Source organism: Myiozetetes cayanensis, unplaced genomic scaffold (genome assembly GCF_022539395.1).
Source record: "Myiozetetes cayanensis isolate MyiCay16 unplaced genomic scaffold, myiCay2020 scf9, whole genome shotgun sequence".
In the NCBI taxonomy this organism is placed as follows: Eukaryota; Metazoa; Chordata; class Aves; order Passeriformes; family Tyrannidae; genus Myiozetetes; species Myiozetetes cayanensis.
Genome location: NW_026088185.1, coordinates 9,493,972 through 9,721,536, shown reverse-complemented (window position 1 = coordinate 9,721,536; position 227,565 = coordinate 9,493,972). Strand labels below are relative to the sequence as shown.

Sequence of the window (227,565 nt, the reverse complement as noted above, 5' to 3'; positions counted from 1 at the left end):
GAAACCTCCATCTGTGAGTGATCATCCTGCTTAAATACAGCGGCAGACCTGACTCTGGAGTGCAAAACAGAGCCTAGCCCTTTCCTTGCCTCTGCTGCTCAGCTGTGCAGGCAGAGCAGGAGGAGGGAGGAGGGTGGCAGTGCAGACTTTTGGCTGCCTTAAAGTGACCACATCCTGTTAGGCTGCGGAAACATCAGACTAATGCAGAGATCTGTCTGTCTGAGATGCAGGAGGGCAGATAATTTGCGGACACATTTGTATTGCTGCAGGAGGAGCAGCAGCGCAGGGAGAACTCCTGACCTTGCTCTTGTGTGTAGGCTGTTCAGTCACTTCTCACCCACGTCCTGGTTCTCTGCTGCTTGTAGGTACAGGTTTAAGTTGATATTAGATAAAGGTTCTTCACGCAGAGGGTGGTTGAGCACTGGGACAGGCTCCCCAGGGAAGTGGTCACAGCACCAAGCCTGACAGAGTTCAAGGAGCGCTTGGGCAACACTCTCAGGCACATGGTGTGACTCTTGGTGTGCCCTGCACAGTGCTAAGAGTTGGACTTGATGATCCCTGTGGGTCCCTTCCAACTCAGCATATTTGGTCATTCTGTGAAATTCATTTGGTCAATGAGATTGCTTTCTTTTCCGATAGTGCAGCTCCCAAATACTGTTTCCTTGATGCTGCACAGGAGGACTAACTCTGAGTCTGTGGAGGCAAAGTGATGCTCAGAGCAGTAGCTGAGGTAGCTGAGGTCCCTCCCCAGCTGTGTCACAGTGCTCACCTCACAAAGTAGGAGAATGTCCTTGTACAAGCAGCAAGCCAAGCATCATGAGGAACAAGGACCAGGCAGGAACACTCTGGCATGGGAGAGAATTTATAGTGAGTCTCTCAAGTCCTAAGGCAGTACCCAAAACAAGACTTGTACCATCATCCCACATGGAAGGGACATGTGAGATCTTAACCAAGGGCAGATCGTTTATGATGATGATGAAGTTCTGTTGAAGTCACATGCTTAAATCTAAGTGTGTCTGGGAGCTTTGTTGAGCTCAGTTGGGTGTAAGAATTTTGAGGCTTTCCTGGCACAAAATCTAAATGAGGAAGTGTCTCGTGTGTTTAGGGCTGCTAATAGCAAATGGTGTTCATCAGTTTGAGATGGAACTGGGGGAACTTTGGTTTTGCTGGGGACAAAATAAAAAGGTAAAGAAATAAAAAAGGCAGAGGCCTGTGATACTGGGCCAGTACACTACAGAACCTTACTGTGTTGTGGCCAGAAGATCACAAAATCTAAGTGTGGGCAACTGCAGAATATTTGGGGCAGTTCTATTCTTCCTTGCTGTTGGCTAGAAATTGCTTAAGTGCTGAAGTTCAATCTTGCATGTTCCTATTACGCTTTTTAAGGTATGTAATATGGGGTTGGGTTTCACAGAAGAGTTCAACTGGATGCACAGAATCCTTTTAGGGCTGGACACGGATCAGTAAGGAACAAATGCATCAGCCATTCTTAGAGAGTTTCTTTCCACTTCCCTGTGAGAGGCCCAGTGTAGCCCTAGGGCTTTTTCCATTTCAAATACAGCTTTAATCCAAGATGACAATATCTGTCAAGCTCAGGTGTATTCTCGTCAAGAGTGCTGTCCACCTCTTTTATTGATACTTGTTAATATCTCGTTATGGAAAGTTAACATAGTGCTACAGGTTTGAGAGTTGCAGGTATGACCATTACTTGAAAAGTTAGCTTGTGGCTTTGTGACTCTTCTTCCCCAAAAAAGGCAGCTGAGCATACGGCATCATTTCACATGAAAATGTGCCACGGAATTACTGTTATGTACCAGCCAGGGCTAAGAAGTTGTTGAGTAAAATAGCTCAAAAAACCTATTGTTGATTGTTCATGCTAAGTCAGGAGCCTAGAACGCAGTAGTTTGTGCTATTTTGTGAGCAGGAGGGGAAGGCATTGTACTTTCAGAGAAATCTTGGACTCCTTGACTGTGGGGGTAATGACTGTAGCACTGTGACTGCTCTAGGCAGTTCATGCAAATTACACTTCAGACAGATAATGTAAATAAAATTGTAAGGACCTCTCTAACCTGAGTGCTACCCTGTTAAATGGGCTGCAAACCCTTTCTACTGTCCTGCATGCCCCTGGGGGACCTTCCCAAGGAGTGGCATTGCGGGTGGTTGGTCCTCCCCCCACACCATCCTGTGGGGCCTGGGAAAGAGGAGCTGGCATGAGACTGCTTGTTGGGAACAGAAAAACTGGAGAAAAATATTTTAACACTAGCTCACATCTAGCCCAGTTATTGACTCCCAAGAACTGGGCTCCTACTGCATCAGCAGATCTCCACTCGGATGGCTTAGCTCCCTGACGGGAGATTGCTGGAGGTCCCAAAGAAGGAACAAGGATTTGTACTAGATTCTTAGCTTGGAAAGTGAAGGGAGCACAGAAACAAATCTGACAAATCATTTTCCCTGTGTATTCACCAAGTTTAACTGCAGGGAGAAGGCTCTGGTGAATGGTAGGAACTTGGAAATAGGCCTTTACAGTGGAAAACAACAAAACAGACCTTTCCTTATTAGTCCTGGAAGTTCCCTCCATTTTCCCTCTTCCTTTTTTCTCTTGCTCTCAGCCGGAAGGTCACTTCTGCCTACGTCTGACCTCTTTGTGGTGAGCGCGTGTGTCAGCAGAGCCTGGGAGCGAGCTGTCAAAGCAGAATTTCTGGTCTGAATCACCGTGACACAGAAAGCTCCTGTCCCTGGCACACGGCTGCCAACTGCCCTTCTCAGTGTGTGGTTTGACACAGAGCAAATCTGCTGATGCAGGCAGAATGCTTCTGGGTGTCGTGGCATGATGAAGACCATAAGGGGTGAAGACATTAAACAGAAAAACTGCCACAGTTCATGCATTCTTAACAGGTACCGTAACGTCTCACTGCTTTTTGTCCCTTTTAAAAGACTGATATAAATTAACAATGTTTTTCTGTTAAGACCCCTTGAAAATAGTTGAAGTGAAAATGTGTTGTAACTTGTATGTTATTTTCAATCTCCATTTATAATGATGCCTCAGAAGTCCCAAACCAACATCCATTTCCTTCTTGGATTCGTTTTCTTCCATTGAAGACGCTTCCTTTTTTTTTTTTTTATTAACTACTTAAATCCCATTCTTTAATTGAGGGTTGAAAAGTCATAAATCACTGTCGTATCAGATGTGTTGCAGGCTATGGGAGCTCCTTACTGTAGAATCAAACTTGTGGGGAAATACCTGGCCTTTGTGGGAGGTATTTCCCTCCCCTACGGAGGAGGGAAAGAGGGAATCTTCAGTCCTCTGCTCTTCGCTTACATGTCCTTGGAAAAAATGTACTTACCCTCATTGTGTTCAGTATTTGTAACTCCTGTTGCTGTACATTGTGCCAATGATTTTAATCAAATCACATGCTTCAGGGATTCAGCCTGTCAACTCTGAGGGGTGAGAAAGAATTTATATTTACCCCTTCATGCTTTTTTTTCTTCTCCCCTTGTCCCTTACATGCTTGTCTGTGCAAGTGTTGCTCTCGTACTCTAGTCACACTGACAGCCAGATCTGAGGGTGGAACTGAGGTTTCCTGCAGGTCAGCTCAACAGGAACATTGGATGATGCTCATTTTCCTCTGCAGCATGAGGCAGGGACTGTGTGACTTGTTTGTTTGCATGTTAAACTGTACTTCTTTTTATCTAGTGTGCTAGTCCTTGAAAAGTGAAATACTGTATTGAGTGGGAAAAGACTTGGGTTGTCGGGAGTTACCAGATTCTTGCAAGACAGCTATTAAAAATGTAATAATCCAAAAAGAAGTAAAAAACCCCCAGAAGACTCCTGTCAAACAGCTGTGCGCGTTTGACGGGATTTGTCAAAAAGGGAAAGGTCGAGGCCTCAGCTTCTCCTACACGGGCTTGGGATAGCACGTTCCCTGCTTTCCCTCAGCGCGGCGGGAGCCAGAGCGGGCCTGAGGAGCTCGGTGCTCGGGGGCGAAGCCCTGAGGCGGGCACGGGGGTGCGGCGGCTCCCTCCGAGGGTCCGCCGGGCTGTCAGAGCGCTGCAGGTGCCCCGGGGACCCGGGCCCTGGGCGCGGGGCGGGTCCGTGCGGCGGGTCCCGCCCGGTCCGGCAGCGCCGCCCCCCGCGCTGCCCTGCGGGGCGGGGGCGCCCAGAGCCGCGGGCGGCCCTCGCTCCGCTCCGCTCCGGCAGCGGCCGCGGCGCGAACAAAGGCGGCGGTGGCGGCAGGCGGCGGTGGCGGAGCGCGGCTCCCGCCCGCCCCTGCTTCCTGGGCCGGACCAGCCGAGGCGGCCGCCGCGCCCCCGCCCCGCTGCCGAGCGGAGCCGCCGCAGCAGCGCCGGTGCCGGGGCGCGCTCGCCGCCCGCCGCGGGAGCTGCATGTGCGCGGGAGCCGCGGCGGAGGATGGCCGTGCTCAAGCTCGCCGACCAGGTGAGCCCCGCGGGACGGGCGGGAGCGGGGCGGCGGGCTGGGGCTCGGGCTCCGCCGCAGCCCCCGCGGCGGTGCGGGGCGGCCGGGGGCGGCCCTTCTCCTCAGCCGCGGGTCCCTCCTTCCCCGGGGGCGCCGTGCGGTGCCGGCTCCCCCCGCCCGCCGCGCCGCCGCCGGTGCGCTGCTCTCGCCTCCTGCGGGCCGGTGTCTGTGCGCGGCGGGCCGGGCTCGGGGCCGGGCAGGGCGCAGCTCCCGGGGGCGCAGCAGCAGCAGCAGGAGCCGGTCCCGGCCGCGGGCGCTCGCCCGTCCCCGCCGCGATGCCGCCCCGGTGAAACCCTGACATCTCCCGTCGGCAGGGCGGGATGGAAGCGGATGCCGGCTCGTTTCGAAAGGCCTCTCGGCTCTGCTTATCCTTCCTTTGGGTTTCTCCCTCGTTCCGTTGCCGTGCCGTGCGTAGAAATTATTTTTCCTGTCGCCTTTTTGCTTAGGAAGTGCCTCTTCGGATTAGCTGTCGCCGTTGTTCACAGGCTGCTAGGAAGACCCGAAGTATTAAACCCTTGGATCGTGTTAAATTTAGCAATGGGCAGACAGCTGTAATGAGTCTAAAAGTATCTCTAATAATTAGTAGTTAAAAGCATTTTAAAATATTTAGTAAATTGATGTTATGGCTCTCACATCGTAATTTATCCACACACTCTACCAACTATTACACACTTTGCGTGCTTTAATCAGCTATTTTTAATTTAACTTAGTGTGCCTGTGATCTGCAGCGTGGGTGTCCTGTGAGCCTTGGACCCTTCCTGTGGGGTTCAGAAGGACTGCCTGCAGCCAGCCCCTCTCCAAATACCCGTACTTAGAGATCACAAGCCTCACTCACGGTCTATTTATGCTTTTCCAATACAGTCTTCCACACGCACAAAGCCGCTGCATAGCACATTGAAAAGAGTTTTGAAAGGAGAAAATGATAAAGCTGCTTCTAAAGTAAAAGCAATACTGTGGGACCAGACTATAATGTGTTTTCATGTGTAACAGAAGGCAGTATTTATGGGCTGTCTCCTGACGTGTCCCTTGAATATCCACATCTTTAGATATTTGCTTATGACTGGTAAAGAAAATGTTTCACACCATGAGGCTTCACCACCCCATGGTGCACACACTGAGTCTCATAAATAAGGAGATTCAGGTAGGATGTGCATATTACAAATCTAAACAGCAAGCATTAATGTTAAAAATACATGTTGCAAAGGACCAAAATTGTACCATTTCAGCGCTTTTTACATCTTTAAAGAACCCTTTGAATTTACTGCCTTTAGCATTTTTAAACCTTTGCTGAAATCTGGCAGTGAGGATTTTGCTTCAGCAGTAGAAGTCAGAATAGATTTAAGTCAACTAGATCACATCCTGGTGAAGTGTGTAATGCTGCTGAAAAATGATAGGCTGTTGTCTAAGGGTTCTCCTCCTCTGACAACCCTCAGAGCTCAGGGATGAGGCTCCTTAGAGCTGCTGTTAATGCCCCTGCAGTGTGCCTACTTTGGGGCCTCTCAGAATTTTGGTTGCTGCTCATCATTGCTCGTGATCAGGCTGTGGCCTGGGGCATGATAAGACAGGCTGATAGTTTTTCTGCGTTGATATGTGTCTCCTGTTGTTTACAAAGGACTATGTTGGTCTACTCGTACTCATCCTACTAGATCTCTTTTTATTTCTTTTCAGTTTCTTCTCCAGACCTTTTCCTTTCACTTCTGAGAGGCTGGAGGAGGGGGAGGATGCATTCGAAGCTGGCTGTGGTGCTTCCTCCTAAACCGAGAGCAGAAGTTTGTGTGCCTGTTTCTGTGTGCTTGGAGCTGTTGCTGGCAGAGCCTTTCCAAGGTGCAGCCTGAGCAGTGTCACCAGGGCACTGAGGCTGCACAGCCTCCCTCAGCAGCTCTCTGTGCACCAGGCCGAGCTGGGCTTGTCATCCCCGTCAGGTTTGAGGAGTACTGTCCCCAGACCGGCCCACCTTCAGCTAAGAGAGACACAACAGCAGCAGCCCCATGTGTTTATGGACAGACCCAGGCAAAGCAAAGGTGAATCTGGGATGGAGAGTGGTGTGCCTGGGTAGATTTCCAACTATTCCTATAACAACTGTGTGTGCTCGGACTCGCTGGGGTTGCGGGAGCAGGCTCCTTCTGCATTTCTTCCTGCTCTTGAGGATTGAGGGCAACTGTCACAGCGATAACTTGCAGCGATTCAGGAAACCGTTTCCTTTTCCTTGAACACCAGAGGCCCCAGCTGTCCATGTGCTTGCAGTGTCCTGCAGTGAGAACTGGAGGATGTAGGACTCTGCATGCCACATACACCTGCAGCAGCTGGGAGTGGGGGCTGCTCTTTGTGCACTGAGTGTGAGGTTTGTTTCGGGTCGCAGTTGTGATGTTCAGCAAAGGTTGACTTTGCAACCAAGAGCTCTCTGCCTGTCGCTGGGGTTTCTGTAGCACATTCTTCTGTATCCATGACTTTCTTGACCAGTGATGAGAGCTCATGTAGGAGATGGCTAGAGAACCTCCATGCTGAGAGTTTAAACATGTGTTTCTCTAAGTAACTTGTTTCCTCCTCTCTTCTGTTCTCAGCTTCTCTTACCAGCTGCATCTATCAGCACATGAAGCATTCAGACACATGAGAAATTAATCACACTATTTCTCATACGGGCTTTGAAGGCACACAGATGTTAATTGTTGCTTTTTTGATATAGCTGAAAGGTGCTAAGGTGTTGCTATGCTTAATCCTTAAGAAATTATCAGTAATTTTGGCTGCATTCTCTCCTTAGGCAGGAGAGCTTTATTTAAGAGTTTAGCATTTGTGTAGGTTATTTGAATTTGCTTTCAGTGATGGTAATTTCTAGCTCATCAGTTGGGCCATGAGAAACCTGTAAGTCATTTAAACACAGTTTATTCTACCATCATTTGTTTCTACATGAATTTCTTTCAAGCCTTGCTTTTTTTCTGTAACTTCACCTAGTCACTTTTGAATGACTAAATGTTAAACTGAAAACAAGCTAAGTCATAAAACTTAAATTAATTCTTAGGATGATAGTCTTTGTGCATAGTGGTGTGTCCATGCACTTGCAAATATTCTGATGTTCTAAATATTTCAGTTGTCACATACAAATATTGCAAAACTTGCTGTAAATCTTAACACCTTTATCCAGTCCTTTTTTTTTTATCTGTCTCTGCAGTGAACTGTTGATTACACCAAGCATGCAAATGGGTTTAGGGACTGAAAAAAACCCCAATTTTTTTCCCCAATTCTAAGAGTTACTGCTTGTTGTTCCCCATCCACGTCATTAGTTGTACCTTTTTCATTTTGATAAGTTAGTATTTTATATTATGTGAGGGTGGAGTTATATATGATAAAAGCCTTTGCCATTAAGCTAGAGTTCAGAAGGAGCAGAGGACAAGTGCTTCAACAAGCGAGCCGCCAGAGGCTGTCAGGTGTGAGCTGCACTGACACCGCTCGAGTCTGGCTGTGTGCGTATGACAGGGCACAGAAACCCTTGCTGTGCCCCTCCAGTGCTGTTTGAGGAGACCTCCTTACTGCAGCTCTTCATTTCTTCCTGTGTTTTGAGTTACCATTCCCTCCTCCTCATGAGTGTCCTTTCCCTTTTGCCAAAGCTCTCAAAGGGTGAAGGTATTGGTTAGTTTTTTACTTTAGTGGCTGCTTTTTGAGCAGCAGTTGTTGCCTGGACCCACCTCTCTTATCCTCTGAGTAATCAGCAGATTCAGGGTGCTTCCTGCTATTGCTCTCCCTGCTTGCTGTCTGCAGTTTTTCGCACAGCTTATTCTTCATATTTGCACCAAGTAACTTGTTTTTTTGAGAGCTGTTTGTTTGCCACTTGCAGAGAAAGCCTGTTAGTTGAAGTCCTGCTGAGTGTGCCTTTGATCTTCAGGTTTTCCGTTGATGATTCTAGACATAAATCAGACAATTGCTCCTGTCAGAGCTCTGTGAAAGGGTAAAATATCTTAAAATAATTCTATGTGTAAACTTCTCTAAGTTAGCTTTTGGAAAATTATTTTGGAAGAATCTAAGTTTCTGTAGTGCCTCCATCTCATTTTCAGTCTTGCCAGCTGAGGCCCTGGTTGCAGGATTGCCAGCAGTGCCCACAGGCCTGCAGGTTGTTGCTGTAGCTAACTCCATCCCCTTCTCTCTGTTTAAAGCCAGCAGAAGTCACTCTGTGCACGGCTGTGTCTGATTTGGGATGCCAGCTCTCTGCCTGTGCAGACCAGGTTGCCTTCCCTGCCTTGGCACAAACGCACCAATGAGGCAGCGATGGTCGGAGCAGCTTGTGCGTGGGGGCATCCTGCTTGTTGATGTCTGTCAGAGGCTGATGCAAGCTCTCCCCTGCCTCCTTGTTGGTTATAGTTATGCATGTTTACAGGGGAAATGTATCACTCTGTCTTTGAAAGACACTGAGAATGTTTTCTATAAACAAAAATAAAATGGGAAGTTACCTAGGAACAGAGCCTGTGTAGCTACTTTGAAGAGACAGAGTGCGGGCATGAAACCACTAAGCACTGCCAAATTCGGTGAGAAGCTTGCTGTAAATCTGAGGCAGACACAGGCTCTATCTAGTCTTGAGCCGGTTCACCTGGAGGGTCAAAGTGTGACTTCAGTGTCACAGGTCCAGGCCCTGCATGTACAAAGCAACAGAATTATTTTTAGGCTGCCTTGACAAGCACGCATATGCATGCACAAGGGTAATGAAGCCCAGATAAATGGTTAGTGCGTGTACTTAGGCTGCTATTAAGTGCAAAACCTCATCCTGTCTCCTGGTATTTTGCCTGTTGTCCTTGATTGCTGAGAGTAATGCAGTGTGACTAGAACTGAAAGGATCATTTCTCTCCCTTTCCCAAATGTTTTCCCGTGTTTGACAGCTCTTTGCTGACCACCAGGATCATTTTTATTATGGTCACAGGGAAACAGCTTTAAACAGATGTTTAAATAATTTTAAACAGATGTCAAAGATCATAAAAATAATCTGGGTAAAGGCTGGACTTGTGTCTGAATACACTTAGACCCAAAATGAATACAACAGTAATAAATAGTCTCCTTACAAAACCAATTACATTTGCAAGGGATGGTGTATCTTTAACTTATTTCAGAATCATCCAATTGATGTGACTGACTGTCGGTGTGTTCTTTCTCTCTGGCAAGTAAAAGCGTCTGAGAAAATGCCCCTGAATTTGGTGCATAAAATAGGAGTAATGAACCTGTGCCCAGTGGCCACAGCCAGCCTGTGAGTTAATTTTGCTTGACATGAGATCCCACAATTCCTCCCCTCCTCATATTATTGCTAGATAATACTAAGGTGTGTATGTTAATTTGCATGTCGCCAGGTGGTTTTTAAACAGCTCACTGCAAGAAAGAGATAATCTGTTTTAGTACAAAATACTCAGGTAGCCACAAAACTAAGATAACTGTGGGGAAGGAAGAAGGAGGAATTTACCCACAGGAGTGTGTCTCTATTATTTCCTGTGGAATGAAAATGAGGTTGGACCAAAATAACTCCAGTGTGGAAGCCGCTGGCTTTCTACAACCATGATGTTCCTGAGCATGCCATGCATACTGGGAGATGTGGCTCTGTGCATTTTAAAATAAAATACAAACTTTGGAAAAAAATGGGATGTACCCGCATTCCTGTACTTGTTCAGACCTATAGGAATGATGGTTGCTGCCATCTGGTATAGATGGCACCCAGGCTCTGGCACAGAGAATCGCTGAATTGTTCAGGATGGAAAAGACCTTTAAGATAACAGAGTTCAACCATAAATTTAACATTGCCAAATCCACCACTAAACTGTGTCCCTACACATCTTTTAAATCCCTTTAAACAGGGATGCTCCTGTTCAGAGGAGGTGGTGGGGAAAGCTTTGGGTCACCAAGGAGAGCAAGAAAGAGGCTTGAAAAGGAAGCTACTTTGGTTTTTCTTCCCCCCCCCACCCCTTCCCTCCCCCCGGCTTCTTCGATGTTTCACTTCCTGATGATTTTGTAACTTGTTTCAAGGTAAAAAAGAAGCACTTTAATAAGGAGAATTTCTGCTGTGGTATAGTGTGCTCAGGTCTACCATAGATATTTCTTAAGCACAGAAATCCTCCTGAAATTTGCTGTTTGGTAATGCTGTAAAGGTTGTGCCTGGATGCCTGTCTGTTTTGAGGGGGTGTGTGCCTGTCATGTCAGGGTATTAGTTCTCTTGAATTGCAGATGGCATCCAGCAAAACTTACCCTCCTGTACGCACTTGAGGTGTGGTATTTTATCCCTGCCTGACAAGTGCCTCATGACCCCTTCCTGCTCGTTTCTGAAATGAAGATGTGGTTGTCATGACTACATTTAGTCGAGAAATAAACGTTCCTCCCAGCTTGAGCACTTGTGTAATGGCTTGGTTCTGGCAAGGTGGGGTTTTTATCTGGATCCTTGCTCGAGGGTGGACAGATGTTTTCTGTGACCTGGGAATAAAAGTGCCCCAGCTGGAGCTTGCTGGTCACTGAACTCGGTGGCTGCACGTGCTGCAGCTCTCCTGGGGCACCATTCCAAGCCTGGGCCACTCCGTCAGCAGCACCAGGCAGTGCTGTCGGTCACACACTGGTCTTGGGGACAAATTCCTGAAAGCCAGCAAAGAGAACTTTTAAGGGTTGTTTCTCGAGGTCTGGGTGTAGCTATTCCTCCTCATTTGTTGCCAGAAAGGCTGAGGCTCTGGGACGTGTTGGTGATGTGTTGGTTTCCCTGTGCTGGTGTGGTGATTTGCGTTTTGTTCACCCAGAGGAGCCAGGCCGAGTGCCTTCTCCTCCTCTGTAAGCTGTCCTTCCACCAACACATCTTCGTTTGCTTGAGAAATGAGCAGCTTGCTCTTTAGGAACTACTGTTTCAGGCTGTCAGCAGGCTTGAATAATACTTATACAAAATAACTAATGCTTCAACATATTATGTTTTTAGGCTTCTTTTTAATCTCGGTTAGCCAGAATTTTTTTCTTTCAGTGGTACTAATACAGCTTCTAGTGTCATTAGATGCCTACAGGAGTCAGGTATAAGCCTATTAGGCAAATGTTTCAAAGTATATTATTATTATAACATTGATCACTTCTTCTGGGTTTTATTCCTGCTTTTCTTGAATGCCCTGCTTCAACATGCTGCCTGGGTATGTTGCAGAACATACAGGTGAGCTAAACTTGCTGACAGAATACCTCTGTATTTTAACCATTTAGTGCATTTTTTTGGCTGTTTCCATATTTAAATTAGCAGGTTTGTTTTTTTTTTTTCTTCTTCAGAAGTACATATCTGTCATTTGTAACTTTTTTTTTTTTGTTAGCTGGAAAGCTTGGGCTGGAAAGTTCCCACAGCTGCTGTCTGTGGCTTCAGCTTTTTTTCATTTGCTGCCCTAGAAACATGTAGCAGCATGCTGTTGGAGCCCTTCGGCCTGGTGATGGGTGGGAATCAAAGCATTACAAAATTACATTTAAAGGGGAGAAATTATTTTGCAGTTTTAACCAAGGGTTTGAGGTCATTCTTGAAGTTTGCAAGGAGTCGGTCAACAAATTACAGCATTTAGTTGCGGCGAGGTAATTGTGACATTCTGAAAAAGCGTGTGCTTTTTGGTGACAGACATTTGCATGTGTTTTGCTTTTGGGGGAAGAAAAATCTTTCCTGGCTGCAGATGTAGAACCAGAAATGGAGGCTGTTTAATACATTTCTGCCATGCAGGGCTGAACCTCCCAGCCTACAGGCTTGTCTGCTCGATGTTTGTTCTCCGTGTTACGAGCTGGTTTTCATATACGGATGTGCATTTTTGTGCTGCAGTTGTTTGTAAAGGCTTGCCCTTTTTGTTTTTGAAAGGGTACTTGGGGAGAATGCCCTCGCAGAGCCCCACTTCCTCCTCGCAGCTGCTACTGTGAGGAAGTAGGCTAAACCATAATGGTTGACTCCTGCATACAGTCATAACCAATGTACCTGATGGCATCTGTTTACTGAGCTAAGGCTTCAGCTCTTCTCCATAAAGGAGTTGGTTTCTTATGAGAAACCCTCGTGCTATTGAATTATGGATGTGTAGGATTGCTGCAAGGGCCACGTGTTGATATCCTTAATGACACAGGAAGTCTGCAGATAATCACCAGTGAGGAATAATTTGCTGTTTAAGCATTAGCATTTTTATTCTGGCATACTCTGTGATCTCATTACATGACCATCTTGCTACCTTTGTAATTTTACAGACTTGATGCTTGAACAAATGTCTTTTGTCCGTGCAAAAGCTTCAGCAAAATAGTCGTTTGGTACCTACTTAGCTGCACACCTCTAACTTTATACCTCTGTAAGTGAGGTATTACCAGCAGTAAAGAGCATGTAATTTAAAGAAATGTAATAGGGAAAATGTAAAAATCAAGTATTGCTATGTATCAGCTGAAGAGAAAACAGCAGTCAACTGCACCATCAGGTGCACAAGCTTTCACATTCTAAATGTGATCAAGTAATTTCTGGGAAAGGAAATGAGTGTGAATGTTAATGAGCTTTTATATGCTTTTCATCATTAATAATGTAGATAATACCATTCAGATGGAGAACATAACCCATTTTATCATAATATCACTTTAATATGATGGGCTCCTTGCCTTTCCAAGGTGAAAGGGCCACAGATTGCCTTCTGAAATCTCATCCTCGGGTGAAGTTTTGCTTTCAGCTCTATTGAATCTATTCCTAGCTTTGCAGGAATATGGGGAAACTGCTTTGTATTTATAGTAACACACTGGTAGCAGGACCTGCCTTGCTGTGCTTCTATGTGCAAAGTAAATTTTTTCCATACTTCTAATGGGCAGAGGTGGACATCGTCCTTTTCACTGGTATTTTCATTCTCACCTCTCTGGGTGTTTTTTTTTAATAAAGGTTATGTCTTTTGTCTTCTGTGGAATAAGGCAGCCCAGCAAAGCTGTGTCTGTGCTGTTGAGCCTTGTAGGCAGTGGTAGGTGGGTCCAGAGGCCACCAAGCTGGGCTGGTGTCACTGCTGGGGCCAGCAGGGAGCCTGGGATCTCGGAAGCTACAATCCCACAGTATTATCTGGTAAAACACTGATTTGCTCAGTGTGGTCTTTAGTTGTTTAACATGCCAAGGGTAAAAAATGAGAGAACAAAGGCCTAAAATACCCCGTATTGTCTTTGTGCTTCCAGCTGCTTTAATGTGCTTGCCAATGCGACATTTATCTCCAATTTAAAATCAAGAGAGGGACTTATTTAGTTATTGACCCCAGGAACATTTCCAAAGTGTTCTAGCAATCAAGCAAACGTGGTGTGCCAGATCCTGCAACTGTTGCCTCTGTTTGAGAGGAGCTGGCCTAGGTGAGTGATGCTGCTGCATCCCACCTGGCATGAATCAAGACTAGTATGAGGAATTTGTTTTCTTTTAATGTAAACAAGTCTTGATCCTTTAGCTATGTGCATAATCCTGCCTCTCTTTGGGAGATGTGGCCCTTCTTCTGGTGGGATTTTCTGCAGGTGGAGTCTGTGCCTCGGATAACCTTGTCTAGACATAAATCTGAATTTTTTCTGGTTTTTTGGTTTTTTGTTTTTTTTTTTTAAGAAGATGCCAAGATTGCTTTACATGTAGGAGAGAGGGAGGTGGAAGAAGAAGAGCTGCCCTGTGTGAAGGCAGAGAGCACAAGGCATGCTAGGAGGAGGCAGAGGAGAAGGCAGGCAGGTGTAGCTGGAAGCACAGTGCTGCTGCCTGATGGCACTGCTGGGAGAAGGTGCTCATCACCCAGTGTCTCAGGCACAGAACTGGGATGCAGAGAAACTCTGTGACTGAGGTCAGGCTGAGAAGGGAGCAGGTGGCAGAGCAAGAGCCAAATCCTGTTTTGCCTCTTTCAGTGGCTGATTCACAGCGATACCCTGGAAGTTGGTTTAACACTGTTAACCGTGTGGGCTGATGCCAATCTCGTGACGTTGCAAGATGAGAAATGAACAGTGGCATGAAGAGGCACAGCACAGTGTTAAATTCAGTGAACATCTCGGTCTTTTAGATATTTGTTCCATAAAGTGTAAAATCAGCATTCGTGCTGCTTAAGAGAGTGCTGTGTTAGGAAATGGTTTCTAGGTCACCTGGTAGGTAAAGGCTTATTCTGGCAGGTTGCTGTGGGTGGCTGTCTTTGGTCGTTAATCCTGTGTCATAGGCTTAGTGTTGTCTTCTGGCACTGCAAATGGTAAAAGTGAGATCAGCCCCTTGTGCATCAATGCTTCTTGTTATTCTAAATGTCCTAATAATCCGGGAGTGTGGGACTCTGCCACAGAGCACACACAGGAACTTGGGTCGTTCAGAGAAATGGAGATAGCCTCTCAAATCTGAAAACTTACTGTCAGTGGGTTAGATGGTGCCCTTTGGGTACGTTCACACAAGGTCTGTTTCACATCAGGCTTAAACTGATCGGTCTTAGAACCACAGATTGATTTGTGTAGAAAAGACCCTCAAGATCACTGAGTTCAGCTGCTGAAAACAATTTGAACAACCTTTGCACTGTACAAGCTGATCAGGATACAGCACAGGCTTTCAACATAAATGTTTGCAGTGTAGCATAACACTGTCTGATCCCCAGGTAGAGCACATTCAAGTCATTTGGACATCTTAAGTAGGGATCAATACATTTAAATTCAATTCTAACACAGGTAATGCCCTGGAATACAAAGCAGGCATTTTAAACCCATTGAGAAACCACACCTATGTCTTCTCACTGAGTTTTGTTTATTACTTGTAAATATTTATAGACGTATAGTTAGTTTCTAACTAGAACGAGGTGCTCCTTTTAGAACCATTTTCATGAAGACTGGCAAATTTGTGCACCACCCCTGCTACCCAGAGGAGTGTTATTTCTTTTCTTCAAAGGAGAGCAAATGGAGCTGAACAGATTTGTCCTGTTCCACAGAGAAGGGTAAGACCAGCTAAACGAGCTGCATAGCCTGTGTAGCTCACAGAATGAACTATCTGGACCTGAGTTCTCTGAGGATGTGCCTGCTGTTGGTGGGGAGATCACACAGCCTGGGAGCACCTGCAATTCCCCAGCTTGGCAGGTGCAGTCACCTGGGGTAGCAAGCCTTGCATTTATCTTCTTCCTACAGGCGTAGGCACAACTTTCACATTAATCAGGGATTGTATTTAGGATCTCCTGGTTCCTGTTCCTGGGTAGAGTTTGCATATTTTTAATGGATTTTTATGTCTCTTCATGCCCTCCAAGGCAGGTATGTGATTCACCAGAGAGCTGTCTGGAAAAGGAGAGACAAATGATGGCAAACCACAGAGCAGGCACATGATCTTCAGCACTTCTTGTTCCCGCAGGGCCAGCTGAAGGCAGCTCCAAACAACTGTCTGAAAACCCGTGTGTGACTCCTCAGGGATGACTCTGTGCAGACATGTGGTCTCCAACCCTTTAAAAGCAGTCTTTAAAGACCTGCCCACTTTCAGACATTTGTCTGGAGAATTCTTCGTGTGACTCTGTGGTAGGTACAAAAATCAAAAGGAGGTGGACAAGCAGGAGTAATTCAGTGCCTTAAGCCTCCAAAAAGCTCTAGCGTGGAGCAAGCTTTCACCTAGGGCTTGTGCACAGCTGCCTGTCCAGCAAAAAGGGAAGGCTGTGACCTACAGAAGTAACAAGATCTCTTTATGTGTTTTCTTTCCCTGTGAGACTGTTGAGCTGTTCAGAGTCTGCTGGATTGCATTGCACTGCTGCCTGCTGCGATATCGGAGCATCAAGAAAAAAAGTGCTGTAAAAATAACTGCTTCACCTATGTGGATGTAATCCCAACAATAATGTTGCATTTGAGACAGAGTGATTTAATTCCTGACAGAGGTTTAATTCCTGACACTGCTTCTGTTGGTGTATTTTGTTTGCTTTCAAGCAGTAGGTTTGGAGAGAAAACGCCAGATTTTGGCTTGTTTTTAGCAAAGTGCTCAGCTAATATGTTAATTGAACCTTGAACACGTGCGGCACTAATTTTAAGCCACGGTAGATGTTTCACCACTAAGGTGATTTTCTCTGCAGAGGGATAAACAGTTTGTTCAGCCAGAGGAGAGCTTGCTTGCTTGTGCCTTGCTGCATAAGTTCGTGCATGTTGTATTCCCTGTGCAGTTGTTCTGATCCCTGGTGTTCGTAGCATGGCAAGTGGAATCAACGTAAAATCACCTCTCTGCCAATGTCTGCCTTAAACAAGCTAAAAAAACAGTCAGACCCAGTTTATTTTGTCCATGTCCCTTTTTTGGGAAACAAATGTGATTGAAGACCAGGGTTGTATTGCCAAGGAGCCCTTAGAGGGTAGTAAAACCACCTGCAGGAATATCAATAGAAGGGGCTTTGCTTGGCTGGGGGCAAAGGTGAGGCTGCAGGAGCAAGGATCTGTTCCCTGCTGGACTCCTGGGCCCTGATGCTCTCCCTACCTGTGTGGCAGTGTCAGGCTTGGGATGCTGTGTCTGGTTTCTCACCCTACCACCAGGCAGGCCTGTGCTCTGACTTGCCCTGAGATGCCAGGGCTTGGCTAAAGCCAGTGTAGCTTTATTGACAATGCCAGGTCCTTGCTTCTGGGAAAGGGACGTGTGTGTGCATTTGTTTCCCTATCCTTAAGATTAGGGATACAACCCGTGGGCTTCTTTCTTTCACTGTGGGGGTGTGCTTTGTTATGCTGCCAGGCTTTTCCCTAAACAGAGGCTAACCCTGGATTTAAAGATCCCAGAAGGGACAAAGGAGTTCAAGTGTCTTTTTGATCTTCGTTGCTACCCCGAGGCAAAGTTAGATCATTTGCTGTGAGCTGATCTCAGTTGTGCTTGGAAATTTACTGAAACAGCTACTCAGAAATAACTATTCTGAATAGATATTTTGGTGTGGGCGCTTGTGTTCTTGCATAAGACCGTTTGCTGCTCTGTCTTAATGCACTCAGAATAACTGCTGACTAAATACTCGAGAATAGCTCTATTGGTAATTGCCTGAGCACAGAAAAGCCCACTACAAAGAACAAAGACACCCCCCATCCCACCCCGAATCAAAAGAGGAGGTTCTTCCCAAGGTATTTAAATAGTTCTGTTCATTCATGTCTGTTTAGAAAAGAGCAGTGGTAAGTGTTATGGTGCATAGCTTAAAATATTTCATATTAATTAACAAACAAGTACCAATTAATTGCACGTTATGATGCTTAAGGGGTAGACTGCAAGGAATGGTATTTAGCTGTGGCTGTTTGGCAATTATGACCTTGTATATAATAACAGACTCAATAAATTCTTGATGTGAGAGAGCACCATTAATCAACACAGAGTTAATTAACTGTGCTGCTCATCCAGGAAGTGCTGTGCAGAACTGTCTGGATCTGTGCAGTGCTACAGGCTGAAAACGTTTGATTTGTATGATACCTGCCTCATTCCCACAGAAATTTCCCTCAAAGCTGATGCTGAAGAGGGAGCAACATTTCCTTTAGGTGTCTGAGCTCCACACTGGTCCCACAGGTCATTTCCTCCTGTGTCTCTGACTCTGGCAGACCTTAGCTTGTCACTGTGTCACTTAGGCCGTCACCTCCAGGTAGAAGGTGGAAGTCCTTGGGTGAGTGCTGCAGGACTGGTTGGCTCTTGCAACAATGATTTTGGTCAGGGTAATCCTATAGAAGTGCTCAAGAAATTAGGAATCAGTGTGATAATGAAGAGTTATGCTCATCAGATTTAATTTAGACTTTATACAGGATTGTTTTTTTCTTGTGTGTTTCTTTAATAATTTGAAAGGTAGTCTGAAGAAGGAAAAATGAACACGATTCAGCACACCTTCAGAGAGAAAAGCATTCCATCTCTGTACCACTTGCCCCTCCATAGCCCAAATAGGTTTTGTCATTTTCCTGAATATGTGATGCTTGTAATATGAAAATGGCTTGGCCTTTCGGAATGGCAATAACCATTTTGTTGACTCAGTGTGCATGTTAATATGAAGGATGAATTTCTAACCTGGCATTGTACATTTTTAATCATCTAGCTCACCTGCTTTTTTGATGTCCTTTGAACCACTTCCATTCCTGGGGTTACTGTAGGCTGTCTCACAGAAGAATTCAAAGGTCTGAGCCATGGGAATGCTTTAAGCTCTCCAACAGCAGTGCCCAGTAAGAACCAGTTTGGAGAGTTTGAGTGACTCCGATATGAGAGAACTGAGAGAAAGAAACTGGATTTTTACTGTTGATATGTAAAGCCTTCTGAGTTACAAGACTTCATATGCTCTGTTTTTATTCTTGAATTTAATTTAACTTAGAGGTATAGCACGAGCACTCTTCCAGTCTTTTTTTTTTTTTTTTTTTTTAATAAGTGCAGTTAAGTGTAATCCCTTCTCTTCTTTCCTCTCTCTGTCACCTGGGCTATTAGTCTTAATTAGAGTCCCATTTAGTAAATCACTAATACAAGAGTAGCTTTTAAAATATCAGAAGATATGGTGACCAAATAGGGCCAGAAATAGATAAGCAAAACCTGTATAGTCAGAAATTGCAGTGGAATGCTCTTAACTTCACTGTTTGTAACAGTGAAGTAATTATAGGGGCCTTAGAGTGGGGAAGGGGGCAGAGGGGAAGAAATTTTCACTTTAGATCTCAAGGCAGAGGAAATCGATGGTTCAGCTAATCTCTCCTCTGCAGATGAGATTTTCCTGCTGCAGCCACACCGCTTCTGTATTTGACACAAAGGCAGGCAGTAATTCTTAGACGATAGGAAAACAACTGTTCTTTTATTTTTATTTTTTTTTAACTACCCACTCTGGGAAACAGAAGTTAACTGACACCTCTTCTTATTAACCCCAAAATGTAGGTAGTGGTTACGGCCTGGAGTTCCTACTTTTCCGCTCTCCTATCCAGCTCCCTCTTTAAGGGGCTGGCGTGACTCTTACTGACTCTGGCGGCTCATCCAGTGCTCCAGCTGCCATCCAGGCAGCACACTTAGAAATGCTGCCTCAGTGAGGTATGTAACACTTTCTCAAATTCAGCCTTGTGCCCAGTGTTTCACGAGCCACAGGGGATTCCATCTGGTGAATGGGCAATACTGTATTAAACTAATATTAATGACAACTACTCCGGTTTAGTACTGTGGCCCATGGCACCACACAGTGCACGTATAGATCCTTAACATATATTTTCTGTATTTCTGAGTTCCCTCAACCATGGTTTTCTTTAGAGCCATGTATGTTATTCCTTGTTTTGAGAAGCCCTTTCTCTTTTGCCCGTATGCTAGCACAGTTTTTCCTTCCTCACACCTCTCGTCTTTTCAGAGCCTGAGGGAAGATGGTCTGTGCTTTCCCCTGTCCTCAGTTTGTGTCACAGAGTTCACATGTTGAACTTCCTCCCCTTTTATGTTTTCATCACAGTCTCTTTTTTTTCCTTTTTTGCCAACTGCCCCAGTACCTGCCGTGCTGTGAAGTCGGATGAAAGGTGGCGGTTAAAGCTCCCTTCGCAGCAGTCCTTCCCTTGGGTGTGCCCGTAGAAATCCCTTGGATCTCTGCTGAGGTTTCATCATCCCCTTCATTCTTAGCTTCAGAAGAACTAGGATTGTTTTCTTCTAACACCAGCAAAAGGCTGGAGCTGTGGCAGTACAAGCAGGAGTCATTAGTTCTCAAATAGTTTTAGGTATCCTGTCATTTGTGTTTCATCATTTTGTGATGATTTCATGAAGAGATTTTCATCCATTCACTTTGGCCTTATAAACAGCCCATATTTTTTCTCGTAAAACAAAATGCAAATGATCTTATAAGTAATATAAATATGCTAGATGTAAATTGAAGACAATGATAAATTATATTAAAGGTCTGTTATATGATGTGGAAGGTATACAAGTAATGGATGCAATCAAAACAACCATAACAATGTGAAATCTTATACAAATTATTTTTGAGTATGTGAAGGATGGGGAAAATACAGGCTGAAGATAGGCAAATGTTATGCCTTTTTTTAAAAGGAGGGAAGTGAGGAGCCAGGGAATTAGTCAGTATAATGCCAGCATTGTGAAGTACACAAAGCAAATTGTTGGACAGCCGATTTATAGGCATGTAGAGGATGTTAAGGTAATTAAAGAAAGAAAACCACAACAAAGCATGGAAACAAAAGTTCATCCTAATGAAGGGCCCATATCTTTATTTCTTGCAAAGACTCAGAGAGATGGGAAGGCTGAGTGTTATTTCAGATTTGGAAGCTGCAATACCATTTGCTATAGTTGATTCGTGTTTTAAAAGCTGTAAGTATGGTGAGCAGCATTTGAACTTCTCTGTATTTAGTGACATCCAGCCTATTTGATAGACTAAGAGAAGAGGGAGGACTGTGATGTTGAAAAGTCATAAAGTGTCTTGTTTCCAGAAGTCTCTGATGTGACAGAATTTCTGGAGACTCTCAGAATCTGAAGATTTCTGAGAAGTGAAATCTCTGCTGTTGATTTTTCTACTCTGTTCAGGGAAATGGGACTTTGGTGCACTCCTCTTGAAATTTGCATTCACAGCACCAGCAGGAACCACCCTGTGAAGGCCCCGGACTTTTACTCTTGCTGTGAGAGGGGATAATAAGGAACAGTAAATGCTAGGCTTGTTCCTCTTACAAGTGTGAGGAGATAGGCTGACACCTGGGCAATTTTCAACTGTTTCTATTTTGGGAATCTGATAAAAGAACCCACTGTATCTTCACTACTTGCTTTTTGTGACTGTTTTCTTTGCAAGACCCTCAGAAGGGTGCTCTTCACTTTCTGCCAGTGATGCAGCTTTCTGATCAAGCTCTTGCCATGGCTGCAGCAAACTTGGTCAATGATACAGAAAGAAAGACACTTTTGGCACGAATAGAAATTACAGGATTTTGTTGCCAAGGCAAGCAATTCCAGTTTCAGCATGCAAAGGGGAAAAATATGCCATTGTCTAGTTTAGTGAAAGCTGTAAAACTGGGGGAAATGTACTCTAAAATATGTAAGGAATTTAATAGTGTCTGAATCTACCCAGCATTATAAGGTAACAACGGCTTGTAGATACTGACTCTTCTCTTCAGAAGCATTTTTAGTCCTTAAATGGTGCACTATAGTTGCTTTCTTGCATTCCAGTACAAATATTTCCAGCATAAGGCAGATGAATGAATGGAAGGCAGAGAGATAAAGTGATGTCTTCTGATCACAAGATTTCTTCTTAACATTTCTGGAAGAGCTGTCTGTTCAGGGCATTTTGGTTCTGTTGGTATAGCTGAAGGATGATTGAACAGAAATTTTGATATTAGGGAGTGACATAGGTCTGTATAAGAATTCTTGCTTGTAAAAGGCTCTCTTATTAATGGCTTACCAGATGAAAGACTTAATATCTTATAATATTTTTTAAATATTCAGAATTTCGAATATTTTCTTCTTCTGGCTGCAACTAGACAAACCAGAATTTCTGCTGCTTGTATGATTTTAGCGGTTTAATATATTTGACTTCCTTTTAACTTTATTATAAATGCCATCCGAAAGGAATAACGATTTAAGAGAACATATCTATCACAGCAGACTTGAGAGTACATTTACCTTTTTGTCATGATTGTAGAACACACACTGTAATTCCTTGAGAGGCCTTCAAGGTGAAGAGAATTAAGTCTAATCTTGAAAACAAATGGACAAGTTAAATGAGGAGAGTAACAGTAGGGAATGTGATTTCCGTATACCTTAAATACCTGGGCAGGTTATTTTGTGATTTGAGAAGCCCTTGTGATAAGGCAGGAGCTCTCTGTGGCTGATGCCAGTTCTTTCTTTGAAGTCTGTGCTCTCAAACCACATTGTAAATACTACCTTTGCCTTGGCAGGTTGGCTGGGTCTCACAGATGTATTTAATGCATTCTTGAAAGCATTTGAGCCTGTTGATATGTTTCCCATTCCACTCAGGGCCTCATGAAACCGCTGCAGTTGCTTGTTCCAAACTGAGGGAGCTCCCATAGGGGACTGGCATGGAGACCAGGAATGATACACTGCTGTGCTTCCATTGGGAAGAAGCAATGGAGACATCATGCTTGTAGCATTTCCTTGTGCAGATGTTAGGAAAATTGTCTCTTGACTATGTGCCCCAGAATGGAGGCTTGGGCCTTGCTTTTCATCCTTCCCATGAATGTAGAAGGAATGTCCTGTCTGGTTTTGTAAAGGTGTAGGTTTGCACATAACCAACCACACTTCCCTAATGTTCAAGGAGGCCCTGACCTCCCAGAGAGCTTACATTACAGCTGCTGACCCCTGTGTTTGCAGCTGTGGGACTGGATCGCTTAGGTGAACCCGGGGTTACTATCACTGTATTTCTCCAGAGCTTGTGAAAGTCAGTACACACTGTTTGGAGCTGTTGTCTTTGTGTTACCAGTGCTTGCATCTTTCATAAAAACTTAACACCATCTTTCCCACCTCATCCTGGCTCCAAATGGTTATTAAATTCAGTGTGTTGATCCCCTGGGACATTTCTCTCCTTGCTGTCAGAATAGCTGAGACCCTTTGGCTGCCTTTCCTTTTCCCTTCCTTAACTTTGTCTTGCTTCCTTTCAAGCCACCCAAAGACTCGTCTCTGAAATTGTCTTATAATTATTTTCATCTGCTTACTTTCTTTGAATTTTTTCTCCTGCTGTACTCTTGTCTTCTGGAACTATTTTTTGCTGTATTTTCTGCCAGCTGTGATTTTGCTTGCCTTATGCTCCCAGCAGCATTGCTGCCTTGCAGGGTTTCTGCAGGGAGAGGAGGCCTCTGCAGAGATGGCCTGTGGGCAAACTGCTGTGACCACGGGGATCCACTCAACATGTGTCCTTAAAACCAGCACCTGGATGGTAGGGCTGGTGAGGCAAAGCCAGGAATCTTCAGTTAACTGAAGAATGCTTTGTGTGACTGCACACACACGTACCAGTGATGATTTTACACCCAAATACTTTGTGAACAATGAAACTTTCAGATAGTTTTCCCCTGTTCCCTGGTTGAAACCATTTCAGACAAAAATTCCTCTTTGAAAGTCATTCTCCATCACAGGGCCATAAGATACTGTGCTTTGTTTTGTATACTGGCTGGCTTTGAACTGTCTAGTGCTAAAATGTGTGTGGAGCACTCTGTCGTGCTATTAGAAGGCACCTACTTTTGTAACTGCAACTTGGTTTCTAAAAATGTTGAGTTTTTTATTAAAAAAATTCTTCTGGTGTGTGGCTTCCTGTAGCTTCATGCTTAAAACGTCAACAAAGCCATATGCTGTCTCCAAAAGGTAAGTGTTATTGAATGGTCAGGAATGTGTTCAATATACAGACATAAATTTAAAATTCAGTGCTTGAATATCGTAATAAAAAAGTTAGGACTAAAATAGTGATAGACCTGTGGGTTTTATTGTGTCACAGAAGGAATTTCTGTGAACAGTGCATAAAAGACCTGGATTCTCTGAAATAGGCTGCCCAAAACCAGCCAGGGCTCCTGCTCCCTGGTCCCAGGGCAGTGATGATCTGGTCCCTCTGCTGGCTCAAGCACTGCCTGCCAAAGGAAGTGGCAACACTGAGCGATGCTCCAGCATAGCTGCTTTAGCGAGGTGCCTCACAGCTGTGCAATTTCACTGTTATTGGTCCTATCTGTTTAATTTCTGATGTCTGTCTTCCCTCTCCTTGAAGTCATGATTATTTTCCCCCTGAAGACTGTGTTGAAAGGGTGACAGTATTTTAGTTTGCACAGCAACCTTTGGATGCTTGTATGCAAAATGTAAGCTTGATTGTGAACCTCACGGCCAGCAAAGAAAACATCTCACACAGCAGCACGGATCCCTTGCTGCCAGCCCCTCTCCCAGGCTGTGCACACCTCAGCAGTGATGCTGCACCCTGAACTGCTTAGGAGTGCCTTGGTCTAAAGTGCTCCAGGGAGTAATTTGTGCTTTCCCATGTGCGGTTCTGATACAGGCCTGGGATTTCTGAGACCAGCTGACCTGGCTCACTATCAAACGAGACAGACACCCCTTTATTTGGAGGAACAAATTATGGGGAATATTGATCTTCTGAAAGACATTCATGGCTCCTTGTCTTTCATTCCTGCTTCACCTTTCAAGGTGAGGATAACATGGCAGGACAAAGTAATTGCTTGGAGGGCTGTCTGGGGCTTGTGGGGCCATCTGTTTTGCAGGCTTGGTATAAACTCCCTGCATATGTGTTGTTACTCTGCAATATGTTTATACAGTATGTGCAGGTTCAGAAGAAATGTGCAGCTAGCAGTAGAAATGCATTTATCTTCTGCTGGCAGAGGCAGCAGCCCTGTAGCACTAACATAAAATATAGTTGTTTGCTTGTGGGATAAGTAGAAACCTCTCTTCTCAGATGTTAACAAATATCTTCAAATGTCACTTGCTTTATACAATTAATAAAATACCTTACTAAAACCTTTCTGGCATTTTTTTAACTCCTAGGTTTCTGGGTTTATGTTCGTGGTCTATAACAATAATGGTAAATATATTGCCGTTGAGGAACTTCTTTTTAGATGTGCAGACATAAAAGCTTGGTTCCACCAAAATTTATGGGCGTGTTGCCATTCTCTTGAGTGGGACTGGCATTTCCCCCTTGGATATTGGCTCCTGATGCTGGGAGTGCTGTAGAGACAGCCTTGTTTGCATTTTGTAGGTGTCTGTTGGCATGAGCTCTTTGGGTTGGAATTACAGCGCTTGTGGAGCATCTCTTGGAGCTTTCATACCAAAGTATTAATTCAGAGGAGTAATTGGGGCTAAATTAGTAGGAATTCTCAGGTTGTATATAGAATTTTGGGAGATCACTGCTAATTTCTGTCTTTGTCTTTAATTTAGGTGTTAATCTTGGAATTACTGAAACTGATTGTAGCCCTTGAGCCTGCATGGTGACAGCACTGACAGACTTTGGCCTTGCTTTTAACTTAGGCCTTGTAGTTTTCTGAGTGCCCTGAGCTCCTGAGTGCTCCTCCCCTTCCCAAGCCATGGGCGTTGTGCTGCCTGTGCACGAGGTATTTTTGCTGCGGTGCCGTGGCTGCAGTCAAGGTGTCCCCCATTGCTGTGCCAAGTGGCTTCTGCCAGGCCGTTACACCAGCTTTTTGCCTTGCCAGAAGGAGAAAATAAACTCTAAACACAATATTCCACTTGTGGTTGGGTCTTTTTTTTTTTTTTTTTTTTGTGGCTGCAGAAAGAGCCTGCAACTGGAGTGGTTTTCAGGATGTTGCTGGAAGGAACGGAATGGAAAATCATGGGGGTGTGTCACATGGCACAGGCTCAGGAATTGTCTGGCACCTCTTGCTTTAAAGTGATGAGCTTTGCTGCATTTGTTATCCTCCTGGTGACTCCATGCATTGGGCACTTGGGAGGCCAGGAGGAAAAGGTGTTACTTTGCTAAATGTTGTGGGTGGGAAATATACTTATTTTCTGTCTAATCTTTTGTGGGGATGGCAGTGCTGTTAGTTTCTGAATAAGTACTTCAGATTTTCTTGATACTCACTTTCTGTCCTAAGCTCTTCAGTGGTGTTTTCAGCTGTAACACAGGTGTCTTTTTTTGCACCCAACCACAGTTAAAGTCCCTGTGCAAAACTTTATTCTGGTACCTGTATATTTGACAGCCACCACAAACCACCACCAGTCATTCCTGAAGAACAGGACTGGAACTGACATACACTGTCCTTATCCTTCTGCACACCTGGTTAAAAGCTAGGAAACTTTGCTTTTTGTATATGATAATTAGATTTAGTTTCATTTCTTACTGTCACTCTTTTCCTGCCAACAAGGTTTGTACCTGCAAGAATCTGTTCCAGTAATCTGAAGATGACATTATTTAAGTCTAAATATTATAAGAAAGGGGAGAACATGATATAGCTGCCACGTGGTTATTTGCTAACCATAATATTTTAGACACTAAAGAATGTTTTACTGATTTTTGTAATTAGTTAAAATACAGCTTCTTCATGTCTTTTTGTTCATGGTGTTAGCTGCAAGTTTATGTGAATCTCTGCTGTCTTCAGTTACATGTAAGCTACATATCAGTTTGCTGCTCTTAATGCAAGGACATTCTGTAATTGCTTTGCATTGTGACAGACAATTTTATATGCATTTTTTTTCCCCACAATGGTTTCTAGTATCCAAGGATCAGTGATCCATCAAATCAGACCTGTGTGACTACTCCTGGTGTATTATCACTACCTAATATTCTGTGACAAACTTGGGAAGTACAACATGGTGGAGGGTTTTGGTTGCCTTTGTTCTTCTGGAAATGCCCTTGGTTTCATGTTAACTGGACATGCTGTGTGACATCCTGGCATGGCTGCCTAGATGTGCGAATAAACTTGCTTGATGAAGTGACAGCTGCCTGTTTCTCCAGATGGACAGGCAGTAATTCAGTCTGGGTAGATGGAGAGAAGAGGGAGTAAGACTACAGTGTGAGGAAAGAGACTAAATCACAAAATCTCTCTCTTGGCCCAATGACTTCCTTTCTGTGCACGCTTTACGATGTTATGATATGGAAACTTGGGTCTGTGCTGGTGTATTTGTGGTTTGTGTTACTGATCTGGGACTCCAGATTCTTGTGTGCACAAACTATGATGAAGACAGGAGCAGAGATGCAAGAAAAGAAGGGTCTGATTCTTGAAACCTTCTCCTGATGTCATCCTGTTCTACAAGTCACTCTTTGTGACTGCAGCAGATGTAAAGCAACTGTGTGGGAATAGGGCTGAGAACGGAGGTTCAGCCTGGGAATTACCATGCACTGAACAATGAAAGCAGTCCTAGAGTCTGTAGATGCAAGGGAATACTCAGTGGATAATCCTTCACAGCTATGCATGGCAGTGGTGGGATTTAAGGGAGCTTTTGGACTATCCCACACCTTTTGCTGGTTTGATCAGTGCTGGTTTAGGCCCATCCTCTACAGCTCATCACTTGCTTGAAGCTACAATTCTGCTGAAAATCCTAGAGCCTTTAGAAAAATCCAGCTGTTTTGTTGTTTCTTTAAGCTTGGAGGACCCAGCTCTTGTGTATACTTAATAAGTACATAATTGCTTTTAAAAATAAAAGCATGTTTATTTTTAAAAGAAAATAATTACATTTTCTTAAAAATACAGTTAATTACATGTTTAGGTCTCATGATATTCAAGAGACATAAATGTGTGCCTGCATGTGGGGGGCATTTGCTGTTTGATGCCAGTATCCTGCACTGAGGAATGAGAAGCCCAGTGTTTAGCAGGAACAGTGAGGATTCGTGTCTGCTTACTTTCACATTATATAAATGAAAAGGTACATGTTTAGATTGTGTTAGCTAGGTAGTTATAAAAGAACTGGAGGCAGATTTGTGCATGTACTGACCAATAATAATTTTATGGCTTGTAGTGCACTCTGTGCATAATTGAAATATAACACACAAACCTGGGGCAACAGCTAATGTTATCTTTAAGAATGAGGGGTATTGCAAGCAGCATATGCACTTACATGAAATATTATTAAGCTGGGAGTGAACTTTTCCCAAACAGGTACAGTTTGAGAGGTACAAAAGTGTAATGTTGTGTTGTACTTCTGCTGGGAATGGAAAGCTTTTCAAGCTGCTTTCAAAACGCAGTGTTTAATATGAAGCTATGTATGTCAAAATACAACTGCAGTAATGCCAGGACTAGTACAACAAAAGACAGAACAGAAACAGGCTGGAAATTTTCTGCAGAGAACAATAGTGTGAGCAAGTTGTCACACATCAAAGTATGTATAGAGGCTTAAGCTTGCCTTCTTTCTAAGGTTGTATTGTATTTCTGATTTGGAAAACAATATTACAAGATCTTAAATCAACTTTTATCTGATCTGTCTCACCAGTTCTTGTTGTTTCTGTGCATGTTGGTATAACCTCTCTTCTTCCCTAAACCGTGGCGTTGAAAAGGTTTTGCTGCCCTTTTTTTTTTTTTTTTTTTTTTTTTACATTCTGGCAAAACTCAAGGGAAAGTCTTAGACTGGCTTGGTGGAACGTGTTCATTACTAAACTGCAGATCAGGAGTGGGCTGAGGGGCCCTGCTTCCCTACCCACTGCCACCAATGCTCCCTGCCCTCTCCTGGGAGGAAACATCATGTTATTTCTAGTCAGTGGGATGTTCCCACCAGCAGTCCAAGAAGCTCAGGAGTGGAACAGACCTTGCTGGTCACACCCTGAAATAACTGGGCATGATGTTACGAGCTACAAAAGTTTATTCTCAAATATACCATTAGGTGAAAGCAAACAGTGTTGAGAAGGCAGGAAGGGATTGTGTTCAAGGTGCAAGGTTGACTGCTGTGCTTTCTCGCAAGACAGTGAGTAGGTTTTAGAAATTTTCCGTACAAAGGCAAACAAACCATGTGGGCAGCAGGCAGGGCCCCAAAGATAAGGCAGCAGAGCAGAGTTTGTGCCATGATTTCTTTTGCTGTGCCTCATTAATAATGAAAGAACTGAATAATATAATGTGGACTAATGTCTGGCAGTAGAAGCAGTGGCCTGGATTTGACATGTAGTTGGTAAAACTGAGAGAGACTCTCCACTTCTCCCCCCTGCCACTGTTATTCCAGTTGAATTGAAGACTACTTTTACTGTCTCCTGCTATCTCCTCTTCTGTCAATCAGATGGGAGTCTCAAACTAAGCTGCACAAGTTGAGAGTTTTTATCTGGAAAATACATTCAGAAAATTCATGAGTGCTCTGTTCAAGTGTTGAGCTTTTTTGTTGTGTCCTTCTGTCTTTCCTGTTCCAAAGTGTTGTGAGATCCCACCTTTGATTTGACTGACTTCTGACAGTGTGATTCATCTTGCCAGGTAGAAGATGACCTCTATCTTCTGGGCTGAGGATGGAAGTCAGTCTGGGTTTCAGGCAGTGTTACAGAATTGTGATGCTATGGCATAGCTTTCACATAGTCCAGTTGTTTTTGCTGAGAGAAATCCTTGAAACTACTTCTTCAGCCCAAAACCAAGTTTAAAATGTGTTCAGTGTGTGTATTTTCCCTTCTAAAACTTCTCAGCTTTCGCTTCTTTTCCTGTGTTATGTAGCATGTTCAGAGGATGCTTACAATATGGGGTTTGGAAAATTGGTGATACTTTTTTGTCTGCATGAAGACTTTTCGGTCACAGATGTCCTGTCTGCATTTTCTGTATGCGCTTGCAGATTGTATTACTTGAGGTTTACTAAATGATGAAGTCTCTAAGCTCAGGTAAAATGAATTTGATCCTATAAACATCCTACTTCCCTCCTTCCGTGCCTTAATGATGAACTCATTCCTCTCTGTAGTGAAATTTAGGATTGTTATAAACAGGAAGCATTATCAAAACAAATTGGCTGCAGCCACCCTTAGGACTTCAGTTATATTTCAAGATCTTACTTGAACAAAATAGGCTATATCTGTGCAAAACTGTAGAGCTCTGGTTGTATCATTATATTAAAAAAGGGATTGCCATATTATGGGAGAAAAATCACGACTTTCATAAGAAAGACTGGAAGACATCTAGTTCTAAACTTGGCAGGGTTAGTTAGATAATTGGAGGACTGGGAGGTCAGTCTTTTCCATGCTACAGTCTAACAATTATATAATTAAACTGCTTCCTCCTCCTTTCTCCTAAATAAATCTTGAAAAATGCTGTTCTCTCTTTAGCATGGGGAATAATGGAAGGTATTGACTATGACTATGAATTACCTGCTGAACTCTGCCAGAAGCAAGGGGGATACCATCTTTGTGAGTCTCTTATCCAGATTTATTAGGGCTCATTATATAGCAGTGATACTGCCCAATTATTATTTATACTGACGTGTGCTTGTGGGTTCATTTCCAGGAGGAATAGGGATTAAAAAAAAACCACAAACACAAAAAAAAAAGACCAAAAAAAATCCCCAACCAGCTTCTGGTAGCTTTTGAAAACAGAAGTTCAGGCTCAGTTGTAGCTGCAAATGTATTTTAATTTCCTACAACAGTTTGCATATCTACAGATTGCTCTTACCTGGGGACAGTGACTCCAGCTGGCTCCTTTGAAGGTTGTCCCTTCTGTGCCTGGATGGGCTGCATGCCTGCATGGCCACTGCCTTCACTGAGTCACGGGGCTGGCGGCTGTGCTCCTCGTACCTTTGCACCCTTTTTTATTTTGTGCCTGTGTGGTAGGTCACGAGGAAAACTTTTTGTTGTTCTTACATGTTTTATGTGATACATCACCGATGCACTGCTGCACAAACCTATCTGTCTGGCCCTTTCTGAGCCAAGCAAAAGCACGACTGGTACAAGCAGGTGATTTTCAGTTTGAGGGCTGAGTGATGCCCTGAGCAGACTCAGGCATGAGGAACTGGAGGTGATGATGCAGAAAGGATATGATGAGCCATGACGGGGAAAGGTTGGAGGCTGCTGACCAGAAGCTTAGGCAGGGTCTGCTGCAGACATCAAAGCTGTTCATTTGATTTCGCGTTGTTTGTTTGATATTTGCTATTGTTAAGCTGCTTGGCTGTTGTGGCTGGAAGCTCTTCTAGTTTCTGTTTTTGAAGGATGAGCAAGAAGCCTGTAGGTAAACCAGAAAGCTCAATGAGATGATCTTGTTTTGCTCCGCTTCCCAATAATTTTTTCCCCCCCCCTTTCCTTGCACTAAAGAGAGTTTTTGGGTTGACTGAGGGGAAAGGTAGAGGAGCAGGGTTGATCTGGGGTAGGTAGTGGATGCACACAGGGTAGGTGGTGCTGGCCCCAGGGTGCCGGCCCTCCCTGCCCGCGCCGCTCACCTCGGCTGTAATTACAGCAGGAGATGTCTCGGCAGAGGAAGTTGTTTGTAACCCCGCTGCTGCATGTCAGTGCTGCTCTGCTGTTACTCATCCAGGCTGTTGTTGGAGATCCAGTATAGCAGGGAGCTCAGGAAGTCCTGGGGTCAAGTGCCCTCCAACGCAGGCATCCAGCCAAACCAGGTGGCTTGCATTTCTGTCGCTCCTTTTTTAGAGCAAGCTGGGCTTGCTCTAAAACATAGTTATTAAAGGTATCACAGAAAAAATAGCACTGTTCCTCTCTCTCTCTCTCCTGGTGCATCCCAATGAATGTATTCATTCATGTTAGTCATACCACTCTCTTAAGTCTTTATACGTGCCTAAGCAAGACTTGACTTGTCATTGAAGTTCAACAGGTGCATAGCTGTTAAAAGCACTGTGTCTTTTGTAGTTTTTTTCCTGATCTAGCAACTTGACCTTTACCAGTAGCCCTAGGTTTAAACAGCACAGGATATAAAAATGAGTTAGTTATGCTGCTATGCTTGTTTTAAAAATAATTATAAGAAATGCCTTTGAGTTTCTGGGAACATATGTTAGCAGAAGTTGCATTTCTGTGGCTTTGCATGGAACCTGACTTTTTCAATGGCTGAGCCACTGTTCTGAGAAAAAAAACCCTTAGTAGGGGATTTATGGTAGTGCAGTAGATTTTGCTGGTGTTTGGACTTCCCCCTGTCAGCCTCAGGAGAGTCTGGTGCTGGGTGTCTGAAGAAATACTGGTCAGGGAACTTTCACATCTTTAAAAAGGCATATGAAAGCTGAGTCTGCTTTTAGGGAAGGGCAGCCCTAAGGACCAGTCTGTCGATCTTGCCCTGTAACCTGTGAGGGCGGGGAGCGTCTGGTGCAGAACTGGCTGCTCGTGACCAAGGGGGGAGCCTGAGTGCCTAAAGCACCTGCAGAGCTGCTCCTCCCAGCCTGATGAACAGCAGCACTGGTACACACCGGAGCAGCCTGAGCTAGTTTTTCTGGCATGGTCATGGTATGTTGTGCCAGTCATGTAGTGAAACTACAATATATAATTTTCCCTTGAATACTGTAGACTATATACACTGGATACTGTCCTATCCTTGCTCTGTTGTGATACAGTAGGCATACAGAGTGATGGGATCCCTATTTCACTGCTAGATGTTATGGTAGAACAATATCTGTTACTTTGAATACTTGTTGTAAAACAGCACTTTTTATGCAGAAAAAGGGTGTATATTATTTTGCTTTACAATAAGGTATTTATTGGGAATAGTTCACCGCAGCTATGTTTTCCACTGTGGTTTAAGTATCAGAATGCTCAGCTGAAATGTGTTTCACCTATTGACTGATCAAATTTGAATACTGGACAGCCCTTGTTTTAATAGAGTCCTAAAAATGGCATATGTATGGTAAACACAGCTGTTTGCTTGTTTTCACAGAATCAGTTCTCTGGTTTCTCTGGTCAGAAAAACAGTTTTCTGCTTCAACTGCCCTTTTCTACCACTTAAAACACAACAGTGCTTATATCTCAGACTCTCCTTCAGCCATCTTTACCCCTTTTTGTGGGACACCCAAGTTCCAGAAGACACTTGGCAGAAGAAACCCCAGACACCCTGTCCTCAGCAAACTGCCCCTGCTCCTCCCTGCAAAAACCCTTGTGGGTGAAAGAGCATAAGAAGCCTCTGATGAAGCTGGATCCACTTCTAATCCGTTGTCCCATTCCTAGTTGTGGTCAGATTCCCAAACTGTCAGAAAGATGCAAGGATGATGAAGGAACACAGGTGGGGGGTGATCTCTCCATCCTCAAAGGTTTTCTCATATACTGCTGTTGCTTGATTTGGATTAAAGCCTGAAATCTTAACTTGGGAGATATTTTTCAAAATATGTTTGTGTATATATAACATGTGTATATATAATATGTGTGTGTTTATGAAATGCTGCATATACTACGTATAAGTTTTGACTTTTAGATACAATAAATTTCTTGACCTGAGGAAGCACAGTGAAAGGATCCCAGTAATTACTGGCAGTGTTCAAAACTGTCTGCCTCTGTCCATGTCGAAAGAGAAGCTGAGTCGTCCACCCCAGCAGAAAGTTACAGGGTAAATTCTGCTTGGCATAACTTCTTAGTGACTAAGAAATTCATAATTGGCTCTGTGTGGGCAGAGGATCTGTCTGTGGTGAAGCGAGAGCTGCATAGCAGACACAGAAAGTGTGTTGGAATCACTAGGTAGGATATGGGATACAGCATTTGTACGGATGCTTTGTGCTCTGGGGTGTTAACTGTGGCTCCTCAGAAGCCCTGTCCAGTTTGGGAAGGGTTTCTTTTCTTAATCCCTCCTCACTGTGCTACTAGGAGGAGGATTACTGTGGATGATAAAGGTTAACATACTTCCTGAGAGGAGATACTTCATTGTTTCTTTCCTACATGAATTCAATTGACAGTGAACTCTAAGCAACATTCAGTAGAATTGGCTAGTTTCGAGTGCCTTCAAAATAGTTAGCCAAAGCTAAAATAAATAAAAATAATAATTTTAAAAAACCAAACCTAATAAATAAGTCAACTTCAAATTTTGCAGGTAAATCTTAGTCATTGCTACCTGATATTGTAATTCTTGAGGCTACTGTGTTGTTATTACTACTTTGATAGTGGTTTACTTATATATGTTAAGCTGAGGTGCTGCCTTTCTATGCCAGCCTCAGAGCTCTTTGGCTTAAATACAAGAAAATGACAAACAAGTTCTGCCCAATCTTGTTTAAATGCCAACCAGTACCATTAATGTCATAGTTGTTGCTGTGAGCCTGCTATTACAGGGCATATGTGAGCATTTATTCATATTTGAAAAAATATTGGTCCTTTTTTCATTGCAAAAGGGAAACAGCATGACTTCCAGAACAAAAGTTGACTTCTTTATGCATGTTTACTTTCCTTTAACTCTGAAAAACTCAAGCCTTTCATTTGAGACTTTGAAGATGTTTTCTGCCTTTGTTGTAAACTCAGTGCTTGCTTCAAAGCACACATGCGATTTGTAGACTTGGATTGCCTAGGGAATTGTTGGGAGCCCTTGCTTGCTGTGTTGAGATGAATGCACACAGAAGTTCAAATACTTCCTCTAATTTTTAATTTCACCAAAACCAAGATTTTGGTTGGGGGTTTTTTGATTTTTTTTTTTCCCCTGCAAGCAGAACCTGAGCTCTCACTTCTCCATCCCTTCCTCTCCTCTCTTCTCCCCTCTGTGTCAGACTTGATTCCTGTTTCTCCTTAAAGTGCTAGTGAGTGAAACCACAGGGGTAAGTAAATGGCCATTACAGTTGCAATGGCATGAATCTTTCATCAGGTGGAAACCTCCTCATCCTGGTTGTCATGGTGAACGTGCCACTGGCTCTCTCCAGGCTGTGGTGCCGATGCTCCATCTCTCCTGCTCTGTGAAGGTCACTGGTGGCCAGAGGTGGCCTCTGCAGGTGCCCAGGGCTGTTGGTGCTCACCCCCTGCTCTCCGTGCAGACATAGACTGCACAGAAACAGGCAAAACCACCGAGCTGTTACCAAGCCTTTCTTCCAAATGTTAATGAAAACCAGCTCAACCAGCAAGGTATCTAATGATAGGTAATTCATTTTATAAGTATTTCCATCTTCAGCTTAACAGGCAAGTGCTTATTAGCTAAAAACATTGCCAATGCCTGAAGGAGCAGTCTGAGCGAGCAGATTTTAAGGTGCTGAATGAAGCCCAATTTCAAGGCATCAACTAAATGAAGCTGCCTAAGTACTAGAGGTGAAGGAAGAGGGCTGTGTGCTGTGTGGAGGCATTTCTTTCAATAAGCAAAGGATAAAACCTGTGCCATATGTTGGTTTCTATCACCCTCCTCAAAGGGAGAATCTTCTGGTTTGGTTTTTTTTTGACTCTCCTGTGTTTGCCATTGGTTGGGAGAGCTGACACCCAGACCTTTGGGTCGCCACGTTCCCATGCCTTTCAGTTGTGACACGGTGGAAGCTCAGCAGACCTGCCAACTTGTCACCACACGTGTCCTGGCATGGCTTCTCAGGCTGGACTTATTCTGGGCTGGAGGCAGTGCTGAATGTAGCTGTGCACACATCCTTCCCACAGCTGGTGTCAACCACGGTGAAAGGGGGAGGAAGTGGAAAAAACCAACCTAGCAGTGTGTTTGCAGTCCCCAGTTTGAAATAAGTACCCTGTTAGATAACACGCCATTACTTGCATGTGAATTGGGTGCTGTCTCTTCTCTTGGCGACATCTCAGTGAAATGCAGAATTATTTTTGGCCCTGCCATATCATGGAAAACAGTCTCACAACTCAGCTCTTCCCAGTCCTCCTGATGACATGCAGTTGTCCTTCAGGTCCATTGTTTCCCTGTTGTGCAGTAGGGGTAGGAGTGAGTGTGTGTTCGATACCATCGAGACAGTCTGTGCACGATGTTCAGAACAGGAACCGGTGGGAACTGTAGCATGAGGTTTCTGCTATGATTAAACTTTATGGAGAAGTTTAATGAATATAGTTATATCTTGACACATTATTTGTTATTAGATTGAAACTTTTCTGTTTTTGCCAGAACACGTTGCAATGACAAAATGCTGTTTTAAGGACTAATCTGGGATTGCTGCTGGGATGTAAAGCTCCTGTGTGTGTTGGGAGACAGTAAAGACCAAAGTGCAAACCCAAACACATTCATCTGCAAAGGCTACAAAGCTGCATTTTCTTAAAATAAGGTGTTTTGTGTGTGTGTGTGTGTTTTTTTTCTTTTTTAGTTTTATCTTGAAACAGTGATTAATGCTTATTTTTTAACAGAGTAATTCAAGGACTTACAGCTTTTAGAGCAACTATTTCTTTTTCCTCAGATTTTATCCCAAAAAACGTGAAAGGTTTGTTGTGTGAAGTGGTCATAGCAGACCTTGGTATTTATGTTAAAGAAAATTAGTCTTTTTCCAGGCAGCTTCATATTGTCAAATAGCTTATCCATGTAGGCTGTGATAGTATCAGAGTGCTTTATTTGTGCCTCCTTCATGACCTCCAAAAGGAAGAAACAGAAGAATATTAACCTTTTCATATATATGTTTAAATCCACTTAAAAATCCAGAGATGTGCTTCTGTAAAAATCTCTTCCCAGCTGGGTTGGCACAGTCCAACTCATTTCACTGTTGTCTTTTGATAGTGCAAAACCACTCACGCTATTGATGATGCCTTTTTTTGGCTAGTTGCCATTACTTGCTGTTTATCAGCACGCCTGATGTTTTTGGTAGAAAGTGTGATACCCGTGCTTTTTTACTACATGTAATCAAGTTAAGCATAGCTTAATTTACTCCTTTTTTGCTTTGTTTCGTTTTTGATGGTGGAGACCTGCAGACATTTGTTTGGTAAGCTGGATCTGCTGAGGGAATTTGTGAACACGTCTTTTGTGTTCCCTGGTTACTGTCTTACTGAGCTGGAATCTACCCTGCCATTACTCAATGAAATTTGAGAATTTAAGAGCACCTATTTTTTTCTTCATGTGTGTAAACTGAAAGAGAGACAGAGATTAAAATTCTCCCAAGATTTCAGTTTCTGAAGGAAACAGAACAAACATATGTGATTGAGTGATGTAGTGGTAGGGCCCAATTTATTAAAAAAATTGGTTTAGCAAGCTTTCAGGGATAGTTTGCTTTGTGTATAACATACTCTATATGCTCCAAATAGTTTTTTTCCAAATAGAGATTGTTAAATTCTTAAAAAAACCTACTCCATCTGGCAAAATGAAGGATAGTTTTTTCATGTGTCTGAAGTAGGTTAGAGATCCAGACAGCAAATGGTGGTTTCTGTGAACTGCCTGACTTGATTATCTTGTTTTAAGTCCCTTGATGAATGTCAGTGTCTCTCATCCATAAATATTTTATGGTTGTCTAATGTACGAGTCAAATCATCCATTTTTCTAGGCCTCCTTAGGACTGTGAGGGTTTTCAGTAGGGTACATAACAGAGTTACAAAATAGTTAAAAAACTATTTTGTACCTTTTCCTGGTCCATTTCTGTAGCTGGGACTGAAAGTAAGTAAGCTTATGGTGGGTGAAAATATTTGTTAAAGACTTTTTCAATGGCTAAAGAAAACTCTGATCTAAATTTCTCTTCAAGCTGGACTGGCATACAAGGATTGCTTTTAAGGATTTTAGGAATTGACCTTCTAAGCTGATAGTGTTCATGTAGGTTTTGGATGTGAGCTGCCCTAAAATAATGTGAATGTCAGCCTTGTCGTTTGACACACACAAACCATGATCTTTCTTTTCTCACATCCTAGTGCGGCATCATGATGTCTTTGGGGTGGGGCTACCTAACATGTAGTTTGTAATGGAAATTCTCATCCTCCCCTTGCCACCCCTAAGATAATTTGTCACCTCCTCCCTCCACCCAAGACGTTTTGCTAATATTTCAAAGCAAACAGACAATTGCAAATAGATGTGACTATATTACAGCATATCCTTCCTTTTATGCCAGCCAAGCCACGCTGGCAGGAGGCAACTTGAAGACCTTCAGAAGAAAGTATAAATTCTGACTGTAGCACATCTAATTTTGTTTCATGGCTGCCTGTGAAAAGTGATTCCGTGCTGTCAAGCAAGGAGTGGTGGCACAACGTTTAGAAATGACTGTGTCTTTCCTGTTGCTGCTGTTCCAGCATAATGAAGTGATGGAGCTGCCTCACAAACCTGACTTTGAACATTGGTGGGGTTTGTTTATCTTGAACGTTTTCTTCATGCAGCTGAAGCTTACTGAGCAATTGAACTTCTAGAGGCCCCTATTCCTCTCGAGATTTGTTGCTCGAATTCTTACCTGACACTAATATATTGCTCTTTTTTTCTTCCTCTTTCATGAAACATTTCTGTTGTCCTACAAGTCCTTTCTCTCTCCACCTCAGAACCAAGAAGTTATTTTGTATTTCAACAAGAACTTTTGTTGTGGTTTTGGTTCATTTAAAGGGAAATAAGTGAAACAGCTGTCAAGCAAGGGTCCCCATTAATGATTTTGTCTTTCTTTTGAAATAATGCCTTAGCTAGTTGTTCCTGCACTAAAGTCTGTGTAAACATAGTTGTGGCTGACTGTTCCATGTTGTTTTGTAGAAAAAGCAGTAGATTTTTTCTTTCTCTTTAGACAAAACTGACAAATACAGATAGTTTTTCATATCATGCCCTCATCATGAATTAGGCTGTTATTGTGCCAGCTGACATTCAAATACAAAACACCACAAGAGCTTCTCCCAGCAGGACATACTCATCGTTCCCTGGAGAGGAGTGTGCAGTCGAGGCAGGCAGGGGAGGTGCTGTGGTGGTAGCTGTCACTCTGTTGGCTGTGTTACCAGTGCCTCTGTCCCCTGGTTGCCTCAGGGGAGGATGGTGTAAACATCTGTGACAGCGCTGCTCCTCCACGGCCCTGCCTGCGGAAGCAATTAACTCGGATCCGGGCTGGGCTGCATCCGACTACACAGTGCCTCTTTTTGTCTCCTTTAGCTGTAATCACATGAGTGTGGTGTGGCTAAGATTGCTTGCCTGTGGAATGGGAAACATTTTTCCTTTTCCCCTGTTTTTATGCAAAGAAGCCCAACGTGCTGATCTCCACGCCTTGGAAGCGTATCTCGAGATAACCCTGGGCTGCACAGACACTGCTGCCTGTGAGTGCTGCCCGCAGGCTCTGCTGCTGATGGTGGGCTCTGCCTTTGCTCCTCCTGGGACACTGCTCTCCCTGCCCTCACCTCTCTGTTTCCCTGCCTGCAGAAAGGGGACAAGGCACTCAGACCTTTGGTGTTTGTAAGGGCTTCAGTCAATGGCAGAGCTGTGGTGTGGTCTCCGCTTCCCTTCTCCCTGCCCATTGTTTACGCTGGGCCGTAGATAAGATGAGTATCTTTTGTTTTTCCTGTAGATAATAATAACAACCTGTCTCTACCAATACAGGATTAGGTTCCTCTTTCAGGAAGACGTGGGAAGAAAAAAAATGACCGTGTACTTGGTGAAGTATGTGTGGCAGAAAAGGTCTGAGGGCAGCGGAGCAGGAGGCTGTACTCTAGATGGGAATGCAAAATGGCTTTGCTGAGCACTGGTGCCCTTGGAGAACCTCTCAGCCTCAGCCATGTCAGCCATGGCTTGCTTGTTTGTCACCCAGCAAGATCTGCTCACTGTCAGCATTTTCCCTTCATGAAAATACTGTGTTACTGCTTAATGGCAAAATGCAATTGTCTCGTTGCTGATAATTGGTCACAATTTGTGATGAATAATAAATACAGGTGTTGCTGTATGGGTTAGTGGGTTTCCATCACTGACACGATGAATCTTTGGCATCTTGTCACCTTTCTTTTTAAAATAAGTTTTTTCCCTTCCTTATGCCTGTTAAGATTTTTGTGCCTCTGTTGATATGGAAACCTGACCTGTTTGTTCTGATCATGATCGTGGCTTGGATCCAGTTTTGGGTCTAACAGTGAGATGCTCCGTTGACATCTTGTTGGCCAAAGCTAAGAGTGTAAAAGCTTTGATTTCAACACAGTTTTATGTGAGTGTTCAGATGTCAGCCTATTGCTCTGGGTATTCTTGGATAACTGTAGGAATGCAGGTGGGAGGAGATTCATGGATCAACACCTGAAGGGAATTTGAAATCTTCAGACTTGTCGTGTGTAGGACTGTAAGCTGGGTCAGAGTCCTCTTGTGTTTTTCCTGCTCTGTGCTGAAATGTGGCTGCTGTAAAGTGTTTGGGAAGCACATGCAGAGTGGAAATTCCCTGGAGGGCATTCGTGGTTTTCAGTGTTAATTCTACTGCTGGAGAGGGACCCCTGGTTTGTGACTCCCTCTACCACCTTTTTTACCTCTCACTAGCTCAAGGTAAATTGGTCTTGTAGATGTGATTTTATCTTCAGAGACTATGGAATTGGTTTCTTTGCTGTTTGCATGATTCCTCTTTGCAATGCATCTTCATTATCTTACGACCTTTGCTTAATGCAGAATTCTGAGCGCATGAGGATGTGTTGGTTCTGTTCTGCCCTAGCCTAACTGTGTCCATGCAGTTTGCAAGCAAGACCAATATTTCCTGTGGCCTCCTTTATCTCTTGTTGTTTCATCTGACAGAGAGTAGGGAGAATTAATATTTTTCTTATTTTTGATTTTTTTTTAAAAATTTATATATATTTTGGCTATCTTATCTCATGAAATGACCTGGTATTTAGCTGTAACCTGCAGTTACTCAGATGATTTATTCTCTCCTTGTCTTCAGAGTTTAGTCTTGCTTTAAATGGGATATATTTGGATGGCAGCCTCTTGCACTGCAACTCCCTTCCAGAAGGGCCTTTGGGGCCTGTTGGAGTAAGATGGGGGTGATGGTTTTAAACTAAAAGAGGATCTGCTTAGATGAGATATGAGGAAGAAGTTTTTAATAATGGGGATGGTAAAACACTGGCACAGGTTGTCTGGAGAAGTGGTAGATGCCTGATCCCTGGTGACATTCAAGGTTAGGTTGGACAGGGCTGTGAACAACCTGATCTAGTTGAGGAAGTCCCTGTTCTTTGCAGGAGGGTTGGACTGGAGATCTTTAACAGTCCCTTCCAACCCAAACTATTCTGTGAACATAGATTGCCAGATCTTCTACTTACCCATCAAAACAGAACTTTGGAGCAAAGTACATGGGTTGTCCCTTAGAACTACATTCCATCTTTTGATATTGTTATATTAATATATCTTGTGTTTTCAGCTGGGTTTTTTGATACTTGATATATCAAAGCCTTCTAAGATGTCATGTTTTGCAGTTCATCTTACTGCTCTAGAGGCAGTGCTAACCTGAGCTAGTGGATGCATTTTCATTACCTTGTTAACAACATGGTAGGGAGAAACTTTGGGCTGGCACAGCAAAATGTTTGTTATAGCAGGTGTAATTTACAGTAGGAATTTTCTACTGACAAAGTGTCAGAATCGAAGCGTTAATGGTGCTGCCTTCTGAGAGGGGCACTTGAATGAGTGGAAGAATCCCAATGGTGTTGCACAAAAAATGAAATTGCTGATGATTTTGGGGCATGGTTTAAGGCTGAGAATATCTTTTCTTATAACATATTAACGGAACATGGGATATGTGCCAAACTTGTAGGCTGAGGTTTACCTTGCTATTCCTTCAAATGCTGCATTTTCATAATTTCTTGCTATCTATTTGGAAGAGATTGTTTCTTATCCTCTAAAGGCTACATGGCAATTAGGTGTCTTGTACACCCATAAGCTTTTCTCTTCTGATTAAATTTATTTTTTTTTTGCTGTCTGAGAGTCTTCGTGAGTATTTTGCAATGCCAAAATATCAAGTCTCCAAGCATGCAAAAGCAGTAAAAATTGTTCATCATCCATGCAAAGGGGAGATGATGTGTTTATCCTTCTCACCTGTGCAGTTGGGGCCCATAGTATCAGTGGGTGCTCTCAGCAGCACTCTTACATGGGGGAGAAGTTTTCCAAACTCTCCATGTGGGTTTCTGTTTGTGTCCTGACCTTACAAGCACGTTTGCCCTAGTTAGGGTGTTTGTCTTGACTGAAAGGTTATCTCGTGCAAAGGATACTCTGGCTGGCTGGGCTGTAACAGATACCTGCTTTCAGTAATACACCATCCCCTGTTTTCATTTTGTTCATCTGAGACACTGTGATCCTGTCTTTGAAATAAGGGAGGAAAAAAAAAACCCTCCTTGGACCTTTTATAGATAGACATAAGGAAAAGCTGTGGGAGACCTTGTGGTTTTAGAATTTGAATGCTGTTGTCTAGGAGTTAACTGTGTCTTTAAGGAAAAACTTAAGTATTTATATTTGCTGTCTATCTGAAATTGTGTTTACCCTACGGTGTTTATTAAACCTGAGTTAATTTTCCTCCCGTCTTTCTATGGCTGCAGGAGCTTTGCCAGTACTGCGTTATAATAACTGGTAGTCCAAGGCGGCGCAGGCCACGTGCCAGTTTCCTGTTCCTGCTCCATGGGCTGGCCTGGACCTTGCTGCCTGGCAGTGCCAGTGCTGCTCCTGCCCACACCACCCTGGGGCTGTAGCCAGCTGAGCCCCAGCTCTAGTGGTCCCTGCTGTAGGAACCTGAGCTGCCCTGCAGAGGCTCAGCCTTGCAACTGAGCACTCTTTTGTTTAAAAATAATTATGAAGCCTTAATTACTCTGTCTCTCCCCCGTCTCCCTTCTGTCCATTACTCTGAAGCATTCTTGAAATACAGTAATTAGCATCACACTTTCACATGGCAGTCTTGTGCTGTTATAAAAAAATAAGATCTCTGTGTCTGTTATATTTTGCATGATGACCGAGGACTATTTGCCCTTTCTAGTCCTGTGATGTTTTTGTCAGGACTGTCTTGGCTGAGGTGAGTGCTATGAGTCATGCAGCTCTGTTGGCATTGGCTTTTCATCTGGTCTTCCTCAGTAACCAACACTTCCAGCCTGAGCTGATTGTCACAATGCTCTCAGAGCCAGAATTTGCTGTTGCTTCAGGTCTGAAATCTTGCTCGACTGGGTACTCACAATTGTAATTTTCAGAGAATCTTCTCTGTCTGCCATGCATGTCTTTGGCAAGTTCGGAAAAAGTTGTTGCAGTCTGATCTGCCCAGAGAGGTGGATTACCTGAGGGAAACCCAAGGGGATGGATGCCTGGCATACCCAGTATATACAAATAGTAGAAAGGTGCTTGCTGAGTGTGTGAGACTGTCTGAACAACACAGAGGTATCTGTATTGATGTAGTTGGCTCCTGCTGCACATCTTCTGGTACCTTTGCATTTTGTGGTGTTTCTGGGCACAGTTCTGTTGTCTCAGTTGGTTTTTCTACCAGTTATCCCAGGGGTTTTCCTTCAGTGCTGAAAAGCATCCAAATGAAACATTAAAGACCTGAGGGTCTGGTGAGTACAAGAGTTGTTCTTGGCCCAGCAGTAAATCACAACTCTGGGCTGTGCAGCATAAGTTTTTGAGGAGGAGTACCATGTTTCTGGAAGAGTGAAAGTGAAGATTTTTCCTGTAGGTTAATCCTACTCTTAGTGTTGCTGGCTCTGTTGTCTGGGCTAGGACTGCACCTATGGAACAGGGTGAACATACACAGTGCATGTATCTACACATACATATATCCACATGTGAATTACAGTGTTAATGTAATATCCTGCTTACACAAGACATTTCTGTTAACATGTCAGTCCAAGGCATGTGGAGGTTTTCTGATTTTTAAGTTTCTTTTTTGGCCTCCTAGTATAGACAAAGTCATACCAGTTATACCAAATCATACCAGATTTAGTGCTACTGTATTTTAGTTTGTTCAGTGAGCTGCATAGACTAAAATCAAAAGTAAACCTCAACAAAACTATTTAAATTCTTCAATTCCTTCTAGTCTTCACTAGAATGTTTTTGTTTATGCAGTCACATCATCAAAACTAAATGTGGAATGTAGATTTCTCTCTTCCTCAGCTGGATGGTTCATATCTAAGAGATTATTCTCTTCACTGCCTTACAGCATTTTAATGCTCAGCAGAGCATATTCTCGGAGTGTGTGTTGTAAGAGAAGAGTAAATAAGAATCATCTTTTCTGTAGATAAAAACTTATTTCTTCTCGTTCTACTGCTCTCCTCTCTGCCACTTTATTTATTTATTTAGCAGTTTCATATAGGAACAAGTCTGGTTAAATTCAGTTACCACTAAGAGAATTGCACTAGTGTGTAGCAGTAATTCTCATTTCTTGAAAATGAGATTAGTGCTTGGGACCAGTGCCAGCTGTGTGGTTTTGCCCTATAAAATCACCTAAGCATAAGATGCTTGCAACTAGACATGGTTTGCATTGGTTATAGGCATGCAGAGACAGCACCAGGGTTGTTTGTCATTTTCCACGTTTTGCTTTTCTAATAAATTAAACTCTGTTTTGGGATGAATTTTCTATGAGGAGATGTTTCTTCTGGAATATGGATGCTGATCCAGGTCCCTGGATAAGCCCTCGTACGATAGGTTTGTCTGCCATTTATGTAGGCTGGATGCAAGCTGGGTGTTCTGACAGGGAAGAGCTCCGTGTCCTGTAGCATCTGACTTGTGTCTTCCCAGTTACTTTGTGAAAATTAATTCCCACCTCTTATAAAGATGTACTTCATGTGGTTTATTTTGTCCAGCCTCTATGCCTATATGCAGGAGAGAATATAAACTACCACTCAGGGTTGGTTGTTGCCTTTCATGCACTTTATGCTGGGTATTTTCCCTTAGAGGTTAAACTGTGAAAGCTGTTGAAGTTTAGCAGGCTGGGCTTTTGCTTTCCTGAGATGTGTGTCTTTTGCAGGTGCTGCTCCTGTTTGGTCTTTCAGGATGCTTTCTTTTTTTTTTTTTTTTTTTTTTTCTTCTGTTTGCATATCTGTTCCTGCCAACCTCTTTCACTTGGACTTTTTTGGAGATCTCAAAGTTAAGGGGATTGCTGACATTGAAGAAAATGAGATAAACACAGAAAAGAGATGTTGTCCCAAATTGCAGACAGCCCTGAGCTAGGTCAGCAGTCATCCTTAGGACTTCAACTCCTCCAGGTACTTGAGGAAATCTTTACAAGAAATCTGTGTATAATTTATGTCCATATATGGCAGGGTTTTTTAAAGCAATGAAAGTATCAAAATGTTGTTGTTGTTAGAATGTTTTTTTGTGAAAGTAGCGCTCTTAGACTTGCTTTCTGTTGGATCCTGGTCCTTAAAAATATTTTTGGTTCCTGGACAAAGTGCTTCCCTTTTTGCTAAGCTAAACTCTTAATGCAAGGTTGGATCAGTGTCCCTCTGTGTTGATTTTCAAAGCATTAAAAGCAATCCAGTATGGGGCATTTAAAGCACTCTACATTCTTCAGTTTTTCTCAGCACTCATTTTAGCTGGGTTGAACCCTTGCAGGAGAGGAATTTTTTGCCCTGTGTAAGGGCTCTGATGGACAAGTTCTGGCAGATTTGATTGCAGTGTAAGGAATTCTTCCCTTTCAGGTACAGGTTCATGGCTTACCTTAAATATTTTTTTCTGGGTTTTTTTGTCCCAGGACCCGTGAGAACAGAAGGGGTGGCTTGCCAGAGCTGTTGTCACTCTAGCATAAGCTTGTCCCTGCTGGCACAGCCTGACTGAAGTGCCAGTAATGTTTCACTTTAGCAGTGAACCGATGCTCTGGCTGGCTGGAAGGGGTGGTCAGAAGATTTATATGGCTGCATCAAGTTCAAACATCAAAAAACTGTTTAACAGTAAATTAAAAAAAAAAAAGCTGAAAAATCTGAGCACTAATTTATGCTTTATGAAGCAAAGCAGCTACCTCCTCCCTACTTGAGAAAGAAACTTACTTCCTCTGTAGACAGGGTTTGATGAGCAACATCTTTACAAGATCTAGAAAAAAAAGGCATTAGAAGTTTGGTCTACTCACAATAATCAAAGACAGTAACAGAACACTGATGGTACCCGTTAAAAATGAGTAATTTCTGCTCTTCTGAGGAAGAAGTGGCCTCACCAGTGACTACAGCAAAGAAAAAGAGGTGCCAAAAACAGGACTGTAAACCAGACAAAACTAGGGGAGAAAAATATATATCTTACACCGTCAGAGCCAGGCTACTGGAAAAATGTAGGAAATATGTAATTTTTAAGCAGCAGATTTTACTAGAAATTTGACTTTTTTTAGTAACCAAAATATTTGGTCTGTAGCAAGTTTTATTTTGAATAAACATGGAAGACAAAGTGGTTCCCTGTGGGCAAAGACGAAGTGAAACGTGGACGACAGCAGTATCAACGCTTATCACTCAGATTGCTCATAGGCACTGAGAAAAATAAGCATTAGCCCTTCCTTGTGCTCTTATGACATAGAAGAGTTTGGGTTCTTGAAGAATTGTAATTTTTGTGCTGGAACAGCAAAGGCTGTGCTTTTAGTCTCTGACCCAGTGCACGAGTGGTGGGGCCAGGTAATGGTTCTGATGCTGCATTATATGGACTGTTGATTCTGCCCCCAAACCTGGCACATAATTTAGACAGTCACTGATATCGTATGGGTGAAGTTGGGATGTGTTGAACTTAAATTTGTTATATTGCTTTTATTGCATCTTATTAAAGCACAAATGGCTCCCTGGTACTCTCTAAAAGGTATGATGGTTTCATCTTCTGGTTGTTAAATTTTACCACTGCTTAGCTCATTTTCTCCTTGAGGGCTTATTACTGAGTTCTTCATTCAGTGACATCATTGCCCTGTTTGAATCAACATCCTAGAATTTAACATACAATGTTGCTTATAAGGGTGAGAACATTATTACTTCATTCTGTTTCACTCTAGTAATTTTTATATTACAGTGACCACCCTGATTAAACATTTATCTGGAAAAGACCATGATGAAATGAAAATATAATTAAATATAGGAACTAAATATTGAACTCCTGACTTGAGGTTGAACTGATAAATGAAATTAAATTTGCATGGGGAAAAAAAAGGCATTGTAAAACTCATCCAGTATTGTATTTTAATGTTTTATTCAACTAACTCTACAAAGCAAACTGTATATATCAACTACAGGAACTGATAATTTTTGAATTTTTGAATGTCTTATTTAGAATCCACTTATTGTAATTGCGTAATACTAAAGTTCCTGGGTCTTTGGAAAAGAAAAACAAAATAATCATCTGCATTTGAAATTCAAGCAGCACTGATGCAGAAGAGTTGGGAATGGCACAGTTTGGTTTTCCTAGACAGATTTAAAAAACAAAGCAAACAAAATAAGCAAAGCATTATACTTTATAAACAAGATTACTAAAGACAAGTCAGCCTGTGTCCCTCATGTCAGTTCAGGTTTTGGAGCAGGTTTGCTTTTGAAGGCTGTGTGTATCTGCCCTCCCTGCATGTGTGTGCAGACTTTTTGGCAGTCGCTGTCGCTGAATCAGGAAGACAGAACTGACTTTCCTGTCGGACTAATTATAGTTCTTTAAAGAGATTAATTAACCCTTTTTTTCCTACAGCGGGACTTTATCAGTGAATCCCATGTGAGAGGGAGGCTACAGAGAGTTCCCTGCCACTTGGCATTGCTCTCATGGCTCAGAGTGGCAGTGCAATGGTGCTTACAGACAGAGTCTCGTGTTGGGCAGATGTCTTGGTGACCAAACTGTTTGTACAATGTGGTGCTTCCAGAATTACACTCTGAGCCTGGAAATACTGCTGAATCCACGGCTGACAGTGGATTTTGACAACTCTGTGAGGTACAGTTGCAAAAAACAACCTATGGTTAAAAAGTTTTGGAAATTAAAATCGATGTGTATTTCTTTGATTTTGTGATTTCCACCTGTACCTATAGCACAGTAAAATTACTTATTCCTTTCCTTGCTTCCTTCCTTCCTTCATGTGTCCTGTGGCTCTGAAAAATGGTTGGTTATTTGTCTGATGTGGTGCTGTCTGGGTAGATATGGGCTATGTGTTGTGCTCTGGGGATATTGGGCACTGACAGCTGTGGTAATGGGTACCTGAGTGGCAGACCCTGTGCAGTGTGGGTGTTAGGGATGCAGACCACCTCGCTGCCCTGCTGAGCTCTCTGAACCAGTGCCATGGGGAGAAGGGGCAGGAGGATAGTTTTCCCCCAGCAGTATGTTCATTGTTGTGCCACCTGTGTGAGCGAGGGCACTGGTGGGATTTTCGGTGTGATGTAAGACAGCACTGTGCTAGGAAGGGAGCAATCACTAATCCCTTGGACTAATTCATGAGTAAGGGCCAGCTGCTTAGGAAGGAAGGGAAGACAAGTCCTTGAGCCTCTCAGCTTTCCCTCAGGCTGGGTTTTCAAAGCGCAGGCCAGCGTGGAAATGAGCAGTGGTGTCTAAGGACTGCAGATGAGGGTAACAGAAATAAAGTGTTATCGTGGCAGCAGGAACTAAGTGTGCATAAAATTTCCCTAAAGCAGTTCATCTTTAATGCTTCCTCAGTGCCTGGGTCTTCTGCCCTGGCTTTTGATTAGCTGTGATTAACTGGGCACTCGACTCCCATAAGTTCCGCTGATGTAACTGGGGTGCTGTGTCATTTACAAAGGATGAATCTTTTCCAAGTGATGTTACTGTGGAAAGGTGGAATCAGTATCTCTGAGACTGTAGCCAGGGGTAAGTTGCAGAGGGCACTGATGGTGGTCATCAGAGAGCTTGTTTGGTTCAGCATGTACAAACTCTCAGGCTTGTAGCAAATGAGGCAGAACACAGGATATATTCCTCTTTACTTTCCAATATTTGTCTCTGATTTATCTTTAGCAGCACTGATTCTTTCCTGCAATATCATAGCTCTCTGGGCCTCTTCCTCTCCCATGCTGTTCTAGCCTTCAGAAACCTTAGCAGGAATGATCAGTTTGGCATCCAGTGAAGTAATTCCTGACTGTGAGGGTGGGAGGCACTGGAACAGGTTGCCCAGAGAAGTTGTGGATGTCCCATCCCTGGAAGTGTTACCAGGCCAAGTTGGATGGGTCTGTAAGCAACCTGGTCTAGTGGAAGGTGTTCCTGCCTATGGCAGAGGGATTGGAAGGAGATGATCTTTAAGATCCCTTCCAGCCCAAACCGTTCTATGATTCTACATTAATTGCTGGGAGAGAAGGAGAAAGGAGTTGAAGCTGGTCAATAAGAAAGGCTTAGCAAGTTGTGAAGATGGAGAAATGTAGGATTTGCACAGCAAAGAATATTTTGGCTTGGGATGGAAGGTAACTGCACATATCCAGAGTGAGTGGAGTGTGGCTGGAGGCTGATCAATGACATCCAACTGTGATTTACTTCACCCCTTATCTCTGCTAAACAGTGCTTAGCAAACTCAGAGTGCATTGCAGCCAACTTATGCTCTCTTAATACAGAAAGCTGAATGAAAGCTGGACTCAGATAGCACTCCAGTGAAAAACTGCAGAAAGGCTGGCATGTTATCAGTTGTTACTTCCTACAGGAGCAAGCTGTATTGTGTGGTTCCATTATCTGAAACCGAGTGGGCTGGTGAGGTTGGGTACAGACATTTAAAAACGTGATTTGTGCTCTTCTTTCTCCACAGAATCCAGCCTAAAGTATTTCCTGGGGCTCTTCTCAGAATCTGTGTCAGTGCAGCAAGTTAACTAGTGGCAGCTCTGTATCAGAGAGTAGAAATTTAGCATGGTGACACTGTAATATCTTTATAAGATGACCTAGATTAGAAATGTCTTATTCTTGGTTTGTAGAATTCTGTTCAAATATTTAACATGACTTGGAGCTGAGTTTTTTTTTTTTTTCTTCCTGCAGAGACAGAAATAAGATTCAAGGCATAAATACTTAAAATGCTTTCAGGACCCGAACAGTTTCAGGCATGAGAGGAACTGGAGTGAGATTAGAATACATTAGAAACATACAGTCTGTCCCCATGGTCCACATAAAGCTGTGGCATAGGGATGAGAGAGTCATAGGGATGAGATTTCCTGTGTTTCACTCAGCTGTTTCTGGCTGTATGGATTTCACCTTCTAAATTTTATGAGATATTGAGCTTGCAAGTTAGAAGTCTGAATTAGGTTCTAAATGAGATTGCTGGAAATGCCTTACTCAAGGCATCTATCAAGAGAGCTTCTTCCTGCTGAAGCTTGGAGGGGCCAGTTTTGGTCCAGTCAGATCAGAAGTCTTGACCGCAGAGCCGGCTAATCCAAAGCAGGAGGTGCCATGGGTGGCTTGTCCTCAGCAAGAAAAATTTGCTGCTTTTCCCTCCCCTCTCTGGTTACTTCCCTGAGATTCTGCCTGTGTTTAATGAGCCTGAAATAATCCATACAGGCTTATCACCGGGATGGAGAAGGATATATCCACCTTTTTTGTTCATGTCACCATGTTTCCGTGGCTTAAGGCTCTGCCAACCATCTTTTTAGCTCAGTGCGTTGGGACTGAGTTCCCCTTGGGCAGGTCCCGTTTACAGCGTAGTTTCAGTTTGTCCGTGAGACTTTGCGGATAGTGCAGAAAACTGTCATCTCCTCATCTCACCCCAGAGAAGAAAGGGTTCTGGACCCTACATAAGGAGGTTGCAACCAGGACTTCCCTACGCAAAACTCTCAGTGAAAGCAGTTTGGCAGGCTTTTGGGAACAGGCTACTTCCTATTTTTAATTTCCTTTTTAATACTCCTTGCAATCATGGTGAATTAAGATAGTGAGATGGCACAGCCTTTCCCACCCTTCTGAAAACTTTTCCATCCCTCTGAAAGATGATGCAGCTTCCTGTGCTTGGGGTTTTTAAAAGCACCAAACATTGCTATCAGTCTCTTAGCTTCATTCAAAATTTTTTGCCACCGACTTAAATGCGAACAGCGTTAGGTGGCCCTTCAATGTATTTTGTTTGTCTTGCTCTGAAAAATTGAAGGTCTGGGGCACAGCAAGACTATTTTTCTGCATACTGTTCTGAAGTGTTTGGCAGCCAGTGAGTGGTGAGCTCCATACACCAGTGTAAACAAGACATCAGAGAAAGAGGAGAAGGTCTTGAATTAGGGTCATCTCTGTAAAAAACAGGCAAAAGCTTCTCAAGGTCTAAGAGAAGGAGGCTGTGAGATGCAGAGAGATTTGTTCTGTTTAGCAGATCAGAGGGGCAGGGTTGCCTGAGAATGGATACACCAGACAGAAAAATAAGACAGTGGTTTACCAAACCAGTTTGTTGAAAAAGGGTTGAGCAAGTGAAGAGCTAAACCTGGGCCTGGCTTTGATGCTCTCAGATCTCACTAGTTCCTGATGCATTACTTGAGTCACTTGTAAAAATCTATGAAAATGAATGGAGATCCATTTAGATCCTAATTTGGTTCCACAGACCCTTTTGTCATTTATGTGGGATTTAGAAGGTCAATACCTACTTCTTCTTGAAGTCATGCATGGGGTTCTTTTCCCCTAGCATGATCCCAGAAAGACATCTCATTTTCAAAGAAGCTATGTGGGACAAGTAGTGGCAGTGCAGACATGTTTCCTGTGCTCTTCCTCAAACATCCTCTTCTCTGATGGGCAAAACCACTTGATGAGCTCTCTGTTAAAAGGAAGCGTTCAAATACCACAGGCATCCACGGTGTGGCCAAAGTGGGTGGCCAAGGAATCGTAAAATTTCAGTCAGACTGGATTGGGAAATCCTCTGGTTTGTTTTGGCTTTATCATTTAGCTAGGTTACTGTAATTCAGCTTTCCGGATCTCATTAGGCAGTTGATCAAGCTGTCACCAGCTCTCTCTGCTGTTGTCATTAGAGAGAGGTAGAGAATAATGCCCTGCTTAACAGCACAGACAAAAATGAATGTTAAGCACATTGCCACTGCCTTGACAGCAAGCAGTTACATGCTTCAGCTGATTAAGTGGTGGTGGTTTGCTTTTTATTTTGTAGTAAGGTTGCATGTTTACTGGGACAAATTTGACAAGAGTAATACAGGAATATTCCTGAAGGAGCTGGAGAGGACATCATGAGCGGTTCTGTTTAGAGACGCAAGACATGGAATTTTTGGGTTTTAATATAAAAAGAAACCAACTAATTAGTTTTTGTCAAGCTTGAAAGTGTTCTTTTTGCAAGCGTTCCTTTTGGTATCAGACTCATGGTGCATGACAACAACACTGAATAGTGAGCTTTTCACTACTGAAGTGGAATAGCTCACAAAAAGTGAATTAGTGGCTGAAATGTAAGCTATGCAAGTCTAACTTTCAGCTTTAATAAGCTATGGGCTCTGTAGCAAAATGAAAAATGGGGTTTGGGTTAGGGATGGCACCTGCAGTTTGGGTCTAAAAAGGTGTTTGTAAAAACTGTATTATTTCCCCCATCTTTCTGGCTTTTCTGAGCACCTTGTTTTGCAGAAGGGCATCTGAAGTGGACTGCACTCCCTCCCTCTCTTGTGTTTCTTTTGGTCACTGGATGATTTTTTTGCCCTCCTCTGTTACAAAGAGGCTCTAATGAGACTATTCAAGAATGAGTGGGGCTTGCCTTGACTTTGCCAGGACGATCACTCTGTGGCTGAGCACCCCCACACCGAGCCTTTGTCTCTAGAAGAGGAAGCTCCCTTTGGGCAACAATTGCCCCGGACCAGAGAGGATGAGTGTGTTTGGGTGAGATGTGGACAGAGAGAGGGTGCTAACATAGCTGGGCTGTGTCTGACTGCCAACATAACTGCTTGATTTGTGCAGTAGGAACTGGAAGCAGCAGAGAAGAGACAGCTCATGTACAAAATCAGTTAGTGTTGGGAGCTGGGGCGCTGAGCCTCTGTCTTGCCTCCCTTCTCAATACTGAAGGGTTTCAGCACGAGACTGGGACCATGGCTGGAAGCTACCTGAGGAGAAATAGAATGAAGAAGATTTGTATCCTACTTCCTCATCTGGCAAGGATGGATATGCTTACCCTTCTGGCTGATGCTTTGCATTCAAGGTTAACTTTTCCCAGATAAGGAGATGTATTTAATGCATGGGGTTGTCTCAGAGACATCTTGCAGGCTTTCCAGAGGGTATCCAGACAAAGCTGCTCAGAACTAGTAATGGTAACTTGTTGGAAGAAAGACTCATTATAACTCTCAGGCTCATCTTTCTGTTTAATTTGTGGCTGTGCAAAGTAATTTTGAAGCTGCTGGATTTGTCACAGTCAGATGCATCATGCTAAGAAGACACTAAATTGTTTTCTGAAGTGAAGACAATTTAGAAACCTTTTTAAATTTCCATTTCATTTTCTTGGCCTGGCTACCTGACACTGCATTCATCAGCAAAGCTTGATTTTTATTTTTTTTTCCTGTCAGCTTCAATAGTTTGGTTGAAGGTACAAGCATATTATCAGGATGTGTTGAATCAAGCTAACTTTGTTAATCTTTTCCAGATTCAAATCAGAGGTAAAACATCTGCTCTGGTTGTTGAGCAGAGCTCCATGCCAACTGTAGTGTGCCTAATGTAAAGAAAGAGATGAAATGCTGTTATGAACTGATTTTCATGTTCACACATAGTTACTCTTCTATTAATGGAAATAACGCTGTCATCAGCCTCAATAGTTAAACATATTTAATCTGAATTTTATACTAGCTATGCAAAAGCAAATACCAGCGACTAAAATCTGCAAAGGATTTTAGTGTTTTATGAAAACAGTAATAACTGACTGTGGTGCTCTTCAAGCACAGTGTAAAACCCATGACCCTGTAAGAGAAATCAGGAAACATCAACATTAGTCTTTAATGGCTTTTTAAGTGTATTTGACATTTCCCATTTGAAATTGGGAAGTTACTTGAACCCAAGCAAGATCCACCTGTAATATAATGGTAATGGTACAATGTTTTAGATCATGCTCAAGTGCCTAAAATGTCTTGTCAGTCTCTTATGTTCTTTTCATAACCCTGGAGATCTGCTGTTGTCTGAGGTTTGGTTTAGACACCCATGACAGCAGGACCTTGGAAGTGTTGCAGATCACTGCTAAGAGGAAGATGAGGTTCAAGAACATGTGAGATTGTGAGTGCAAAATATATGTCCTTAATATCTGTGTATGAGCACATGTGAAAAAAACTAATTACCTTCTGATGAATGAATGAGATGGGATCTAAAATTCTTCTGGAATCATGCCAGGTGTGTTTCTACCCAAAGGCATTAGGTTCCCCTTGAACTTTTGGAAAAAAAAATAAAATTATTGATTTCTACTCTAGCTTATCCTTTTTGTATTAACCTTCATGTTTATGTCAATGTGGTGTGAATTTTGGCCTCTTTTGCTCTCATAAGTTCAATCTCTTGCCTACTGAAGCCTGCAGAAAAGAATACCTTTGACTTTCAGTGATTGTTGGACTAGGTCTATTTTTAAAATATGGTCTTCTACAATTCACAGTTTGTAACTCAGCCAGATTGGTAACCAGTGCCCTGGTTTGTGTTGCCCTTAATGGAGCAGAAACTCATCCTCCTTGTGTGTAGCCATTCAAACTCTGTATGCCTTGGATGGGAAAACAGATGATTTCTTTTAGTAACAACCTTTTATGTATTGCAAATTGTTCTCATGTTTCTTTGCATTTTCTTTTGTGTATGCTGAGCAGCTCCAATCTGTTTGGATTTTCCCTGTAAATCATGTTTTAGAGCTCTGTTTTAGTCTTCAAGTCTAAAGACTAAAGACTGCCCCAGACTAAATGTTTCCCTGCAGTCACAGCCCAAGCAGTACTGAACCTTGTGTCAAGACTGCTGTGTGTTTTGCAAGTCTTAATCCTATTTTAAGTCTCTTCCTCTTTCATAATGTTGTTCAGTTATGTTCAGTTAGTAAACTGCAGTCCCAAATTCTTTCTTACCCAGAACTGCTGTGTAACAGCTCTGGATTTCTCACCAACAGGCACGCTGTGTTCTCCTCCGTACTGAACAGTGTCCTACTCTTCCTTCCAGCCCGGTTGTTTGTATAATTTGTCAAGGTGGTTATAAATTCTGATCTTGCCCTCCAACGTCCTCGTGTCACTCTTGTAGTTCAGAAGTATCTACACATTTATTGTGGCACTCTCTGTTTCATATTTGCCTTCTCTGTGTGCACAGTAACATAAACCAGACCCTGCTAACCAGCGGAAGTCCTAATCTTACCGAGTAACATGTCACAGGATAGGATGCCACTCTAACTTCATTTTCCAAAACTGAAAGGGTTTTTATTAGAGCACGTGATGAGTATCAATGCATGCTGTATATATCAGATATAGCACTTAATTACAGCAGAGTAAGAGATAGACTGGACTGTTTCTCTGTGCTGTTGAGTGTCCAGGCTGCCAGATGACAGGCAGGTCTCGCTGTGTTACTGCACTGAAGGAGGAGTACGGAAATGTTGCTTAAACCAGCTGCAGTGTGTGCAGCAGTCCCTGCACACGCTTGCCTTGCAATGAGGAGGGGTAACTCATGGTTTCACAAGTGATAAACTAAAGGAAGATAAACTTGCAGCATTTCCGTTTCTTTTTTTTTATTATTTTTTTTCTACTTGGCTGCCATTGCTGCTGGCAGGGTTGGGTAAAGGCAGGATATCAGCGGTCTCCAGAGGATGTGGGGCCACTGAACAGAGGAGATGTCTCAGGTTGGGTTTGACAGCTGCAGCCAGCATGAACCTGTTTGTCCGCCCTGCACACAGAATCAGTTTTGGTAACTTCTTTTTTTCCTGCTTGTGGAATTTAACACCTAAGCAATTGGTTTAAAAAAAAAAAAAATTGCTGGTGTGCTTGAAATGTGTTTGAAGATAACTAAGCAGGAAATGAAGCTTTTGGCAGAGTTGATATATATATATTTTTTTTTTTTTAAAGTGAGCTTCTCCCCTGACTGTTTTATTCTGAAATGTCTGGCAAGGAGCAGACCTGTCACTGGGGTTGCTGGTGCTCTGTTCTGCTGCTGAGTGTTTTATTTCTCTTGAGGTTCATAGCCTTGTGCTGCCTGGCCACCTCTCAGCCGTACTTCTGGTGGGGAGAAAATGCAGGGCCCTTTGGAAGGCAGGTGGTGTAACGTGGCACAGGCGTCTCACCAGGGAGTTCTCTTAAGCTGATTTACACCAGCTGGAATTTATGTCCCCAGAGATTTTACTCTCTGCTATGTTCTTGTTCAGAAACACTGCCTTGGTGCCAGGACTCCTTCTCTGCTTCTGCCTAAATGTTTGGATTATGGGGGAGGGGGGAAAAAAAAGGATAAAAGCTCTCTGAGACAAAATACAGGTATGACAAGAAGTACTCAAATGGATAAGTAGTGCAGCACTCACTGCTGAGAACGCCTAAAAAGAACTGGATCTTTTTTTTTGTAGTGCCATTACAATCCATGACTGTTATTTAATGATGTCACTGATGCACAACAAAATACTGTTACATAGGACACAGTTTGTATGAAGACAGAACCCCAAGAAATTTTGAACAAATTCAAGAGGACAGAAAAAATTCAGTGTACCATTAGATCGATTATCCTCCATCTTTGTAGGTGTTCCAAAAAACCTTGTTATGCTCTCTGTGGTAGACTTTTCTTCACTAAAATGGGTAACAAATGCTGGTGAATATAGGAAATGTTATGCTACTATGTTTATTTTTGTCTCATTTGGAAAAGGTTTCTTATTTTAACTAGTCTGCATCATGCTGAGTTTCTCTCCACTTGATTAATGTAGGACAGTATTTATTATCTAATTTTCTGGTCTGATCTGGGGGCACTTAAAAAAACCCCACCAAACCCCAAACCCAAATGCCAAAACTAAAACAAAACCCCACCACTTAAATCAAGACTGATGAGAATGAAGGGGAAGGACACCGGGCAAGCTGAATTAAACAGTCTTAGCTCTTTTCCTTTTTAGAAGTGAGCTAAATTTAACAGACCATGAGTTATTTTGGTGCCTTTACCTGATAAGTTTAACAAAACACGAGCAACATGCAGTGCTTTTGGTGTGTAGAGGAATTTCAGGATTCCAGGAACGGCAGGATGTAACCTTCGCTTCACCTGGAAACATAAGCGATTCTTGGGGCAGTTGATAGGCTTCATAATGAAAAATGGGAGGCAGCCAAAATCTGGAGCCAAGCTAACAGCCAGAAATAAATCTGCCAGAGGCTTGTTCTGCACCATGCAGAATGGCATATCAGAAATTGTGCGAACAGAAATACCAGGCCTGATCCAGCATTGCACAAGCAGGGTCAGTCCTGACTGTTTTCCTTTTTAAGTATCATGTAGGCTTGACTAAATGAATGTTGTGTTGAAGTTTCAGCTGTTTCAATTTTTGTTTTCTTTCTTTCTCTCTTGAAACACAAGTGTGTGTTTGATAGTGAGTATTTGCAATTAAAGGTGTTCAGGTGGGCTTCACCCAAGGACTTCAACTCCCCTGCTCCAGCAGCATGGAACTGGGGCAGCAGAGAGAGAGGCCAAGGTTTGAACCTCTTGGAGAAGATGAGCAGAAGAGAGGAAAGGGCTGGGCACAGAAATGGCCAGAACAGGAGAGTGCAGGGGGTGATGGGGAGGCAGGGGTGTAAAGCTAGTTTATTCTTGCTACTTCACAAGAAGTGTGTTGATGGGAAAGTGCACTGAAGTATAGTCTGGTTTGCACATCACTTACTAAACAATCATTTGTGATTATGTGTAATTATAGAATCAGATCTATTGTCTTCCCTGTCTGGGCAGAGACACAGAGTTTTGTGGGTGGGGTGTAAGCAAAAGCTATCAGGGCCCTGCTGAGAGGGCTGAGAGAGCCAGAAGCCTGTGGGAGTACAGCCTGGGTTTCCAGTCTCAAGCCCGGTTTGTCATTGCAAAGGCTTAACTGAGATCGGAGGGGAAATCATTTAAAAGCATGTGATGCAGGATGTGTCATGACAGCCCTGCTCCCTTTTCAGGGTTGAGCCATGCTCTAAGCAGTTCAGGCTGTTCTTTTCCAAACCTAGTGTAAGCAATGTTCAAAACAAGATCCTTAATGCAAGGTGTTTGTCAGCTTATCGTTGAACAATCTTGTTTCAAACATCTTTGCTGTTACTACGTACTTTAACCCTTCGCCAGTGATTTTACTTTTCCCTTCCCCTAATGATGTACAATATCAGTAGTGAAGGAGAACCTGGGGGTTTTGGCAAATATACTTGTTCACCTAAAGGTGGTGATGTGGCTTTTCCCTTCACAAGATGGAAAAGGGTGGTTTTGGTAGGCTGGACTTTCAGCCTCTGAACCTGATCAGTACTGGATACCAGGCACTGGGCTGAATTCAGCTGGAGGGGTGGGAATCCTCCCAGGATGCAGGTCCTCCCCTGGACCATGCTGCCCCGAGGCTTTGCAGCCTGCACAAGCTGCCTGGCTATCCAGCAGATTAAGGCTGGAGCTGCTCTATTTCTGTAGCTGCTTGCTTGTGATTGTCATGCAATTAGCGACGTACACCAGTGATTAAACTCAGGTTTGTAATGTTGCCAGCTAAGGCAGTATCTGATGGTCATGTTAGAATTGCCATATTTCAATAATTTTGCACCAAGTATTTCAGCAAATATTCAAGTCTTCATCTGCAAAGCCACAGTGGGAAAGGCTGAGTGCATACCTAAGAGGAAACTACCTATGGACCATGTTAGCATTGTATGAATTATTCAGACATTGGTGAAAAATTACTTAGGAACCACTTCTGCATTACTGAGCATTTGACTAATCTTGAGGGGAGGGGAGAAAGCACTGAACACAGACACTGTCTGTACCACACTGCTGTCCTTGCAGACATCCTCGCCTGATGCCATTGGTGACACTCAGTACGTGTCCCTCAGGGTCAGACCATACCGGGAGCCACAGGTTTGCACTGGGGTATCTTCCATTTGGTCACTGAGCATTGCTTTGCCTTTTGATGAAGTTGCCAATCATCATTTGAATCAAATCATTGGAGGGACAGGCTTTCAGCGCTGAGGCTGTGGGCAGGTTCAGGATCCTGTGTTATCCAGGCAAATGCAGAGAGCCCCCTCCAGCTCCTCTGTCTTTAAAAAGTTTAGGTACAAAGCTGCTCTTGAAGCTAAATAAATGCTCTAGTTCCAGTTTATATATAAGTTTTTTCCTAATCTCAAGAGAGCATAACAGCAAATGAAGCAGTGATCGATTCTCCACCGCTCCTGTGTGCCCTGTGCCATTGGTGCTGAAGTTGTTTTTACGGTCTGAAGGATGAACGCAGCCTGAGGTTTTGGAGAAGCTGTTAGAAATGACATAAAGGGAAATGGGGAGCCATTACAGGAAAAACTAACACTTCTTGCAATGAAACTTAAATGCCCATTACATCCTTCTAAATGACTTAGAGCACAGCATGGCAGCAAGTTATAAAGTCATTGGTCCAGGGAAAGTGTCAGAGCACAGTGTCCTTTAAATGCCAGCCTAAAAACACCACAAAGATCTCTCAGTTTGTAAGTGCCATCTACACAGAGCTTTTCTTGCTTTGGGGAGTGTTGACTTGTGTTTTGTTGAATACCTCTGTGTGTCACGTGAGTTTGTTGGTCCTTGAGCATTGAAACAGGGTGGAACAAATTGAAATAAGTAGCCAGGTGTAGGCACACATGCTGTCCTTTCTGTAGTGGATTGATGTGCAATCCTTAAATCATGTGCCTAGCCTGCAAAACGTGGAAGGACAGAAGAAGATAGAATTAAATGAATTGAAATGTTTGTGTTTTTTTTTCCTGCCGTATTTGAAATGTTGCAGTGCACAGGGTATTTATTGGTCTGCTCAGTATAAATGCCCCAGGTAAGAACATTCACTCACTTAACAATACTGTCAGTTTACCAGGGTGCTTCCAGAGAACCAGGATACCCTATTTAACAGATCTGGTTCTCTCTGCTGGCCTTTCAGTAGCTTGGACAAGTTGCTCTGTGAAAATCTGTAATTGCTCTGAAACACCCCTTAGCAACCATCCAAGGGCATTCTTCTCCAGATACCAGCTCTGTGAAAGTACTTTGCTGTCAGAAGTCAGTATAAGAAATTCCAATAACAGAAAGGCACTCTTTGAAATAACAAATCAAGAGCAAACTTCTTTTTGTATTTACCCAGCAATAAATTCCCACAACACAGTAAAAGGCTAACCCCTGATGCAAATGAAATAGACTACAAGGCCTGTTAAAAATTGTTAGTATTGAGTAATTTCTGTACATGGAACTGTATAAATACTGAGCATCAGGGAAATGCACTCTGAAAATGAAGAGAAATCCAGTTAATGGCTGTTCACTAATACAGACTTGTAAGTTAAAACAGTATTTCAGATATTCATGTGCTGTATGCTCAGAGGGAGAAGATCCTAAACTAAAATTAAGAAGAGTAGTCTGCTGTGACAGTGGAAGGAAATGTATGTACGTGACATGACATTGCAGACAACCTTGTAATCTTGATTAATGGGAGTACCTGCAGAAAAAGGTGTTTGGCAAAACATTGTCAAAATCAATACCCCTTTGAAATGATTGTGTGTCTTGCTCCATTGCCTTGCTAGTTAAAGAGAAATGAATACATGGATATATATAAGTGTTTAGTTCAGGAACTTGATGTAATGCAATTTGAGCTAGTAAAGGATCAATATATAACTTCTTTTCACTCACAAGACCCAAGTGACAGTATATTATATCAAATTGGCATGGCAATGGATCCTCCTTTCCCTATCTACCATTAGCTCTTGTCAAATCCTTGTTAGTGAGTCAGGATGTCTAAAATCAAGGTAAAATATTTAATATATGTTAGTTATTTGTTGCTCAACAGAAACACTAACTTTGCTAGGAGATTCAGCACCCACTTTGGACATAGTAATTAAAATTATAGTTGAGGCAGTCCCTTAAATACTGCATCTCATCTGCAGTTCAGAGACTTGTCAGTGCCACTTGGTAACAGTCTCTGCTTTCGCCTGTGCTGCCAGATCTGTGGAGGAGAATTTCCCAGTGCTGGACTCTCTGTCAGTGTGGCTTGGCTCTGGGGACACCAGCTGAGCCACAGGACATTCTTCCACGTGGGTTTAAGTTCTCTGTTGCTGAAATAATTGTTGTGCCTTCAGTTCAACAAGTTAATTTTCCCCGGTGGATTGAAGTCCTTGTGATAGCCCCATACGCCTTAAAGGTAGGGGTATGTTGCAACACTGGAAGATGTCTCCAGGTAAAATTTTATTTTTACTAAAATGCTTATTTCAGCACACAGTAATAAACAGTCTAATAAAACCTGTTGATAAATTTTGTACTTGTCATAATAACTCTGTAGAAAAAGTAACATGGAAAGCTGCTGGGGTATATTTTCAGAAAAAAATGTGAACACTCCCAGCTGAAACTCTCTTTAAGAATTTGGAAGCTCCAGAGAGCTGAGATGATGAAACAGTTGTTCATCATTCCAAAACCCTGCACCCTTGCTTAATTCTAATAATAGTTTTATATAACATGCTCTGTGCTTGCGCTTTTTAATTCATTGTGAATGTTTAAGAACTTCTGAATTTAGAGAATTTTAAAGCAAATTATTTCTGTAAATGAAATAACCCTTTAATAATGTCCCAGGTTTTAGAAATCATTTCCAAAACTATACCTTATCTTTCTTTGATAATTAGGAAGGGTCCTTATCTACACTTTAGGAATTAAAAAAAAAAAAGTTAAATGAAGTCATTCATGCATGAGTGTGGTTATCAGTGAAGATCAAAGAAGTAATCTGTTCAGGTCACTGGACATCCATCATCAATGTGTACGTAACTGCACAAGCTCCGTTCCATCACTGTCAGCTGCTGAGTGGAGCACTGCTTTTTCCACTGTGCTGATGGATGTGGGTGCATGTTCTCAGCTCTGACCTCAAATTGCAGCAACAACACTGCAACAGACTTCTGACATATTTTTCCTAAGCAGGGCATTATACTTGACTGAGCATCTTACCTAGAAACACGTCTTAATATGTAATAAAACTTCCTTGACAATAATGTGCCTCCCTTCAAAACTAATACCTTGGAAAATGAAGTGGAGTAATGATGTAGTAAATTAGGAAAATGGCCAACTGGAGGCTGCACAGCAGTGACTCAAGATGGTTATTAACCTGTACTGGTGTTATCTGTCCTTTCCAATGGCAGGCTCTGATTGTTCCCCATTGCTTCTGTCTCTTGCTGTTACAATTAGCAGTGAAATATTCTATTGTAATTATTTTTAAAAGGTAAATCTTATGGGGAGAAAGGGCCGAAGGACTAAGGCCTTTGTTATGGGAATATGGCAACTTTCTCCTGTCAGCAAAGGTTCTGTTTATCAGTGGTGTGAGACTTAGAACCTGTTTCAGAGGCAAAATAAATACTGGGGTGTGATATAAGGAACTGCAGGTAGATGTAACCATGGTGTGGTGGGCAAAAATTGAGATGAGGATCTTATAAATGTTACAAGTCTAAAGAATACAGTGTCATCAGCAATCTGTTCTCTGTGTTAAGTAACTGGTGCTAATTAGAAAGGTCAAGCATTTCCTGTAGAACCAAGTGTCTGATTCAGATTTTTGGCAGAGGGATGAAGGGTCAAAGTGTCTTATTGTAGATCTTCCTCTCTTTTGTAATTTAACAATGCACAGTACTTTACTCTTTCCCTTTTAAAAGAAAAATGTCACTTGCAACAGCATTTGAACTTTTTTTTTTAATAGATCAGATAGATTTGGAATTTGAGGGTTTTTTTCTTTTTTTTTCTCTTACCTGTCTCTGAGGTCTCAGCTGAAATGCCATCAGAACCTGGCTGATATCATTTGTTGGGTGCTGGGCATACCTGCAGATGAGTTCAGAGTGCAATCCAAGCTACTGGGAGTATTTGTTGCTTGGCCACTGGGTTGTGTTGCCATTCAGCTTGAAATCGAGGAGTTCTCTGCTTTCCTCTTATTTTTTTTTTTTTTTTAAAATTTAAGTACTACAATAAACATACATGAAATGAAAATATTTTGGTGTAAGCATTGTAATTTCATAAACAGTCACTGATTCTTTGTGGCTGTTAGTGTTAGGAGAGAAGGGAAAAGACTGAGCATCCTTTCATGGGGAATAGTCTCTGGCCATTCTGACATGGGCTGGGAAGGAAGCATGCTAAATAGGTCAAGTGAAATGCTAATTTTTTCTTTCTTTCTTATTTCAAACATCCTCAACAATCCCTAAGACTGCAGAGAGTTGTGATAAGAGATGCTGCTTTAGTCCCTTTTCCATTGGAGGAGTGGCAAGAATTAAATTCCAGTGTGAATGTTTCTCAAGGACATGAGGGATTAATATGTCTTAAAATAGACATCATTAACTTAGAAATGTATTTTCCACATTTGAACATGATGAATTTTGCAGTGAAAACATAGGGAGAAAATGGTATTTTCTTTGTTCTTTCAGCTTGTTTGTGAATTTTGAGGGAACCTGTTTACAAGAGAGTTAAATTCTGCAGAGTCTCAAAAACTGTTGTGGTTTTATGTGCTTAAGTAGGCATGCATGCTTCCATTTTGCAGGGTTATTTTAGCTTCTGGTGATTGCATGGCACCACAAACTCTATTTTTGCCAGCAGGATCATGAGAGAACCTGGAGGTGGGCAGTGAGGCTGGGGGGTGGCACACACTGCCTTCAGGAGGGGTCATGGTGGAAGTGGGGCCGTCTCCTGTTTGAGCTGCAGGGGATAGGCATCTCTGCAATTTGTCCCCTTCTTTTTCTGATCTCCAGCAGCAAGATCTTTGTTCTTTAACTCCAGCAGATCATGTCTTGCCAGCTCAGTTAATAACTCAAATATTTGCTGCTGGGGGTCCAGAGCAAACGTAGTCAGAAGGACTGACACTGCCAGCTCTGGACGTGTAACGGGGCAGCTGAGCACGTGCAGCTCCCTCCCACTGACGGGTGACGCCAGCACTGCCAGAGGAATGAGTGTGGCACTTTGTTTCTCCTGTATGCCCGATTATTTATTTATGCATTCCGACCCGTAATAGCATAATAACAGGCTTGGAACAATAAGATAATTATTTCGCTTCTTGGGTGGTTAAAATTAACTGTGCTCGTTGCATATTTATTCAGTAAAAAAAACCAAAACCAAAACAAAACACAAGATGTTTAGTAATTGTCCAGAAATTCATTATCTGCATAATGTTCTGTTTCTAAATGTGTATTGCATGACCATTAATCTGTGCCAACAGCAAACATACAGCAATATCTGATGTAATTAGTTTTCCCCTTACATGCCAGGGAGAACATCTGGGCTAATTGCATGTTGTTGACGAAAGTTGCCATTCTAATGGGGGTCCCTGTTTGTGCACACACACACACACTCCTTATATGTACAAACATGCCATGATTGCCGTTTATCCTCAAGCAAACTGATGGTTCTTACTGATGAGATACTCCTGGTGATTTGTTGCTGGGGTCATAAAACGTCTGCGGGCAGCATTAGCAAATGTTAGCAGGAATAAGATGCTCTCCTCTTAAGCAGCAAATAAACAAACCTGTAATGCTGCTTCTTCTGTTTTATTTTTCCAGCCGCCACTGGTCCAAGCGATTTTCAGTGGTGATCCAGAAGAGATCCGGATGTTGATCTACAAAACTGAGGATGTCAACGCCTTGGTATGTGACTTGGCATGTTATGTGCCTCTGATACATCAGCACCCTGCTTATGGACTGTTACAATGCCAGTATGAAAAATGTCCTTAGTAATTAACACATAGCAGAATGGAAATGATTTGGAAGTAAGAAATGTGGGACTTCGTTGGAATCCTAATTATGTAATTGTCTCCAACAGGTGACTTTAACTTTTCTTAGTGTATGGTCATTCCAAATATGCAGGTCAGTCAGGGACACTTTTTCCTTACTGAGAAAATTAACGAAAACAGCTGAAAACTGCATACTTTTAATCTCTGTAGAGTTTCCTTTTATGAAGAGTCTTTGCAGACCAGGAGCTGTTATTCAGCATTTGACTGTGCTTGATTTAAAGCTTCACATTGGTCTCAGCAGTGAGAGTAAGGAAGCAGAATCTTGGCCACAATTTGGCCACAAAGGAATTACTGTCCTGGAGATTAGCTTACTCTAGCCAGAATGGTAAGCAGCTGTAAACAAGTAGTGTTTAAATACTTTGGTAATGAAACAAAAAAATCTCCATTTGAACTTGGTCTTTTTTGCAGAAGTTGGGATGGTTTTTTTTCCCCCTCTTCAATTTTAACTTAAATCTGTACTGTTAGAAATGAGTCCCATCAGTCCTGACTACAATCTGTGGCCTCTGAAAGTGGTGAGATTATAAAGCAGAAGCAGAATGATGATTTCCAGGTGTTTCCTGGACTTCTGAATCAACCCTCCTTTTCTTCATGTCTTTCTCTGACATAAAGTCATCAGTTAATTTATAGCTAACTCCAGCACTTGGTCTGGTGTAGTCTTGGCACTGAAACTTCTGCAGTGCAGGGGGTCCAACCTGTTGGTTCAGATCTGCTGAAAGGAACTGGAGAAGTGATGCTACAGATCTGGCTGACTGGGGCTCCACTCTGTTTGCTGTCAAGAACAGAAAGATTTGCTTCTGTTTTAAATTGGGAATCTGATCCAAGACCTTGACATTAGGTTTTCCCTGTGATTACCAGTATCTGATTGTTTTGTTTAAAAGTTCTTTGAAGTGCTTCCTTAAAGAATCATCTCCCTTGAGTTCCTATTTTATTTGCTTTTGCTGTTGGTCTAAAAACACAAACAAACAAAAACGCCACGCAAATTAAAACCCCCCAAATCAATCAAACAAACCCCCACAAACAAGCTAGGTGAATGTCGTAGTTCCTCTGTATTTCATGTTGTTTCTTAAAATAGCATTTCCTGCACAAGGTTATTGCCTGCTTCTCAAATGTTTTTCTATCCTTTGACTGCAAGTGTGTAGTGATGGTTGCCAGGGAGATGTCAGGTGTGATAGAGATGAAGAATACGTATTTTGCAGATGAGTACTGTGGTGCTTAATAGAAAAAGCTATTGACTTGAATGGTCTGCCCAGAACACTATTTACAATACTCAAAACCCATCCAAGGATGCTTTGCCTGAACAGCTGTTTTGTCAGGAGCAAAACACAAACCTTTTCTTTTGAGTAATTAGAGAAATACTGGTCAACATGAAGCCTGAAGGTTGTGTCCTGAACAGTGACTACAAACAAGTGTTAATTGCTTAAAATGTCACTAAAGAAAGACCAAAAGATTTCCCTCCCTTGTGCTGTGAGCTGGCAATTTGCATTGCGGGCTTATGTTTCTATTTTAAGGGTGTTTTTAATTACTTCCATGTTAGTGTTTGGTTGCTCACGTGAGAGGAAACTCTGACACTGTTTGGCAGCGATTTGTCCTTTGTTGATCATTTTGGTTGGCTCTATTACATTGGAGTAGTTTAAATATAGGTAGGACAGGGATAAAAAATAAAAGGCTGGTTTGCAGCTGGGAATTTCTGGAGTTTTAAAAATTGTTTTTTCAAAATGTGCAGCAAGAGAAGTATTTGAAAGACAGAACAAAAAGCACATTGAGAAACTCCACAAAATGAGGAATGTATGTGCGTTCTTTCTAAGAGAAAATATCAGGAAAGACTTTGGAGGAAATCTTGAAGGAAATCAGAAGTTTAGCATGTTACTACTTTTTCTTTTTCTTTCTTTTTTTTTATTTTTTTGGCCTAGTAAAATAATTATAATCTTTCCAAGCTGGGAAGTGTATGCCGATAGAAATGGCTACATTCTGGTTGCTGCTATAATTGCGACTTCTACGTTGCAACAAAGGGAAAGCTGTAACTGTTTGGCTTACAAGTGTGGTGTTAGTTCATTCTGCCACCATGATTGTCCCTGTGACCTCTCCTGTCCCCAGCTGTGCTTTGGGGGAGCACTATCCAGACTGCCAGAATAGTTTCAGGTAGACATTGTCGACATTTACTGTTTGGTACACTTAGAAATAGCAGGGTGATCATGCTCTCTGTGTGTAGGTGGGGATATTTTGGGGTGCTATTTTTACTTTGGGAAGAGTGGGAGAGAATGACTCCCAGAATCCAGGGACTATTCTGGATCCAGTTGTAACCCCTTGTTATTTGGGATTTGTAATACATGCAGCTGTGCAGCACCCTACGTCTGCAAAGTCCAGTTCTAATGTGTGATGTCATAAACCAAAATCTTCTTGTGGAATTTCCATTTTCATCTTACTCTTCCAGTTTCCCCTCAAAATATCTAAAGCCAAACAAAAAAATCAAAACCCCTTCTAGTATTCTTCCCTATAACTAATGTGATGCTTGCAAGCCAAACCAGACATTTAATTCCCTCTGGTTTTATTTTTCATCCCCTAATCCTGTTTCTCTTGGATAGAACCCTAAAAACCAAAATATATGCAAAAATTTATCTCCAGAATATCTTCTATTGCATTTGTGTTTTTGGGAAAGTAAACAGTGTGCCACCCCACTCCACCAGTGAGGCTGTTGAAGGCAACATTTGCTTTCCCAAAACATAGGTGCTTCTCTTTCTGCTGCTGGGGCACAGTTGCTGGTATGGCCTTTTGGGCTTGGTCCTTGCAGCCTCTTTGCTCAACACTCTGCCAGCTGGAGAAGCTGCAGATGCTTCTTGCTGCTCATCAGCATCAAGAGGTGATTGTGTGAATGTTTATTATGGGATAAGGAGGGCAAGAAGGATCTCGTTATGGAGAGACATGTATGTATGTGTGTATGTATGCTGCTTATTACTTCTTTTACACATTTTTCTGCCTGGTAAGGCATAGATTTGCAGGACTGCCTTTGTCAGGAAGATTTAGGCTTCACCAAGTTCTTCACAGGCACACAAAAGTTATATATATATTTCTGTAATATTACTAAGCATGTTTCTGGAAGTGGTATGGTGCACACATGTTTAGGATTGTGAGTCTGAAAGGCTTTGCATGCTTGGGATAGCTAAAGTGAAACCCAGCCTGTCATTCAGTTTAGAGTTGGCACATTTGACTTGGGACTTAAGAGAGACTGTAATGTGTTATTTCAGTTACTGTGGGATACCAGACCTTCATCCCTGCTCTCATCCAAGGAATCATGATTTTCTTTTTGGGGTTGTGGAGCCCTGCAGGAGAATATTCCAGCTATCCTGGAATTAAATGCTCCTCTCTGAGATGTAGTTATGCTGTGCTGGAAAGTCTTCTGGAGGATTTAATCAAGAACTTGGAAAGCCTTCTGCTTTGACACAGTATGACAGTTTGGTGCTAGGTAATAGCTGTATTTCCAGTGGTATTTAGCCTCTAATAGTGCTGTTTGATATCCTGTTTATTTAAGTGGAAAGTGATAGAAACAATTTTTTTCTACAGATATTATGAACAGTTCTCAGTTATGTAAGGAAATTAAATATGAAATAACATTGATGTTTGCAATGCCAGGTAACTAGCAGGACTTATTTAGATGAAATTTTTTTTTGGTTTAGAATTTTTTTTCTTTATATTTTACAAAGAATATTTTTGAACTGTGAAAAAGATTCTGCTGGAGAGACTGAGACTGAAATATTTTGGGTTGCTTTGCAACAGCATGTCAGTATACTAGTGGTTACAGCGTTATATATATCTGTGCTGGTGACTCATGTTATCAGTGTCCCCAAAATGTTTGAGACACTGTAGGATGTATAGGCCATCAAAGTCTCATGGCAGGGTTTGGCTGTAGCTGCATTCTTTTCTTCCAAACCAGCAATATCGGCCTGAAACACTTGAATTTTCTAAATCTTTTCCCATCCATTCACGGGTGATGTAGGTTCCTCTGCCTTCAGCCTTTCCCCCCAGCTCCCCCAGAAGTTAATATTGTGTTTATAAAAATGGAGGAGTTATTTAAGCATGTCTTTCGAGTCTTACATTGAATATTCATAAACTATAGAGTACTTGCATTCACTAGGATAACAGTTCCTATGGTCTCAATATAGGATTAGTAATTAATTGTTAAAGTCATCTTTTTCTCGCATGAAAGCCACCATCAGCATAATAGAAGGCAAGTGTTGGATGAGAGGATAAAGGACAGATAATTTTCCTTGTCTCTAGGAGATCAAAGTATTTGCTTTTTCTACCTCATGGGCAATTAAAGACTCACTCCAGAAAAATATTTGTTTCTGAGGCTAAACTGAAGACTGTGAGGACGAGAGGTGCTGGAACCAGGATCTGCATTTTCAGATGGGAATTCCTCTACTTGGTTATTACCAAGCAGAAGAGAGAGCACGAGGCATAAGTTACACAGCTTGACTTTCCCCTTCCAGCTGGTGCTCACAGTTAAACATCTCAATTTGCTCTGTGAATTACAGGCTTCAATAAAAGAATGCAAGAGTAGGAAGAAATTCTTGAAGCAGCAGATATTTTCTTGGTACACCGTCAACGTTTTTGGCTCTGAATGGTTCTAAATAGCCCACAAAGTAGATGCTCATATGCTTTTAGCCTATTCAGTAGTTCTTAACAGTTGCCAATATTTAATATTCCTGAAGCCAAGTTGTATCTAAATGTTTGGGGTTTTTAATGGTTATACTATTTAAATTTAGGTGTACTCAGATGTAACAACTGTAAATGGAGTGAATGAGCAGGAAGTTTGTTTTCTGTCATTATTCTGGTTAGACTTTATTAGTGGAAGTTGTAGCCATTCATGTGCCTTACTCTGCCACCCAGGCACATCTCTGGCAGCTTGAAGGTGGTGGGAATCCAAAGACTTCATTAACTTGGTTTCTGGGGTGCATTCAAGTCCTTCTGTAAACTCCAGCTATTCCTGTTAGCTGCTCAGTCAGTTTGCTGACAAAGGAAGGATACATGCATTTATTTTCTGCAGCAGTTGCACTTATATGTTAATAGTTAGTAGCTCTGTCCTAAGCATCACCGGATCTGAGCAGCTGCAGTTGATCTCAAAATTCAAATTCATTGTCTCCTTTGAGATGTAGACTGTGTTGAGGAGGAAATGTAGGCCCTTTTCTGAATGTGCCTGCATGTTTTACACGTGCTGATATGATTCATTCAGTTTGCTGTTCTGCTAATCTTCATGTACCCCAAGGCTCTGATCCAATAAAGCACTTAAGGACTAGTCTAACTTTAAGCCTGTGAAGGGTCTTATCAGTGTCACTGTGATCACTTGAACAGTTTAAGCATGTGTTGAGTGTTTTCATGCTGAGGCCTTCTGTCCCCGATTTCCTGTTTGCTGGAGTCCTAATTTCTTTTCTCTGTACTTAAAACAAACAAACAAGCATACAGATAATGTTAGCATGCAGCAGCATCTTTTCTGTGAACTAATATTGGTTGCTAAAAGAGTTTTCATAGAATCATAGAATGGTTTGGGTGGGAAGTGATCTTAAAGATCACTTAAAGATCACTTAAAGTTCCAACCCCCTGCCATGGGCAGGGACACCTGCTCAGAGCTCCATCCAACCTGGCCTTGAACACTTCCAGGGACTGAGGCATCCACAGTTTCTCTGGGCAACCTGTTCCAGTGCCTCACCACCCTCACAGTCAAGAATTTATTCTCAGTATCCAATCTAAACCTGCCCTCTTTCCGTTTGAAGCCATTCCCCCTTGTCCTATCACCACACTCTCTTGTAAAAAGTCCCTCTTGAGCTCTCTCATAGGCCTCCTTTAGGTACTGGAAAGTGTGTTTATCTCATCTCAGCATGATTGTCTAGCCATTGTTTATAGCTTATCTACTGTCTCTTACTGACCTGCTGTTCCTCTGAGAACTGCACTTGAAGCAGGTCTGATTATTTGTCTTAATACTGTTTGTAACCCTGTTATCATCTCTTCCCCCCCCATTTACTTTCCTTGCCTTGATAATGTATGTTGAGGTTTGGGGTTCTGCCAAGCCTTTCCCTGAAAGGACAGATTTTAGCCCTCTCTCTCTGTTTGTAGCCTTCAGTCTTTAGATCATTACTGATTTCCTTTTGTACTCCTGTTCCCACCATCACGTGAAAAATATGTCTACAGCTGAAGAGATGTCAGAGCATGGGCCAGATGCAAAGGCAGCGGGTGATGTGAGTCTGGCTGCAGTGGTGCACAGCTCTGAGGAGGATGCAGTGAGTGTGGTTGGACAGATAGAGAGATGCCTCAGTTCCTCTGTTTCTGTATCAGTCCTGTGCAGAGTCTAAACAGGAACCTGAGGATGTTCCTCCATCAAGTTTCTCAACTGCACGCTTGGCTGAGGGTGTAGTGTGTGGACTTCTCCCTGCCAAACTCCAGAAAATATTTCCTGTGGGGCTCTCTGTGAAAGTGAGCTCTGATTTGTTCCTGCTTGTGTTAAACAGAGAAGTTTTAGGGCTTTTTTCCTCTTGGAGAAATGAAGTTTAAATTCAGTTTCATGACTAAACCCAACTTTCCCTGGAAACTTGATTCTTGCTTAATATGATAGGACTTTGCAGGGATTTTAAAAAGTGAAAGCTGGGAAAGCTTACAGAGAGTTATTCCTGTTACAGAAGGATAAAAATTCTAGTTTTCTGTTTCATGTCCTTTCCTCTCTCAGTTATCAAATTTCCATCAGATTTACAGTTTAGTACATAATATCCTTATAATCAATAAAGTACTGAGTAGCCTTGGTTCTTTGATACAGAAAATGACTTGGCCTTGTATCATTAGCATTTGACTTCAAACCACGCTGCTCTGCTGCCAAACTTGGCTGTGTTGCAAGAAGCTGTCACAGAACTTGTCACTGACAGGTACGATGGCTGTTACAAATACTGCATTGTATAAAGAGAGCTTGGTGCATCAAAATGAACAGGCTAAAAACCCAAATAAAACTGATTCTGTTTTTGTATAAGTTTGATCAGTCTTAGCATATTTTTTGAAGAGTATTTATGGTAGGCCTTATATGCACTCGTGCCTGTAAGAGCTGTTTTGTGGGGGATTAGGTGTTAAGAACCGAGCATGTGAGAGGATCCAGCTTGTTATGTTGGTTCCTGAGAGGACACTGCTGGATGGACACTGCTTAACATTCATTTCGTTTGCCTCTCACGTGAGGAGGTGCAGTTCTGTCAGATACCTTCCTCTCTGACCTGTGACAGCCAGGGTTTTTTGTCATCTGTCTTCTGAGTGCTTTATGTGCACGCCCAGGATGAAAGAGCAAAACACAGTGCAGCAGACTTTGAGGACTACATGCGTTATATATATATTAAAACCCATACAAATATAAAAATTAAATTATTCTGGTTGATCAGTGGCTCTGTGCCTTTCAGTGTTGGAAAATACTTTTCAACAGTCAAATGACAAATGGTTCTGCCGCACTGACTTGTCCACATTTATAGCATACTTCAAAGGTATTCCAACTTTTTAGTCATGTTAAGAGTTATATTTTACATGATAGGCTCAGAGATCTGCTTTCAGGGACAGGATGTAAATACTGGTAGGTTTCTCTGTAGGTATGGTTTGCAGGAAGTGTTGAATTTGTTACCAGCTTACAATATTTAATGCTAGTAAGTTGCAATAAGTTTTGTTGATAAGGTCTCTTAAAACTTATTTTTGTGGTTAAGAAACCAAATTGAAATTCATTTAGGACTGGAAACTGGAATGAAATAGCACGATGAGCAATATTAGCAGTTCTTGTGATTCTTGCTGCCCATATTATAATGTTTTAACAGTTTCTTCTAAAGACCTGTGTTGTGCAATCATTGGAATAAAGCAATAAAAGAAAGGCGTTTTTTTTAAACACTATATTTATACCCCTTGAAGTTAGAAAAGAAAATCTTGCAAATGGACTCCTTAATGTGGAAAATTACAGAAATCAAATAAAAGTAGAGGCATTTCAGAAGTTATGTATATGATAATTAGCAATTCTTCGAAGTTTAAAGACACAGATTTGACTGGTAGTTTTTTCTTCTTCTATGTTTAAAGGATCAAGGTGCACATGCCCATTTTGGGCTGCTGTGTAGATACACCAGGCTAAATGGTGTACAAGGAACTTTGTAGACTAAGAGGATTGCATCTTGACCTTGAGTGTGGTTCCAAACCATTCTCCCAACTTAATCCTTCTGAAGACTCTGTGTCTTGTTGTACTGTTGGTGCAAACTGCATTACAAAGTCTGATATCCAGAAGCATCTGAGTTATACTGAGGTGATACTGAAGAGTAGGAAAGAGACCCACGGATGATGCCTTTTCCTCATTTTAGATTTGATTTGATCAAATGTAAACAGGCTCTCAGAGTAAAGACGGTGTCTCTGCAAGGTGTGATGGAAACAAGGGATAAAAAAGTTGAGGATTATTGGGAGGAATTGTGTTGTTGGGATCTTGAATTTTGTTCTTTCAATGAGGTTGCATTTCTGACTGTAAACAGAAATGCACACAGCAAATAAATATGTACAAATGCATTGCTCTTTTAAACCCAAATGTTTTCACTTACTTGTGGTTTTGTAGGATGCTGAGAAACGAACTCCTCTTCATGTTGCGTCATTCCTGGGGGATGCAGACATCATTGAGCTTCTCATTTTGTCAGGTAAGGTGGTGTCCTCACTGTTATTAACTGGTAAATTAGCTAATTTTAAAGCTACAAGGAATACCCAGCAAAGCACATAAAAGTGAATTTTGGGCAGTGCCTTTGTGTTCTGACTTTCACAGAGCTGGTTGCGTATGTTGCAACAGTGACTGAGCAGACTCAATAAATGAAGTAGATAGTTTTTAACAACTTCTGAAGCATTCAAACTGATGGTATTTTTGCTTCAGAAATTTGCTGAAGTACATATTTGAAATGTGGATTCACATCCTGGAGTACAAACCAAGAATTTCTGTTAAGCAAAAATTATTGTGGAATAACAGCAAAAAAGTTATAAATTAGTTTAAATTAGTTATAAGTGGTATTTAGGGTTAGAAATATGATTCTATGTGTCAGAAAGTTTATTTGGATGTTAGAAACTGTGCAGTAGGATATTCCTGAACAAAACAACAACAACAACAACAAAAAATGAAAACATGTTTCCCAACTGTTGTAGTGACAAAAAAATGTGATCAAAATATGTCAGAACAAAGCATAAAGCAGACATCTCTCAAGAATTGCACATAATTCATGGCAAACTCCTGGATCTGCCTGCAAATTTCAAAGGCAGTACTTTTTCTAAGCTGGAGAACTGTAAGAATAAAGCTTATGTGGTTTAAGAATTTGGGATTTAAAGGAACCTTGTGGTACAAATGTCTAACCCCTTGCAAGCAACCTTGCTACGTAGTTGGTTTCACAAATTATTGGGCTGCTTCTTCAAATCAGTTGTGTATTTTTTTTAAACTTATTTCAGAATTAGCATTCCTGTGACTGCAAGGCCTACCTTCTAATTTCCAACCTTGAATCCTAGAATAATTCAGGCTGGATGGGATTTCTAGAGATGACCTGATCCAGCCCCCTGCTCAGAGCACCAGCCAATTTCAAAGTTAGATCAGGCTGCTGATGGGTGCATGCAGACCACACAAACATGTATCTTTGGTTTACCAGTCCAACCACACCTGGAGAAAGCAGAAAATGAGAACTGAGTTTGCTGTAGTTTGTATTTCCTCTGTTTGTTTTGGGGGAAATTTTGGGTTGCCTAATTGCTCAATGGAGGTGACTGGTTGGACATGCATCGTCCATCAGACATTTCTGCTCTAACCCTGATGCCAGCAGAAGGCTTGGAAAGAACATTGCTCCGCTGACAGGTTATGCTTGGGTGGGTTTTCAGTGTGCTAAATGCAAACATGATTTTCTACACTGGGAGGTAATAGTTAATAAGCTTCATCTGTACGTGTGTTCTTGCAGTGTGTGTTGTTTGTCACATTCCACTGTGGTGTGAGAAGATTGAACAAGTAATGTCTTTTTGGAAAAAAAAAAAAAAAAGTTTTGCAAGTAGCAGCACAGGCAACATCCACATAAAGAGATAAGGGGAAGCTGTTTTGCCCATTTGTCTCTTTACTCCAAATAACATCCAAAAATGTCCTGGTGAACGTTGTTGGTTTTGATCACATTCCTAATAAGGGAAGGAGGCCTTCAAGTGTTCTTCTGGGACACTTAGTTCCAACACCTGACTGCCAAAATGTCATCCAAGGGCTGCAGGGTTTGTCTGGTCAACAGCATAAAATCTAGATGGTATATCTTGGGGCTTTTTTAAGTATCCAAGTGAGTGTGAAAAATTTGTAATGTGGGTTTTTAAAAATTGAACTTTGTGTCAGTGCCCAGTTAGCTCAGCATGAGTCAAAATTAATTTTATGTTGCATATTCCACCTGTTCATTGCTCTTTAATACCTGAAGTGGAGCCCCTGGTGGTCTAGTGGTAAAGGCGTGGTGCTGTCACCGCGGAGACCCGGTCAGGGCCACTCCCCGGGCAGATGGAGCTCGTTAACCCTTAAATAGGCAATCCACCTACGTCCTGGACCTCACTGCCACCGTCCAAGCTCGCTTGGCCCCGGCAGATGAACCTTAGGATTAAAGGGTGGGCTCAGTTCCGCGCACACTGTGTCTCACCTAAAAAATCCAATGCGCAGGCTGGAAGGTGGAAAGACCTTCCTCGGATCTTCGCTCGCGAAGACTGGCCATTATTATTAATATCTGAAGTACCATTATTTGATGACCATGAGTACTTGTATCCAAGAGCAAGTTTGGAGGTTTCTGAGGTTTGGATGAGCAGTTTGAGTTGTTATAAACACCTTTTTGTGACTGTGATCTGTCCATGAACTGGGCTGCAAAGATAACTGCAGCATCTTCCTTTGCGTCACCTCTTCATTCAGTAAACTGTATTAGTAAAAGTGTAGAATAAAAGATTAATCTGAACATAACATTTTATTACATAAACAGAAAAACTTTCTTGTCTGATTTAAAATGAGATGGTGTTTTCACAAAGGGAAAGTGCAAAACTGCTTGCTGTTGTTGTCAAGCAATAGTCTCAGCATGAGTAGAAACTAGGAGGGGTATCAATGTGTACTGCATTTTGTACAGGGCTCAGGAGAGAAATGAAATGAAATATGCACATTCTGATATTTGTAGCCCATGAACTGGTGGCAGCACAAATAAATGTAGTGTCTAATGAATAAAATTTCTGTTCAGGTTGTTGGAGACAGACCAGAAATGGCTTTCTAGGTAGCCACTGAAATGGAGTCTGAAATTGATACAGCAGAGTGCCAGGTCCCTCAACTGGAATGAATCATCCCAGCCCATTAAATGTCAGAGCCAGATAGATTTACACCAGCCCAAAGGTCTGAGCCATAATCATATGGTTCAAACTGGGGAAGTGTGCTCTGTCATTTTGTTTTTCCAGGCTGTGTGAAAGCAGGGAGCTTTGAGCACTTCTTCACCTCCTCTCTGTCAAAAAGGAGAAGGACCTGGGTAATCATCTCACATAAACAAAGCTCTGTATGATGACATAGTCATGGATGTGCAAGAACAACTGTCTGGGCAAACCCGAGCTCCATTCTCATCACCTTTGAGCTGGTGCCTGAGGGACTGATGTTTGAGCTCACTCCCTTACCCCTTGTCACCTGCCAAGGCACTTGCCATCTTGGAAACATTACCATGCCTTACTATTCCAGAAAGCTCTGAGCTTCTTGGTCAGAAGTTATGGCAGCTGTCCTTACATTTGTGAGGGCCTATTGCTGTGTCTCATAGCAGGAGTTGGAAAGGTGCATGCAAATGATGACATTAATAGGTTAAAGTGTAGAGTTTTCTTCCTTCGTTGACCATCCCTAATTTTGGATATTTAGACTGTGGAATCTCAGTTTATTAGAGACATGTGCATTTGGCAGATGTGCTGCATGGAAAATTCTACTTTGGTTATGGTAAAAAGATGTTAACTTGATTCCTGAAAGCCAGCATTGAGTTATGTCAGATCTCATAAGACACAGAAGGCCATTTCAGATTTATTTTCTCTTTTGGCAGAAAAATTGGAGCGTGAAAGATGGCAAAGATTACAAAGTAGGCCTATAAAGAAAAGTGGAACACAGAAAGTTTCCTCTCTGTTGATTTTATCTGTGACATTATATGTTATGTTGTCTACTTCAGCCTCCCAGAGCAAATCCCTACAGCTAAGCCTTTCCTTCAGGCTCAGAGGTATGAGCCCTCCCAACAGCAAAGTGCAGAAGATGGGGCTGAGAAAAGGCTTTTCTCTGAAGAGTGTTTGTAAAGTGGGTATTTTATGGGGTGGATGGGTGCTGTGGCTACCTGAAAGGACTTTATGTGAAATCTTTAAAGCAACTTATATTTTCAAGGAAGACTGTTCTGTGAAGGACACCATACACACCAAGTGAATATGAGCCCTCTCTGTGCTTATAAACACACAGATTAATTCACAGAGTATTGTAGGAAGTGCTTTGAAATACGGTTGGGGTTCTTGGTCCAGAGTGAGGAGAGGGACACTCAATCTCTGGGTGACTTTGAGGAAATGTCTCGGGATAGACTCGAAAATTTAAGCTTCTGTTTTTTATGTAGAGCTGATTGTAGGTGCATTAGCATGTTCTAGAGCACTTTACTCAGTGCTTTCCAAGAGCTGCTCCTGGGCTGTCACAGGATGAATGCTCAAGTTCCTGCAGTGTACAGGACACAGCATCATTCACTGGGTGCTTCTGCTTGATCTCCCCTAAAATGGCAGGTATTTTCTCTCCCCAAAGGAGTGCATCAGTGCTGGTGAAATTTTCATGGTCATTAACCACTGACTGGAAGGAACTGCTGGGAACCTAAAAGCTGAATTTTGGTGAAGGAAATGGGCAGTACGGGGGGAAATGTTTTGAAACATCTCTTCAGGAAATGTGCACCCTGAGTAAATGGACAACAGCAGCTCCTGTAACAGGCAACAGATGAATTGTGCATCTCCTTAAAAACAGAAATCAGAAACATATTGAAATATGAAATATTGAAAGATACTGAAGTGATGCATTGAATTAGATACATAAGAGCAATTTCACTGTTTCACGTAAAGAGGCATAGAGAGGTAAAGAAAATTGGAAAACAGCTGAGAAAGAAAAGGCTGATAGCATGCTGGGTATTATTTTATTTATACTGTTATCATTTTCCATTTAATATTTTCTTTAGCTGCTTTCTTGGCAACTATTTCAGTTTCTCAAAGGGTAAGTGGTTCAGTGGAGGGCAGGAATAACTACTGATGGAGACACTTTTCCAGGTTTGCTAATCATCTTCATACCAATGCCACTGGAGTTCTTGAATACTGAGGAATAATATATTTGTCATGCTTTGCTACTCCACAGATAAACCTTTCTGATTTGCAACCATCTGCTTCTAGGAATTAGTGAATCAGTAGAAGTAAAGCGAATGAAACCTTAGTTAAGAACATGAGGCAAACCCCAAGGCAAATACAAAATAAATTTCTAACCCCAAAAAGATTTAGTGGCAATCATTAGGAATTCATATAGGTAGTTTTCATCCCCAAGACCTCTACCAGTCCAAGTCAGGATAATCAAAGGTGCCTTGAAGTCAAGTGTCAGCTTCCTGATGGTGGAGAAGGTTGTTGCCTTACATATCTCTTGTGTAGGAAAAAGGCAGGATACTAATGTGTATTAACTGTAATGGCCTTCTCAGGGAGATAAAATAAGCTAATAGCTTCCTTGCTTAGATGGATTAATTAGAAAACTCTCTAAAACTGTTGTCTTTTCTAAAGGGTGTTTTCCTAGAGGGCAGGTTGTACCACCAGGTACCAGGTTCTGAGGCGAGTTTGGAGGATTACCTCTAATTGTTGCAATAGTTATGAAAGTGGCTTTCTCTTACTTACAGCCAAAAAATTGCATCCTGACTTGTGGAAATATGCAAGAACTTGTTTCATCTCTGATTATCTAGCACAATTCCCAATAAACACTGTGATTCAGAGGCAAACATCTTAATATCCCTGAGAATCAGCTCTCAGAAAGTGATTCTGATTCAGAGAGTGGGATTTATTAATTACGGGCTTTTGTATGCACTGAAGTGATGGTTCAAAATGAACCTTAAGAATCCCTTTGTTCATGAAGTTCACAGGCCCATCCAGGCTATGTGCATGACACTTGTGCTTCTCTATGGGTTTTTTTTCTGCATATGCTACTCTTCTCAGAATAGTGCTGCTACCTGCAGACATGAAAGGTACAATATTTTCAGGTTTAAGCCCTTTTTAAAATTAGTATCTCTAGTCTTTATCAGTGAATTTCCTTTCTGGAACCACTGTAGTTAAATATTCTTCCTTTATCCTTTTTCTCTGGCAAACCAGAGAAAACCCAAACCCATCCTCTCGTGCAGCTGCCTTTGTCAGAGTGCCCATTAGCACTGGACTGCACAGAAGGCAAACAGGTGGTCTCCTTCATCCCTCCCCTTATGATGTTTTCTGAGTAACACTCACAGAACATGATGTAATAACTGCCCATTTTCGTCCCCAACCTGAGCATTTCCTGATCATGTGTTCTTGATCCCAGCAAGATTTGCAAAGCAAGGAAGTGATCATTTTTTAGTGTTCTGTCTGATGCAGCTGAAGACAAGAGGCAGTTCAGGCTATTCCCTTCCTTCTGTCTTCACACAGCAGTGTGTCCTGTAAACAAAACAATTCATAAAAATAGTCCTGCCTATCCATTTCCTTTCTTTCCCCATCACACGTCAGCTCCTATCTATCAGATATCTGGAAACACATTTCCAAGGTGAACAGGATGCCAGGAGAGTCCTGGGGAACACTGAGAGTGCCACACACGGCTCAGCTCTTGTTCCTAGGGCAAAGCTTTTGGTGTTGCACCCAAGGCGTGGATGTAACCTCTGCTCTTTATTTGCAGGTGCCCGTGTTAATGCCAAGGACAATATGTGGCTGACCCCTCTCCATCGAGCAGTTGCTTCAAGGAGTGAAGTGAGTAAGATTTGATTACCCTGCTTTTGCACATAAACTGCATGCTGGGGGGAAAAGCAAACCCTCGGGAGCTGTAGTGGGTGGCAGGGTGAGGCAGAGGGGGAAAGCATTTTCTGTGTGCAGGGTCTGTAGCATTGCAGCTGGAGGCCAGCTTTTACAAGTTAGTTATAGCTGCTTCTGAGCCTTAATGTGGATGATTTTCACCTGGCTTTACATTACTGTAGCAAGTCATACTGAGCAACCATCAGCTGGAGTAGGTGACCAGGATTGGCGTGGGATAGAGTCACAATGGTCTACAGTGCTCGTACGTGCATCTTCAAGTGGGGAAATAGAGAGGAATAAATCCATGTGGATGTGTGCATGCTGTGCATGTGCCAGAAGGGAGTGGATGTGGATGTGATCCAACACACATTACACAGTTTGTTTTGGTTAATTGCATTTCAAGGCATCCCTTAGGTTTTCTGTTAATGCGTTTGATTCATGCATGAGGGAGAGTTTGCCCATATTTCTTCTACTGGACAAATAAAAATCTTCTGGCATCATGTTGTACCTCTTCTCTTGCTGTCTTAAAAAGGAGCAGCAATAACTATCAGGAATGCAGGTCAGGCATGACTGTGTTTTCAACTGCACCATTATTCTTGGCTTTCCATTGTAGACCTCCCTGTCTACTCTCATCCTCCTAATACTCAGTTAACAGTGAGCCCAACTGCAGCCTGAATTGGCTGCTGGGGATGAGGGGAGGGGTTGTAAAAGAGACAGTGGGTGGCTGCCTTCCAGAGACTGATGGACTCGAATCACCTCCGTAACAGTCCCAGTGCTTGCCAAGCCTGGAGGCAGGAATCCCGGGCCCGCTTCTGAACTTGGGCATTGTTTGGCTGCTGGCTGAGCTTCCCAGCTGCTGGCATCCACTGAAACCCTCTGAAAGGAATAGCTGATAGAGTATGAATGCTGTAATGAAGCACAATACAAAAAGCCATGTTGGAAAACAAAGATCAGATTTAAATCTTAAAAACCAGCCACAGTCTTTCTGATGCGGGAATTGCAGTGTGCTTGGTTTCTTCTTTTGGATGTGTCAGAGTACATGATTTTTATTGCCAGTGACAGTCCTAACAGAAAATGTATGTCTTTCTGGGGGTTTGAGTCTCATTTTTAACTCTTTGTCAGCTGAAGCACAATGAGAAAGTGTGCTGGCAGTTGTGATACCTCACAGTGAGTACCCTGGTGCATTAGTGAGGCAGTAGGGGAGGGCCTTTGATGCCTTTTCATGGTCTGCTATATATTTTATAAACATGTGTAACTTTCTTCTCCTGGCCCTTTTTCTTTGTTATTTATATTATAATTCCTATTTTGTTAATAATTTTGAAACAGGATTTAGGATTTTTGAGGCTTTTTCAGTTCTGCTTTTTACTTTATTACACAAGCGAACAAATGTGCAGCTCTGATAGTGATAGCAGTAAATAGCAGTGGGTGAATCCATAGCTCACACTGATAGTAGGAGATGAATTAATGGTCCAGGAGTCAACCAGTGTAGTTTTTGAAGTTCTTGTGAGCACAGTTGCTTTCAGAATGATTACCAAGAAATTTTAAGTTTTATTATCAATCTTTTACTATGAAGGTTTCACAGGATTCCAAATCTGTTTCCTTGAACCATTTTTATATGTTAAAAGCTTGAACCCATTTTTACTTATGTCTTCATGATTTTTGAAGTGGGCTTTAGTGATTTAAATGCTTATTTACAAATCAACAACGCTTGGGTGTGACTGTGGAGGATTGTTAATGGATGTTATCAGCTTTTAGCCTTACATAGTTGGAAAAGTAAAGATATTTCACTGTGATAACTTGGGATAGCTACAGCCACTGACTGCAGAGGCTTACACCATAGCTGTGCACTGCATGCATATGTAGAAACTGTATTAATAAAAGGGGAAAGCTCATGCTCTCAAAAGCTATAGAATTGAGAGTTGTCCATAAGGACTCTTCACTTTTGATCCCAAATCTGATAGAGCAGCAGACTGTAATATATATAAACAAAAATGTGTAAATGGGTTTTTTGGTTTTATTTTTTAAAAGTCTAGATATTTTTAGTTTAGGCTTTTCAGTCCTTTTTACTTGCTTCTAAAAATTCTCCTTTAACAACATCTTTCTTTCATTAAGAGTTAAAGTGCATGAATTTTCCTGCTGACTTCATGTCCCATCTGGGTAGGTCTCCAGTGAATTACATTTAAATGACTTTTTAAATAGTAGGCCTGTAATTTAAAAAACAAAATCCTATTGAGACATCAACAGCCATATATCATTATTGATGCTGTAAGAGATGCAATGTCACTAACTGAAAAACACTGTTAAAGAACATTTTGTGAGATGGCTGCAGAAAATGAAATTGCTGAGATCATTTGAGGACAAAGAAATACTACTCCTAGTAATGTATGTACTGTCAACAGAGACTGCAGGCACTCTCCTGGGCCATTCTAGATATAAAAGTACTATTTAAACATACTGTGTGCATTTGTTATTCATTAATAAAATTTTGGCTGGGCTTACCAGAAAACTTTTCAGTTTATGGAAAAAGAATAAGGTGCTGTGTAGGATTAGGGCTCTCCCACTTACCAGATGTGAGTTGTATTTAGCAGACAAGGCTACTTGAATGCTACTGTGTCCCCAGTGGTTCCTTCATATTTTGTTTATTTGTGAAGAAAAAAGGAAGAAGAAATGAAATGTAATTTTGAGAAAAACTTGGTTTTCCCCCTGACTTGCTTAATGGCAGATGCATGAACAGAAGCAGAAAAGAACTGACTGTGAATTCTCCAGTCAGACAGGCTCTCAAGGGAGAACAACACATTTTCTCACTGGGAAATATTCATTTTTAACCAATGAAATTAACCTTAAAAGATGTTGTTTGCTCTCAGGCTGACAGAATGGATACTGCAATGAAGACCCTTGGCCTGTGCTTAACCCTTAGGGAGGAAAGGAATGCTGATACTAACCTGGGGACACCAGCATTCTCATGTTTTTGCAAAGCTAAAACTTTGTTTTCACATGTTCTTTATTGCCTTATTTTTCCTGTTTATAAATACGACTAACAGCAATTTACTGTTATTTTACTGTCCAAAATGACACGCTTTTCGGTTTATAAGTGATTCCTGTAACAGTATGTGTTGGGTTTGCATGTCAGGGCTCTGGCAGGGGGAGGCTGTAGGGGTGTCATCTGTGAGAAGCTGCTGGAAGCTCTCCCCATGTCCAGCAGAGCCAATACCAGGCAGCTCCAGGATGGTCCCACTGCTGGCCAAGGCTGAGCCCACCAGCAATGGTAGCAATACCTCAAATAAATACATTCATTTCTTCACTGGGAGCACAGTTCTGATGACTGTGGTACTGAAGCTTAATCAACTGGACAGGCTGGGCTCTCTTCATAGGCAGCTTTGGACATCCTCAAGTCCAGCTGGGAAGTGTGGACTGTGAGGCCGCTGCTCTAAATGGCAGCAGCGGTAATGTGTGCTCTGGCATTGGAATGAACAATGCCATTTCAGTACCCTGGGAGGTTGTTTTGATAAATGTTATTCTCCTTCCCTCCTGGCCACGTGTGCTGTGCATGAGTGATCGCTCAGACACAGTGACTGAACCGCCAGGAAGGTGGGCCGAGCCTTTATTCCGGCCGCCCAGTTACGCTGTGGCTGTGCTGCCGTTGCAGGAGGCGGTGCAGGTGCTGATCAAGCACTCGGCCGACGTCAATGCCCGGGACAAGAACTGGCAGACGCCGCTGCACGTGGCGGCCGCCAACAAGGCGGTGAAGTGCGCGGAGATCATCATCCCCCTGCTCAGCAGCGTCAACGTGTCGGACCGCGGGGGCCGCACCGCGCTGCACCACGCGGCGCTCAACGGCCACATCGAGGTGAGCCGCCCCACAGCCGGCCTGGCCACGGGCTTACTGATGGGTTTTCTCGTTTTGTGCACTTGACCTGCTGTTGCTGCGTTAGACTGACCCCCCCAGCCCTGGCCCCCGCGATTCCTGCCGCTCAGCTGCTTTCCAAACTGAGGGACAGGTTTCCCACCTGCAGAAACAGGACAGTGGCTGGAGAGCACCTGTGCAGAGCCAGCGTGCGAAGGAGGTGTGCACGCAGACACAGAGAGCTGGCTGTGTCACTGCTTCCAGCTGCTCCAGGGTGTCCTTGGCTCTTTTGAACTGGACTGCCTGTGAAAATCGCAGTAGTAGAGTGGAAAGAATGGAAAACTGGTGGATTCATTTCATACTGAAGAAATTTGCAGCTGTGTGAGATCCAGTCACTCAGCTTTTCTCATTAGTCTTCTAGAAAATTTGCTTCTGTTTTTCTACTAACTCAAGCAAACCCTTCTAGTATAGTTACTGTTTAACTATATGAGAAAAACTATAGTTTTGTAAATAAAGCCCCTATGTAAAGGATTTTGCTAGAATCTTTAGATCTGGGTACAATGATTCTCATTTCCCCATTTCACACTTGAAGATCAAGATATTGAAGAAAAACTCTCAGACTGGAGCAGTAGGCTCCAGTTGATCAGTGAACTGTAATTAAAAGAAGGAAGAGGAATGGCAGTCCCTGTAAAATGATGGTGTTTGGCCCTTAAAATACTGCACTGTAGGAAAAAGACAGTAATGTTTGTGTCTAACTGTCATAACTTAAAGCTCCTGAGCTTTTGGATAGAGAATATCACAAATGTGGACTGCTATACACATGCTATTATTCTCTGTGGCAGAACAGTGTAAGAGAGGATTACTTTCATCTGTAGTTTATGATTTTAGAATGTTTTGCTGAAAAATAGAGTTGCTGTGATTTCTGTTCTTTTTTTAATTTTTGTTGCCCCCTAGCCCCAATTTTTCTTACATTTCATGTTGAATGATTGGCAGTGGGGAAAGCAGTTTTTTACCTCTTAACTGGGCTGCCTAAAAGGCCAGCATTGTACAGGAAGCAGCTTGGGGCTGTCCACACCACTGTAGGCACATGGGAACTTAATGAAAATCAACGTGGTGTGGCGAGAGATGGACACTCCTTGAGGAAAGATCCAGCAGATCTTAGGGTTTGTTATGACATAGTCTGGAGGAGTCTTGTCCCAGTCCACAAGGAAACTGCCTTAATTGGTCTTAACAGTAAAATTAAGAACAAAGTTTCACTTCCAGGCCTGTTTCTTTTCCGGCTGGTTTGCCAAACTGGATTTGATGCACACTGCAGTAGTAGCACTCTCCATGCTCTCAGCCCCCTCTGTGGAAACAAAACTTGTCCTGGTTCCTTGTGACTATCACTGGTGCTTGTGGTTAATGCACGCGGCTTTGAGCACTGTTTGTGTCATTCACAGATTTATCATTCAAATGCAGCACCTAGTTGATCCCAAGTTTATTGGTAGATTGATTTGTTATGTTATATGTCATCTGTAGGGTTGGTTTACTTGCTGTTGTTACTTCTAGATGGTGAACTTGCTCTTGGCCAAGGGGGCGAACATCAACGCTTTTGACAAAAAGGACAGAAGGGCTCTTCACTGGGCAGCCTACATGGGTAAGGCTTGGGCTGTCGCTCCTGCTTTTTAACTTCCTATTCACAAAAAAAAGTCATGTTTCAAAATGGACAAGAACAGATCTGGCCATGGAAAGTGAGTGTTGTAATTACCCTGAAGAGGGAAAGGTTCAGCGGATCTAAATAAACTCTGTCCATTTATGGGTTTGCAGCTACTGAGATCTTGGCTGTGATTTCACTTTTAATTGTGGGCTTTTTGTGTTGCTTTTTCAGTTTGGTCTTTTTTATCCTGGCTCTAGTTCCAGACTGAACTATATTTGGGAAAGAAAAACTACAGGTTATATTTCAGTTTTTGCTAAAGACTATTCTATATAAAATGCAAATAACTATGGTCATAAACCCAAGTTTATAAGGAGCTAAATTATGAAGTTCTTAGGAAATGCTTCACAGGTGATTTCCTCCTGTTAGGAGCAAATTGTCATCTTTTATTCCAGAGTGGACAAGAGCAAACGATTTGTCTGTTCAAAACATCAGTGGTGTTACCAAATACTTCTTAACTAAATCAATTGACCTTATTATTCCTTTCAAGTTAAAGGAAAATTTCTTACAGTGAGGCATTATAATTTAAAAATACTAGAACAAATTTGCTTGTGATAGTGGTCACGCTTGTTCAAGAGCTTTTGTTGGCCAAGCAGTTTATATTTCGGATGACAGTTTGTTGGGAGTTGTGTGCCCTCCACCAGGAACTCTTTCATTTGACCAAGTCAAAAATCTTGATTTAAATCCTGGCACTTTTGGAAGTGAGATAATAGGAGATTTCAAACTGTGAGAAAAGCATATTGTGTGGTTTTTTGATACACACAGACAGATGGAAAGGCTCTTGCCAACAACTGTGATGTGGCTTTTGAGCTAGAGAGCTTTGAACTCCACTGTGTAGACGTGAAAGGCTTTTCCATTGTGCCGTGCAATTCCACGTCTCTTCTGCTCTTAAATGTTTTCAGAAATTCATGATGTGCTTTAAAAAGTATTTAGATAACGTCTAAGGCCTAAATTAGCAATGGAATTTAGGAGCCTGTACTGCAGTTTAGACAGAATTTAGATATTGAGACTTGAACATCTTATCCTGTAAGCCCTTACATAGTTTACTGAATGCTTAATTATCTTTGGACGCTTGGAATTTGTCTATACAGTTTCCTAGGTCCAGCACTTGAAATTTAGTTTTCTATGTCCTCAATGATGCTAGCAAAGAGGATACCTCCATTTTATAATTTATTAAAGTTATTTTTTTATCACTAACAAAAAACCCAAGAAGTTTAAATAGGTGTGTTTGCAGATCAATAGGATGCTGTTTTGGGAGACTTCTATTGCCCTGCTCCTGTGCTCACTGTTCTTTCTGTAACAGGGAGATTAAAACACAAACTGTTAGTCTTAGAGAAATAAATGGAAAAGATTTGTGGTTTTGTTCTTTTAGCGGCTGGAAAACTAAGTCAGTAAAGAGAAATTCAGACACATCTGGGGAAGATGAATGCATGGATTTCTTGACAAAGCCTGGAGCCTAGGAGCCTAGGAACGTTTATGAAAATGCTTTTTATTTTTTCCCTTGTAAAACTGTGGGAACACTTTAAAATAGCAGTGAAAGGGCAGTGCATTAGCAAGAAAGCAGTAATTTGGGAGAAATGGTGCTGTAGGATGATGTATTCACTGATAACTGTCTTTCATCTTTTGAAGGTCACCTGGAAGTTGTTGCCTTACTGATTAATCATGGTGCAGAGGTGACTTGTAAAGACAAGAAGGGTTACACCCCACTTCATGCAGCTGCATCCAATGGGCAGATTAATATTGTGAAACAACTCCTTAACCTGGGGGTGGAGGTATGTGGTGACGTGCACTTCGTTGGAGTGTCCATGTTTCTCCATATTTAGAGACAGTCTTTTATTCTTATGGATGCTGCTAAAGACATTGGCAGAGCTTTTAAACAAAAGAGGTCCCATTTTCTGGACCACCTCATGCTTCATGTTGTTTATTAGTTAAAGAGTCAGGAAACATACTGTATTAAAGAAAGTCTGATATGGGCAGTAAATTCTAGGACACCTTGCTGAAGAAATCAGGAAATATATGCTGTTCCTGCAGTAGAAGATGGAGTAATGAAATTTTCCTTGATTCAGCATTTCCTTTTATATGATGTGTGGTGATTCTTAACATATACTCTACATACTTTACCTAAACAGGAGATCAGGGTGTTTTGGTTTAGTGACCCATATTTCCTCTGTAGCTGATGGAGGGAAGGATAAGGATTATTTTCACTCTGGGAAATAACTTTTTTTCAGGGCACAGACTTCTCTTTATTGCCAGCTCCTCAGAGCAGTGGTGAGATGACCAGAAGAGCCTGCACTAATGAGGCAGTTAATCAGAGATGGCAAATAAAGCCACTGCATTTGCCATTTCGTCTTTGGCTCACTTGATGTACCAAAAAATTGTCAGAAGTTCATGTTCACAGGCTGGTGGCTGGGAAGTTGAAGGGGAAAAGGTGTTATTAGGTAGTTACTAGCATAGCACTGCTTTAACTTTCCCATTCTCCACCACTGGGGATCTGATTTTTGAGACACCTGGATTTCATGGAAGGCTGTTCACACCATCTCTGAGTCTTGTACAATCTGTCTTGTCCTGTTTTAGAGATCAGCAGCTGAATACTAAGTTGGTCATCAAGAAGTAACATAATCTTAATTACATCTTTATAGTACTGAGCTACTGAAAGTGGTTTCTTATTGAACCATAAATGGCTGTTCACTTTAACCTTTCTTTCACTCAGATTTCTTCGTTCCACTTCCAAAATAAATGTGTGGAAAGAGCTCTTACACCTGTATTCTGTTCACAAAAACTCAGTAGTCGCTGTTGTAATTTTTTAAAAATAAAAATTGTGAGCTTTTTATTTATCTTGCTTTTACACTTACATGTAAAAACTTTCCAGCTTGTTAGGACTTTTGTCATCATCATCATCATCATCATTACATAGTCCTGCTATCAACTTTAAGCTTCATAGTGGCTTTTAGAAATTGCCAGAAGGATAGAAAGTTAATAATAGTAAAGGTAAAGCATTCCAGGTTAAGCTGTCTGGGAGTGTATTTTGTCAATGAAATTTGCTGGTGAGAAATATGCCCTATGACAGTTCAAGCCTCCAGCTATTTCCATTTGTGGTGTATGATGCATTATGTAAAATGCTAAGCTGATGTCTGTAATTTTAACTGTGTCTCCTTGTCTCGTTTTAGATTGATGAAATGAACATCTATGGAAACACTGCACTTCACATTGCCTGTTACAATGGTCAGGATTCTGTTGTTAATGAGCTGATTGACTATGGTGCTAATGTAAATCAGCCTAACAATAATGGATTCACTCCCTTGCATTTTGCTGCTGCCTCCACTCACGGAGCACTGTGTCTTGAACTACTAGTGAATAATGGGGCAGATGTTAATATTCAGGTAAAACTTGCATTCCAGCTCTACAGTTTTACTTTATCCTATTTGCATACCTCAGGAAGAAACTGTAATAATGAGTACAGCATGGCTTTAAAGCCTTGATGGAATTAGAGTGATGCTGAGAATGTTGATCATTAAACTGTTTGGATGAGGTTACTTCCCAGCAGAGGAGCTCTCAGTGCCTTGATAAATATAATGGCAGCTCTAAACTCTAGGCTTTCTTGAATGCATAAACCAGTACTAAAAATTAGTCCCAGAAGCTCTGTCAAAATGTTATCTCAGGGGATGGTGGTAAGTCAAGGAACTTATTCCTTTATGGTGTTTTCCATCCCCCTGTAATGTGGATATAATTAAACCTGATTCTGAACAGTTCATTTTGACTTTCCAGGGAATAAGAACTGAAGGTTGATTGTCACCTACTTTAGAGCCCAAGTTTACAAAGTCTGATTCTGCTTAGGATATCTGAATGTTCTTGAGGCTCAATTGATACATCTTGATGAAGCTGAAAGGGACTTGCTGTTATCCAACAGAGGGTACTGTATAGGTACCAGGAGATTTGAGGTCTCCGAGTTCATATAAGATTTTGACTACTTTAGTTTAAACTCTGTTTCAGTTTCCCATCTGTAAAACTAGCATTTAATTCCTGACATATTTAACACCCTTGAGATCAGTGAATAGTCTGTGCACTATTTAAATTCAGAATTATTAAAATGAAATTGGGGACTGTGCTTGCCAACAAAGGTGAAACCTCTTCCCCATAAACATGAAGTGATGTGAGTAGTGAGGCTGGTACCATGCCTGGGTTATTTTTCATTCCTCAGTTTCCCCAGTCTGTTTCTTTCTCTAGAACCCAAAACATTGCTCCCTACTCATTGAACCTTTCCCTTCATAAGCCTTCCCTCTTTTCTACTTGTCTTTTGTAGACATCCTGTTTTTGATTGTGTGGAAATTTATTAACAACAATTTTTTTGTGTTGTGGTTTTATTTTGGGATTGTCTATAAAATACAGACTGATAAACAGGAAGTCTCTCACAGACTGCCCTCCTACTTAGCTTTGTGGTTCCTTTGCTGTTCTTTATTCCCCTTGTTGCAAAAGTTAAGGAAAATGATTGAATGGGATGTGTTACTTAAAAACAATGTCAAAAAATAGTATGTCATGTATCTGTGGGTTTTACTGCCAGGCTGTAAGGACAGGCTCCACTCCAGCCCATTTCCTACTCATTGCTGAGGAACTGTTTTACTTGTGTGCATTTGCCATCATCTGTAGGTTCAGCCCTACAAACTTTTGAAGTCGTCAGAGTTTTTATCTGAAGAATAGTTCTAGGATGTTGAGCTGAGAGACTTTAAATTGTTACTACTGTTTTACATGTTAAATGGCTGGGTTTCTGTTCTGTTTCTGTTAGAGTAAGGATGGGAAGAGCCCACTGCACATGACAGCTGTCCATGGGAGGTTCACAAGGTCGCAGACCCTCATTCAGAACGGTGAGTTTCTGTGCTTGTTTAATGATTCTCCAAAAGATTAGGCATTTCCAACGTTGCAGTTTCCAGTTGTTCTGACTCAGAGTGCCAAAGAACTGCTCTGAGGGCTCCTTCATCGACTTCTGGCTTTGAGCTGCACTGACAGCTCTCATTCCATCGTGTCATCACAAGCTGAGATTTTGGTTGCTAACAAAATCTCATAATCTTCCAGCTGACAGCGGTCCAGCTGATCTGTTCAGATTTTTAATCTGAAAACAAGAGTTGAAAGTTGTGTTTAGGTCTTTTTTCTGCCGAGCAGCAAGTACAGTTTTCTTTCTCAAACTATTTCAAAACTAAAACTAAAAAAAAAAAATCCAAACTAAAAACACCCCCAATAAAACTTTCTAGTTCTCCTCCCTTGGGAGCTCTGGTGTTCTAAAAGCTCAAACCATTTTCTTTACCCTGCACTCAGCAGCTGTACTTCTCTCACCTCCCTGAGCTCATCCCTCACCACTGTCTTCGTGGAGTGTTGAATAAATATTCCAGAGGGAGGAGCAGCACTACTTTGTTTGTTCTGGCATAGCCAGGATGCCTGATTGTCAGCCATTTATCAGGCATCATTTTTGTCCAAGAACACTACAGAGTGTAACAATTATTATTGTTGGAGGAGAAACAGGCAGATGCCTCTTTCTGATTGACAGATGTTGCTATTACTGATTCTTTACTTAATCTTCCCAGTTTCGGCCACTACACCAGGCAGGATGGTCTGGGGTTTGTTCATTGTTTGGGGATTTTATTGTTTTCCAAAATCCCAAACTTTGAACTGAGACCTTGAAGATGGCTGAGCAGTTATGCTGTAAATGTAATGACACATTTAAACAAGATTGTATTTTAAAATGGAGGTGTCCAGTATATCATACTTCTTTCAGGTCATCATGCAAATTGTTGCCATATCTTTCCTGGGATAAATAAAACAGTAATAATAAAAGGGAGCTGGGGCAAACTGGAGGAAACTGTGATTTCATGCAGTTTTTAGTTGTTTAGTCTAATATGCTTTTTGACTTAGAGGCATTGTTTGCTTGCTGTTGGATTTGTGTGTGGAAGGACTGGCAGTTCTTCACCTGTCCTTCTCACACCTCTGCTCTCCTTCAACTTACTTGGGTTTCACTTCTTCCTTTTTTCGTTTTTTGCCCCTCTAATTTTAGTATTGTACATGGATCCGATTACAAGTGACCTTATGCCTCATTGCCATGGGACACTGTGGAAGAGAGAAATGTCAATGATTTAAAGAAATGGAGTTTCACTCTGCAGTAATCAATGAGTTGGCTAAAGATGTCTCAATTTCTTGTTGCTGTCTCTAGCAACTTGTAGGAGAAGAATGGATTACTTTAAAGTTGGAAAACTGCAAAATGTGATACCTAACTTTAAAAATGGGGGAAAAGAAATGCTGGAGGATTTTACATAGGTCAGCCAAAGTGGGCATTATCTTGCATAGATTTCTCAAGAGTGAAAGAAGTCAAAATACCACAGTTCTCTTCTACAGCATTTTAATAGGCTTTGTGAATACAGTACAGTCCCCCGACTTTTCTGTGAGCAGGTAATGTTTGTGGAGACCTCCACTGGTGGAAGCTCCATCCCAGGAAACCTGTTGAAGCACTTCACTGACCTTTATTTACCATTAGAAAATCACAGAATGGCCTGGGTTGTAAGGGACCTTAAATATCATCTCATTCCATCTCTCCTGCCATGGGCAGGGACACCCTCCACTAGACCAGGTTGCTCAGAGCCCCATCCAGCCTGGCCTTGAACACTTCCAGGGATGGGGCATCCACAGTTTTTCCAGGCATACTGTATAGTGCTTTACTAGAACTTTTCTTGTTACAGTTATGGCTTGTTATCTCCTGTGAATGGTGGACATGTAGTAAATATACTGATGTTAGAAAGACTTTTTACGTGATTTCATAAAATATTTTCACAGCAAACTAGCCTAGTATTGAAGTATTATAGTGTTGGTGCATAACTGGTTGAAAAACCCCACTCAGAGATTAGTAATAAATGGTTTGTTGTTGAAATGGAAGGTGAGTGAGGGAGTTTTCAGTTTCCTTTCTGGGTCTGGAACTATCCCGTATTTTCATTAAAAGCTTGGATAGTGGAACAGAAAATGTGCTTTTAACATTTGGAGAAAAAAATCAGTTTGGGAGAGACTGTTACTTTGGCAGAAAGTGGAGTCAGAACCAAGAATGATCCTGTAAAACTGGAGACAGAAGTTATGGTGCAAGTGAAGGAAGATCACACACAGAGGCAGCAGTGTCATTTGGACAAGTTCAGATTGGCAACAACCAGGTGGGTGGCAGTTCTTTAAGAAAGGATCAGGGGTTTGTAGAGAATCAGAAGGTTGTTGACCATAAGTCAACAGTGTCATGGTGCTTTAAAAAGTGCTCATTGATGTACATGTGCTGTGCAGAGTGCAGGAGTGCAGAGACAGGAGCGTGGCCAGCAGGTGTGAAGTCATCCTTTTTGCTCAACTCAGCACTGGGAGACATCAGCTGTAGTACTGGTTTTGGCTTTTGACATTTTACTTCCAGAAGGATGCAGGCCAGCTGGAAGGATGAGAATAGTTGAAGTGCAGTAAAACTGGATTTCAAGGAGAGACTGGAAAATTTACAGTTCTCAGTCCAAAAAGAAAACAGAGATTTGATCACAGTTTATTTAAAGAAATAATCTATCTCCACTGCTTGTGAAGATAAAACACAAGATGCCAGGCTTATATTTACAAGGACAAGTTCTACTGAAACACTGTTTGGTTGTTTGATAATACACAGAAAAAGCACACAGCACGCTTGTTTGTGGTGTGTTCCTGATGGCCTCCTGAGTGAAATCCATTTAACACTGTTGCCTTACAGGTAAGGTTGAGTGTATATCATTGTATTCACCATTCCCATCACTTTCCCCCATCACTGCAGAGGTGAAAATACTGCTGCCAGACTACATTCAGCACCAGGGGCTGACAGCTGACAGCTTGCTGTGTGCTGGTTCTTGGTCTCTGAAATTTAGTGTCTCTGTGGCTGGATTGGTTATGCTGCATTCACTAGAGAGAAGTAACACTTGTGGTCACTGGTTCAGGCTGAAACTTTCAGTGTTAAAGTGTATGAAAATGTCTTTTGCAGGAGGGGAAATCGACTGTGTTGATAAGGATGGTAACACCCCTCTGCACGTGGCTGCAAGATACGGACACGAGCTTTTGATTAACACCCTCATAACCAGCGGAGCCGATACTGCCAAGTAGGTGCTGAAGTGGAGCTGTTTGTGATGATCAAGTGTTATGTCCGATGCCTGGAAACACAACTGCTCCTCAGGTTCTGAAGTGGCAAGGTTAAAATGGATCAGCATAATTGTACTGTACTTCAGTGGGGCACGTGGGACTAGAATATGCACGGCTGGGAAGTGTGGAGGGGAAGAAAACTCTGTTAAGTTCTTAGTGTGCCCAGTTCACTCTGTTACAAGTAGTGCAAGTACTGCTTCTTCTTCCTGAAGCATTGATGTGGCACAGTAGTATTAAGGTACATGAAGTACATATGCACATGTGTATGTGTATATATATATATATATATAAATATATATATATAAAGTGCATCCTGATCACAGTTCTTCCAGGAACACCATAGTAATGAGTTTGTATAGGAAACTTAATTGGAAAAAAATTCAGATGCTTTCCAAGGGAAAACATGTTCTTAAGTATCTAAATTAGCCTAATGTTTATGATCTTTCTTACACAGTGATTATTCTTTTGCCTTGTATCTTTTGGTATGACATAGGATAATTAATAGAAATGCAGTATTGCAAAGCAGATGTTAGTAAGTATTTCTGATCTCACTATAACTACAACCTGCCCTGATGTTGCACAGTTTCTGATATTCGTGTAGCTGAAATAATAGGGCTGCTTTTATCTGAATTGGCAAATTTGGCAGTCTTTTTCAATCAGAAGGACAAGGAGTTGAAATCAGACACATTTGTAAATGTTGTTATTGCTTTCTGCTTCAATTCAATTTTTTCTGGTTTTTTTTCTTTTCCTCTTTCTCTTGCACGTGTCAAGACTGCACCCAAAATAAGATTAGAATTGTCAGCTCAAATATTGGCAGGTGCTAGATTATTAATATTTGAGTATTGTATAATTATGTTTAGGTTCTTACAGTCTCTCCAAAGAAAATAGCAAACCTGAACATAAACAAAGGGGTATGAGATGCCATGAGGGGTATCTGTACCAGGTGTTTAATAGCAGCATCTGATTTCATGAACATAAGATTTTGGCAATCACTCTTCCTGTCTCAAAAATATAATTTGTCTTCTACCTAGAACTTGCCAGAGAAATCAGTGACTTCTCTTGACTTACCTAGTTAGGAAAACCTGCTTTCAAATGCAAATGAGCTGCTTTTAGTTTTGAGGATACTTGCAGCTATCAGTGTTTTGCTTGTTTGCTTGATGGCATTTAAGAAAGTGTCACATTTGCCCATACTCCTCTGTCAAGTACAAGTGTCGCCATGCAAACTCAGAAGGTGGAACAGATCTTCAGTTGGCATGGATAATGAAATTCCACAGGCTTTAGCTAATATCACTGGATTTTATTAATATAGCCAGCATGAAGATCTCAGTGTCTAAATAGATGTGTATGTTTTTCTATCTCTCTCTCCAGTACAGTCTGTTGTCTTGAGGGTTTACTGTCTCACTCTGTTGTCTTGAGGGTTTAAGGGAAAACGAGGTGCACTGGAATAGCCCACTCTTGGAATCAGGGTTATCCAGTTAGAAATTTCTATTTCACAGTTGGGTGACTGGAACATTGATCAAATAAAGTGCTTTTTCCAGCAGCAGAAATAAGTGAAATAAGAAGTTGGCTCAGAGATGCCAGGCAGATCACAATGATGCTACTGTCTGTGCTAAATGTGCTTTCATATGTGCTGCATGTAAATAAACCTGGCTGAGCACCTTGAATGAGCTTAGTAAAGAAAATTCTGCAGTGCTGTTTGCAACAATTGCAGACAGCTCAGTCAGTCGTTGAGGCAACTGCATTTGGAGGAGAAAGTGTTTAAGTGATGGGAGGACCCTGTGGGAACAGCTCTGTAGAAGTGGGACACTGGTTAGCAGAGGTGCAGACAGTGTATTTTGATGGAAACCAGCCAAGACGTGCTGGGTAGGAAATCTTGACCTAGAAGATGAATAATATTGCATTAGATAACTAGGTAGAGGAGGAGATGGAGGGAAATGGGTGAAGGAAGAAGCACAGCAGCACAGAATGTCCAATATTACCTTATATAAATGAATCTTCAGCTAGAAAATGCAACCTGTAGGTACACATGCAGCACCCAGGTGAAGCTCACACTGTTTTCTTCAGAGACCTGGCTGTCAGATCATCTCTTGATAGATTTACTCCAAGATGTAGAAGCTGATTCTAGCAAAATTACAATCTGTACAGCACCACAGGTCACTCCTCAGTGTAGTGAAGCAGCAAGGAGGACACATTTAGTGTGAAGTCCAAGGAAGGAGAGGCTTGTGGGTTCTGGAAAGAATAAGGTTTTTAAAAAGAAACCAAAATTACTTAAATATATTTCTAGATAGAATGTTAGAGAGAACAAAATATCTTTATAAACTTCTACAATAATTTTTGTTTAAAGCTTCATAAGTAATTATGATTTATGATGGGTCTTGCAGAAAGACAAGTTCCTTTGTTTTTGGGTCTGTATCTGACATCCTCTTCCATGAGGTGATCATACTCTCCCATCCACCAATTGTCTTGCAGAAATGAAGGACTCATATGAATCTATCTGCTATTGTTCCAGAGTTTGTAATTTCAAAATATATATCTGCTGAAGCAGGCAGTAGATGATAATCTTGGTTTCAGAGCCTCTGTGTTTATGTGCACTTGGAGAACTGCCAGTAGGATGATATTTCTAGAACAGCAAAATGCTTTACATAAAACAATGCTGAATGACAAGACACCAAGATGTCTGAACCCAAAAGTATTCTAAGACAGTAAGCAGTGGCATGCCTAGAGACTGAACTGGGATAATTTGCTGATATTAATTAAAGTTGCTGAGTGCTCAACCTTGTTTAAAAACTATGTGGTTGCCTGATACAGATTTAATCTAATGATAGGTGCCTACCTTTCTTTTTCTACCCATCATGTCTGCTCTGAGAAGTTTATAGTGTAATTGAAAAGAGGGTTGATCATGTGTTAAAGGGAGGAGAAAGTGAAAGGGAGTGTGAGGAGAGTAGCTGGAGCAAATAGGAAAATGAGATTATTAGTCCTTAGGATCTAGAAGAAAACTGTGACATGGTGGCCTAAAGGCAAGTGTGAAGGGTCATCAGCTACTCCAGCCCCAGGAGAGAGAGGGGCAAGAAGGGGAGGCTTTGTAAACCCACATGAGAATTGTCTAAAGGATGTTAACTACAGAAAAAATGGGTTTCAGAAATATAGAGAGAAGATTTTTGGCATTTGCTTTTAGCTCAGAATGGCAGTTGCAGTATGTGTACTTGGTGCAGAAATTTGTGCATCCCACAGTGGGCAGTTGACTCCAAGCATTATCTGTTCTCTCTCTTCCTCCCTTACCTTTGTCTCGCCTTGAATTTTTAGAACCCTTCCTGCCACATTCTGTTCAAAGCATGATGCCAAGATTTTGCTGCATCAGAGTATTTTTAACTCTGGAGAAGGCTGTTAAGGAAATACAGACAAAAATAATGACAGGCACCATGGAAGAATCTTCCTAGAAAAGGATCAAAAAGCGCTGCCTTTCTGGGAGGAGCTTTTGATGAGCTGTGTCTGTAGGCAACCTGCATTTTCACACGACTCTGTGTAACGAGGCTGTTGTGCCTTTCAGGTGTGGGATCCACAACATGTTCCCTTTGCACTTAGCAGCGCTGAATGCTCACTCAGACTGCTGCAGGAAGTTGTTGTCATCGGGTAAGTCAGCCCCACGGCGTCCTTGGAGCTCGAGTAGTGTGTGTCTCTGCTGCTTTACAGCCCCTCTTAGCTCATTGTTGTGAACTATTCCAATGAAAGACTTCCTGTGCTGCCGTGTTTGGCTGTGTGGTGCCGCGTACCGGAGTGTGCGCGGCTTTCCTAACGGCGTGCTGGTCCTTCCTCGCGTCCTGTGCTGTTCCTGCTCAAAGCTCTTTCCTCCTGACGGGTTCAGAGGGTTTACATTAATTCACCAGGAGGAAAAAGGAAATTAAGGACCCTTTTCCAAACTGTAGGAATGTGAGGTACTGTTTTGTTTCAGGGGTTTCCCCCCTCCGCCCCCAAAGGAATAATTTAGAAATTATCTCCTTGGGGTGTGCACTGGCGCAGGTATTTACATCTCACTAATGATGTATTTTAGATACAGCTAAAGTGTGATTCTGAATCCATCTGGAGTTAGTGAGTTAGGCTGGCCAAAGCTCTGTGGGCACAAGAGGGGAAATGAGTGAATGTAGTGTAAAGAGAGCAGTCTTGGAATCCTCAGCAGAGCACAAAGCAGAAGAAGAAGGAGCTTGCTGATGCAACCATTTCAAAGAGACACTAATCAGGGGTCAAATCCCAAATTCTGTTTGGTTTTTTTTTCCAGGCAAGAGTTCCCATGAGTTAAAAAGTGAAAAGGCAGATCATATACCTTTTCTAGAAAATTCCTTCATTACTTAACACGTAAAATGTCCTACCACTACTTTTCCCCCTAAATTATCCTGTAGAATATAAAAAAAAGTGAAAAATAGTAATTACAGACCCCATTACGTTAAACTGTGGTGCACTCTGGACTTGACCACTAGATTGGGAAGGAAGAGAAAATGCTCTGGGTGACCAGAGTTAACGCTGCCAGGATTATATCTTTGGCCTTGTGCATCCTGTTGAATATCCCTGCATGCTCCTGGAAGCCTCTTTCCAATCTGAAAACCACACGCAATAAAAACAACCCCCTATCCATGTTTAGGCTGACTCTGTGGTTCTTCCTCACGTCTCCGTGTTTTCTGTCCTCGTGTCCTGCTGTCTCAGTCCTCTTGATAAGTATCTGCCTCATAAATGCCTGTCACATGGCCGTAAATAGGGATGTGGCGCAGAGCTGGATGCGGAAATAGACGCTCGTCAACTTTTGCAGCTCTTTTTATAGAGCTGCCAAAGCGGAGCAGCTGCTCCGCCGTTCCCGTGACAACCTCTCTCTGACTGTAGTTGCTTGCGTTCTGTTTTTTTTCCAACTAACTGATTTTTCTGTCTCTGCGATGTTTCTTGTGGTTTAACTAGGACAAAAGTATAGCATAGTGTCCTTGTTTAGTAATGAGCACGTGCTGTCTGCAGGCTTTGAAATAGACACCCCCGATAGTTTCGGAAGAACGTGCCTCCACGCTGCCGCTGCAGGAGGGTGAGTAGCTGCCGCTGTAGCTGGTTGAAGTTCTGTTGTGGCTTCGTTGCAGGTTTGGTGCCAGCCAACTTGACTGTGCCACCCACAGGGGAATTTAGCGATGTGCAAGGGAAGCGAAGCAGCCTGATGTCAAAACTGAGTCACTTGGGGCTGTCCTTGGCCGCTGCCTTCGTGTTGGGGTGTGCTTGCAGAGGAAAGGAGGTGATCTGAATCCCTCTACTGCAGCGAGCTGGGTTGGGATTTGAAGCATGGGTTTCAGGCATTGGGTAAAACTCTTTCTTTTCATGCCCTTGTGAAGACTGGTTCTGTTTCTGTGGGGTCCTGCACACTCAGCCAGGCCTGCCTGTTGGGCACAGCAGTCTCTGAGGGCCAGCGGTGTGCAGGAAATCATCAGTTCCTAGGGCACAGCAAGTGAGGAGTAGGAGCTGTAGATCTGGGATTCTGTTGGCAGGGGTTATTCCTGGCCTTTCTTTGCCTTTGGACTGTGTCCTTGTCTGAAAATGGAGCTGTGCAACAGTGCCCATCACATTGCAACCTCGGAGTCCAAATGTAGTTTGTCTCCCTCTTTGATTTTTCAGGTGCAAGTTTAAAAGTTTCTAAAAGAGAAACCAACCTAAATCCAACCAACCAACTTCCAAATTAGAAAGTCAAAAGGCTCACCCTTCTCTCAGGGTGATGCATTCCTGATAAGTGCTGGGAGGCCAGAAATGGAAATTGCAGTGAAAGTTGAAATACATCAATTTAAGCTGTAAATGCAGCATTTAGTTAGTTTAAATATTTCCAAATAGTTGTCAGTGAAGTGCTGCGATGTTAACCTAGCAGGAGGACAAAACATTTGGCAATCATTGAGTTTTGACTCTCCTGTTGAGTACTTTATGGCTCAGAAAACAACTGAAATGGAGCCTTGGCTATAGCCCATCTTGGATTCTCTCTGGTTATATCAAGCAGAAATGCTCATCCACAGCAAATACTTGGCAATCTTTCTGGAAGTTGCTTTTTCTTCTCAGTGAACCAAAATATATATTACAACGTTTTTGTTACTACAAAAGGGAAAGCTAATAAAATTGATCCAAATATTGGTTTTATTATTCCTGTAGTATTACTCTTCCTGATACTTCTCTCACATTAATAGAGGAGATGTGGCAGTTGCTTGGATGGAGATTATTATAATAGAATTCAGATGTTACCTCTTTGATAAGGCTACACCCCAAGAGAATAATAAAAACATCCTGGAAGTCTCAAAGAGAAGTAGAGGCTTCATAAGAAGCAAAAGTGGCTCATGAAAATAAACTGTATTTTCCTAGTGGCTTACTATAATTGTCACACCAGCAAGTGTTTTTATTTTTAGTACGTTGTGGTGAGTGTTCTGTAGTTATTCCATGCAACTGCAATTTAGAGTAGGGATCAACATACTCCAAAATATTGCATAATTGCACCCAGTCTTTTTTCTGTAGCTGGAGTTTTACAAAAAGCATTAGTTTTTTCCCTGACACATGCCTGTTACTTGCATTACATTAATGGGAGTTGCATGGGTGCTAGGAAAAGAACACACTTCAAAGGCCTGCTCATCTGAGTGTGAACACGGGTGATTTATTGCCTCTGTGAATGACAAGGATTCTTGGAAAGTGCTGCACTTCTTTGTGTCGTTTTCTGGCTTGAAGTCATAACCTTCAGTTGCTTGCGTTACAAAAGATGTGAGAATTCAGCTGATTTGTTTCCTGTTAAAAATTACCTGGCTTTAAACAAGATGAGGAAACCACTGTGGTGTGGTGAATTCTTCCCCACTTATATAAATGCCACGTTGATATGACCATCACTTTAAATAGCTATGCCCCTCATCCAGCAAAGCTCTTGGAGATGTGCTTAGATCTATCAACAGTCCACAAATCATATGGGAATAAACCTAAAAGTGACTCTTGTGATGATATCTCACTAAGTAAACAGGATTTGAGCAAAGTGCTTGCTGCTGAATGCTTTGCTGAGTGGGGGTGGATTTCGTTAAATGTCACCTCCTCATTATTAGACTGGCATTTTAGAAGCAACAACTTTCTTTAGAAGCTCTCTTGTAAAATACCAGTTCAGTGTGGGAAGCACTGAAGTACAGCTCCCATTGAAAATCTCCAAACACACTGAATTCTGATCACATTTACTGTGCTTTCTTTGGAAAATTAGTTTCTTTTTCTCCTCTGCAGAAGAGAAGTTTGAGGTTTTTTAGGCGGGGGGGAAAGAAAATAATATTTTTAAATCTTCATTTTCTGTTTGATAGACTTTCATGTTGTAGTTGGCTGTATCCTGTTTTTGCACAGCAAATAATACAAAAATGGTTAGAGTAACTTTTTCCTTTTGGGGGAGAGGAGGCAATAGAGATGTAAGCTTCTGGTTTGCTCATGTTTTGTTTTCTTTACTTTTCTTTCCAGTAATGTAGAATGTATAAAACTCTTGCAAAGCAGTGGAGCAGATTTTAATAAGAAGGACAAATGTGGAAGGTAGGTAAAATATGAAGCTCTTTTAAAAAAGAATCAATCTATCAGACAAGGAAGAAAGGCCACATAGTCTGGAAATCATATATTCTATGAAAAATGGCAATAGAATAAAGTAGTTTGGCCTTCTCTGCAGAACTCTTGCTGCTGCAGTTATATGCCAGACAGACAGGTGCAGACTTCATTAAATATATTAAAGCCATTCCACCCTCTTGAGGTTTCTCTTTCAAAAATATCACAGGGGTTTTTTTCTTATTTTGTTAAATTTCCATAAATTATGGTGCTGATATCGACTGTTGGGAATCTGTAGGGATGCAACACTCAAGATTTATCTTTACCCTTGGCTGTGCATATTGGAATATGAGGTAACGAATCGCCACTTCTGTTCCAGGACACCTTTGCACTATGCAGCTGCAAATTGCCATTTCCACTGTATTGAGACCCTGGTGACAACAGGAGCCAATATTAACGACACAGATGACTGGGGCCGCACCCCTTTGCACTACGCTGCTGCTTCTGACATGGACCGAAAGTAAGAAAGCCTTTGTGTAATTCTGGTTTTAAGTGTTCTGGTAAATCAGTCATTCTAGTCTTTTCATGTTGCCACGTGGTTTGAGCCAAAAAAGTGATCCTGCTAGCAAAGGAATTCCTCTCAGCTGTATGCACAGCTCCACACTGAGTTGCTCTGACTGCAAGCCAAATCCCCAGGTGATGTGGCATTTCGGCTCCACGGTTTACCTTTGAAATGACACACAGTTTTGCAGTCACCCTGTCCTACTGAACTAATTTCACAACGTTTTGTCTTTGTTTTCCTTTGCGTGATTTCCTCACAAGGATAAGCTCAGTGGATTTTCTGCGTCTGCACGTCCATCAGAAGGGGTGGAGCAAGAGACAGCAGGAGAGGTTTTACTAGATGGGCTGCAATTACAGACCTCTGGTATTCTGACAAACTTCTGGAAAGGATGGGATAGATCTAACCATCAGTCTCACTCCAGTGTCAGAGCTGATAAAAGTGCTCACCCTGTCCAAACAGGTTGCTTTTTTAGGGAGAGGCCTCGGGAATATCCTTTGGCAGATCACAGTGTTATTCTTATGAGAAAAGAGGAAAACAGCTGCAAAACTTAGAAATGCTGTGGTTAGTGACTGCAATTTTAATTCCAAGATTGTTGCATATTTTGGCAGTCTCTTCCTTATAACATACTGTATAAAACAGACTCCATTATCTGGTTAGTTCTTTCTTAAAACTGTTAGCAACCTGCATTTATTTTAGGTCATCCTGTGCTTCTCTGTCTCGTTCCTCCAGACACTAAGGAACTAGTTTTTGATTTCTTGTGTAGTGAGGTTCTGGTGAAAGTACATCTGCATCATTCCCAGCAGAATACCACCTCAAAGCCACATTGGGAAAAGTCTGGTTTAACTTTATGGTAGAGTTTTGAATGCCACATCAGAGCCTTGACAGCTTCTGCATTATTTGCTATGATAACATTGATATAAAAAATGTCTTCCCCATCACCCTCAAAACTAAACAGTGTTGGGAAGAAGGAGGCAGGATTGTCAAAGGTCTGTGCTTGGCAGTTAGGCTTGTAGGAAAACTTTCACCACTGGCTGTTTCTAATTCTGTCTTACCAGGGTGAGGTGTTACTTGAAGTGTTGAGAATGATTCACTGTGTGTTTTTCAACTTTTGGTTCTTGGTAGGTGAAGTTCCTGCATTTAAACAAGCTCTTGGTTAACTTCAGGATGTATCTGCTTTCATCCCTCCTTTTAAAAAAAAAGCTTTCTTTTGTCAGATCCTGAACTTTGGTAGGAATATATGGCCTTTATTTGCCCTCACAGTCCAAACCTAAATTGGTTCAGATGTTGTGATGCTATCTTCTCATTAATTTTTTTCAGTTTGAGATGTTCTGGAAGAAGCCTTGTTACACAGATGAAAAGCTATTTGCAGTCCGTGATTTTATAGGCCAGCAATTTATTTGTCCTGCTGTGTGTCAAAAAACTCCCAAGGTCAGGCAATCTCCGTCCAAAGAATATTCATCATTAACTTTGGATGTGGACAGTTAATGAACAGGGAAAAGTCTCGGTGCAGTGAGGTTGCCCTGCTGTTTCAGCTATTCTGGTAAATGTTGTTTATGGTCTTGGGAAAGCACAACATAGAGAACAGCAACAGAAATCACACAGCATTTTCATTAACGAGGCAGTTGCGGATTCTGAGTATGTACTTTTTCCCTGGATCATCACTTATTCTGTTCAGGGAATCTTGTTTTGGGGATCTCACTGATTTTCAGTTAACTGGAAGAAGATGCAAGTAGGAATTCAGCATAGCACAGGAATACTGCCTATGAGCTTACAGTGTTAATATTCAGGAGAGTTATTTTGTTAATAATTAAGTTTTTTCTGAGTCAGTGGGCAACAGACAGACCCTGAGTTTGTAGAACAACCAATTATTGCCAGCACCTACAGGAAGAATGTCAAATCTTGACATTACAAATGGGAAATGGCACATTAAAGACAGATGTGCTGTTTTGTGCAGGATCCGTTTGGGAATATTGTGTATTATTTTAGGATGGAAATTAGCAAACTGTCTTTCTACCAACCTTTGAAGTACGAATCCATGATGATAACAGATTGGAAACATATTCTGTGTTGTCCTTGGTGGCCAAGAAAGATGGTAATCACGAGCTCATGATTGTAAGCTCACAAATCGTAGCCTGTCTGCTGTGCATCCAGCTGGGAAGCAGAGGTGCCAAAAATCATTGGAGATGCAGGAATATGATGACATGCTGAGCTCTTTTAGAATTTCCCTCAGAAACTAAAGAACCTGACCACGAGATCACACAGCGTTGCCAATATATTTGACAGATGGCGAGACAGTCAGCTAATGCAGATTCAAGATAGACCGATTTAGTATCAGTGAATAAAGTTGTTCTAAATCCTAAATGCTAGAGAAGAACTAGCAGGTTATTGTAGAAAGAAGCAAGATGTGGTAATCATGAGTTACTCTCTTGAAAAGAAAAAAGTGCACAACATTGCTGTGGGAGAAACAGAAGGATTCTAGAAAGTGATGGTCAAACTGTATCTGATAGAAATCAGAATTACTTTTTTCTTTCTTCAGGCATTTACTTGTGGGACAATAAACTACCATGTTGCAGTTGTCTCAATAGCTTGCAAAACTTATTAACTGCAGACCCATGCAGTACACTCCTTTAAATTGTATAATTCTTACTATTGGCTGGAGGAGACCAGCTCCTTGCAGATGAGGTTGGGATGGGTGGCAGACTGCTTCAAAGTCACCAGTATGATACTTTGAAAATAAGTTGCATTTTTCTGTCCTCTATGCTAAGAAGAAAGAATATTTTAGGCAACTCCCACGAAAATGCTGAAGAACTTGAAAGAACCACTGAGATGAAGGAAAAAGAAGCTGCATTGTAAGTTTGGTGTCAAAAAAGCAGTTAGGGTTCACTGCTGGAGAGCACCCCTGCTTTGGTTTGCAGTTTTACACTCTGCTCTTGCTCGTTCCTTGCTCTGCTAAACACAATGCTTGGCTTCAGTGAGGGCTAACCTAGAGAAACAAGCTCCACACTCTTCTGTGTGCACATGTGCCTCGATATTTCTGTTTCTGTGCTTGTGGCCGTTTCTTAATGGAAAATGTACAGCTTCAGTAATTTTATGGTTTTTTTAGTATCATGCACTGTCTTCAGTATCATGCACAACATAGTATGTATATTGCAAAAAGAGGTAGCCAATGGCTTTCTCAATGCATTCACTGGGATTAACATTTTCATCTATCTGCTTAGCGATTTAAAAAAACCAAAAAATCCCCTTTCTCATATGACAGCCTTACATTCACTACAGATCACAGGCTATGGAAGAAAATACTACTAATAAAAATGGTATCTTGACTGAATAACGGAAAGTAGTAAGAGCTAAAGACAGCAAAAGAGATCTTCTGAAAATCATAATTAAAAAAAAAAAGCCAACAAAGAAAAAATATGTACATGTATTTACATGTTAGAAAATTAACTCAGTTAAGTCTCTGTTCTCCAACCTACCATAGTGCATGTTTGGAGGCTGATGAGTTTTTATCTGAGTAGAAGCAGTTCTAGGCTGTTTACATCATGGCACAGAGTTGCATAGTTTTCTTTCAGTCTTCGTAGTAGCAAACCACTTTTGTAATCTAGAGTAGCCACAAAAGTTGGGTTGAAGATTTTTTTCATGAAGATGATTCTCAATGATGAGTGGGCATTTTCTCATTAAAAAAAAAAAAAAAAAAAAGGTGAATGTGAGGAGCTATTGGTGAAAAGTGATTTGACATGCTGCTACAAACACAGCATTAACAACTGCCAGCTTTCAGTGCCGCTTCCAGTTGCAGTGAAGGAAGAGTCTGTTGAATATCGTGAGCTCTCACACCGGTGAATTATCCCCAGGTGTCTGGAGTTCCTTCTGCAGAACGATGCCAATCCGTCCATCCAGGATAAAGAGGGGTACAACACTGTGCATTACGCTGCTGCGTATGGGCACCGGCAGTGCTTGGAACTGGTGAGTGCTCAGTTTCACAAGCCTCTATCTGCTGTTATGTCTGTGCATATGCTAATATTGGGAACTCCCCTGATGGCTACTATTGAGTTCTTTGGATATTCAGAAAGCTGTAAAAACCTGCAATATGGTGCAGCAAACTCAAATATATGCACCCAGATGTATCTTAAAAACAAGTTCATCTTGATTGTCCAGTCCTTATTCAACAAGCTCTGTACTTAAATGTTGTCTTTGAGCGGAGTTTATGTGTGCACAAGTTATTTTTAACTGTGATCAAAATATTCCCAGTGTATGTGTATGGGCCAGTAGTAAGGGACAGCTCCTGGTACATGACACAGGATGTGCCTTATTTACCTGACACTTTATCTCACCTGCAAACTGAGAGAGTAAATAGTTTTTGTCAGCTGTATACCTGCAGTTTCTTTTTTTGCCTCTAGTGAAATAATAGCAGCATTGATAAAATTACCAGAATCAAGATTAACCTTGTATAAAATGTAACTGGTTTTTTTTTCCTTTGTTGTTTTTTTACTATTCTCTACCTGAGTGATTAGAAATTGCATCTTATAAAAAGTCAAGAATTTTTACCCAAACATTGCATTTGGGAGATGTGTAGGGTGGATTTACAGATGTTTGTTACTTGTAAAAGTAAGTGTCATGAAGATGAGTGTTAACTGCTTGATATCCAGGGTGGTCACATATAAACAGACTTAAATTGCTTTAAAAAAATTAAGGTCTATTTAGAAAACTGTGCAGATATTCATGCTTTGTAAGAACACCGTGTGCTGTTTTGTGTTACATGTTGTTTGGTTCTTTCTATGTTGAAGAGTCAAAGTATTTAATTATTGAGAAGGAGCTCTGCACAGCACGTGCTGCTTTCACACCACATGTGCCCCCACAGGAAAAATGCTGCAGCTGGCCTGGGGCAGGATCCCAGCAGCTTGGAAACCTTGGGCAGTAATTACACCAGGGCAGGACTGGGGCAGAATTTCAGGTGGGATGTTAAGCCTTTTTAGCTCCCACCTGCAAGCATTTATATTTAGGACACTTAAAATATCACTGCTCCTTTGTTGTTTGGGGCACTGAATTTGGCCTTGCCTTGTTTAGAGCCTTCTCCTAGAGCTGATCTCTGGTGACTCTGCCTGTGAGGATGGAGGGGTTCCCTGCTGAGCCTGACCTCCATTTGGAACAAAACCAAATGTTCTTGGCATACACAGAGAGGGGAGTGCTCTGTACAAGCCCACACATGTACGGCCACAGCAACGTGTAATGCAATCTTACCCATGTCTCATCACCAGATTCTTGTACGACTTGCACAAGCAGAGACCTCCATAAAAGCATCTTCACTGGGGGATTCTCTTTCAGCCTACATATCATAGTCCCTGGGTGCCACGAAGCACAGATCAGGTGTGGAGCAAGGTCTCCTCTCTGTTGTACTTGTTACTGTCTGTATTTTCTGGCAACAAATGACAGACCTGCTATCGAATCCTGGTGTTGCTTAGGCTTGGCAGACAAAAGAAAGGGATGGGAATGCAGTGCATATCAGAGGGGTTGGGTTTTCTTTTAATTTTGGAGGATGAAATGCAAACCTTGGGCCAGAGACAGCTGTGCAGCAAGTGTTCTATATTTGGACAGAAAAATGCCATGGTTTTCCATCTGAGTCTTCCTGTATTTGTGACTGTAGCTGCAGTATGGAAACCCAAGGTCAAGCATCATTTGCAGAGTTAGTCACACAGCTGTTCTGTGTACAGTGGAAAAGTGCTATGAATTTGAGTCTTTTGCAGGCACAGGACCACTGCTCTGTACTAGGATGTCAACCTGGAAGTTTTGAGGGGACCAGGATTTTGCCACTGGTGTTTAGAGTCTCTCATTTTCTCTCTGTAATACAGAGACTCTGTGTCAGAAAGCATTTGTGCTCATCCAACAGTAGGAGCAGGATCTGTCACCTTTGCACTCACTGTTAGCAGAAGGTGATTCGGTTTTGTTGTAGAGAGCTACAAAGTTCTGAGTTTAGTAACTTTATATTTGATAGTGCTGACTAAATGACTGGTACAGGAACCACCATTACACTGATTTTTTTGCAGTGCTAGCATTCAGGATGGTAAAAGGGCTGAGAGCAGAGTCTTGAGTAGCTGAGAGGTAATTGTACTGTGTGCATGAAATGGGAAAGAATCCTTGTGCCTGAGTTTATTCACTTATTCCAACATGAGACAGGGAGATTTTTTATTTTGTTTTAACACATGCAATAATGAGATAAACTGATTTCTTTCTTAAAAGCACTAACTTTGAACCACTGATCTTTATCACAGGAACTCCAACATATGGAATATTCGTTCCAAAATATTTCCAATCCAAGAAGATATTCTCAGTCATGATTATTGAAATAAAACCATTATTTTTCAGTGTCAAATTAACTCTTATTTTACTGTTTTATCCCCTGGGTAAATATTTTTATTATCGATAGATCAAAAGTGAAAATATCTAGGAATTATCTATCCTAAAACAAGACAGTTTTTTATGAGTCCAAAATTTCTTGAAAGAGTTCATGTGAAATATGGAGCTTTAATCCTAGTCAAAACTAAACCAAGGTGGGTGCAGCAATAATCTTTTTTCTATAAGTAATGATTACTAGTATTTCTCTACATGCAAAAGACCAAACTTTGGCAAAATGTTAGGGAATTATTTTGGTGTTCCAGAATATGACAAATTCATCGAGGACCCTCTAAGATTAATTTTTATTTCCCCTCTCCCCTCAGTTTTTTTTATAACAGGTATCTAAAAGAGCTTATTTCTAAATAAATGTTCACTTTCAAAAGTAAGTCCAAATAAGAAGATGCAGCGTCCAGTGGAGTTTCCCTCACTAGGGGATTTGGTCTGTGCTTTAAGCACCAGAGCTTCTCAGTGTTATAAAATATTTACACATTTCAGTGCAGTTTAGGAAAGGTTGGTTTATCTATGAAAACATACTTTCATTTTTTGACTTTCATGTTTACTGTGAGCCCAGTACTTTGGCTGGAACTTAGCTCCATTTCTTTGTGTGAAGAGGAAATGTATAAGGAGAAATAAGAAATAAGAGTGAAAAGGTCATGTCCTTTGACCCAAACAAATAAGATTTGTGCTTGTGTGTTCCAAACACAGAGCCCCACAACAGAAGCTTTTTTCCTGGAGGACCTTTAGGTTGTCTGGGATATTAGTGGGGTAGTTGCCCTGCAGTGAGTGATGTGATGTTGCTAAAAAGAGAAGAGTGCAAGGAGATTCTTCGATCCTTTCTCCATCTGTAAGGAGCCATTCATAAAGGCTGAACGGTGGGCATGTGTGCTTGCAAGCAACTGAAACTCCCATCTGCCTTCCTACTTCTAAAAATAGCCTCAAGTTTGTTTAGATTGGGACTGACTTTGGTGTTCAGTAGTCAGAGATGTTGGTCACAACTGCTAGCTGGTGTTTTAGAGCTGATCACATCACAAAACTCCTTTGAAAAAGAAAAATATGGTGAGGTTTTCTTTCATTGAAATGATCTCTTGTCACAAAATCTTTATTGATGTAAAAAGAGTAGAATTTAAATTGTAATTTCACATTAAAATTCCATCTGGAGATACAGTCAAGCACTTTGTGCTGATAAAAATAGGTTTCTGTGCAATGCTAGGGCAAACAGAATTAAATGCCTGCCTCCTGTAGTGAAATCTCTTCTCTGACTGTAAGAATTGATGGTTGTTTTTTCTTTTAATCTGCTCTTCTCCTTATTCTATTAGTAAATGACAATCACTCTTTGACTAATAGAGATTGAATCAGCACAGGGGCTAATTCATTTGAGGCTGGGAGGAGAGCAAGGTTTAACCAAAAGCCATGTCCCAAAGAAAAGCCCAATCTCTGCCTGCCTGTAGCAAGGTGATGGCAGAGCTGTGCGTGTCAGGGAGGAGGGGCAGAGGGAGATGTCTGGCAGCAGAAGGCCATTTTGGCTGTGCTGTGAAAGGAGAGGCTGGGGAACACTTCTATTAGACCAGCCCTTGCCACTCCGAGGTAGTTAAGCCATGTCTTCAACACTTGGTTCCTCAACCTGGGGAGAAATTCAAATCACAGACCCCACAATTCTTCGATGTGGCTGCTGCTGCTAATTATCTATGTCTTGTATCAACAAGAATTTGTTCATTCACCCATCTGAGAGCAGGATGCTGGTAATCAGTGATGAGTGAATCACAAGCGTGGTTGGGATAGGTTTAAAAGCTCTCTCCACATGGGGATCTGGCTCCGGTGCTTGTCCAGTGGCAGCCTCTAGGCTTCCTCCTGATCCAGATCTCTTTATTCAGGGGATACATTCTGGGGTTTCTCCTTCATAAATGCCTGTCTGTCTCCACAACCAGCACCCTCCTTCTCAAAGGGAGCGTTTTGTCTGAACCAGAGACGATAGTGTTTTGTGTGGTGAATTCCTTCGTACCTATGTCTGTGAGAGCTTTTCCAACACGGAAGCTCCTTTTTCAGCTGAGGAGTGCAAAAGTCATTAACTGAAGTGTTTCCAAAGGAGAAGAACTTAGGAACTTAATGCTCAAAAAAAATGTTAATAAACCCAATTTGTTTCTCAGTTCTAGAATCCCCCAAATCATGGTAGACTGACTTAAGCTTCGATGTCAGCATTTGTGCAATATGTACCCACTGGTTAAATGATCAATAGGAGCCCATATATGCTAGATTTGCTGATATATATTAGCTCATCATGGTACAATCTGTCTTAAATTTTATGTTTTGGAAAGTAGAAAATTTTGATTCTAAAAATGTTTCCTAGAAAGCTAGTGCTGCTTATGATCTCAGTGAGTGCAGCGATTTACCATTTGCTCTGGCACTCTGCTGGCACTTTGGTTTGGAGGACAGAGTATTGCCTAGCATCTCTGAGGTTTATTTTCTGTCTCTCTGGTAGATCTTGTCTTTTTTTAGTCTATATTTTTATTTTCCTGGGGTGGAGAAGCTTACATCTGCTGTTTTCTGACAGAGAACAACAAGGCCATTGCAGCATTGCAGGAGACATTTTTCTTTCAGTTTGGAAAGAGGTTATGGACTTCTGCTGTTGCCTTAAATACCAGTCTGTGTATCTGTGTGTGTGGTGTTTAAATGTAAATGTGGGAAGAATATCTGACTCCCTCAAATCTACTGAATCCAATGAAAAGGACATTTGATCATGGCATGATGCATTGCATTAGAGTGATAGACAGCTCTCAGAAAGAGCTGAAGTCACTGAGGTTTTAGGGGTGTAATCAGGCTTATTTATTGAAGGCAAGATGTTTGCCTGCATGAGCAGACTTTCAAACAGAAATATCCCTGGTTTATTCGTATTTGTAGGTTTACAAAGTGATCCAACTTCATTAAGCAAAGTCTCCCACAGTGTGTGTTTTGTATCTGTAGATCTGTTTGATCTTAAACATTCCCATTATTTCCCTCCTTTCCCTCCTCCCTTAGGAAGTCATGTAAGTGCTGTTTATCCACAGTGGCTGTAGCTTTCTTGCTTCAGGAGTATTTCCTCTAGGGGTGGGCAGTGTAGACATGGGGCACACAGGATCAGCTCTTGATTCTGTTCATGCACTGCTTGCAATGCAGTTATTGTACAGGAAAAATAAAACAAAAAAACCACCCAAGAAACACTTTCAGATTACCATTATACTTAAATACTTCTGTCTTTAATTATTCTGATTGACATTTTTAATTAGATTGGAAGCAAAACTCCATTGGATATAGTGAGTAAATGAAAAACGATTGCATGTTGTGTATTTTCTTTGTATTTTGCAAATCCTTGTATTCACTTTGATAAAGGCTGAGGAAGGAGAATCACAACTCTGAACTAGCATGCCATGTACTTCAAGAAATTGCATGTGTGCTGCTTTTGCTTCCATTGGATTTCCTTCTTCCTGTTGCTTACAGGCTCCAGCTTTGCTCAAGTCTGTTGCTTCTCCTCAGTCAGTCTTGGGAGTTGTGAGTCCGGTGCACGTTCCTGACTGGCATGACACTTTCCTGGGTGTTAAAGTAACTTTGCATTTGGTCATGTGAAATGGAGCCAACTCTTGTCTGTCTTCTGAAAGTTTGTGGCCAATTTCAAAGTGGTTCAGAGAAGAAATGTAAATTACACAGCTTCAAGTGAGCCTGAATTTTAAAAGCACTTGTGTGTATTGCAGAGCATAGGCTCAAATGAGAGGAGAGGAGCAAAAATAACACTGAAATGCACATTTTAAAAATTGACTGTCACAGTGCTCAAAATTTCAATCCAAAGAGGAAATCTTAAAGGATAACTATTTCTCTAAAGATAAGCCTTCCTATACCTTTTGCACAACTGTATGAAATTTGCAAAAGTTTCACCTGCTAAGAGGGTCCTTAAAGCAAAGTATGAGGCTCTAAAGAACCTCCAAGTTAGAATTTCTGACTAGAAAGAAATGTGATGTTTGTGACTTGAGCGTGAAAGTCCCAAGTTCAAATCTCTGCTCTGACTGACAAAGAAATTGGACTTCTAAATCCCCAGAAGAGACCAACATATTGTGCTGGCTGGTACTAGGTGGGATCTCTCACTCTCATTTGGAACTGTCCTCCGTGTATAAATACTCACTGGGTGAGAACCTCCTCTGTATGACCCACCGAGTATGGCTTAGTATGAAATGATCTTGTATGGAGTGAAAATGCTCCAGCAGAAGATCTGTGCCCCAGGTGAGAACAGCCAGTGGCCTGGAGGTTTGCTGGAGTTTTCAGATTTAGATGTGTTTAAAGACTTGAACACTGTTCTCTTATGTGCCAGGTAAGTGTCCTGTTTGCATGGGGGTGGCTGTTCTGGTGGGGCATTGGTTATTTAAACTTTGTACTGGAAGAGTTGCATGGAAGTACTCGATAAATGCCTTCAGGCTCAGTCTACCTAAGCTCCTGTGAAACTACTTCTTGCCTACGTTATTTTACCTTCGCCCATGATCTATGCACGTGAGTGAAATTGATGTAAATATCGATTAGTCTGAATTTTAAAGCCTGATCTTAGCAAAACATCAGCCACTGGGTTAAGGATGCATATTGACTTGAACCTGATCAAATTAAAATAATTTGAGCATTTGTATTTATGAACATGGAGAGAGCTTACAGGATTGCTTGCTCCCCTGAGGATATGTTTGTGCCAGTTCACCTTTGAATTATTCAATCGGGAATAATTCTGAGATTTAAAAATGCGCTTCCCTGGTATAAAGTAGTACAGAGGTTAATTCTTTTAGTCTTTTCTATATAATCAGAAACAACTGGTGACAGTTTTCAAACTTGTGCTTGCTACTTGCTGGAAAAACCTTTGTTTAAACGAAGCTGCTACTGGTATGTTTTCTCCTGGTAGAGACAATTATCTATTGCAATTTATCAGGCAAGATGAGATGCAAAGTGACATCTAGCTGAAATATATCTTTATTCAGTTCTGAAAGTGACATTAAAAAGCATTACTAGTTCCACTTATGAATGACCTTGTAAGTGATAAGCTTCATCACTGTGTAATTATTGCAGAAGAGCAATGTTCAACTTAAAATTTTGTCTCAATGGCCTTTTGATCAGCTCTTTACATGTGTGAAAATTTCTGAACGCTGTTTGATTAATAACCTTTCAGAGTAAAGCCATTTTTAGAATACACACACTTAATCTAACACTTTGCCATTTTACAATTAGCATTAAGAGTACTGCAAGTCTGTGTTTTGCAATGTTGAAGTTGCCTTACTAAAATAGTAAAACTCTCAAAAAAAAAGTCACTTTAACTTCAGTGCTAGGTAGCTCAAACCTTTGACATAACTATCAGGAGTGCATTTAAATAGCTGTGCCTGGAGGTGCCTGTGTGTGATGGCTCAGACAGGATCACACATCCTCTTCTCTTTCAGGGTTTGAGGTAGCACCCATCATGTCCCGTAGCTCCACAGTGTCTGTGGTTTGAAGTTTCTTTTGACTCATCCTTTTAAAAGTGTAGCTTAAACCTTTTATGCATGATGAAAATAAAGTCTTAGATTCTGTTCTGCCTAACAGTAATTTTAAATTACTGAGATACTTCAATGAACTGCCCCTTTTTTTTTTTTTCAACCCAGAGCTGAATTTTAGAATACATTATAGTCTATAAGGACAGTCATATGAAGTACCCTGATTCATTAAATGGCATTTCTGAATGCCCCAAAAAATGAAGGGGGAACACACACCATATCATATATGCCAGATAGTAATTTCTTATAACCACAGAATAAAATCAAGCAGTAAATCCTCTTATGCCTGTAAATATTTCCTTACTGCACAAAAAAAATGGCGAGAACTGTAGAAGTTAAAAACCTTCATGCTGAACTGGGGGGGAGAGAAGATAGTTTATAATAGTAAACTTGTAGTGCTGTTAGTTTGGAAGAACAGAGCTGAATAATTGATGTGTTTTATCTTACTTTGCCTGTGTCTCCCTCCCAAAGCACTCACATTCCTGTTTCTGAAGAAAGACTTCACCAAATAACTACATACAGTATTAAATAGTGCTGTTATGGGAAGAGAAAGGGTCATGCTGGAAATTTCCAAGAGGCAGAAAGAGAGTAAGGGTAGCTTTGCCTTTTCAAAGGTTCTACCCTAAGCACAGAGAGGAGTGCCCAACAATCTTGGTGTCTTTGCACAGTTCTGACACGCACTTCAAATCTGTGGCGCTCGCTGTATAGAAACGTGATCAGCTAAAAGGCATCATTGCAAAGCCACAAAACCAAGAGATGTGACATGCTGGGACATTCTCCAGCCAGCCACGAGTAACCATAAACTGTTGGTAATTCACACTGATTTGTGTGTCTTCAGTGAAGTGCCTTGGCCAGCTTTGCAGGCAGGTGTGGGTGGCAGCACAGCAGACACGCTGCGATTGCTCTGCGGGGTCTGTGCGTTTAAGCTTCCATGGCTGTCAGGGCAAATGATTTCCAGCGATAAACTAGCCTTTTTAAAAACTGATACAGTTAGGGATAGCTTCTTCTAAGTATAATGCAGCTAGAGTCCCTCAAAGACACACTGTTTCATGTGTTCTTATAACAAGCAGATGTCATTTACTATAAATGTATCCACAGAGCCATAGAGACATGGGAAAAACTGGATAATTTCTTGGACCTGGCACTTTTTATCTCTTTATGCATGATGTTTATCCTTCAGGTGACAGTGTTAATTGTTAGAAAGCGGTGCTTGACAAGAAAATCCCAAAAAATTATTAATTCTGTGTTCTTTAATCTTCCTCTTCTTGTTCTCCTTTATAATTTCTCTTCTTGCTCTGTTTCTGAGAGCTACCAGTTTTGCCTTCCCATTCTTGTTTACGCTTGACTTTACGAGGGAGACATTCAGCCTTATGACTAATAAGCTCATTAAGCCCAGTCTGCATCAGCCTAAACTGCTTTGACTTTAAGCCATGGAGATGCCTTTTGTGAGGGGCTCTCCAATCCCACAATTTGTGCCTTTAGAGCCTTAATTTTGTCAATTTTCTGTGTGGTTTCTTTCATCTGCTTGAGAGGCAATTATCTGCCTTGTTCCAGGAGACTTTTGGAGCCTTCTGACAGGTGAAGGGAAGTATTTCTTTGTTACAGTTTTGATCCTGGAATTTCAACCGATGATGATAAATGCAATTAAAAGTGATTCAATTAGTCTGCTGTGCTGGCCCCATGGACTCAGAGTAAAGGCCAGTGTTAAGTAGGCAGAGGAACTGGCTTAGTGCTTGGGTTTGGTGGGATTTTTTTTTAAAGTTGTTTACTCAGTAGAGAAAATCAGATGTATTCATGTATTCAGAGCTGGCTACTGCTTCATCCTGTTTACAGCTCTCTTATATAAGTAAGTGAAGAACAGTATTTTAGCTGGAGGTGGTTCCACATGGTAACACCAAATGTGTTTCTTAATTGTCCCAAACCTACCAAGAAACTGGTGGGGGACTTGATTTTTTCCCCCCCTGCCCTTAGCTGTAGGCAAGTGTTAAAATTTGTATTACCTGTTAATACACACACCCACTTACTTATGAGTGGTATTTTTATCAACACACACTTCTTTCCCAGTCTTGACATATTTTGTAGGCACAAAATATCCAAACAAAAATGAAATTACTGCTTAATTTTCTAGCTTTTCCATAGGATTCGGACTGCTGCCTTTGTTTAATAAGAGATTTGTGACACCCTATGCATTATTAACACTGACTTGTATTCCAGTTCGATTTTTGCATAATTTTATCATCGATATATAGGTCTATTAAAGACTCACTTGTTACACCAAAAGTTCAGGTGTGCATCAGAGTTTAGGACACACCATCATCTTGCAGCATAGGCTGCAAAGCCCTCCATAGGCTTTCACTTGTCTCTCTGGAGAGTTTTCCATGTTGTCATAGTCTAAAATTGTCCAGATTGTCACAAAAACTTCCTTTCCTCTTTTTGAGTCTTTTCATAAATTTACTCTGAAAAAAAAAAAAAATCCAAAAGAAATGAAAAGAGAACCCAAACAAGACTGTGAAAAGTTGACTTGTAGCTTTAGAAACATTTCAAGTCAGTTGTAGATGCCTGTCATGCTTTTCTTTTTTTTTTTTTAAGTCTCCCATTACTGATTTTCTGTAAAATGCTGATTTCCAGCCCCAAAGGCATTTGGGGACTAACGCTTTGAGTAGTTATTAAGCAAAGGACTGTGCACATGAGCAGTGCTACTCACAGGTGAAGAATTGTCAATACTGTTGGCGCTGTGTATGAGTTTCTTTGCAGCCTCAGTTGGATAAGCTGTCAGGGTTAATGTTGTGGAGTGTTGGTAATCCATAGCTCCTCCTTCTAGATGGATGGAAATGCCCTCAGTTTTAAGCCTTAAAATGCTTTAGGATCCCTTGGAATGAAGAAGATCATATAAAAATGGGATGTGTGTTACTGGATGTTTGCAGGAGTTCAAGGATGTGTTGCATTTCGGAAGACTGTCATTATAGGAACAGATTCTTCTTTGATAAATTATAAAATTGACTGAATGATTCACAGCTCAGTTATAATTATTCCCAGTGGTAATTATGTGTCAGAATTATCCAAAACACTGTATCAGACAGGGCTTGCATATGCTGTGTAATCATGAAACTGCGCTTTCTCCAATGTAAACTTACTGAGGATTTTACTCCACAAATCCTTTCTTTTGAGGGCTCCTTTCTCACCCAAGCAGGTCCTAGGATTTAATGGAGATTAATTAATCAGGTTAAGGATGTTCATGACAAGCTTTTAAACTAGTCTTATAGCTTTACCCTGTGCAGGAAAGCTTGAGAACACTTTACAATCCTTCAATACTCACTGTGGCTAAAATATTTTTTTGCTGATTTATAGATTTATAGTCCATGAAAACTTATCCTGTCTCATGTAAAAATGTTTTAAGACTGTCTTTTATTTATTTATTTTATTTTCCCCTTCTTCCAGCTTCTGGAAAAAACCAACAATATATTTGAAGAATCTGATTCTGCAGCTACCAAAAGTCCTTTGCATTTAGCTGTGAGTATGAGATGTGGAAAGCGTTTGATCAGTATCTCCTAGAATAACTCCTTAATCTCTGTCTTTGAAGCAAGTTTAACCATGGACTTGTTTTGAAAAAGGTGGGAAGGGATGTAGGCCTAGATGTAACAAAAACAGGTTCTGGGCTGGAATCATTAATAAATTTTTTGGCAGCTGAAGCTCTTGATTCTTACTGGCTCTAACACTTAGGTAAGAAGATGACACGGACATTGAAGTGAAATTAAATGGAAATTCACAACTTTTATTTAAAACTAGTTTATAAATATGGGGCTGGAGCTTAAGCTTTGATCACGGAATGGGATACTCTGATGTTCTTGTGGAGATGTGCAGTGCAAAAAGCTGTCTGGTACATGGCAGGGTGTGGGAAAGCGTGTTTTTAAACTCCTAAGGTGCCCTGGGAGAGTGCTATGGAAACTGTGGTATCACAACAGGATCTAACACATGTGGCCTCAGAGACCACAATAGCTCCTCTCTCCCAAGAGCTCAAGAGTCATGATCCCTGTTCCCAGTTCCCTCTTCCCAATCAACAGAATAGTTGAGGTTGACGTGGACCTCTGGAGATCGAGTCCCACCTCTGTGGTAAATGCAGAATGAGCTGGACCAGATTTTCTCAGGGCCATGCCCCATCACATTTTGAGTATCTCCAGGCATGGAGAGTCCACAGCTTCGACTCTGATAATACTGATTACATAATCATGCATAAATAAAAAGGATGTTCTCTGTGAGTCTGACAGTAAGGAGAGGAGGGCAGTCCCTATGAAGTGAATGAAATGTTTCCAGTTTCTGGGGCTATCCACTGGGTTTTTGCTGTGCCAGCTGTGTTTGTGCTGTTGGCTCCAGTGTGGCTGGAGGTCTGGAAATGCATCTACTTGTCCCCTTTGGTTGTTCTACCAAATGATTCAGCTGGCAAGACTACTCCACGAAGCATCAGGTATAAACTGGAGGTCAAGTTTGTATTTGGACAAAACTCTGGTTTGAGAATTGCTGTTATTTAGTTGGAGACCAGCACAGGTGTTGAATTTAGCAGCCAGTTAGGTGATAATCCATGCAAACTCTGACCAGTATCACTCCAATCAGTCTAGTTTTTGAAGCAAACATTTCCCTGACAGATACTGTAGAATGTGAAAAATGAATTGTTGATTGACCTGTGCTGAATGGGCAAATTATTGCCTGAAACTCCTCGCTTTGCGTTGTACTAGAAGGTTAGAACAAATCAAGAATCATACTTTGTTTCCCTAAACACTAGAAATGTTTTAGTTTCTTGGCGACAGTGTAATTTGGGAAAATCTTTTCAAGTTGAAGAGAGAGTCAGAAGGAATCGAGAAAATTGTGTGATTTTTATTGTGTTTAGGAGACACTAACAGGGATGGATTTTATTTGCAATTTATGTGTAAGGTCTTTGAAAGACAGGAGTTGTGTTCTTTAACATGCTGCATTTCGTAATTCTAGGCCTATAATGGCCATCATCAAGCCTTGGAGGTACTTCTCCAATCCCTGGTAGATCTGGATATTAAGGACGAGAAGGGACGCACTGCTTTGGACTTGGCTGCATTTAAAGGACATGCAGAGTGTGTGGAAGCTCTCATCAGCCAGGGAGCTTCTGTCACTGTGAAAGACAATGTCACCAAAAGGACCCCTCTCCATGCCTCAGGTGAGTGGGATCTTATGTAAGACTTGTGGTATAAACACTCCCACACAGAAGCAGTTACCTTTACCTACCTACCATCACTATGACCTTTCTTCTGAAGGGAAGGAGATTTTCCCATGTACTGGGGACTTACTGCTTGTTTTCTGAGGTCCTACAGTTAAACCATTAATCTTTCATTTCATTGGTCTTTTTATCTCTGTCCCTGTGGTTCAGTCCTCCTTCACACAGAATCCCATATTTTTCCACACCACTACTGCTCTGCCCTTACCTGCTTGCCTTTTCTTTACCATACCTCTATTGCTGACTACTCTTTAAGATGTGTGATGATTCCCTCATGACTCCTTCTCTTAGTGGTTCCTCAGACAAAAAATCAGAGGAAGGGGGAACACTTGCCTCACGGCTTCTCCTTTGGAAGAAAGGTTGAAAAATACATGTAGGCTCTGATTGGTGATGAAATTATCCTGGTGTTCAAAACTTGCAGCCTTTTGCAGTGGCAACACTATGGAAATCACCACCCCCTCTCAGACCTCCTCCTCCTGAGCTTGTGAACTTGCTCTTGCTGGGAGCCGGCTCCACTCCTCGTGTGTGGGGTGTTAATTATGTAACATGCATAATTGACTGGGAAATGTAGACTTTATCACTGATTTGAAGGTTGGTACTGGATATGTACCTGGCAGGTAAATATGCGGAGGTGCCGAAGGGAACGTCTCCTCTGCTGTTCCTGGAGGAGCTCCGTACAGGGTAGCAGTGGCCTCTAGTGGGAAGGAAAGTTAAAACCACGTGGATAATTAATTCAGGACCAGACTTAATTGTCTTTATCTTTTAATCTTACTTAGATTAAAATGCATGTATATCCTCTAGTACCCGTTTATTCTCTGCGTGTGATCATATAAATGCAACCTAGAAACATAAAGTCAAATGGACTATTACCAATTTTGTCTGCAGTACTGAAGGAAATGCTCGTAATAGATCTCACTGCATACTAAAAATAATTTCTGACTTCTGAATTTTGCATCAGAACTGAGCACATTTCTCCCCATGATAAATACTGATGGTTTAATTAATTTAAATCAATATTTATTGCCACCATAAAACTGAGCTGTGTTGTTCAAGAGCTTTCCTGTAGTTACTTCAAACATACCTTTTTCTGTTATGTCATCACTATAGCAATGATTTGCATTTATTTAAAAAGTGGTTATAGTGACATAAGTTTCTAGTTGTCACAGCTGAACTGTAAGGGCTCTTCAGTACTGAGAAAACTAATTGGTAACAAAGCCATATTTTTGTCAGCAGCTCTGACTTGAAATATGAACTTGTTGAATAAATGTGTGGAGTAGACTGGAGTAAATTTGTTGACCAGAAGGTGTTATTTTACTACACACGTTTCTTACTTTCACACAAATTCAGATTATGGGCTTTTCCCCCATTTTAATATCTTATTTAATCACCCTCATCGCTGTAATATTGGGTACCTTCCATGTAAAACCAGAAGGAAGATTCATTGTAGACTTTTCTGGTCTGTGATACTTTTTGCTTCTCAGATTAAGAAACATTTCCAGGGATAAAAGTAAAATGTTCTTTACATCTGCAGTGAAGCAGAATAAGTTAGATATGTATTAAAAATCAAACAAACACTCCCTCCTCCCCCAAAATAATGAACAAAAAAGGCAAAAAAATCTTACACACAGGAGTGAGACACTAAAAACATGTACTTTAAGCAGAAAGGAAAATACTGCAAAGACAGGTTGAATATTTAACTCTCTAGTAAAGGAAATTCATAACCATCATGAATTGGGAAGCTTTCAAATGTGAGTTAAGTGCACTTTGGGTAAATATCCATCAAGACAACACTTAGAACCTTCCTCAGCAGAGCTCTGTGGAAATTAGCTCTACACTAAAGTTTCTACCTACAACTACTATAAAAAGCCCCATGCAATGTGATGATTTTCCTGGTGCTGTTTCATAACGATACACTTTGGTGAGGAGTGTGTCAGCAAAAACTGGTGCCACCTGTCGGGAACTCAGCCTGGAGCTGCTGCAGCATTCAGAGCGTTGTATTTGCAGTGCAAGTGTAGGAGGTCGTGGCATATTTTCAGAAATCAAACAGAATTCTTGCTGAATTAATCCCTTGAGTGAAAGTGCGCATTTGCACACACAAAAGGGACTACTTGCACATGCAATACTGTGCACTGGAAAGAAATAAGAAGGCATGTGTGCCCATCCCCTTAAACTTGTTTGCCCTCATTCCTTCTAATTACACCAGCACAGTTGCTGAACACAAAGCTGAGGAGGCCTGAAGTGGTGAATTGGATGAGGGGATTCTTCAGAGTTCCGTTCATTAAAGGGATTTGTGACTTTAGTAGGGAACTGACCTAATGAAGTGTTTCTTTTTTCTGTCTGTCCCCCTTAGGGAATAGACTTCCTCTGACCTCATAACATGGAGAATTTCCTTCGCCTAAATTATATGTTCGCTATATAATTTTAATACCACCAGCCTGTCCTCTGGCTAGCCTGGGGAACCCATTGCAAATGTTCCCCAGTGTTAGTGTTGTAACTCTGCTGGCAAAACTAACATTCCCTGCAGGCTCTGCAATGCTTAGCAATTGCTAGGTCAGCACCTAGGAGTTTCTGTGAGTATCTGTTCTAAAACTCATTTAACAAAATCCTTTTCAGATGTCTTTGTGAACAAGTTAAGATTTCTCTTCCTACTGCTGGGAGAAAGAAGAGATCTTTTCTTTCCCCCCACCCCAAGCCAGTGACTCATCCACCCTGCAGAACTGTTTACATGTTACGTATATGGCGTTACTTAGTGGTAAATAACTAAAAATGTCTTTTAATTTTATGGGTAGAGCAACTAAGACCATTTTTGGATGAATAATTTAAATGTGATGATGTGTGCCCGTTTCTCTGCCAGAGCGATGTGACATAGGTGGTGTCCAAGGGTTTTGCCTCAGCCCACGGGTTGTGGGCAGTGTGAATGCATGACTTGGTGTAATAAGAACACAACATGTATCCACTGAGCACAGGAATTGTTTTTCAAAGAAAATACTTGTCTCTTCATTCTATGAAAGGCTGAAACCTTTAAGCCAGCTGACACGCAGGTGGGGTTCAGTGACAAGCCCTGCAAAATTAGTAACTCAGAGCTGTTTTCCAGCAGCAATGGATTACATTAAAAAAAAAAAAAACACACAAAAAAACCCCAACCAAAAAACCCTCAAAATAAACCCCATCACCAAAAAAAAAAAAAACAAAACCAAAAAAACCCACCAAAACAAAAAATAAAACCTCAAATGTTTCTGGTAAGTATTATTTTTGATAAAATGGAAAAACTCAGAGGGAATTTTAGTCTCTGGTGTTATGTGCTTTCATTAATATGACATTTGTATTGTTGGTCATTCTTTGCAGATGTTTATTTTTTTCATAGCAGTACTGAAGTACTTGCTTGTACAGTGCACATAAAATTAAGGAACCTTGCTGACATACTTCCTACTGTGTTCCAAACCTTGTCTGCCTGCTCAGTCTGGGGGATTTTGAAATACTGTCTGGTTTAGTAGAAATCTTCTCAGTAGTGAAAATCACAATTTCTGTTTTACTCATTTGGGATTTTTGTATCTTAAGAGAACTAATCCTCATCTTACCGAGGTCAGGGAAAAAACAGCTCACCATTTCACTGGTGCAAGTGAAATGAATTTAAATGAAAATTGGGAGAATATTTATCTCTTATACTGTGGACTTTTCTATAAGGAAATTTCTTATCCATAAGCATTCCAGTGGAAAAGTATTTGAAATTAAACATGCTTGTTTTTCTTTACAGTCATTAATGGCCATACACCTTGTCTAAGGTTGTTGCTAGAAGTTACAGACAACCCTGATGTGACAGACGCCAAAGGACAGTAAGTTTTTTTCAGCTCTGTAATTCAAATAGCATCTCATATTTCTCACCAAAAATAAAATTCCTTATTTGAAATACTGTATTTCCTGCACTTCTCCTCATAGAATTTGGCAGAGGTTACAAAGTACATATCCAGTTGATCTAAGCCATGTGGAAAGGACTAATCATTAATCTTAGCCTCTGCTTCAAACTTTAAACATTCTTTTATAGATGTTGAGGGCCAGATTCAATAAAAACTAACAAGCTCCTGAGATGTTTCTATAGAGTCCTTTTCTTTCTAAAATGTTGCTATTTCAGGGTTTGCATGGTATATTAGGCTGGTGCAGCAGAACACAGTGTTTATTTGAGGTGACATGTGCATCGGAGATGTTCCTACCAAAATTTTATGGCTTGTTAAATGACAGTTGCAAAGAGACAATAAAGTATATTTTTAAAGTGAAAATGTGAATGGTTTAAAAAATTCATCTGGGCTGTATGGAACATCTTATGCTGCACATATAATGTCTGCACATATAATTTTAAATGGTATTAGTCTTGCCTAAAAATAGAAGGCGAATAGGTCTCTTTCAGAAAAAAATGTAAACTATGTTAGTCCAAATTTTGGCTTGAATATTTTCCTCATGCCCTTTCATCCCCTTTAAGCAATTGTGCAGTTTTGCAAAAGAAATGCTTTGGGTCACTGTCATCTTGGTAACTAGCAGGACTAGTAGGCATTTATAGTATGACATAGTATGTTATTTTATAGCTGTGACTGATTTGGTTGGTTGTTTTTTTTTTTCCTAGAACTCCATTAATGCTTGCAGTGGCCTATGGGCACGTTGATGCTGTTTCTTTATTACTTGAAAAAGAAGCATCTGTAGATGCAGCTGATCTCCTGGGATGCACAGCTTTACATCGAGGGGTGACTTAATTTTTATAATTCTTAATTATTTGTTTTACTGTGACTACAACTCACTTATAAATACAGGGATATTTAAATATGGAGAACATTGTAAATGACTGGAAACATGACCAAACATAATCAATGATGTAAAAAGCAGGACAGATATGCTCTCAGGAGTGCTCTGCTTTTGACTTTATTTCACATTTGCTTTAATTAATTAGCTGAAATAGTGATTAGACCACTTTTTCTTGGCTCTAGACACTTTATAATACCAATCATTAGTCTTATAACTGAGTAGCTTAAGAATTCTGAAAATAATTTCTTTAAAAGAACTGGCCAGCTGTTACTTTCATTTTTCTTGGAATGGTGTTAAGTAGGTAAGCTGTAATTTTTCTAGAGGCAGTGAAACTTGAAGCAGATCTAATCTTTTCTACTCTAGCTAGACTAAGCTAGATTTCCCTAGCTAAGTCTAGCTTCTTACCTAACGTGAACCTGATGCAAGAGATGATATTTATGCAGAATTTTATGATGATTGCAGTGAGCAGTTCAGCAAGTGAGCTTTCATCTCTGCCTGCTGAATCCCATCCAGACTATTTCATGTTCACAGGCATCAATCATAGTTCCTGTTTCCTGGGCAAGAATCTGTAGTATGTCAACCTCTTTACTCACTTCTTTGTTATCAGATTATGACTGGGCACGAAGAATGTGTTCAGATGCTGTTAGAGAAAGAAGTCTCCATTCTGTGTAAAGATGCCAGAGGCAGAACACCCCTGCACTTTGCAGCAGCTCGGGGTCACGCCACTTGGCTGAACGAGCTACTGCAGATCGCCCTGGCTGAGGAAGACTGCAGTCTGAAAGATAACCAGGGTTACACACCACTGCACTGGGCTTGTTACAACGGTAAGCTTCTCCCTGTGGACTGCTGCCACGTTCAAATGCAGCCTCAGTTTTAGTGAAGCATGTTAACAAAGTAGCTTAATCCTTTGACAAGCTTGACTTGAAAAGGCAAATTATCTCCCAGAGCTCGACCTGCTCTCTGTAGGTAGCATTTGCTATGTGCACCCTTCAGTTCAGAAGCCAGGGAAACTCCAGTGATACCTCCCAGTGGCTTTGCAATTCATTTGCTCCAAGTCACAAGAAGCCAGGGTGACATTCTGGTGTTGCTCGTGTCAGCGATGAAAGTGATTTCTGGGTGACCAGGAATGCTCCTTTGAGGCGTCACCTTCTTATTTATTGATGCAAGTGGCCATGTGAATAGATGGATATTCTGAACTGAACTGATTATTCTAAACTGGATAATCTGAACTTGTTGCTTAATATAAGGCAAAAGCTTCTCCATATCATCTTTGGAGGTGTAAGAAAACATAGATAATATCACATAAAAGGAGGCTGACTCTGTCTTTCCTTTTTTCCCTAAGTGCTAATATTAGCCTGGATCTATCTTGCTGCTGCCATTAAAAAAAAAAAAAAATCCTGTTTTTATTACATAACAGCTTATTGTGTTCAACTTTGCACTTAAAGTGTTAAATGCTAACTTGTATAAACTTAATATGAATTAAGTGAATTACCTGCTTTGTGCGACACTGTGAAATATCTGATCTCTTACAGGTCATGAAAACTGCATAGAGGTACTATTGGAACAAAAACTTTTCCACAAATTCTATGGTAATAGCTTCTCTCCATTGCACTGTGCTGTGTAAGTAGAAATCTCCAGTAACAAATGCAGATGTTGCTTTAGGATATGTCTGCATAAAGTAGCAGTGTGAGAAGAAAGTGAGCTTTTTTTGAGATTATTTGCATGAGCAAATAATTTTAAAGCTGATTATAACATTGTCCTTATACTTTTGCTTAAAAAGTGGTAGAACAAAGACTGTATTTTTTGGATAAACCTCAGCTTTCTGGTAAAATGCTGACTTGTAATGACATTAGCTGTATTTCTGTTCCTTTAGAGTTTCTTCTCCTTTGCTTACAATTACAGACTTATGCCTTGTCTTCAGACAGGGTGGAATTAAATAGTTCTTCCACTCTTAGGTCATGGCCTGGGCTATAGTGCCTTGGTCTGTGTAAATAGGACCTCTGGAGGTTCCTTTGAAAAACACAGTGGCTAAAATAAATTTGTCAGAATCAAGATGATTCTATTTTAGCACAGGAACAAAACCTTAATGAAGGACAACCTTTGAAGTGACAATCTGTGTCATGCTAGAATGGTGTTCTGGGCAGGCCACATGTTTTGCAACACATCCTCAGTGGAGTGATTCCCAGTCTGACTTTCTTCATGGTCTCTTTCACTTCTGAGATAATCTCATGTCTTGAGGGTTTGAGACTTCTTACCCAGGTCCTGGCCAAAGGGATCCATCAGCTTTGCAGGCAGATTCCGTATTCAAATCTCTTGTGTTATTTACAAACAACAAAACCAGGCTATTGTGTGTTATGCATGTACTTTAGACACATCCTATTCAAAGAAAGCACTATGTTTTTATGCAGAGAGGATGCTAATAGAGCAAAACATAATTGTAAATGCATTTTACAAAAAAATGCAAGATTAGTATGTAGGATGTAACATGTAAACCATTAAAACATGTAAACCATCAAAGAGTAAGGAATTAAGCGCTCTAGAGACAAATGCAAACCTTCCCAAATCCTGCCAATAATTAGAACAACTGCATTCTATTCTCTGTTCTCTTGGGAGAATGAACGTCTGTCAGAAGTAATGACAGGAGTTACTACTGTGTAGGCTTTCCTTCTGCAGTCCCCACATCATTAGAAAGTAGAAAAGTAACTTGTCATGTATCAAACTTTGAAATTATAAAAAACCAATGTATTACAGAAACAAAAGCATATTGGAAGCACTGTTTTTACTCCACTTCAAATAAAATCTTTTGTGACTGAAACACAGTATTTTAAATCAGAATTTCTAGTGATGGCTTTGAAAAAAAATCAATATTTATTTTAAATGAGTATGCAGTTCTCAAAACTATTAGCATGTGTGAAACTTAAAAATGTATGTAAATTTAAAATGAACACAGCTGCTAATGCAATGTGGAAGTGTGTTACCTATATTGTGTGTCCAGTACTATTACTAAATACTGTTCATTTTCATAGTGAAATGAGACAAATTAGCAATAATCAGAAGAAGTATTAATTGAATGCATCCACCAAATCAAAGTATGAAATGTGTGAGTTGGAAGAGATGTGGGCTTCACTACCTTAAACATTAGAATAAATCTTTCCATGTGTAAGTATCTGTGAGTGCTTTCCAGATCCAAGTGTGTTGGACATAGAGGACATACAATAAGGATTTTAAGATATTAAAGTTTTAGTCCTTGGTTTGTGCTGGACTTTGAAATTACCTTTATGCATAGTGAATTAAGGATCAGCTTTGCTTTAGAGACTGAAATCCATAGTAGCAGATGCAGTTTGGTTAAATGGAAAGATGATGAATATGCAGAAATGTGACTGAAAGCATTAAGACAGAGGCATTTTAGAGTAACTTGGAAATAACCAGTAAAAACTATTAATGAGAAGTGAAGTAAATTAATATTGCAAAGTGGAAAAATATGTAGAATTATTACCTTTTTGTATTTTCTTTGGCAGAATCAATGATCATGAAAGCTGTGCATCACTACTCATTGGAGCCATCGACGCCAGCATTGTCAATTGTGAAGATGACAAAGGAAGGTAACAGTTTCTTTAACAAAGTGCATTTCATGAATCCATTCAATGTTTTTTGTAGTTCTTTCTGAACCCCTGGAACTAATCCCTATCTGTTACGGTTGAGCTAAGACTTGTCATGCTGACTCTTTCAGACAGCAGCTTGCACTGCAGCACAGTTAAATGGTGGCTCACTTGAAGCAAGAATGTGATGAAGTATTCAATGTCATAGTACATGTGGGAAGAAACAAAAGAAATAGCATTTTGTTTGTTTAGAACAGCTATGACTACAGGCTGTTTCCCTGAACTTGTTTTATTTTTAAATGTTTAAATGTGTTTCTTATTCTCCACACATTTCTATTTGCTAAATGAAGCGATATTATTTACATATAGAAAAGTATTTCATTAAAAGTTTTCGTGTTAGGTTTGCATTCTCAGGGCACACAGCTGAAAACATCTAAGCAGCAAAATAATACTGACACAGCAAGAGATATGCATTCAGCCAAATCCTTCATTTGTCACATTGATTATCTCCTCATTGTATACATATATTTAATTAAAATGGCTGAAATTCTAAAAACTGAATACTCATTGTTTTTGTTGATTAAAACAAATTTAGTGATGGTGATTACTTAATCATGTAAGGGTAAGACCACCTCACCTTTACTGATGAGCAAAACTGAAGTAACACTAAGCTGGGTTGTGTACCAACTGTCTTTCAATTCTAGCAGTCACACGTCAGACACAAAATGCCAACAGGCGACAGCAAACAAATTCTGATGTCTCAGTCTTGTAGAAAGTGATAGCTTTCAAAGTGGATTGTATTCCTTCTGCCTTTAGAGTAATGCTGTTACTGTGGCTTGCTCCTGCAGTATCTGTGAATATAACTTAAAATGCTTTAGTTTGTCTAAGTAATGGATCTGTTCTTTTCTGATAGTTCTTCCCATCTGAGGCTTATTAAAAAGAATAATCACAGGAATAAAAATGAGGGATTGTACTGCTTTTCATGTTAGGATGTTCTGTTAAAATAAATAAGCTGCTAATACGAGATTCTTCACAGTGTCATATGCCTATACTGTTATATCCACCTTCCTGCTTCCCAGGACAGAGACCATAAATATTATTTAACTTATTTAAAATGCTGCTACTGTAACTTTCTGCTTGTGATAATGATAAGTTTCACAGGAAAAAACTAAAATTACACTTTGTGGTTTTTGGGAAAGTGGGCACACGCGACTCTTGTGATTGTTTAGCAAACACTGTGGCCGTGTTCCTTTCCCCCAGAACGCCCCTTCACGCCGCAGCCTTCGCCGATCACGTGGAGTGCCTCCAGCTCCTCCTGAGCCACAGCGCACAAGTGAACGCTGCGGATCACGCAGGGAAAACGCCGCTCATGATGGCAGCTCAGAACGGCCACGTAGGGGCTGTGGGTAAGGACATCCCTGCCTCTCTTCGTCCTGAAGGGAGAGTGCTACTGCAGTTACTGTCCCAAATGGGTCATCCCTTTTATCCTGTGAAAACTAGGAAAGGAAAACAAATTAATGTGCTTCTGTAAGAAGCTACCTTGAAACCTGTAAAAAAGTACTTCTCCTTCTCAGCAGTCTTGGTGAACATTGGCAATAACAAATTCGAGTCTTATTTCCTCCTAAGAGCACGCTGTTGAGAGCATGAGGGGAGTAGTAATTCTATTCTCCTGTTTACTTCCTTGATGTTATAGAGCAGTAAAGCTGTATGTATGAAAAGGATTGTGTAACCTTTTTCTGTCCTCTATTATAGAAAGTCCTGTTCTTGAAATGGCAGCTATCAGCAGCTGCTTTTCCCAGGCTAGACTATATGCTAGAGGCATACAGATTTGGGACCTATTGTCTTTGGAGAATTCCCTTTTCTCTGGCTTCAACAGTACAGGCTGTGCCCCAAATTCTTTATATCTGCTTAGTCCTCTCAGAGCAGGATTCACAGTTGTTCTCAGGACAAGGTGATTCAGGCAAAACTTGCTGAGCTGCAAATGGGGAAGTTCATAAATAAATAAATGAAAATTAAACTATGTTTGACAGTTTGGGGCACAATGAACTGTTAGCTCTGCCTTTGCTTGCTGAGTTACTGCACAAGATTAGTCTGTTCTCATTCACTAATTTCACTCCATGTTATAAAGCTTAATTGATTAGCATGTATGCATACATATATTAAAATAGTAATGTATTTCCTCTGTTTTGACATGTTCATCTGCCCACTGGGTTTGTTTGTTGATTTCTACTGCATACCTCAGACTTTTTGGTGAACATTGCCAAGGCTGACCTGACATTAAAAGATAAGGAGTCAAATACATCTTTGCACTTGGCTAGCAGTAAAGTAAGTTGAAGACCTTTCTATGCTTTTTGCTCATCTCAATCTGTGTGAATGTATATGTGTGTTTCTGCTTGCAAGTTTTTTTCTGCAATGGAAATGTGGTGGTCAAACTTGTCATGAGAAAGGGAATTTGTTCCAAGCTTTTTCTCAAGCCTGTTTCAAAGTTTGGTACATGGAGAAATAGGGATACCTCTTAGGACAACTGAAACATAAGCAAGTGACACTAAGAGATGTAAAGGAAAGCCTGTAAGATTTTACCAGATCATCTCAATGTAAAATAGCTTAACAGGTTCAGTAGCAAAATAAAAATAAAAGTATTTTTTCTTATTCTCCCATTTCTTTGAAAGGAACCCAAAATTTTCCCTTGACAGAGTAGCAGTAAAACCAGAGGCATCGATTAGATTGGTGGTGGTGTCTTCCTACCCCCTCTTCCTCTTAATTCTGATTGCTACTGCTGTTTCTGCGAGAAAAAATGCCCAAAGAATTCCCTCTCCTGGGCCTTTTCTTTTGTGGAACCCACAGACTGGATTCCAGTTTGATTGTATTATTCCAGTTTCTGGAGACACACGAGCCTTGCTGAATTCTCAAGGTCCTTCAGGCAGCTGTTCCACCTGCCAGGACTGTAGGCTCAGCATCTGCAACTTGCTGTGCTGAAACAAGATCAGAAATAAGGCCGTGGATCAGTGTTATTGCCAAAGATTCATTGTTAGAGCTCTATCACACTGACAGGGTTTTGTAGTAGCTTATTAATAATACAGAAAGGCATTTAAAGACCCAGAAAGCATATTACTGCTTTCTGAGATGAAACCATTCTATGTCACCAGATAGTTCTGATAAATTATCCACTGAATGCTGTCTCAAGAGAAACAGCAGTGTTCTCTGAAAGCTGAGGAAATGAATTCATATTTAATGAATGGAGCGTTGAAAGACAGGTGAATGTGTAAATTTCTGAATGTGCTAAAACATCCCAGCAGTGGCGGTTCAAAAATAGGATTTTAAGGCTCCTGTAGTTCACCTTTTACACAATCTTACTGAGCAGCATGTTTTGTATTTCAAATTGAGTTATTTCACTTTTATTATGTAACATTTTATTATGTAACATTTCTTTTGCCTCAATTTCAAACTCCTTAGCAAATTAACACTGTTGGGTTTTTTCCCTGACTACAGGGTCATGAAAAATGTGCCTTGTTAATACTTGACAAGATACAAGAACAGAGCCTTATTAATGCAAAAAATAATGCATTGCAGACGTAAGTATAGCCTGATCCTCTCGAGTTCAGTTGATTTACCAGAAGATTCCAATTTAGCATTTCAAATTCATGTCTCAGATTTTTTCATAGAACAGTAAAGTTAATTTCTGATTTTTTTGAATGCTTTTCCTTAAAAAAGACCAGAATTGTATTGCATTTTCTCTTTTAATTTTGATTCCATTGATGTCAATTCTATATGTGATCTGGTGGAAAAATTACATAAAGTCATTTATTTGACAACTATATCAAATTGTCTATTAATCATGTGAATGCATAAATATACATCTGCTGCCATTTTCTAGCTTTTTGAGCTTCACCTTGAATTGAAATAATTTATTTAGACTTATTTAGACTTAAGGTGGTACATTTAATTTCCAGAGGGTTTTTTAGGTGATACTGAATGTGTAACTCCTGTCCATAGCACACATTATCAGTTGCAGCTGTTTGATCTGCATGGGGCAACCCCACCACAGGAGATTCAACCAGGAGTTCAGGTGGCAGATGATCTACTGCTTGCAAAAGAATTCATTCCATCTTAGCCCATTTTCCCCTCTTCCAATATGACAGTGCTTTTCCTGTCCTGTTAATGGCCCCAAACAGGAGCACTGGGTGTTGGGCCAGGAAAGGAGAAAACCAGTGGTTATTTTTAATTTCCAGCTGCTCTGCAATAACAGAGTTTAGCAATCGAATATTAGAGGATAAAAAGGCAATATAATGATTCTGAGCAGTCTGTAGTAGCCACAATTAAGGACAGAACACAGGCATTTCTTCAGCCTTAGATTCATTTTCCTTTTAAATGTCAATTGTGTGCTGTGAACAGTGCAAAAATATGAACTTTTAAAAGAAAGGCTTTAGACTTTGGCCATCTTTCTGTGCTTGCACATATGTTTTATAGATACGGTACAAGATGATGATTATTTCAAAGGCTGCAATGTAATTTAGTGTCTGCAATATAATTCTAATGATCCCAGGAAGGAAAACATTCTCTTTCAGATGCTGGGTATGCTTTAAGCATTACCTAACATTTGTTTAGAAAATGTGTTTTAAACTGATCTTGAATTTAGTTGTTATGTTTTTGTAGACCTCTCCATATTGCTGCGCGGAACGGCCTAAAGCTGGTGGTTGAAGAATTGCTGGCCAAAGGGGCGTGTGTCCTAGCAGTAGATGAAAATGGTAAGTAAATAATACACTTTGACAGTCTTCAGTAGGACCCAACAGGTAATTTTACAACAGACCGAAGCAATAGACTTAAAAGCTGATGATAGACTTCATTGATGCTTTTATCCTTCCAAGAACAGACAATGAGTTGTGTGAGTACCTATTTAAAAACATAAAAAGAGATACTATTTATTTTTCTTTAATATAAAAACATATTCTAAACATCACAGTGGTCCCTTTTACTGTTCATTTTGCATGTACTGTCAACAGCTAGTCTTTTTTAATGCTTGAGTGCAGTGGTAACTTGAATTTCCTAAACATGCAAGTGGCACCGGATAATTCTGACGCCTTGCAGAAGAATTAAGGATTATGCATTCAATCAGCGCATGTTTTAATGGGTAGGAAGAAAACCATCAACATATGTTTGAGTGTGTCCCAGTTCATTCTGAGATCAAACTTTGCGCTTGCCATTTATCTGACCTAATCCAAGATGCAATTAAATTAGTCACTCATAAAATACATGATTAGTTAATAAATTTAATAATTTTGTTTCAGACTTCAATGAAGCCCTTCCCTAAACATTATAAAGCCTATAGAGGGATGTGAGTCTAAAACTGTAGTTTTAAAAAATACCTTCCTGAAATAAGTTGGTCCTTCTTACAGTACTAACTTCATGGCATTAATGTAACAATTTGGTACCTCCATCTTTCCATATCTGTAAAGTAACAATAATAATACTCACTATCATTGCAAGACATTTGAGATCTATGGATGAAAAGAACTGAATGGTGAGTATTTACTATCAACTAAATGCCACCTAGCTATGCTTGCATGAATGAGTTGCACTGAAGTCATCTGACCCTAACCTCATTGCAGAGATAGGGAACAGAAAGAGCAATCAGGCTAGGTTCTAATAACAGTTTTTATCCTTAAAAGCGTACATACAGATCCAGCTAACTTGTATGTATGTAACAAATGAAAATTAAGTTGAAATTTTATACACATTTAGTTTTTCTAATTGTAGTTGTTTCTAGGAACAAGTTTAAAGCAGAGACATTTTATGCAGTTTAAAACAGAGACATTTATTACAATCTTAGTGTAAGTACAACTCTAAAGAATATTAATGCTTGGAACTCAGTGGAAGAGGAAGTACATTGACTGCAGACAGTGCTTAAATGTGCACAAAACTGTACTCATGTTTTCCCACCAAATTCACGTATGCTGCTGGTGCTCTTGGATTACATGAAGCAGCAGGTACCAGTAATGGTCACTGCCTCAGATTACTAGTGCTGCAGCACTTAAGATTTAGCCAGCTGCAAAAGAATTTGTCAGCTCTGAACATAAAGGAGGATTTGATGGAAAGTGTTGGAGTACTGCACTGTGGCCTGTAAAATGTACAGACAGCAAGTGTAATGAGCACAGTGGCTTCCAAGGTTTGGGTACGTGAAGAACTGCTTTAGGGGCAGCACTTGGACAGGAGCCAAGTTAAACTGCAGTGAAGACAAGCTTCTAATATCTCCCCAGTCCTTGACTTTACTGACACTGAAATAACATTAGCTTTGTATTTAAAGTGTCATGTATTTTAAATGCCATGCTTGCTTAATACAGCCATTATTCTTCTAACACAATGTAAATTTGGGTAACTAAACATCCATGTAGTCATACCTGCTATCCATGTAACCTGTGCACTGACCTAATTCTTTCATAATTTAATTCCTAAATAAACTATCCCCAAGTTCAGTAGATACTCAGCTGATCAGTCTTCAAAATCATTTGCTTATTAAATCAAAATATTTTTAAACCAGTGTCTTTTATGTTCTAATGGAAGTCGTTGTTCTCAGAATGAGACTCATTCATACGCACAGAAACTGAAGCCAGTTTCTGTCTGTGTTGCTGTACTCCCCGTGTTCTGTATTCATCATACTGTCCATGCTGTAGAATTGTGTTTAGCAAGTGCTTTTATTCAAATTGTGAAGTCTGTTTGCTGCCTGGTTTTAAAAAAATAGTGCTTGTTGTGGTCACGGTGATTTAAATGCCCCGCAGAGTGTTTATGTTCCCAGCATGTCTAATGTGAAATGAGTAACACCCCTGTTGCCTGGCATGACTGTAACCGGCCATACATCTCCCGCTCCCGTGTCCCTAGAGATGTATCTGAGGAATGCTCGGTGCCACCCCCGGTACCTCAGTACTAACCGTTGCCTTGTCTGCGTTTGTGCCCAGGTCATACACCAGCCCTGGCTTGTGCTCCTAACAAAGACGTGGCTGACTGCCTGGCACTCATTTTGGCTACCATGATGCCTTTTTCTCCTTCCAGTTCAGTGACGGCTTTCAACTTCGTTTGTTTTAAAAAAGACAATTTGGGCAGGACACATCTCTGCGATGGCTCCAGTATGGGTAGCATTAACTCTTACAATAAGCCCTTGAGTAATAACATAGGAACAGAGGATGGGTACAATGAAAATGATTCGGATTCTGAAACATTTTGACTCATTGGTATTCAGAAACTTCTTTTCGTTATTATTTCATTTCAGCTTTCTTTTTGTCGTTTTAAAAAACTCAAATCCCACAGCTGTATTCTTAACTATTATTCTTGACAAGTAGGTTTTGAAAGATTTGTAGTGTTGATGAGAATCAAGCCTTTAAATAACAAAATCAGAGGGATTTACTGGAACATATTCCCGTTAGTGTTCTGCAGCTTTTCAGTTTCCTGATATTTTCTTTAGGCCCAAAGTGCCCCTGTGGAAAGTCTCTACCTCTTATTTTAAGTAGAAAAAGAGAAAATGCCTTTTTTTCTTTTTGACAGCACAAATAAACAGGGAACTGTTTGTGAAGAGTTCTTTCATGTTTTAGCTGTACCTTTAGTACACAAACATATTTCCAGCGTAGCCTTCAAAGATTAGAGTATCACCCCCTTCCTACGTTTGTCTGTTTCCTCCTTCCAGGGGCTCTGTTAATTAGATAATTTTTTTTATACAAACCAAAGGTAAACTTGTAATCTTAAAACTGCCTGTATTACTTTTCTACAGGAAATGAAACCTTTTACATTCTGCCTGTATTAAGCACTTAAACATACAGAAGGCACTTTTTACAGTTCTTAGTTGCAGCACACGATTAAAAAAATGTAGTTGTTAACTCTTAAGGCCAAATTCTACTCATCTCACCATATTTTCCCATGGACACCACTTGTGTAATATGAAAATCACTTGACCCTTATTTTTTTTCAATGCAGCACAAATGTGTATGGTTTATTTGCACTACAGAATTAGGGTCATTATTAGATGTTTTTGTCACCTGAGCCATTAATCATCATTCCAGTATCAGAAAAAAAAGGGGAGAGGGGGAGAAATCAGGTGTAGACAAAAGTGTATGTAAAAGTTTATAATGAGTTGCCAACTTAAATGGATTTTTTTTTTGTTCCTTTTCTATAGTTAAATAACCTATCTTTACTGTAAACAGTATCAACTCTTAAATACTTTTGACAGTGTTTGGATTAACAGAGCAGAGGTAAAGCAATGAAAGTATAACACCAAAAGTTGAAACACCAAACACCAGAGAACATAGCAGTGTACTGTGCAGGGGATCGGAGATAACATGCTAAAAAGCCTATTGTCACCAGCTTTTAAAGCAATGTCAGCTTTGTGAATATGTTTACTCCTTCTGCCAAAGTTTTTAGGTCAAACGGACCACGACCCTCCTCTGCAACAGATGTACAAAAGGAAGAATGAGACTTTGTAAACAGAAACAAAAAAACCCAAACAAAAAGTTACAATGAACTAACTAACCAGCTGTACCAAGAGGACCAAAATGCTTCAGTAATTAAATTGAAGACTTTGCTACTTTTATTTTTTTCTTCAAATGTGAGTGACATAATGAAGTATTTTTTCCTAAACCATAAAAATATAAACTTTTGAGGTAATGAGTAGTCTTTAGTGAATTTTACATTTTATGACGCAGGTTTCAAGTTGACATTTGTAACTGATGTGTTGACCACAGGTGGGTTTTTTTTTCCAGACTAAAAAATATGTTCATATACTTTTAATGTAAATGTCTTTCTATTTATTTGAAATGAAACAAGCCCAGGAAAAATAACTATGGCTTGTTCTCCTAGTTAGCATTTATGCATACTGTTTGGCACGGTGTGAAACGAAATGTGAATCTAGGCAAGAGTGATGGCCCGAGTAGCAAAAGGAAGGGTGGATGCACTTTGGAGAGTGCCCATCATCTTGTGTGGAATGCAAAGGTTGGGTCCACAGGCTATGTTGGTGAAAAGCAGAAAGCAAAACACCTTCCCTTGTTTAAAGAGCGTAAGAAAGGGATCCAGCCCCTTGCCAGACAGGTGAGAAAACACTGTAGAGCTGCAGTGAAGAGGGGAAAAGGTAGCACAGCACGGAGCCAAGATGTTAACACTCCTGTGATTCACGCTCAGGTTGTCTGCAGGCCCAGTCTGTGCTGGGAGAGTGAGATGAGCTTCCTTGGTGCTTGCTTTTGGCAGTGGAAACGATAAGGAAGGATTTTTATTTTGGTTGCGGTATTTTTAGCCATGTTCTACTGAATTGTTAAAAATCTATTGGCAGATTTCAGTTCTTTAATTAGGAAAGAAAATTTATATATTAATTCTATTTTGTCTTGTGAAAATTAAATATTTTTCCTTGAACATTAACAATTTTCCGAAGTTTACAACAAAAAAAATCACAAGGGATAGTGTCTTGTTTTTTTTCCTCTCAACTCTACAGTTTCTGCAGTAGAATGACAGAGCACCTGAAACCCTGGTTTTCTCCTCAGAAATAGCACAAAATAACATTTTAATGATTGATTTTTCTCAACTGGTTTCCTTTTTAAAGTTGCAGAGTAGCAATAACCACCTTACTTTAAGCACTGAAAATAAGAGGAGAGATCAGTTGTTAAAGTTTTCAGTGGTGCCTGTTCCAAAATGTAGGGGAGTCCCAAATTTTGGATTCTTTACATGGAATGATGGCATTGAAAACAAACAAATGAGAAATAGCTGCCACTTGTCTAACAGCAGGATTCTTACTTTGAGCAGAAATGTACGTAGGCTCCTTGGCAGAATTAGCTGTCTTACCCTGAAATACAGAAAGTTACACCATCTTAGGTGAAATTCCTTCATTAGGAGAAAATCAGCACTCTTTACAAAAAGTTGTTACATTATTTTAAGCAGCTATTTAAAAAGTTTCAGTATTTTTACTTGCTACCAGACAGAGTTAGTGAAATTAATTCTCTTTGCAATACCTCGTAACTATGGTAATTGTGTAGTGCAACAGCTGCTGCCTCTCAGTGATGGACACAACATCCCAGAAGCAGAGGTGAATTACGCTGATCCTTCTAGGGACCAAATCTACCCTTTACCCATTAAACTCTTCCATAAACTAGCAGTGCTGTCAGTATAGAGTATTCCAAAAATCATTGGAACATAGGCTGTGTTCGCCCCTTAAGGGTGTTGTGGACGTGTTTTGAGTGTGCTGTATTGAGGAGGAAATCTGCCACGAGCGAGACACTTGGAAGTTCTCAGTGTTGGCCTGTCCCACGTCTCACGTGAGTCACCAGAATCCCTTTTTTTTTTTTTTGTACATTAATCTGTAATTTATCACATGTAGAAACATATGTGTAATTTAGGGCAGGTATTTAAGCATGGGAGTAATTTTACTCTTGTAAATAATCTCCTTGCCTTTCTGTGGACTTTTTTACAAGAGTAATCATACATAATTGTTGCACTTAACTCTGGATCCTGCAATTTACAGTACATGGACAACTTCTGTGTCTGCACCAAGCAAAGGGTATTTGGGGAGGGGCAGCTGCCTGCCCAGGTGTATTTGCAGGATCGTTTCATCCTGTATTTTAACCACAGCTGCAGGTGGAATCCATAGCAGGATGGGGTCCCAAGTCTCTCTCATAAATACTGAGTTACAACCTCTGGACTGCCTGAAATTGCTGTGAAATAGCTCAGGGGATTTCTGTTCATCGCTATTAAAAGGGCACCATAATGTGTTTGGTACTTTTATGCAGTAAACAACTGCCAGGTTATTGAATTAGAACAAACACATGAAAAGAATTGTTTATCCATTGTACTGTTGAGAAACTTGGTTATGTATCTTAAGAATGATTTAAAAAAAAATTGTGATTTTTATTCTTAGTCATGTAAGAAATATTAGAGTGCCTTTTTATATTTGTGTATAATGGAAATGTTTTGTGAATCTTGTCTTTTTTTTTTCATTTGAGTGTTATAAAAGCAATATATTACCAGTAAATTTTCATTTCAGACCTTCTTTGAATGTATAAAGTGTTTCTTCTTTTCATATGTTCTACCTGCATTGAAATGAAAATTAATATGCTAAATTTCTATAGGAATAATGTATAATTTTTGCAGTGCTGAAAATGCTTTCTTATTACACAAAAATTAAACCTTAGGTCAGTGTTATAGGAAAGGGCGTTTTAAACTGGTGACAATCCGAGTGTGTGTATAAAATGTAATTTTATGCGTTTCTTATGCAGTGATCTACATATTAAAGCCAATATCTTATGTTTTGTAGGTTTTGTCTTATATTTTATGCTTTAGCATGTGCAATATATCTTTACAAACCATGGTGATACGCATCTGGTGCCAGTGTTATATTTTGCATAACATTTGTAATAAACAATATAAAATATTGTTTGATGGTTTCGGTGGGGTTTTGTCAGTATTGTTTGCTTTTGTAAATTGAAGTTTAAGGACTTGGGTAAATGTCACATATGAAATGAGGAAAAAAGTTAATTCGGTGAATGACTTGGAATTCAACCTGAATCTTCTCAAGCACAGTTTAATAACTTTTTCAACTACTGAATGCTGTATTAATGTAATAAAGAACCCTAACTGTAAACTACTCTTGCAATGCATTCAGATGGTTATTTTTACAAATAAAAATGGTACAAATACTGTTGGAAAATTGAGTAAATTTTCTTTTAATGGGGGAGGTGGGGAGGGGGAGGCTTAAGTATTTAGCAGCGAAGATGAAAAATGCAACTGTATGTATAGGCACTTTGTACTTCCCTCGTATGTACATACCCCTTGCCTTAGGGAGCTGGTTTTTGTATTGCTTCCTCTGTAGAAGAGTGGTTGGGTTTTTTGTTTGTTTGTTTTTTGGGGTTTTTTTTGGTGTGTGTTAGTAAGTATTTTACTGTTGTTTTTCCCTGGTGAGCAACACCAGCAGTCCTGGGGGTGCCCTGCAGCGAGCTGGGGCAGCAGTTCCACAGGGAATAAAATACAGCAGAGTGCCTAAAGGTAGTGAAGGATAGATACTGAGGTGTTAAATGTACACAAACAAAAACCAGCACCACCAACCACCATCTACCCCTCCTTTTACGTGGTGAGTGCCGGAGCTTTTATGGACGTTTATTACTGAACTGGGGTGTTTCGTACTCTCACCAGGGCAGGGTCCGTAGGAGAACTTGCCCCGGGGGTACGAGGGCTTACTTTCGGCCAGCTGAGCTGAGGCGGGACAGGGGCAGGACTGCCCTCCCGGCCGCAGACGGCCGGACACGCCGAGGCGGCGCCGCCGCAGCGCTGACCCGCCCTCCCCATCATGGCGGACACGCCTCCCCCGCGAGCCGCGACATGGCGGGCGGGCCCCTCAGCCCAGCGCCCGCCCGACCTCCCCAACATGGCGGCCGCCCCCGGCGCCGGGCAGGTTGTGGGGACCCCGCCCGCCCGCTCCGCCTCCCGGGCGGCGGCGCTCCCGCCCCGCCCCGCCCCGCCGTGCCTGTGCGCGGGCAGCCCGCGGGGAGCAGCGCTCCGCTCCGCGGGGCGCCATGGGGCGGGCGGGCCGCCGGCTGCCCGCGCTGGCAGCGCTCTTCTACGGGGCGCTGGCGGCGCTGGTGCTGCTGGGGGTGCGGGACGTGCTGTTCGTCTACGAGGAGAACCGATGCAGCATGACCTACATGTACGAGTACCCCGAGTACCTGGTGAGTGCGGCGGCGTGTAACAGGTGGGACCCGCCGCGCCCGGGGCGTCGCCGCCCGCCCCGCCGCGGCCGGAGCCGGGAGGAGCCGGAGCCCCAATCCCAGCCCTGCCGCGCTCCCCGCGGGAAGGGAGACCTGCCCCAGCTCGGCGCTTCCCTGGCGAGCCGAGGCGGCCCCTGCGGGGCGGCGAGCGCTAAATGGGGCAGGGGCAGTGCGGGCTGGCGAGGGGTCCGTGTGCGGGCAGCAGGCGCTGCTGTGCCCGCCTGGCGTGGCGGTGCCCCTCGGGAGGTGCCGGTGGGAAGAGCTGCCCACCTGTAACCAGCGGGGTGTTCGGTACTGCCGCTGGTACAAAACCTTCCCGCGTTCTAACCTGCTAATGCCTGTAGTTACCTGTAGCCGCGGTAAATCCCGTCAGAAGCTCATCCCAGCGCTGGCAAAGGAAGGGGCTGGGCCAGCTCCTCTGACAGCACTCACAGCACTGCCAGTGCCCAGGAGGCTGAGCCTTGCACTTCTTGGCCCTCTTCCTGACTTTGTGGTGTGAAGCAATTAATGTGTCAATAAAGCACAAAACGGAAGTTTGAATAGGAGTGTATTTCTCAAGGCAGTGAACAGTAGAACGAAGTTCTCTCTGTGAGCGCTTCAGAGGTGGAATGTCCTGCTGTGTATGGGAGAAGTAAGTTGTAAATGTGTCTGAGGTCCCTCTTCGTTTGCTAACAGAGGCTTGTAGGAGTCTGAAAACCTGGGACCAGTTTGAGAGAGGGAACTGCTGCCGGAACATGTCTGTTTTCCAGACATGGTATTCTGACTTAGCAGTGGGAGGATGTAAATATGTGTCTGTAGGTTCGCTGCTAATACTGCATGCAGTTGTTAGAAAACAGTTTCTCTTTCTACTAATAGTTCTTACTACCGCATTTTCTCTCTTATTAAAATTTGTTGACTTCTAAATATTCATTTAACATTATCTAAGATCTATGTTGGGAAAAAAATATGAAGTATTCTAAATACTATTCCATTCCGAAGTAGGTTGCAAGCGGGCTTGCATGGTAAAGAAGATCTAAAAGCAAAGCTTTAGTACCTAATTGTCAATGAAGCAGAAAGTTAATTGGATCTGTTAACCTTCATTTGCTAACCTCGACACAGTCATGTTAGCCTACAAAAGAGAAACTTTGTATACCTACAAGGGTTGTTTTTGTCAATGCTGTAGGACAAATTTGTTTAAGCAGTTATGAATACTTAAATATTGCGCGGCAAGCTTTCAGATCTCCTAGCAGCCAAAACCCACTTCAGCTTCAATCTGGAGCCAAACAACAGAAAGTTACGAGCAAAATCTGTGTCGTGTAATTGGCAGTTGTCTGAAATTCTTGTCAGCCACCACACATCTTTTGTGTTTACTCATTATGTCAGGGCTTAAACTGAGCATTTTTAGGCGGCTGTTGTGGTAGCTCCATGCAGGTGATGCAAGTCACTGCTGGCTGTATTGTCTCCCGGAATTTCTGTTTCCTGAGTAATCGCTTTCACTGTGTAGAAAACAGTACCTTGGGGTTTGGGTAGGCATTATACATTTCAAATACCTCTTTGCTGTTGGAGGGGTTGTATGCTTTGATTTTTCATGACTTTATAGTGCTGGCTTTGGCAGGAAATCGCAGGGTGGGAGTTTCAGGTAAGAGGTACCTGTCCTTGCTTCCGGATTGATATCACATTACAAAACGTGAAGAACTACTTGGACACTTAAAGAAGAAGTTTCATTACTTTTGTGTCTGTCAGTGTGGGTTAGCTCACAGTCAGCCTAATGCTCAGTAATGGAATCACTTTAGATTTTCTTTTTTGCACTGATCGATCTTTTCTTGTATGAGTTGTAGAGCTGCAGTACTTGAATTTAATGTGCGCTTGTCCTGTCCTGTACTTGGTAAGAGGTTCAGAAGTTAGTAATGAGGACTTTTTCACATAAACCTAATTTCTTTGGAAACCAGGGTGAAAAAATGAAACCTACATTGACATTGTAAAAAGTTACTGTAACTTGCTACTACCGATTATGTAAACCATGTCTTGGGAATTCAGAATTTAAATCCACTTCATGATACATGAAGGTCTGTTTTCCTTTGGAGTTATGCATTGCCATTTTTTTATAATATTTGAGCACTGTAATCTACCAAAAAACCTCCCCAGTATTTTGGTAGTACAGTCCTCATGGGGGGTGGGGGTTTTTGCTTTTGACATTGATCCAGAGAAGGACAGCTTGTGAATTTTATGTTATGTAAAAGTTTTGAAAAGACAATGAACCAGGAAGATACTGTGGAAGAACAGTTAGTTTGATCTGCCAGGAAAGCATATGAGCATATATTGATGGCACTCTTAGTTCAGTAATGGAAACTGATGAAGTTTTTTTTTACATAATTTTGAGAGTCTTTGAAAAAGGAGCAGCACAAAGGATTGAGAATGGGGCAATGAGGTCAGTGAAGTTGCAAAGGCAAAAGATGATGGAGAAAAGGAAAAGGCCATTGAAAGGATGATCTGAAGACATAAGCCCTGAATGAAGCTTAACCTATTTTGTTCACAGTGAAACACACTCTTTCTACTTCATTAATAATAATATAATTAAAATATAAATAATACATAGAGAATATAAATTTTAAATATATATATATCAAACATCATAAGAAAAGGTTGCAAATAACCAATATGTCAAACAATTTGAATGCTAAGGGAGAAGGAAAATAGTCTCTAGCTGAGGAGAGACAGAGAAGAAAAGGGGAAGGGAAGGAGTGTGTGGGTAGGGAATTAAAGCTAAATAACCTTTATTGTAGATGCAGCTGAGAGAAAAAAATATTTGAAATAGAGACGTTTCTATTTCATGAAAACAATTAAGAAAGACTTCAGAGAAGATTTCTGATGTAAAACTGAGTTCAGTTTTGACCTTATTCTGCAGAAGTTTTTCCTTAAATTCTAAATTACACCTTAATGCATTTATTTTTTATTGTCTTATTTGTCTCTCAATGGGTGAGACAATTTTAAAAATCTGTATCTTAGAAATTCAGAGTTATAAACCAACCAACCTCCTCCATGCAGGAATTAATTAAATGTGTTGTTGTTTGCTACTTGTTTGGTTTAAAACAGTGTCACATGACTCTTAAGAGTCATGACTTAATGGTCTAAGGTTAATCCTGACCCAGCTCTCAGGTTCAAAGAGATTTTGTTCTTTTCTCTTTGGAAATCATAATCCTGTGAATAAGTTAAGTGATAGGTTAGGGGTTTAGCTGTATTCTTCTTGGCTTTAATACAAGTAATATGGCCCTTTTTAACATGACAACTGACATGAAAATTGGACCCTGAGTCGTTATAAAACCAGGTGGTTTGTCACTAGGCCACAAAACCAACTCTGAAAATGAAACAAACAGGAAAAGCACCGAAGTATGGGTTGTTTTTTTCTGATGAGCTATATTGGGGTGGTTACAACTATTGTTTAAACTCATTGCAGGTGACACCTCTGTAAAAATCATCTAAGAGAACTCACACGTTATCTGTAATTTACCCTGATGTAACAGGTCTCATCTGACCGTCACCTGTGTAAGCCTGTTCTCGAGATTTAGTTTCAGATCAAGTGCAGCAGCAAGTCCTTGTTCTCAGTTACGTTGTATTGGAAAGGATTCCAGAACCATTCCGGTGGAGCAGGAATAATGAGGATCACTCACAAGCCCCTGTTTCTGGTCTCAGATTCTCCTGTCCTGGAGACAGGAGTGGTTGGGCTTTGGCATGACTTTTTTTTTCCCCTTCCATCCCTGTATTATAAGCTGGGTTTACTTTATTAATGTGCAGTTTGTTTCAGAGCTAGTTAAAGTTAATTCCTGTTTTGAGTAACTGCAGCCACTCATTCTGCACAGCAATACCTACTTGAACAATATACTTGATAATTCAATTAGTTTTTTAAAGCAAACCCCAGTTTTCACTTGGTATTCTTTAGGCTGTGACTTAAAACCACACATAAAGTGGAAGCCAGATCATTTAAATGGCTGTATAGCCACCCTATTTTCTTGTTTGTAACACTGTAAACAAAGTATTTGTTTTCTTTTTAACTTTTGCAACAGAAAATAAAATTACCCAAGAAAACAGCCAGACGATACCCAGCCTATGAGCTCTATCTCTATGGGGAAGGGAACTACGCTGAGGAAAACAAAAATCTCCTATTGACAGGAATTCCAGTTCTTTTTCTTCCTGGGAATGCTGGCAGTTACAAACAAGGTAAGTGTTTAGCTAAGTTATAGGTATGTTACAAAAAAGGCTCTCACATTTATGCATTATTTAGTTTTCTGTTTGAAATAATATCATCCAGAGTCATAATGATTGATCATATTATGATATAGATATCCTTGTTAGTCCATGTTTAAGTTCAGACAGTCAAAATACATTATTTCTGTTTGAAATCAGTTAAATATTTCAGCTATACTATTTCTCTGGAGCGAGGCTTTAACCTTTGAAAGCTAGAAGCAATATAGTGCTGTAATATGGCAGCACCACACCCTTCCTCTACCTTTGTTTGCAAACATCCAGTTGGTTTTGATTTGAACGATGTTTTGTACAGTTTATGCCAAATAAAACAAGACCTGAATTGGAATAGAAGAGACTGAACCCTCTATCGTCTGTCCTGTGAAGGAATTACACGCTTTAGAAATGAGCAGCATCTTGTGGCTTGCCCTGTAGCTTCATTATTTCCTGCTTCTTTGTGTAGTGGTGTTTTTTCCTCCACATCAGCTTCTCACTTTACATACAGCCTGCTTTTGTTTCCCAGGTTATTCCCTCTTATGCTTCGAGGTTCCAAATGAAAGGAAGTAATAGTTTTAAAGCGTTTTTATTTTTCATTGTGATTACCAAAGCTAATCATTTGATGAACATGAAGTTTTGTGTTTCAGGGTTTACTCTGGTATCTGCAATTCCTTCCAGGCTGGGTTTGTCAGCCTGTTATTTTCGTTCTCTAAAATGTGCTTTGAAACAGTAACACTCTCACTGTGTTAGCAAAAGGGATGGGCACCTGTGCGGAAAACCACCATACTCTGAACCCTGATGTCTTACTGGATAACTTCATCTCTTCGCACTGAACTTGATGATTAAATTATCGGATTTCAGAGAACCTTTACAGAGTTTGGGGTTTTTTTGAGAATGTACTCTCTTAGCTTATAACAACATAAAATATTTTACCAACTCGTACTTTTAGAAAACCCATACAGACTTCCAGGCACAATACCATCCAAAGAAGATTACAGACATAATGGTTATGAGAGATGCCATATGGGCTTTTGTAATTGCGCATCAAGTATTGCAAATCTGTGAATTAATGCTGTCTCTAAAATCACAACAGCGCATCACTAGGCAGTAAATAGAACAGTACTTTCAAGGCATATTAGGATTCAGAAGGAGGTATCCAAAGAATAAAAAACTAGGTGAGTAGAGGTACTACATGCTGTGGATGATAGTGTGTTGCTTAAGATTAGTAAATATTTCAATATATGTTCTTTGAGAAACTGAGTTAGAGAGACTGGCAAATATAAGTCATATGTGCATTATACAAAACCTTTGTTAAAATAAATTATTCAGTGGCTGAGAATGTTTTTTTGTTTTAGTATTGAATTTATGGAAATTCTTATTTTGTTCAGAATTTATTGTCCACACAATTTTATACTATAGATAAATGTAGATAATTAAACAGAGAAGGTGTGGCTATTGCAATTTTCATATTGATTTAAAATATATTCATGTTTGCTGAGCAATGAAGACAAAAGTGCTTCTGCTGCCTTTGCTGGACTTACTTTCATAAAACCATTTAGGTTAGAAAGGGCCTTTCAGATTATCAAGTCCAACCAATAACCCAGCACTACCACCCCCACTGCTAAACCAGGTCCCTAAAGGGCCACATCTGCACAGCTTTTAAATGCCTCCAGGGATGGTGACTCCACCACTGCCCTGGGCAGCCTGTTCCAATGCCTGACCACCCTTTAGGAGAAGACACTTTTCCTAAGATCCAGTCTAAACCTCCCCTGGTGCAACTTGAGGCTATTTGCTCTTGTCCTTTCACTTGATACTTTCGAGAAGAGGCTGACCCCACCTCACTGCAACTGCCTTGTGGGAGGTTTGGATGTGTTACTGGCACTTTGGAAACGTTAATTCATCATCTTTCATGGGCACTAAAATGAGCTTTGTAAAATGTACAAAATTCAGACTTTGAGTAAAAGATGATTTGGGAATGAACCTGAGATTGGGAGAATTGAGTTCCTGGGTTTTGTTTAGCAATCTGTCACACATTTGCCTTGTGATATTCTTGTGCAATATTCTTGTTCCTTTTACCATGACCTCCGAGATATAAGGTTGTGATAAGATACTTGATCTTTTAAATACTTTTTAGGTATTTTCAAACCATTTTGAAGGTGGACTTACAGCTTATTAGCTATAGATAGAGATTGACTACAAATCAGATTTATAATTTATAATAATTTATAATATCATGCTGATAATATCTGTTTGAGTACTTAAACATGCAAAGTACTTCATAAATATAACTGTCCCATTTCAGGAGCCTCTCTGAAATTTGTTTGATACTTCATTTCTATAGCAGACTTTTCTGAGAAGGAGGGTTCTGCAGTTCCCTCAGTCTGTTGTACTCTAGGAGAATGTTGCTCCTGTGTGCTGGACTTGGGCACACCTTTCTGGCAGTCATTAGTTATTTTATATACTTGTCTTTGGGACTTTCTGTTTTATTTTATTCTTTCCCTACTATGCATTTTTATTTTCAACTCTTACTGTTCCCATCCTGCCACGTCTCCATGGAAACTTGGGGACAATTCTGTGCTTGAAAGACTGTATTAAATAGCAGCCAGGGTTAGACAGGGGAACAGGTCAGAGGCAAGACCTTGTAAACTGGACATTTTCTCCCTCAGGGTTTTAGATGGAAAAGTGTCACATAGGGTTTGGGTTTGCAATCCCCCTTTACATATTTTAGTGGTATTTGGGAATGTTGTCGTAGAGTTGATGGTCTTCAAAGGAGTTTTAGGAAAGCCTAGCAGGAGGAATGCCTCTGCAGTTGAAATCAAGAATGCTCAGTTTGCCTTCTTGTCCTGATGGCAGTAAGAAGGTGAAAATGAGATGAGAAAATCAGCCCTTAGGTGGAGGAACATAATCCCTGATCCTTGTATAAATTTGTATTTGACATAAAATGTCCTTGTAGCCAGTGGTAAGCTCAAAGGAGATTGTCTGCTTTTGGATGTCTTTATTAAATGGCTTGAGATGAGCAATGGATTTAATAAAACAGTTTTTCTTAATAGATTCTGTATTTATGTGCTTGGCTACTAAGGACTGTGCTAAACAGTGACTATTAGACTGTCCTAATCCATGTGGTTTCTTTCTCTAGTGCGTTCTCTTGGCTCCATTGCACTTAGAAAAGCAGAAGATGTTGACTTCAAGTATCATTTTAACTTCTTCAGTGTCAACTTTAATGAGGAGTTGGTTGCATTGTATGGTGGTAGTCTGCAACGGCAGACCAAGTTTGTGCATGAATGCATAAAAGTAATTCTTAAGTTGTACAGGGTAAGTAGTGACATATGCTGAGTAATGTACTTGCATTTGGGAATGGAATTTTAGGTGCCTTTTCTGCTGGAAAACTGAGGAGTGATGAATAAGGGAGGGAGACTTTATAGTGTGTGTAGATAATTGAAAGTGATAATGATGCAACAGAGATTTGCTTCTCCTTAACAGATTCTTATTGCTTGTGACAATCCCAGAGCTTTGGTTTGGTTCTGTATTGTTTTTCTAAATAAATACCTCCATGCACGGTGTATGCTTTTTTCTAGTAGAGATGTAAACTTCCTGTAGCATTTTAAAATATTAATATAGCATTGCCTCAAATCCAGTTTTCTCTTGGAAAGTTCTTTGGTATTCTCTGTTGCTAAGAGTCTCAGAGATTAAAATAAGTTTAGGTTTATTAAGTTTACACAAGGTACTTAGTATTTCCGTTTGAGCTGGAAACTTCATATTAAGCACATTTTTTGAACTAGAAACTAAATTTATACTCATTTTGTAAACTTGTCAAATTGATGCTAGTTAATGTTATCCTTGAAAGGCTGTAAGTTAATTTTGGGGGGAAAAATCTTCAACTAATATCCATAGTTCGTTGTCAGACTAGCTTCTGATGTGTCCAATTACTCTTTGCTTAAGGAAGGAGACTTTGCACCGACCAGCGTTGCAATAGTAGGTCATTCCATGGGTGGTCTGGTTGCCAGAGCGTTGCTCACTCTGAAGAGTTTTAAGCCTGAGCTTATCAAGCTCCTGATTACACAAGCCACACCTCACGTTGCACCTGTAATGCCTTTAGACCGATATCTCACCGGTGAGTACTGCGGGTCATCTGATTACACCGCATTTCTTTGTTGTTCCTCTCAAGCATTTATAGGTGAGATTCTTGCAAATCTGCTGCTTTGTTTACTGTAATTAATCTGCTCCTCTGTTGCTCGGGTAGCTGTTTGAGAGCACCAGGATACTCAGAGAAAGTCAAGTGTTGTATAAAATGGATTATGTGGACTTGAGCTTCTGTGCAAGGCCTGGAGCTCTCGATAATTTGAGATTTTAATAAGTTGCAGGTCATGTTACTAAATTTTGTAAGCTCCCCAGCGAATGATGTTTTTTCTTTCCTTTTTTTTCACCCTCTTTTAAAACTTGAGCTCTGTAATGGCTTTCTTTATCAAATTAATTGTCTAAATAGCATAATTTTGGTAGAAGTTGGTAAAGTTAATGTTTTTCACGTCCAAAGGTGGTGGGGATAAGAATATTTAATAATATATTTTATATAATATATTTGCAGAAAACATCATATTTACTCCTCACATAAATAACTATGGCATAAAAATAAAGAATAATCATTATGGATGTACTATACACTTCTTGCAAAAGCTAAATTTGATTAAACTGTATTGATTAAATATGTGCTTAGTGATAGTTGTGCTGCTACATGTAGACACTGAGGGAATTGGTGAGGGAAAGGGAAGAGATACTCATTTTCATTGTTGTCTGTGACACCCAAGAGGAATGGATTATCTTGAGCTGCTGGATTTGATTTATTGTGCTTGTATTAATTCTCCCTCCTACAATTGATTTCAATGCAGTGCTGCTTCCTTGCTGACTGTTTTTGGACCATGGCTGTCCTTCAGATAAAATCAGCAAATCTGTGGTTTGCTAATTTAACGATGTATGTGCCCAGCTGGTGTAGAAAGTATTAAGTGTATCTGTCTTTCCTAACTGCTACCTCCTTGGGGCTAAAACAATAATTTTCTTCTCTTATATGAATCAAAAGTGCTAATCAGAGCTCAGAATCCTTTAGGATTCAGAAACTTTTAGTTAAATGTTTATGTAGCTTTTTTTGTATATGAAATAGGCTTATGGGAAAATTGTGATTGATTTTAATATATTTTATAGATTTTTATACAGCTGTAAACAATCATTGGATGCTAAAGGCCCAAGATTTAAGAAATTTAACTACCCTTTCTGTGGCGGGAGGATTCAGAGATTACCAAGTTCGTTCAGGACTGGCTTTTCTACCGAGATTGAGTCAACATGACAGTGCCTTATCTGTTGTGGTAAAAAAGCAAACTATTTTTTTTGGTTTTGCATGGTTAGATAGCCGTTTGTGTAATGCATGTTTTGGTGTCTGATTACAGTCTCTATGTGCAGCGTAGTGTAAATAAATATGAAAATACTACATGTGAAAACACAACGTAGGTAGTATGTGAGTATAAGATCATAAATAGTTGATGTAGTGTAAATCTACCACTTGGTACCATTTCTTCTTACATCCTTCTTGCACTGTATCAGTTCCAGAACTCAGGTTTTATTTCCCTGCATTTTTGCAAGAGATGTGTGTGTAGAGACTGGCAGATGTGCAGCACAGAAGTTGAGTGCTTGTTTGATTATAGAAAGAGAGCTCTGGCTTGGAGCCTTCTTTTTGTATTTATTGTTTTTCAAGGAGTTTAGGAATAGAAAGGATTTAGAGGATCATCAAGTCCAGTCTTCTGCTTTTGCAGGCATCTATCTTTTCAAAATTAATCAAGAGACATCAGAAAGTATTCAGGTTTGTCATTCCATCCCCTCTCCATTAACCTGTTCCCTACCTGTTCTCCCTCAGCATAGGGAGAAAATTTATAATTTCCAACTTCCATTTAGTGTGCAAACCAGTCTTTTAACACATTTGTTTTGACATCAGCTTGAAATGTTATCTGAAATAGTTGTCATTCCCTTGGTGTTTACCTCCCTGTCTGTTGTACAGAAAGCTGTCTATAAATAGTCTCAGCTCAGATCCTGCTAGGCTAAGAAGATTAACTCTGCATTCCCTTTGTCCTAGTAACCATTCTCTGCATCTGCTCTACTTTCATTTCTCTTGAGTGCTGGTGACCAGAATGTTGCATGAGGTTTCACGAGTTCCACTTCTTTGGTTTGTTTTGGGGGCTGTGTTGTGGTTGTTCAGTTTGGTTTTTTTATGTCATCCCAGCTGTAATGCATTAGTGGTTCATAGCTTCAAGCTGTGCAGACAGGTGATGAGCTGCATCTGTGGGAGGTGGTTTTGATGTTGTTAGTCCCTAAAATGTGATATGTGCAATACACTTACACAAATGAATAGCTTCAGACTGTCCAGTTCTTTCTGCGTGGTGTTCTGATGCTTCTTTTTTATCGAGAATGTCCTTGATTTTTCTACAGCAGCTTTTATTGGCATGCTTCTATTCTTGTGTGCCAGGATCAATTATTAAAATAGTAAGATTAGTCAAAGAAGCAGTCTTTGAAGAAATTTTTGGTAAGTTTCCTCCACACCATAATTTGCCCTTTCACCATTAGTCTCTGCTATCCAACATAGATAACTTGGTATTTTATATTTGTCATTTTACAAGGGCTTCATCGCTTGTAAGATCTTTGACTGAAGAAGTCATTCTGTTGTACCCTAGGCCCTGAAACTCTTGAGATAAACACTGTTCTTTTTAATAATTGCACAACTATTTAAATAAGGGGGGAAAGACTTGCTTGTAATTTGAAAATGTTGAATACTAACAAAGGATTAACTTTTTTCTTTCCCCAAACAGAGCTCAGCTGTGCCTAGAGCTTGGGCCTCAACTGACCATCTCTCCATAGTGTGGTAAGTAATGGAACAAAGGTTAATTGACTGGCTGTGCATATCTCTGTTCTCTACTGTTATCAATTTAAACTATATTTTAACTTCAGCATATTATTATGGTGATGTCTCCTCTGACCACTTCTACTACCCTGGATATTTCCTTTCTAGATTTAATTTTACTACTTCTTTCTTCTAGGTGCAAAGAACTGATCCTGGCTACCATTAGAGCTTTATTTGATCTCATAGATGAAAACACAAGGCAGGTCTGTATATGTGATCTCCTGTATCTTTACCCATGACACTTTCTTCTTTTATCCCAGAATGCTTAGTCAGGAGAAATATCTTCCTATTATACAGAAAACTCCTTTTTGATTATTCTAAGGCATGCTGAGAAAATTCTTGTCATTTTGTCCCAGTCACTGAAACATTCTGTGACTTTGTTGTTTGACCAATGTGTCAGAAATAATTAGAGGTTTACTCAGTTTTCATTATTGACTTCTTGTGCTTTATAGCTGCTGGGGTATGGGCCAGACATTTCTTCCAATGCAGCAGGTTCAGTTGACCTTGCACAAGGATAAACAAATTTTGTTAGCTGTGTAGCTGTGAATGTGACCTCTCAGTGTGTGTTCAAGTCACCCCCTCTGACCAGTATACAAAGGATGAAAAAGCACACGTGGTGATCATAGTGACCAGCATATATTTGTGGCGTTTGTTTTTTTTTCAAAAGCCATTTACAAAAACAGAATTCAAGTAAAGTACCTGCGTATTCGTACACCTCCAGCTACTGTTATTTATTGCTTTTCTGAATTAATATCCTACTCTTACTTTTTGAGAGAATCTCATATTGTACAATTTTCTTTCCACAAGGTCATGCAGCAGTTATCATGAATTGGAATTAAGGCCCAAAGGGTTGAAAATACATCAGAGCAGAGCCTCAGATATAAAAGAGGAAGGACTCCAGGTGTTCTTTTTGAGGCTGTTCTTAGCAGACTTCTCTAGTTTCTCATGTGTACTCATTTTAATGTGTGATTTAGAGAGAGGAAAAGGGGGTACAGTTGTTCTCTAGTTTACTGACTGTGCTGGAAGTTAAAAATTTTCATAAATCAGTTGTAATGGCCACAATATTTGAAAGAAAAATTAGTCCTGGAAAACTTTGTTGGGATATACAAAACCAAACCAATGAAACATAAAAAATGAAAAAAGAACAAATCCCATCCCCAAGCAAAAGCGAATCCTGGTGTAGCTTTACAGCTGTTTAGATGCTTGAAATAGTCAGAAGAGATGTAAAGCAAGCTGGACTTGTGAACCGAGATTAGTAAACCTAAATGTCAGAATTTTTCCTAAGCTCTGGCATCAGTGTGTTATTTCAGGAAGAATTCATGTGTGTCTATAAAGAAAGTTTAATAGAATGGTTTCCTTGTATTAAGAGTAGGTGAGGATATAAAACTTCTGGAAGTTTTAGCTATACTTTATGATGTATAGGCTTTCTGTATTGCAGTGATTGATTATTGATGGCACTTTTCTGTTTGGGTTATTGAATTTAGAAGAGAAAAGGTATTATGTCTTCTCACAATCTCTCCTGCCTTTCATCCACAAAACTGTATGGTTTTTGCTAGCTGTGATCATGTAATGATCTTAAATCACACACATTGATAAAAATTTGATAATGTATTCTCTTTTTTAGATAACTGAGGATGCAAAGAAGAGAATGTCTGTACTGAATCACCACTTTGTAAGACACCCTGCAAAGATATTTGAGGAAAATCCTGAAGTTTTTACAGAACTCCCAGGTGTGCAGCAGTTTTCTTTTGAATAGGATTCACTGATACTTCTTTGTTAATAGTTAATCTTCCCACTAACAAAGTTTTGGAATACACTTTGTCCTTCTTTAGACATTGCTAAAATGATGTACAGGAAACAGACCTAAATGATCAGCTTTTGCTTGGTTTCAGGATTAAAGAGTTTAAAAGGGGTAGGAGCAAAAATCTGTCACTTTTATATAGCTTGAATTCTGGAGGACGCACAGGAGTCACATTTACACCGGCATGTCCAATAAAAAAATCTCAGGAACCGGGAATAGCTGGATGTCAAAAGTCTAATCTACTCTTACATCCCGTGTTTGCCAGAGGGATAGTATGGGTGTTCTAGAGCCTTCTGTTAGTTTTGTGCTACTCATGAAAGTCCTGAATATTCAGATTTGACTTATCAATCACTTCTTTTTTCCTGTGACCTTTCAGTGTAAGATGGACTGCACACCAGGGATTTCCTTGTAAATTGTCTTCCTAAGAATGGGTAGCTAAAAGTGAGAAATTTTGACTGTGTGAAGTCTTGGGAACTAAACACAACTTTAGTAGGGCACAGCTTTATTCCAAGTTTTGCTGACCTGGGCTGAACCGTTTTAGGAAAACCATTTTATTTCAATAAACCATTTCATTTATTTCAATGTAAGATGTTGCAGAAATACTAAAGTAGCTTGTACTTTGGCATCCAGATTTGGCCACCTTTTATAAGAAGGAGTTTAGGCATTGGCATGTACTGAAGTGAGTATTGGAGTGGAAGACCACCAAAATGGTTAGTCCTGAGGCGTAGGAAATGGGGGAAAAAGTCTGATTTAACCGCAGTTTTCCACCCTAAAGAGAATGTCCTGTTGCTGTCTTCAATCACCTAAATGAAAGACTGGAGAGAAGATGAAGTTAGATTTTTCTCAGAGATGAACAGTGGTAGCACAATAGGCAGTAGAATCCTGTTGCAACAAGAGACATTCCAATTGGATGTTAGGACAAAGTACTTCACCCAGGAAGGTGGTCAAACAAACAGAGAGATTGTGAAACTGATTTTGTTTGTTTGTTCACCTTTTTTTGGGGTCAGTTTTTAGCAATAAGGAGGAATACTTTTAAATTGTATTTCATGTTGGCAACTTCCTATTTGTGCTGAGCTCTTGGCACTTAGCGGAATTTCTGTGATGAACTTGTTCCTCCAGTTACATGGAAGAAAGGTATTAACCTGCTTGCATGACAATTGACATTGTTTGTATCTCTAATCTCTTCATTATTCTGTCTTACTCTTTTTCCCCAGATATATCTTTAAACTGCTACTGTTTTCTGTACATGTTATTTACTTCATTGCTGATGCGCTTCTACACAACCTGTATCAGTTTTGAAAAGGCTGACAGGAACAAAGATTGGGGCTGTAGCTATAGTTGACTCACTTTTAATCAGTCACCCTGTAATTACCTTAGTAACATTCAGTTTATTTGTTTTGTTGCCTTTAGATCTTTGTTTCAAGATCCATAGGGTTTTTATTTTACAATTAGTATTTAATAACAAGATCTTGGGATTTTGCTGTTTCCTCAATGTTGGTTAAAACTTAGAAAGTTTATGTCCATCTACAGATAAGAGATAAGACCTTGGTAATAAGTAAAATATAAGATTTTGGATAAAAGAGTAATAGTTCCTGCAGCGTGCCATATAAAAATTAGGGGTTTTTTGTAGGAATTTTCATGTGGATTACAGTCAAAGCCTCAAAATGGACTTACTCAGTTTACAATGTAAGTAATGTTTTTTCCTCATTGTGTTTTTATGTTTAGTTTTGTTTTGTTTTGTTTTACTAATGAGCTTTTTTTTCTGTTAAGGACTCTGATGGAAAATATTTCACGTTTCCTCTTGCAAGCCACAGAAAATCATACAGTCATGTTTACTGTGAAAATAGTATGTTGGTGAGAAAATACTTCTCTCATGTCTGGAGTTTGTTTATAAAGCTGTGGGGTTTTTGAATTTATATTTGCTGCAATTTTAAGACAGTTTAATGGACTTTAAAAGACAGTTGAAATGCTGACATCCATTTACATTCACAGCCTAATGCATTGTGTAAATGTACTACCTCTTGTAGCATCTCACACTTAGTGTTCAAGATCTGACACTTTCAATGCCACTTGAACCTCAGATGTTTTATTTTTGACTCTTATGGTTAGCTCTAGATTAGTTGGTCCTTTACTTTAGTGCAGTTCTGTATTGATGGTTTTGAATGAAGATGTTATTTTTTAGTGCTGCCATGTTTTTGCCATACTTCTAATCTGAGAAAGTTATTTATAGGTTTACTTTCCAACAATACAATTAAAGTGAGTCCGCAAGGCTACAGATGTCTTTCACTAAGCAGGGGAAGTGAATGGAAGACAGATGAGAAAACAGCACCATCTCAGTTGTCTCCCTATTGAGAGGAGAGACCATAATGTGCAGCACTTATATTTTTAGTTCAAGACGCAGGCATTCAGCCAAAATTTTTTTTTTACAAGAATTAATTTTCTCTCCTGCCAAGCTGAAGATGGATAAATACTCTTTTCAGAATTTATATATTTTAGATTAGTGGCAGGAAAATTGATACACTTTACTGTTCCATCCTGCCCACTCCTCCCTTTAGCAAAGATGACATTCCTGGCACCATTGTGAAAAATGATTGTCTGTTCTTGGTGCTTTTCTAAGGGTCCTTCTCAGTGGCACTTCAGTGTTTACACGTATGTTGTGATCTTAGTTGTGACTTAATAGAATGTCATGGTTTGCACTCACATAGGATAACTTCTGCCTTTTTTACAATGCAGGCATTGTTTAGAGTAAAGATTTGGTATTTTCAATATATTTATAAATGCAGTCACACATAGGTAATGTACTGTTTTATGGTATTGATTTTACAGGACACAAGTAGTTGGATTTACGGCTGCATGAACAGTAATTCATCGATGTGGTGAGTATAAACAGTTCCTGTTCTTTATTCAAATGGATCTTGTGAAATTGTGTTTGAATTTAAAGCATATAAATGTCCTCTGTAGGAAGGAAGAGATTGGGAAGTAAAATTGTTATCGTAAAGAATTCATGCTTTCTTTTCACCAAGAAAACAGGAAAGAATAGGTTTTCTCAAAATAGATGATCTTTTTCTTCGTTAAGTTGTGCTTTTTACCTTCTTAGCAGTGAGAAGTCTTTCCTGTTGCTCTCTTGTGGATAGTACATGCTGTGCTGGATTCTAAAATTATGGGCTTTGTAGCATCTAGATGGTTCTGGTGGATGGTTGGACTCAAAGAGTTGCAGTCAGTGGCTCTGTGTCCAAGTGGAGGACAGGGATGAGTGGTCCATATTGGGAACAGCACTTTTTAACATCTCAGTGGGCAGCATGGACAGTGGGTTCACCCTCAGCAAATTTGCCAGTGACACCAAGCTGTGTGGTGTGGTCAACATGCTGGAGGGATGGGATGCCATCCAGAGAGACTTGGACAGGCTTGAGGGGTGAACCCATGCAAACATCATGGGGTTCAAAAGACCAAGCCAAGGTCCTGCACCTGGGCCAGGGAAATCCCAACAGAAGTACAGGCTGGATGGTGGATGGATCAAAACTAACCTTGGGGGAAAGGCTTGGGGGTGTTCATGGACGAGAAGTTCAAGGTGACTCTGCAATGTGTGTTTGCAGCCCAGAAAGCCAGCCACATCCTGGGCTGCATCAAAAGCAGTGTGGCCAGCAGGGAGGTGATTCTGTCCCTCTACTCTGCTCTTGTGTGACCCCCATCTGGAGTGCTGCATCCAGCTCTGGGGCCCCAAACACATGAAAAATGGGGACCTGTTGGAACAGGTCCCAAGGAGGGCCATTAAGCTGTTCAGAGGGCTGGACCACCTCTCCTATGAAGACAGGCTAAGAGAGTTGGTGTGTTCAGCCTGGAGAAAAGAAGACCCCAGGAAAACCTTATAGCAACCTTCCAGTAGCTAAAGGGGGCATACAAAAGAGCTGGAGAGGAACTCAATGTACTTACATACACACCACGTTAGAACTGCTGCAAGCTCTTTAGCAGCTAACAGAATTTTTCATTTATGTGGTATATTTTAGATGTTCCCATAGGAAGAATTGGTACTTTTGATGTTTAAAAGGTGATAATAAAACTGCATGTTAATTTAATCCCAGTGCTGTTTTAGCTCATGAAGAGTTTTCGTTTTGTGTCTGAAGTTGCATGGCTGATAAATATTATGTGTTTTGTCTATGACAGAATTGGAGCTTTGTTTAACTTGTTTTTCCAAAAACAAGATTTACACTGTATGAAATTATATAGTTTGAAAAATTACTATGATAGCTAATATATGATAATAGCTAAACTATGATAGCAGTACACCCAAACTTGTTCTCGATCTAAAATGGGAATCCAGAGAGAGGGAGAGGGAAGCTGGTATGTTAATCCCCTGCCATAACGTAGGGCCTGCATAATGAATTTGCTCATCCTTTAATGTGCATGAATTTTTACAGCCTGGAAGCTACTGATCTGTCCTGGAAAGCTGAGTTACTTCCAACCACCAAGGTAAGTATTCTACAGAATCTGTAGGAGGGAGAGTTGCTTTGGGAGGTAGTCGCAAGTCATGTTTACAGCATTGGAACATGCAGTTGTATTCCAGAGGAAGGAGTACAACAGGTAGAAAACTGGCAAGGGGCAAAGCTAAGGGATATGTTCAGTAATGGCTTTTCTTTTTCTTTTTCTTTCCTTCTGTTTCTTTTTTCCTTTTTAAGGTTGTAATACTGAAACTTCAGGACTATCCCTCTTTGTCCCACATTGTCATTCAGGTACCAGCTGCAGTTGGCAATAAGGTAAAAAAATATGACATGCAGAAATTTCTCACTTAGTGTGTTCATAACTCAGGTGCTATGACAGAAGGAAAAGGAAGTATATTAATTATGTGCTAAGCTGCTTTGAGAAACTGTAGACCTACACTCCACTGTGGTTTGAAGGTAGCTTTTGTTATCTTCTGAAGGCTCAGAAGCACTGAATTTGATAAAATACCAAACACGAGGCAGGAATAGCACTTGAAACATACAAAGCAACAGTTCTCAAATCAGTTCTTAAGGAGTTCTTGTTGGAGATTCTAATGGTTTGGTTTTCTTAATATGCTGTTTGCATTCCTGAATATTTATACCTTTGGACAGTCCTTTCTCTTATCAAGGGTAACAGAGAATATATATATATATATGTATAATTGAAGACACCACATATGGATTCTGAGGAGCATAGGTCAGATACCTCTGCAAGCTCTGAGACCACAAATGTTGTGGTAGACTGAGGTGTGCACAGTTTATTAGTTTAATATCTAATAGAAATTCAGCTCACAAATGAGTTGAATATCTTTGCATCAAGGGCTTCCAGGATCCCAGCATGGGGATCATCACATTTTTAGTGAATCTAAGCAGACTTTGCATATTACCCAGCTGGGTCTGGCAGGCCTTTCCAGTTGATCCTAAAAATGGCAGAACACTGCATTTGAAGGATTTCTAGTCTAAATAGATCTGACATTCCTTTCTGTGACACAAATGCAGTCTCTGTGTCTGGGGTATATAATCCAGGATCCAAGAAATTATTCACAGCTGAAGTGAGTATAATATTCATCTGTGAGTGTATCTTCAGATAGCTGTGACAGGGACATCTTGCAGTTGAACAGTGTTGGGGGTAAGCAAAGATAGAACAGAGATCACTTGTGAAAGAAATGTCAATGCAAGTGCAAAGGTATTATAGTCTTGTGCTCGGTTTAGATCTGTTTTCAATGTCCTGAATTGCAGTATACTTTGGGCTGTGAATTCTTCCAAGAGGATTCCAGAACAGTACAGCTTCCTGTTACACATATTTTTTCATTTGGTAAGTATAGGATATTACTTTTGGTAGAAGTGGAAAACTAATATTAGTAACCTTTGGATAATAAATTTACCTAAAAATTTGGAGGTTGGAGGTTTTTGGAGGTTTGTTTTTCACTAAAGTTAATACTGCTTGTTAGTAACAAAGAAATAAGAAATATAGGGGTTTTGACTAACAGATATAAAAGCACTTAGGTCTCCTGGAAAAAAAAATCTGAAGATGTAATGAGTTCTCAGATAATTTTATCTAATCAGTGAAAATACTACATCCTTTACAGGGCTCTCTTCAAGCAAAATTCTTTTAAATTCAACTGGCTTACTTTACAATGTACAGCTCCAGCACTTCAACCAAGTAAGAATGCTACTTAATTTTTAAGGCTAATGTGACCCCTGTTGGGAGAATGTGACTAATGTTTTTTTTTTATGTTCTAGATATATCAAGCTTTCAAAATTTATATAGAGAGCCACTGCCAGTCACCCAAAGGTAAATATAAGTCTTCCAAAGTATAAATTTATAAAACAAAATTCTTGGAAAATTTCAAGACTGAAGCTGGTAGAAACTGAAGTCCTCTCACGTGGTGGGGTTTAGTCAGTCCTGTTATAATCTGCTCAAATGTCTCCGCTAATATTTCTCAGTTCCCACTTTTTAATAAGGAGGATAGCTCGAAAAAATTGAGAAATGAATCCTCTGATGTTTGTTTTTCTTCTCAGCAAAGGGAAGTTGAACTTGCAGCAGGATTCTGCATTATGTTGAAAGTGTTCCTCAAGAAAAGCGCCTTTGGCGATGATTTTTATTTGCTCATTATGGAATTTAAATTTGCTGAGCTACATAAGCTTAAACAGGATGGGTTACTAAAGGACTCTGTTAAAAAAAAAAAGATGGATTTCATTAGTTTAGGATTTCAGTTTCATATTGAAAAGCAGAAGTTTTCTCATAAGTGTCAGTCCTTTAAACATTGATGTCTCTCACTGTCTTGTCTTGTAACAGCCTGAGTTAAAAAAATGTCCTTTTTGTTTCCTGCTAACTGCACTGATCTGCATTGCAATATCAATTGCAATGTAACTGCAAGCCCAGTGATTTGGTATGCCACCTTTGTTTTACTGGCATTGTAGTTTTTAGAGACAGTTGCCACATCTTGTTTATAACTAATTTTATATTTTTTAATTCTCTTTCATTTCAGAAAGAAAACCTAGTGTTTACAGACTTCATATACCCTGGTCACATGAAGACTCAATATTTGTAGCAAAGTAAGAAATTGAACAATTATAACTTCTTGATATGGTTTTTTTTGAGAATATTTGCATCCTGTTGTAATATTTCTGATATGAGACAGTTTCTCCAGTTTAAAGTGTTTGGCTTCTGCACCTTCACCTTTCTGACCTTGTTGGCGAAGTTGTTTTGACTCTTCCTCAGAATAAGAATACCCAATAATTATTTGCATAATGGTTCTCACTAATTTTCTGGAAAAAGTTGAACCACCTGACTGTGTATTAGATGGCTGGAAAACTGTCTTCCTTCTTTATTTTAGAAGTCTTAAGGATACCTCCTGATTTCCCCTCCTCCCTGTATTTTCTAACAGCACAGCACAGACAACTGAATTGTATTCTTGAGAATCTGTCTTTCCTATTCTTGTCACTCAGCATGTTTACCTGTTCTGTGAGAATCATAGAATCATAGAATAGATTGGGTTGGAAAAGACCTCCAAGATCATCAAGTCCAACCCCTGATCCAACTCTAATTACTCTATCATGGCACTAAGGGCCATGTCCAATCTCTTTTTAAAAACTTCCAGGGATGGTGAATCCACCACCTCTCTGGACAGGCCGTTCCAATGCCTGATCACCCTCTCTGTAAAGAATTTCTTCCTAACATCTAACCTAAACTTCCCCTGGCAGAGCTTGAGCCCATGTCCCCTTGTCCTGTTGTTGGTTGCCTGGGAGAAGAGACCAACCCCCACCTGGCTATAACTTCCCTTCAGGTAGTTGAAGAGAGTGATGAGGTCACCTCTAAGCCTTCTCTTCTCTAGACTAAACAATCCCAGCTCCCTCAGCCTCTCCTCATAGGACTTGTGCTCAAGTCCCTTCACCAGCCTGGTTGCTCTTAGGCAGTGTGTTCCCTCAACTTGTGTGCTTTCATTAGTGCTGTGCCCTTGTTAGTTCAGAGGAGAGTGGATTGAGGATTGAGAAAGTCATGGAGTTCTTTGTGATAAGATTAACAAGTTCCTTATACCATTTCGCTCATAGCATGTAGTGACACTTGGTGTACTAAATCTGCTTTGCACATGTTGAAAACTAAGACGTGTTTGGCTTTTTTTTTGGTTATAAGGGCAACAATTACCATTTAAATTGCTGTTTCAGAGCCCCATCTCTTACTGAGATTTCTGCCAAGCTGCATGTTGCTCAGCCTGGGAATGGCAACAGGGCTCCAGAGTTAAATATCTACTCTTCCTCAGACTGTCAGTATGAAGTGAGTAACACAGTGTTATTTTGTAGCTTAGTTTGCATTGCTGTGTAATTTATGCCTAATGTAGTTTTTTAAAATATACAGCTAATTAATCAAAATAAATAATAAGCAAATCTAAAGATGGGCTGTTTGACCTTTTTGTAAATGTACTATGTGTTACAAGTATTTTGCAACAGCCGAGTAGTATTGAAACCAAAACTTTGAAGCGTTTGTTTTTAAAAAGTCAGTAGTAAGGTGGTGTACATTTTAGTTGTGGGATTGCTGTATTCTAATACTTAAGTTGGCTTCTTAAAAATTGAAGTATTTTGTACTTACACTTACCATTGTATAAAATATTTGTTTTTTCTCAAGGTAATTCTGAAGACGTCACTTCTACAGGTTCTTGGGCAAGTAAGAAAACCTAAATTGGTTTTTATGTCAGTAGCATCTTTAGAAATTTTTACTTCTTCCCTTCTCTACTGCAGTACTTCAGATTCCTCCATGATGCCAGGAGGAACACTAACTACTCAATGATCATTTCACAACCTTGTCACTTGGCAGGGCACCCCATCTGGAAAAATGTCAGGCCTCAGTTTTCCGAGGATTAGAGGAGCACTCCAGCTCTAAAGAGCTGCTGTAAATGCGGAGCATTTCACTTTGTGGTTAGCTCGATATCTGTAAGGGATGACACTGGAGGTCACTTTAACTTTCTTGTCTGATGAGTCAGGAGTGTTAAAACTTTAAAATACATTTGGCATCAATTAAAAGTTAGGGGGAAAAGTCTAAGTAGATCCATATGCTCCTTTTCAACAAATTTTCTTCGGTTATCAATGAAGAATACATTTCAGCATGGGTATCAGTAAAAATAGACTAGCCATCTGCAGTTTCCTGGGTCTAAAAAGTAATTAATTTGCAAGCACCTAAGTGTGGTGCTGGAATATTACTGCCAAGGTTCTCTCTTTGAATCTATGCATTTATATGAAGGACTTTTAATCCTGTTGTTATTTTAGAAGAATTTATGTTCTATTTGTATATTAATCATGACTCAGGAGACTGGAAGCCAATTAACACAGACATGTAACTGCTTCTAAAAATTCTTTGCTTAAAAACATATCTAACTATATGCAGATTTTGCTTGGAATGTGGCCTTTTAATTTTTTGAAACGTATTTTATTGAAATGTATGATATTATATTTTTTAATATTTGTCTTAACTGGAAAAAAAATTGTTTATAAGTTGGTCATTTATCAAAACATGTTTGATTTAACCATTTATAAGAGATTCTAGCATTTTCCATATGTAACATTAATTGTTAATGTAGTTTATAAAATACTTATGCATAAAAAGGAGACGCTTTTTTAAGAAAATATTTTAAGAAATATTTTCTAATTGCATTATCGTCTTGACTTCATGATCATATTTGTTTGTGTGTGTTTTAATATATTTTTATAGATAGTTATCTGTATATTCTTGTCTTTCAGATAGTAAGGTTCCATGCTGGTGCTTTTCCTGTCTATATTGTTTCTAATATTCTTCTTACTTATGGAGGACAATTGAGCACATTGAGATCAACAGGTAGCTTTCTAGAATTTTTTTTTTTCCTGTCACAAGTGTTTTTAGAGCAATTACGTAATCAATTTACCGATGAAAGACCAGCTAGTTGTAAATTTTTTAAGCTAAGTATCATTCAACTTATGCAAATAATTGGATCTGTGCTCCTCAGTTTTGGGTTTTGTTTGCTGGTAGTTCTCCAACATTGTGTTGTAGCAGAATATTTCCTTTATCATTTTATTCTGCAATAGCTTCTTGGTGAATTATTTGTGTTGCACAGTAGTTTTGCATTAACAGAAGTCTACTTAAAAATACATACAAAAGTTTAAAATATATTGCTAGTATGCAGAAACCACTTTATTTCTTGCACAAAGATGAGATTTGCAGAATAACTTTGAGCCATGTCTTCAGACAAAGTGCATTTTTATTAAAATTCAGGTGGTGTTTGTAACAAACTCCATAACGTCTCTAGAAACTCTTGTGACTTACCTAATGTGAGTGATCCATTGAATAAGAGCCCTGGTGATGAAGTACTCAGACTTGCAGTTCTGTAACAAGACATGGTTATCTTTTCAAGTAAACTTTCACACTGTTGTCTGAATTTAATTTTGTTGCTAATGATGTTTGTTAAAGTTCACAACACAATAGTAACCATGGGTGCTCTCTGTTCTTGATTCCAGGCCAGTGCTCAGACTTTTCCCTTGAACTAGTTAGGACAGCTAAGCCCTACAAAGTAGAACCTCTTATAAGCATTGTTGTGTTTCTGCAGGGGTGAGTTTGCATTATTTGTTTGTTTGTTTGTTTAGTTTCCAAAACAGACATTTCAGTTAAACTATTGCTGGGAAGGAATATTATTTTATCTCTAGTTGTTGTGAACACCTGACTGTGATTTTGTTTGAAAGGCTGTAGTAGGAGGAATAGTTGATAGATATCTTACTGTAACACGTTTGGATGTGATAAATAATACTGCTTTCATGTTTTTGGCAGGTTTAACTGGTTTAGAGAGATATGGGAATCACTGTCACTCCCAGAGGTGGATGCTGCTGTACTGAGTAGTCAGGATGCATGGTTCCCCCTTGTGTCCCTGATTCTATTTCTTTTTGGGACAGGCATTGCCTACTGGAGTGGAGTATTTTTCTCTACGTCTCTGAGACTCTTCTCTTCATTATGGTTAACTCTGATCAGGTAAAACAGCATGATATCATATAATTATACTCTTTCAGATGACTTTGACCACGACAGTTCTTTTTCATTCTGTGTGAATATCTGGGCAGATTGAATTCTGCAATGTAGTTCATACATGATTTTAGACATCTGGGTTTGTAAGTGTTGAGAACTGAAGCAATATGATGATTGCCTCCTATTCCTTATTCCACGTTTCCAAAAGAGAACATAAATGTCTTTCTTGTTATCTTCACCAGCTGTTATAAAGGTTTTCAGTTTGGTTTTGAGGAAAACTTGTTGGGGAAAAGAAAGCAAAGAACTATTCCCTTTTCAGCAACTCAAGGAAAAAAAAGTAGTAGTGTTAGAATCCATTCCTCATTAGTGATATTGGATCAACTGCATTAAATAATACAAGCAGGTTTCTAAAACAAAAACTTCCTGAGCATTCATTTTAGTCTACAAGACTGTTTCATTATATAGGTCTGTCTGAGAACACCCGAATGCTTTTGGCAGTACAGATGAGTATTCAAATATGAAAGGGGTTTTAAAAATGCAAGGAAAATAAAGAGATTTCGAAAGAGTAAGTTAGTAAATTGGATAACATGCTTTTCTGAGGTTGTGGTTTTAGTGGCTTGAGTGTTCTGACACAGGTAAAAGTCCTCATTTTGATTTGAGCCAATTTGTCTCCAGAAGGTGGGTTGAGATGTTCTTTAAGTAAATACCCACAAAAAGATCTCTTTCTTCTTTTAATCACTTCAGGTCTGACTTGACCAAATAATTGATGAGGTTTTGGCTATTTTTGCTCTACCGTTTTGTTTATAAATTACACTGGATGTTTCATTATTAGTTTTAAGCGACAAATTAATGAATTTCTGAGTTTGAAGTTATTCCTACTGAACCTTTAAGAGGTTTAGCTCAATTCATACTCTTTTCATTAAAGCTTTTGATTTCTTGACCCTGAGAATGCCTTGGGCAGAGGCAGGAAAATAAGATTTTGTGTGCCTATGTGTAAGTCAGCTGGTTCATTTTTAAATTCTAGTGCCTTACACAGTTCTAGTACCTTACATGGGTTTTGATCTACTCCTGAATTCCTCGATAAAACTCCCCAAAATTATTTTCTATAAATCTCTCTGAAGTAGATAGCATTCACTTGAGTTTTGCTTAGTGTTCTGAAATGATCTGATATGGCCAGCAGCAAAGAATTTGTCATTAGCTGTCTGTGGAACTCTTTGTTTCTTGTCAGCTGGTCTTCTTTTTGTGTTTATTTTTAATATTTGCTGCAGAGGCTTTTACAATTGAATTTTCCAAATACTGTTTTTTTCTGTTCTCAATGTCTACTTTAGTCCTACAATATCCAACTTTTGCATAGTTCTAGTGCATTTCCTCCCCAGCACATTCCCCTCATTGTCACACCTTCTCAGCTCATCTTTGCCATTTCAGATTGTCTCTTACTCATATCAGCTGGAAACCAGAAACTTAAAATAAGCTTTTCTGTGTGTCTCAGACTGTGAACAAGCAGAAATTCCTGTCTGGGAAGAATGTTTTTCACAGAATTAATCTCCTGGGGACTGACTGTGTTGTACTGCTGTACTGCCTCTGAACATTGCAGTGCATCAGCGTTTGTAGAAGGAGCCACTTCCATGAAGCAGCTCTGCAGTAATAAGATACTTGTTCTTTTGAGCTGTTAGCACTGTACATTAGTTTTATGGGTCCTTTATGTTCCCCAAATGAAGTAATATAATACATTAATTGCAGACATGCATTCTAGAAGGTATAATATATAGTTTTATTATTTTATTTGCTGAGATGGCTTTTCTTACAAAGTAGTTTATATAGCAGTTGTTACATATGTTTACATTTGTCTAACTTTATTTTTCCAGTGTTAAATCAACATTCAGGAACAATTTTTTCAGTCATTCAAAAACCAGAATTATTCTTTCATCTTTTTAGGTCTGATGTTGTTACAAAAATATAACAGTAATTTTGTTTCTTTTTTTTTTGCCTTTTTTTAATTTTTTTAGACCTACTGTACTGGAAAAAGATAAGTTGATTACACCCAGAAGACTCTGTGGGATGTTATCCCTTTCTTTGGTTAGCTGGACAACTTGTGGTGCATTTGCTGTATTCCTTATTTATCTTCAATACTTGTTTAAGGTACTGAAAGGCTAAACGTTCTGAATTTGTAACTGAATTGAAAATTTTGTGTGCTTTGAATTAACCCCACGTTAAAAGCAAAAATCCAAGTTACCATTTTTCGTACATAAACGTTCTTCTTCTCATTCTTGAAGTAGTTTTTTTTTTTAATTTAGTGGAGTGTAAACGAAGACTAAGAACTCCTTCAAAGAGAAACTTGAACAAAGAGAGGACTTGAAAAGTTCTGTAGAATACTTTACACTTTTCATGAATCTTTATGGAGTAAAAGGAAGGAAGGTGGATATATTGAAGAATTAGGATAGTCTTCTTGTCCGTCTAATCTGATCCCTCGGGTAGTGCCACAAAGAGCCGTGTTTAGTCCCTGCTGTTCAGTTTCCATGGTCTTCCTTGCATCAGAGCCTCCAACTCCTCTGATTCACCCTAGGGTTATGTAGCTGTTCAATCAGCTGCTATACTTGGCTCCTAGGGAAGCAGGGGAGCGTGGATCTGAGAGCAGGGGCACAAAGCAGAGCAGCTTTGGTGGTCTGGAGCAGGCAAGTGGCAGCTGAAAGCACAGCCTGAGGAGCAGCACTAACTCAGGTTGAACTCCCTGAACATTCTACAAAGAATGTTCCCATGCTGACAGAAATTCCCCTTCTGCATTACATTTCTGACATGGAACTTCTCCTATATGGCCTGTTTAGGTTTCTGCTGAAAGCCAAGTAGAAATAAAGTAGAAATAAATTAAGGGGTAAGGAATATGCAGGTTTCCCACTCTGTCAAGCACAGTGGAACTCCCTCCTTAATAGAGCACTTTGGGTGCTGCTGATAAAGACAGAGGGAATTCTTGCACTGTAGCTGTTGGAGCCCTAAAATCATCCAGCTATAAAAAGGAAGAAAAAATAATGTCCTGATTTTTTTTTCCTATACTACAGCTTTTTTGTGAAGAAACATTACTAAAAGTTGAACTCTTTGTCTTGCAGGTTATAAGACTGCATGTGAATGTAAGAGCAGAACAAAACAAGCTCAACAGGGTAAGTCTCTTTCCTGCTTCTGTTCCAAACTAACACCAAAAATTGTTTGGCAAACTTATGCATTATGAATTGGTAGTAATAGGTTGTACTGTGATGACTGGATGAAACATAGTTAATAAAGCCAGAAAAAGTTGATGGAAGTTTTCTTTGGGTTTTTTTTGGTGGATTTTTTGTGTGTTTCATTTTCAATCCTCTCATTTGCATATAATTTTGTTTTCTTTCATTTGTGGGGTTTTTTTCCTGTCATTGGAAGTTAGTATCTACCAACTCATTAGTTCATCTTTGCTATTTATTCCCACAGCTAATATTTTACTCCCAGTTGCATCACCTCCTATATCTTTTCTGTGAATGATCATCTGTGATTTTTCACCCACATGCTTTATTACTCCTTTTATTCTGTTCTTTCTCCTTCCAGGAACTCCATTTCTTATCACTGCATTGGTATCAGGGCATCTCCACTCTCCATTCTTTTCTTCCAGAGACATCTAAACTATTAGTGTATGATAAATTTCTGGTTAAATTTAGGTGCTTTAAAGTTGAACTATTAAATTACACTTTTGATGGTTTTTTGAGGCTTAAATTGCAAATTCTCTTCCTAAATTAGAGCTGGTGTGATACAGTTAGGATTTTTTTCCCTGTCCTTTTTCCCCAGCCTGGGTTCTTTCAAACCTGTGCACATTTTTGTGACTTTGTCTTTCATTTTCAGGATTCAGACCACTCACAAGAAACTTCACAGAACTCCAGTATACACACAGTCAAACCCCAGAGTTCGATGGACAGTGTTCCAGAAATGAGCCAACCTCTTACCAACAGTACAGCAATTGCTGAAGCTGTTAACAGTCTTAAGATGCACCTTACAATCCTCAATTTATTCACGTGGATTGTGCTGCTCAACTTGCCATCTTTAATTTATTGGCTAAAAAATCTCAGGTAAATTCTTAAATTGCCACTAAGGTGGAAGAAAGGAATATGAACCTTGGAAGGTTATAAAAATTGTAAATGTTTCTCTTTACATTATTAGCTACCTTATAGTTTCAGGTATTTCTGTTAGTTGTTATTGTCTTCTGTCTGCACTCCAGTTTGTGCTGTGTGTAAGTAGGTGTTAAAGGAATTGGTGATATGCTGAAGAAAGTAGTGATTCAGAAACTATTTAAAATCAGGTTTTGATGCTATATGAATATAATGTATATTTGTTATCAGCACATGCTTGTTCCCAATGTAGATATTATTTGGTAGCCTAATTTAGAAGTAACAAACTTTTTAAACCGTTTCTTTGCAGGTACAATGTTAGGCTTGATCCTGATCCATGTAGATCTACAGCTATTATCATCGTGTGCATTTTAGAAATTCTAATGAATTCAAGTACTTCTGAAGTGAAGTCAAGGTACTGTAGCCTAATCTCTAGTTTTGTTTTCCTGCTTCTTTGTTACTTACCATTTATGTGATAAAACTTAACTTATGCTGTACAGACCTGTAATTGTTCAGCCCATGTATAAATTCAGGAACTCATATGATAAATCCAAAAGACTAGGTAAAATGTGTGCAAATTACCTCTAGTTCAGCTAAGTGGAGAAAATCCTCTTTATTTGCCACATAGCAATAAATTAGTCATGTGCTGTCTAAGCAGTCGGTTGCATAACTAGGTCTTATTGTGACTTTTTAATTCATGATTCATTGAATCCTTTCAAATGTTACAGAATCCTAATACATGTAGCAATTATTGTCAGAAAGTTATGAAGGGAAGTGAATTCTAAAGCATTATAGTAATGTTCTTGTACCTCCCCTTATGGGAACACCTGTGGAAATGTAATGTGTTTTCTACTGGATTAAGAAGTTTTGATCACTTGTTTTTGCTGACAGGTAGAGCATTTCTTGTCCAGATATGAAATTAGGCAATGCCTCAGGAAGGACAATGAATAATAATGAATGTCATTTATGCTCTTGACCAGTACCTGTTATCTCAAGTTAAGCGTTAAGCCATTAAATCTTCCTTTGTTACAGAGAGTTTATTTCTAAATTAATATAGAAATATTTTAATGACATTTTACTACCCTTTTTGAGTAATTGCTCTTGCTTCATGCATCAGTTGTTATTGCCCACTAGACCTAGTACTTCAGTTTGAAAAATTAAAAAAACCTTGAAATATAAACTGTTTTGCAAAGAAAAGTGAAATATGTTATTTGCGTACCTTCTATATGGGCGGGCTACATAAGTGGTAATTTTTGTCTTTGTACTCTTACAGTAAACTCTTGAAGATTGCAGCCAAAGTTCCACTCCCTTTGTCTGTTGCGATGCTGGCCTTTGGACGAATGCATTTGTACAGAGTGCCACACTTTGTAACCTTTTCTCTTCTCCTACATGTGCTGTGCTGTGTTGTGTAGTGTTCGTTCTACATAGGAAGGACAGTGCACTCAAGAAACTTAACACTGGAGATGGGGCGAATTTCAGCGAAGAAATGCCTAAATTAATATCATCAGTCGTTTACGTTATGTGGGAAAGAGAACAGAACTGGGAATCCTTTATGAAAAGTTCATGATTCTGTTCATGTTGCTTAGAAGGCTTTTCACGGTGTTTATTTCCTGACCCTTAAAATCAAGTGATTTAACTGTGTGTAAGCACATAAATCGTATCAGTGCAACGTCTCAGTACTCTGCCTTGTAGACACTTTGATATTTCACGGTATTGCTTTGTTGAAACAGACTTTTTTTACTCACTGTGCCATACAGTGTGTATGCTCTGAACTTGCATCTCTTGCAGGTCTAAAGTATGCTGGTTAAAACTCAATACATTTCAAGCACACTGTGACTATCACAAAAACTACACAGCCAAGTATACTTTTAATTATTTTATGTACATTTAAAAGCTGCCACAGTTGTGTCTAGACAAACTAGAATGTACTGCTTATATAGAACTGTTATTTCTATCAAATCATTTGTTCAATCAGTGTGAGTTGAACATTTGTGAGATTATTAAAAGTCTTACACTTTTTACTTTTTGTGAGAGTGAGAAAACAACAGTATTCTATGTAGCTTTCTATTCAGGAAGGATACCAGCAGATTCGTAAACAATTTGCTGTGATGTTGTTTTAAAACATTCAGTTTTCTCTGGAATTTTGAAATTAATCCTTGGACTTTGTCCATATGTAGAAGCTAGCAAACCTTGAGGTGTGGTGTGAGTTAAGTGTTGTACTGCACTGTTTCCAAGTTGCTTTTTCCCTATTGTAAATGGAGAATCAATCATCTCCTAATAAATTCCCATACATGAAATGAATATGGAATAGTTACAATACTGTAAACTCCTGCCCTGCCATACAGTGCTAACTTCTGCATGTGGACAAACTCTTAGTAATAGTGGGAAGTACTGACCATAATTATTAGCTCTGTATAAACTATTATCTTAGTGCCTAGATGCTACAGTGACTGCCATTTATAATAAAGCCTAAAATAGCTCTGTGTAAGGAATTCTGTCCCCTGGGCATGTGTTTTGCCAACAGAAGAAATCTCAGTAGCTGCTAGGTTTAAATGGTGTGTTGATTCTGTGTAGAGATGAGCCTGCTCCTTGCTTCTGTGTTAGCTGTCTCTGCTGTGTCTGAGATTACCTGTTATTGTCATATGGAAATACCAGACCAGCTCAATCATCTTATAGGAATAAAGAGAGGAAGTCTGCTGCTCACAGTCAATCAAGTATATTCTTGATATAGTAGTACAGCCAGCCTGACCCATTAATTTAATTGTATCTCATTAATCTTGCCTAAAGTGCCTCAGTTAGTTCTAACATGTTTTTAGGGTCCATTCATCTGAGCTGGTTGGAATGACTCAACTCACCCAGGGACTTTCCAGAATGAAGGACAAATGTGAAGTAAGGATGTGTTTTGTTTGCTTACATCCAAGTCAGCAGTTCACGTTATTAGTAAGTCATTAAAACTGCTGTAACTGAGTAAGGCTATTGTAGTCAGCCAAACTACTGTCACTGTTATCAGTAATCTGTGTGCTGGTATTCTAGTCTTGGCCTTTTTTAAAAAGGTTAGATTATACATAGTGTTGTAAATCAGAGAAGTTATTTGAATTGATAATATCGTGATTTTTCTGATCAAATGTATGCTACAGTATATGTATATAAGAAATTGTGTGACTAATTATACTTGTAGCTAAATCCAACTCTTGGTTTAACAAAAAAATTGCTGTTCAATCATAGAAGAATAGAGAATTTTTCTATTGCAGATGGCTGTGAATGAAAGATGGTGGCAGAACTGCATTAGGGCTGTCTGTGAAACGTGCAGGACCTGATTTCTGCGGAAGATAATTTTCCTTGACCTTCATGGTCCTGTTGACTTACTGCTGTATTTTACTTCTGATTTTGTATTGCCATCTTAATGGGCTCTTTATCCATTTGCTGGAACTGTTGGTGGAAAGTATTAATCAGAACAAGGAAAGCAAAGTCTCTGCATGTAGTTGCTTTGATAGCTTCCAAAATGTGCCACAATGTGAAACCTACTGAATTAAAGCAGCATAGAATAACACCAATTTTTAAAAATTTTATTTGTTTTCTTAAAACTGGGAATTCTACTGATAATTATTAGCACTCTTCATAAAGTGAGTTCCATAATCTTGTATATATTCCTGCTTGATTTTAGGTTGAAGGTAGAAATAGATATCCTGAGTCTGAGATCCCAGAGGACAAGGGTTTATCACACCTCCCTCAGTGCTACCTTTTCTCAGAGATAGTTTACCTTTGGTGGGGAAAGGAGGGGAAGTTTTACTCCTGCTTTGAACTTATATGCATTGTGTACCATTTGATAGATTAAAATTGTTGTCAGAGATGTGCATCTGGATTTTGCAGTGATCATGGACTGGACACCTTCAGCTGTTTGGCAGATTAGGAGTCTAATCCAAATTAGATCTTCTATATAATCAATGGATGGTAATAGGATTAGAACAAGTCCAGAGAAAAACCCATCCCATTCTAAGAGGATGAATTATCCCACTTGCCATTCTGGAAGGAACTAGATTTCATAGCAGTCTAAAATGATATTTCGGATAAAATACAATGATTGTTTGTTACTTTTGGACAAGAAGCTTCCATGAGGCGAATCTGTAGTTCTGCCACTGATCACAATTACCATTTTAGCAGAAATGTAGGCTAACCCAATATAAATACTTTTAATTGCATATATGAGGAGGTCTAAGTATTACTGAAATATCCTTTATTATGAGTAGGGTGCATTTATAAACAGCTTTTGGCAAATACATTATAATATCTCTTATTACCTTTAGCTAAATTAAAATTCCAGTTTATTCTTCAAATTTTAGATTATGTAGCTGTGTGGGAGAAGAACAAGATGCAAATTAACTTGTAAAGGTTTATACCTCAGCATGCATTCAAAATAGGAACTATTTATGTGGCTTTATTGTAACATTTTTTATAAGCTATCAGAAACAGAATGAAAAAACAGGGTAAGAACTTAAAGTACTTTGGTACAGCATAAATGTACATCAGAATCTTTCTTTGGCAGGGGTAGATTTTGAGATGAGAAGCTTTTATTGATATCTTCATACCCTGAAATTACTCATGAAGTCTCTAATCTATTCTGGTTGATGTCATCAGACTTGGTTCCTCAGTGCTGCAGTCACAGGACCTACACGTGTAGCAAACAGTTCATAGGAGGTCTCTGTGAGTCTGGTAGGGGAGGACTCACCTCTTAACTGGAGTTACCAAATGCACCTGGAAACTGAAGAATGAACGTTGTCCAAAGGTGGTATTTTTAGTTTTGATTTCAAGGCTGGTTGCAGTGTGTCACACTTCGGCACCCTGTTAAAAGGGGGTTGAGTTTTTTGAGTTTTGGTGGGAGGGGTTTTTTGGGGCATGTTTTTATTTCCAAAGAACTTGCAGTAAATGAAACTTAAGTTAATATTATTCTCAGTATTTAGAGTTCTGCCCTGATTTTGGTTTTGAGTGAGCTAACTCATGTAGCAATTCACTCCTGAATATTAATTGGCTAAGTTTTAAAACAGATGAATAACAGCAAAACCCTAAACAGTGCAGGAGTAATGTATTGCAGGAGTCATAGAGACTGCCTATCTGTCTAAGGGAATTTTTCATTAACCTAATTGGACTATCTTTAAAGTCAGTGATTAATAAAATAAAATTTATTGACACTTAAAAAACCAAAAGCATTGCATATTTTGGTATTCAATACGACAGCTGATTTTCCATGTGTTTGCAAGTAGCCAAGGTGATGACCTTGTTACTTGACTTTTTTTCTGAAATCTGGTACATCTGCTTCTAAGCTTTGACAGGACAGAATAAAGTCAATTATGTGCCTGTCAATAAATGTTAACATTTGAGAAACTTTCATTTGAATCAAGTTTATTGCAATACAGTGATGAGTGTGTTTAGACTTTATTTGTACTGAGAAAAAACCAACCATTTGCTGACCTTCAATACTCTGAGTTATGAAAATGATTTTGGAAGCTGTTATAGTGTCTGTACAGAATTGTACTGCTGTTTGAAGTCACTCAGCTACTAGAAAATTGTTGTTGTAAAACAGGCTAAAATCTTAATGCTTGTTTTTCATTTAATGGTGAATGTTTCTCACTGAATTTACAGCTTTGACATTTTGCATCTCTTTTTTTTTTTCTGGGAGATAATCAAGCTAGCTTTTATAAGCACTTAGCTTGGTACTGTGAAACGTAAAATTTTCCTCACTGTTCCTTTAGGGGAGGTGTACTTACATACTTCTGTCACCAAAGCTCCTTGCTGCTGTTGTATAGCCTCTAGGAAATGTGTATGAACAACAATTCAAAACTAATTCCTTTTTTTATGCTAAAGTAAGATAGTTTTTCTACCTTTTTCTTAGAACCAGAACTTTAGGCTAGAAGATTAGAATCTGTAAAATCTTAAAAAATTTCTTTGAAAACCTGTTGTAATGTATATTCTTATGTATGGAAGAAAGTGTTCAGTGCTTTTAATCAGCTCATCTATCCTCAAACTTAAATAAAAACTATATGTTTTGTCTTAATAATAGAAATTAATTTTAGAAATTAATTAATTAATTTAGAAATTAATTTTGCATCTCTAAAGACCAGGAATGGCACACAGAAACTTGTTCCTTTGTGGCTCATCATTCCAGTTCCTCCTTCCCCTGCAGTTATCTTTGGTTTGCAGGGTCCTTCCCCTGTAGTACAAACCACAATGTTCCCAGAACATCAGGTCTGGTGAAAACACACAGCAGCTGTCCTGTAGACTGTTTTTCTAGTGAAGTTTTGCCTGTTTGTTGAAATACCAGCCAAGACTCTTTCTTTTTTTCCCTTCAACTTAAATAGTTTCAGGGTATATATATATTAAGCATCGTATGTGCAAGTGTGTTGATGTTTAGTTTTATAAAAGGCTGAGTGCACTATTTTGGCATCGATGCAGGCTTCAGTATTTTCCACCTACATCACTCTGAGTGTGAGAACAGTATTTGAGACTGCAGCACCTGACAACTGAAACATTTTACAGAAGTATGCAGGTAGTAGGCAGGACACATATAATTAGAGTGCCAGACCAAAACTGAAATGCGAAATTCCTCACTGTGACTTTGAACTTGTAGCTTTCTAGAGATAAAAAAATAGAAAAAAATACTGTGCCTTAAACCAGTAAATGGATACACTCTTAACTGTAGCCTGTGGACTTCTGTAGCCTTATATTTGATTTTTGAAGTTGACCAAAAATGTTTGTGTGGATCATACTGAAACTTGATTTGGGGAAAATACTTAATTCTTTTGACCCTGTTTTGTGCTTAGAGAAATGAAGATTTATGACAAGTACAATATATTTTTTGGTTTGGAATCCCACCAACCAAAGTTAGAAAGCTTTAGCTGACCTTAATTTCTCAAATCTTTTTGTTAGGTAAAAAAGAAAAATAAGGAAAAGTAGTCTCAGAGATTTGTCTCAACTTTGAAGTCTGTGTGTCAAATTATTTTGAAACATTTTGTTCTTCATCTTCTTCAAAAGAAAAGAAAATCCTCTTATTGTAGTTTATGCAAAATACTGTATTTAAACCATTGAGTATCAAAAATCTATGCTGGTATGAGAATAAAACTAAAAAGGGTGAGATAAATTGTTTGTGTTAAGACACCAGAAGTTTTGAATAATAAATTTCACTTTTTAGGAAAAATATTCACATATAAGTCCCTGAAAATTCATGTGTAAATTCTCTTTTTGGGTGGAAAAAATTTACACATTGTTCTTCCTAATTCATTAAAGAAAACCAGAAATAGTCAAGATCTTAAAATCTTGTTTTAGTACAGTAGAAGATTTCTTACACTTATTTGTTTGGTATGAAGAGCTAAGGAAAAGCCACTGCTGAGTTTCCTTATATGTCTCTAGAGGATTTGTTGTGTGTTTTGAACAGACACCCACAAATTGGGACTTCACCACCTTCCTGTGTTGGTACCATGTACCAGTGAATCTGGAAAAATGATGCCATCTCAAAGCTTATCGTTGTGCTGTGGGTATTTAGACATGCACACACAATGACTGCATGGCAGCAGATCACTGTAGTTGTTTGCAGCAATACAAATCAAGGCTATTGACCTTTTTTATTGAGAACTTTTATTGAATCTGGGTGCCACAATGCTGCTGGTGCTGTGGCACAACAGATAACATGCAATTTTTGTGTCTTCCCTGTTAATTCCTTCTTGTGTGTTCATTTAGGACCCCTACAATTCATTCTGGTCACCCAAGTTTTTCTTTTGTGATGATGTTTCAGTAATCCCACTCATCGGTGATTTCCTACAGGAATGTTCTAGTATTAAGAATTATTGAGATGGTAGAACTACCTTTAAGGCCTTTATATATGATGATAACTCGAGAAAAGCTCTGTAACTTGATTCCCCACCTACCTTTTAATTGTTTTTTCCAGGCACAAAGACAGAAGGATGTTGGCAAAAATATCTGGTTTGGGTAATTAGACAGGAGGTGTTTGGTTTTAAGAGGACTTCAAACTTGGAAGAACACATACATAACTTTTGGAAAAATCTATCACAAGCAACCTGTCTTACATGTTTTTAACTCTTCCTCTGTTTTCAGTTTTTACATAGCTACTGTAAACCTGCTGTTGTGTTGTACATGGAACTAACTCTTAATAATTACAGGTTTCTAGAGATGTTGACAGAGTCTTATCTGTAAATGTTTTATGATGCTATAGTAAATTTTTGTGCTTATTAAAATGTTTATAACCAAGTTGCTACAGATCGTGCCATGCATCGTAAGCTTTGGCAAAGTCCTTGTCTTGTGAGATGCTCAGAAAAACTTGGAGAAGAGGTATTTTCAGCTAATGTTGAAATTGCAGAAAACTGAAATCTCAGTCTTTAAAAACTGTGCTTTTATATACTGGTACTTTTTTGTTGTAGTTGAGGGCAATTTGATTGGAAACTACTCTGGGATTTTCACATTTTGTTTGACGTTTTCCCAGTCTGCAATGTATACTTCAAATTTTTTTATTTGTCTTTTTTTTTACCTAAACGTGCATGACTTAGAGTACATTGTATAGCATACCCCCTGCTAAATAAACACTTTTGTATATTTTTGTACGGTGTCCTAACGTGGTTGCATTAGTACAAATGGTTGTAATTCACAAAAAAGTGCCACTTACCAGTCCTAGTGTGTAGAGTGTTGTGTTACCTGTACTTCTGTTGTACAAACACGCTAATGAGTGTTGTGATGAACGTCTGCCTTTAGTCTTTGCTCAGGTACTCGTGTGAAGCAGTCTGGTGCTTTTCCTTCTAACTTGTAATACTTGGAATTCTAAGCAGAAAATAAAAATAGCAAACCAAAGCCTTGTGGTTGGAGCAGTGCTTTAACAGATGCTTTTTTCACATCTGAAGTAGAACACAATAAAGAGCATACTGGCTGGAGCCTGTCTCGGTATCTTAACTTGAACATCTTAGGCTTGCTGTCATGAGTGGGAAATGCAATAAAGTTAAAAATGTTTGGTGAATAAAACAGCTTACATAGGGCATCATATGTGTAAAACCTTTTCTCACCTGAACTAATGCATTTTAAATTTTTACCTTTTTGAGGTAAATTGCAGGGATCTGAACCAGCAACGCTATGAGTGTTTTCAGCTTCAGGGCAATTTAATTCAAACATACATGAACATTATTTACTGTGCCATAAGGGTAATATAATTCATATAGACACTTTGAAAAGATTTGATTTACTGAAGATGTGTGCCAAGAAAACCTAATGCCTTAATGGGGGTGCAATTAAAAGGCAGTACACTGACATCTGGCTTTGAAAGCATTTATTAAACTTAGCTACTGTTCTCAAAGGAGGATGCAGTTTTGTTCAATCAGTGTAAGCATACTAACAGTATTTTAATATGAATGTGTTCTGCTTATTTTTTACTTTCTCTGAAGGAAAGAACTGAAATTCAAAAAACCCCCAAAACCTGCACATTAAAATGAACCATAAGTCTAAACAGACTTTTAGCTCCAATAGTTTCTCAGATGTTTTAGCTGAGGAAGCAACTATACAAGTGTGTTGGGATTTCTTTTTTTTTAAAGACAGCTCACAGAAAATAAATGCCAATTGAATCTCTTGCATATCTGCATATTCACCAGTCACCCAGACTGCCTGAATTCCTGCAGTAATAATTCATTTCAGATTTACAGATTACTTTGGTGTGTTTTACTAGCTGGATATACTGTGTATCCCCCAGTTTGTTCTCTGTAAAGAAATCAAAGGAATAAATTAATTGAGGGGAAAAAAGGGGCTGTTATGTTTTTTGGGTTTTTTTTTCCCCCCCTCCCACCTCCCAAAGCTAAATAATGAAATAAAATCTAATTCCAAACTCTAAACCATACTTTTTCCACTTTCTGTGATTTTCTCTAGAGGAGCGTATTTCTACTTCTGGCTAAAATAATTATCTACCTAGAAAATCAGTAAATGAAGTTCCCTTCCATAGGGGCCTGCCTATTTACAAGTTACTCAGTTGCTACTGCTGAGTTCTTGATGAGTTCACTATCTGGAAGTTGGCTGTTATAAAAACTAATTGATGGAGTTTTGATGGATTGTCTTTTCGAGGGCATGAATTTTTTTCTAATCTGAATCTGCAGAATACACAAGCTGGATAAATTCTCTTGAATTTTTATATGCTGTTGCAGACATGAAAATAATATTACTAGCATTTTGTTTACTGTTTTGCTAATGATGTTTGGATGTCTTCTGGAAGGATGGTGGTAAGTTTTTATTTTGCTTTCAAAATTTAAAACAAAGATGTAATGCTTGTATTCAGAAATAAACATCTATAATGTGGATTAAGATAATGATCCAGAATCTTTTGTTTTGACGTGTCTATTTAGAGATATATTTTATGTGAAATTAAATCAAGTATCATCTATATAATGGAGGAAAGAGTGTGGTGAAATTATAAACAAAAAAATGTGAGCAGCTTGGATATGAAGAATGCTATGAAATAAGGCAAGGGCAAATTATCATAGTCCTCCTTGTCTTAGTTTCTAGTCTGACAGGAGGATATTAACTGCTGATAAAATCAGAGTAGGAAACCAATGCTTCCATTAAAAAGTTATAATTTTGGATCTTGAAACAGACCTTACTTTTCTCTCTCTTTTTCCAGCATCAGGAAAATGATCCATATCTCATTTGCTTGAGAACCATTAGTCACCATTCTAGAGATATGGCTAATTACTTTTAATTAAAAGTAATATTTTGATACAGCTCTGCTGTCTCTGCTGGGAATTGTTTTAAACTTACGATGTTCTTACCACCAATTTTCTGCAATACGGCTTAGGAGGAATTTGTGCTGCACTGTTCGATAGCAACAGGTCTGAAGAGTATCAAGGATGAAATTCTCAAGGGTCTTTATGTCATGGATGGAAATGGAATCATTACTGTATTTTTGAACTCCTGCTAACGTCATTGACACCCACCTACAGTCCACTAGAAATATAAGTGCAGAGATCAGTTTGTTCGCGGATTACAAGCAGACCAACCAAGAAGGGGCAAGCCAGATCCAAAGTCACTGGTAAGCTTTATTTTAAAGGGAGAATTTTTTTCCTCCCCTTGGGTCAAGTTGTGAAATGTGTCCCTAGTATTTTATACCAGGCTGTCTTGTGATTGCACTTACTAATATATGTAATACAACTTCATTTAATGCAATTTTAAAAACTGAGCTATCTGCATCTTGAGCCATATTTTTGCATTCTTCTTGAACCACACAGTTCTGATGCTGTAGCTAATCAGCCACTGAAAATGGCTCTAATAACAAATGTAAATTTACAAATGTAGTATTTTGTGTTAAATGTTCTACTAGTCCCTCAAAAGAGAATCCAGTGTCTAAAAATAGTTTTGGTATGGGAGACGCTTCCTGAGAATAATTTGTTCTTCCTAATCCCTTAGTACTAGAAGACCAAAAAAAAACTAGTATTTTTTTTACATGGACATAATCTGCAGTAGGCAGTTTTCCTTGGTTTAGTGTGGTTGATTTACATGTTACTAGTGACAGCTCTGTAGGACTTAAGGAGCATGGATGTTTGTCCTTCTTACAGACTGTTCATCTCCAACATGTGGAAAGTGGTGCTCCTGGGTCTATACATAGTATTGGCTGTGAGAGGATTGGCAAAGGGTGCTCCTTTCCAACCAGAAGAAAAATGGAAACCTCTAGATAACCCGAGAAACAGAGACCTGGTAAGGAAGTGCTTCAAGAAAGAGAGATAAACTATTATGTGGGGTTTTTTTTATTTTCCATCAAGAGACTTTTTATCTTCTAAGTTTAAAGGTAATAGGGGTCCATTAGATGAAATGTTAGCAACTGTGCACTTTCTATTGTCAATAACCATTTTTCAGTCATTTCTCAGCCCCTTAACTGAGGAGGCATTCTCAGTGTACAGCAGTGCATAAAGCTTCCTTGTAAGGCAGCTATAACTAAAACTCCTTACAGCAGTTTTAGTTTTTAAAAATGTATTTTGATTATACAACTACTAGTTTCCTGAAACAGAAGAGGAATGATTACTATGTTTCTTTCAGATGCGTACTCTGATTGCATGTTGTTTCGTTGAATGGAAGTACAAATCCATTTGCATCCAGCATGTCATGAACAGTGGCTAAAGATCTGAAGGTGAATTATAGCCAAGAAAATACCATTATGGGAACACTGGCACAGTCTTAAAAAGAATTTATGAAGGAGAAAAAAAACAGTTACCCGTAGTTTTTCCTCACTATTTTAAGAATCATCAGTTTCTACTTTTAACTGTTTGTGAGGGTACAGTTCAAATCAATTGCCCACTGTTGCTGACTCCCAGAGAAATGTTTAACAGAACTGTCCTGTTTGCTCTCAGGCTGTGGCTGTTTTATGATGGGATACAGTCTGAATCCCCAGTGATTCGGTGGGAGTATAAGTGAGCAGTAAACATGGGAGTCTTTTGACTTAACATAAGATGTAGAAGCCATGGATGGAGTGAACATTTCTGAATTATGTTGCCTATACTGTATGTATTATATCAAAATAGATGTACTATATTTATTATGATCAAAATAGAGAGGATTTCATTCCACAGAGGAACAAATATTACATCTTATTACAAATATTACATCTAATTTGTGTCAGTAGAAATGATTAATCTCCATCGGTCATGCTCTGCTTTATTTCACATGTGCAATATGTTCAGTTTTTCAGAACGCTCCAGGCTTATTTTTCGGGCAGGGGGCTCGATCTCAGGAAGTTCCCAGCTGCTGTCACTGTGAATGATGAAGGACCAAGGCCTCTCATGTTCTATGCAGATCCGATTGCTTCTGCATTTGCAGATTACGAAGAAAGGAAAAATTCTTTTCCCAATTATTTCAAAGGCTGAAAGATGCTGTTGACCAAGGTAAAAGAGGAGGCCTTTCCTCTGATGTTGTTACATGTAACCAAGAGAAAGATTTGGATTCAAGTGATTTTTGCATCTGACTGAAGTGTAAAAGCAACTACTTTTTTAGAGGGAACTAAAAATGTAGTTCCTTAACTCTTGCTGAAATGATTTTAAACTTCTTGAGGTAGAGATTTATGAGGTATTTACTAATTAGATAAAATAACACATGGTTCTTGTGCACACCTGTATAGTCCATGCTTTTTATTTCCTCTTTTTTTCTCCCCTCTTTCATGTGGAAAACCATTTTGAAAATGTACAGGTAATAGGGAATGAAGATTTCATGTAAGTAATTGATACCAGTAAATTTAAAGTTGAGACTAATGGTTTCTTGTGATATATGTATATTAAGAAAATTAATTTAGACAAAAGATATTGCACTAACAAAGCATACATTATTTATCTTGGTCCATTGCTGCTGTTTTCCTTATTTCTATGACTAAAATTGAAGGTTGATAGAAGGATTGCAACTTATGCACATCTTATGCATAAACAAAATTGTAGTGGGTTAAACTTGCATTAATAATAAATCCAGCCTCGATTTATAGGAGGTACTTCTCAGCTATTTTATGTATGAATAACCATACTCGGTAACAAATAAATCCTTTTTAGTATCACCTTTGAAAGTGAATATTGGTAATTCTGAGGAAAGGTAATTCATTGTTTTCTTCTGATAAATAGTTGAGGATTTCAGTAAGGTTTAAATCTAAGCACTTTGGTGATGTACTCAGTATCTTAAAGAACTTAATTTTGTGATCAATACTAAGCCTGTGATTTCCATCTCTGTCCTGCTCTCTGCCTGCTTAACCACATTGCTCTTTGTAATCAACAGTGAAGCTCCTCTACTCGTACTGTCATGAATCAGAATGAAGACTGCACTCAGATTTTAATACTAAGTTCTCTTTTTGCTGAGCTTTTATGTCTGGGGGTGGGGGAGGGGGAAAAGCACCACGGACTGAATATTGTGCATGAAAAATAAATGAAAAGGGACTTTAGAAAGGATGCTGTAGCTCTACTGTAAGTCACAGCAGCAATGAGAAAGTGACTGGTGGAAGTAATTTGTCCTGCATAATTCAGGATGGTCACGGCAGTTCTTTTCCGTGTTCAGAACTGTTTTCTGGAAGCTGAGGTCTGCTGTGCTCAGTTGGGCTGTTTCAGCCAGTGTTACCAGGTCTTAGTTTGGATCAGATCTTGGTTGCATATAGATATTTCTGTATTTGTCTCACTTTTTTTTTCTTTTTTTTTTTTTTTCTTTTACAGGCTGTAGAACTTCACGCGAAGTGATAACCTTCACAAATTTTACTGCTTTGACTTTTTAACTGTTACTTGACAATTTAAAATGTTCTTCACCGTCACAGTTCCTACCTGTGGAATGTGATGTCATGCTGTAATTAGCAAATATTCGGTCTCTTGACAAATGTGTGCTGTTTGGCTGCTGCAGAATTGTGTTTGAGCATCAATAAACGAGGAGTGTAACAGAGCACTTTTGATTACTGCTGAGAGTCTTTGTGCAGAACTGGGAAATAAATGGTAGTTTTCAATTTATTAGAACTAGATGTCATAAGGTGTTTTGTGGCGATTTTTCAGATACACCTTTGCTGAAAGCCCGTTCGTTTCTCGGGTGGCTGAAGGGAACACTGGCCTGGGGTTGCTTGTGCCTCCCCCCCAGCCCCGCACACCCATTTCTGACCCTGCCCCAGCCGATAAGTCACCTGCACGATCACTGCATCTTCACATGGAGTTACAAAACCCCTTCTCGTGTAAAACGGTCCCGCATTTCGGAACAAATAACCTGCCACCCGCACTGAGGTCGGTGACAGAGGACTTGCCCTCACCTTCCTGAGCTCAGGGCCCGCTCCCTCCCAGGCAGCGAGCGCAGCAGCGGCACCGCCCAGAGCCTCCCAGGAGCGGAGCCCCCTCGGCTCCCGGAGCCCCCCGGGATCGGGAGCATCCCGGGATCGAGAGTCCCTCAGGATCGGGAGCACCCCGGGATCGGGAGTCCCTCCAGCGGCCCCCGGCCCTGGCGCCGCCCGGAACTGCAGCGTGAGGGTGCGGGCTGCGGCGGGCGCTGTAGCGGGCGGGACGCGGTGCCTCCTGCGCAGCGTTCCCCCGTGCGGGTCGAGGCGGGGCCATGTCGGGCTTCAGCCCGGAGCTGATCGAGTACCTGGAGGGGAAGATCTCCTTCGAGGAGTTCGAGCAGCGCCGGGAGGAGCGCAAGAGCCGCGAGAAGGTCAGTCTGCCCCGCCTGGCCGCGCTGCGGGCCCTGCCGGGGGGGGTCGGGGCGCCGGCCCCGGCACGGCTTGGGCAGCACCGCCCGGCCCCGCGGCTCGTCGGAGCACTGAGCAGAAGGAGGTTGGGATATAAAATGATCCAGGGTAGGCTGCTGCAGCTCCCCCACCATCTCCTGTGTGAAGTCTAAGGCAGAGATGCAGTTTGGCTCCTCGTTTAGCTTCTTGGCAGCAACACATGCAGGGAGGCACAGCTTTGTGTCTAAAAGTAAGCAGACGGTGGTATCAAGAGAAGATCTGTATGATTTATGGGACTGTTGCAGTTCACTGTAACTTCTCCATCTTTATGTTGAAATGTATCTGAATTTCTGCATTTCAAGAGCAAATTCAGCAGAACTCACCTGTGTTATCCTAGGGTAACATTCTTACCATGTTAACAAACGCTATTTTGATGTATTTCATTTTGTGGAAGGATTTGTCACAGATTTCTAACTTTCTTTCTTTCTTTCTTTATTTCTTTCTTTATTTATTTATATAGTCAACCATGTCACCTTACCTCACTGTAATGCCAGATAAGCAGTGGATAGTCTCTTCAGTCAAAAGTAATGTGATCAGTCACCGTCTAATTAATCTAACATTGATAAGAGCATAAATGTCTTGAAAGCAAGTAGTGCTGGGTTTTGTTCACTTAAAAATACAGCACTTATTCCACCTGTTTCACTAGCAGTGCATGGAAAACTCTGGTCTAAATGATAATTGTAAATATTAGGGGAAATAAGAATAGGTCATGTGATAAAGCTGATAACTAATGTTGTTGGTGTGTGTAGGATGGCGGAAATGCGTCTGCTGAGGAAAATGACGAGGATGTGGAGGGTCCATCTTCATCCAAAAAAGCATCTTCGAAATCCCAAAATCAGGATGAAGCTGATGGTATGTGTTAATGTAATAATTTTTGTTTAAAAAAATCATTGAAAGCATTTGTCTTCAGTAACTGACTTTTTATAAAACCTGGCTCCATTTTTCCCCTTCTGACTTCTTAACCATATGGTCTCAATTAATCACTCTCTCTAAAGTTACAAATAAATTGAACTTCTTAGCTGATCTCAGTAAGTCTTTTCTGTTTTGTGTTGGCTTTTTTTTTGTGTTCCTATCTTTGCTAGTCTTCTGCTGAGATTTGACTTTTTCCAGAGTATTCTGTGTGATGAGTGGTGCCTTCTTCCGTTGTCAACCAAAGTGAAATAAAATAGCTGTAAATGAGGAGTTTATTTTCATTTCTCTTTCTTTAGGGTTCTTTTTTTCTCTTTTGCTCAGTTATGCTTTGGCCTGTTTGGAGTGCCAATGATTATTTCTGACTATTCCTAGCTACAGATTCATGTCTCTGAAATACTTCCCAGCTGCTCTGTTCTGCTCTGTATTCTACCTCTTTATTCCCATGGTTTTTTTTAATGCACATCATCTTTATCTAAGAAAAAGATATCCTGATGGGTTTGTGTGATAGTGTTACTTCTGCTCTTACTACACAGAGCACAGAAGTGTCAAGAGCAGATAGAATCAAGGAAGCATTGATAATATTTATCACTATTTAAAGAGTTGGTATTAGAACCACACCTAAGATATTCAGAAGAATAAAAAATGTTAGATAAAAGAATGTTAGATGAGGTGATTGTTAAAGTCACTTTTGATACACAGATCTTCAGATGTAATCTACTGCAATCTTAAGATGATTCCTGCAGCCAAGGATACTGAAATAAAAGGGAAATTAAATTAATAATTGGGGGGGGGGGTTCAGATGGAGGGGGGAGGGAGAAAAGTCTTGATTTTTAGATACTTGATATCCAAGTCAGAATAAAAATAACCAAACATATCCAAATCAGAAAAAAAAAAAGAAGAAAACAACCATAAACTCAGGTGTAGTCCCCAGTTCCCTCCTCTGTATAGGCAATACATGATAGATTTGTTTTTCAGTCCCAACTTGATACTGTGATTATTCTTTCATCAAATCTTTAGGTGCCCAGTCCCCCAGCTGAAGCGTTTGAACCCCACATATTTGGATGTTTTGCATGTAGATCTGTGGTCAGTTACAACCCTGGGTTAACTTAGTAATGAGAAATTGTAAATAGAAAATGTCAGAATTTTAAAAATTGTATGCTTTAAGCATATTTATTTGGATTATATTGCATCATTTTCTTACTTATTTTAAGAATTCTGCTATTTTTCTAGAGAAATGTGAATAATCTGGATTGTACATTAACACGTATTAAAAGGTACTTATTGTCATGGATGGAATGGTCACAAGATCTTGTTTTAAATCACTTCTGAAAATTGGTTGCTGCATTTTTGTGTAGTGGAATTGTCTTGTTCATTTATAGCCTCTTCAGCTGAAAAGCTTTATTCCAGCCAGCCATCTAGGTACTTGAAAATTAATATGCTTCTCTTGGATGGATTGACAAAAATGTCGAATAAACTGTTGCTTCATTCTTTGTGCTTTCATTTCAAATATCCAAAAAATGTTAGAGACTGGGGTATACTGAGCATTGCTAATGAATATTGCAGAGTTTTAAAACCACAGAGGCTGTTATTAGTTTTCCTGCAGTTCTGCAGGCAGGGTTCTTATAGAATAGCTGCTTCAAGTGGGCTGCTGTTTTCTCTGCACTTGTCCTGATAAGCAGCTTGTACTCCTGATTACATCATAAACCTTCCTTGCTTCTTCCTCAACCAGGAGAAACATCAGATGGTGTCAGTAAATCTGTTCATCGGGTCTTTGCATCCATGATTGGGGAAAATGAAGAGGAGGAGGAAGAGGAAGAGGAAGAAGAAGAGGAAGAAGAGGAGCAAACTACTGAGCAACCAACGGCTGGAGATGTTTTTGTTTTGGAGATGGTACTTAATCGAGAGACCAAGAAAATGATGAAAGCAAGTATTTAAAGTTTCATGTAACCCCCCTGTATCTCCTGACCATGCTGCATAAATGGCAGTTTTGTGTAATTTTAGCTACTTGCTAGGAAATTTGCCTGGAAGTAGTTCCACATAGAATACCTCTGCTTATGCTGGTGTTTGTTATGCTTTGTTTTTAAAAAAAAACTACTGTAGATTCCTGTTTGAAAACTTTAAAAAATCATGAAACCAGTTTTTCCAGTGTCAGAATTCCAGTGTTTACAGCAGGTGTCAGAGTTACTCTGTCAGCTCTGAAAATAAGCAGATCTTTTGGTCAGTCACTTAATATCACTAGTACCTAAATAACTTGTTATTAGGTTTTGTTAAGCACAAGTGTGACTGATGTCTCCTGAGTTTGAGCATAGCTTAAGTAATATCCCTTTTCCATTTAGGAGAAGAGACCTCGCAGCAAACTCCCTCGTGCCTTGAGGGGTCTGATGGGAGAGGCCAACATCAGGTTTGCTCGAGGAGAGCGCGAGGAGGCCATTCTGATGTGCATGGAGATCATTCGGCAAGGTGTGTCAGACTGGTAAACTGGTGGGCTCTGAGGGTGGGCTGAAATCTCCATGTGCATGAGGGAATTCAGTGGGGCTTCTCTGAAGATGAAAATAATTGGTATAAGGACAGTCAGTGTGTAAGTAGTATGGAATTAAGAATATGAGGTGCATTTTCTTGTTTTGCTTGTGAAAAGAAACCAGCACCCTGGTTCTGTAGAGGCCTAGACCTTTGATTAGCTTTACACTTTGCTTTTATTGTCTTTGTAGATGCAGGGATAAACATCAGCATGACTTAGTGTAGAATAATTCTGTAAATGGTGGTTGTTAGATTCAGTCAGACTGTTTAATAATTTATAGAAAAGAATCAGAAACTTGTCTGCAAGTGTTTCCTGAATTTAAACAGACCAGTGTGGATGTTTCATGTAATTCTCATATCTGTTGTTTGCAGAAAGGGGAGTTATTTTTCTCCAAGATGGTTTTAAAACAATAGGTCTTAATTCTTCTCTGTCTTTTCACAGCTCCTCTTGCTCATGAGCCGTTTTCCACTCTCGCCATGATCTATGAAGACCAGGGTGATATGGAGAAGTCACTACAGTTTGAACTGATTGCAGCTCACTTAAATCCTAGTGATACGGAGGAGTGGGTTAGACTGGCAGAAATGTCACTGGAACAGGACAATATTAAACAGGCTGTTTTTTGCTACACAAAAGGTATTGTAGCAACAGTTTCAATAGTTTTAAACTTAATGCAAGATGCTAATGGCAGTTATTTTCTTCTGCTTTCTAATTTAGTTTGCTTCAGTGTGCTAAGACTCTGGTGCCTCTGTCCGACTTTGGTAAAAGATTAGCAAAGCTGTAATACAGAATGTCCTTTTTTTACAAAAACCTCATCCGTGTCTATTTCATCAGGGAAATGAAGGTGAAATCCATTGTTGCCTTTTCCTAAACTAGGCTACTGTTATGCTGCTGTTTCTTCCTGTAGCTCTGAAATACGACCCCACCAACGTGCGTTACCTGTGGGAGAGATCCAGCCTGTACGAGCAGCTGGGGGAACACAAGATGGCCATGGACGGCTACAGGCGCATTTTGAATCTCCTGTCTCCCTCTGATGGGGAACGATTCATGCAGCTGGCTAGAGACATGGCAAAGTGAGTTGCATTTACAAATGCTGGGATCTGGTTTTCCAGGGTTTCTCAAAAGCTGGTATTGATAAGCTCCGCAGCTGATTCGAGCTTAGAAGCGTTGCATTCTCTTAGAGTAAGAGAATAAAATGCAAATACTGATTACCAGATAAATGCCAATAGTGTACAATTATATACAAATGCAGTAGATTTGAATCTAGATAAAAACACTAGAGACCTGGAAACTTATTGCCAGCAAATTTGAATGAAGCAAACTATTCAGTCTGAAATACAAACCATCTGCAACAGAACATAGTTTATGTGTCGTTTGTGATTTGTTTCTGGAGCAAGTAGGAATGTGTCCTCTCCCTTTTTCTAATAACGAGAGCTGAGCAAGTCATAGAAGCGTGCCTGAGACAGAGAAAGCTTGTGGTTAAAGTGTGTGGCACTCTTAGAGTAGTTTTTACTAAGTTATGTTCTGCTTTGTATCTCAGCTTCCTCATGCATAACTTGTAGAAAGCCAGTTATTGGCCTGTTTCAAAACAGTTTAGGTCTTTTGATCTTCATGGTTGTGAAATGCACCAAAAAATGCAAGGACGTGTGTTATAAGAATATTATTGAAGGTTTTTTCTGAAACCAGGTTAATGTGGTACATCATTAATGTAATCAATACATCAGTTGATGTTTTCGAGGTGGGAGAGATTGTGTTGAAAAGTCCTGTAATGTCATAATATATACAGGAGAAAAAAATGGCAATTATTTGAAATAACTAAAAATTCTCAAGAGTTGTAAGGAAAGGAAAAACGCTTTCTCACTCTTTTTAACTTATTCTTGCTAATGAATATATTGTCTAACAGGCAAAAATAAAAGAGGTGTGAAAATCCTTTTGCTGCTGTTCAAAGTACAAATTGTCAGTTATATCACATACTTACTATCTCATCTCTGTGTTTTATAGGAGTTATTATGAAGCCAATGATGTGACCTCTGCTATTGAGATAGTGGAAGAGGCCTTTACTAAACACCAGAGCCTTGTCTCCATGGAAGATGTCAACATTGCAGCTGAACTGTACATTTCCTCCAAGCAGTACGACAAAGCTTTGGCGGTATGGACAGTTAAATGCATTTGTGTGTCACCTTCAGCACCTCTTTGCCAGTCAGAACAGACAGTTTGTGTTCCTGAAGTGCTTAAATAGGGTCATGTTTCTATAATTATAGGGCTGATTGGTTACAGATTGCTTACTTTTAGTTCTCTAGTAATTAGCATTTAAGCTAATGGCTTGATTTAATAAGTTGGAGGCTAATAGATTTGTGTGTTGCTCGAGGTTTAAAATTTTGGGAGCCTTCTTCTCCTTCTCTGTAGTGGCCATAATCTTAGTAGCCAGAGAAGACCTTCAAGCTGGTTTTGTGTGTAATACCAGCAAAGCTCATTCTCTCAAATGGAAGGTTAAAAGGGTGGTCTGATGGTTCAAATGCAGACTGTTGTGCTTTATCTGACGTACTTGTGTTACGACTAATAATTTATGCATTAAGCACCAAACATACACTCCAGAAAGACAATGCATCCTGACTCTAAGGCATCAGGAATTGGAGAAGATTGCTTATCTGTTCTAAATTTGTTCTAACATTTTTTAACCCTCACATTTGAGGCATATTTCCAACTTGATTTGGTCTGGCTTTGAGAGGAAAGACTGTAGTATCTGCCGTTCCAAGATAGAATGAGGAGACTCTATTAGTTGGGACTTTTTTCTAGTGATCATTCTTATTTGTTCCTATAAATCTTATATTAAATTACCTTGTAATTTTTTCCTCCTTAAGATTTTATGTAGCTTACTCTTTGTCAGTGAAAAGCTTGAATAGTCTGTCTTTGGTTTCTATTTTTTCTAATTAGTTGTTCTGTTGAATTATACTAGTGTTATTGAGTTTTATTTATGTGTCTGACCAGGGTTGTTTTAAAATACCTGTATGCAGCTGTAAATTTTATTTAATTCTTTATTTTAAGTGAAACAAAACCATATGGTTTCCTTGCAATGTATTAAGCTGAGAAATCCTTGGAGCACTTGGGAAAGATCTGTGGAGAGCTTAGCTGTTTACTGGAGCTTGGCTTTCTTTTTCAATCTTCCAAAAAATCATTAAAAAAAAATCTATAAAGGTTAAACACTTTTCTAGTTGTGATGAAAGTAACTGTTGTATTTGCAAAAGAGCTGCTGATTAGATCATTTGAGTAGTTAAAAAATAGTGAACAAAGGCATATCATGATCAAACTAAATGCTAGTCAACTAACCCCATATGAAATGAATGCAGCTTTTCTTCTGATAACTTTTGTTGTCTAAAACAGCTACCATGTAGGCTGGTTACTGCATTTGTTCTTTAAATCTTTAAAATGATCCAAGTTATTTATCTGTTTTAGGTTATTACAGATTTTACAGGTATTGTACTCGAAAAAAAAGTACTAGAAAAAGGTCCAACTGAGGAGAAGAAGGGTGAGTAGCTATCAAGTGGTTGGTATGACCCTGCTGTCCTCATGTGACATCTTTCCATACCTTTTCAACTCATGGGTATATTTTGATGCATGTTGACAAGCTTTTCTCTTTTAAAATTTGTGAGTGCTCTTATAGAATTACATGGCATGACCTCAGCTTTCTGTAAGAAGTCACTCTGGTGTCCAGTTAGCCCCACTACTCATTGAAGACAAGGACTGCTCTCCAGGCAACTGGAAGCCTTTTATAGTTCTAAACATTCCTCTGAGTGTTTACATCAGACCAGTTATTACTGCCATCTAAATAGCTTCTGTAGAAAGAAGAAAGATAAGTTTAGTGGCATCTGTACTCAAGAATATCAACCTTTGACTGAGATTAATATTCTCCATAAACTCTGCTTCTGTTATGAAGGTTTACAATCCTTTATATGGCTTTTTGCTTTGATGAACCAGGTAAAAGTACACTTGATTTATGAACAACTTTCCTGATGGAGACTTTTAACAGATAATTCATAACAAACAAAACTATGATGAGTTGGAATTAGATCAGTGTTTGCAAGTTACCTGGTGTGTATAACAATTGCTTAAGACAAAGCTTCTAAACTGCCCAAGAGCTTGGTTCTCCACCTTCTTTTGCTTTGTAATTTCTTTAACTTTTTGATCGCTTCTTGTTCTGCTGTCCTTAAAAAGCCACAAAAACAAACAAAGAAAAAGACCCCTCAAAACAAAACAAACAAACAAAAATAACCTCCCAAACTAAAACAAAAAAACAATCCACTTTTCAGAGTAAGCTACCAACTGATTATGGATTCACAAGCAAGTAACTTCTGGCTTAGTTGGGGCTACTGGTTAATCTGCTAATCTTTTAAAAAAGATCCAGGTGCAGTGGTAGAAACTCAGGAAGGCCAGGAGGCATTGACTGATGACCAGAGTCATCCAGATGCTGAATCCAGTGCTTCAGGTAAGTAATCTATTTTTTTAATTTTGTACAAGTCTGTGAACTGATCATGTGCTCAGGAATCAGCTTGCAGTCCTATTGGGAGATTTTTAACAGCACAGAAATAGGGCTTTACCCTGAAAAGGTTTCTTTTGTACTGTCTTCCTTATTCAGAACTTCCTTCTAACCCAGCCAGCCACCAAAGCCAAAAGCATTCCAGGGCTTGCTTGCTTAGAAAACAAAATTTTTGATTTTGTAAGAATTTACCAGTAGGTGAGTAGTTGTTCTTGTGCTGGGTATTACAATGTTCAGAGAATGATGAACTAATCTGCTTGTGATTTGCAGTAATGGGATGTGGATGTAGGAGGTGACAGGGAAACCTTATGTTGGAAATCGCAGTTTTCTCAGGTTATGGCAATCGCCCTTTGAATGTCTGGTGTAAGCATTGTGGTGAAGGAGAACTTAAACAGGCTTGTTGAGGAGGTGTCATGACTGCATGTGAAGGGCATAAGATCATGGAGTTTTACTGTGTGACCTTTAATTTTACTGTGTGGCCAGCATTGCCATGGGTAACTACCTTGCCTCGTGTCTGCATTCTCATCAGATTGTGTTCCCTCTACATGTGGTGTGAAGTTCTGTAGTTAGCCGTGTTTAACAATGTGTTCAGCCTGATTCCTGGGACACAGGACTTAACTTAGAACAAATACCTTAATGCAGGGTATTTCCTTCAAAAAACAAGGAGGAGAGGGTACAGGTGCATAAATTGCTGAAGGAAAGCTTTATTAAGCAGCACATCTTAAATAGGCAAAGGCTCTAAACACATTCTGTGGAATCCCTCTCTTGAAATCAACAGCACTTGATACTTCACATGGAATTATTAGGATAAGAGGCAGTAGAGAGAAGTTGTTCCAACTTTGGAGAAAGATATAAAAGGAGAGGAGAGGCCAGGCAAGAGTATTTTCTTCAAGGGAACTGAATGTGGCCTGCAGGGGATGTGCAGCTTGTGAAGTGCTTGTTAAAGCTTATGGATTCAGAAAGAAATTTTTTATCTTGTCACAGCTGTGGAGAAGGTCAGCTGCTGCATACCTGAGGGCGTTCCCATAGACATCACAGTCAAACTGATGGTGTGCTTGGTTCACTTGAACATCCTAGAGCCACTCAGTGTAAGTAGAAACCAACTCAGAAGATGGGGAATGTTCTAAGAAATTACCGAGGCAAATAATTGTTCCTGTTCTCATACGACAGAGGTTGTCGAGGGAGCTGCAGAGATTCTTTTTGCTTCTCTCCCACTCCAGGAGAGAAAACTGACAGACCCATAATAGCAGAAATACTATCTTTGTCCTTAAAAATTGTGCCTCCAATGGAAGTATTACTAAAGCACAGTTAAGTCACACTCTGTTTGCTGTGACAGGCCCAGGACCACATTGCAAAGTTGTTGAACACTTTTTTACTTTGTTTCACAGCAGTACTAAATCTGAAGACTCTTCTTCCATAAAGGACACTCCTTACTGATGAACACTTTAAACCACTAGATATGTGAAATGTCTAGAATAGAAAAAAGTGGCTTTTTCAGGAATTCTGAAATGCAGATCTTTCATTTTTCACTTTAAAAAGAAATATAGATAAAGGAAGTGTAGTTCAGAATATAAATAGAATAAAAATCATAGCATAAAAATGGAAGCTTCCAATAACCATATCTTAAAGAAATGTTCTTATCGGTTGTTTGTGCTTTTAGTATTTTGTGGTGTTTCTTTTTCTAAAGCCTCTTTTGACCACACTGGTGGAACAAAATCCAGAAGAAATGGGTGACTTATATTTGGATGTGGCGGAGGCATTTCTGGATGTTGGAGAATACAACTCAGCACTGCCTCTCCTGAGCTCCCTGGTCTGTTCAGAGCGATACAACCTGGCTGTTGTCTGGCTTCGGCATGCAGGTGAGAAAAAGCAGGATTGCTGAGCACATGGTGCTGAGAGATGATAATTCAATGCTGAGCATTTCCAGGGACTTTTATCGAAGATCACAGGAATTTTAGATTCACTGGTTGAATGATAATTGGTATTTGCAGAACCATAGTTGAAATTTATTATGACAACTCTGTCGGGAGCATTTTCTTGTTCTTCACATACACTGAAATTTACCTCAGCTAAAAATACGTCATGTAAGTTTAGCAGCATCTCTTTCCCTCCTTTGTCATGTGATGATGTTTTAAGGAAAACTATGCATGCATCAGTACATATTTCTGAATACTTTCACTTAATAATACACTTAATAAATTCACTTAATAATTCAGTTAATAAAACCGCTTGGGTGGTTTTACTAAAAAGGTATTTGAAAAGCACGTTAACTATTTTGCATACTTTGAAATCATCTTTTTTCTTCCACTTAAGTGTTTTGTGTTGTTGATGGTATTTCTAGAGTGCTTGAAGGCTTTGGGACACATGGAGCGTGCCGCTGAGAGTTATGCCAAAGTTGTTGATCTTGCTCCATTGCATCTGGATGCAAGAATCTCACTTTCAACACTTCAGCAGCAGCTGGGCCGACCTGAGAAAGCTCTGGAGGCTCTGGAACCAATGTATGATCCAGATACACTGGCTCAGGATGCTAATGCTGCTCAGCAGGTGGGTAAAGTGTTCTGTGCCTGCAGTTGAGAATGTATTGCTCTGCCAGACTGGGGTAGTGGTTGGAGATGTCAACTGCATAGGACCAGGGATTGAGACTTACTTATCTCACCGTGGTGAGCCTTCAGAGCACAGCGAGGGATTCATTACAGTGTCAGGACATCCTCATGGCTCTTTCTCCCTGACCATTTTATCGGTATTTCTCCCTGTCCCACTTGATTACTTTTGTGTGAGGTACAAGCTCTTGGCCACCAAGACCCAGTTGTGACACCAGTCACTTTGCATCAAGTTGATCAGCAGTTGCTGTGTATGAGCTGCATGGTTTGGCCTCTGTTGATTGTAAGCAGAGGTTCTGTATCCCCTCGCCAGCAGCACCTCCACCATAGGTAAGAGTCATGCCAAATTTCTGTGAAATGGGAGAATTTGAAACAGTGACTACTGCAAGGCAGTTCAGGGAGAGAATACCTGCTGCAGCAGATTCATGCAGCTTTCTGCAAGCTTTTACAATACTGTTAGTACTGTATTCAGTCAAAATTGTTTGTTTTATTAACTCACCCTCTGTGCAAGATGTTGAATAATAATGTTCAATATTGTCTAGGAATTGAAGCTGCTCCTCCATCGTTCGACACTGTTGTATTCCCAAGGCAAAATGTATGGTTATGTAGACACCTTACTCACAATGCTGTCAATGCTCTTGAAGGTAAGCCAGTCTTTCCAGCTACACTGTAAGAAATTAGACAGCTATTAGTTGGGTCAAGAAAAGCAACAAATGAGCTCAGGGAGAAAGCTAGTAGTTTTTTATACGCAAATGGTTTCGTAATTTTGTTATGTAATAATCTTGCAGGGATCCTGCAGTATTGGTGTTCCTGCCTGTAGTGTTCAGAACAGAGGACTGTTTGTGTGTATAATTATTGATACAGTGACTTCAGCTTCCCGTTCTCAGTGTACATACAACACACTGAATGCTAAAACTGTTTCTTACCTTTCTGGCAGACAGCATAGAGCTTTCTTGAAGCGTTGGTACCACTTCTGTTTCAACAATTTTCTTCCTTATTTCCCTTTTTTTTTTTTCTTGTGACAAATGACAAAATAAGAATTTGTTTAACCAGTAAATACAGTGGTGGTTTGTGTTAATTGTTGTTTTGTTTATTTTTAAGTAGGGAGTGAAGGAGGGGAATATTTAGACCTCAGTTTTATCCATCTGGTCATTGCCATTACTGTTGTATGATGCTGTATGGTTGAATAGCTGACATAAAGACAGTGTTCTTGTTATACCTCTCTGCAAATAGTTTTGATTTCAGTATATACAGGGATGCTCCAATCCCAGGAGAAATATTTTTAAAGAATTTAAAGAGTTTGTATCTTGCTCTTGCATAGCCCAGTTGGCACTGGAGCACGAGACAGTGCAGAGATAATATTCCTCTTGGGAATGTTCTCTCTCATGTTCTGGCTGTACTGCGGTGTTTCTAAGTTGCAGACTGTTTTGGCATGAGCAAGATGGATTGGCCATAAAGCTGCCTTTGTCATGGGATGTTATAATGTCATCTGAAATGCTGCCCTTAAATTTGTTTCTAGGTAGCAATGAGCAGAGCTCAGGTGTGTTTGATATCTAGTTCCAAATCTGGAGAGAGACACCTCTATCTTATTAAGGTGTCGAGGGATAAAATTTCTGACAATGATGACCAAGAGACAGCAAATTGCGATGCGAAAGGTAACAACTCACAGATTGTTTATTAAAAGCAAAGCCACGAGGTGAACTGCATAGTTCTGAGAAATGATACAAATGTTACTGTTTTGCATGCTAAATCCTAGCAGCCAGTGTTAACATTGCTTTATTTCTAGGGCAAAGAAGGCAGCAAAAATGAAGATAATATATCTTAAGGGAACAATCCCCATTCAGAGAAAAGTAGTAAGATTACAAAATAATTCAGATTAAGAAGGGCCTTTAGAGATCATTTGGGCCAACATTCTCCTCAATGCAAAAATAATGCACACAAATGTAGAACATACTAGAAATACGTTTTAAAAGTGGTGTGATTTTATTGACTGGCACATTCTTAAGAACTCTTTGGTAAATTAGGAAGAGTAACTTTATTGTGTTCATGTAGTATGTTTACAGCCTGAGCTGTGTGTAATGTTTGCTATTTGTTCCCACATTTTGAGGTTTTTTGCTGGTGTTTTACAAACTGCACTTGAACTGAGAAAAAGTAAATACTTTATATAGGCTGTTAATGCTGACAATGTCTTTGAAAAGATCAGTTTGATGTAAGAGTTTATCTTTCTTGTTCTAATTCTTCTCAACTTCCTGGCTCCAATATTTTTAGCAATTTTTGCTGTTCTGACAAGTGTTCTGACTAAAGATGACTGGTGGAACCTGCTCCTGAAGGCCATATATTCCTTGTGTGACCTCTCCCGGTACAAGGAGGCAGAACTACTAGTGGATTCCTCATTGGAATATTACTCATTTTATGATGATAGACAAAAGCGCAAGGAGCTGGAATACTTTGGGCTCTCTGCTGCAATTCTGGACAAGAACTTCAGAAAAGCTTACAATTATATCAGGTGAGCTACTGAGATGGTAGAGGAATCTCTTTTGTGGTTGCCCCCACTAAGGCTGTAGTCATACTGCTGACAGTACTGCTGAGGGAGGCAGGTTGATGCTCTTCAGCCTTTGCTGAGACAGGTAAGGCTATGGAAAATAAAGGAGCTTTCCAATAGCCTCTGATTCCAAAGAATACACAGTGCAGTAGTTTGGTTCTTTTGGGCAGAACCATTGACTCTGTCTTTCATCTTTGCCTCGGTCACTGACCTGCTCTTTGAGGGTCTCTTTGTTATCTTCCCTAAACTGTTGAGGTTTTACTCCAGAGGCAGCACCTACTGTATAGCATTTACTGATTTCTTGAATACTTTTCATTCTGTAGAATCATGGTTATGGAAAATGTCAATAAACCTCAGCTGTGGAACATCTTCAACCAAGTGACTATGCAGTCTCAGGATGTCCGTCACCATCGCTTTTGCCTCCGCCTGATGCTGAAAAATCCCGATAACCACGCGCTGTGTGTCCTCAACGGGCACAACGCCTTTGTATCTGGCAGTTTCAAGCATGCTCTTGGTAATGTCCCTCATGTTCTGATATCAACAAAAACAACAAGCAAAAGTTTATGACAGGAGAAAGATTTATCAAATTATTATTTTTTTTTTCATCAGAAAATTACAGGTTTACAGTGTTAGTCTGGTGCTTTAATTATTCCGCACCCAAATCAGCGCACTCACTGCTCAAGAGTTTTGCCAGTAAAAATTAGGCTGGCACGTTTCAAGTCTAGCACACATTGCAAATATAACTTGCAAAGATAATTGAAGGCTAATGATAGTTATAAGAAGGATAAAACCAGCCCAATTTAAACAGCAAATACAGCTGGTTGCACATTTTAAGCAAGCCTTTGAAGTAAACCTACTGCTTTTAGTCAAGCCCTCCAAATGTCACATTTAAGATGTGTGGCCTCCAGGATATCAATTCCAGCAAGGACCATGTTTGTCTCCTGTGTCTGATTGATTTCTGCTTCCGTTTCTGCATCGCAGTCTGCATTTTTCCTTCGGCATCCAAGGAGTGCTGAAAATATACAATTTTCTTTCATGGTTTTTTTCCTGTGTATTTTGATGTAGGTATATTAAACCATTTCTTTCCATAGTTCACACTTCTGATTCTCAAAGATTTTCTTTTTTGCCCTGAAATTCTTAAGGAATACTCTTCACAGCAAACATCTTGATTCAGTTATTTGCTTTTAGGACAGTACGTGCAAGCCTTTCGTTCAAACCCAGATGAACCTCTGTACAGTCTTTGTATTGGCTTGACCTTCATCCACATGGCCTCTCAGAAATACGTGCTGAAAAGACATGCTCTAATAGTACAGGTGAGTTAGTGTGATTATTTTTACCCATGGTGTGTTCTGCTTTGTATCTTGCAGGTGTTTATGGCTGTGACCTACTCTGTTTAAATAACTTTTCATAATTAACACAGCATTTCAAAAGAGGGAAGTGGTGAAACATGAACGCAGATGAATATGCTTTTGAACTGTAGTTGCACCCATCTGAATCTCCTCTCCTTATGGGAGACTCACATCTATGTTAGCAGCAGCCAGCTGTTTGAAAATATTACTGATTTCTTGATGGCTGTAATCTGGATTTTCTTTGAACTTTTTCTTGCCCTGCCTTGCTCTGAAGAAGTTCTGTAGAGTTCAGTCTATACCATGTGCCCTTTGTAGACATGTCTCATAAACTGCACTTTTGGGGCAAATTTTACAGACTTAGAAAGTGGTTTTTTCCCCCATTTTCATTTTCTTTTTCCCTTTTAGGTACCTCTTATAGCTCTTTTCATGAAGATCATGTGAGCTTCAGTTTAGGCTACCCTCAATTTTTCACCTTCCTCATACACATTTTTCTTTCATCTGCCAGAACCAGTTACAAACCACGGACTGAGTATTCCCAAACAGAATCTTGGAAGTAATTTCCACCAACTATTTTCATTAACTTGAAATGCCTTTTAATTCCTGTGGCTGCTGAGCTCAGAGTCAGCACAATATATGACGAGGATCCTGAGCTCTTGGACTTAGGAAATTCCTGAACACTGTTTTTTTTGACATAAGCTACAGGTCCTCAGTTACTCTAATATTAAACCAGTTATGACAATGGCCAACTTAAGACATTTCAAACTTACAAACTTTGGCCTAATTTTAACATTTTTATCCACTTTTTTTCTGTAATCAGCCTGCCTTTCTTAGATGTGCTACTCTGTTCTCCTTTTATAATGTACTTGAACGACGTCCTATTTATGTTACCCCCAGGCAATACAGTTCCTTACTCTCTCTTCTCATTTCTTGCTTACTATACTCGGTATTTTTACATCACTTCTTGTTGCTATTGTAGTTAATTAATAATTCAACCACAGTGACCCACTGGTGACCTAAATTATGATATTAGCTGCTTGTGTCTGAACTAATTCTTTATGTTGAAGGAGGTCTGATTACCAACATGGTCCCTAGAAAGAAGGTCCTTTATTTACAGCAGAATCGTCACATTCCAAAGTGATAACAAAACAAAATGCACGGGAGAGGATGAGAAGGTTGTGTGCTCAATTTCTCCTTTCTGAATTCACCTCATCTACTTGTCCCTTCTAAGTTTCCCCCAGGGCTCCTTCAGTGTCAAAGGAAGCACTGCATTTTAATGTCACATAATGCTGTTTGCCTCCCTGTCTTTGTTGTGTGTGAGAGGTGGCTCTGCTCTAATGGCACTCAGCTTTATAGTGTCTTACCAGCCCTGAGTCAGGATTGCCGTAACACACACCGAGCTTTAGGCAGTGACATCCTACAGATGAGAAACAAACTGCTCCTCTCACTTCACAGCATGTCAGTGTGTAAATGGGAGTGATTGTTCCACCAGTGCCTGGTCACTGTCCTTTTATGCACTGCCTTGTTTTACATCTTCTGGGACATCAGCACCGGAATAGGCACAGAGAAACTGTCGGGTCCTGCTCCTCTGAACCACAGCGTAGGAGAAGTGGGTGTTCAGAGTAAGGTTGGCAACAAATTATGTACTCTTGAGATTCTGCTACTGATATACCTTTAATATATGAGGGTATATTTTAATTTTAAACTAAAAGCAAAACAAGAAAGAAATAAGAAACACATGCAGAGTGCTTTGACTTTAAATATGCTAAAGCATAGCACTGAAATTGCTGGGTATGAGTTTCCTTTCAAATTCTTCTGGAGAGTTGGCAGTAAAACATCTGCTGGCTTCAGGAGGGTACATGAACTCTCTCCTATTGCTTAGGATATACTGATTTTTCATGGCCTTATTCAGTGATGTTTATTTTTGGTCGCTTTATAGATAATACTGATTTCCCTGATAACTGGTATTGGAGTAAACATTTACATGGAGCACAGGATCAGGAAAAGAATGTGCTTGCACTGCTGAAATAATACTTTGATAATACTTTTCATGGACTTCAGAATTTTGTGAAATTCTGAGAAGTTGTAGAATTAAACCATTTCCTGATGCTATCCAAGGCATTGAGTGAAGGAAGGTTTGGTTATGGCTTTTTTTCTCCATTAAAAAAAAAAAAGAAGGAAAGTATTATCTTTCAAAGTTGTTTTTTTTTTAAAGAAAAAAAGGTCTTGCTATAGCCTGTCCTTTGCCTGCATGTTTTCTAAGGTGATCAGCTCTTGTTTATATATTATATAAACACATACACACATACTTAGATGTTTAGCAAGCTACTTCCATAAGTCACTATACTAAATAACTGTGTGTTCAATTTATTAAAAAAGAGATCTACTCACTGTTATCAGTGGCAGTGAGACTGACAGAGCACGACAGGTTTTATGGTATCATCCATCAAATGTGACTCACCTTTTGCCTTCAACTTGCAAAGTGGTTTTCTGGGGAAGCAAAGATCAAAGGTTTAAATGAATACATTTAAACACCCGTTCTCCAGCGTATTTTACTGCCATCTTCTTAAATGGAACATTCACCAACGTGTGTAATATGTGTACAGGGATTCTCCTTCCTTCACCGCTACTTGGACCTGCGTGGTCCTTGTCAAGAGTCTTTCTACAACCTTGGCCGTGGCCTTCACCAGCTGGGATTACTGCACCTGGCAATCCACTACTACCAAAGAGCGCTTGAACTTCCTCCTCTCACCTTAGAGGTACTGTAACTTTGTAAGTTATGTACAGAGGTTAAAGTCAGGTTAAATGTCAAGAATTTCTTATAGTTAAAATAGATACATGAAGTCTGTGTACTCGGGTTTCCTTCAATTTGTATTGTGATTCCTTGCCATTGGAAGCCCAAATCTGATTGTCACCTTGTAATATATTTAAGCATGTTTTAACTTCAAAGATTTTTGAATTTTGAAGGATTTACTCGTAAGGTGAAGTGGCATCAAAAAGCGTTGCTAAACAACTTTACCTGAAGTAGCTGACCAGGAAGTTCTATATAATCATTCATGCTATAGAACAGCGTGGTGGAGCAAAATGAATCAGCATTCAGAATGCCTAAGTGCATCTGAGCCATGGTTTAGCTCTAACTGGTCTGTATTGGATCCCAAGTGACATGTCATACATTTACAAGTCTGGCCTGAGAGAAAGTTTTTGCCTAGCCTGGCATGGGTGGGTAGAAACATTACAAGTGTATTTAGAGAACAGGCAGAGTTGGTAAAGTAAGACCTGTGGCTGTTAGTCAGCCCTGGGAGTTCAAAGCAACAGTCTTGTGACCAGGTGAAAGGTACAGGCAGTATTCACATTCTGGTTGGAGGAACAAATGCTTTGCATACAAAGAGAAATGAAGATACTACTTTCCTGGTTTATGAGCTGGCTATCTAACTTACAGCTGATGTTTTGAATGTTTAATTTTGTAACTCTTTGGTGATCCACAACATGATGTGGAAACCTGTTGAAGAGGGAGGGCACAAGAAATACTTCTTTTGTTTCCATACAACTGAAAGCCTGTATTAACCACAAATACGTAATTTGATTCCACTGTAATTGCTCTCATATTTCAAGTATACTACCTATGTATATGGATAACTTTTTTTAATCATTACTTTTACAGGGAATAGAAACTGATCAGACAGACTTGAGAAGAGACACTGCCTTTAATTTGTCACTTATTTACCAGAGCAGTGGCAATACCAGAATGGCTCAGAAAATGTTGTACACCTACGCGGTTGTGTGACGAGGTTTGTGGCAGGTGGAGCTGATACCCTTTGTATTGACAACTATGCATTGCTGAGGAAACTGGGTTTATGTACAGCTTTTTCTGTAGATGGTCAGAGCCCTGGCTCATGCTGTGTATGTCTTTGTGGACTTTTTCTGCTTCTGACATGTGAACTGAATCGTGTGGATGGGAACTGTCCGTTCTGAGCAGAGCACTGACATGCTCAGCTGTCTTCTGCTTTGGTGCACTGCTCTCTAATCTGATATTCAGTCTTGTATATAGAATCAAACAGTGAAAACTGAGGCCCAGTGAGGTTTGCTGGGTTTTTTTCAGGGGGAAAATGTACAATGTGCAGTATTACAACTAATCACCAGTGAGGTTTTTGAAGAAGCCACATTCACTGGTGATGAAGGTTTTTTAATGTGCAGCATTAAATTACTATAATATAGGAGCAATGGGCTAATACTAATCCCTAGAGGATGAAGAACTCAGTATTTCAAGATCTTTAAATTATTCAGAATTTTCTAGGAGTTCATATTCCTAGCAGTTGTTCTATTTGAAAGGGATTGATTTTTGGTTTACTGAAATTAATGTGACCTTTGTTCTTTTGGACTTGTTAATAAAAATTGTGATGTTAATGATGCTTACTTATTCTCAGCAAACATATATCCTGCTGAATAGCATACGGCAAAAATAACATAGAGCTTATTATTTCACATTCACTGCAAATGATCTGGGGTTTTCCTTTTTCGTGACAGTTTAACAGTAGCAGAGAAGCCAGATGCAGTGCTTTATCATAAATTAAAGGAGTATATAGTTATATGTATGTACAGATATGGATATATGTTATGCCCTACAGCAAAAGAAGGCTTTGCTGAATAGAAGACAAACTGTGCTATTGCCTACCAGGCACTCATGTTACATAAAATATCACAGCTACCTGGTATTTGCTTTCAGCCCACTTTTACCCATATTTGTGTTCTGCAATCATTTCACACAACTGCAATCAGTGATTAAGAAACAAGTCTTGTGGAATTGCAGCAGTAACAGATTAGACTAGACAAGACTTCAGATAAAGCAAGGGACAAAATAGATGCTGTAGGAATGTGGGCTTCCCAGTAAAGAGTATTTTAAATGGGCACAGCCCATGTGAACTGACCTGCTTAAGGAAATGCAGATCATAGAATTGTTTGTATTGGAAGGGACCTTTAAAGGTCTTTAGCCCAAACCCACTGCAATGAGCAGGTACATCTTCAACTAGGTGAGGTTGCTCAGAGCCCAGTACAGCCTGACCTTGAGTGTGTGGGAACAAATAGCAAAGCAGGAAAAGCTTGAATACAGCCATTACAATTTTGGGAAAGCTTTCATAAATCACTAAGAACAAGAGACTACTTAAATCATTGCCAACCTCACCTGTCATCATGTTGGCAATCTTCCTCAAGCCCCACTAAAATAATTAATAACAGTGTCAGTCAAACTGCTGATTGTCTTAAAAAATGAATCAGCTTTACAGAGCAGATAGATGCCAATTGATTTCTGACAGAACCAGCTTAACTGGGACAGACCTAAAGCCATATGACATAGATCTGCTTTTAAGCAGCACAATTTCTTAAGCTCAGGTGTGTTTAGCTTTACTAGTGTGCTCAGCCGCCCCTTGTTCCTTGGAACAGCCTTCAGGGGGTGCGAGCCTCTTCTGGAGGAGCAGAATGAGTTACTTGCAGTGTGTTCCTGGGCTAGGTTCCAGAGCTGGGCAAGCCTTTTCTCTCTACTAAACTAAACATAACTGTAAATATAACTTAAGTCCCACAAAAACTAGTGCCATGGATTACAGACAAGGTGGTGAACAGCTCTGTTGAAGCAGATGGAGGGCAACACCACATGTCCTGCAGCCAGGCTGTGTTGGCACCACGTGGAAGAATAGGCCATGATGAATATGAGATGATCTTTGGTCTTGAAAACTTGTCCATGTAATAGTGATCTTCAGCATATTATGACATAGTCTTCTGCTCTGACTACTGTTTCCCAGTTTGTTGTTCCACAGTAGGATGGGCTGAACAAATTCCTCTAATTCTTACAAAGGTAAGGTAATGTGTAGTGTAACGTCACACCTAATGAATTCCTCCTATGCTCCTAAAATAGCCCAAGGCCCATGTTCTCTCATGACCCAGATATCATCTACCATAATAAGCAGCCAGTCCTGCCAGTTCCTCCCTGCCCCTCACGTCAGCATCCAGCCACAGGCACATGACTTGGTATGCAGTAATTCACCTGAACCCTCTGCCATCCAGTCTTTGTTTTGATAGCACCTGCCAGCCCTTAGTCTAAAGCTGGTTAAAGAAAAGTGATGAAAGCAACCATATAGCATATCAACAGTACACAATTTATAGTGATTAAAAAAAGAGAATAATTGTTTTGTTATAAATAGTAGCTTTCTTATCAGAACCCGAGTCAAAAAGACAAGGTGAGAGGTGAGGTAATTCAAGTGAGAGGTTGGTATTTAAACAAGTGTTCCTAGGTGACCTGTGAGCACCTTTTATCTGCAGGTGAGCTCAGCAATTCCCACCTATCTAATTGTCAGGTCAAGTAAAGTTCCAGATTCTTCCTGCACCTGGATGCTAGCAGGGAGTCTCCTGACAGTAGGTGATGCTCTCCCTGGGCTGGGAATCACCAGTCCAATGAGCTCATTTCCTGCACAGCTCACGTGAGCCTCTCCAGTGGTGAGCTGTAGGCCTGGTCTTTGCCCTGTGTGTCCAGGGAGGTGTGAGTTGGGAAGCTCCTCTTGCTTTTTCTCCTGGGAGAAGATGCAGTGTTCCATGAAACTGCTGACTCTTTGGGGAAACTTTGTCATTACTGAAGAAGAGACTGAAGTTTTGGCAGTTTAATACTGACATCTGTAAAGAGCGAATTACACGGCTGAACGAGAACGAATTATGGAGAAGGCTGACGAACCTACACAGAGAAGGTAAGCACGGCTCTGGGAAGGGTATCTCTAAAGGCCATGGACAAGGGGAAGTAAACCCCTGACAGGGGAGTAAATGCAGAGGAAAATAGGCTAGCTGCTTTCAGATGTGTATTTGGTTAATGAACAGCAACCAAGCATGAAGTACATACAATACACCTTTTCTAAGAACAGAAACAGTGCCTTGAAGCTGTCTTGTGCCTGTAGCACTCTTTGCTGCTTCAGTATGTCCTCTGGCAAAAGAGGTAGAAACAAACTAAACCAGAAGAGGGAGTGTGTTTTCCACCCCTGTGTAAGGAACTACAAAAGAAAGTCTAGAAAACTGAAATCTTGACTGATAAGCTACCGAGTACCTCCCTGATTAATTTTCTTCTCCATTTGAAATGAATGTTCTTGCTTTCTTTACCTCCTTTTTTGGAGCTGCTCTCTTCAGCGCTCTTTTGCTGGGGGTTTTTCACAACTTGTATCTGTAGGCTGTCAAACTGAGATGTGACCCATTGGTGACTTGCTGCTTCTAGGCCAGTTGTGATCTAGACAGGACAGTGTAATTAGACCTGCAGAGAGAACAGTGACTGCACACTGTGTTCCAGCATTTGAGCTCTGTGCAAGAGGGGTGAGAACAGCAGACCCTTCACATCTTTCTCCTGTATGCAGGGCTAGGAGCTCTCTGTGATGCCCTCCTGCGTTGCTGTGAAGAGGAGTTGCCCCTCTCTTACAGGGATAGTGAAGTCAACACGGGTTTCTAACACAGCATAAAATACAGAGGCATTGGGAAGAAGGTGGATAAATATGGGTGCTGAGTGCCACAAACTCCTCAGAAAGGTGAAGGAAGACTAATTTTGCCTGATGAATGCTGTAGAAATACTCTCTTGCTATTTAGGGTCTCTTTCCAATCATAGAACAGTACTTGGACTGATAAGGAATATGTAAGGCCTGAGGCTGGGGCACCTGTATTACTTTTTCTCTTTTCATTTACTTTATGCTGGTTAATGCCTTATAAACATTGAAACCCCTAGATTTTCACACCAAAATACTACACTAATCCCCACACACTGTAATAATTTGGATATAGTGGAACAGTAGTGCAAGAATGAGGTGATGCAAAGACAAATAATTCTTGGGGCGAGGGGTGGGGTGGGTGGTTTTGCATAATGTCATACACAGTGACACAAGAGCAGCTCAGGTGGGCAATTTACTTGGCCACAACACTTTTGGTTGGTTGGTTAACAGATATCCTGAGCCAGATAAAACAACAGGCTATGGGGGACAAAGGGTTTTTTTGCAAACCCCACTAAATTGAAGTGATTCACAGAAAAGATGAAACCTTTTTTAAAGGGTGATAAATGCCACTTCGTTGAAAAGGCCACGTATGCACATAACTGTTCACCAGAGGGTTATAGCTGGGATTGAAGGGGTTACTTTGTGCATATGCTGAATTTATATCTCGTTGCTTTCAATGAATTACTATGTTAATGCTAACCATTAGCATTAGTCTCACCAGTCTCACCTGAGATATATATATATAGTGAATGTATGTTAAGTTGTCATTTGGGCTTTCTGGGGCAGACACATTAAGATTTATAGGACTATCTTTTGGCTGAGTTCATGAAGTCTTTTTGCTACCTCTCTACAACACCATAGATTTTGCCCCAAAACACTTCCATGGGTATCTCACCACCTTTTTATACTGGAATTCCAGTAACATTTTAACAGATCAGTCTCTCCAGGAAAATGGTCAAGAAAACTCACTTGTTCATAACTGCTCTTCTGATATTCTTTTATTGCCTCCATTTTCCTCAGTTCGGATTTTGTCTCCTGGAAATTTTTGAGAGAAACAAAACTGGAATTTTTCAGGCTCCCTGGCTGTTACGTGGGAATTATTTCTACAGATGACTGCACATGGAGTGTAGTATAATGGGAGGGAGGGACAGCAGGGGAAGCCACACAATTACTGTCCATCTATTCATCTTCTGTTGAGAACTTGAGCAAGGAGTTCTTAAGTAGGATTTATTGAAAAATGTGAGTACCTTTACCCTTACTGCATTAGCTTTACGGGCCAGGCATTGTCTGACTTGAGCTCTTTGGCTTTCCAGCTTTTCTTTGTAACTGATCAAAGACTTCTGCAGCTCTTCTACTTTCTGCTGCAGCACCCTGTTAGCAAAAGAAACTTCAGCCAGTTTGCAGGAGGATCCTTCAAGGTAGTTCTTTACCCAGGGGAAAAACTGAGTTCACATTAACTGTAAGAATTAGTTCATCCTATACAGCAAGAAAAGAGCAGCACTCCCAGCTGATCTGCTGTATCTGGAGTAGGCTACAGCACCTGGTGTTTAGACTTTTCTTTAATCCCCTTCTAACAAAGGGGAAAAAGTGAATGCTGAGATCTGAGTAATCCTAAGATTATACTGAGCTTTATGATCCAGTCCCCAAGAAACAAAACAGACTTCCAAACTAGGATTTTATCCCTGGAGACTGCTGTACAACCTAATTATCCTTTTGAAGTCACTGGAAGGACAGATACCAATGTCTTAGCTACAAGGAGGTCTGTAGTGTTGGGGAATACAGGGTGGTACTTGGAAAAATGTGTCTACCACATGACAGAGCTCTATTTGTTGTATATAAGTGAGGGACAACTCCATGGTGAATGGAAAAGAAGACAAATACTGGTTGTGAGCTGCTCTTGTTATGCTGGAAAAGTGTAAAGCAGACCCCTTTCTCTGGAAGTCATTCACTGAAATCTTTTAATTATATCCCTTCTCACCACAGCAGATTCTTGACAGGCAGCTTTCCTGGAAGCCTCTTGCTCAGTTTGAAACTGCTTCTTCAGAGACTCTTAAGTGTTCAGAATATACCTTTTCCTCAGTCTTGCTTTTTCCATTAACTGTTCCCTTTAAAGAGAAGAACCAAGTTCAGTTACTCACATTTCTGTTCAACATGGTTTATTTCTTAAGCACAAGAATAGGAAAGCTAATTCTATTGTGAATACTTTTGTCTTGGATATACTCCCTGCATCATTACTATTTAAAGATTGGAATGTGTTTTCTAATATTTTATATTCCATTTATCTAAAAGGTGGTTCAAAATAGTTACATTTTGGAAAAATCACTCTGGGACAACTTAGTTTCCTTCAGGAAATTAAAGAGCTAAGCCTGCTCAGACAGGAGATTCAGACCACACCTACACTTAAGTTTGAGATTTTACTTTCTGGTGTTCAGTTTTGGGTGGGAAATTTAAACAACTATCCCGTACCTCCTTGCTCCAGCTACTGCAGGCCACTTCAGAGTAGAAGTGGTATTTGCTATCCTCATGAAAAAGCTGTTTGTACCAGTACTGCAGTGACCCTGGGTGAGCAGTTGGTAGAGGTAGTTTGCTTTTGGAAGATTTTGTAACGGGGAAGCGAGAAATCCTCGTTTTCCCTTAGGAAACCTGCAAAGTGCCTTCTCAAGGGAGTTACATGTGGTTTTTTCCCCTTCTGCAGTTCAGAGGGGGTTTGCAGAGAGAGCTGTGTTATGTCTCTCTCTCCTACGCCAGAGAGAAATAGCTTAACAGACATGTACAGAGGCCTTGGGAGGGTGGGGGAGAAACAGAGAGGATAAAGAGGCCCTGAGAGAGCGAGAACTTGCCTTTTTCCCCCTGGCCTGGTGTGTAAACTGCTCTATTCGGTGTTTTGTAAGTTTCTCATGTTCTGGCCTTCTTAATCAACTTTCTCAATTCTTTCCACTGCCGTGGCATTTCTGAGGATACCTGCATATCTTACTTTACACAGTTCCTCGCTTCTGCAGAGTAGGTGGAGGAGTTATGGGAATGAGGGAAAGAGCTCATTTCCATGCCTCTGCACGAATCTATCATGCTGCTGGCTCAGCATACAATCACAAGTGATACTCATAGATAAGTAAAGCCATAAAGCTGTGATATTAGTGCACAGGCATGTTTCTCCTCAACCATCGTGTCATGGGTCTGTCTTACCTGCAGACCATCAGCTGTTGATGGTCAGTTTCCTATCAGCCGATATTGAGTCTGGATCAGCTTGCTCAAAAGCATTACAAGATAGCTTTGGTATCTGAGAAGCAAGGGGAATCTCTAAAGAGTATTTACTTTTATGAATTCATTCTTGCTTGTAAACAAAAGTCTCAATGCAGTTACTTGAACTCACAGCTTTGAATAGCAAACTTGTGACAGAGCAAAGTCCACTTTGGTCTTACACCTGCAAGCTTGGTTTCCCTGCCCAGAATAACACATCCTTTCTCTGTACTTCTGTTTAGTAAGACTGAGTGAACAGGCTGAAACAGAATAACTGTCTGCCTCCCAGCAATGTAGCTAGATAAAAATTATCTGCAATTATTCTCTACTGGGACATAATAACAGTAAATCCTGGGAACTGCCTTTATAGTCATGTAAAGTGTGTGTTTTCTAGTCTGAATATATGCAATCAGTTTGAATGAAAACCAGCTGTGTTCAGCTGAGCTTCCATAGTTTTTGTGGTGGATTTGCTGAAAACAGGTTCTGACTAGTTCTGCAGACTAGAGTGCTACAGATAACATTAAACATATGCTCTGTTCTTTAGGAAAATACGTGAGTATGTCTAAGGGGTATGAAGTTGAAATTCTCTTTCACCCAAGTGTGTTTGGTCTCTGTACGGCGCATTTGCCAAGCTCAGTATTCTCTAAACCTGCATCCACAGCTCTTTCTCCAGCTTTTGCACTTCAGTCAGAGAAAAGAGATATGACAAAATAGCTCAGCTTTCTTATAGTGCAGAAACAGCAAAGCATTACTTTAAGTGGAACAGAGAAGCAGAGTGACAATGCCTCTTTGCCACTGCTGTCCCAAATTCTGTGACACAAGTCACAGTGAAGTAAAGCTTTACTTTCAGCTTATTTTTCATTACCACCCCGGTTTGCCTTCCTCCTTATTAATCTGATCTTTTTTATAAAGTGTTTCAAGTTTCTAATCTTTCAAGCAATTTCTACCCATCTCTTTTGTTTTAATGCCCCCTGGTGGCTCTTAGCCATTCTACTCTTTTCCCACATTAAGCAACTATCCCAAACGCTAGAGGTGCTGCATCAACAGCATCCTGTCACCTAATGGCACTATGAGCAGAATCAAAGATGATTTTGATACACAACTCAGTATATGTGCTTGACACTACACAAACTAAGTAGAGAAGATAAATAAGCACTTCCCTCCAGAAAAAGTAAAGAAGAGCTCAGGCTAAACAGCTTTACTTTAGATGAACATAAAAAAGAAGTTTCCTTTTTGAGCTGCAGAGGGATACCTGGAGTTTTCCTTTGTCACAGAACAGCTTGTTCTTGCAGACAATCAGCTCTGCCATCCCCTGTTGCACCTGCTGCTGGGACACTGAGGAAAAAGTAGCAGATGTCACCACCCTATAGGAAAAAAAAAAAAAAGGCAACAAAAAAGATGTTCAATGTCCTCTTTCTACATGAGTATTTTAACTTTCTTCTGTTGCTTCAGGTACAGATTTTCAATTAGGTGAAAAACCAAAACAGATTAAAAACCCCAAATTATCCAAATGGCATAAATTCATCCAAGACAGTTAATTTCTAGGAGCAGGTGCTCAAATTAGTACAATTGGCCATAAGAAGGACACTGTCCTAAAAGCACAGGTAGCAGAAATGGAGAGCTGAAAGAAGCCTGTGACAACAGGGAACAGAGAAGCATAAAATAACTAGAAGAATAAGAAGGCATAGAGAGAATTACAATAACAGTAAAGAATACAAAAAACCACAACTCTTTAATGTTCTGAATGCTCCATTGATTAATACAGCTGAAGGAATAGGACAGAGGAGTTCTGTGTCAAACAGAAAAAAAGGTTTTGGTATGTTACAGCCTGACTACTGAAGAAATGTTACTTTGATTATTAAATAACACATTCAAAAGGTGTTTCAGTTAATTCTTCTTTAGCATCATGTTAGGACCTTAGCAGCAGCTAAGTGTTTCTTAGGGGATCTCCAATGTGTGAAACTGGCCATTACATCCAAAACTGTAAAAAAACAAACAAACAAAACAAAAATAAAATAATAAAACAAACAAACAAACCAACAATGTCAGCAACAAAAACTGCACTGGTAGCACAGTATTACTAAACTTTTACTCAACTTTTCTGGAACCAGTCAAGTATCCTGATCCAGGTGACTGAGACTAGTGTGAAATAACAGACTGGGAAAAAGTTTAAATTGAGAATGAGGTCCCAAGTGCAGTTTTGTTCAGAAAAGGCATAAAACTGTTGTTGATGCCTTCTGCACATAAGCTGTATATGTATGTACAGATATACAAGCTGTGTCCCTGTACTAGAAAATGGAATGGAGTCATGGGGTTATAATGATATTCCTGAATGTCTAGTACCTCGAGTTCTATACAGCCCTCTAAGCTCATCCCACAGAGGCATCTAAACAGATGGAGTACCATTTGCAATATCTAACTCTTTGGGTTTTATTTTTCCTCGCTTTGACCGGTCACTTTGCATGAAAGGCAGATATTTGAAGAAGCACCTTGATTCCTGCTACAGTTACTCAGCAGCCAGGTCATCAGTTATCTGCTCCATTAGTTGTTTACCTGCTCATGTACAAATGCACCCAAGCAGTGCAATAGCCTCTTGTTCTCTTCCACTAATGTTTGCAAAGTGAATTCCATTGAAGCCATTTCCAGCTACAAACAAGAAAATCCAGCTCTAATTGTAACACTTCAGGATTTCCACAGTCAAATACATAGAGAGCACAAAACCTCAGCACTGCATAGGGATGAGGTATGAGGCTCTCCTGTTTTAGAGAGCTCTTCTGCAACAGTGGAAATACCAGAAAAACTTAAATTCCTGAAAAACTGAAAAGGTATTGAGAACTCTACATATGAAGGCTAGGATGCACTTAAGTAATGAAGGTAAGAGAATTACAAATCTCAAATATTTTTATTCTTGATTTCCTAAGTAATTTTTTGTTCAATGGATGGAAGCACAGATTCTGATTATTAAAAGGGTTTGCTCTTACTGACAACAATGTATCAAAAATTCCTTTTTCCAGCTGAGTATACTTTCTGTTTAACTATAAACATACTTAAAATCAAGTATGTTAATACTTGAAACTATGATAAGATCTTTTGTACCTTGGATGCAGTTGAGATCTCCAGAGCAGTACTCAGTCTCTGAACTTCTCTTGCTTTTCTTCAGCCTCTTTATATCACTTTGGTGTCAGTGCAACTTCACTGTTGCTTGCTGTACAACCTTCAGTTCTTGCAAATGCTCCTCATGAATTGCATTCAGGTGCTGCTCCGAGCAGGCTACCAAAAGGAAAAGGCATAAAACTTTGACAGAAAAAGTATATGGAGAGACAGTGAAGAGCAAAGTGGTAAAAAACCCTATATTTTTTACTACCTACATTCTTTGGAATTGGGTCTTTTTCTGTCTGCAGCTGGAAGATGTTAAATTTCAGTGTCTGTACAACACTCTCTAGCTGGCATGTTAATTTCACCAGTGTTTTACAGTTTGTTCACAGTGTATTTTCTCCCACAGATGGTACCCTGGCCTCCACAGGGATAATGGATGGTTAACTAGCAGGTGTTTCTGAGGTCTCTGACTGGAAATCCTGTTTAACTTGCTCTAGGTGAAGTTGCATTGATCCAGGTGGGAGAGGGAGTTGGACTAAATGATCCCCAGAGTTCCCTTCCAACCCTAACAATCCTGTGATTCTGTGAAGTGGTTGAGGCTGAAAAGGAGAAAAGAGTGACCTGCTCTGTGTATACAGCCCTGCCTGACACTGCACAGATGCGTTACAGATGCAGTTAGAATAGACATTGCATTTCATAGAGCTGGAAGGTTCCTTGTGACCCTAGGTTGCTGTAGACTGTTCTTGCTGACTGCCAGTACAGCTGCCAGCTGGAGAGAAGAGCAAACATGGCATATGGATGCAAAGAGGAAACAGATAAGGAAAATCAAGAAAAGTGTGAGCTCTCCAAGAAGAAAAAGCTTACCCTGCTTTCTCCCTACCTCTGCCCATTGACGCCAAGTGCCTCCAGGTCTCACAGTAGTGTGCTGGTTTCCTTTTCTACCACTCTCATCCTCACCTGGACCTCCATTCTTGTCCCAAAATAGGTTCTCTCACCCAGTGTGCAAGAGGCAAATCCACACACAGAGTTGAGGTACTTGATTTGTTTACAGTTCTGGGCAGAAAGGGATGCTGGGTGGCAAATCCACAAAGCCAGCATGATGACTACCAAAACTTTTCACTGTTTATACATTTTAGCAAACAAAAACATCAGTGTTCATTGGCTACAAGTTACCTAGTTCTCTTATTAATTAGTATTCTATCTTCTATTGATTAATGATTCTCTTACTTCTCATGCTAATTAGTCCTCATGCTCGGTCTTTCGCTTCTTTGGGGTCAGTGGTCCGTGAGTTGGTGGTTGCCATCTCCCACTGCCAGAATTACCTGTTACCCCAGTTGAGATCTGATTCAGCACAGTTGCTGAGGTGGCTTCATCAGTTTCTTCCTTATCTCAGGGGTTCTGACAGAGGTCCTTGTGGCCTGTAAATTTTGCATTCTTTGTGTCCACTATCATTGGTATATGAACTTTAACCTCATGCTAGATCTGAGATCACTGAAACATGTTGAGCCCTAAACCTTAACAAGGCAATTCTACCCACAAGTAATCTGTCTGACACCTGGACATCACTAAGATCTCACTTGCTGTCTGTTGTCTGTTTCAGGGATTAAATCTCCCTTCTTGTTGATTAGGCTTGAAAGTATACAAAGACCAAACATCAAAGAATGTTCTTTCTTAAGAAAATTTTTCCATATTCCACATTTTGCCACACCGTGAGGGCCGTGGCTGAGATACCCCCTCCCCGCCCCTGGAGGCAGCTACTTGGTGACAGCTCTGCAGGTGCCCCTGGAGCCCTTCAGTGGGGCGTGAATGAGGTGCCAATTTCTTCTACCCACAAAAACCCACTAAAGATCAGAGTGTTTGAAGGGCTGTAACGCCACCTTGCACGGTATAGAGGCTCAAACCTCCATAAGGAGGCTGCGCTCCAGGACTGCGTTAACCTGCAGGTAATGCTTGTTCTCACACATGGTGAATTTGTGGCATACCAAATGATATGCAAGGGGGCAGGGGGGCAAGAGGCGTTGGCTTCAAACTGAAAGAGAGCAGTTTTGGACTGAATATTAGGAAGAAAACTTCACTGTGAGGGTGGTGAGGCCCTGGCACAGGTTACCCAGAGAAGCTGTGGATGCCCCATCCATGGAAGTGTTCAAGGCCAGGCTGAATGGAGTTCTGAACAACCTGGTCTAGAGAAAGGTGTCCCTGCCCATAGCAGCAGGATTGGAAATAGATGATCTTTGATGTCCCTTCTGACCCAATCCATTCTATGGTTCTATGATGTGTTCACTTCGGGCCTTAAGCAAGTGTGATATTTTACACGTAAGGGGCAGGCAGCGATTTAACACAAGTCAGCAATTTTGCTGAGTTACACGTGTCTCCACCAGGGGTTGGCCTTTTAAAAAAATCTACCCCTTGGTTACTTAGTTTCATTTTTATGCAGAGAAGGAAACTCTGTAGCCTCCTGGTTAGAACATCCAGCTGTGAAACTGGAAATGCAGTCTGAAGCAGGCAGCAAATAATGATGCTACAATGAGGCATTAGATGTTCAGGGTACTCGAGCAAAGGTGTTTAAGGTGTCCATACTAGAGACAGAATCTCCTTTGCAGCTCATCTGGCTCCTGAGGGACCTCTGTGTATGACTCAACTCTTCCCATCCATTGGACAGGGACCGTGAGCAAATCATTCCCAGCTCAGGGGTTTGCTCAAGACCAGGCATCACTGTCATGCAGTGTGACAACATCAAAGTACCTTTTAACAACCCATCTCTTGGGCCCAGCTTTTCCTGAAGCTTCTAATATGTTGAGGTAATACTGTTGACATATTATGTGTTTGGAGTGAACTGGTTTGTAGGGCATGTTGAGAGGCTATTATTAAATACATATCTGTAAGTAAAAAAGTAGATTTTTGGAAAAATTTGAAATCTCTCTGTAGATGGCAGCAGAGAGGAATGATATTTATTGGAACTTCTAAATGTGGTGACTATGCATTTTATAATTTGTGCAACTGCAGCTGGTGGCTCCCCATTAATGCTGAGATTTTTTGCGTTTTACTGATGATTATAATTATTTTGATTTAAGGATCTTTTGGCAAGACTGTTTCATTTTGGAGGAAGGTTTGGAGCTCCTCTCAGCAAAGAGAGTGACACTGCAGGCAGGGCAACACTGCATTTGTTCAGTGCTGTGTATGTAATAAAAAGATCCTCAGCTGATGTAAGGATGTCATTGCTCCACTTGAGAATTTGCTCCAGGAAGCCTTTTCCCCGGGGATGTTGCTAGGAGGCTTGTGAAGAAACGTAGGATGTGAGGGAATATAAAGATCACTTGGGAAACAGATTAAAATGATAAATTAAATAACTCGTAAATTTCCCACCTAAGGAAGGGATGCATAAATAACGCTGAACATTAAGAATATAATTGTTTTTATTGTGTAGTTCCTTGATAACTACTGGTGTTGTATTTAGGCTGTTCTTTAATCAGAGGATATTCATACAACCATGTAAGGGTGCCTAGTTTATGCAGTAGAATAAAATGTATAGGAAGTGAGAACATAAAAGAGCAACTGATATGTAGGTCAAATGGAAACTGTATTTCAGACATCCTTCCATGAGCTGAGACTGGGTAATGGTATTTGACAGAAAGATAACTAATTCTGAAAGCACCTTATAAATTTTGAAACAAACAGATCAAATGCTATTCTTAATTTAGTTTGCATTAAGAAAGCTGCTTGATCTGAGCTTTTTGTTCACACTCTTTATTTTGCTTTTCAAAGCTGGTGTATAGTTTGGTTAGAGTGACTTCACATTAAAAAAAAAAATAGGAGTAAAACATTCATCAAACTGTAGTGTGTTTTCCATGGGAAACTTTTAAGGTGACGGTGATCAAAGAAATGAGCATTGAAAGCTGAAGTTAAACAATTAGATGTTCATTTCTGCTGTGAATATTCTGCCCAAGAGTTTCACAGGAGTCTTCAAGATAAGCCAAAATAGCGATGTTTTTAATGTTGTTTATACAGCGATAGGAGATGGGGCAGGCATGATGACAGCCCACCTACTTTTTTCCTCAAATCAGCATCATTTCCTCTAAGCTTTGCCACCTACATAGCTGTGTGATGGAATTATCGCTGCTGCACAGGTTTGCAAGCTAAATGGGGACAGAAGAATATTTTGGTTTGTAGTTAAGAACACAGCTGTACTTCTGCTTCTTACTAAAGCACCTGTGCTTTGTGTGACGTGCACAGCACCCACATGTCTTAGTAAAGCTTTCATGTAAATCATATATATTTTATGTATAAAAATCAGATAAGTCATATAATGTTTTTATTATTTCAGCAATGTTATGGCTCCAGGGATTTTTTTTTGTATCATCTGTAATTACATTTTTAGTCTGATTTAAAATTTTTCAGGGAATGGGCTTTTCCTTGGGAAGTTTTTCCGTATTCCAGTATAGCTCACTGCTTAAAGTGCTTCTACATTTTCCTTTCTTGTAATGATGTTTTTCTTAGTTATAGCCTTTTTACTGTTCTGATAATTTCTTTTAATTTCTGCTTAGATTTGCCATGTATTTGTAGATAATTAAGTGCTACAACTGTCATTGGTTAACAAAGTTTTATTCCAGCACATGTAAAAATACTTTCCTTCCGTTTCATTGATCTTTCTTGAATTCCTTCTATTGTTTTGAGGTAGAACTGAAGTCTTTGTTCAAGGTGCAGTCTGAGCTGCCAGCACTTCTGCAGTGCTTGACTTTAGAATTCTTTTCATCTCACTCAATTACTTGCTTATGCAGAATGTTTTGATGTGAAGGTGAATCCGAGAGCAAACACCAGTACAAATATCTCATATTTTGGATTCCTTAGATAGTATGAAGATTGCTGCAGCAGTAGGTGGAACTTGCAAGTTTGAATTGAGAGGTGGGATAAATCAAATCTGCTAAATTGGATCAGTTTGTCCATCCAGGTTGGCACTGTGCAAAGGAAGGTAATTTGAAGGAGTAAGAGCCTCAACTCTGTTCTATTGCTGCTGTAACTCTGCTTTCTCTGAACGTCACTTCAATCAGTTTATCCCGTTCTTCTAAATTACCCCTTTTTATTGCATCAGATACAAGTTGTAGAAATTTAAGCAGAGTATTTCTTCAGAACCTTTGAGCTTTTTCTTTATCCTGTCTGCTATTTTTATAATTAATGACATATTGACTTCTGAGTTTGCTTGGCCCATGTTGCCTGACTCCAACATACTTGTACAAGCACATATGTGGGTTTTTAATTTACTCTCATCAGTTGTGCACTGAGAAGGGTATCAACGTGTACATGCTGAAAGCACTGATCTTTGATCCATCCTTAAAACTCTCCTACGCTGCTATGTCTGCAAAACTTAGTGAGCATTCACGTTATCAGCGTTTCTGCCTCTGTGATGGCTTTTGGGCTGTAAGTCTGCATTTTGTGCTACCTAGTTTGTTTGCATCTGCCTGTTCTTTGTAGCAAGATGTTAGATCTTTGGGAAAGCTGGAGACCAGCTTTTGAGTGAAGTGTCATGCAGAGATCATCCCTGGCTTAGGGTTATTAGCTGCTGTAGAGTTTTAAGTAAGTATATTAGATATTTTACATAATAATATAGCATTATAAGTATTCTATGTAATATATTTTTCTTCCTTATCCTTATGGTAATATATATATCATCCTTATTTTTTTATACAAGAGAAAGAAAAATGTTTTGTTTTTATCCCTCTGTGCTTACCTGCCTCTGATCTGCAATCCTTTTTCCCTCCTCCCCATTTTTGTAGTGAGCTAATACAATATTTCTTCAGTTTGAGAGCTTTGTCTCATACTAGGAGGGATCTTTAGAATGACAAGTGATGATGTCATGCTGAGAATTATGAGTTTAAGAACTAGGATAAACCCATCAGATTTAGTATGAAGGCTAATGTCTTTAAGAAGAAACATGCAAAGAAATGATTATGTCTGTATATGTGTCTATACACATATGTGCAGAAAATATAGTAATAAATTTGTATCTAAGTTATTACTTAACTAAATCTTCACAGTTATTGAATTACTAGGTACTTTTCTATCTTACTGCTTTCTCCTAGAAGACTCTTCTTCTGTGTGCTGTTGAGCCAAGACTGAAAGCTTTAAACAAAAGAAGTCTTGAACTTTGGATATGTCTAAATACAGATCTCATTGATTCTCACATGTAGTTTATCTTCACAGTAAACACCAGTAACTGTAGCTCAGAACACTGTCAGAAACATTTGAAATATAAATACAAGTTCTGCAGCTTTAGTCTGTCTTTACTTTGTAATGACATAAGAGGACCCTGGTTAAAATATTGCAAAAATGAGACTCATGTTTCTCCTGCTTTTGTTTTCCTTTCAATGTCTTACAGTTTCAGTAATTAAACAGTTAACATGCTGTATGCATCACGTACAACGTTCTGGCTCTGAACGTTCATATTCTCTAAAAAACAGAGGATGTCAGTCTTTTCTGCACAATTTTGTGAACAAAATAAATAACATTATTTTCAGACTTCATTGCAATGGATATTCCAATAGATAATGCGAATATTTCTGGTGTGTAAATGCATATATGAGAAGTGTTGAACACGTGCACAAAAATTGGCATTTTATCTGGATTCTATTAACTCACTCGAAGAAGGGTCTGATAAGGTGGCAATTTAAGTGGTATATTGATTCTGAATCAGAATGCTCACTTTTGGAAATCAGGAAACAGACTATAAAGCACTAGACCAAGGGACAATCAATATCTGGAAATTGTGTCAATTTGCTGTCCAACTCTTCTCTGAAAAGTCTGCAAAATATGAGGTGGCATCTGCTCTTTTAGGAGTATACAGAAGTCCTGTTGCTTTAAATGAAAATGTTTCTATGGCGTTCAGGTTTTACTTCAGTAAGTGCAGTGATTTACCATTTTTAGTTTCTGTGTCCATTAATAGGAAAGCAGAAGCACAAGAAGAAATGACAGCACTTTTCACTCTGAGATATGAGAGCAGAATCATCATTCCACCTTAATTAGTTCGTGTCAGCTTATCAGACCAGCTTCATATCTTCAGGGGTTTGGCTTTAAAAACCTAATGTGGCACTAAACATTCTTTAGTTTTTGCCTTTCAGAGACAAGTACCCCCTTCTCAGGCACTGAACTAAAAGAATGCAGCATTAAAGTGTAATCAAAATGTCATTGTACATGATAAGTTCATGCATAAATTTCAACAGATTTAAAGACATATGACAAGTCTAAATGAAACCTAAAGGAGTCAAACATAATAATAAGTCCTGCAGTGACAGAAATGTTTGTCATTATTTCAGTTGTCAGTATTTGCAGCTCCTTCACTGGAATCAAATGAAATTATACTGGAACATTTGGTGCACTTAGATTATAGAACAGTGACCTGCACTCCTGCTGAGAAAAAATATTTCATGTAAGCAGATTATAGTGGATTCTGCTAGGTGTTTGAATCCATTTTAAACAGATTGTCATTAGTACTCCTACAAACAATAACATTCCTTCTTCAACAGTGTGAAACAATTGCATACATTTTGTGAAAATGAAAGGAAAAATCTGTTCTTTATAGAGTTCTGTCTTTTCTCATGCCTTAGGAGCTGGCAGTGGATACACTGATTTTTAACCTAAGAAAAACATTGCAAGAATGCAAAAAGATTTATAATAGCTTTTATTGTTTTTCATATTATGACTTTCTATATGTTATGGCTGAAAATCTCCAGTCAGAGTGAGTAATAACACAGTAATAACAATGCTCTTAGTAATATTTTTTCCATTTTTAAATTCAAAAATTGAAAGCTGTAAATCCTATTGAAGTGCTTTTTATAAAACAGAATTAAATTCTGAGTAAGGGTTTGCCTCTTGCCTTAACACCAGTGACACATAAGCTTAATGTATCTGCTGGCCTATTTTTGAAGAGTCTCTAAGGGTAAGACACTGACGTGATAGAAGAGGTAAATGACTATTGTGTTTACTGGAAGAATGACTTCTCCTTCAGAACAAGAGAATGGCAAAGCAGGAGAGCCCCATCAGGCAGTAAGGTAACTAACCTCAGATTTAAACCAGAGATGCACGGCAAGCGAAGGCATCACACAAGATACATTAAATTTTAATTAACGTTTTATGTTTGAGTTCAGGAATTGTTTATGAAGTCCTTAAGAGGAACATTTTCTTTTCGGATATAATCAAAAGTCAGCATGTATTTCTGGGAGGGATTTTACCTCATTATATACTAAACCTGCATTCTGCACTCTTTGAAGTGCTGTCCTATTTTTATGTGGATAACCAGAGACTGCTGCATAGCTTTGGTGGGCATGGCCCAAATCCTGGGAGTTGCAGACTGACATGTGCTGTAAATTACCACATGCATGCACAGAAGGAGAATACAGCTTGCCCTTTTTCACCTCAAATTCTTGTGTCCACCTTGCACACAATTAATTTGCCAGTGGGAAGGAAAGTGTCATTTATCTGCTTCAAATTTGTGGTGGGCCTGTGGGAACTGAACCACAGGACTGGGAGATTTGAACCTTGATTTATGACAGCAGTAGGAAAAAAGAGAAGGAGCATTAACCTCCATTGTTAGCATCCATTTTACATGGGGGTCCTTGTGGGTCTAATGGAGCTCAGTAGAGTGAGGTGCAAAATACCAGTTCCACACCAGAGAATCTGGTCTGTTCTCTCTGAAAACAACTTGCATCGCTAACAGATGCACTGGCAGCTAACACGTTTTGTTATGCTGGGTAGCAGAGTTTAATTTATATTCAAAACTTAATATGTTCAGCAAAATACATCACTCTTTTTGTTGTTTTGAACATCCTGAAGTTAATGAATCTATCTAAGCAATATTCTATTATTAATTGTTTTACTTTTATTCACTGGCTGTCATTTTCATTGATGTACTTGTGAAAAGGTGATGTTCTGATTAAAAGGCTTTACTGCATTTACAAGCAGTGCAGGGTTCTCTTTACTTCCAATGGGGCACTATTTAATTATGTTAAAATGCAATTGCCCTAAATACTGCTTTGTAAAATACTATTTCTGCCTTCAGACCTTGTTTCCTTAAATGCTGAAAGATTTTGTGTTCTTAACTCTCTTGCATCAAACTGCAGACAACATCCTGGTTCCAACTCATGAAAAAAGGTATTGATAAATAAATAGTACTTATTTTAAAAGAACATTAAAATCCTTCTACTAACGTTTGCCTTTGTCAGCCTGCTTACGTCATATGGAATTCAACATTTTTCTCCTGTTTTTGTTTTTTGTTTGTTTGGGTTTTTGGTTGGTTTTGGTTTTTTTGTTTGTTTGTGTGTTTTGTTTTTTTTTAAAAGACAGATATGTACTGTAGCCTTGGAGACTTTGTAAGGAGCTTTTCCTGACACTTACAAAGGTTTGTAATTTTCCTGATTACAGGAAATCTTCCTGTAATTCTTCCTGATTACAGGAAGAATGCACAGTTGCATTCAACACGGCAGCGTCAGACCATTAAGAAAATATCCCAGAGTTGGAATATCTTTCAGTAGCTGATAGGCTGCAGGATGCAATGGGCACAGATCCTTACCTGTATGGTCAAAATTACTGGATCATAGAAAAATTAGGTTGAATGAAGTGTTGGCTTTTACAGAAGTCTGTAGCACTTTCTTGCTGAGTTTACAAGGACAGATTTTTCTTGTCCATAATATCTTATAATCAGAATTCATAACTATGTACACCAAAAGTGTACAATATGTTGTAACTTCACTGTGCCTTTTCAAGGTAATCACTGTTCTTTATAGGATTTGTGGCCAAGGACAGTATTCTGACCATTTGCTCTGATGTCCTGAGTAAAATATCTCACAAACTGTTCTGTCATAATTCATTCTACTTTATAGCAGAAGGATGGCTGAGACCTATACAAGTAAATTCATAGTCCATAGATCCTGATACTATCCTAAACAGATGGTGGTGTCCTCATCAAGTGTAAAGAATTGCAGGTAAAAAAAGCAAAATAAACCTCATACAACTACATTTTTGTGTGAGTTAGCAGCTTTGTGTCATTGACTTCTGACTGGCTAAGTCAGGAATTAGCCCATATTATTATTATTATTATTTATTTTTATTATAATGAATATTTGAAATGAACATATATGTATGGTAACATTTGAATTAGTACAGCTTCTGTTGTCTAAATGCAAATATTTATCCCATGCCTTCCCAACAAAAAAAAGAATAGAACATTTTCCATAGATTTCTCTTCCTGAAGTATTATCTAGTCCTTGAATATTAAGGAGGGTTTGGAAGCAGTGTGCTAGATGAGCTCCCTGTTCCTTCCAATATTTTCCAAAAAAAAAGAAAGGAAAGGTGTGAACTTACACAGTGCAACCAGACTGTAGAAAGAATGCAGTAGACTCGCTGGGAATCTGATATCAGAATCCTTCACTTCCAGCTAAGGTGTTGTTTTGTGAGTAACTCCAGCTACATCACTTAATATCTTCATTTGTCCCTTGATACTCACATAGGTAAGAATCCCAGCCATCTCCTGCAGTGCCTTATCAGTGCATCAAGGCTGTGTTTTGCTAAAGTTACTGAAACTTCTTTGTTGTACTGTACTGTATGTGTAAAATAATAATGATAAAAATACTTAATGCCAGAGCAGCAGGCAAGTTTCTCTTGAGCCCCCCTGTTAAGGTAATAAAGTTTGCATTGATCTGTCAAATCAAGGAAGAGCATCTTCTTGATCAAAGAGTTTGGGGGAGCACGTAAGAAAAGTCATGAAAGTAGAGCAGCCCCAGTTTGTAATGCCTCAGTTTATTCTGTAATCTATGTGAACACCAGTAAATACACTTTTTTTATATATACTGTTATTAGTAGTAAATTTACAATTGAAGCTGGTTTTGAGCAGTATTCTTCATTCCCATATTAAATGTGCTATGTTAGAAGCTATTTACTGTTCCATGAAATTTCAGATGTGATGTAATTGCAGCCTTCCAGTACCTGAAGGGAACTTACAGGAAAGATGGAGAAAGACATTTTACAAGAGTGTGTAGTGACAGGACAAGGAGGAATGGTTTCTGAAAGAGAGGAGTTTTAAAGTGGGTATTAGGAAAAAAATCCTTACTGTAAGGGTGGTGAGGCCCTGGCACAGATTGCCCAGAGAGGGCAATTGTGGATGCCCCATCCCCAGAAGTGTCCAAGGCCAGGTTGGATGGGGCTTTGAGAAACCTGGTCTAGTGGAAGGTGTCCCTGCCAATGGCATGGGGGTTGGAATTAGGTGATCTTTAAGGTCCCTTCCAACCCAAACCATTCTGTGAAAAGCAGGACTACAGAAATGTTTTGTAGTGTTGTTATCGTAGAAAAATATTCCCACATTTGTGAAAAGTTGCAATGATGAGGTCACACTTATGAAAAGGAAAGACAAATAAACAAAAACCTTCAAATATGATTGAACCCTTCAATTAAATTTTCCCCCAGTATAAAAAATGAACATGGAGAGGTTAATCCCTTTGTAGCAATAGTGACAGTGAAATCCACTGCTACACTGAAATGGCAATTGCAAAGGAGTTAAGCCTTGTGGATTAGAATAGTGCAAATTATGTTTTCAGGGCTTTTTTCAGTGAACTGACTAGATGCACTCAAGTATATTATAATAAACAAGCAAGAAAAAACCTTACCATCTGTCTATAAAAGCAGAATTTAACCATAGAGTCTTACATGGAATTTAAAATTAAGCATTTACAATTTATCATAAAAGCTTTATGTTTGACTGACTTAATTATTGCCAAATTTTGGGTTAGAATTTTCACTGTAAACAACTTTCTTGTGACATTTCTGTTGCCTCAAATAATCTGATGGGAGAAAAAAAAATCATGACCTACTTCTGTCTAATATTGTATCTGTGTTTCAGTCCATTGTCAAATAAATGAAATTTACAGTCTTGAATGAAAAAGTGACATCTTTTCCTATGCAGTCACAACATTTTATGTTCTGGATCTTGATATTCTTACTGCAATACTCACTTGGATAACGTTCCAAATGAATTCATTCAGCTTTTTCTTAATCCGCTCTTAGCACTTTTAGACTTGAAGTCATGGACTTGTCTGTTGTTCAGGAACTGAGTGCTGCACTTGAGTGTGATGAAAATGTACTTACAAGGCATACAGCTGAAAGAAGCAGCAAAGTGTCCAGGGAGTTGAAAACAGTCAGTGTTTCAATTAGAAGTCAAAATATCAACGTTGTGCTTTCAAACAGAAGTTGTCTCATTCCCTTCTCCCTTGCCATCTCTTCTCAGTCATGGGATCACCTATCTGTCATACCAGATCTTGTGCCACTTGCATTGCCTGGTGACTTGGCAAGAAAACACCCACTTTTACCGGGTAGGTGTTCTGTTATTTTAGGGAATGTAATATTCTTTGCTGTGCAGTTTGGTGGCTGCTAAAGCAGACGTAAAGTAAGTGATGGGACAGCTTGAGGAGAATTGGTAGTGGTTTGGGCCTCACCTTTTTGATGGTGGCGAGATCTTAACTTGGCTAAAGTTGTAACATCAAACTGCTGTCTTGTAGCTTTTATAGCATTGGTGTGTTTTAATTCTGAAATCTAAAAATGCAAGAAAATATACATTAAATTTTCCTCATTTCATTCAAAGGTTTGAAAGTGTGGAGTATTTTGTGAGTCAGTAAAAAATAGTATGTTCTGTTCTAGTCCTCTGGTTCAAAGATTTAAGAAAACAGCAAGTTCTGGACATATTCCAATCAAGGACTGATAAATCTTTGCTTAATTGCACGTCAACCATATGGTGCAGTTCAAAGGTCTAAGCAAAAATGTGCTGCAGCTGCTTAATTTTTAAGCTTTACATTAGTGTGCTTGCTATGGGAAGAACAGTATTTCTTTTCCTGCCACTTCTGTTCATGTGTCAGCCTGGCACTTCTCAGAAAAAAATAGTCCTAATACATTAAAAAAATAGCAGCAAGCTTCTCCAAATTGTGTGCATTTTGAGGTAAATTATGAGGTTTAACAAATATTCGGTAATGATACTCTCCAAAATACACTAAGTTGTAATCGTAATGATTTTTAAATAGTTATATTACCTGGAATATTTGGTTTTCCTCAGAATGTCATACTTACCTTTGTGGAAGTAATGTTACAACTTCACGTGAAAGCAGTAGCTCGATGCTTAAATAGCATTCATATTCCTAAGAATATTATGTGGAAATGATGTTTTCTGCAGTAATATATTTTAGTGCTTTACTGAAGTTATTTAGGCACCTTTGATAATAGTGTGTTAAAGCACCCTAATTAGCCATCAAGGCTAAGCTAAGTAACATTTATTCCTTTTTTTCTCTTTTCGTGCTACATTTATCTTTTTAAAAGGAAATTAATCCCACTCATTCTCACTGAGATGCATTAATTTAGGATTAAGTGTGCTATTCAAATCTGATTAGAGTGGACTTTTCAGAATTTAAAGTCCTTTACCCATTTCCTGGTAAAATCCAGGTACAAATATCCACCTTGCAGTAATCAGGTCACATAATAACCAGATCCCTCACATAGCCTAACTGACATGATCAGAAGTCTCCAGTCTCTGTTGTTAAGTAATGGCATCTTTGTCCCCTGAACTAGAGTCCTTAGAGTGAGATACATTTTTGCATGTGTAGACTGCACTCTGTCACTGCAGGAATATTCTTTGTAGAATAATGAAAGCACTCTCTGGAATCATGCTTTAAAAATCTGTATTTATGATCTGCACAACACATTGGGACTTCATTAAAAGTGGGAGGTGGTGTTTCGTACAAGACACCAGACAGTGGAGAACAGCTCCTACAGATTGCAAGTGCCTGATGCTGTCAGTCCACCAATAGGCAAAACCTCATTATGGAAATCTCGATGTCTTTCTGTGTAGTACCTGGGCATTGCTGTTATGTCCATACTTCCAGCCTGTCAACATGTAAATCCAAGTTTCATAATATACTGTTTGGTACTTTGCTTCAGGGATTAGAAAGTGGGTCTCTATTATGAACAAAGTTCAGAAAGTGAAGTCTCAAAAGTTGCCTTGTAAAACAAGTGGTGTAGTAAACCACAAAACTAAAGCTTGCACCCATCAAACGCAAATAACAGAGTGCTGTTGACAGGGCAAAAATCCTGCGTCCTGTGAACTGTACTATGGAATAAGGAAGACAGACGACATTTCGGTTTTTGTATAAAGCAAAGTAGGCAAAGCCACAAATGCAGAAGAGTGTGCTGCCCACCTCAGCTTAGTAATGTTGCTATAAAAACAAACCCACATTCGTCACTGAGAGAAACACACGCACGTGGTTTCCATTCTGCTGGCATAATTGCCAGGCAGTAGTTTGGATTCCTGCTCTGAAATCACATACCAGCCCAAAATCATGCAAGGGATTCAAATGGTGCCTTATACAATGATGTGAGCTTAACTGAAACCTGACAGGTATTTCTGATCCAACTATACCAGGATAAGGGTGACTTAAAAACTCAAACTGCACTCCAGATATCCTTGCAGTGTGTCATCTGCTTATCAAAATATCTAGAACTTTGAACACTTGCAGAGATTTTGTTTTCTCCATGCTTTAGTTTTTGGAGAGTTTGTGCAGCCATACTCTGTACCGACCTTATTCTACCTATTTTTTTGTGTCATTGAGTTTTTAATGTTTCTCTCAAGAACTCCTGTCCCTGGCTATGCTCTTCCAAAGCACCTGCAGGGCTTCAGGTTTAGTTTCCAGTAACATATTACATGACCAAAAGTTAACTGCATATTAAGCAGTGTACACCACCACTCCTCTTTTCTGCAGGTAACACAGGCAGACAAGGCCTGGGTTCAAGGCCAGCAGTTAACTTAGTATTTATTTGGGCCTTACTTTCTACACTCACTACTGTGTTTTTATTTACTCTGTGAACGCAAATATTTGTTTGTTGTTCTTGTGAGTGTGAAGATTTCAAATATTGTTACTTCCTCTCATGTTCTTTGCTATTACTGTTACTAATAATTCTTTTCTGTGTGTCATATCACTCTTCTCCTGAGTCACTTGTAAATTTTGAATGTGATTTCACTTGATGGTTTTCCTTGTTGATGTTTGGCGTAACTTGAGGCGAATGTTTAAATTCAGCCTTCTTCAGCTAACCAGTTAAGTTTGTGTTTGAATTTAGGTGCATGCTTAATGTACGAACATTTTCATAGAATCATAGGATGGCCTGGGTTGGAATGGACCTTAAAGATCATCTAGTTCCAACCCCTCTGCCTGTGGACAGGGACATCTTTCAATAGACCAGGTTGCTCAGATTTTGTGGCGTGTTAATATTCCTCATCGTGGCTTCAGTTTGGAGCCCTTATTTTCCGGTGCTGTTCAGCTGAGGACCCATTCTCAGTCATGCTGGTTGCCACACCACCACATCACCAGGGCTGGGTATTCAGAGTCTATAAACCTAAAAATCTAATTTTTTGTTTGCTTAATTTTTTTTTATAATATGAGCAATAGATATTGGAAATCTGAGTAAGAATTTTGTACTATAAGGCAGAAGAACATGTTAAAAAAAATTATTCGTGTAATATTTTTTGTAAACTTTCTAAGAGAAAACTGCACCTACAGGTCTCTTTCTACTCCTCAGTTGTTTTTGAATGTTTGATTGATGGAAAAAAAGTATTGTCTCATGCAGTAAAGCTGCCCACTGAGCTAATGTTGAATGAATATTCACTAGGAATAGATACACTGCAACATTTCAAGGTGGTCAGCTTACACTTTATTAAATAAATACAATAAATTAGATTTATATTCTTATGGAATGAATGTTGTCATTATCACAAACCAATGATTTACCACAAGGTCATTTGTATATTATGCACTCACTGAATTAATATCTTCTCTCTATAGAATTGGAAAAAGGGTTTGGGAAGATAAAGCCCTATGAATTATCAGCATTCTGAATTGAATTCTTAGCCAAAATAATAGTCTCAGCATCTGTACTTTAGATGACTCTGTGGATTCTTAAATATAAACTTACAGTCCTTTCACAAATGGAAGAGGATAAAATGTGTAAGAAAGCTATTGTGGATGGAAATCATGTCAAGTATCTATTTTGAATGGGACTTTAAGAAGGTTTAGCTGGATTAGGCGCAGGCAAAAAGCCTCTTTGTTGATTCTCCAGGCTTTCAAAGTGGCTTTATTTTCCTGGCATTAATGTTTATTTGTCCTGTGCAGGATAAACGTGGCTCAAGTGTTTGACAGTTCTCTCTCAGTTCCTGATAAGTTGAATTTCCATTGCTGATCATGGCTGTTAGTGAATGTATATTCATGTTAACCTGTTTGATAAAGACTAGTGAAGCACAGGTGTCTCCTGAAGAGAAGTCTCCATTTACAGTGAGAAGTAAATTATTTCTGCCTGAGCTGCAGGGGCATCTTCAAGCTCTGCTAATTCCCTATTCAATCCTAGGTGAGATGCAGAAGGAATTAATGTCACTAGGGTAACCTGCTGCCTGGTTGCCAGAGAAGTTACTGCTTTCTTCAAATCATTTAAAGAAAATCCATTGGAAGTATGGCTTGCTCACTTATCTGCTCCGTTTGCTTACTGAATGCTCTTACACGGTAATTGTTGCTGTTGTGATAAGTGATAAGATTCCTAAAGAGATAATTTGGAGATTTTGGTCAAATTATTGACTAAATGACTAATGTGAGAGGGGTACCAGACAAATATTCTGAGATTTGAATCCTAGTGGTATTAGTGATGTGGCAGTTCTGTGCCACCTGCTTGATCC

At 40.1% G+C, this 227,565-nt stretch overlaps 4 protein-coding genes across 20 annotated transcripts; all 4 read left to right on the top strand.

The window, feature by feature from the left end:
* Window positions 1–4,213: 4,213 nt before the first annotated feature.
* Window positions 4,214–138,206, top strand: ANKRD44 (ankyrin repeat domain 44). Of its 12 annotated transcripts, none has more exons than XM_050339782.1 (30): window positions 4,214–4,435; window positions 63,919–64,002; window positions 72,745–72,823; window positions 79,078–79,148; window positions 82,837–83,037; window positions 84,583–84,670; window positions 86,357–86,499; window positions 87,895–88,107; window positions 89,508–89,586; window positions 92,730–92,844; window positions 96,432–96,514; window positions 97,826–97,943; window positions 100,361–100,429; window positions 100,815–100,955; window positions 103,763–103,846; window positions 104,846–104,957; window positions 110,645–110,671; window positions 116,348–116,419; window positions 117,890–118,091; window positions 121,903–121,981; window positions 122,764–122,881; window positions 123,547–123,763; window positions 124,472–124,559; window positions 126,458–126,541; window positions 127,799–127,944; window positions 128,781–128,863; window positions 130,028–130,110; window positions 131,192–131,283; window positions 132,023–132,056; window positions 134,935–138,206. In XM_050339782.1, the coding sequence occupies exons 1-29, from the start codon at window positions 4,409–4,411 to the stop codon at window positions 132,028–132,030; spliced, it is 3,006 nt and encodes a 1,001-aa protein (XP_050195739.1). In that variant the 5' UTR covers window positions 4,214–4,408; the 3' UTR covers window positions 132,031–132,056; window positions 134,935–138,206. The 12 variants fall into 12 exon arrangements, with proteins under 12 accessions (XP_050195739.1, XP_050195738.1, XP_050195737.1 ...); XM_050339781.1 differs by lacking the exon at window positions 134,935–138,206 and adding an exon at window positions 133,489–133,636; XM_050339780.1 differs by lacking the exons at window positions 132,023–132,056; window positions 134,935–138,206 and adding exons at window positions 131,595–131,666; window positions 133,489–133,636.
* An 862-nt stretch (window positions 138,207–139,068) lies between these two features.
* Window positions 139,069–178,325, top strand: PGAP1 (post-GPI attachment to proteins inositol deacylase 1). 2 transcript variants are annotated; one of them, XM_050339784.1, is made up of 27 exons: window positions 139,069–139,221; window positions 143,301–143,454; window positions 146,612–146,787; window positions 147,415–147,586; window positions 148,669–148,829; window positions 150,321–150,373; window positions 150,549–150,615; window positions 152,037–152,142; window positions 153,844–153,899; window positions 153,984–154,067; window positions 155,040–155,089; window positions 156,629–156,680; window positions 156,887–156,964; window positions 157,928–158,003; window positions 158,278–158,351; window positions 158,432–158,483; window positions 159,181–159,247; window positions 160,358–160,466; window positions 160,815–160,853; window positions 161,924–162,017; window positions 162,674–162,764; window positions 162,981–163,178; window positions 165,179–165,311; window positions 166,274–166,324; window positions 167,031–167,254; window positions 167,604–167,708; window positions 168,567–178,324. In XM_050339784.1, exons 1-27 carry the CDS (start codon window positions 139,069–139,071, stop codon window positions 168,703–168,705), a joined length of 2,814 nt encoding a protein of 937 aa, XP_050195741.1. In that variant the 3' UTR covers window positions 168,706–178,324. The 2 variants fall into 2 exon arrangements, with proteins under 2 accessions (XP_050195741.1, XP_050195742.1); XM_050339785.1 differs by lacking the exons at window positions 139,069–139,221; window positions 143,301–143,454; window positions 146,612–146,787; ... (2 more) ...; window positions 150,321–150,373; window positions 150,549–150,615 and having other exon boundaries at window positions 152,054–152,142; window positions 153,984–154,059; window positions 168,567–178,325.
* Window positions 178,214–181,760, top strand: CUNH2orf66 (chromosome unknown C2orf66 homolog). Of its 3 annotated transcripts, none has more exons than XM_050339803.1 (3): window positions 178,214–178,355; window positions 178,879–179,017; window positions 179,998–181,760. In XM_050339803.1, exons 2-3 carry the CDS (start codon window positions 178,895–178,897, stop codon window positions 180,178–180,180), a joined length of 306 nt encoding a protein of 101 aa, XP_050195760.1. In that variant the 5' UTR covers window positions 178,214–178,355; window positions 178,879–178,894; the 3' UTR covers window positions 180,181–181,760. The 3 variants fall into 3 exon arrangements, with proteins under 3 accessions (XP_050195760.1, XP_050195759.1, XP_050195758.1); XM_050339802.1 differs by lacking the exon at window positions 178,214–178,355 and having other exon boundaries at window positions 178,411–179,017; window positions 179,998–180,198; window positions 181,498–181,760; XM_050339801.1 differs by lacking the exon at window positions 178,214–178,355 and having other exon boundaries at window positions 178,411–179,017.
* Window positions 181,761–182,306: 546 nt separating this feature from the next.
* Window positions 182,307–201,401, top strand: GTF3C3 (general transcription factor IIIC subunit 3). Of its 3 annotated transcripts, XM_050339786.1 has the most exons (19): window positions 182,307–182,467; window positions 183,293–183,395; window positions 185,185–185,378; window positions 185,792–185,915; window positions 186,415–186,606; window positions 186,878–187,043; window positions 187,972–188,119; window positions 189,424–189,496; window positions 190,367–190,453; window positions 191,489–191,592; window positions 192,192–192,363; window positions 192,846–193,048; window positions 193,647–193,748; window positions 194,624–194,759; window positions 195,373–195,610; window positions 195,970–196,160; window positions 196,835–196,959; window positions 199,599–199,751; window positions 200,654–201,401. In XM_050339786.1, the coding sequence occupies exons 1-19, from the start codon at window positions 182,369–182,371 to the stop codon at window positions 200,774–200,776; spliced, it is 2,733 nt and encodes a 910-aa protein (XP_050195743.1). In that variant the 5' UTR covers window positions 182,307–182,368; the 3' UTR covers window positions 200,777–201,401. The 3 variants fall into 3 exon arrangements, 2 of the variants coding, with proteins under 2 accessions (XP_050195743.1, XP_050195744.1); XR_007632029.1 differs by lacking the exon at window positions 200,654–201,401 and having other exon boundaries at window positions 196,840–196,959; window positions 199,599–199,735; XM_050339787.1 differs by lacking the exons at window positions 194,624–194,759; window positions 195,970–196,160; window positions 196,835–196,959; window positions 199,599–199,751; window positions 200,654–201,401 and having other exon boundaries at window positions 195,373–195,530.
* The last annotated feature ends 26,164 nt before the right edge of the window (window positions 201,402–227,565 follow it).

Coding starts and splice junctions, on each gene's coding strand:
- ANKRD44 (XM_050339771.1), top strand. CDS start 4,409: ATGGCCGTGCTCAAGCTCGCCGACCAG. Junction 88,108..89,507: donor GGGCAGATGTTAATATTCAG/GTAAAACTTGCA, acceptor TGTTTCTGTTAG/AGTAAGGATGGGAAGAGCCC. Junction 92,845..96,431: donor AGCGGAGCCGATACTGCCAA/GTAGGTGCTGAA, acceptor TGTGCCTTTCAG/GTGTGGGATCCACAACATGT.
- PGAP1 (XM_050339784.1), top strand. CDS start 139,069: ATGGGGCGGGCGGGCCGCCGGCTGCCCGCGCTGGCAGCGCTCTTCTAC. Junction 148,830..150,320: donor ACAGTGCCTTATCTGTTGTG/GTAAAAAAGCAA, acceptor TTCCCCAAACAG/AGCTCAGCTGTGCCTAGAGC. Junction 160,854..161,923: donor TTCTACAGGTTCTTGGGCAA/GTAAGAAAACCT, acceptor CTTGTCTTTCAG/ATAGTAAGGTTCCATGCTGG.
- CUNH2orf66 (XM_050339802.1), top strand. CDS start 178,856: ATGGATGTTTGTCCTTCTTACAGACTGTTCATCTCCAACATGTGGAAA. Junction 179,018..179,997: donor ACCCGAGAAACAGAGACCTG/GTAAGGAAGTGC, acceptor CAATATGTTCAG/TTTTTCAGAACGCTCCAGGC.
- GTF3C3 (XM_050339786.1), top strand. CDS start 182,369: ATGTCGGGCTTCAGCCCGGAGCTGATCGAGTACCTGGAGGGGAAGATC. Junction 182,468..183,292: donor AGCGCAAGAGCCGCGAGAAG/GTCAGTCTGCCC, acceptor TGGTGTGTGTAG/GATGGCGGAAATGCGTCTGC. Junction 193,049..193,646: donor ATGCTAATGCTGCTCAGCAG/GTGGGTAAAGTG, acceptor AATATTGTCTAG/GAATTGAAGCTGCTCCTCCA.